At 43.3% G+C, this 288,358-nt stretch overlaps 9 protein-coding genes, 1 long non-coding RNA gene and 1 pseudogene across 24 annotated transcripts; 7 read left to right on the top strand and 4 right to left on the bottom strand.

Moving 5' to 3' along the window:
• On the bottom strand, positions 99,634–108,141 carry TERF2IP (TERF2 interacting protein). Its single transcript, XM_005691815.3, has 3 exons — positions 107,341–108,141; positions 103,624–103,748; positions 99,634–100,933 (listed from the first exon to the last, which is right to left on the bottom strand). Exons 1-3 carry the CDS (start codon positions 108,017–108,019, stop codon positions 100,535–100,537), a joined length of 1,203 nt encoding a protein of 400 aa, XP_005691872.2. The 5' UTR covers positions 108,020–108,141; the 3' UTR covers positions 99,634–100,534.
• LOC108637952 (phosphatidylethanolamine-binding protein 1) lies at positions 101,789–103,111 on the top strand. Its single transcript, XM_018061736.1, has one exon. The coding sequence runs from the start codon at positions 101,887–101,889 to the stop codon at positions 102,448–102,450; it is 564 nt and encodes a 187-aa protein (XP_017917225.1). The 5' UTR covers positions 101,789–101,886; the 3' UTR covers positions 102,451–103,111.
• Positions 108,188–122,258, top strand: KARS (lysyl-tRNA synthetase). 2 transcript variants are annotated; one of them, XM_005691813.3, is made up of 15 exons: positions 108,233–108,317; positions 109,843–110,029; positions 112,056–112,209; positions 113,440–113,605; positions 115,698–115,791; positions 116,106–116,292; positions 116,380–116,505; positions 117,620–117,739; positions 118,724–118,886; positions 118,998–119,171; positions 119,328–119,413; positions 119,746–119,831; positions 120,429–120,555; positions 121,202–121,345; positions 121,976–122,258. In XM_005691813.3, exons 2-15 carry the CDS (start codon positions 109,884–109,886, stop codon positions 122,072–122,074), a joined length of 1,872 nt encoding a protein of 623 aa, XP_005691870.2. In that variant the 5' UTR covers positions 108,233–108,317; positions 109,843–109,883; the 3' UTR covers positions 122,075–122,258. The 2 variants fall into 2 exon arrangements, with proteins under 2 accessions (XP_005691871.1, XP_005691870.2); XM_005691814.3 differs by lacking the exon at positions 109,843–110,029 and having other exon boundaries at positions 108,188–108,317; positions 121,976–122,240.
• On the top strand, positions 124,348–159,093 carry ADAT1 (adenosine deaminase, tRNA specific 1). 6 transcript variants are annotated; one of them, XM_018061732.1, is made up of 10 exons: positions 124,348–124,439; positions 127,472–127,673; positions 127,966–128,034; positions 128,987–129,041; positions 129,761–129,891; positions 135,227–135,830; positions 137,556–137,701; positions 138,216–138,315; positions 148,372–148,458; positions 158,417–159,093. In XM_018061732.1, the coding sequence occupies exons 2-10, from the start codon at positions 127,478–127,480 to the stop codon at positions 158,574–158,576; spliced, it is 1,548 nt and encodes a 515-aa protein (XP_017917221.1). In that variant the 5' UTR covers positions 124,348–124,439; positions 127,472–127,477; the 3' UTR covers positions 158,577–159,093. The 6 variants fall into 6 exon arrangements, with proteins under 6 accessions (XP_017917221.1, XP_005691864.2, XP_017917223.1 ...); XM_005691807.3 differs by lacking the exon at positions 124,348–124,439 and adding an exon at positions 124,470–125,371; XM_018061734.1 differs by lacking the exons at positions 124,348–124,439; positions 158,417–159,093 and adding exons at positions 124,471–125,371; positions 155,819–156,198.
• Positions 149,052–162,310, bottom strand: LOC108637951. The gene is made up of 2 exons (XR_001919422.1): positions 161,396–162,310; positions 149,052–149,625 (listed from the first exon to the last, which is right to left on the bottom strand). It is a non-coding gene; the product is annotated as an uncharacterized LOC108637951 (long non-coding RNA).
• Positions 165,096–175,540, bottom strand: GABARAPL2 (GABA type A receptor associated protein like 2). The gene is given in 4 exon segments (NM_001285597.1): positions 165,096–165,266; positions 173,820–173,992; positions 175,120–175,175; positions 175,507–175,540. Coding segments are annotated over 4 exon segments (354 nt in total). The 3' UTR covers positions 165,096–165,175.
• TMEM231 (transmembrane protein 231) lies at positions 178,365–202,006 on the top strand. The gene is made up of 7 exons (XM_005691805.3): positions 178,365–180,575; positions 180,683–180,852; positions 195,683–195,811; positions 196,400–196,543; positions 198,552–198,633; positions 199,730–199,835; positions 200,195–202,006. The coding sequence occupies exons 1-7, from the start codon at positions 180,164–180,166 to the stop codon at positions 200,373–200,375; spliced, it is 1,224 nt and encodes a 407-aa protein (XP_005691862.2). The 5' UTR covers positions 178,365–180,163; the 3' UTR covers positions 200,376–202,006.
• LOC102176721 (carbohydrate sulfotransferase 6) lies at positions 203,579–221,583 on the top strand. 3 transcript variants are annotated; one of them, XM_018061729.1, is made up of 5 exons: positions 203,579–203,665; positions 203,804–204,081; positions 218,626–218,700; positions 218,814–218,867; positions 219,508–221,583. In XM_018061729.1, the coding sequence occupies exon 5, from the start codon at positions 219,524–219,526 to the stop codon at positions 220,709–220,711; it is 1,188 nt and encodes a 395-aa protein (XP_017917218.1). In that variant the 5' UTR covers positions 203,579–203,665; positions 203,804–204,081; positions 218,626–218,700; positions 218,814–218,867; positions 219,508–219,523; the 3' UTR covers positions 220,712–221,583. The 3 variants fall into 3 exon arrangements, with proteins under 3 accessions (XP_017917218.1, XP_017917217.1, XP_017917219.1); XM_018061728.1 differs by lacking the exon at positions 218,814–218,867; XM_018061730.1 differs by lacking the exons at positions 203,579–203,665; positions 203,804–204,081; positions 218,814–218,867 and having other exon boundaries at positions 218,127–218,700.
• LOC102176991 lies at positions 206,480–207,053 on the bottom strand (annotated as a pseudogene).
• TMEM170A (transmembrane protein 170A) lies at positions 229,541–243,386 on the top strand. 2 transcript variants are annotated; one of them, XM_018061727.1, is made up of 3 exons: positions 229,541–229,888; positions 237,668–237,769; positions 240,278–243,386. In XM_018061727.1, exons 1-3 carry the CDS (start codon positions 229,756–229,758, stop codon positions 240,406–240,408), a joined length of 366 nt encoding a protein of 121 aa, XP_017917216.1. In that variant the 5' UTR covers positions 229,541–229,755; the 3' UTR covers positions 240,409–243,386. The 2 variants fall into 2 exon arrangements, with proteins under 2 accessions (XP_017917216.1, XP_017917215.1); XM_018061726.1 differs by having other exon boundaries at positions 229,565–229,888; positions 237,668–237,838.
• LOC106503077 (craniofacial development protein 2) lies at positions 249,300–287,590 on the top strand. 6 transcript variants are annotated; one of them, XM_018061722.1, is made up of 10 exons: positions 249,300–249,525; positions 260,808–260,925; positions 262,019–262,238; positions 262,545–262,669; positions 272,435–273,406; positions 273,930–274,049; positions 276,982–277,101; positions 278,868–278,987; positions 283,606–283,682; positions 285,764–287,590. In XM_018061722.1, the coding sequence occupies exons 1-9, from the start codon at positions 249,462–249,464 to the stop codon at positions 283,649–283,651; spliced, it is 1,905 nt and encodes a 634-aa protein (XP_017917211.1). In that variant the 5' UTR covers positions 249,300–249,461; the 3' UTR covers positions 283,652–283,682; positions 285,764–287,590. The 6 variants fall into 6 exon arrangements, with proteins under 6 accessions (XP_017917211.1, XP_017917210.1, XP_017917214.1 ...); XM_018061721.1 differs by lacking the exon at positions 285,764–287,590 and adding an exon at positions 285,342–285,661; XM_018061725.1 differs by lacking the exon at positions 278,868–278,987 and having other exon boundaries at positions 285,764–285,813.

Here is a 288,358-nt window from a genome sequence, read left to right as displayed (position 1 = left end):
GACTTATAAAACTATAGTAATTAAGACAATGTGGCATGACACAAAGATAGAAAAATATTCCAATTAATGGAATAGAGTTCAAAAGCATAGCTGTATAATTGGTACACATGTGGGAATACTTCAATGAAGTGCTAGAAAGAAAGGTCCTTTCAATACAAGGAAATGTATCGCTTGGATTTCAACATGGAAAAATTATTCTCAACCCCTCCTCATACAATACACAAAAGCATTCTAGAAGTCTTAAAAATCTAAACATTAAAGGCAAAGTGATAAAGCTTTCATGATAAAAACATAGGGGAAAAATACTGATGAGCTTGGAATTATTTTCAAAAACATATGCCACAAATTACTCTTATCTAGAATGTTTATATGTCAGTGTGTGTATATAGGCTATACAAAAAGACAGACAATGCAATAGAAAAAGTTAACATACACTTTACCTCCCTCTCCCCTCAAACAAGATATCCAAATGGCAAATAAACAAATGAATAGGTTAAAACCTCATCAGTTCAGTTCAGTTGCTCAGTCATGTCAGACTCTGCACGCAGCACACCAGGCCTTCCTATCCATCACCAGCTCCCAGAGTCCGCCCAAACCCATGTCCATTGAGTCGGTGATGCCATCCAACCATCTCATCCTCTGTCGTCCCCTTCTCCTTCTGCTCTCAATCTTTCCCAGCATCAGGGTCTTTTCCAATGACTCAGCTCTTCACATCACATGGCCAAAGTATTGGAGTTTCAGCTTCAGCATCAGTCCGTCCAAAACACCCAGGACTGATCTCCTTTAGGATGGACTGGTTGGATCTCCTTGCAGTCCAAGGGACTCTCAATAGTCCTCTCCAACACCACAGTTCAAAAGCATCAATTCTTCGGTGCTCAGCTTTCTTCACAGTCCAACTCTCACATCCATACATGACCACTGGAAAAACCATAGCCTTGACTAGACAGACCTTTGTTGACAAAGTAATATCTCTGCTTTTCAATATGCTGTCTAGGTTTCATCAAAAATATACAAATGAAAATTAAAACCACAATGATATACCACTGTACACAAATTGGAAGAGCTAGAAATAAGCAATACAAAAAATACTAGCATTCCTAAAGCTCTGGTGAGGATGTGAACAACTGGAGATAGCATAAATCGCAGGAGTGTAAATTGGCACAAACACACAGGAAAACTCATTGGCACTGTTGATAAATGAAAACTACTTTGTGTGTATTGCAGGACTGAACAAGTGAGAAAATACATAGATATTATTGTGAGTCCAGTTTCTTGCTATAGAAGAAGTAAGAAACAGGTACTGAACGAGCAAAGTCAAAGGACACTATTGAATGGACTGCAATTAGAAGCAACAGAAAAATATGACTTCACCTGTTTCTAGTGAAGGACCCAAAGCCACTGACACCCCAGAAGGCCTGGATTCCAGGCCTCGGTTTCTAAATGCCACTCCTCTCTCTTGGGAAAATTGTGGGGTAGCCACCAGGTGAGCCTGAAACACCTCCGCATCAGGCAAGAATCATGATTGGATGCTTAAGGTAAATTGGGGAAAAGACTTGAAAACGAGGACATTTACAAAGCATGTGAGTATCTTCCAACACTTTTTTAGCTAATTACAAAATAAAATAAATGTATAGTGGAAAAAATAGGTAACAACTTAAGAAAGTGATCAAACTGAGGATCACAAATAGGCAAAACATCAACAAAAAGATTCAGATGTAATTACGTCAGGACACGTAACACTCATGTGGTATTCAGTCCCAAACCTCAACCCATTCACGGGGAAATAGCAAAGACACCCAAACTGAGGAATATTCTAGAAAATATCTGGCCAGTAATTTTCATGAAAGACCAAGGAAGGCTGAGGAACTCTTCTTGATCAAGAGACTACGGAGACATGACAATTAAATGTAATATGAGATCCTGAACTGGATCCTTTATTACACAAGTAGCTTTAAGAAGGATATTATGGAACAACTGATATACTTGGAATATGACCTACAGAATAGGCAGCAGTATTATTTGATGCTAAGTTCCCCGAATTTGATAACTCTATTGTGGTTAGCAAGTAAATATCTTTGCATACAACCTTCTTTCAAATGATTCAAAAAATATAATGTATATAAAATATTGAACTTAGACATAAATAATAAATGGATGATTTGTTCATAGAAAATATGTAAGAAATTTCTTTCATTTTGGTTACTCTTTTCTCTGACCCAATTTATTTCTTTCATTTAATTTTAATTATTGCTTTTTCTGACTTTCTTTAATGCTTTCTTGCAAATTTTTCATTCAAATCTATTCTTCCTTCAGACCATTTTAACTTATTAGCCATTTCTGACATCAGCTGAGCCAACTCTAATGGACACTTCTTGTTTTTGTCCATTTTTGTTCTTAATTTTTGAATATCCCATTTTAGGTGTTTTCTTTTAAAATTCTCCATGCTATTTTGGGGTGCTATGGCACAGTTTTATTCTGCTTCAGGGGAGATTTTTGCTGGCAATTTTTGTCAACTGAGATGTGTTGATTCTCAAGTTCTGTTTCCTTCTTCCACTAATTTTGAATGGAGTTGGTCTCATTTTCATTTTTTCTAGGCATTTCATGTAAAAAGTTCCTACAAGAGTCCCTCTCTGTCAATGTAATGAGTTGCACTTTCTTCAATGATTGATATGTCTTTGGTGGTAATGAATGGGGAGAGAGACAGTTGATGTATCTTTTGAGCTTGGGTAAATTTCCCCATTTACCAGTACTTTGGCCACCACAAGAAAAGCCAACTCATTGGAAAAGACCCTGATGCTGGGAAAGATAGAAAGCAGGAGGAGAGGGGGTCAACAGAGGATGAGGTAGTCAGATAGCATCATTGACTCAGGGGCCATGAGTTTGAGCAAACTCCAGGAGATAGTGAAGGACAGGGAAGCTTGGCGTGCTACAGTCCATTGCAAAGAGGTTTTGCAAAGGGGTTGCAAAGAGTAGGGCACAAGGAAATGAACAACAAAAGCAACCTCTATTTGCAGTGTACTGTAAAAACAGTCAAAAGACACTACTCTTAACTGTAAACAATTTTTAAATATATATTAAATAATTAATATGAACTCAAAGATGGCTAAATTTCAAGTCTTTAACCATTAATTACATGAAGAAGTCAATTTAATAAATGATTTGGAAATATCCCAGTTGACAAAATAAAAAGTCAACCACAAAGCCTAGAACATGGCACAGTGCCTGACACAGTGTGCCCCACACATAGGTGTCACATAAAAAATCAATATGTTAAGAAAGAAACATCACCTCCCTGCTCAGAACCTTCTAACTGCTTCTCATCTCATCGCAAATGAAATCAAAGGGTCTTAAAATGGCCTACGAAGTCCCCTCTGTCTCATTTCTCACTCCTGTACCTGTGGTACTCGTATCTGACCTCCTTGTGGTTCCTAGAATATTCCATGTGCACTAGGGCTATGGTGCTTCCTTTCCTCTATATCTTGGGTTTTCTTCACCCAGATCCCTGCCTAGTTTTCTCCCTCTCAGGTCTGTACTCGAACGCCAGCTCTTCAGGGAACCTCCCTTCACCACTCTCTTTCAGTTTTCAACCTTTCATCCACACACCCTTCCCTGCTTTTTTCTCCTTTGCCTTTATCATCATTTAACGCATTATAATTCCCCCTTTTCATCTGTTTTATTCCTTGTCTCTCAACACCAGATCACCCTTGAATATTTAGGGAATATAAACTCCAAGAAGGCAATAATTTAAGCCTGCAATTTTCACTCAGATCCCAGAGCATTATGCCCTCTTATAATGGCCACGCACACGGAAGAATTAATAAGTAAAAGGATAGATGAATGAATGACAACTAGAAGGCTGAGTCTGGAGAGCTGGAGAGAAGCCAGATGATGAGGTTATGGGATTTAGATCTTGTTCTAAATGCAATAATAAGTCACCAATACTCTCAGTGGAAAATGTTAAGAAAAAATTTACACTATTTTATAATTTGTAACACGAGTGACAACTAGGGGGAGCGGGGAGTAGGCAGTAGCCCAACGTTGTCAGAGCTTCCATTCAAGATGATGGCTGCAGAGCTAGAATGAAATAAGAAATTGTCAGACTGGTGTGATGCCATGGATGCCAACAGGAGAGATTGGTTCAAAGGTGAGGAAATAGTGCCAGGCTGTTCCCTGAACATGGAGGGAGTGTAGACTAAAGCAGTCTCATTGCATTTAAGGGCACAGAAGTCCTCACTTTCCTCAGCAGAAGGAGAAACTTCACGGCTACTCACAGAAGGCACAGTCTCAGGAAACCAAGCTGAGAATACCTGGGAAATCGATATTGCAGATAAGTTGGCTTTGAGAAGAGATGGCAATGGTTTTAAAATCAAAAGTATATTGATCGCACATGGAGGTTGGAAGGAAATGGCTGGCATATCAAATCCTGTTCCCTTCTCATGCCATCTTACAAACAACCCTCAGTCCAGTTCCACTCTTGATTCTCCACAGAATGCCCTTGAGAAATAGGAAGTAGGTTAACCTTCCCTAAGTCACTCATTCTACTGTTTAACCCTAGCTTTCTGCGCTAATGCCCTGAAATCCTAGGTAAATCCTCTAGACCACAGCCTATTTTGGGACCATAATCTCTTCTCACCACAGGATCAAACCACCTATCTCTTCAAATACAGCCAGGTTTTGTTTTGCCTTCTTAGTACATTGAATATAGAAGTCGACATCAGAGTCTGAAAGGGTAATTGTATGTGATTATATTCCTCTAACACTAATTTCAAAAGCCCACATAAACCATAATTTGCTGTGTCTTTGCAGATGTTATCTTGTGTGGTTTATAATCCATTAATTGTTATGTTGCTCAAATGTTCTTATAAATTTTCTGGGTCTGCCTACATACCTCATTTGAAAGTGACTCTCAGGTATACTTTTTATAACCTTCAGTCATCTTCTTGAGTTCCAATGTTACTAGTTTTTAAGAAAATGAAAGAAGAAAATCTGCAATAAACAATGGTAGAGGTGCTTTACCTCCACCATTGATCTCTATACTTTCCTATTTTACTTCCATATTTTATGTTGTATTTGTTGCTTCTCAATCATGCCATGTTAGGAAGCTGAACGTCCATTAGCCTCCCAATTAGAAAGCTCAATCACTGGAAGACATTTTCAATATCTACCATGCTTCAATCATATTTTAATTAAATGAGAATAACATGTATGTCCTTTTTCTATCTTCTTCACTCCTGCGCCTGTCACATATTAGGTACTTAATGAATATATGGTGTTATGACTAAACGAGTGAATAAAAGCATTTCACAAACTTTTGGCAGAATGTGCAGTGGTCTAAACATGCTGATATTAAAAAGGAAAGGAAATTACTCTGTGCATTTAGCGGTGTGGGATTTGTCAGTGCTCTCCTAGAGAAGCTTCTGAGATGATGGAAATGTTCTACATGGTGTTGTTCAATTTGGTGTCCATTAGCCCCGTCTATGGGGTCGCACAGAGTCGGACACGACTGAAGCGACTTAGTAGCAGCAGCAGCAGCAGCCTATGACCAAGCTAGACAGCATATTAAAAAGCAGAGACATTACTTTGCCAACAAAGGTCCGTCTAGTCAAAGCTCTCGTTTTTCCAGTGGTCACGTATGGATATAAAAGTTGGACCATAAAGAAGGCTGAGCGCTGCAGAATTGATGCTTTTGAACTGTGGTATCAGAGAAGACTCTTGAGAGTCCCTTAGGCTCCAAGGAGATCCAACCAGTCCATCCTAAAGGAAATCAGTCCTGAATATTCATTAAGGACTGATGCTGAAGCTGAAACTCCAATACTTTGGCCACCTGATGCGAAGAACTGACTCATTGGAAAAGACCCTGATACTGGGAAATATTGAAGGCAGGAGGAGAAGGGGACGACAGGATGAGATGGTTGGATGGTATCACCAACTTGATGGACATGAGTTTGAGTAAGCTCTGGGAGCTGGTGATGGGCAAGGAGGCCTGGCGTGCTGCGGTTCATGGGGTCGCAAAGAGTCAGACACAATTAAGGTACTGAACTGAACTGAACTGAGCCACATTCTGCTACTGAGCATTTGAGATGTGACTAGTTTGAAAAACTAAATCTTAATCTGATTTAATTTTCACTAATTTAAAGAGCCACATGTGGCTGCCACAGTGGACAGTGCCCAGTCCCATCCTTTTGAAGACTGGAAGCATATTCTCGGTGTGTGCATGCTTGTGCTCAGTCCCTTCAGTCGTGCCTGACTCTCTGTGACCCCGTGGACTGTAGCCCACCAGGCTCCTCTGTCCATGGGATTGTCCAGGCACGAATACTTGAGTGGGTTGCCATGCCCTCCTCCAGGGGATCTTCGCAACCCAGGAATCAAACCTGTGTCTCTTAAGTCTCCTGCATTGGCATGCGGGTTCTTTGCCACCTGGGAAGCCCCATATTCTTGATAGGCCCCTACAGTGTTAGAAATAAATTAATTCAAACACCAGTGTGAGGTGTTCAGCATCAGCCTGAGGCAGTAATGTAGTAGAGTTGGCTGGAGAAACACACTAACCACTACCACCCCCTCCAAACACACATACACACACTTCACCTCCATCATCCATACCTTTCCCTCAGAATTTACCATGTTCAAAAGGCAATGTTTCTGCAAGCCCTGGGACTGAGTCTTACCACTTTCAGTATATCCATTTCTTAGAGGGCCTGGCACAGAGTCACCACTGAAGTGAATGCATATACAGCAATGCATATATGCTGTTCTTTCATTTAGGTACAATTATGTCTATGTAGCACAACACCAAATATCACACATACATAGACACAACCATGATTAGGGTTTTCTCATATCCCAGTTTAACCTGGGCAATAAATATCAGGTTAAACTTACTATCCCAGTGTCCCCATTTGGATTCTCATCCTTTGATTCTCAAAAGTATCACTGTTTGAACTCTATCAAATCCCCATTCTTTATCAACTCTCCAGAGACATATATATATAAATATAATTGCTACATTTTGGAATAGCCAACTTATTATTACTATGATTATTATTAAATTCTCCTTCTTGGTCTGATCATTTTAAATGTACATTAGATGTATTTCTTGATTAACTACAGTATGTTCTGATTAAGTAAAAGAAAATAATGTTGAAGTATAAGAGCCATTTGGTTTCCATAAAAATTGAAGACTTGACTCAAGTCATAATTAAAAAGGAATTATGTACAAAATTAACACTGAACGGTGAAATTAAACCCTTGTTGCCACCCCATGTTGTTGCAAAAACACTAAAACAAGTTGAGAAACCACTTCAAAACCAGGCATGGTGTGCTTACACTTGAGGCCACCCCTAAATCTGCCCATGGCCAAGTTACCTGGCAGATCAGACCAGAATTAGAATTCTTGGGTTGAACATTATTCAAGCTAGTTTGAAATGTAATTGCATAATCACATCAATATAGTCAAAGAAATGCGGTTTTTACCGACAAGGTATAATCATTTTCTAATTACCAATTAAGAATCCTCCACAGTTTATTAGAAATGGAGAATTACAGTATGTGAATTAACCCAGTTGCCCTCTGGAAGTCCTCGGGTGACAGAAATATAAATAATTCACTGTGAAACCCTGGCTGTAATTAGTATCCTGAAACCAAAATTCATGCCCCCATGCTTTCTACCCTCTCATCTTCAATACCAATTAAATTTATTTAATCCAAGTTCCAAGGGAGAATAATATTGATCCCAGTGGCTCTGATCAGTGTGTTTGTTGTAACTGCCAGTGAGGGGCCAACTTTTGTAAATACTAGTTGCTCAAAAATGGTCCATTTGCACAATGAAATTTAAAGGACAGCTAAGAGTTCCTGAGTAACCAGTTAAAATAGTTGCCTAAATGCATATGATGCCTGAATGCTGGATGAGCAGTCAGAACACCTAGATTCTAGCCTGAACTTCCCTCTCAAATGGTCTGAACCCCCAGGTTCCTCATGTACAGAATCAGCATAATTACCCCGAACTACATATCACACAAGGTTAGAAGGGCTCAAACAAAGGAAATAAAGCGTGTGGAAGTGCTCTATAAAATGAGTCTCACTATATACACGCAATCAAATGTTTTAAGGTATTCTTTAAGTAGAACTATAGTGATAGCAGTCCTCTAGGAATCCGCATGCTCAATGAAACTGGCAAGTGTCCCTGCTAGCCTGAGGGGTCTCTGTTTCCCCAGCCCAAGAAAGCTCTTTGAGAGACCTGTCTCTGCCTTTGGAGTTTCCAGTCTAGCCCTCCACCTCCCACCTCTGAGAGTGTCAACAGTTGCTCCCAAAAATCTTGCTGGAAAGATCAGCTTTGTGTTTTCTTTATTCCCTATGCACCTCAATACAACAGGACATTTTGTTCTACCTCTCAAAACATTTTGACCAAGGCCCCTCACTGCCATTATATGCCCAGATCAGTGCAAATTTCCATGGGAAAAATCCCTGCCATAGTTATTGCTATTGCAGTCCCTGCATGCCCAGGAAAGGCAGCTGGTTACTCTCTCCCCCAAAATAGGATTGCTGTCTGTGTAAGTTCCCAGGTTACACCCAGAATCAGGAAATGCCCCTCCCTCAAATTTAAAAGAAAAAAAAAAGGTGGTGATTGCTACCTCACTTCTCCCTGGAATTTTGGTTCCTCTAATCCCTGTGCCCCCACAACTTTCTGATATTTTCAACAACAAAAAATTTATTTTCTAAGGCTTTTTTTCCCGACATACACTTGTCTGCTGTGTCCTGTTACATCATTCCTGGGGGTGGAAGTCATATCAAGATCTTTTAAATGCTGTACTAATAAATTTTGCACACATCCTTTAAGTAAGTTTTAAAAATTAAACCTCAATTTTACTTAAATCTTGAAGCTCCAATTTTCTAATGAATGGTATATTTAACCTTGAATCCTAATCGATGGTTTTTTCAGAAAATGATATTATTTCAACAGATTCTCTAGCACAGGTATAAGGAGACTGACACCAGAAGTGTTTGGCATTAACACTGTTACATCACATGGAATGGCCACTCATGGGATCACTTATAAGGTTCTTTTTGATCTTGACTTAGAAAAAATATTAACCATAGGATTATATTGAGATTATATATCTTTTCCATAGAAGTGAAAATAAAATTGAAGACATTGCTTATGCATTATTAAGTATTGTGTGGTAATTCCCTCCATACATCTAATAAAGAAATATATGTACAGAGAGGTAGAGTAAATTGCCCAAGAGTACAGAGTTTCCTGATGGAAAGTTCTCAAAATAAATTAACCCAGATTTCAAGGTTGTCCTTCTTAGAGGACTGATTCCTACCTCTATCTGATGGCAATAAATGTCCCTCCCCCCAAGATTAATAATTCAGTCCTTCTAGTGTGAATAAGTAATGGCTTTTGGTCAGTCCTATCAAATTATTAATTTTAAAACTCTAAGTACAATCAACAAAAGAGACAGGTAAGAAATGTTTGAACTTAGTAGCAAGTCAGATGGGTTAAAACCCGGAAACCACGAGAACACTCTCTAAGGTGCTAAAGCACTTCCCACCAATTGCAAATGATGAAAAATGCACCAATTCATAAATAATTACTAATACAAAGAATCCCTCCTCTTTAATGTTGGGAGCATATCTGAAGAGGGCACAGATGAATCCGTGTGAGATGCCCATGGGCAGAGACACAAAGGAACCTCAGAAGCTACAGACACGCAGGGAACCAATGGCCCACTTAAACGGCCTCAAGTGCTGCTCTCAGTACAGCTAGCTATTGAATGAGATAAAATAAATTCCAGGTCATGATAAAAATAAATAATGCTCTTCACTTTGTATTATCTAGAAAATTGCTTGTGGAAATATCACAAAAGAAAACAAGATAACACAGGCTTTATTTCCAGCTTTGTCGATAGCTAATTGAGTGAATGTTACCAAGTCTGGATTTTCCTCTTTTTTTGGTCTGTTTATTTGTTTGTAAAGTAGGAATCATGTACACATTTCCTGCTTGCTGTGTGAGATGCAGATTAGAGCAAATCTGAAACAACTTGTGAACTCCATACCACTACCTATAAATAACACATTAATACAGGAAAAACATTATTTTTATAGAATTGTACACCCGTCCAAGAGGAACTAAAAAGCCTCTTGATGAAAGTGAAAGTGGAGAGTGAAAAAGTTGGCTTAAAGCTCAACATTCAGAAAACGAAGATCATGGCATCTGGTCCCATCACTTCATGGCAAATAGATGGGGAAACAGTGGAAACAGTGTCAGACTTTATTTTTTTCGGCTCCAAAATCACTGCAGATGCCGACTGCAGCCATGAAATTAAAAGATGCTTACTCCTTGGAAGAAAAGTTATGACCAACCTAGATAGCATATTCAAAAGCAGAGACATTACTTTGCCGACTAAGGTCCATCTAGTTAAGGCTATGGTTTTTCCAGTGGTCATGTATGGATGTGAGAGTTGGACTATAAAGAAAGCTGGGCAATGAAGAATTGATGCTTTTGAACTGTGGTGTTGGAGAAGACTCTTGAGAGTCCCTTGGACTGCAAGGAGATCCAACCAGTGCATTCTGAAGGAGATCAGCCCTGGGATTTCTTTGGAAGGAATGATGCTAAAGCTGAAACTCCAGTATTTTGGCCATCTCATGTGAAGAGTTGACTCATTGGAAAAGACTCTGATGCTGGGAGGGATTGGGGGCAGGAGGAGAAGGGGACGACCGAGGATGAGATGGCTGGATGGCATCACCGACTCGATGGACGCGAGTCTGAGTGAACTCTGGGAGTTGGTGATGGACAGGGAGGCCTGGCATGCTGCGATTCATGGGGTCACAAAGAGTCGGACACGACTGAGCGACTGAACTGAACTGAACACCTGTCCAAAACCAAGCCACTTTCATTTGTGATTTTTTTCCTCCTCTGTACTACAAACGTACAAGTAGGAATAAAATCAAATGAAATACAGAGATTTTTAATGGGGTTGGTCCCTCCTGCCAGCTCCTCTTTTCCTGGCGAAGAGAGAGTTCCCTTGGCTAACACCCGGATTTAAACATTTCACTAATAGCAGAATAACTTGTTTGTAGGTAACTAGATCAGCGATGCAGACCAACACCTACTTGAGAGGCATATGGCTGCTTTATGTTACCACCAAATGTAACCAAAGTCCTGACAGAAACCGCAGTTAGTCTCTGTTGGAATAACAAAGGGACATCAGAATACTGAGAAGATAAAAGAGAGCTGAGGTAGTTGGCAGCTAAAAATAGATCCTGCTTCATTGTAAATCTGTGCAAAACAAAGCGGCACGAAGGTAAGAATGCTGAAAGACACGGGCGCAGTAGCAGCCCAGGGGTTTGGGTGAGGGGCCAACGTAGCTTTACTTTTAGGTTCTGCTAACAACTGTCATGAGTTACCTCAGGACAGAGTTCAAACCATAGAAACCTAGCACCTTTCCCTCTCTAAGTGGACTATTGAAGCTTTACTGAAGACCTTACCTGGTCATCACACGCTAGTTATGCTGCCTTTAGAGTCTCAGACAGACCCAGAAGTGAGGCAAAAAAATTTTTTTTTTCTTCAGGAAAATTACTGTGATATTAGGCAAGAGGATAAAAAGTCAATTCATATGACTGCACGCTTATTTGTGATTATTAAAATAAAGTGAAAATGGTTTATTTCTGAGGCAGACATTCTCTGATATTTTAGTCTCCAAGCCTTATAAATTAGAATCAGCTGTCTGGGTTTGGTATCAGAGCTTGTGTGTGTAACTTCCTGGTGGGAGAACTTAACTTGTGAAGCTCATCTTTCCAACACAGACTTTGATGCCCACAGGGCTTGTGAGGGTGCCAGGCTGAGGTGTGACTTGGAGGCCAGTCACCCCCGAGCCTCCCAAACTTGAAGTGGCACTTTGTGTGAATGAAAAATAAATGCTTGCTCTTTTAGGCCACTGGAATTTGGGGACCACCTAGCTTTTCAGCTGGTTCTCAAGGGGATCACCGCTAAAATCCTTAAAATCTTATTCTTAGTATAGCCTTGGCTTAGGGAATAAGCAGTAAGGAAAATTATATTACAGGCTGGTAAGATGGCAAGCCATGTTATAAAGTAGCAAATTATTTGGTAAACAATCATGTCTGACAATTTTTGAGACAGTTCGTGTGCCTCATCTTATTGTAGCTCTACAGAAAGTAATTGGAAAACAGAATACTATAAGCACGAGCTAGTTATTACTGGATGCATTTGACAAAGTGCTGTAAGAGATTAGCTCAGAAAAGAATTTCCATTTGTAAGCAGGAATAAAAGGGAATAGAGAGAGTCCAAAAATTCTCTGGTTTGCACGTCGGGAGACCCTCATCCCTAGCTGGTGAAAGGTAAAAGTATAAACCCTCTGTTCCCTCATTTTGGCCTTAAGTAGTTTTCCCACATACTGACCAAATACAGCATCTGTCATCGTGGATCATTCCCTCAAAACACCTCCTTCACTTGGCTTCACCCTGCTTTCTTGCTTTTCCTCCCTCCTCACTGATCAATCAATCATTTAGTTTTCTTTATGGTTCTTCTCCATCTCCCGACCTCTGGACTCTGCAGGGCCATCAGACTTTGCCCACGGGCATTTTCCACATCCGCGGTACACTCGCTCCTTGGAGACCTCATGGCTTTCTGTTCCACATGTGCACGGACAATTCCCAGCTTCTGCCCCAAATTCTAGCTGTCTATTGACATTTCTGGAGAAGGCAATGGCACCCCCTCCAGTTCTCTTGCCTGGAAAATCCCATGGACATAGGAGCCTGGTAGGCTGCAGTCCATGGGGTCTCGAAGAGTCGGGCATGACTGAGCGACTTCACTTTCGCTTTTCACTTTCATGCATTGGAGAAGGAAATGGCAACCCACTCCAGTGTTCTTGCCTGGAGAATCCCAGGGACAGGGGAGCCTAGTGGGCTGCTGTCTGTGGGGTCGCACAGAGTCGGACACGACTGAAGCGACTCAGCAGCAGCAGCAGGAGCAGCATTGACATTTCTGCTTGGGTTGCAAAGAGACCTCTCAAACTTTCTGTGTCAGAACTGGATACATCCCCCACAAATAAAGACACGCCTTATCCCCCAAAACTGCTCTTTCAACAGGCTTCTCATCTGAGCAAGTAGAAATCCCATCCGTCCACTTTCAGTGCTATAAACCCCGGTGCCTGCTTGTCTTCCCTCCCTCACAGCCTGCATCCAATCCATTAGCAACCTAATTAGATCTGTTTTTCCAAGCACATCAAGAGGCCGACCCCTTCTCACCACCTCTTCCATTAACACCTCAGTGTTAGTGCCCCCATCTCTTTCCAGAATTACTCCCACAGTTTTCTAACTCTTCTCCCTACTTTCTCCCTTACCCGCCACCTAGAATCTATTCTCATCAGAGCCTACGGATGCATTTAAAACACAGGTCACAGCATACGACTTTCCAGGCTCAACACTCTAAAATGGCTCCCACGTGACTCCGAACAGCCCTCTCAGTGACCTACAGAAGTCTGACTTCACCATTTACTCTTTACTCCATCCTTTATTCCAGCCACAGTGGCTCCTTACTTTTCCTCAAATATGCCAAGCACACCCCCACCTCAGGGCCTTTGCAACTGATTTTCTCTTTACCCGGAATATGCATCCCTCTTTCAAATTATTACTCAAATGTCACCTCCTTTTACCTGTTTTTTCCACAGGACCCACAGGAGAGTTTCAGGTGCACTGCAGACCCCCATTATACTTGAAAGTCTAAACACAGATACTGAGTTGATACTGAGGATCAACCCTTTTTCTCAGTAGATTCATTTTTCTTCTTGCTGAGAAGATAGCAGAGACTGAGCGAAGGTCCCTCACAACTAGATAACATCCCAAGACAAGAGAGCTTGCCCAGGAGTGCAGGGTCTGTGGGCGAAAGAACAGACACCGCCCTGGAAGCCATGAGTCCAGGGCTTTCCCGCTTCACTCAGAACACCCACTCCACACAGACGCACACACACATATCCATATGTGTGTATACATGCATGCGTGCATGCTAAGTCACTTCAGTCATGCCCAACTCTTTGCAACCCTATGGAGTATAGCCTGCCGGGCTCCTCTGTCCATGGGATTCTCCAGGCAAGAATACTGGAGTGGGTTGCCATTCCCTGCTCCAGGGGATCTTCCCAACCCAGGGATCAAACCCAAGTCTCCTGTGTCTCCTGCACTGCAAGCAGATTCTTTACCTCTGAGTCACTGAGGAAGCCCATATGTGTATACACGTATCAGTTCAGTTCAGTCGCTCAGTTGCGACCCCATGAATTGCAGCACATCAGGCCTCCCTGTCCATCACCAACTCCTGGAATTCACTCAGACTCACGTCCATCGAGTCAGTGATGCCATCTCATCCTCTGTCGTCCCCTTCTCCTCCTGCCCCCAATCCCTCCCAGCATCAGAGTCTTCTCCAATGAGTCAACTCTTCACATGCGGTGGCCAAAGTACTGGAGCTTCAGCTTCAGCATCATTCCTTCCAAATATGTATATGCATATATTCATGTGCATGTACATACATGTGCGTGCCTAACTGGTTTCTAAAAACCTTAAGAACCAACTTGCCCTGAGTGACCCTGCAGCAGCAGGCAGCAGCAACTCTGTCCTTGATAGCTTTTTAAATTCAGTATAGAGGCTGTAATCAGTGACATCTAAAAATGCCTACTTTTCCTTCCAGGACTAAAGAACAGATATCTATTTTACATTCCAGCATGGGTTTCAGAGTTCCATACAAAGATAGAATCTACACCCTTGGCAAATAACACTGTCTGGATTACCTTAAACATGTCACGAAGCCTGATTTGGCTCAGCAAATCATCTACTAACGACCCCACTTTTCCGGCAGTGTTTTTTCCTGACACCAGGAAACGTAGTCTTCCTAATGTTTCCAGATTCCCCATACTCATGTTTTAAGATGTTTTTGCAAATTGTCCTGCACTGGTTTTAAAGTTAGATTTCCATTTCAGTATTCATGCTGCAGTTTAAGGAAAACTAAATCCTCTTACAAATCATGTGTCAACAATCCGAACAGACCATTGTGGCTGAATGTAAGCAACCCAAAAAGATAAGTCAAGTGTACGCTCCTAGAATTTAGTCAAACCGCTAACAGCATGTCATAGATGATACGCTCTGATAGACGGGTACTTAACATTGCTTGGAAGATCTCAATCGTCAGCCTTATCTTTTTTGCTAATAGACTCCCTCACAATAAAAGAGGAAATAGAATTCAGAAATAAAGGAGACATTTTAGTTGCTCCTTCTCTTGCTGTTCATCATAGGTGCTTTTCCTTGCTGCCAGCTAAGTACATATGCAGGTTTAATGTACTTGGATATAGGTAAATCCAGACACAGGTGTGTTTTTCATCAACTAGGACACTACCTGGGGAGACGCCCGGGCTTGATTTACACTGTCCAGCCAAGCTAACCAAGCCAAAGTCCACCCAGCTGTGCTGGCCGTCCTGCATCTAAATCCCCCTTTATACACCATTTGCTGTGAACACTGCTGTGTGAAAATCGGTCACCTAGAAATGCACACCTAGAAATGCAAGGTGAAATAAGCAAACCTCACTTGCACCCTGTACTTGGTGGCGGTATGTGCCCAGTGTACTGTGGGGCCAGTGTGAGGAAAGCAGGAGAGACTCCATCTTGAAGCCTGTCATCCGTCCTAAAGACAGGATTCACACTGGGCCTGAACCCTGCCCAAGAGTGAAGAAACCGTTGCTAGGCAAAACCAGGTCTCCTGGAGACTTCCGTCCCTACAGATGGCAAACGGAGATTGTAGCTGAGGTCAGGCTGCCCCTGTTAGATTAACTATGGAGACATCCCCCCTTTTGTATAATCATTGTTCCTCACCTTTAACCTTAATTGTATGTTCTCCTAGCACCTACCTGTTATAAAACTCAGTCACGCACAACAAAGAGGTTGCTAACATGCAACCAGTCTCGTAGTGGGGGCTATAAAACTGGGCCTCTCAGAAACATCAGGGTCCTTGTTGGGAACTGATTCCCCTTGGATCCGCTGGCGTAATAAACTGTACTCCACTGTCTTGAGTGTCCTCCGAGGTGTGTTTTACGACTCCATATCCCACAACATACTCAGTGCAGAAGAAGAAAATGGGATGCGAACATCCATTTGTCCCAATTCAGGGCTCCATTAGGGTAATTATAAACCAGTGCCCCTGGTGTGAATGGAATACACGATACTCAAAATGATGCTCCTTTGGGGGAACCATTATATTCATTTTACATCCACATAAAGAAAACATCCTTCCTCTTGTTAGTCAGAAAACAGCCCATCAAACTCTCCCTCAGTTGAACTAGGGGAAACATTTTACTCTAATACGTGGTCTTGATAGTTTCACCTTTAAAGCTTTAATATTTTCCTGCTGTGTGCACTCATGCACCGCTGGCTTCCACACCCTTGTGTATCCCTCTGTCATATCAGGGTCATGGCAGCTCACCTTTTAAACAACCCATACTGAGCCGGAGCAAGTTTGGAGAAACAGACATAGCTGGCAAACGGGAACTGAGAAGTTCGTTTTCTGTGAGTTACTGAGATCCACGTAAGGCTTTACTTCCTTTTTACTGCTCACATGTTTTACCTATCAAACACAAAGTGGGGAAACTTCCCTAGTGATCCAGTGGCTAAGACTCCATGCTCCCAAGGCAGGGGGCCTGGCGTTTGATCCCTGGTCATGGAACTAGATCCCACACACGGCAACGAAAGGATCCTGCATCCCACAGCTAAGATCTGGTGCTCAAACGAATAAAAATAAGTGAACGTATTTCTAAAAAACACACAAACTGGTTTGCTGCCTTTCTTTGGTAGCCAGAAGAAAGTTAACATACAAATAACTCCATGCCTTTGCCTATATCTCTAATGATTGATCCCAGGAGAACCAGTTCTGGGAACATTACTAGACAGGGTCTTAGGCAGAACCATCACCGAATGGTCTCTCTCTCTTCATGTGTTTGCCTTTTTTAATTTTATAGACCAGCCCAAAGAAAAACTCCTTCAGAAATGAGTGGGTTTTTTTCCCACGGACCCTGTAATGTTCTGCAGCATTTTAAAGACATTAAATCCTTGGCTTCTATTTATTATGATTTACTCTTACACACGGTCTTCCCAGGTGACACTGGTGGTAAAGAATCTATCTGGTAATGCAGGAGATATGAGAGACACAGGTTCAATCCGTGCGTCTGGAAGATGCCCTGGAGGAGGGCCTGGCCACCCACCCCAGTATTCTGGCCCGGAGAACGCCCTGGACAGAGGAGCCTGGCGGGGTCCAGGGGGTCGCAAAGCATCAAACATATGGAAATAGTACCTCCAATTAACCCTAGTTCCTTAAAGACATTTGGGCATTTTGTTCCCACAATGCCTTCTTCAGTGCAGAGTCTTAGGCAGGAGTTACGTAGACACTGAAAGAATGAAGGAACAGAAGAGTGACCGAGTGAGCAGACTGTGTCTTTGCTGCCCCTCAGGTGTTCTGGTTTTGTTTTCTTCAGGGAATACTCTGCTTGACTCACTCTGTGTGTGTGTGTGTGTGTGTGTGTGTGTATTTCTGTGTGAGTGTGTGCACATAGCACACATGTACAAGTAAATTAGTCCAATTTTTACCTCCTGATAAAGTCTGGTTTGAATCTTCAAGAATCCGTGCATCTTCTCTCAAGTGGCAGCTTGCCAGCCTCCTCATTTCCACCCTGAGTTCCAACCACCCTCTTCTAGAGTCATGATCCAGCTTCTTCCTAGGTTCCGAAAGCAGAGGAAGTCAAGTCCTGGATAACTGGAGAGTCAAGTAAAGTACGACATCAGCTGTTAGATAAGGAGAGTGAAACCACTGGGAAGAGTGAGAGGGCTATAAAATCAGTTCCTATGCAACTTTTATTACATGCAGTCACCACTGTATCAATACTTTTCCATTGTATAGCCTCTTTATCCCCAAATTATTTTTGTAGCCATCCATTAATTAACATTCACGGTGTTTGTTTGGTTTTTTTTAACATTCACGGTGTTTTGAGTCATATCACTTGATTCATTTTGTGCTATCTTGAAAGCTGTCATATACTGGAGTTTCACCAGCCATATTTCTGAAGCAGTTTGAGTCAAGTCTCAATTTCTCACTTCCAGAACTGTACCCCTATTAATAAAAGACACACATCACAAGAATGGAGTTGGGAGAGGAGACACACTTTTATTCTTTCTGTGTTGAAACAAGATTCAGAGTCCTTTAAAAGAAATGAGAAAGGACAAAATGCTCAGGTGTGAAAACTTAAAACATTGTATGAAAAAGCCTCTTCCTTAAAAGGTAAGGAGAGGAACATAAACTAAATTTTTGATCTTGTTGTAGAGATAACTGTTCTATAAGAACAATTATTCATAAACTTCCAATGTTCTGCCCACCCTTCCCATGTAATAACTCCATTTAATTAAAGTTGTCACTTATTTGTAAATGCTTTTTAAGAAATAGAAACAAGAATCCAACAAATAAATAACCAAATTTGGATGATTTGAATATGTTTGGAATGTTGAGAATCTGTTTACATTTTAATAAGGTATTTCTTCAGTGCAGGTATTAGATAAATCTCCATAGAGATGAGGCTAGGACACAGAATTAAGAAGAAAGAAGCGCCCTTGACAATTTGGAGAAAAGGAAAGATAAGCAGAGTGGTGTTTAATAGAAACAGATGTGGATGTAATCCCTTTAGGAAGAAAAAAAAAGCTGTACAAATATAACATAAGAGATAGGGAAATGGCTTTAAACACAAAGAATGAAAAAACCTGGGAGAGTTTTGAGAAACCCAAGCTCAGAATGGCTTCACGACTCAGACTCTCTTCCAAGTCACATCCCAACATGGTGCGTTATGTGGATAACTTAAAGAAAGACATGGTGTTACGCACATTATATTATTTATAAGAAAGATTAATGCGGGTTTCTGAAAGTGGCAACAGAGGGCTGAAAAAAGGAGGGTTTGTCAGCCTAAAACGAACACATCATTTTATATATATATATATTATTTATATATTATTAATATATATATATTTATATTATGATTTATATATATATATTTTATATATATATAGTCACAGACACATATTCTGGTTGGCGCATTTCTAATCTATGACCAGTGACAATTGTTTTCTAGTCCAGCAAGAAGGATTTGAATCAACCATAAGGATAAACCTATTGATTAAGATAGCGCATTAAAATACATTAATGGGAGTCAAGAATTCTATTAACTCTATTTTCTTTTAAAAATGATTACTTGTACTTGTGCAATGCTTTGCACACTTTCTTGTTGTTTAGTCACGAAGTCATGTTCAATTCTTGTGACTCCATGGACTGCAGCCCGCCAGGCTCGTGTGTCCATGGGATTTCCCAGGCAAGAGTACTAGAGTGGGTTGCCACTTACTTCTCGAAGAGATCTTCCTGACCCAAGGATTGAACTGGCGTCTCCTGCACTGGCAGGCCGATTCTCTACCACTGAGCCACCAGGGAAACCCTTGGATGCCTTGCAGGAGTATAAGTAGATCGAGACTTATAACCCTACCATCAACTGTTACGTGGTTAATGGTTAAGTGATGAGGAGAATTTTGTAAAAAAGTTGGGTAGGACAAAACGTCTCCCAGTCCACTTTGACTCAGAATAGCATTCCCTCACTTTTCAAAAATATTCTCTCTGCCTGAGAAAATATTTCCACTCTTTGTTTTATGTTGTCCTCAATTTTAAGGAATTGAGACTCTGTGACACCTCCACATTGCTCTATAAAGAAAATGAAATGAACAGACAGGCTGTCACAGAAAGCTTTTACTGGAGAGGATTCAGAGAAACAGGTATGCAAATCTTCCTAAAAACAATAGAAAGTAGCAATTCTGATTCTTCTAAATTTTGATCCTTCACTCCTGCGTCTCAGGCTGGAAGTCACAACTCTAAACACACCTCTCGAAGTACCCTCCATTGACAGCTATTACAGAATATTGTGAACAGTATTATATTACAGTGAATCAACTATGCCCAGTGATTCAACTAATTCGAAAGCTGTGAGGTGTGTGTGTGAAGAGGAAAAGTTAAAATTTCACCTCCTGCCTCTGTAACTCAGTTTGCCCCTTGTAAAGCCTGGATCATGTAGGTCACGTAGTCTTGGAAAGTGGGGACTTGCAGTTCTAGGAACTGGAGTTTATCTCACTCACCCTTGTCCTGCTCTTTGCAGTCGTCCAGCCCCTGCAAACCGGCTTAATCATGCCTATGCAGGTCAGGCATCCCCCTCCCCATCTTGACCACTGTTCCCGTGCACGCAAAACCCCTTAGTTTAAACCAGCCTACTAACAGCTAGTGTTGCTCACTACAGTCTGTCTATAAAAACCCTATAATCCCTTTGTTCGGGGCTCAGAGCTTGTAGTGTTAACCCCTCTGGGCCCGATTGTGTAATAGACCAGAGTTCTCCCACTCTCCAAGTGTGGTGCTTGGTTTCTCGAGTGCTGGTTTCTGCAACAGGCTCAGCCGCTCAGTCTTTCCTGACTCTTTGCAGCCCCATGGACTGTAGACCGCCAGCCTCCTCTGCTCATGAAATTTTCTAGACAAGAACACCATTTCCTTTTGCAGGGATCTTTCCAACCAGGGATTCTTGTGTCTCCTGCATTGGCAGGCTGATTCTTTACCACTAGTGCCACCTGGAAAGCCCTAGCTTTAAATCAGTTCAGTTCAGTTCAGTCGCTCAGTCGTGTCCGACTCTTTGCGACCCCATGAAGTGCAGCACGCCAGGCCTCCCTGTCTATCACCAACACCTGGAGTTTACCCAAACTCATGTCCATCGAGTTGGTGATGCCATCCAGCCATCTCATCCTCTATCGTCCCCTTCTCCTCCTGCCCACAATCCCTCCCAGCATCAGGGTCTTTTCCAGTGAGTCAACTCTTCACATAAGGTGGCCAAAATATTGGAGTTTCGGCTTCAGCATCAGTCCTTCCAATGAACACCCAGGACTGATCTCCTTTAGGATAGACTGGTTGGATCTCCTTGCAGTCCAAGGGACTCTCAAGAATCTTCTCCAACACCACAGTTCAAAAGCATCAATTCTTCAGCGCTCAGCTTTCTTCACAGTGCAACTCTCACATCCATACAACACCACAGCAAAAACCATAGCCTTGACTAGACGGACCTTTGTTGGCAAAGTAATGTCTCTGCTTTTTAATATGCTATCTAGGTTGGTCATAACTTTCCTTCCAAGGAGTAAGTGTTTTTAATTTCATGGCTGTAATCACCATCTGCAGTGATTTTGGAGCCAAAAAAAAAAGTCTGACATCGTTTCCACTGTTTCCCCATCTATTTCCCATGGCGTGATGGGACCGGATGCCATGATCTTCGTTTTCTGAATGTTGAGCTTTAAGCCAACTTTTTCACTCTCCTCTTTCACTTTCATCAAGAGGCTTTTTAGTTCCTCTTCACTTTCTGCCATAAGGGTGGTGTCATCTGCATAACTGAGGTTATTGATATTTCTCCCAGCAATCTTGATTCCAGCTTGGGCTTCTTCCAGCCCAGCGTTTCTCATGATGTTCTGCATATAAGTTAAATAAGCAGGGTGACAATATACAGCCTTGACGTACTCCTTTTCCTATTTGGAACCAGTCTGTTGTTCCATGTCCAGTTCTAACTGTTGCTTCCTGACCTGCATACAGGTTTCTCAAGAGGCAGGTCAGGTGGTCTGGTATTCCCATCTCTTTCAGAATTTTCCACAGTTTATTGTGATCCACACAGTCAAAGGCTTTGGCATAGTCAATAAAACAGAAATAGATGTTTTTCTGGAACTCTCTTGCTTTTTCCATGATCTAGCGGATGTTGGCAATTTGATCTCTGGGTCCTCTGCCTTTTCTAAAACCACCTTGAACATCTGGAAGTTCACGGATCACGTATTGCTGAAGGCTGGCTTGGAGAATTTTGAGCATGACTTTGCTAGCATGTGAGATGAGTGCAATAGTGTGGTAGTTTGAGCATTCTTTGGCATTGCCTTTCTTTGGGATTGGAATGAAAACTGACCTTTTCCAGTCCTGTGGCCACTGCTGAGTTTTCCAAATTTGCTGGCATATTGAGTGCAGCACTTTCACAGCATCATCTTTCAGGATTTGAAATAGCTCAACTGGAATTCTATCACCTCCACTAGCTTTGTTCATAGTGATGCTTTCTAAGGCCCACTTGTCTTCACATTCCAGGATGTCTGGCTCTAGGTGAGTGATCACACCATCGTGATTATCCGGGTCGTGAAGATCTTTTCTGTACAGTTCTTCCGTGTATTCTTGCCACCTCTTCTTAATATCTTCTGCTTCTGTTAGGTCCGTACTATTTCTGTCCTTTATCAAGCCCATCTTTGCATGAAATGTTCCCTTGGTATCTCTAATTTTCTTGAAGAGATCTCTAGTCTTTCCCATTCTGTTGTTTTCCTCTATTTCTTTGCACTGATTGCTGAGGAAGGCTTTCTTATCTCTTCTTGCTATTCTTTGGAACTCTGCATTCAGATGCTTATATGTTTCCTTTTCTCCTTTGCTTTTCACTTCTCTTCCTTTCACAGCTATTTGTAAGGCTCCCCCAGACAGGCATTTTGCTTTTTTGAATTTCTTTTCCATGGGGATGGTCTTGATCCATGTCTCCTGTACAATGTCATGAACCTCCATCCATAGTTCATCAGGCACTCTGTCTATCAGATCTAGGCCCTTAAATCTATTTCTCACTTCCACTGTATAATCATAAGGGATTTGATTTAGGTCATACCTGAATGGTCTAGTGGTTTTCCCTACTTTCTTCAATTTGAGTCTGAATTTGGCAATAAGGAGTTCATGATCTGAGCCACAGTCAGCTCCTGGTCTTGTATTTGCTGACTGTATAGAACTTCTCCATCTTTGGTTGCAAAGAATATAATCCATCTGATTTCAGTGTTGACCACCTGGTGATGTCCATGTGTAGAGTCTTCTCTTATGTTGTTGGAAGAGGGTGTTTGCTATGATTTTCTTGCATTTCTTCTTGCATTTCAAGTGCATTTTCTTGGCAAAACTCTATTAGCCTTTGCCCTGCTTCATTCGTACTCCAAGGCCAAATTTGCCTGTTACTCCAGGTGTTTCTTGACTTCCTACTTTTGCATTCCAGTCCCCTATAATGAAAAGGACATCTTTTTTGGGTGTTAGTTCTAAAAGGTCTTGTAGGTCTTCATAGAACCCTTCAACTTCAGCTTCTCCAGCATTACTGGTTGGGGCATAGACTTGAATTACCATGATATTAAATGGTTTGCCTTGGAAACAAACAGAGATCATTCTATTGTTTTTGAGATTGCATCCAAGTACTGCATTTCAGACTCTTGCTGACCATGATGGCTACTCCATTTCTTCTGAGGGATTATTTTTCCATAAATGTTAAGTAAAATTTCTCCACCAATAAATTTATTGTGCATAGTTGTGGTTATGATACACACATTTATTCTGCATAGTTGTGATACAAAAAAGCAAACAGCCTTCAGCTAGGACAGTCACAGGGAGAGGAGCACAGCTGCACGGTGTAGGATACATTTCCCTACCACCTGAATCCCCAGTAAGCCATGCTTTCTGCCTCCTAATGCAAGGAGAATCTTTAGAGGATAAAGACAGCAGCGGGGCCAAGTCACAGTGAAATGTTCCCTAAGCTAACAAGTACAGGATCAGCATTTTGTGACGCCATTATAGATGAACAAAGAGTATAATAAAGGAAGTTCATTTCAAGTATATATGGATTCAGAATAAATTCTCTACATGTGATCATTATTACTACAATTAGTGTTGCAAGAAGGTTTACATACTCTAAAGAAATCATTTCAGCATCATCACAAAATATTGCATTAAAAACTTCATCCGTGCTTTTAGTATTAAATAATAATAATAATTATTTGGCTGCACTGTGAGGCATGCAGGATCTCATTTCCCCAGTCAGGGATCAAACTCACACCCCCTGCAGTAGAAGCATAGTCTTAACCACTGGATGGCCAGGGAAGTCCCCATTCATGCTTCATAAAATACAGCAGACAGTGGATGTTATCTATTATAAAGTGAGAAATCGGTACTCAAGGAGGCCAAACTAGGCAAAAAGCATCTTTTCTAGAATCTGTATTAACAGAGATTATCTCTCTCATATAATTCTTTCCTTAAATACTCTGAGGAGCTTTGAGCAGGTCTTCCTATTTCCATGGCAGTTTATTTCATTAATGGTATGGCATATTGGCTACGACTAGCAGTTTGCTAGGTATCATCAGCTAGGTAGGAAAAGCACTTAAGAGCCTACTCACAAGCGCCTAGATGGGGACACTTCACACACACACACACACACACACATACCAGCAGTGTGCATGGATGTAATAGTCCAAGCATAAGGACATGAACTTTGCCTTGGGGGAGAGTAGAAATGGGAAGTGTTCCTCACAACAGGCAGGAGGTGGGGCGAGAGGAAACAGACCGGAGCCTCCTGTGGCCCCCGGGACTGGAAGCAGGAGCGGCTGCTCTAGGGGAGGAGGCATACAAGGTTGGCTCTGCACACACTCAGTTAGAGGCTGGACGAGGCGCTACCACAGCGGGCCTGGTGCTGCAGCTCTCTCATCAACCACAGCTCTAGCTGGGAACTGAGAAGTACCTGCACACAGAGGAGTGCTTGAAGTCAAGAGAATGTCAGCCCACTGGGGGTTTATTATGTCACAAACGACACATCATAGCATCATTGCTACCACATCATGAGATTTTCCTTCGTGTTTACACAGTCAAGGGAAATCTAAAACTTTAGTGCTTGGATGAGCACCTTGGGTCATGCACCTTGGATCAGCCTATTCAACAAACCATCATTTCCAGCCGCAGTCCTTTTGCACTTCTTCCTGTCCGTTTCCAGTAACAATCTCACTCCGACACTTGCCCCCAAAGCAGGAGCTGTGCCCAGCAGACTCTCCTGTTTTGATATTCCCCACGTAGCTTCAGGAAAGTGGCCGGAATGATTGAAGCCTATTAAATACCTGTTGTGAGTCTGTAGAAATCACCAGGAAAATATCACATCTGTAACTATCACCAAGTATTTCAATTTAGTAGTTAGAAATACAGGCTTCTTATCAAAATGGATTTTCTCTTCCTAGAGAGAGAGTTAAGCCAGGATTCCCAATTCTTATCCGTGCGTATGTGCATGCTAATTCGTTTCAGTCATGTCTAACTGTTTGTGACCCTATGGACTGTAACCTACCAGGCTCCTCTGTCCATGGGATTTTCCAGGCAAAAGTACTAGAGTGGGTTGTTATGCCCTCCTCCAGGGGATCTTCCCGACCCAGAGATTGAACCCGCGTCTCCTGCAACTCTTGCATTGCCGGTGGATTCTTGACCGCTGAACTACCGGGGAAGCCCCAGGTCTTATCCATCTTTCCTTAAAAATTAGTTGCTCTTAGCAAGTGGTGCTGATCGGGAGAAAGGACCCTGGATGTGGGCTGGTTCCGTCCTGCTCTGTCACCTCCTTGCCCCAGATCAGTGGAGAGCTGAGTGACTGCCATGTTGCCAAGCAACTCTGTAAAGACTATGAATCTTGTTAATTAATGAATGAATGAACTCTGAAGGGCACTTAGACGACATGGACTATCTTGTCCTGCCAGGGCGGGGGAAATACCACAGGGACACAGTGTGAAGACCAGTCACAGAAGGAGTTGGGTGGACACAGTTTACACAGGCAAGATTTCCTGCCATTTCCCACAACAGGGATGGGCCATGAGGGCATTATGCTAAGTGAGATAAGCCGGATGGAAAAGATAAACATCATATGGTATCAGTTAGATGTGGAATTTTTAAAAGCTGACCTTGTTAAAAACAGAGTAAAATGGTGGTTTCTGGGATTGGGGGTGGGGGGCTGGGGATATTTGGGAGATGTTGTTTGGGGGTACAAACTTTCAACTAGTAGATTAGTAAACCCTGGAGATCTAATGCCCAGCATAGAGATTATAGTCAACAATACTATATTATAAACTTTAAAGTTTCTGAGAGACTAGATCTCAGTTGTTCTCACCACTAGAAAAAGAAAAACATGATAATTATGTGATCAGATAGGGACGTTAGCTAATGCTATAATGGTAGTCTTATTGCAATATATAAATGTATTAAATCAAAACATTGTACTCCTTAAACTTACACAACGTTATATGTCGATTATATCTCAGTTTAAATTTTTTTTCTGAAGGAGGAAATGGCAACCCACTCCAGTATTCTTGCCTGGAAAATCCTACGGACAGAGGAGCCTGGCGGGAGCCTGGGAGTCCATGCGGTCCCAAAGAGTTGGACATGACTGAGCAATTAAATAAAAAATTTAAAGGGATACTGAACCAAAGGAGTAAGGAAAAAGAAAAGTTAAACCACATACAGGTGCCTCATATCACATACCCTCTACAGAAAGCACAGTAGCATCTGAATTCTCCTGAAAATGTCTCATTTGGAAGGAGTAAAAACTCAGATACCCAATTTATTTCTACACTTTCCCAGGCTTTGTCATTTTTCAGAAAATACTCTGAGGAGATGAGCAGACTGAACTGGCAGAAGGAGTGTCTTTTCTCCAGGTAGACTCTCCAGTCACCTGTCACTGTTCTCGTGCTCTTTGAAATCAGTAAGTGCACACCTACTCTCTTTATTGCTGTTGTTTGGCTTTCGTGGGTATCTATTTCATGCTTTATTCAAGTAAATGTTTCTGAGTAAAATGCTTCACTGATGAAAGTAGAATTCTGAAAGAGATGGGAATACCAGACTACCTGCCCTGCCTCTTGAGAAATCTGTATGCAGGCCAGGAAGCAACAGTTAGAACTGGACATGGAACAATAGACTGGTTCCAAATAGGAAAAGGAGTGCGTCAAGGCTGTATATTGTCACCCTGCTTATTTAACTTCTATGCAGAGTACATCATGAGAAACACTGGGCTGGAAGAAGCCCAAGCCAGAATCAAGATTGCTGGGAGAAATATCAATAACCTCAGATATGCAGATGACATCACCCTGATGGCAGAAAGTGAAGAGGAACTAAAAAGCCTCTTGATGAAAGTGAAAGAGGAGAGTGAAAAAGTTGGCTTAAAGCTCAACATTCAGAAAACAAAGATCATGGCATCCGATCCCATCACTTCATGGGAAATAGATGGGGAAACAGTGGAAACAGTGTCAGACTTTTTTTTTTTTTTTTCAGCTCCAAAAGCACTGTAGATGGTGACTGCAGCCATGAAATTAAAAGACACTTACTCTTGGGAAGAAAAGTTATGACCAACCTAGATAGCATATTCAAAAGCAGAGACATTACTTTGCCGACTAAGGTCCATCTAGTCAAGGCTATGGTTTTTCCAGTGGTCATGTATGGATGTGAGAGTTGGACTGTGAAGAAGCCTGAGCACCGAAGAGCTGATGCTTTTGAACTGAGGTGTTGGAGAAGACTCTTGAGAATCCTTTGGACTGCAAGGAGATCCAACCAGTCCATTCTGAAGGAGATCAGCCCTGGGATTTATTTGGAAGGAATGATGCTAAAGCTGAAACTCCAGTACTTTGGCCACCTCATGCGAAGAGCTGACTCACTGGAAAAGACTTTGATGCTGGGAGGGATTGGGGGCAGGAGAAGAAGGGGACAACTGAGGATGAGATGGCTAGTCTGAGTGAGTTCTGGGAGTAGGTGATGGACAGGGAGGCCTGGCGTGCTGCCATTCATGGGGTTGCAAAGAGTTGGACACGACTGAGCGACTGAACTGAACTGAACTTCCATCACTGTAAGCGAGGAATCACCATCATTTTGCACATTAATTCACTCATGTTTTGGGAAATTTGTTTGGATCCAATTGTCTGTTTGCTATCACTTCTATTACATTTGAAGAACTTTGTTTAGCCTTTCTTGTAGTACACGTCTGCTGGTGACAACTCCTATACATATTTGTCTAAAGAAAGTCTTTTGCCTTCATTTCTGATTTTCAGCCAACGTAACATTCCAAGTAAACAAGGATGTTTTCCTGTACCTTCCAGCACCATGGAGATGTAATTCCATTGTTCCCTGACTCTCATAGTTATTGAGCAGACATCTGAAATTATTCTTATCTTCACTGCAGAATATGTAATGTATCTTTTATTTCTAATTGCTTTTAAGACATTGTTTTAAGCACTGGTTTCCTGAAATTTTAGTGTGATGTGGCTCCATCTGTTTTCTTTTTCTGTATTTATCTGGCTTTGCTGGGTTCACTGAAACTTTAAGATCTGTGGGCTTATAGAGTTTATTAATTCTGGAAAATTTTCAGTCATTATCTGCTTAGAAATTGTTTCTCATTCTTTATGTTCCAGGACAGCAATTAAGTGTAATTTAGACCATTTGACATTGTCCCACAGATCACTAGGACCAATCACGGTTTTTTTCTTATGTGTTTATTTTTCTCTGTGCTTCATTTTATTCAATTTCTTTCCCTACATCTTAAGGTTCATTGATCTTTCCCTTTACAGTGGCTGCTTTTAGTTCTGTCTGGTAAAATTTTCATTTTGTATATTCTCCTTTTATGTTCATCAGTTCATGGTTTATTTTTATGTCTTCCATTCCTTTCCTAATTACATGTAAAGTGAAGATTTTAAACATAATGATTTAAAATAACTGTTTTAAAGCACTTGAGCTAATTTCATCACCTTTGCTGACTTCTACGTACATATCTATTGCTTGATTTTCTCTTAGTGAACCATAATTTTACAGATAAAAAATATATATACACACATTTGTGTACATATATGTATTTATGTTTATATAATACCTATATAAAATACATATAACTGTATATTTTGTTATGAATAATGTTATTATATATTTATTTTAATATATGTTACTTTGCATATCTTATAATTTTTTGTAAGATTTTAAGTAATACATTGTTGAGTGTCAGACTGAGTGCTGAAATTTTAGGGGGCAAGCAATTGATTAACTTTCAGATCAGTTTCTTGTTAAGCTTTATTAGGGCTGAATTAGTCTTTATTCTAGGACTAAGTTAGCCTTAGTACTAAGGCTTAACCTTTCTGCCACCTCTATTGAATAATTACCCAGGTTTCAATAAGATTTCCAGAGAAGGCAATGGCACCCCACTCCAGTACTCTTGCCTGGAAAATCCGATGGATGGAGGGATCCCTGGTAGGCTGCAGTCCATGGGGTCGCGAAGAGTTGGACACAACTGAGGGACTGCACTTTCACTTTTCACTTTCATGCATTGGAGAAGGAAATGGCAACCCACTCCAGTGTTCTTGCCTGGAGAGTCCCAGGGACAGGGGAGCCTGGTGGGCTGCCATCTATGGGGCTGCACAGAGTTGCACATGACTGAAGCGACTTAGCAGCAGCAGCAGCAGCAGCAGGAATGAGATTTCTCTCCTCCGGCTGGACAGAACTTGTCTCCCAGCACTGTGTGAGTTCTGGAAGTTATTCTTTGTGTTGCCTCATGGAGTTTCATCCTACATGTACATATTCATCCTACATAGTATTCAGCAACAAATTCAAGAGGATTTCTATTCTGATTTCTAGAACTGTTTTCCCTAGGATTTCATCTTCTTTAGTACTTTGCCCTACAAATTTCACCTATTTCATCCGAGAATGCTGTACTTTGCCTGGGTTAGCCTGTCCTATGCCATGGTCCACAAAGGATTTCCAGGGTGCTTGTAGCCAGAACAAGGGTAACTTTCACATCATTTATTTTCCTTTTCCCTGGATCACAATCCTTCACTATCTATTGCCCAATTTATGAAAACTGTTATTTCATATGTTTCTCCACTTTTTAAATTCTTTATAGCAAGAGGACAAATCCACTACCAGTTACTTCAACATGACAAGAAGTGGAAAATCTATAGTTTTAGTAGGTAAGGTATTCTGAACAACCTAAATGGGTATTTCTGACTCTGAGTCCCTCATGAAGTTGCAGATGACTTGTTGGACAGGACTACAATAATATGAAGGCTTAAATGGGGCTGGAGAATCAGTTCCAAGGTGATTCACTAATGTGGATGGCAAGTGCTACCGCCTGTTTGCAGGAAGTCTAGTTTCTCCCCTCCTGCACTCAGTCTGCTTGAGTGTTCTCCTGGCACATCAGGTGGCTTCTCTCAGAGTGAGTGGCCCTAGAAATACTAACACTTTCTATGGCCACCAAAACACATAAAACACAGGGATAAAGTGCCTTTGATTCTTAGGAAATGACCAATCACTGACAGTCTCTTTAATACAAACCACACTGGACTGCATTCAGCACACACAGAAGAACCAAGTCTCTCAAATTCTTCAGTGAATTGCTTATTATGAAAAAACAAACCAAAGTTCAGCTTGGTTCAAACAAATGCAACCCCCAAGGAAGGTGAGCAGCATCCTGTCACTGTCCTCCCTTCCCTTCACAAGAAGGCTGTCATTTCATTTCTTCTCTAGAAGAAAATATATCCCCAAGACCCACAAGAAGGCATGAGAGAATCTGAGTGACACACAGAGTCAGGATCCCCCCAGATAACTAGAGCCCTGATACAACACTCCCTTGGCACATCTGAGTGCACTTGGCTGCCCTTGCTGTTCATTTTCACAAGGCTAAAGCCAGCAACCTCTTTCTGAGAGTACTGCCAGTTCATGCTATCACCACAAAAACATAATAAGAAAAGAAAAGAAAGCCCTGTCTAATGAGGGGAATGCCAAGGACTAAGAAAAAGATGATCAAGCAGATGCTACTTCACTATAAATGGTCAGTTTAATAAAGGGCAATGCTGCTTTTGCTTTTAACTGGAGGCAACTTACAAACCATGTAACATTTTTAAATGCATGCATTTCCTTAGACTTTATGTATTCATTACAGAAAATCCACTTTTTGCCAAACACACAAGACTCATAGCTCTTAGCAACAAATTTGGCATTTAACATGCAGAAGACTAAGCCGGTAAGTGAACAGAGAGGGGAGATTCACACTGAACTTCTATGGCTCACGCAAAAGTGAAAAAATATATATATATATGCCTTTCCTGGTGGCTTAGACAGTAAAGAGTTTGCCTGCAATGCTGGAGACCCAGGTTTGATCCCTGGGTCAGGAAGATCCCCTGGAGAAGGGAATGGCTACCCACTCTAGTATTCTTGCCTGGAGAATTCCATGGACAGAGGAGCCTGCAAAGAGTTGGACATGACTGAGGACTAACACTTTCTTTTTTTTTCATATACATATATATAACTTAAAAGAATATTAAAAAGCAGAGACATTTAGCCAACAAGGGTCCATATAGTCAAAGGTATGGTTTACTCCAGTAGTCATGTACAGATGTGAGAGTTGGACCATAAGGAAGACTGAGTGCCGATGAACTAAAGCTTTTGAACTGTGGTGATGGAGAATATTCTTGAGAGTCCCTTGGACTGCAAGAAGATCAAGCCAATCAATCCTAAACGAGACCAACCCTGAATTTTCATTGGAAGGACTGATGCTGAAGCTGAAGCTCCAATACTTTGGCCACCTGAAGCAAAGAGCTGACTCATTGGAAAAGACCCTGATGCTGGAAAAGACTGAGGGCAAGAGGAGAAGGGGACAACAGAGGATGAGATAGTTGGATGGCATTACTGACTCAAAGGACAATGAGTCTGAGCAAACTCTGGGAGATACTGAAGGACAGGGAAGCCTGGCATGCTGCAGTTCATGGAGTTGCAAAGTATCAGACACGACTTGGTGATTGAACAACGGCACATATATGCATTCATATTCATATTATACATCAACTGCCATTTAGCTCTTCTAGATAAGAATTAGAGAAATAAACAGGTGCAAAGTCTAGCGGCCAGTTCACAAGCATTTACTGCTGCCTGATCTGTACCTGTGTCTACACTGTTGATGCAGATGTTGAGGTGTTTGCCTTCAAGAACCATTAACTAGGCAACACACACACAACTAACATGCTTTCAACTATTCAGTATATATCAACCCCCTGACATGTTATAGACCCTCTGCAAGACTCGAAGGGTTCAAAGAACAACATGAGAAAGATTCTGACATTGACATGGTCCAAAAAGAATAAGCCAGAATTAAAAAGGGGACATTGGGTGAGACATTAATACCATTTCTGTGATTGTCTAAAAATAAAAGATTAATTAATTTAAAAATATGTTTGTAGAGCATATGTTTCTTGAATGATGGCTGGATATTTGATAATCATGAAATACCATAGAGATACTATGCTAAGAAGATGTTTTAAAAATAAAAAAGAAGGTCATCATTTCTCAGCCTTATTTACGTTCTCATTAATGCACTCTGGCATTTATAATGGCAATTTGTAAATAATCTTTAAACATCTAGTGATCCAACCTTCTTTTAATGTCTTAATCTCTACCATCCATAGCTGTGTTCTCTAATAGGGCAGCCATATTGGCTGTTTACATTTAAATTTTACTAAAAGTGAAAAATAAAATTCGTTTTTCAGTCATGCTATTCTCATTTTAAATATTCAACAGCTACTGTGTTACGATTCACAGGCGTCACAGTGGTAAAAACTCCACCTGCCAGTGCACGAGCCACAGGAGACGTGGGCTCAATCCCTGGGCGGGGAAGATCCCCTGAAGAAGGATCATAAAGAAGGTGGATCACAAAGCAAAGGAATTCCAGAAAGACATCTACTTCTGCTTCATTGACTACATGAAAGCCTTTGACTGTGAAACACAACAAACTGTGTAAAATTCTTAAGGATATGGGAATATCAAATCACCTTACCAGTCTCCTGAGAAATCTGTATGTGGGTCAAGAAGCAACAGAACTGGATGACTGACTGGTTCAAAATTGGGAAAGGGCTAAGACAAAGCTGTATATTGTCATCCTGCTTATTTAACTTCTATACAGAAGTTATCATGCAAAATGCCAGGCTGGATGAATTACAAGCTAGAATCAAGATTGCTAGGGGAAATATCAACAACCTCAGATATGCAGACGACACCTCTCTAATGGCAGAAAGTGAAGAGGAACTGAAGAGCTTCTTGATGAGAATAAAAGAGGAGAGAGAAAAGCTGGCTTAAAACTCAACATTCAAAAACTAAGATCATGGCATCCAGTCCCATCGCTTCATGGCAAGTACAAGGGAGGAAAGTGGAAACAGTGACAGATTTTATTCTCTTGGCCACCAAAATCACTGTGGATGGTGACTGCAGCCATGAAATTAAAAGATGCTTGACCCTTGGAAGAAAAGCTATGACAAATCTAAACAGTGTATTAAAAAGCTGAAACATCACTTTGCCAACGAAGGTCAATAGAGTCAAAGCTATGATTTTTCCAGTGGTCACACATGGATGTGAGAGTTGGACCATGAAGAAGGCTGAGTGACAAAGAATTGATGCTTTTGAACTGTGGTATTGGAGAAGACTCTTGAGAGTCCCTTGGACTGCACAGATCAAATCAGTCAATCCAAAAGGAAATCAACCCTGAATATTCATTGGAAGGATTGATGCTAAAGCTGAAGCTTCAATACTTTGGCCACCTGATGCGAAGAGCTGACTCACTTAGGAAAAGACCCTGATGCTGGGAAAGACTGAAAGCAAAAGGAGAAGGGGGCAGCAGAGGATGAGATGCTTAGATAGCATCACTGACTCAATGCACATAAATTTGAGCAAACTCCGGGAGATAGTGGAGGACAGAGGAGCCTGGAATGCTGCACTCCATGGGATTGCAGAGTCCGACATGAATTAGACACTGAACAACAATACCACTGTACTACAGAATATTTCCATTATTGTAGAAAGTTCTATTGGATAGAATTAGTTTATTGATTTCTAACATAAGAAAATAACCTTCCAACTCAAATCATATTGCTTGCCAAGCATGTTTCCATTGCACTTCATCTGTTTATCTTTATTAATAAGTTAACTTTTTTACTCCAATGGAGAATTCAATGCTATTCATCTTATGATTATTAAAATAGTAATTGATTAATAAACATGTTCCTTATGCTAAGTCTATTCTCCACCCAGTATCACCACCATTTGAAGACATCATATTAAAACTACACTTTTATGTCTATCAACAGATGAATGAATAAATAAGTGGTATTCCATTACACAATGGAATAGTCAATTCAGTTCAGTCGCTCAGTCGTGTCCGACTCTTTGCGATCCCATGAATTGCAGCATGCCAGGCCTCCCTGTCCATCACCAACTCCCGGAGTTCACTCAAACTCATGTCCATCAAGTCAGTGATGCCATCCAGCCATCTCATCCTCTGTCATCCCCTTCTCCTCCTGCCCCCAATCCCTCCCAGCATCAGAGTTTTTTCCAATAAGTCAACTCTGTGCATGAGGTGGCCAAAGTACTGGAGTTTCAGCTTCAGCATCAGTCCTTCCAAAGAACACTCAGGACTGATCTCCTTTAGAATGGACTGGTTGGATCTCCTTGCAGTCCAAGGGACTCTCAAGAGTCTTCTCCAACACCACACTTCAAAAGCATCCATTTTTCGGCACTCAACTTTCTTCACAGTCCAACTCTCCCATCCATACATGACCACTGGAAAAACCATAGCCTTGACTAGACGGACCTTGTTGGCAAAGTAATGGAATACTACTCAGTTTTGCCATTTGCAGCAACATGAATAGACTGTGAGAGCATTATGCTAAGAAAAAGAAGTCAGACAAAGGCAAACACTGTATGGTATCACATGCAGAATTAACAAACTAATGATTGTGACAGAAAAGAAGCAAACTTAAAGACACAGAGAACAAACTCATAGTTACCAGTGGGGAGAAGGAAGGGACAGGCAATATGCAGGACAAGGGATTACAAGGTAGGAACCATACAGTATAAAATAAGTTACAGGGATATATGGTATAACACGGGGAATACAATTAATATTTTATAATAACTATAAATGGAATATAACCTTTAAAAATTGTGGATCATGCTACTGTACACCTGTAACTTATAATATTATACATTATACTTCATTTTTTAAAGCAACACTTTTAAATTTTTAACATTAAATTTGAAATACCATTAAAAATTTAAAATTGAATATGATAAAAATCAAATCAACTACCTATCTTCCTTATGAAACTCTCTGTGGAAGACACACTGAAAATGTATCCCTTCCTTCTTGGAAACTTGCAAATGGTTTGCTAATGAAAAATATGAAAATTCTGAATCTTGTACAGTATACTTCTAGATTTTGTTTTCCACAGTGAGAGAGACTGGGAGAAATGGATTCGCATATACTTCTTCAATTAAAGGAACTTTCAGATTGCTTTTTAAAACTCAAACTTTTATAACATCAAGTATAGTGATAATTTACTTGTTACTGGACAGAGAATTATCAGATAATGATAATTGGACTCAGAGCTCCTTCTTGGAAATTTTATTAAAATTGTTAATATTAGATAGGAGAAAATCCAACATGATAAATGCAAATATTCCACCAGACAGGGAAAGCCATATAATAGTGCATGTCATAACTTTATTTTTGTGAATGGGTTTTATCTGTGACTTTACCCACAAGAACATCTTTCTGTCAAGGACTTAAGATGATTCCCTGGTGGCTCAGTTGGTAAAGAACCCGCTTGCAATGTGGGAGACCTGGGTTCAATTCCTGGGTTGGGACGATCCCCTGGAGAAGGAAACAGCTACCCACTCCAGTATTCCGGCCTGAAGAATTCCATGGACAGAGGAATCTGGCAGGCTATACAGTCCATGGGGTTGCAGACAGTCGGACACAACTGAGCAGCTTTCACTTTCACCTTATTTCCTTGGCAGATAAAGGCAGTTTTTCTGTCCTGTGTTTGATATCATGTTTGCCCAGATATTCATCTTCTACATTTCCAAGTTCCTCAATTAAGTTTGGGGATGTATCTACTCCTTGGGGATACTGCAAAACCTTTTCCCTAGTATGGAAGACTATCCAGGCTTCCCAAATCCTCTAACCCACAATTAGATTAAAATTTTAAATACACTATCAGTATAACTAACTCAGGCTTCCCAGGTGGCACTAGTGGTAAAGAACTCACCTGTCACTGCAGGAGATATGAGATGCAGGTTCGATCCCTGGGTCAGGAAGAACCCTGGAGGACGGCACGGCAACCCACTCCAGTATTCTTGCCCGGAGAATCCCAGGGACAGAGGAGCCTGGTGGGCTACAATCCATAGGGTCGCTAAGAGTCGGACCTGACTGAAGCGACTTAGCATGTACACGTGCATAACTAACTGTCTCTAAGACGAAAAGAACCTCACTCCTTTATGTTGGACACTTCTGAGTTAATTGTGGCTCAGCTGAACACAAAGGTCTTGGAAACAGACATGCTCCCTTATCTGGGGATTTACTTTTTTATGATTGCATTATTCTAATTCTCAGTAAAACTTAGTTTACTAATAACTGAAGAAGTCTGTCTACAATCTTGGGACCTTTGCTTTCCCAACATTCTCATCATACACTTTCTCGTCTTCAGCTCCAGGCAGATACACGCAGAGATCAAACATCAAACTCCTTGATCACAATGGCTGTCATTCTCCCACTAGAACAACTCTCCCCTTCTCTATACCAAAGGGCTGGTATGATTTTCCTGTTAAATATGCCAAGGAAGTCTTTAAAGGTGTCTGTCAGTTGCCAATATGAGGTCTGCCAGACAGGCGTGCTGCCTTCAGGAAGGAAGCAGAAAATTTCAGAGTTGCAACATAAAAGGCGGTATGACTCCAGGAATCCGGGAAAGAAACACCCCATTGGAATCTCAAATCTGGATTTTCATAATATGTGAACGTATAGGAAAACAGTTTGCACAGAAGCCTTGAAATGAGAAGATATAGCTTTATTTCCAAAACAAGACTAATGGGCCATTAAACTCAGTGTTCAGTATAGGGTAGAGAAAGTTCCCCATGAATTCAAATGCTATTTCTGGCAGATTTTCAGTGAAATGGAGACTTCCTACTAGGATAACCTATTGATATCCTTTTTGGTAAGTATATCAGAAAAAGATAAGTATATTAAAAAATAGAGATGCTTATAACTTTGACTTCAGTCTTGTCTCAACTACATAAAAGGAAAGCATATATTTAAGATGCTGTTGCAGCTGCTGCTGCTGCTGCTGCTAACTCGCTTCAGTCATGTGCGATTCTGTGCAACCCCATAGACGGCAGCCCACTAGGCTCCCCATCCCTGGGATTCTCCAGGCAAGAACACTGGAGTGGGTGCCGTTGCCTTCTCCGATGTTTAAGATGAGTCACTGAATTTGGGAAGGGAGTTTCTGAAGTGGTCGAGACTCTAGAGACTTCTCAACAGCTACAGGTCCACATGATTGTTTCTTCAGAGGAAGGACTAGTAAAAAGCTACCTCAAGTAGTTGGTCTATACAAGCCTCCTTTCAGCTCAGCAGCTGATTCATCAGATATACTTCTTGCTGTGCACAAGGGCTTTCCATCTGACAGAATGAAATTTGGCTTAGAAACCAGAGTTCAGATTGCTGTGTTTTCTACCTTTCAAAATATGCTCTCCAAGTTCAGTTCAGTTCAGTCGCTCAGTCGTGTCCGACACTTTGCGATCCCATGAACTGCAGCACGCCAGGCCTCCCTGTCCATCACCAACTCCCGGAGTCCACCCAGACCCATGTGCATTGAGTCAGTGATGCCATCCAACTATCTCATCCTCTGTCGTCCCCTTCGCCTCCTGCCCTCAGTCTTTCCCAGCATCAGGGTCTTTTCAAATGAGTCAGCTGTTCACATCAGGTGGCCGAAGTATTGGAGCTTCAGCTTCAACATCAGTCCTTCCATGAATATTCAAAACTGATTTTCTTTAGGATGGACTGGTTGGATCTCCTTGCAGTCCAAGGGACTCTCAAGAGTCTTCTCCAACATCACAAATCAAAAGCATCATTTCTTCAGCGCTCAGCTTTCTTTATAGTCCAACTCTCACATCCATACATGACTACTAGAAAAACCATAACCTTGACTAGACAGACCTTTGTTGGCAAAGTAATCTCTCTGCTTTTTAATTTGCTGTTGAGGTTGGTCATAACTTTTCTTCCAAGGAGCAAATGTTTTTTAATTTCATGGCTGCAGTCACCATGTGCAGTGATTTTGGAGCCCCCAAAAATAAAGTCTCTCACTGTTTCCATTGTTTCCCCATCTATTTCCCATGAAGTGATGGGACGGGATGCCATAATCTTAGTTTTCTGAATGTTTAAAGTCAACTTTTCGCTCTCCTCTTTCACTTTCATCAAGAGGCTCTTTAGTTCTTCTCACTTTCTGCCATAAGAGTGGTGTCATCTGCATATCTGAGGTTATTGATATTTCTCCGAGCAATGTTGATTCCAGCTGTGCTTCTTCCAGCCCAGCGTTTCTCATGATGGACTCTGCATATAAGTTAAATAAACAGAGTGACAATATACAACCTTCTTGTAAAATGCTCTCCTAAAGATCCTGCAATAAATAAACCACCTTTCCTTGCAGTCATCCTCTTATACTTTTTAGCAGAAACTAGAAAGTTACACAGCTGAGCTCTGTATCAACCTTATAAAAAGTCGAGAAAAAGAATGCAATGAATTTAATTTTAAAATAACAGATAAATCAGTTCCTAATGGTCTAGACTGATGGGGAAACAGTGGAAACAGTGTCAGACTTCATTTTTTTCGGCTCCAAAATCACAGCAGATGGTGATTGCAGCCATGAAATTAAAAGACGCTTACTCCTTGGAAGGAAAGTTATGACCAACCTAGATAGCATATTGAAAAGCAGGCATATTACTTTGCCAACAAAGATCTGTCTAGTCAAGGCTATGGTTTTTCCAGTAGTCATGTATGGATGTGAGAGTTGGACTGTGAAGAAAGATGAGCGCCGAAGAATTGATGCTTTTGAACCGTGGTGTTGGAGAAGACTCTTGAGAGTCCCTTGGACTGCAAGGAGATCCAACCAGTCCATCCTAAAGGAGATCAGTCCTGGGTGTTCATTGGAAGGACTGATGCTGAAACTGAAACTCCACTACTTTGGCCACCTCATGCGAAGAGTTGACTCATTGGAAAAGACCCTGATGCTGGGAGGGATTGGGGGCAGGAGGAGAAGAAGACGACAGAGGATGAGATGGCTGGATGGCATCACCGACTCAATGGACATGAGTTTGAGTGAACTCCAGGAGTTGGTGATGGACAGGGAGGCCTGGCGTGCTGTGATTCATGGGGTCGCAAAGAGTCAGACATGACTGAGCAACTGAACTGAACTGAACTGAATGGTCTAGAGTATGATTAATAAAAATTGACAATAATAGAATATGTGGGAGAAATATTGCTGGTTTTTTTTGAGATGATAATAGGATAGATAGATTACTTGTTCAGAAAATGTTGAAGGATTTTTGGTTGCTTAAGAATCAGTTAAGGTAGAATGCATGCTATATGAAATAAAAATTCAGATAATTATCTGAAAACTATCACATACTTGAATAAGTGAAGGGAAACTGTATATTGAAGAAGAATAATATAAAGTCACATCACTCTGTTTATGTAACATTTACTCCTACTAGAATAAATATATTTCAGTTCAGTTCAGTTCAGTCGCTCAGTCGTGCCCGACTCTTTGCGACCCCATGAATCGCAGCACGCCAGGCCTCTCTGTCCATCACCAACTCCCAGAGTTCACTCAGACTCACGTCCATCGAGTCGGTGATGCCATCCAGCCATCTCATCCTCGGTCGTCCCCTTCTTCTCCTGCCCCCAATCCCTCCCAGCATCAGAGTCTTTTCCAATGAGTCAACTCTTCGCATGAGGTGGCCAAAGTATTGGAGTTTCAGCTTTAGCATCAGTCCTTCCAAAGAACACCCAGGGCTGATCTCCTTCAGAATGGACTGGCTGGTTCTCCTTGCAGTCCAAGGGACTCTCAAGAGTCTTCTCCAACACCACAGTTCAAAAGCATCAATTCTTCGGCGCTCAGCCTTCTTCACAGTCCAACTCTTACATCCATACACGACCACAGGAAAAACCACAGCCTTGACTAGACGGACCTTAGTCGGTAAAGTAATGTCTCTGCTTTTGAATATACTATCTAGGTTGGTCATAACTTTTCTTCCAAGGAGTAAGCGTCTTTTAATTTCATGGCATATTTAAGTCAAACTAAATAATAACAGAGAGTGATTTTATACATATACATACACATGTGATATATTATATATACACACATAGAGAGGCCTGGTGTGCTGCAGTTCACGGGGTCTCAAAGAGTCAGACATGACATGGCGACTGAACACCACCACCACATGTATGTGTATATGAATATGTTCCAATTATACATACATATTTTATATTTATATAAATATATATTTCATGGATGTATGTATAATTTATTTGGAATTAAACTATAATTCTAAAATACTACATTGGAAGATTTTTAGGTGATATGATAGAACATCAATAAATTAAGTGAAAAAAGGGTATGAAAATACTGCATTAGCCAAAGAGTTCATTCTATAACACGCTACCAAAAAACTAAAACAAACTTTTTTGCCAACCCAATATTTTTATCATTCAATAGAATAAAAAGTATTAAAATTCACAGATACCATACATATTTATGATATTACAATACATAATATATTGCAAAAGCAAAACTGGAAATGACACTTCAGCATAGATTTCACAGGCTTTTTTAACTTTCGTTCTTCATTATGAAAATTTTTAAATGTCCATCTTAACAAAGATAAAAGTAAGTTCTTAATGAAGTTTTATAAAGTAGATTACAGTAAATTATTTTAAGGAAAACAGTTACCACCCAAAGACCATGAGCATAATTTGATACACAAGCCTCCAATCTTGTTTTCAAAATGTACGCTAATGGGTTCTATTTCTGAATGATTTGTTTATTCATGGTGGTTCAAATTCAGATAAATAATCATTTGCATGTTTACAATATTCTTTCAGTATTTCACATTGCATTAGGGGTTTTTTTTATATTTTGTATTGTGCTGTCTCCTATTTTTCTTTCCACAAACTACTTACATCCAAATGGGCTTTCCTGGTGACTCAGACAGTAAAGAACCCTCCTGTAATGCAGGAGACCCAGTTTCAGTCCCTGGGTTGGGAAGATCCCCTGGAGAAGGGAATAACTACGCACTCCAGTATTCTTGCCTGGAGAATCCCATGGACAGAGGAGGCTGGCAGACTTCAGTTTATGGGGTTACAAAAAATTGGACACAACTGAGTTAATGCTTAAAATTCTCCAAGCCAGGCTTCAGCAATATGTGAACCGTGAAATTCCAGATGTTCAAGCTGGTTTTACAAAAGGCAGAGGAACCAGAGATCAAATTGCCAACATCCACTGGATCATTGAAAAAGCAAGAAAGTTCCAGAAAAACATCTATTTCTGCTTTATTGACTATGCCAAAGCCTGTGACTGTGTGGATCACAATAAACTCTGGAAAATTCTTCAAGAGACGGGAATATCAGACCACCTGACCTGCCTCTTGAGAAACCTGTATGCAAGTCAGGAAGCAACAGTTAGAACTGGACATGGAATAACAGACCGGTTCTAAGTAGGAAAAGGAGTACATCAAGGCTATATATTATCACCCTGGTTATTTAAGTTATATGCAGAGCACATCATGAGAAACGCTGGGCTTGAAGAAGCACAAGCTGGAATCAAGACTGCCAGGAGAAATAGCAATCACCTCAGATATGCAGATGACACCACACTTGTGGCAGAAAGTGAGAAGAACTAAAGAGCCTCTTAATGAAGGTGAAAGAGGAGAGTGAAAAAGTTGGCTTAAAGCTCAACATTCAGAAAATGAAGATCATGGCATCCGGTCCCATCGGTTCATGGGAAATAGATGGGGAAACAGTGGAAAGAGTGTCAGGCTTTATTTTGGGGGACTCCAAAATCACTGCAGATGGTGATTGCAGCCAAGAAATTAAAAGACGCTTACTCCTTGGAAGGAAAGTTATGACCAACCTAGATAGCATATTAAAAAGCAGAGACATTATTTTTGCAACAAAGGTCCGTCTAGTCAAGGTTATGGTTTTTCCAGTGGTCATGTATGGATGTGAGAGTTGGACTATAAAGAAAGCTGAGTGCTGAAAAATTGATGCTTTTGAACTGTGGTGTTGGAGAAGACTCTTGAGAGTCCCTCGGACTGCAAGGAGATCCAACCAGTCCATCCTTTAGGAGATCTGTCCTGGGTGTTCACCGGAAGGACTGATATTGAAGTTGAAACTCCAATACTTTGGCCACCTGGTGCGAAGAGCTGACTCATTTGAAAAGACCCCAGTGCTGGGAAAGATTGAGGGCAGGAGGAGAAGGGGACAACAGAGGATGAGATGGTTGGGTGGCATCACCGATTCAATGGACATGGGTTTGGGTAAACTCTGGGTGTTGGTGATGGACAGGGAGGCCTGGCATGTTGCTGTTCATGGGGTCAAAAAGAGTCGGACACGAGTGAGCAACTGAACTGAACTGAACTGAGCAACTAACACTTTCACTTTCACTTACATCCAAATGAAGAAAGAGGAGGAGTAGAAAGGGCTACAGAAGATCAACTTTGAAACCACCATCTGGATACCCTTGTGGTTTATACGAAGTAGTTCATAAGGTCTCTTTGATCAGAGGTCAGTGTGTTTTATTTCCATGGTACTCACTTCAATAGGCCTGTTACTTAGCAATTATGACACATTATACATATCATAACAAACACTTCTGGAGACTACAAGGTTCTAGGTAACCCAACACCTACAATATTCAGAAAGGATTCCCCAGGTTGGGTTTTTATTCATGAACTGTGCATGTTTATTTACATTTATGCTGTTGCTGTGTCCCTGAGTTCTATATTTTGGTTCCCCAGTTAGGAGGGGATATAAACGTTTAACATACAAGAACACAATGGAAAAATGAAGGTATAGTTAGTGTGCGTGTAAGTAGCAAAATGCCACACAACTCTGTTTGAAGTCAGCACTTCTTTTTCAAGAACTGAGCATCAGATTTTTTTATCCTAGAAAAATGGAACTCTTCTTGGGTGCTTTTCAAGTCAGTCAATACCACACACACTGATTGAACAGCATCTATGTATGTGCCAAGCTACTGTTGCTGGTACGGTAAATTATTCTATAGTGCAACATGTTATTTGGAGGAAAATTGGCACTATTTGCAAGGAACTTTGGGTTTAATTTGCATCTAAAAATTTTAAATACCCGTAATTGTATACAGCCAGGGACATTATCCATGGTTCAACTGCGTATTGTTCCTATTGTTGCCAAGATGTGAGGACATTTAACAATTACTACCTTACGCCACATGACGTTGCACATCCGAGAGCAAAGATCACTCATGGCTGAGGACTTGGCATTGAAGACTTCAGGGGTCTTGATGAACCACCAAACAGATTAACACCCTTTCATCTCATGCCCACTGAATTTCCCTTTGGAGAGTGCCTCCTGCCCAGGCTTTTGCAGACTCATCCAAGGACTGTCTGGCTCAATTATCTTGGTCCTAGCTGTCTGTAAGCAGAATCATATTTCAGAGGTTCAAAGGGCTCTAGGGCTATCCATCAGGCCAATTCCATTTCAAATATAAAAAAAAATCATGTGCACTCTGATCAAACTGACATTTTCTCCTTCCTTACATGTCAGTAGCACAAAAGCTGAAGCTCCTTCCATTTTGAGATTCTGAACTTCGATCTCTTTTTAATGTAACAGTCCTTCCACTAAATCCTTTCTTGGGCTCATTGGCTGGTTCTATTGAAAATATTCTAACCTTGTATCCCTTTCTTGTTATGAATAAAACAGTTATTCAAACCCTATTGCTGAGAAATTTTTTCACAGTTCTCCAGCACTTTCATACTGCAACTCTGTTTCAATAGTAAAAAAAAAAAAAAAATGAATCAAGACTCTGAAGGGAAAAAAATGGTGCTTCAAAGAAACAACTACGCAGTCTATAGCATGTCTCCATATCATCTGTTTACAATTCCATGGCAACTATTCTATATCTTTGTAAACTATGGAGAACTGATGCCAGGGAAAAATAGTTCTTATCTACAGTTATGCAAATCTGCCCGGTCCGAAGAGAGTTAATTGACCTCCCTCCTCCACTGTGGAGAAGCCAATATTTGCTTTTGAACCTGTTAAGCATCTACTTAACCAGTAGCTCCCTAAACTACCATCCTAATCTACGACCCTAATCTACGACCAGTAATGCTGGAGAAGCTGAAGTTGAATGGTTCCACGAAGACCTACAAGACCTTTTAGAACTAACACCCAAAAAAGATGTCCTTTTCATTATAGGGGACTGGAATGCAAAAGTAGGAAGTCAAGAAACACCTGGGGTAACAGGCAAATTTGGCCTTGGAGTACAAAATGAAGCGAGGAAAGGCTAATAAAGTTTTGCCAAGAGAATGCACTGGTCATAGCAAACACCCTCTTCCGACAACACAAGAGAAGACTCTACACATGGACATCACCAGGTGGTCAACAGCGAAATCAGATGGATTATATTCTTTGCAACCAAAGATGGAGAAGCTCTGCACAGTCAGCAAAAACAAGAACAGGAGCTGACTGCGGCAGATCATGAACTCCTTATTGCCAAATTCAGACTTATATTGAAGAAAGCAGGGAAAACCACTGACCATTCAGGTATGACCTAAATCAAATCCCTTATGATTATACAGTGGAAGTGAGAAATAGATTTAAGGGACTAGATCTGATAGACAGAGTGCCTGATGAACTATGGACAGAGGTTCCTGACATTGTACAGCAGGTAAAGATCAAGACCATCCCCAAGAAAAAGAAATGCAAAAAAGCAAAATGGCTGTCTGGGGAGGCCTTACAAATAGCTGTAAAAAGAAGAGAAGTGAAAAGCAAAGGAGAAAAGGAAAGATATACCCATCTGAATGCAGAGTTCAAAAAAATAGCAAGGAGAGATAAGAAAGCCTTCCTCGGTGAGTAATGCAAAGAAATAGGGGTATACGATAGAATGGGAAAGATGAGAGACCTCTTCAAGGAAATTAGAGATGCCAAGGGAACATTCCATGCAAAGATCGGCTCAAAAGGACAGAAATGGTCTGGACGTAACAGAAGCAGAAGATATTAAGAAGAGGTGGCAAGAATATACAGAAGAACTGTACAAAACAGATCTTCATGACCCAGAAAATCATGATGGTGTGATCACTCACCTAGAGCCAGACATCCTGAAACGTGAAGTCAAGTGGGCTTTAGAAGGCATCACTACGAACAAAGCTAGTGGAGGTGATGGAATTCCAGTTGAGCTATTTCAAATCCTGGAAGATGATGCTACGAAAGTGCTGCACTCAATATGCCAGCAAATTTGGAAAACTCAGCAGTGACCACAGGACTGGAAAAGGTCAGTTTTCATTCCAATCCCAAAGAAAGGCAATGCCAAAGAGTGCTCAAACTACCACACTGTTGGACTCATCTCACACACTAATAAAGTCATGCTCAAAATTCTCCAAGCCAAGCTTCAGCTATATGTGAACCATGAACTTCCAGATGTTCAAGCTGGTTTTAGAAAAGGCAGAGGAACCAGAGATCAAATTGCCAACATCCACTGGATCATCTAAAAAGCAAAAGAGTTTCAGAAAAAACATCTATTTCTGCTTTATTGACTATGCCAAAGCCTTTATCTGTTAAATATCTGGGCCTAATCATATCAGAAGGGACTAGGGCCTTAGGCCCTGAGAGAATTAAACCTATACTAAATCATCCCCTATCTATGACTTTAAAACAATTGAGAGGATTTTGGGGAATCACAGGTGATTTGGATTCCAAGTTATGGGGAACTTGCCCGGCCTTAAAGCGTCTGCCTGCAATGCGGGAGACCTGGGTTCGATCCCTGGGTCAGGAAGATCCCTTGGAGAAGGAAATGGCAACCCACTCCAGTATTCTTGCCAGGAGAATCCCACGGACAGAGGAGCCTGGTGGGCTACAGTCCACGGAGTCGCAAAGAGTCAGAGACGACTGAGCAACTTCACACAAAGCCTTTGACTGTGTGGATCACAATAAACTGTGGAAAATTCTGAAAGAGATGGTATTTGGTATTCTGAAAATACCAAACCACCTGACTTGCCTCTTGAGAAACCTGTATGCAGGTCAGGAAGCAACAGTTAGAACTGGACGTGGAACAACAGACTGGTTCCAAATAGGAAAAGGAGTTCATCAAGACTGTATACTGTCACCCTATTTATTTAACTCATATGCAGAGTACATCATGAGAAATGCTGGGCTGGAGGAAGCACAAGCTGGGCTGGAGGAAGCACAAACTGGAATCAAGACTGCCAGGAGAAATAGCAATCACCTCAGATATGCAGATGACACCACACTTATGGCAGAAAGTGAAGAAGAACTAAAGAGCCTCTTGATGAAAGTGAAAGAGAAGAGTGAAAAAGTTGGCTTAAAGCTCAACATTCAGAAAACGAAGATCATGGCATCCGGTCCCATCACTTCATGGGAAATAGATAGGGAAACAGTGGAAACACTGGCTGGCCTTATTTTGGGGGGCTCCAAAATCACTGCAGATGGTGGCTGCAGCCATGAAATTAAAAGACGCTTACTCCTTGGAAGGAAAGTTATGACCAACCTAGACAGTATATTAAAAAGCGGAGACATCACTTTGTCAACAAAGGTCTGTCCAGTCAAGGCTATGGTTTTTCCAGTGGTCATGTATGGATGTGAGAGTTGGACTGTGAAGAAAGCTGAGCACCGAAGAATTGATGCTTTTGAACTGTGGTGTTGGAGAAGACTCTTGAGAGTCCCTTGGACTGCAAGGAGATCCAACCAGTCCATCCTAAAGGAGATCAGTCCTGGGTGTTCATTGGAAGAACTGATGTTGAAGCTGAAACTCGAATACTTTGGCCACCTCATGCAAAGAGCTGACTCAATTTGAAAAGACCCTGATGCTGGGAGGGACTGGGGGCAGGAGGAGAAGGGGACAACAGAGGATGAGATGGTTGGATAGCATCACCGACTCAATGGACATGAGTTTGGGTGGACTCTGGGAGTTGCTGATAGACAGGGAGGCCTGGCATGTTGTGGTTCATGGGGTCGCAAAGAGTCGGACACTACTGAGCAACTGAACTGAACTGAAGCGTCTACTTGATTTCCTTATCGATTCACGAGTTAAATAAAATCTTTAATCATTATTCATTTTATATCTGCATGGGAGTCACATTTTTATCTTTTTTTAAAGTACCATTTAACAGCTGCAAATGAGGAAAAATAAGCGTAACAAGGTTATCGATCCCGGAGTTTATAAGAATGAGATGGTAGAGAGGACATATCCAGCAAGAGGGGGTCAAAAGTTATATTCTCTCATGCTTTTCTTAGCATTAACATGCCATAATTTAGTGGGAATGAAAATAAAGAGTTATTTTAATAATATTCTCTGAAAGTAATATCACGTTTACATTGGGAAATGATTACAGGGTGATGGTTAGTATCTGAAACCATTGTCAAAGCAAAAATCGCACCAGACTTAGTTAAGCAGGTAAGGAAGCCGGTATTCAAAGCTACTGACAGAGGCAAGAAAGACGGTCTGAATGCAGCTCTGCCGAAAACAGTGGGCGGGAGGGTTTAAAAGCCGGGCTGGTGGATATCATAGGTCGTCTGTGTTCACTAACTGGCCTTCCCAAGGAAAAGGAAGGCTGAGAGAATCCAACACAGAGAGAGGAGAAGGCAGTGTGAGGATAGAGAGCAGCGAGGGATATGAAGATCCTGGCCCTGAGGACTAGTGCCATTCAGCCCCTAACCAAGGACTATCCAGGGCCCACTAGAAGCTGGAAGACATGAGAAATTACTCTCCCCTAGGGCCTCTAGTGTGAGGAGAGCCCTGGCAACATCTTGAGTTTGACCCAGTGATAGTTACTTCTGACTTCTGGTCTCCAGAACTACAAGCGGATAAATTTCTGTTGTTTTAAGCCACCAAGTTTGTGGTAGCTTGTTAGAGCAGCCACAGGAAAACCAATACTGATTTTGGTACCAAGGAGTGGAGTATTGCTGTAATAAATACCTAAAAATGTGGATATGGCTTTGGAGTTAGTAATGGACAAAGGCTAGAAGAATTTTGAGACACATAATAAATAAAACCTAGATTGCTTTAAACAAACTACTGATAGAAATATAAACATTAAAGGGACTTCCCTGGTGGACCAGTGGCTAAGACTCAGCATTCTCAATGCAGGGGCTTGGGTTTGATCCTTAATCAGGGAACTAGATCCCACATGCTGCAACTAAGACTTGGTGCAGCCAAACAAATAAACAGAAATGTTTCAAAAAGAAATATAAGCATTAAGAGCTCAGAAATAAGGGAGAAGCACAAAAGGGGAAGCTCGTATCATCTAGGAGAATACGCATATTGTCATAAACAGAATATTGCTAGAAATGTGAACATTAGAGGTGCTCAAAGTTCTCAGAAGGGAATGAGAGACATCCTGGTAGAAAAATGGGAAAAGGCAATCCTTGTTAACAGTGGCAGAGAGCTTCACTGCACTGTGACCTACTGTTGTGTGGCAAATAAAATCTTGCAAGGGGTGAATTCAGATACTTAGCTGAGAAGAATTCCAAGCAAAACCTTGAACATACAGCCTGGCTTCTCCTTGCTGCCTGTACTAAAATGGTAGAGGAAAGAGACATATTGAGGAAAGAAATATTAAGCCAAAAGAAACCAGGACTTGATGATTTGGGAAATTCCCAGACTATCCAGATTGCTAGAGATACTAAAATTAGGAGGTTCACTATTACAAAAGTGTCCTCTGGAGAGAAGTCCAGAGGTATGGCTAGAGAACCTTTCATCAGTGCAAAAGAGATTAAACACGAGTGAAGGGAAGAATAGCTGGGGGGTTGGACAATCTAAGTGAGAGATGATGGTGCAGTGGTTGGACCGTACACGTGGCAGTCCAGCACAACAGGATGAAAAGCGGCTGGATTCTAAACGTATGCTGAAGACAGAGCTGATGATATTTTCCGACTGACTGTAAACGCTTTGTGAGAGAGAAGGGTCGAGGATTATTCCAAGGCATTGGGTCTGGGTAACTGGAAGGATAGGGTTTCCCAGGTGGGGCGGGGACAAAGATCTGCCTGCCAAGCAGGAGACACAGGTTCAATCCCTAGGGCAGGAAGAAATGGCAATCCACTCCAGCATCACCTGGGAAATCCCATGGCAGAAGAGCTTGGTGGGCTACAGTCCACAGGGTCACAAAAGAGTCAGACATGAATGAGCAACTAAACAACAACAAGAAAGACAAAGTTGACACTTCCTAAGATACAGAAAAATACCAGGAGCCCAGTTTTTAGCATAATAGATTACTATTTCCATTTAGAAAAGCAAGTAGAGATTCTGGGAAGGTAATTGAATTTTGGAGTCCAGCGATCAGCATCTCGGTCCAGACCACAGCTATAAATTTGGGGTCATCAATAGAGAGATAAATATAAAGCCGTGAGACTGGAGGAGGTCATCAGGAAGCGTCTGTACATACAGAATAGAAGAGGTTCAAAAGCTGAGTCACGGGAGCCTGCAAAATTCAACGGCCAAGGAGAGGGGGAGGGGGCAGCAGAGGAGAGCGAGATGGAGGATGGCAGGGAAAAAACCAGGAGAATGTGGAGTCCTACTGAGTCAAGAGAAGAAAGTGTTTCAAAGAGGAAGGATAATCAAAAGTGTCAGGTACTGCTGAGAAGGTCAGAAAGAAGAGGCTGACAGTGTCCATGGTGCTTACCAGTCCGGAAGTTACTGGCGATGTTGACTAGAGAAGTTTTGCGATGATACTGACATGATGATTTCGGTGGGAGATAAGAGAGGGAATTTAAAGACAGTACATGTAGGAAATGAAATGAAATGGACTGGAAAGTCAATTAATTTCGCTTTTTAAAATAATCCACAAATTTGGCCAGAATAAGCTCATTACTGACTTTAAAAAGTTTTGCTAAGATGCACCAGATGGCTTGAGGTATGGAGGAAATGAGTAACCAACATGGATCATTCAATTAGAGAGTTTGCTAATTAAAGAAAGAGGTAGTAAGTGCATGGTAATTTCCAAGAGCTAAGGGGAAAGCAAATGTGATTGTTTTCATCTGTTGAATCTGTTTAGTCTGTGAGGTAAAAATGAAGAGAAAAGAGACTGAATAGGGTTCTTGAGGAATTGAATGGGGTTCTTGAAGAATTGAAAATGATGCAAACAACAACCAAAAAAAAGCAAAGTGAAGGAAATGACTTTGGTAAAGAAGTAATTTCTTCTTCAGAAATACTAGGGACAGATGAGAAGGTAACTGCACACCAGACTTTCTCAATCTCAGCACTGTTGACATTTTGACCTGGATAATTCTTTGTTGGGATGGCCTCTCTGTGCTTTACTGGACATTTAGCAACCCTGATCTCTACCCACTAAAAGCCAGCAGCACTTGCCCTCTCTCATGACAGCCTCAAATGTCTCCAGACATTGCTAATGTCCTCAGACAAAATCACCTCAGGGCAAAATCACCTTGGTTGAAAACCACTGATACAGAGATAAATTGAAGAACAGAGAATTGCACTGTGTGTGCTCTGAGTCCTGTGAGAAACTGGAATGGTAACTTCATGTGAGCTATTAGAATGGCCTGGGTGATTAAGAGGAGAATTTCTGGGAAGAATAACAATAGATACTATGACAGCTTTGTTTTGTGTCGACCCTGGAACTGTCGTCTGCCGGAATGCCCTTCCCTGCGTAGTTCTAGACTCATGTGGGCCACAAGAGACATTTCACGTGAGATTTGAAGGTGGAAGGAAACAGCCACCACATTCATTTCACACTTGGAAGGCTAAAGCAGGGCCCCCGGCAGGACCGCGGCTTGCACACACTGCCACTCGCCTGCCGGCCCGCTTGCGGTAAAGCAACCAGCAGCCCACAGCTCCTCCAGCTCCTGCGCCAGGTGCCTCTTTAAGCACTGTGATGAAGGGCGCCAGCTGCCCCCGCAGGTCAGCCACCTCGTTGAAGTGGGAGGCCTGGGAGCAGTGAGAGAGCCACGTGGGTCCCAGCTCACCTGGGAGGGCTCAGCCCATCCCTGCAGTTTCCAGTTTGTGCTTCCTCTCCCCTTTCTCTTGTCCATCTTTCCTCCTAATCACCAATCCTGCTGATTTGGGGCTGCAGCAGCCAACACAGAAGCAGTAACTGTATATAAACTCTTCAGTGTGATCTCTCAATTGTCTCAGGTCAAATCCCACATTCTATACCATTCATTTACTACTGCCTATATGTCAAGTGTAACAACACTATAACTTACATTACAGTGTCCTTATTTTATTGGTGAGGAAACTGAGAGCCGGGAAGACTGACTCTATCGAGGTTCCACATTTAGTAAGTGGTGAAAACACAGAGCTTGAACACCACTAACCTTCCTTTAAAAAACCCTCTCTCCTTCCATCCGGCCAGCCTAAGAGATAAAGGAGGGGTAGAACGTTTCTAAATGAATGACCTTGACAAATGACTCCACACTGTATTCTAATAATGGTAGGAAATAAATAAAAGCCCTTTTCAAGACAGCACTTGATGATGTTTTAGAGGTAAGAGGCACAACAGTTAAAGATAAGAATTACCTGCTCTTCACAGATACGAAATAAGAAGAGTCTCAGTCCTCTGTTTTCTATTGCTGCATAATGCCTCTGAGACACCAGTGTCTGGGGGCAGCAAACGGCCTGAAAGTTTAGAAGCGGCCTTAACAAATCCATCAACACTCAGCCTACTCAGGACCAGGGCACAGTGACCAGGGCGCTCATGACTATTATTGTGCCTTGGCCAACGCCCTGGCTTCCTCTTTCCCACCTCTCACCCCAGGGGCACAGCTTCTAGGCCTCTCCCATGCCGGCTGACACCAGCATTAACAACGGCAGCCACATTCTCTGTACACGTGGACTGTGGCAACAGACCAAGATAGGACAAACCTCGCTTTTTACTTGCTGGCACTGTTCAAAGCAGCAGCAAAACCAGACAGGCGGCGAAGAAAATGTATTAGGTTGTCTGGGTGAGCAATCTTATGTGCCCGTATCTCCACGTCTACTACAGCATATGAGGGCCTGAGGTACAGAGATCAAATCTATGAATTACTTTCCCAAAAGGCAAGAATGATAGAATATCATCAATGGAAGGGAATTTTTCTTCAGGTCACTTAATCCATTCCAAGTGAATGAATCCATTCTAAAACTAACCAAGTAGTCATCCATGCTCTTCTTTCCCCCTTCACATCCCACACCACCATTAACCAAGTCCAAAGGAAGCCCTTGTTATCTTCTGAGAGCAAAGAGCTAAAAGCGAGAGGCACTCCTTGCTTTGAGCTAGACTATACCTGCCTGTGATTATGACCCAACGGTGTTGGAAGAGTCATTTTGCATCAGCCAGAGTATCTCTACCCATCATAGGTCATATTTATTGTTTAATGCATGTTCTATAGTTATAATAATGGTGACAATAATAAGACTGATATGAAACCAGCTACTTTGTACACCAGTTTGTTCCATCAGTAAAAAATTTTTAGATCAGTTACTGACAGCACAAATGATTATTGCTTTTGCCATAACTTTTTTCACTTTATACCATAGTAGCACTATGGTTAAATTAGGTAAAAAGGTAGTAATTATCTTGTTATACTTATCTATTGTATTCGTAGTCATTTTGAAAATCCTCCTTTCCTTGATTTCCACAGAAAAACTATTCACTTGAACAAAGTTTTACTTTTAAGCTTCAGATTGAAGCCCACTTTAAGATCACAGTTTTATTATCTGAGAAAAGGATAAAATTTTGAAATAGAATATCTTCACCAAAACTTGGGAACAGTTTCTATAGAAATTGCCAATTAACTCTTGCATATTGTCTCCAGGTTTCTGAAGACCTCAGTGCAAGATGGACTCTGATACGTGTTATGGCCCCTTTAAGCGTTGGAGAGATCAAGTCACAAATAGTTCTCACTGTATTTTAGATTGCACAGTCATCTGCGAAAAACAGAAGGAAGGGCTTGTGGTGACCATTCTCCTGCTTTGTACCTAGAGCATAGTCTCTCCAGGAATGCCTTGTATTTCACCTCATCAGAGTCTGTCTCCACTACGAGAAAATAGATGGTACAGATACTGACAATATAAACGACCTCAAGAAAAAAATCACAGACAGGGCTGACATGTTGAAGCAAAGAGTTTATCAGGATTAAGAGCTGATTCATCAGGGAGTTCCCTGGTGGTCCAGTGGTTAGGACTCTGCACTTCCACTGCAGGGGTCCTGGCCAGGAAACAAGACCCCACAAGCCATGCAGATTCATCAGTTTCTGATTCATCAGTTTCATTTCTCAGTAACTGGGTTAGTACCTGTCCTCTAAATAAATCTGATCCTAGGATGACTGTGCTCTGATCAGTTATAGGTAAAATATATTCAATAAGAAAATTAAGATAGGATTGTTTCTTTCAGATAAAAGAGCAGAAAAGTCCTAGAGGGAACAGGCTAGAAATGATAGGAAGCTAAGTTTGATAATTCAACTTTATATGGCAGTACTCTATGGGAAAAAACACAATTTAGTGGGATTCAATAAATAGTTTTCTTAAATTAAACTATTTGTTAGAATTAAGCTGTGCTCTGGGTTTTTAAATCAAAATGAATATGCTGTGGTAATTGGGGATATGAGAAAAAATAAATTAACACTACTTGGAACATAGTTAATGTGTCTGAATTTATGCCAATACCTGTTTGTGAGAGGGAACAATATTCTAGTAGATGAAAGCTGCCAATTACGTTTTAATAGGTTCATGTACAATGATAGTAGAATTATAATACTGATTTTCTTCTGAATACTCCAATTTGCACTGTTTTCCTCCAATAATTTCTGCTTCAGTGACTGTATATTGATCTTCACTATGTATTATTTGTTCTCAAATTAAATACTCTATTTCTAAAGTTGTGGGGCTGGGGAGAGGAGTACACACATGAAAGAATAATCCAAATTCTGGTGAAACCACATACTTTTAGCATACATCAGTATGCTATTTCATTTTCAAAATAATTCCTGTGGCTTTTTTGCCTTGAACGTTCAGGAATTGGCTGCCCAATGCGTTTGTATCTATTCACCTTGCTTTCCTTCATATTTGATCTTTGTTTCTTGCCTTTAGTCATTTCACGGCTAATTAAATCCCTCTACCTTCTAAGCGAGAAGAAGAAAGACAAAATAACGTAGGCTATTGCAGTAGTGTCAGAGGAGAAAAAAAAGTAGAAAGGGACTAAACTGTTTCTCCAGCATCAGTGCCAGTTGCCCCCAGGTCTGTCTGCTTCCTCAGCACTGCCCCTGGGGATGAAAAACCCTTGACACGCAGCCCAGCTCAGAGATGAAGGCACATGTGCCGAGCCTGGCTGCGCGTGTGAGACGCACACGGATGCACCATGTCTCAGGGCTGCCGACAGTCCTGCCTCCCCAGTACAAGAAAGCCGTGGACAGAGCATGCTTACTGGGCACTCCCTTCATTCCCTCCAATTTCTTCTAAGGAATACAGCTCTGCCTTCTTTTCCTGATGGATAATCTGTACCTGGAGGGTCTAGAGTCTTCCGTACCCTTGCTCCCATGTGGACAGATTTCCAACAACATGCTCAGTCGGCTCCCCATCACATTCTTGCCTGCTTCCTTCCCCTAGGGCCTAGAATTTACATATGTAACATCAGACACTGTTTCAGAGACGACACACCATTGGGAAATCCGCACCATCTATTTACAACAAGTATTTCCCACCTAGAACTCCCCACAAGCACCCTGCGGCTGGTGTACACGACTTCGTGACTAAACCACCACCACACCAAAGCAGGTTCGTTTGCCCTACACAGAGCAAGCCGGGTGCTGAGACGCTGAGGTTTGCAGCAGAGAAGAGGTCTACTCTCAAGGCAGCCAAGTGAGGAGAGGAGACAGGAGAACAAATCTCAAATCTGCCTCCCCCAAGGCAAGGGGCTAGGGATATTTATGGGACAAAGCTGTGCATCCTCCGTCGCTTCAGCTGTGTCCAACTCTCTGCAACCTCAAAAGACTGTGGCCCGCCAGGCTCCTCTGCCCATCGGATTTTCCCAGCCAGAATACTGGAGTGGATTGCCATGCCCTCCTCCAGGGGATCTTGCCGACCTAGAGATCGAACCTATGTCCCCCGCATGGCAGGCAGATTCTTTACCATCTGAGTCACCAGGAAAGCCCATAGGGTAAGGTTGAGGTGTGGGGAATTGGGGAAAAGGGACTGGAGATAAGAAAAAGATGAGGTAATCATTATACTGGGCAGGTGCTTCTGAGCTATGAGCTTCTTCATGGACACATGTTCAGAAAATCGCAGCGTCCCCAGGCACTGAGGGTGGAGTTTGGGGCCCTCTGATGTGAGAAGGTCATCAATTGGACACTCATGATTGCCCAGTTGGAGGGTCAGTGGTCCCGACTAGTCTTAAACAGCTCGAGCTCAAATTGAACATAGCTGACTCCGATTCCCTGAAAACAACTCAGGCAAACATCTTATTCTTTAGGTGATGTGAGGCTTGGAAGACATGAAAACTTTTTGTTGCAACGATTAAAGTGAGCTTGATTGATGAAGGCAGTTTACGGGTTTCACAGATCTAACTGATGATTATCCTCAGTTTCACTAGAATACTGTTCTCATCACCCTTCTCTCAAGGACAGTGTTCTGGAGATTTTGCCACTTTATTAAAGGCAACACAGCCTTGGGTTTGTCCACTAATTACCCCCTGCCTGTTCCTGGTGCTCTCCACACCCCTCAGCAGCCAACATTCAAAGTCCTGTAGCAGCTCACATATTTTAGGCTGATTTAACGTCATCTCCTTGTTCCTGTTTTCTGTTCCAGATCACCAAGATGTGACAGCAGTTACAGTAGTAGCTGAGAACTGATGCTAGGTTTCTCTACAGTAAGTTTCTTTTTAGCAAGGTTGGTAAAATATGCAATCAAACTAGGTACAAAATATTGATCCAGCCTCTCTTTGACGAATATGAAGAAGGCCTAGAGGGATTCCAACTAACTGAAAGAATTAACCAAGCACAGATTTGTTTTACTTGGTCTTGTGACAAGGAAATTGGGGATCCTTTTCCCAAAAAATACATAAAGTCACTCCGTCTTATTCATTGCTGTGTTCCTGGTACCCATCAGAGTACATTGCCGTATTGGGTTTCTATAAACATTAGTTGAATAAAAAAACAAATGGATGAATACAGGATCTCATGCCTGAATTAAGTTATCAAAAATAACTGAATAAACATCAGTTATGGGCAAATAATGAAAAAACAGTGAGGTGCTACCTAAACAAGCAATATAAAAGCTACAAGAGAGAATGGGATATAGTGAAGAACACAGAAAAAAGTAAACTGATAATTTAGAACTAGTTGAGCCTTAAACCTGGGGGAAGGTTTAGCATTAGATAGAGACAAAGGCATTCCTGGCACCGGGAACAGAATACATGAATATTTGCATGTGCTTAAGAGCATGGACCAATGAGAAGAAATGCTCTGTTGGGAGTGGGAGATGCGTGGAAATACTATCTACTACACAGATAGTAGGTGGACTGAAGGCAGAACATGGAGATCATTTTAAAACTCAGTCTAAGGAGCACTTGAAAAAGCACCAGGTCTGGTCTGAGTGAGATGTTTTTTGTACGTCTGGACATTAACTTCCTCTCTGTTCCACTGTTTACCTTTCCAAAAGATGCATATTTCTTTCTCATGCTCTAGGTTAAACATAAGACCCCACAATCGGCAGGAGCAATAAGGAGTTTAAGGGCACATGGTAAACTGGGTAAAGAGAGTCACAGTCAAGTGGAAGACACAGTGTTATCAAATGCTGGTTCTCCAAATTATCACCAAAGCAGCTACTGATAAGACAAAGCACAGCTAATCCCTTGCCATGGTAAGCGAGGACACTAGGTCACCAAAGCCTTAATAATGTCCTGCTGCTGCTGCTGCTGCTGAGTCGCGTCAGTCGTGGCCGACTCTGTGCGACCCCATAGATGGCAGCCCACCAGGCTCCCCCATCCCTGGGATTCTCCAGGCAAGAACACTGGAGTGGTTGCCATTTCCTTCTCCAATGCACGAAAGTGAAAAGTGAAAGTGAAGTCACTCAGTCATGTCCGACTCTTCGCGACCCACGGACTGCAGCCTACCAGGCTCCTCTGTCCATGGGAGTTTCCAGGCAAGAGTACTGGAGTGGGGTGCCATTGCCTTCTCCATAATAATGTCCTAGGGAAGGACAAAGTCAGGATACTTACTGAAATTTTGAAGTCTGGTTTAAAGCAGGTCTTACAATGTGGAAGCTTGATTACGACTGGGCAGGAATCATGATGCAATACTTTCAGACTAGTAATAGTTGAGGACATAGCAATGCAAGACTTCTGAGGTGAAGATTCAGAGTCTGGTGTAAACTGTCCACAGATGCTTCCTATTAGTGAGTTGATGGAACTCCTTGGAAGTCCTTGGAGTGCAAAGTAAAGTTATTTACAGCTCATATCATCCAGGGAAAGAGCCTCATGACATACTAAAGTTAGATCAAAGACGGTGGGATAATAAAGTCATGTTAATGTACTAGTGAACTGCATAGATGGTTTCAATTCTGAGTGTACACGCATGCAAAGGACACAGGAAGCAGAACCAAAGAAGAGTTCTGAGCTCTGCTCAGTAGATTCAAAAAACTCTTCAAAGAAAAGGTGGCCTCTGCGCCATGAGCTAAAAAAAAATGAGCAGAGTTTGATCCGTGTACAAAAGGAAGAAACGATTCAAGGAAAGGGTATATTGTTGTGTAAGAAAAAGGGTGAAAGAATGTGTCTTTCACCATAGATTCTACAAGCAGAACCCATCACTGTTGTTCTAACATGCAAATTGATGCCTTCTACTGTGTTTATTGTAATTACTCAGAGTATTTTGTTGGGAAAGAAATTTTTGCATAAGGATGATGTTTTAAATTATTGCTGAAACTACTTTCATGTTTTACGATGAGCTTAAAAGCAAATACGGTTTGGGGATGCAAACTTAAAATCATGTGGGATTTTTTAAAATATTCTTTTTTAATAAACAAATTGTTAAAACACATAGAAAGTCATTCCCACCTAAAGAGAGTAAAAGAGAAAGGAAGCGTGGAGCTGCCAGCAGGGTTTGTCGTTTCTCTGATGCAGTGCAACAGCATTTCAAATCCTCCAGGAAAAAGAAGAAAATATTCTGTACTCATGAAAGCCAGAGTAGAGGCCATTTAGCTCTCTCCTCCATGTCAGGGAACTTTTAGTAAACTAACTTAGAAATAAACCCAAAGGGATTATGATCACTGTGCATTATAAAAAAAAAGGGATGGCCATAAGGAGATTTAATCAGAAAATAAACTTCAAAAACATGCTTTGATGCAAGAACACTGGGAAACCAATCAGCATTTGATGCTGTTAGTAGCCTCTCCTAGAAAGCACCTTATCCCTCTGATGCCTTTGTGCGATAAAGGTCAGGGCACCCCTCCATGGCCCTTCATGAGTTGGTCAGACCCAGGTCCCCCAGTCAGTGATGAGCACAGCTTCTGATTCAACAAGCTGCAAACCTGCAAACCCCACACCTGAGAGCCCAGACATTCAAAACAACCAGCTAATTAAACCTGGAGCAGCAAGCTATCATCATTCGAGATTCATGGGCATCCAACAAGCAGCAGAACTAGCAACACGGCACTCAGCAACAGCTGTCACCTGCTGTAATGTTCTTTAATTATCTTAAAATCTCTAAGAACTGACAAATGGGTGACAAAACGCAATTTTCTGTGTCAGGAAGCGAGAGAGAAGCCCGCGTTTCTTTGATGAGAGGAAATACTGTAAACCATCTCTCTCGGCTCTCACTGGGGAGAGGGTGCCGTCGTCACTCAGCTCTGGTCTGTAAACACACTCGTTGTTGTTGCTGTTGACGTGTAGTCACCCGGTCATGTCCGACTCTTTTGCGACCCCATGGACTGTAGCTCAGCAGTCTCCTCTGTCCGTGGGATTTCCCAGGCAAGAACACTGGAGTGGGTTGCCATTTCCTCCTCCAGGGGATCTTTCTAACCCAGGAATCAAACCCCCATATGCTGCATTGGCAGGTGGATTCTTTACCACTGAGCCGATCAGGAAAGCCCATATAACACACTCATTACAGGACTCGTGGAGGGACACGTTTCCTTCTTTACAAAGACTGAAGAAGAGAAGCCAGGATGGGCACTGGGCTATGACAAGCCAGCCCCCATAGGCTCAACAGGTCTTTCAAATACAGCCCCAGCTCCAGGGCTAGCCCCACTGTGGTGCTCGTGTCTCATGGACATGCATTCCTGGGATGGACCACTAGCAAAGCCAATCCAAGTTCCCTGGGATCATGTCACGCCCCTTCCCACATGCCCACTGGCATGGCCAAAAAAAATTTTTTTAATAATAATTTTTAAAATGATAAAATAAAATAAATTAGTGTCAATTCAGTAAACATTCAGTGAACATTTCCGCTCACTATAGTATAATCATTTAAATTTTCTATTTTAAATTATTTTAAGCAAATAGCATATTATTTTAAATTTCTATTACTAGTTAAATTAGTCTGTTTTTATGCTCTTTGAGATACAAGCTCTCTGGGAACAAGGACAAGACCTGTTAAGTGATTCTGTTCATGTTACTTCGATAATCAACATTTTGTATTTGGTCATTTTAATAATAAAGTCAACTGTTCTCTTCAAGACAATGTAGTCAAATTCATTAATTTTTTCCTCCTCTATTTTCATTCTTATTATCCACTCCATCAATGCTTCTCACTTTATCATTTCAGAGCCCACAGGTGAAGGCATCTTAGTGTACAGTACAAGCTTCGACCTGTTAATTGACACGGTACCTGAAATGGACATGCCACTAACCTAAAGAGATAAGAGGAGATCATTGCTTTCTCCAATCAACTTCCACTAAAAATGCAGGTAAGGGCATGAAGCTGATCCAGAAGAAGGTACAGCACCAGAATGCTGCCCAAGTTATGACCAAAAAAATCTATACTCCCAATTTACCCATTTTGCTTAAAGGAGAAAAAACTTCCAGTGAAAAACATACCCATTTTATATATTTAATATAACTGGGGAATATTAATACTAGAAGGAACCATTGTTTATCTCTGAAAAATGAAAGCGAAGCTACAAGAAAGAGCAAATCACAACAACCCTGATTCCCAAAGAAACGAACTCAAGCTTCCAAGCATGGACATTTAAATTACACATCACGGATGCTTTGGTGCCTTTCAAAATAGAATAAAGAAAGAGGAATATGACAAGGATCATTCTCCTCTCTCCCCATCTCTACAAGGGTGGCCTTCAGTGGAACTTGGCCAGGAACACAGATAGCCCGGGAAATCCTGATAATCTAAAAAGGCTGAAGAAAGATGATGTATTATAGATATAAAAGATATTCTTTCACCGTGTCAAGTCAGTCTCAACAGACTGAAATTTGTTTTCTATTGTAATGCATTCTTATTTGTGAAATAATATCAAAAACTGAAAAGCACTTCACAGTTTACCAAATATTTCCATAGACCTTCTTTAGCACTGACAGCGTCTGGACAGAGATAACGGGCTGACCAGCACAGATCCACGCTCCTCGTTCATAACGCAAAGTTGGCGGCAAGAGGTGGCCCTGGCTGGGACCGTGTGATGGAATGTGAGCCAAAGTGCTGTCTGCCATTTCTGGGCTCTGAAATTGAGTGCGAGGTGTTCAATCCTTTATGCTCTCACCTTTCACTACACAGCCAACTAAAGGCAAAAGATCCAGTGAAAGACACTAAAGGCATCTTAAGAGATGGAGAGAGTCACACAGATCTGGGATGTAAGCAGGAAACTATCGAGATTCGCGGAATTTTTCTTGTTTCATTAGCTAGTGAAAACAGCACACTGCCGAAAGAAGCAACAATGCAGGTTCCAGTCGGGGCCTAGCTCACATCAGGCATTCAACACATGTTGGATAGGTGGATCTGTCTGTCCATCATCTGGATGAGGAATGGATGGATGAGTGGCAGGGAGATGGACAAATGGCAGCCCTATTATATTCTAACCTATTAAACCTGGAAATCATAAAGTTTTGCCACAAATACAACACTCGGTACTGATGTCAGTTTCCAACACATGTGACCTGGGCTGATGACTATTTTAAAGAAACATGGCTGACCTGTAAAATTGTAATATACTTTTCAGAGGAATATCAGAAAAAATTGTAAATGGCACTAATTAGAGACTAAACCAAATAAGGTCTCAAAATATCTCCAGACTAGTAACCGTGATTTTCCCAAATAATTCAGAAGAAATGGGGATTAGGGTACTAATACATAGGTTTAAGAGCACTGGGCTTTGAGAAGAGGAAGATGGTAATTCAGATGAAGGTTGCACCACATACTAACTGTGTAACTCCAACTGAATCCCCTACCCTCCCTAAGCTTCACCTCTCACATCTGTAAAATGGTAATGAAACATGAAAAGCAAAGTAGAAAGTTTAGCATGATGTCTGGCACATAGAAGACACTCAATACATGCTAGGCTATTATTCTTGAGAGTGACTCTATACACTGTTACTGCTAATTAAAATATATTCAAGTTACCCTGTCACAATGGCAGGTAATTTCACAGATATTAAACCATACAAATTAAAGGATTCCTCCAATTTTAAGCATAGTTAAAAGACAGTCAATAACTAACTCATATTGGAGAACTGGAAGCTTTTCAAGGGTGGCTATCAGTGGCTGCTGTATGATAATTGCTGAGCCCTTCTTACAAATTTAACTTGTCAATCCACTGGTTGCTAGCCTTTTCTGAATATCAAGGTCTGTATTCCTGACATTCTCGTTCTCACTCATTTCTCTCCAAACATGCTTCCCAGTGTTCCTATCACCATTTTCCAGACAAGCCATAATTTCTGCTTTTGACCATTTTCTTGGACCTCCCCAGTTTTGTGAACCACCTTCCTCCTATTCTTTAATCTCCTGGGCAAATATCAGACTCAAGGTCACGCTGATAAAGCCTCCTGCAAACCTGAAATACTTGGCAAATGTCAAGGCTCTTAGCCCTCTACATTTACTTATACCACAGTGGAGATCTCCTCTCTTCAGATTCCTAGAGCACATATAATCCACATAAAACAGAGTATTTACTCCTATACTCTTGTATATTGATATTTAATTATTTCACTTTTTTATTCCTCTCAAATAGGATTGTCAATTTCTTGGCAGCCTTGGTACCCTCATCTGTGAAATGAGGGCATTGTATTAAAGGTCTCCTGGTTTCCTCTTACTCCCAAATTTTTACTATCTCCTGAGGCATTTTGCCTGTGAAGACCAAAGCGTTAAGCACAAAGATGGGTACGTTTTAGCTTAGTCATTGTGTAAAGAGTTAAGAGAAAAGATGTGTGCACGTTCAGTTGCTCAGTCATGTCTGACTCTTTGCGACCCCACAGACTAGCCCACCAGGCTCCTCTGTCCATGGGATTTCCCAGGCAAGAATACTGGAGTGGGTTGCCATTTCCTTCTCCAGGGGATCTTCCCAGCCCAGGGATCAAACCCACATCTCCTGCATTGGCAGGCGGATTCTTTACCACTGAGCCACCTGGGAATCCCAAGAGAAAAGTGATAAGCCATCCTTAACAAAACTCAACCAAGGTCAGGTCTAAAGTGAACCTTTTTAGTGTACATCAGCATATAGAACAACATTCACAAAGATTTTCTCTCGAAAGATTCAGCTCTAAGGTTAAGAAAATTCATGGCATTTTTCCTCCTTATTTTTGTGAAATTGAAAAGCAACATAGGGCCAGGCAGCCTGATAGAAACTTTCCTTTGCCTACAGGAGAGAGTGCTCTCTTTTCAAAGGCTTCCTCAAATGCTCCGGGATTTCTGCTGCCCTCACTTACAAAAACCGACTCAGGCATAATTCCGCTTTCTTCTTTCCTCATGTTCAGATTGATTCACCATGAAATAAGTAAGATGTAGCTTTTAGGGTCCCTTATTTGAGAGAATTCTAGCTATTTGTCCATGTGGTCCAACCTTATCTTCGATAAAGGAGGCAAGAATATACAATAGAGAAAAGACAATCTCTTTAACAAGTGGTCCTGGGAAAACTGGTCAACCACTTGTAAAAGAATGAAACCAGAACACTTTCTAACACCATACACAAAAATAAACTCAAAATGGATTAAAGATCTAAACGTAAGACCAGAAACTATAAAACTCCTAGAGGAGAACATAGGCAAAACACTCTCCGACATAAAGCAGGATCCTCTATTATCCACCTCCCAGAATACTGGAAATAAAAGCAAAAATAAACAAATGGGATCTAGTTAAAGTTAAAAGCTTCTGCACAACAAAGGAAACTATAAGCAAGGTGAAAAGACAGCCTTTGGAATGGGAGAAAATAATAGCAAATGAAGCAACTGACAAACAACTAATCTCAAAAATATACAAGCAACTTATGCAGCTCAATTCCAGAAAAATAAACGACCCAATCAAAAAATGGGCCAAAGAACTAAATAGACATTTCTCCAAAGAAGACATATGGATGGCTAACAAACACATGAAAAGATGCTCAACATCACTCATGATCAGAGAAATGCAAATCAAAACCACAATGACGTACCATTTCACGCCAGTTGGAATGGCTGCTATCCAAAAGTCTATAAGCAATAAATGCTGGAGAGGGTGTGGAGAAAAGGGAACCCTCTTACACAGTTGGTGGGAATGCAAACTAGTACAGCCACTATGGAGAACAGTGTGAAGATTCCTTAAAAAACTACAAATAGAACTGCCTTATGACCCAGCAATCCCACTTCTGGGCATACACACCGAGGAAAGCAGAATTGAAAGAGACACGTGTACCCCAATGTCCATCGCAGCACTGTTTATAATAGCCAGGACATGGAAGCAACCTAGATGTCCATCAGCAGACGAATGGATAAGAAAGCTGTGGTACATATACACAATGGAGTATTACTCAGCCATTAGAAAGAATACATTTGAATCCGTTCTAATGAGGTAGATGAAACTGGAGCCGATTATACAGAGTGAAGGAAGCCAGAAAGAAAAACACCAATACAGTATACTAACACATATATATGGAGTTTAGAAAGATGGCAATGTCCATGTGGTCCAGTGTTGCACAATTTGCAAATGTAAGATACTTTATTTATAATTAAATGACTGTGGTCTCTTTTCACTCTGCTTTTTCCCCCTTTTACTGCCCTTTGCTGAAGTGGTAGTGTTGTGACCCGGGCACATGTGAAGACAAGGTAAAAAGATGTCAGTTTATGATACATAGTTGGGAACACAGTCAGCTCCTGTTTAGTCAGATGTTTTCACATGGCTCACCATCACTTCCGTAAAGTAAAGCTGTAATAGCTTGTCCAGTAAGTGGCAAAGCTAGGATTCAAACCTAAGTGTGTCTGATTCTAATACTACCATATCATCTTACTTACTCCTATCATCTTCTTTGGGATCTGTTAACAAGTCTGATTCCTTAATTTAAGTATGATGCTCGATGCTCAGCCACTTGCCAGCATCTTGTACCTCCACCTCTCAATCTGGTGCCAACAGACCACTAACAGCTACCACTCCCCTACCTGTATAAACAACTCTATCCTTGTTGAACTCTTTTTCTTTTACAGATTGTAGTTTGGTTTATCTTTCCTCAGGCTATAATAGTTTTGACCAGTAACATTTATGTGAATTCTTACTGATTTTTTCCTGCTGCTACTGCTGCTGCTGCTGCTAAGTCGCTTCAGTCGTGTCCGACTCTGTGCGACCCCGTGGACCGCAGCCTACCAGGCTCCTCCGTCCATGGGATTTTCCAGGCAAGAGTCCTGGAGTGGGTTGCCATTGCCTTCTCCTGTAACTGCATAGTGATACACCAATTCAACTTACTGCTATGGCGGAGAAACACCATTTAATGAGACATGAAGACAAATTGACATAAAGCATTGCCATCAATGAAGATAATATATAACTCATATTATACCACTACTACAAAGGCCACAATGAAAAACTGGGTTATGATTGCTGTCAAATTTAAGAGTTGTCCACTAAGAAAATCTAGAGACAAAGATCAACCCAGTAGTACTAAAGACCACTAGCACCCAGATTTTGCTCTCTAAATGTACGTAAATATAATTTTTTAGTTTAAAAATTAGAGCACCTTGGGAAAAATTACTGATTACAGGTTAGGGCAGGAACTATACAAAACTAGACCTTTTGTCGTACCTGCAACAAGAAAGATTACTGACATCACAGTGGTCCCTCCTGTGCTGCTTACCAAGGTTTCACTGTGATTTCAGTTACCCCCATGGTCAGCTGCAGTCCAGAAATATTAAATGGAAAATTACAGAAACAAACAATTCACAAGTTTTAAACTGGGTGATGTTCTGAGTAGCCTGATGAGATCTCGTACCATCCCGCTCATGAATCACCTCCTTTGTCCAGCATATTCCCCGCTGCGTTAATCACTTAGTAGCCATCTGGGTTATCAGATCAACTGTTTCAGTACTGCAGTGCCTATGTTCAAGTAACCCTTATTTTACTTATTATTGGCCCCAAAGCACAATAGTAGTAATACTAGAAATTCAGATATGCCAGAGACACTGCCAAGTGCTTCTGTAAGTGAAAAGGTGTCTCAAGTTAATGAGGAAAGAAAAAAATACTATGCTGAGGTTGCTAGGACCTATGGTAAGAATGAATCTTATATCTGTGAAAGTGTGAAGAAGGAAAAAGAAATTTGTGCTACTTCTGCTAATGCACCTCACACTGCAAAAGTTACGGCCACAATGTGTAACAAGTGCTTAGTTAAGATGGAAAAGGCATTAAATTGGCACAGTTAGATAGTTTGAGAGCGAGAGAAACCATATTCACATAACTTTCATTACATTATATTGTTCTGACTGTTCTATTACTATTTTAGTATCAGTTATTGTTATTAATCACTTACTGTGCCTAATTTATCAGTTAAACTTTATCATAGGTACGTATGTATAGGAAAAAAACATAGTATATGGATAGACAACTCCATACTACTCACGGTTTCAGGTAAACAATAGGGGCCTTAGAAAGCATTCCATGGATAAGGAGGGACTTCTATATTGAGGTTATATCACAAGAATAGAGGAGTCAATTTGAAGAGGCTTCAACTGGCCAAAGTATTGATAAGAATAAAAACACACAAAAATGTTAAAATTCATGAGTTTTAAATATTACTAAAACAAAAAATGAAACCTTCACTAATCACCTTTTGAAAATGCTCAGGGGACTTCTCTGGTGGTCCACGGTTGAGAATACACCTGCCAACGGAGGGGACATGAGTTTGATCCCTGGTGCAGAAGGATTCCACGTGCCAGGGACACCCCCCGTGCACCACAACCACCGAGCCCACTGTGCGCCCACTACTGAGCCCACACACCCTAGAGCCCAAGCTCTGCAACAGGAGAAGCCGCTGCGATGAGAAGCCCACACACCATGACGAGAAAGTAGCCCCTGACTGCCGCCACTAGAGAGGGCATGCACACAGCGAAGAAGACCTAGTTCAGCCAAAAAGAAAATTAATTACAAAAACAAAGAATAGGAAGACTGTAAGATTTAAAGAAAAACACTACAGAATCAACTCAGTTTTCTGATAGCTGGTAAATAAAGTAAATTAAATATTCAAGCTGCTTTTTAAAAATCATCTATACACAGGGTAACCAGATACTTTATTAGGAAAATTGTCTCTCTATGGAATCACTCCAAGAACTAGAACAGGAAATGATTGAATAGCAACATTTGCAAACTCCTAATGAAGACAGGCAGTGGTCATGAATGGCTTCAAGCAGTCCCAAAGAAAGACAACCAGACACCTTGTACCTTATGAGAAAAATGCATAACACCATTTGTGACTGTCAAGTGTCTGCCTGCCAATGCAGGAAACCTGGGTTTGATCCCTGGGTTGGGAAGATCCTCTGGAGAAGGAAATGGCAACCCACTCTAGTACTCTTGCTTGGAAAATTCCTTGGATGGAGGAGCCTGGTAGGCTACAGTCCAGGGGTCGCAAAGAGTCGGACACAATGGAGCGACTTTCCTTTCCTTTCCTTTTGCCAATAAAATCAAATCTAAATCAGATCAAGCCTCTGGACATAATTATCAATATTTTGAGAAGAGAGTACACAGAGGAACATTGTTTGTGACATTTTTAAAATATGATTAGGAAAATCCAAACAATAATGACAATACATAAATGTATGTTTTTACAGCACTTTTTTTACACTTTTATAATCAGCAAAAAATAAAAATGTTTTGGAACTATAAACAGGCAGTATAACAAATGAAGAAACTTAGCTTACTTGTGAAACTATTATTACCTAAACAAAAAGATTCTCTCCTTGACAAGATTATTCACCAAAAGACACCTTGGAGAATGAACTGAATTGGTGCATTTATACTTAGTCACAGCTCCTTGACTTATGGTCCTACATATGGAGAAATTCAAGAATGAAGTTTTAAAGGCTACACAGTCAATGGAAGACCCAATTGTAGTAAGTAAAAAGTGTTTTTAAAATTATATCACTGAAAATATTATGCATTGAAAGAAAACTTATACATTTGCAAAGCTTTCATTTAAATTTTATCATTTCTGTTGTTGAGTAAGTAAGATGTGTCCAGCTCTTTGCAACTCCATGGACTGCAGCATGCCAGGCTCCTCTGTCCTTAACAATCTCTCAGAGTTTGCTCGGATTCATGTCCATTGAGTCAGTGATGCTATCTAAGCATCTCATCCTTTGTCATCCCTTTCTCCTTTTGCCTTCAATCTTTACCAGCATCAGGGTCTCTTCCAATGAGTTGACTCTTCCCATCAGGTGGCCAAAGTACTAGAGCTTCAGTTTCAGCATCAGTCCTTCCAATGAATATCCAGGGTGGATTTCCTTTAGGATTAACTGGTTTGATCTCCTTGCAGTCCAAGGGACTCTGAAGAGTCTTTTCCAGCACCACAATTTGAAAGTATCAATTCTTCAGCCTTCAGCCCTCTTTATGATCTAAGTCCCACATCCATACTTGACTATTGGAAAAACCATAGCTTTGACTATACAGACCTTTGTTGGCAAAGTGATGTCTCTGCTTTCAATAAGCTGCCTTGGTTTGTCATAGCTTTCCTTCCAAGGAGCAAGCATCTTTTAATTTCACGGCTGCAGTCACCATCCGCAGTGATTCTGGAGCCAAAGAGAATAAAATCTGTCACTGCTTCCACTTTTTCCCCTTCTATTTGCCATGAAGTGATGGTACTGGATGCCATAATCTTAGTGTTGTTTTTTTTAAATGTTGAGTTTCAAGCCAGATTTTTCACTCACCTGTTTCACCTCCATCAAGAGTCTCTTTAGTTTCTCTTCACTCTCTGCCATTAGGGTGGTATCATCTGCCTATCTGAGGGTGTTGATACACACATGCTTAAAATCAGGGCCAAATGTATCTGTGCTAGCCCAGCTTCCTGCAGGTCTCTTCAGAGTGCAAGTCACCACCGTGCATCGTCAGGGAGAACTCCCCTTCGTCTGCAGAAGGAAGCAGCACCAAAGAGCTAAGGCAACAGATCTGAGTCCTAAGGCAGGAGACCAGAAGCTGCAGGCGAGATGCAAGTACGTGCCACGCACGCTGACTTACGCTAGGGCCTTGTGTGTTTTATTTATTATTTTTTTAATCTTTTATTTTTATTTTTACTTCATTTTGCTTTACAACACTGTATTGGTTTTGCCATACATACACTGACATGAACCTGCCACGGGTGTACATGAGTTCCCAATCCTGAGCCCCCCTCCCACCTCCCACCCCATATCATCTCTCTGGATCCTCCCCGTGCACTAGCCTCAAGCATCCTGTATCCTGTTTTTTATTCTATTAATTCTATTTTATTATTTAACTCTGCCTTGCATAACCAAAAAAAGATACCTTTGTAAGTCTTTGGCACCCTCTTTTGGACAACATGATTATTTCAAAGCTGAAATTTGTTTCAACAAAAAGGATTTCTGAGTATGTGGAAGGCAAATTGAAATCAGATACATATTTTTATGTACTTTTGTTTTTATAATGAACAGACTTTACTTTTGGGGTGGTTTTAGGTTTATAGAAAAATCGAGTAGATAATACAAAGTCCCTATATGTTCCCATTCCCACACAGTGTCCCCTGTTATTAACAGTTTGCATGAGTGTGGTATATTTAAGTTAACAAAACAATATTAGCACATGATTACTAACTAAAACCCAGAGTTTACAATAAAGTTGTACCTATCGACCTTTATAAATTTCACATATCCACTGTCACAGTATCATATAGTTCCACTGCCTTCAAAATCCCTGGGCTTTACTCTTCGTCCTCTCCACCCAACCCCTGTAACCACTGATCTTTTTACTGTCTCTGTAGTTTTCTGTCTCTGTACTTCTCCAGGATGACATATCATGGATAATAAAACATGTACCCTTTTCAGACTGCTTTCTTTCACTTAGCAACATGCACTTAAGAGTCTTCCATTTTTGGTTTTCCTAGTTCATTTCTTCCTGTCACTGAATAATATTCCATTGTATGGAAGTGCCAAAGTTTATCCATTTCCTACTGATGAACATCTTGATTGCTTCCAATTTGGGCAATTATGAATAAAACTGCCATAAACATTTCTGTGTAGGTTTTTTCGTATGTGTTTGCAGAGTTTTCAACTCATTTGGGTAAATGCCAAGGAGTTTGATTGCTGGATTATATGGTAAGGTAATGTTTAGCTTTGTAAGAAACTGCCAAATTGTCTTCCAAAGTGACTGTACCATTTTGCATTTGCACCAGCAAGGCAAGGAGTTTGATTGCTGGATTACATGGTAAGATAATGTTTAGCTTTGTAAGAAATTGCCAAATTGTCTTCCAAAGTGATTGTAACATTTTGCATTCTCACCAGCAACAAATGAGAGTTTCTGTTGTTCTGCATTCTCACCAGCTTTTGTATTGTAGGGGGTTTTTTTGGATTTTAACCAGGTATATTTAGGACAAATCCTACTTGGTTATGATGAGCAATTTTTTATTCATTATTGGATTTGCTTTGCTAATATTTTGTTGAGGAATTTTACATGTATGTTCAGAGAGACACTGGTCCCTGGTTTTTCTTTATAATGTCATTATCTGGTCTGGAGGATGAGTATAATGGGAGCTCCATTGGATATGTTAGAAAGTGTTCCCTCTGCTTCTATTTCCTAGAAGAGGGTGCAGAGAATTAGCGGCATTTCTTCTTTAAATGTATGGCAAAACTCACCAGTGAAATCATCTGGAACCACTGCTTTCATTTTTGGAATTTTATTTTTCAGTGATTCAAAATCCTCAATAGATATAGCTCTATTCAGATTATTTCTTTTTGTTTGAGTTTTGATGTCCAATTGGTCCATTTTACCTGTTATCAAATTTGTGGGAATAGACTTATACATAATATCCCTTTATTATCCTTTTATTGTCCATGAGATCAGTAGTGATCAGTTCTATTCATTTTTTATTTCATGTATTCTGATGTTCTGTTGTTAGGAATATGCATATTAAGGGTCACTTTCACTTTTCACTTTCATGCATTGGAGAAGGAAATGGCAACCCACTCCAGTGTTCTTGCCTGGAGAATCCCAGGGACGGGGGAGCCTGGTGGGCTGCCGTCTATGGGGTCGCACAGAGTTGGACACGACCGAAGCGACTTAGCAGCAGCAGCAGCAGCAGCAATGACCTCTTGGAGAATCGACTCTGTTTTGATTATGTAATACCTCCTTTTATTCCTGATAATTTTCCTTGTTCTGAAGTCTGGTTTGCTTAAAATTAACATAGTTACTCCAGTTTTGTTTTGATGGATGTTAAGATGGTATATCCCTGGAGAAGGGAATGGCAACCCACTCCAGTATTCTTGCCAGGAAAATCCCACTGATAAGAGGAGCCTGGTGCACTACATTCCATGGCGTCACAAAGAGTCAGACACAACTGAGTGACTGAGTACAGCGCAGCGCAGCACAATTGTGTAACTTTCTACAACCCTTTACTGTTCATTTACCTTCATCTTTATATTTTAAGGGCTTCTTTACAGACACTAGATAGATCTGAGTCCTGTTTTTTAATCCCTTTGATAATCCCAATTTAATTGTCATATGTTATATGTAAACCATTCACATTTGAAGTCATATGTGGATAGGTGGATTAAAATCTACCATCTTTCTATTTGTTGCACTTTTTTTTATTCCTTTGTTTAAACTTTCCCTTTTATTTAGTTTGAAAATATTATTTTTTTGCTAGAATCAATAGATTCAATAGAATCTTATTCAATTCAATCAAAATGATTCATAGATTTCATATTCATAGTCCTAATCCCCAGAATCTCAGAACGTGACTCTATTTGGAAATAGGGTCTTTAAAGACGTAATTAAACTAAAATGAGGTCATTATGATGGTCCCTAATCCAATATGATGGGTGTCCTTTTAATAACAGGAAGTTACAGAGGGAAAGCAAGGTGAAGACATAGGGAGAAGACAGTCATATACAAGCCAAGGAGATAAGTCTTGGGAGACACCAGTCCCACAGACACTCTGATCTCAGATTTTCAGCCTCCAGAATTGTGAGAAAATAAATTTCTGCCACTTAAGCCATCCAGTCTATGGTACTTTGGGTGACTGACCTAGCAAACCAATATAATCACCAATCAGCATTAAGGTTTCTTTTTTAATATAAATTTATTTATTTTAATTGGAGGTTAATTACAATATTGTATTGATTTTGCCATACATCAACATGAATCTGCCACAGGTATACATGTGTTCCAAAACAAGTGCTTTCAATTTGCATTCATATATCTATATTTCAGCCCAAAATTTTTATTTTGAAACCATTATTTTCTCTTTGACTACTATACAGAAGCCATTCTTGAGGTTATTTGATACAGTAATGAACAGGGAAAGTTAGAAATGTAGTTATAACATAGGTTTCACATAGCTCAAACTGCTGGCTGCTTCCTGGGGACTAGATATTTTTATAATCCCCAAATAATTACAAGGTAAAAATCAAGTCCATGAGAATACCTGTGGGGCTGTGCATGGGTGAGCCTTACGGCATCTCATGTTCAAAGTCTCCCAGGGACTGTGCCAAATGCCCACACAAATGGGAAATCATGTAGGTGGGGGATAAGACTCAGGATTCTACTGAGTATTTCTGTTAGAGCTCTTACCTGCAGTCTGAAGACTTCAATTCTCCTCTAGACTCAACTACCAATTTGGAAGAAGCCAGGCAATTCATTTCACTTTACAAGGGGTGCTCACGTGTTTTCTCATGTATGAAACAAAAGGATCAATCCGCTAGCCAATCTCTAAAGCTCTCAATGGCTCCCAAAATTTCTGAATCATAAAAGTAGGAGATGACTTTTAATAAGAAGCTCCATGGTGGTGGCCTTACAAGAAGTTTGAGTCAATCTTTCCACGGCATCCACATGACTGGACAAGTGTGTATGAAAAAACCAAAGGCAAAGCAGTCATCCCACGGTAATGTAAGTCATGCCACTGAGGTAAGGTCAGTAAAAATGTCAACATGATAACCTCTGAAACTGTACCACTTCATAAAAGTAACAGAAGAAAAACTAGCAAAATTTGTCAAAATCAACTTTTTCAGACCTAAAGGTATTAACCAAAGACTTGTAATAACCCAAGGAGCATTTATTCAAGAAAAATGGCTGCATTTAGTCATGAAAGCAGCAAGTTCTGTGGTGTTTTAACTTACCCTAGTACCATCCACACTGCCCCTCTCAACAGTAGCCTTGGGAACCAACAGTCTGCATTCCTATAGACAGATGGAGCAAAGCATCATGAAATACAATCCACAGAATGGGAGAAAACGTCTGCAAATCATATATCTAATAAGGATATAGCACCCAGAATACAGAAAGAACTCTAACCATTCATAATGAAAAAACAAATGACTTAAATTTAAAAAATGGGAAAAAGTTCAAATAGACATTTCTATAGATAGATACTCCAATTGCAGAAAGTGAAGAGGAACTAAAGAGCCTCTTGATGAGGCTGAAAGAGGTGAGTAAAAAAGCTGACTTAAAACTCAACATTAAAAAAACTAAGATCATGGCTTCCAGTCCCATCACTTCATGGCAAATAGAAGGGAAAAAGTAGAAGCGGTGACAGATTTTATTTTCTTGGGCTCCTAAATCACTGCAGACGATTACTACAGCCGTGAAATTAAGACGCTTGCTCCTTGGAAGAAAAGCTAAGCAAACCTAGACAGTGTATTAAAAAGCCTCTTCTAACGAAGGTCCACATAGTCAAAGCTATAGTTTTTCCAGTTGTCATGTACGGATGTGAGAGTTGGACCATAAAGAAGACTGAGTGCCCAAGAATTAATGCTTTTGATCTGTGGTGTTGCAGAAGACTCTTGACAGTCCAGTCAATCCTAAAGGAAATCAACCCTGAATATTCATTGGAAGGACTGATGCTGAAGTTGAAGCTCCAATACCTGGGCCACCTGATGTGAAGAGTCAACTCACTGGAAAAGACCCTCATGCAGGGAAAGATGGAGGGCAAGAGGAGAAAGGGGGTGACAGAGGATGGTGAGATGGCTGGATGGCTTCACTGACTCAATGGATGTGAGTCTGAGCAAACTCTGAGAAATAGTGGAGGACAGAGGAGACTGGCATGCTGCAGTCCATGGGGTCACAAAGAGCTGGACACAACTTAGCCGCTGGCTCAGCTGGTAAAGAATCCGCCTGTAATGTGGGAGACCTGGATTTGATCCATGGGTTGGGAAGATCCCCTGCAGAAGGGAACAGGTATCCACTCCAGTATTCTGCCTGGAGAATTCCATGGGACTGTATAGTCCAGGGGGTCACAAAGAGTCAGACACGACTGAGCCCCTTTCACTTCACTTCACTTAGCAACTGAACAACCAACATAGATAGACAGATACACAGGTAGGATGGATAGGTAGATAGATAGGCAGGGAAAATAAGCACATGAATGCTCATCATTCATTAGAGAAATAAAAAAATCAAAACTATGATGCGATACCACCTCACACACACACTGAAATGGTTATAACTTTTAAAATTTGAAATAACAAATATTGACAAGGATGTGGGGAAATTGGATCTTTATGTATTGCTGATGGAAGTGAAAAACACCACAGCTGTTGTGGGAAATAGTTTTGCTATTCCTTAAAAAAGGTACAAGAAGTTACTGTATGATAGCAATTTCACGCCTAGGTGTATATACTCAAGAGAAATGAAAACAAATGTTCATAGCAGCATTATTTATAACAACCAAGAAATGGAAACAAATGGTCATCACCTTATGAAAGGATAGATAAACTGTGGTATAAGTAGCTATACAGTGAAATACGATCCAGCTAAAGGGAGTAAAGTACTGATACTTGCCGCTGAATCTTGAAAAGCTTTTGCTAACTGAAAGTAGTCAGACCCAAAAGAGCACACATTCCATATCATTTTACATGAAATGTCCGGAATAAGCAAATCCATAGAGACAGAAAGTACATTAGTAGTTTCGTCTTTTCCGGATTAATGAGATATTCTGGAATTAGTCCTGATGGTTGCACAATCTTATCAGTGTACTCAGAACACCTGAAATGTACACTTTAAAATGAATTTTATAGCATGCTAATTACATATCAACAACAACAATGAAGCAAGACACAATTAAGCCAAATACTGCTGCTGATTCCAAAAGGCTGACCTTAAACATGGGGCAAACAATCTACACCAACAAGAATGAACGGGACACCAGCACTGTGGCTGCTCTGGGTTTGACACATATTCTCAATCTTTTCAAAGTCCAATAGTGTTGCCAATAAGGCATTTTCATTTTAAGCTTCATAATAAGCCGGTCCATTGTTACCATTATTCCTTGCCTGACATGTGATTTTATTTTATCTCCACAACAAAGTAATTCTTTGATAGATCACAGTAATTTCAATCCGTGAGGATCTTTCAACTGTAGGAGTGAATTAGAAAGATATTTTTATATTGCCTATTTGAGATAACAGGTCCTAGCACCACGCTTCGGGCAAAATACATCAAAAGAATGAACTGAAGGTTAAGTTTCCTTTTAGATCACAATTTTTATAACATCACAACATTCTTGCCTAAAAGCAATCCGAATTATTCAACTGCGAGATATTCTATATTCACCTCATTCAGCCTCAGGGAAAGAACAAAGTCAGTAGCTGGAGACACTTCTGAGGTGGAGGCACATTCATCTTCTCATTGTGCCCTCCTAAGCCACCAACGCCTGAATTCAACATCAACATACTAGAGAGAAAATGCAAGTAAATCTTCCTGAAAAGCTTTCTATTATGCTGTATTTGCAAAGGTAATCCTCACGTGGAAAGAAGTCATAAGAAATTCAAGTCATGAAATTTAAATTCCATGTTCAACAATTATTACCATTTTATCCTACCCAAATCAGTCAATTAAATATAACTATCTCTCCAAATTAGTGTTGCTGCTGCTGCTGCTAAGTCGCTTCAGTCGTGTCCATAGCACTTAATCCCAATTTGATTTAAAAAAATTTACTTTATGTATATTCTTGTTTCTATGAAAAAAAAAAAGTTCCTTGCTGTGACTATGAATCTTAGAGAATTGAAAGATTCAAGGCTCTTTGCCTTCAATGCTGTTTATCACAGAGCAAGATTTGTATTCAGTTACAGGTGGATCCATGCGGGTCTTTCCCCACAGGGGTTTATTTACTGAACTATCCAGAGATATTCATTATGAGGTGATTTCATATATCATTATCCATGAGCAACTTTGGTGTAACAAGTTTGTATTTAATCAGGTCTTTCTTGGTTTCAGTCTCTTTTGCACAAGACCTGAACTTCAACACGCACAGAGCCTGCTGGGGTTGTGCAGTACTGTGGTCCTGCTTAACAAATGCTTCTTTTCTTAATCTTTATTGAGACATAATGGATATACAAAAAATCACTCACATGTAATGTATACATCTGGATAAGTTTGGACATATACTTACACCTGTTACACCAAAGCTCTAAACATATCCAAAATTTTCCTTGTATTCTTTTGTGAGTTTCTTGTTCATTTGTTGTTGGTTTGGGAGGGGTTAGAACATTTAATAGGAGATGGACCCTCTTAATATTTTAATGTAGATACACAATAATGTATTATTAACTATAGATACTCTTTAAATAAATGCTTTCTGATATTGATGATGACGACAATGGACATGACATCAGGTAATATTACCCTCATTCATTCACTCACATAATCAATGATTTTGTATTGATCACTCAATTTGTACCATGGCCTGTCTTGGCACTGTTGACAGGATGATAAAGAAGGAAAACACAGCCCCTGACCTCATTCAGCTTTATACTTTAGTGAGAGGACAGAGAAAATATACATAGCCTGAGTGAATAAGATCACTTCAAATACTTGTAAGTGCTGTGGGAAAAGTACGGCTCCTGAGACAGAAAGTGATAGGACAGAACAATTCACAAAGCGTGCTGAAGTGACGAGAGAGGAGTCAGCTCACCAGGCCATCCTGCCCCTGCAAAGACCACTGGAGCTCCAATACAGAGAACACTGTGGCAACATGAAATGTCCCAACAGAAGACGTTTGATGGCCAGGTGAGGAATCAGCACACCAATAAGAACACCCAACTCACATCAGTTTTACACTGGGATCTGCTTCAAAAAGTCTCCCATTAGAGAGGCTTTAGTACCATTAGTACACACATAGCTCTGTCTTGTTTCAGCTTTCAGAAGGCGTCCACTGAAAGACTAGCTACCATTCCGATATTTCACACTGAGAAAAACCAATTTCCAATTTTATCTGGAAGACAATTCAGGAACTGTGAATCCTGAAGAATCCCACTGAACCGTTGACATACCATCCTACTGAGAAGTAAGAAGTGGGATGTAATTTTCCAATCAACAAATTAACAAGGTCAAAATGCAATTTGGGCAGGGAAAGGTATCTGCTAATGATCAAGGTATAAACTATCAACAATCGTTCCTTTAAAGACATCTGTTTTAATACTTCATATGATATTGAGATGAGCCTCTGAATTTATGTAATGTTTTTCATATAGTTGATGAATTACTTATACACAGTAATTTACAAATTCATACAAGAACGCTATCTGCAAAGGTGAAGCAGGAGGTGTGATGCTCCCTACTACACTTGGGAAACTCTTGGCTGAAAAAGCCAAATTCATCTGAAGGACTAGCAGATGGGCAAAGACATGGAGAGATGGGGCCAACTCAAGTCTCCTCAGGCATCTTCTGCAATGCAGTGTGAGATAACATAGGTCAAATACTTCAGTTCATCTTTGTTCTTTGTCCTAGTCCATCTGAACTGCTATAACAATAATACCACAGACTAAGTTACTTACAATTTAACAGAAATTTCTTTCTCACAGTTCTAGAAACCGAAAGTCTAAGATCAAGGTGCCCTAATGACTGGGTTCAGGAGAAGGCCCTCTTCTTGGTTGCAGACTGCCAACTTCTCACTATGTCCTCAGAGTTAAGGCACCTCGTCCTCTCTCAGGTGTTGGCTTGAGAATCAGCTACAAAGTTTTCCTTTCGAGATAATTCTAATCCATCTTCACTTGTAATACCAGAACTTCTTAGAACGTGATTGCTCTTTTTAATGTCTGTGCTTTGTTAATTTACAAGGGCCAAAATGAAATACATATTTTTTGAACTGGACTATAACTTTCGGATACAACTGAAGTGACTTAGTAACTATTTATCTCAGTCTTAATCGAGTCCAATTCTTTTTTTTTTTTTAATTATTCCCAGGATTTTATTTACTTATTTTTGGCTGCACTGGGTCTTCACTGCTGAGCGCAGCTTCCTCTGATTGAGGTGAATGGGAGTTTCTCTCCAGTTGTGATGCACAGGCTTCTCACTGCAGAGGTCTCTCCTGGCGCAGAGCACAGGCTCCAAGGCACAAGGGCTTCAGTAGTCGCAGCCTGCAGACTTAGCTGCCCGGAGGCGTGTGGAATCCCAGACCAGGGATCAAAGGAGTATCCCATTCACTGGTGGGAGGATTCTCAACCACTGGAGTACCACAGAAGTCCCGAGTCACATTTGCTGAGTGTTGGGCCCCTGCCTACACGCTATTGTCTTTTCACCCTGCAGTGTGAGCCACCTAACCTGGAAAGCCTATGAAAGGGCATAGGACTCCCAAGCTGCACAGAATGACAGGGAACAAATAGAACAGCGTATCTCCATTAGCATTTACTTTATACGAAAAGTAAGAAAGTACTGAGACCTCTATTTGCTTGGGAGAGGAATCTTGCTCAGTTCATACACAAAATGGTCATGCTGAATGTGCAGTGTGCCAGGCTCAAAGAAACAGTGGAATTCCACCAAGATATTCACATTTTCTGAAGTGAACAAGAGAATGCCGAGACTAAAATGCCTTCGATTCCATTTAAATTAGCCTCATTATGATATAAAACAGTGATCTAATCAGACCTGACATATAATCTGCAAAAGATTCTAAGTTGTCAATTCTACTTCATCATTAGCACGAGTGTCACAGTTCTGTTTATATTTTGTAATCTATATAGTATATTTGGATAGGATGTACTACTATATAGGTAAAATTCATAAATAACTAGACATAAATATATTGGATGTTTACTAATCCAATATTTTATTACAAAGACTGTACAAAAGAGTTTGGAGACTCTAGTCTATAACACCATTTTAATCATATCAATCACTTAATCGAAAGTCATTTAATCTCCACTAGCTAAAAGCTATAGTCCAAATTCTTATTGCAGCAAATTTGGTGCTTCACAAAGTGGCCCCAACTCCCTTTTTTAAAATTGTTATTTCTTGCCACTCTTCCCATGGACTCACTCAGTAAGTACTCGCTGATCTTGTCATGATATTTTGAGTACCTCTTTCCTTCTACTTTGTGTCATATTTAGAATTTTGAGGATGGACGGTTATTTGCCCCTTTCTCAAGTGGAAATTTCCTAGACATCTTTTGAATCCCGATGGATAGTCATCTACTCTGTGACGCCTCCCAGAACCACCTCCCCCGCCCCCGGCAGTTACAAAGCATGCTGCTTCCTGCTGTCATTTGGGCTCCACATCTGTGTCCCCGCACCAAAGACAGGAGCCCTTGGAGGCATGAGATGCATCTCATCATTCTTCTCTGCGAGGGCCTTATATAGCAACACAAATGAACGCTAACCAATGCCCCATAACACACAGAAATCCATCTAAAGGTTGAAAATAACCCTACCTACTGTGTCGTTCCTGTTGAGTCCTAGTGAGGAGAACCGCTAAATCTACATATAGCAAGTATTATTTTAGGCAAAATATTTTTATAAATTTTACACTGAAGCTAAAAACTACCATCATGACAGATACAAGAATACAGTAAAGCAAATCAGACTGGGTTATCCAAATTAATGCCAAATACATCATTTTATGTATCTTTTAACCTAGAAATGCTGTCTCTGCTGTATAACATTGCCATCTAGCGGTCAACTTCAAAACACTAACTCAAAATAAGGCTTCACTGTTTCAAAGGTAAGTACATAAATAGGACCTTAGCTTCTGGCCATGATAGAATAATAAGGAACAAACATTCCCTTCCATCAAGAAAAAAAAAGAAGACAAATCACATACTTGTTTACAAAGCACTGAACAACAGGCAACAGAGGACAGTGGTTCTGTGAGACAGAAAACAAGCAAGGCCAACCCTACAATCTCCCCAGATTGTTGCCTTGAAAGAGACTGCAGGCCATGGGGAGGGGAGGCTAGTGAACTCATTATGGATCATGTATGAATATTTGTTCATCAGCTGTAAGAAACATGCCGCACTAATGCAAGATGTTAATTATCGTAGAAACTATATGCTATAAATAATATAAAACAAAAACTATGTCTTTATAAGGACTCTGTGCTCTATTTTTCTGTAAACCTGAGAGTGCTCTGCAGAGGGTGTGCGGGCAAGGCTCGCAGAGCGCTGGAGGATCCCCGGCTGAGACATTTGCAGCAGCTCATGAGCATGCTTCCTGAAGGGCTCTGTGATGCAGTGGGTACAATCCGTGTCCCCTTAACGATCTCTGAGAGCCCTCTCTGCTGCTCTCCCAGCCTCTCCCCACCCCGAGTCATGTAGTTCACGGTCAGCCTCCTTCATGAGGTGGAGAGTACCCTTCGGCACATTTTCCTCCACAGGAGATCACAGGCCCAGAAGCTCTCTCTTCTCTACGCCGTGTTGTTCTGGGGAAGGAGTGATGTGGGCAAAGTCAAGCTATTCCTCTTATCCACATTCCAATGCATTCAAACTTCTTTTTTCCTCCAACAGTGTGGGGAGCTAACTTCTCCTCTGGAAACACAGACTTCTACGAAGGCTCTCTTATCAATGTCTTTTAGAGGCTCCCTGGTCTGAGGCAGAGAAGGGCTGGAGTCGGTTCACAGGCCACTGCAGGGTCCACCATCAGGACCAAGGTCTGTGTGCCTATTACCCAATGTTCAGGGGGTGAGACTCCTCCTGGACCCCTTGGCATACGGTGCTATATCCCACAGATCTCACAGAGACAATTTGTGCATAGATGTCAAATTTTTGTTGCTGGGGTGGGGGAGTGAAAAAAGCAAGTGACATCTTCCGCTGCCATGATGCTGACATCCATGATGCTGACATCCTGCAGACACGTTGATTGTCAAGGTGGGGAAGGATGCTACTGACATCTAGTGGCTAGAGAAGCTGCTAAACATCCTACACCATCTAGGATGCCTCCCACAAAGAATGATCCTGTACAAATGCCAATAGAGCCAAGCTTAAGAAATCATGATGAATAATACCGCTTTGAAAAGGAAGAACAAAGTTAGAGGATTTAAACCATCTGATTTCAAGACTTAATACTATTAAGCCATGATGGCCAAAACCATGCAGCTGGTGTACAGAGAGACAAACATCAATGGGACAGATTAGTGATGGCAGAAACAGACTTATACATACAAACTGATTTTCCACCAAGGTCCCAGACCATTCGATGGGAAAGGGATAATCTTCCAACAAATGATATTGAAACAATAAAATATATGTGTAAAACTCTACCCTTAATCTCACACCATAGACAAAAATTATGTTGTGTCATAAACCAACTTTAGGAGGTTAATCTGTAAAATTCTAGGAGAAAACCTAAGCATAAATTTTAGCGATCTTGGGGTTGGCAAGGTTCTTAAGGATAACACAAAGAACACAAAGATTTTTTTTACCATAAACAATTGGACTTCATTTCTATCTATATTTACCTTGCCAGAGAAAGGTCTCCAGTAGAATTGCTATGCATTGTGAGGGGAGCAGCCAGGGGCTGGCAGGGGGGCCCCCACCAGCCCAGGACCCTAAACGCCCCACATGCAGGCTACAGCACGGCAACCTCACTTGGCCGCCAATGCGGCGAAGGGTGGAACCCATGCTTCCGCGTCCCGCATCCAAGGCCTGCGTTTGCTCATCTTCGGAAAAGGTGGGGGTGTGAGCCAGGCTAGCATCCGTGGCACTTGTACTCATGATGTGAGACTGGCACAGCTGTGTTCTCGGTGCGGGGTCACTCACCCTTGGCTAAGTGGTTGGGTGTACCTGGATTTGCACCTCCCAGGCCTGGCACCAGCTCAGTCCAGCCAAGCAGCCAGATCAGGCTTCTGGAGAAAGTGACCAGCCCTGGCTCTACACATAGCCATGTCCCACGTAAAGATAAAGCATATTTCAGTGTGGAAATGGTGGGCACCAGGGATGGCAAGAGAGCTTGAGCGTGTGATCTGTCCTGGGCCAGGCCCTGATGGTGCTCACACCTGCCTTACTCCCAATCGAGGCCTGAAGGCCTCTCTCCCAAGGAGCAGCAGGGTCTGCAAAAGTCAGAAATGAAAGGAGATGAAGGACTAAGTACCAGGAAATACTGGACATGAGGGTTCTTACTGCAGTTATTAGTGACCTGCAGCCTTTTCCACAGACCACTAACAGCTCCATGTGGGAATGTGATAGGGCTGCAATTCTTAGACAACGTTCCGTAACCTTGGGCTGTTTCACGTGACTCTTAGATGTCCATGCTTGTTATTCTGTTTGTAGATGGTGCAATGACAGTATTTTGTGGCTACCCATAAGACCATCAAAATGATGTGAAACACAAAATTTTCTCTTTTTTTAAATGATTTACTTTTATTTTTCCTCTTCTGTTTTCATTGCCAGTGTTTAAGTAAGGGCAAAATTTTGGTTGTTTCTGTTTAACAAGAGCCCATAATGGGAATACTAAGAGAGAATTTACATGAGTGGACTCACAACCAGAAAGATCTGGAAGGCAAAGTTTATTTCAACGTAATGAGTTACAACACTAACATGTTTAACAAAATTAATTTTTGATTTAAGAAAAAGTAGGTTGTGAAGCATTTTACATGGCCCAGCATCACTTTCTTCAGCATTCATCGTGTGTGGTTTTATACTGATAGCCCCTGGGAGTTCTGCCACCCTTCACCCTCAGAACCGAGCTCTGGGCCTGGATGAGCAGCTCAGAGTGGGCGCATTCCTCCAGACGCAGCCTTCTTAGGGGGCAACGCTCTCTATCCACCCTCCATCAGCACCATAACCCAGATTAACATCTCCCAAGGCAGCCTTTCAAGGAACATGTTTCTGTTAAGTTTGGTGTAGAAGAAAAAAAAGCCATCAAAATATGTAAGAAGTTTGCTGAACTCAGACTTAACCCTAAAGCTCAAGCTAAACTCCCCAGGACACTCCTTAAGACACAACTTTAATCTTAACACTGAAATGTGCCCTAGGTGGGCACCCAGCCAGTTAATAGGTCAAACCCAGCACTTTCCAGCCAGGCCAGCCCATGGCAAGATGACTGAAGGAGGATTTTGTTCAGGGTCCTGATCCCTTTCTCTCTGAGCACTGACTGATTTATCTGAAGTGTCCCTTGATATCAAATTTGCCTGGGTGACCTCATGGTGTCCAGGACAAGCCCAACTCAGTCAGTTCAGTTCAGTCACTCAGTCGTGTCCGACTCTTTGCGACCCCATGAATCGCAGCACACCAGGCCTCCCTGTCCATCACCAACACCCAGAGTTCACTCAGACTCACGTCCATCAAGTCAGTGATGCCATCCAGCCGTCTCATCCTCGGTCGTCCCCTTCTCCTCCTGCCCCCAATCCCTCCCAGCATCAGAGTCTTTTCCAATGAGTCAACTCTTCGCATCAGATGGCCAAAGTACTGGAGTTTCAGCTTTAGCATCAGTCCTTCCAAAGAAATCCCAGGGCTGATCTCCTTCAGAATGGACTGGTTGGATCTCCTTGCAGTCCAAGGGACTCTCAAGAGTCTTCTCCAACACCACAGTTCAAAAGCATCAATTCTTCGGCGCTCAGCTTTCTTCACAGTCCAACTCTCACATCTATACGTGACCACTGGAAAAACCATAGCCTTGACTAGACGGACCTTTGTTGGCAAAGTGATGTCTCTGCTTTTGAATATGCTATCTAGGTTGGTCATAGCTTTTCTTCCAAGGAGTAAGCGTCTTTTAATTTCATGGCTGCAGTCACCCTCTGCAGTGATTTGCCTGACTCAGGTCCAGGGAAATTACCTCCCAGCAAACACCTGTCTCTCAGCACATTATTCTGGGCACTATGCCCACCAATCTGGTTTTCATCCTTTATCTTTTATTTGCAATCGTATGTTTCCTTATGTGCTGCGCTGTGCTGGGCTTAGTCGCCCAGTCGTGTCCATTCTTTGCAACCCCACGGACTGTAGCCTGCCAGTCTCCTCTGTCCATGAGATTCCCCAGACAAGAATTCTGGAGTAGGTAGCCATTTCCTTCTCGAGGGGTTCTTCCCAATCTAGGGATCAAACCCAGGTCTCCCGCATTGCAGGCAGATTCTTTACCATCTGAGTCACTGGGGAATTATAACATCGTTTTTATTTCTCTTGATATAATAGGCATAAGTTTATGAATTTTGAATTATGGTTGAATCCAACTTAAGGATGTCTGAGAACTGGATCTGGCAGGGAAAAGCATGTAGGAAGTCAATAAATAATTGCATTAACCATGGAACCTCAAGACAAAATCTGGAATATGCGTTTCAGCAGAAAGCCTTCTCTTTTTTTTTCCCCTAGCCGCATCTTGTGGCTTTCAGGATCTTAGTTCCCCCACCAGGGACTGAACCCAGGTCACAGCAGTGAAAACACTGAGTCCCAACCACTAGACTTCCAGGAAATTCTCCAGGCAGCCTTCTCTTTAATGACATTTTTGTACTTCCTCAGTGGAGTGAAAAAGTGAAGTTGCTCAGTCGTGTCTGACTCTTTGCGACCCCATGGACTATAGCCCACCAGGCTCCTCTGTCCATGGAATTTTCCAGGCAAGAGTACTGGAGTGGATTGCCATTTCCTTCTCCAGGGGATCTTCCCGACCCAGGGCTTGAAGCCGGGTCTCCTGCACTGCAGGCAGACGATTTACCGTCTGAGCCACCAGGGAAGCGCCTCAGTGGAGTGGGAGATGTCAATAATTAAGAAAGTAAAATTAGAAAAGAGAAAGTTTAGAAGATTATTTGTATTATATCCCTTCCAGTTGATAAGACTATTTAGGAAACATCAAGTTTCAGAAAGGTTAAGTGGTATTTTTCTTAGACAAAAGAACAGAAGGATAGGTATTCCCCTGGAGGTCCAGCATTCAAGACTCTGAACTCCCAATGGAAGGGGCATGGGTTCAGTCCCTGGTAGAGGAACCAAGATCCCACGTGCTGCATGCCAATAAATAAATAAAACAAAACATTTAAAAAAATGACAGAAGGATACTTACTCTCAGCATATATAAGTGTTATATAAATAAATATACATACATCTGTATTTGGGCTTTCCTGGTGGCTCAGAAGGTAAAGTATCTGCCTGCAATGCAGGAGACCTGGGTTTGATCCCTGGGTTCGGAAGATCCCCTGGAGGAGGATATGACAACCCCCACTCCAGTATTCTTGCCTGGAGAATCCCCATGGATAAAGGAGCCTGGCGGGCTATAGTCCATGGGGTCGCAAAGAGTCAGACATGACCGAGTGAGTAGGCACAGCACAGCACATCTATATTTATTCATATTCATATATAGTGTGTTATACTCTTAGGAATATTAAGAAAGTGCTACACTTATTCCTCAGTGTGAAGTGTGTGCTATAATGGACGCAAAGTTGGAGATAAGAATATGTGATTTGACATAAAAGTTGGTAGTAAAGAAAATCTTACAGTGTGAATACCAACTATGAAGGTTTTGGCTACTTAGGTCAAGTTTTCTAGGTTTTAGCCTAGAAAGAGTAATATTTACCCAAGGATCCCAAACTGTGTCCCATGTCATCAGCATCCCAGTCATGGCAGCTTAACCAATTTATTCCTGGGAAAATGCTGCTAGTGTGTCATGATTATACACATATGAGCCATTCTGAAAAGGACTCCAGGACTGAATGAGAAGAAACAATATATTTCATATGTGCTCAGTTTCATTGTATTTAATAACATTTCTATTCTTGGGAATTTCACATTTTTATTTGAATATTTTAATTAGAATATTAGAAATAAAATATGGAGAGGGATAAATTAGGAGTTTGGGATTAACATATATATATTCCTATGTATAAAATAGATAACCAACAAGGACCTACTATATAGTACAGAGAACTGAGTATTTTGCAATAACCTATAAGGGAAAAGGTTTATTTCCCATATAGGGAAAACATTCTTATATAAAAATATACATCTATATTTATATATGTATAGGGAACATATACACATATATAACACTGAATCACTGTGCTGCACACCCAAAATGTGACACTGTAAATCAACTAGAATTCAATTTTAAAAGATAATAATATGTTTAAAATATAATTAATATAGTAAAACCTACTTACATTTCTTCCTATAGCACTCAGACACCTCAGATTTTAGAACAGCAGAATTCAGTGGTATGTTGATTTTTATCAAGTCTTGGAGTCAAGGGAAAACAGCATGAAGATCTTGGAAAATCAGAATGATATTAAAGCATTGGAAGACTAGAAGGGTAGATTTAAATGATCATACTATTATAATAATTATAATTTTAATGGGTAAATAATTAACAAAAATATTAAATATGAATTCTAATGGCAAATATATAGCAAACTTCAATTTCATTAACATTATATGATCTGGGCTTATACTATCAAGTTATTAAATAAATATTAATAATGAAATAATTTATCAATATAATTATGTATTATCATTAAAATATTAATAGAAAAAACTTTGAACTTAAAATATTTTAATACCAATGTTATATTAATGATTATAAAATATTACATTTGCATGTTCATTTAGGGCAGTACTTTCCAAGTTTATCATTAATACTTACATAGAATGATATACAGTATCTGTTGGTCAATAAACAAAATGATGCTACTTATATTGATGTCATTTTCCATTTGACTGGACAAAGAAAATGAATAATTTGGAAGTGAATGGATGTTTTTGAGTAATGTTTTATTGTCCTTTTATTTTCAACATAATCATATTATTCATTTCATACTTTTGAAATTTTCATATGTGTTCATATCCTCACTTGAAAAACTGAAACTATTCACAAAATTAAATGCATATTTAAATTTTTTTTCTGGTGAAAGGTACTTTACGTAAATATTCATTATAGTCAACTGACCTCTTTTAATCTAAGTATGTGATCAGTGTTGACATGTGTTAATACAAATGGGATTATATTTCACCATAATATGAATGGGATTAAATTTCACCATATTAACTCCTTAACTTACACTTTCATTTTAAACAATTTTGAGATGTTTCTGGAAAGTTTCCTCTGCACTTGCACTTATCCAGATGGCAGAAAACTTCCTAAGCCCCTCCATTATGTTTTTATAAGCTATTCTTTTTTAATACATTTTATTAAAAGTATAACTTATTTGCCATGAAATGTGTCCTTTCAGGGTGTGCAATCCAGTGGTTTTCAGCAGAGTCAAAGAGTTGTGCCATCCTCAACCAAAACAAGAGCTAATTTTTTAAAACTTCCATAACCTCTAAAGAGAAATCCCCTATCAATTAGCAGTCAGTCCCTATTCTCTCCACTCCCTAGAAACCGCTAACCTACTTTCTGTCTCTATGGATTTGTCCATCCTGGCTGTATCATGGAAATGGAATCAGACACACATTGTTGAATTTACAATCAATTTACAGAATACCTTCACAGCAACACTAAGATTAGTTTTTTTTAATAACTGTGGAGTACAGAATAGCCACAATAACACATAAACAATATCAATGATGGGAATTTCTGTAACAGCTAAGAAAAATAGAATACAGAGTAGGAATATCCATATGATATTAAAATATCGTCAAGCCAAAATAAGAAACAAAAGTTTTAAAAACTATACAGAACAAAGCACATATTACATCAATGTCTACATACATATGCATTGTATAAACTAGAAAGCACAGATTTTAAGTCATATTTGGAAAGACGTCATGATAGATGCAAAATCAGAATCTGGTAGAATCGGTATTTCCTCTTAATCCAATTGCTTCAGGTTTCTTCTGAAAAGTGTATTAAAGATGTTTAATGAAGGGATTAAGTAGGAGAGCGTTTAAGAGGTGGGTGGGCCGTCCTGGGTGATTACAAATCCTGTGTCTTGGGGAACCGCTCAGTTGTCCACGCCTCTCTGCAGAATCCGGATACCTCTTCCCAAGATGGATCAAAACAGCACTACTAGCGGTCTTTTGCTCCTTTCTTTGGTAATGCCACATGCTTTATTTTCCAGAGTTTATAAAAAGTAAATTCACCATTATGATTAGAGGAATAGATAGCTGAAGCAGGTGTTGTTTTGCAGTGGTAAGCTGTGTCAGGGGATTGATGGGTACTTTGAAGTTAACAGAACGGAATCCCATATTTAAGAGGCAGCACTGAGTCCCATAAGTGGGTTTTCAAAAATCTTAAAGTTAACATTTTTAATGGAGAAAATTTATACGGCATATACAATATTTTACATTTAGCTTATATCTAACAATTTAATATACTAATGATTATACCTAATGCTTTAATTGGAGAAGGCAATGGCACCCCACTCCAGTACTCTTGCCTGGAGAATCCCATGGAGGAGCCTGGTAGGCTGCAGTCCATGGGTCGCTAAGAGTTGGACACACTGAGCAACTTCACTTTCACTTTTCACTTCCATGCATTGGAGAAGGAAATGGCAACCCACTCCAGTGTTCTTGCCTGGAGAATCCCAGGGACAGGGGGAGCCTCGTGGGCTGCCGTCTATGAGGTCGCAAAGTCGGACATGACTGAAGCGACTTAGCAGCAGCAGTAGCAATGATTTAATATGTTAATGATAACTAATGATTTAAAATATTAATTTTATCACAAAATAAGTTTTATATATTTATCCCTTTAATCTTTTTCATATTTTACTTGTTTCACTTATTTCCAGTCATTTTCCTAACTCCTATTTTCTTTGCACATAATTTTGTGGATTTCTAGTAATTTCTTGCTTTGGTAACTCAGATAACAGACTGTCTTTTTTTACTTTGATATATATATATATATATCTGACCTTTTTTTTTTTTTTTTTGGCTATGCAAGGCTGTTTGTAGGATCTTAGTTCCCCAAATAGGGATTGAAGCTGAGCCCTTGGCAGGGAGGGGACAGAGTCCTCACACTGGAACACCAAGGAATCCCCATGTCTCCAGTTTAGAATGACTTTAGGCATAGCCTTAAAGTAAAAATATAAAATAATCATTGAATCTACAGACTTTCAATCTGAACTAAACATAAGTTACATGCTCATACAGGTTTTAATCTATAAACATATCCTTCATACTTCTCCCCATTTTCTCTTCATCGGACAGTCTACAAAAAGAACCCTGGCAAGGCAAGATTATTTACAACCAGAGTCAAAAGCATCCAAGCATGGTTTGAATGCTCTTCACCCTGAACAAGCAACCAGGAAACAGCTGGCTAAGGAAATAGGCATTCCAGAAATCTAAAATTCAGGTAAGTATCAGATATTTCATTATTCTGGTTCAAGGTAAAGAAAAAAAGTAGGCTTAGCACTGGCAGGCAATTACTCTTATGTCAGGTATGTTTCCCAGGTTTTTCCTGTTATATACTTAAACTAAAAACAAGAGTTACCTCTTTTACCATGGAAGAAACCTCTATTACCTCTTTTACCAATTGGTTGGGCGTATTTACCATTGGAGGAAAGAATATACTGGAGTATCTCTCCCAATAGAAGATAACTGAATCGGCTTTTTAAATTAATTAATCTGGCTGCCTCAGGTCTCAGCTGCACGCTCAGGCTCTTCTCGCTACGCACAGGCTTCTCTAGCTGCAGGGCACAGGCTCAGCTGCCCCATGGCATGTGGGGTCTGAGTTCCCTGACCAGAGACTGAACCTACATTCCCTGCATTGGAAGGGAGCTCAGCTGCCCCATGACATGTGGGGTCTGAGTTCCCTGACCAGAGACTGAACCTATGTTCCCCGCATTGGAAGGGAGATTCTTAACCACTGGACTACCACGTTAGTCCCTAAGTCAACTTTTGAGATTTAGAGAACATAGGAAATCGGATCACTGTGTTAATGATATGGTGTCATTAATGATATGGTATCACTGGAATATATACTGCAGAATAATGATTAATATGTGAGGAGAACTGTGGGATAAACACACATGTAAATTCCCAATTCTCAGGCTAGTATTTTTTTCCCCACTAATATTAGAAATGTAACTTACATACAGAAGTATATGAAATAAAATCCCATATTGTATCATTTTGAATAAACTACTGATGTAAAAATAAAGTTGGATTTCTTCAGTCAGTGAAGAGCTATAAATAATACAAGAACACCAACTGAAACAGTATTGAAACCAATAAAGGTCAATAAAAAAGATGCTTTGGGGGGAGCAGGGGGGAAAGATGCTTTTAGAGGAGAAGAATGATTTTTTTATCAAAAATAGTTTCCAATAAACAACTATATGTAAGGGCTATAAGGGCATCAGTCTGAGGGGACACTAGGAAGAAGAAAATTTCCTCTTTTCTTAATGTATTTGTTTTAGGAACAGGAAACAGTTTCCTCAAATCCCAGTAAAAAAAGTGCACTTTGGGGGAATATCTGAAGCTTCCTTGGTGGCTCAGACAGTAAAGAATCTGCCGTCAACGCAGGAGACCCACGTCTGATTCCCGGATCGGGAAGATCCTCTGGAGAAGGACATAGCTCCCCACTCCGGTATTCTTGCCTGGGGAATTCGGTGGAGAGGAGCCTGGTAGGCTACAGTCCATGGAATCGCAGATTGGACATGACTGAGAGACTTTCACTTTCAAGACGTCTAGTGACTGGCCGCACGAGAGGTACTAGGCCCGTCTGAACTGAGGTGGAGAAAGGCAAGTCCGGGAAACAACAGAGGATGAGCTTGTTTCAGCCACTGTGTTCAGTAACTTACTCAGTTTCCAGTTTCCACTTGGGCTTAAGACTTACTGGAAAATATTTTGATTAATTAAAGAACAGATATAACCTTTTAGAACAATGCCTGGGATATGAGCGATTCATCAAATATTGGTTATCATTTACACTCTACTCTTACCATGAATTATCAAATTATCAAAATAAAACACTCAGAAATTATCGGAACATACATTGCAATGCTGACTCCAGTAATGAGGAAACAAAATACTGTATTAGTGATAATTTTAAAGCAAGATTCTATGATGAAGACGAAGTAAGTAAGAGGAAGTGTGGATGAGTTAGCCCTGCTCGTGACTGCAGCTAATTCTACTGTCTTACATAAAGAAATCCTTTTCTAAGATATATTCCGTACATATTATGTATTATCAAATGGCATTTCCAATGAAGAGTTGATGCGACATGAGGGAGAGATTGATTTCCTTTGAGAGAACCAACAGTGTTTCTTAAACCTGTGAAATTTACTTTGGATACCCTGAGGATGACCATACAAGAAATGCTAATTTGAGTTGAGAGCAGATTGTGTACTGTCCTGAATTTTATGCTAATAATAGCATCATTCCCAGAATAATGCACTTTCTCTTAGGGATATTATCCCAAGAGCAACTGATCAACTAGTTTTGTTTAACTGCAATGATATTTGGAATAACATAGACTGTGTTACGTGACTTTCACGTCTTCCTTTCCCACTCAGATTTGCTTCAAAAACCACACAGCAAGATAGACGATTGGGGTTCAGCTCCTCCTTAGAAGACTAAACCCGTGGCTAGAACCAGCCTTGGCCTTATACTCAAGGTGAGAATCCACCAGTCCAAATGCAGTTCACCAGTGGAATCAATTGAGAGAGGAATCAATTCTGCATATTGTACCCAAATTCACCACAGAGAATCCTTAGCTTTGGAGCCAATTACAGCTTGTTCTTTGTAACCGAGCGTCAACAATAGGTGGCTGGGACAGACAGGTTCTGAGCAAGCAAGTCTTTGGACTTTCTGGTCCTGCTGCTCTGAGCAGGGCAACAATCTCCTCTTCTGTCATCTCAGGGGGATTCAGAGGGAGTAAGAGGTTAGCACCAACTTCTCAAGTTCGAGTTTCCAGCTTGAATGCAAAAATGTCCTAAAACCCTCCCTTTTGTCCCTGAGTTCTCTTTTAGAATACTTACCAAAAGAAGCCACACAAGACCAGACAGCCATCCCAAGATCTTAATCAAACATTCTAGTTCAAGCTTCCTAGAGGAGCCAACACCTTGACATTGCCGCCAGGGAAACACTAGCCAAACAGGCGTTCGGAATTGAGAACTCAAGTAAGCGTGACGTCTATGGCAGCAGATATCCCTTCTGTTAAACGATGTTGCCCCCTGAGTGGTTGCTGGAAAACTGTACCTAACCGAGATTATCGCAGTAATCAAGGACAAAAGCATGGGATGGTAAACACCTGGCACTGCAAGTCACACTCCTGAAAAAGGAAGAATTTTCTAATTAAATTGTCAGTGATGCATCTATTCAGAACTAGCAGCGGCAGAACTACAGATAATGTACAAGTGAATGCCTATTTTGAGAACACTCTGTTAGGTTCTCTAAAGCTTGGCACTGTTGTCATTTCGGGCCAGATATTTCTTTCTTGGGAGGGGCAGTCTGTCCTGGCATAATGTTCTTCAGCGTTCCTGGCCTTTACCAACGAGATATCCTGCAGACTTCTCCTTTCCCCATTCTTAACAACCCCTCCCCCAGAAGTCTACAGGCACAGTCAAACTGGGGAACAAAATCACCCTCATGAGTACCTTCTTCGACCTAAATTATGGGGAAAGTGGTTCATTAATGTTCAATGTTCGTGATAAGGAAGCACGTTCTTAGGTCTATCAGCAGAATGACTCTCAAAAACACTTATGTTTATTAACCCTTACTCAGATTTACACACGTTTACAAGATATGTATTCCTGTGGACACACTGATAAAGAGGAAAAAAATGTCAGCCTGGTCAGGAAACCTTGCTCCCTGGCCCATCGCTATAATCAGAGGGTGGTCCTAGAGCATATGCCTTTTCAGCCAAGTTTCAATTCATCTAAGATTGACTGCTGAAAGTGCTATGACCTAAATCTATGTTTGTATGTACATGTATACACATACACACATGTACACATATAAACATACTGAACACATGAACCAGGGTAATTAATTTCATACACATATCTCCTGAGATTTGCACCCACATAACAGGCCTTATTTCTTGCCTTATGATGTCCACATCTCTATTTTTCTCACAGAGATGTGGTTTCAAGACCCAAGATCTCTGTACCCTGGGCAGAGGAGAAGCGAGCCTGTGGATTCCTTACTAGATGGCCCAAATGTGAGACCCAGTCCGACAGTCCAGCAGCCTGAAATTGACCTGTGGACTCTCCCAGGCCGATCTCATCATCTTCCTTCCTCCCGTTCTTTCAGCAGGAACCAATCATTTCTACCCATTTTTCTCCCTTCCTACGTGTCCCTAGTGTGATCCAAGGTCAAAGTGTCATCATGCAGCCTGTGAAGCTGTGCCGGGAGAACTCTCTCTCCACGCTAACATCTGGGAATGATGTGCCTGTACCGATGACTATGGGAGGAGACCCAGATACTCAGGATCCTTTCTGGTCTCAATACCAAGACCACCACCAGGACCACCAAGAACAGACTGATACGGGAATGCTACAGTTGGAAGACTATTCTCAGCCTCAACCTGAGCACACACACAAAAAACAACCGCCACAGGATCTGGGCCAGGTGGACATATCTTTCGTTCTGCAGTGGTGGGATGAGTGCTGCCAGGCTGACTGTAGAGTGGAATCCTCAAAAGGCAACCATCGAAACAGGCTGATGGCCACAGCACACGTGAGCTCGAGAATCATCTCATATCCTCACCCAGTCTCACCAGCAATATACAGAAACCTCAAGAAGACTTAGGTCAACTCCTGCCATCCACAGATTGTCAGCAAAAGGTACAAATTTTTTGAATCCTCATTCACAGGAAGAGGACCCTCCAAGGACTCCAGCTGTGCCTCAGGGAGTAAGATTTTCAGGCTCTTCTGAACACACCTCAGAGTTCACCAGGGCCTGAGCTTCTGGAGGAAGATGGCATTCTGAGCCTGATCCAGGCCTCCTTTCTTTTGATGCAGATGAGAATTTAAAGAACAATGATCGTGGAAGCCATCCTGCCAGGGGCAAGATTAAAGTGAGGAAAGGAAAAACCAAGTGGAAACCCAAATGGAGGTTACCTTGTGGGCAGTGGTTATCTTCTGTACTCCACTAAGGATTCTTTCCAAGCTCCACTCTGCTGCTGGAAGCACCATCGGACACATCTGCTGAATTCTTGTGGAAAAAAAAGCATTTTACTGACAAGTATGACCTCTGTGATGACCACGTCCTCCACCACCTGGAAAATCCAAAGGGTAGCCTAACTCAGGCGAGGACAGGTCTCTGAGGGACATCAGAACTTCTCTCCTTCCTGGCAACATGGGAAGGCAAACTTGAAATCTGTTATGTAAAAAATGAAGGGATGCTGTACTTCCTGATGGAGTTCATAAAACTGAACTTTTCCCCAAAGCTCCAAGGGTTTAAATTAGGAACCAGACACTACTTCAGTATCCGTCATTAAGGGAACGACTAAATGGATTAGGACAAATCCTTCAATACTGAGTAGTCTTCACTTAGAAGTGTATTTTTATTTAAAACATACAAAAAATTGTAAGAAATTGTAACAGCAACACCATATCATCACCAAACATAGTCTAATGATGTTAATACTTCCACTTCTTAGGGTTTTTAATACATTTGCATATATGATTATATATGTCCATAAAATTTTTCCTCAGATAAACTTTGTATGTTTATCAAAACTTGGTAAACCATTCTCACTGTCCATCTTCTCCCTTCTTTTGAAAAGGTAACTTCTAAAAATAGATTTTGGTATATGTGGGTCTACCTTGGTAATAAAAATGTCTTTAAAAAGTACTACTTCAAAAAAATTACTTCTTCATTTCATCAATCTGTTTTCTGTTTTGTCATATCTGCTTTACTTTCCATATGAAGGTATTGAAAGATCAATACATATACATCTAGTTTTACAGATACCAGTTTTGCACAAGTAATAGTTGTGAGGTGGACCTCCTTCTGGTGTCTGGGTGTGCCACATGCAAGAGTTCTCTAGGTGTTCATACTGAAGCACAAGTGCCAGAATATTCCAGCACCAAGATTTATGGCCAAATTACACGCAGCACAAGTACTTTTTCCTAATATAAGCTGTATCTTCATTAACCACTTACGGAATTAAAACTCACAGGCATATGTTCAGGTATTTGTGCCACAAATCTACCCAAAAAATCTGATATAATTATTTGACAGTGTTGACACCATGCCCAGTTTGATTTTTAGATTGTTCCACCAGATGATTCTCATGCAGCCAAACCTGAGAGCTCCCAGTATCTTTCCTGTACTTCAAACATATGTAGACAGTTCTTCAACTTATGAAAACAAGTCTGATGACTTGAGAAGGGAAGACTATACATTTGTATCTGTAATCCTCTTCACTTACATGAACATCTGTATCTGCACGTTTATAGGTATTGCTCTTCAGTTCAGTTCAGTCACTCAGTCGTGTCCGACTCTTTGCGACCCCATGAATTGCAGCACGCCAGGCCTCTCTGTCCATCACCATCTCCCGGAGTTCACTCAGACTCACGTCCATCGAGTCCGTGATACCATCCAGCCATCTCATCCTGGGTCATCCCCTTCTCCTCCTGCCCCCAATCTCTCCCAGCATCAGAGTCTTTTCCAATGAGTCAACTCTTTGCATGAAGTGACCAAAGTACTGGAGCTTTAGCTTTAACAACATTCCTTCCAAAGAAATCCCAGGGCTGATCTCCTTCAGAATGGACTGGTTGGATCTCCTCGCAGTCCAAGGGACCCTCAAGAGTCTTCTCCAACACCACAGTTCAAACACATCAACTCTTTGGCACTCAGCCTTCTTCACAGTCCAACTCTCACATCCATACATGACCACTGGAAAAACCATAGCCTTGACTAGACGGACCTTAGTCAGCAAAGTAATGTCTCTGCTTTTGAATATACTGTCTAGGTTGGTCATAACTTTCCTTCCAAGGAGTAAGCCTCTTTTAATTTCATGGCTGCAGTCACCATCTGCAGTGATTTTGGAGCCCCAAAAAAATAAAGTCTGACACTGTTTCCACTGTTTCCCCATCTATTTCCCATGAAGTGATGGGACCAGATGCCATGATCTTCGTTTTCTGAATGTTGAGCTTTAAGCCAACTTTTTCACTCTCCTCTTTCACTTTCATCAAGAGGCTTTTTAGTTCCTCTTCACTTTCTGCCGTAAGGGTGGTATCATCTGCATATCTGAGGTGATTGATATTTCTCCTGGCAATCTTGATTCCAGCTTGTGTTTCTTCCAGCCCAGCGTTTCTCATGATGTACTCTGCATAGAAGTTAAATAAGCAGGGTGACAATACACAGCCTTGACGTACTCCTTTTCCTATTTGGAACCAGTCTGTTGTTCCATGTCCAGTTCTAACTGTGGCTTCCTGACCTGCATACAGATTTCTCAAGAGGCAGGTCAGGTGGTCTGGTATTCCCGTCTCTTTCAGAATTTTCCACAGTTTATTGTGATCCACACAGTCAAAGGCTTTGGCATAGTCAATATAGCAGAAATAGTTTTTCTGGAACTCTCTTGCTTTTTCCATGATCCAGCAGATGTTGGCAATTTGATCTCTGGTTCCTCTGCCTTTTCTAAAACCACCTTGAACATCAGGGAGTTCACAGTTCACGTATTGCTGAAGTCTGGCTTGGAGAATTTTGAGCGTTACTTTACTAGCGTGTGAGATGAGTGCAATTGTGCAGTAGTTTGAGCATTCTTTGGCATTGCCTTTCTTTGGGATTGGAATGAAAACTTACCTTTTCCAGTCCTGTGGCCACTGCTGAGTTTTCCAAACTTGCTGGCATGTTGAGTGCAGCACTTTCACAGCATCATCTTTCAGGATTTGAAATAGCTCAACTGGAATTCCATCACCCCACTAGCTTTGTTCGTAATGATGCTTTCTAAGGCCCACTTGACTTCACATTCCAAGATGTCTGGCTCTAGATTAGTGTAAATAAATATCTATTGTTCACCTACACAGCCTCTATAGCTCCCCTCTATCCTCTATTTATCTCTCTGTATCTACGCATGTATCTATAGCCTCTGGGTGGACACAGGATGACTTTCTCTAGAGAGAGAAAAAAGTAAATTTTCTCTTCTGAAGCAAGCAGTGAGGTTAAGTCCCTAGAGAAAAATGTAGGGAACAGTGTCTGACCAAGGGAGTCAGGCTGACCAGTTCAGAATCTCAAGTCTGATGTGCCTTTCATGAACTGGATGACCAGACATCCTATTTGATTGAGGTGATCTATGGATGTGGACTGAGCTCAACCAGTGGAGGGGTTAAAAGTTATCATGGTCGAGGCCTCCACAGCCTGAAAACAGGGTTGAGAACATGGAGTCTGCAGGGTTTTGAACCAGTGGACCATGCTTGGTGCCCAGGACTAGAGCATCTGATCGCCCCGTCCCAGCAGTGCCTCCAGTAAAAGGCGTCTGCTCTCTTCCTAGAGGCTCCTTGGGTCCCAAGAAGCTGGGCCCTTAGGTCTCAGACCCCTCTGGGCTGCAAACCTTTGGACTGAGGGGCTTCTGAGAAAGGCTGCCCACAATAAAAGAGACTCTTGGAGGAAACCCTCCCACTTCGGCTGTTGGGAGCTGTAGCAGCCACCTTTCAACCATAAGGGTAGTGGCTGACAGGACAAGCTAAGGATGGCAGGGCAGAAAACTAGAACCTTAAAGCCCCCTAACTCAAGACTTGTTATATATACAAAGTATAAATTCCCTTACTTGTTGAAGTTCTTTAGAGTTAGGTTTTCTGTTACATGTAATAAACACCTGGCTTTTGATAAGCCAGGTGGGGTTATGATTTCAGCAAACAGCATTAGTCCAAAAGCAAGAGAGGATGAGAATAAAGCTAACAGCAGCATAAACTTTTAAAGCTGCAACCACTTACATGGAATAGGGACAGAGGAAAACAATACCAGGAATATTTCTTCACTGCTGCAGAGAAAGAGAAGACAGAATGTTTCTGCCACTATGGAAGCTGTGGAGGTTACTTAAGGCTGGAATAAGGAATCTCAAAAGCTGGAATAAGAGAAAGCCAGGGGGAAATAATGAGAAAGGCCCAGAACTCAAGAGCTTAATTAAATGAGTTAAGAAATAAAGTCTCCCAGAACACAAGCAGAAAGCAAAGCCAAACTTACGAAGTCGAGGAAAGAAAAAGAATAAGAATCTAGCAGCTTAAGGCAAAAGTATCTCGGTATTAAAACAGTTGGTCTTTGGAACAGATATAGGTATAGCTCAATACCATTAACTATTAAAATCCAACTCATTTTCCTTGCTTAGTTTTGTGCTCCCAAAAATACTTCTGATAATTTGTTTCCCCACATATATACCAGCCCAAGAGATTAAATGATCTGAGAAATTACAAAACCAGGTATTAGAAAATTATTGGTTTATAATGAGCACTAGAAGCTGGCGCGTGTTTTGGTTTAAACATGTCTTCTGGCAGTATGGGTATAACAAATCAGACCCTTTTGCACATGACTGACAAAACTGGGATCTCTAGCTCTGTAAAGCCAATAGGCTGTGGTAACTACTAAGGTACAGACATGGTGGATGACATGTCCATTTCACATCTAAAGCAATGATTTTCAACCACCCTAGTGTCACATCACAATAGAAAAACACATTTTAAACAAACATCCACCACCAACCCCTCCCAAGCCCCATTTAAGAATCACTACCATAGCATGTTCCCTGGTGACCCAATGGTTAAGACTCATGTTTCCACTGTAGGGGGCTCGGGTTCCCTAGTAGGGAAACTAAGACTAAGATCCTGCCTGCCACAAAATGTGGCCCCAAAAAAGTCACTACTATAGTGAGCAAATGGCTGTACTTTTTTTTTTTAAATATTTATTTATGCACTTATTTGGGCTTCCCTTGTGGCTCAGCTGGTAAAGAATCCGCCTACAATGCGGGTGACCTGGATTCAATCCCTGGGTTGGGAAGATCCCCTGGAGAAAGGAAACACTACCCACTCCAGTATTCTCGCCTGGAGAATTCCATGGAGTCTGTGGGGTCACAAGGAGTCAGACACAACTGAGCGACTTTCACTTCACACGCACTTATTTATCTGGCCGTACCCACGTCTTAGTTGCAGCATGCAGGATCTTTGATCTTTGTTGCAATGTGAAATCTTTTAGCTTTTTTGCGGGTTTGGTCATTTAGTTTAGCTATGGCATGCAAACTCTTAGTTGCAGCACGCACTGACAGTGCGGAGCCCTAGCCACTGGACCACCAGGGAAATCCCGGCACTTATGTCGTACCATTCCAACAAGCGGAGGAGGAGGAAAAGGTTAAATGGTTTGATTTAGGCCAGGTTCTGCCAGAAGCAGACTCTTTCCAGAAGAAAAGAGTGTGAGTGCAACTGATGATTCCGGATGCACTAGGAGAGAAGCGGGGATGTAAAGTAAGAGCAGGAGGCCTATGAAGGTGCAGTCATCCCACTGCAAGCAACTATGCTTTCTTCTACTGGCGGCCTCCAACAGATGGCATGGAAACCACCATCCCATCCAAGGAGTAACTCAAATATTCAGTTGTCATCTCTCTGGTCAGCAAGGAAGCTGAGTATGCACTCTCTGATTCGCATTCACCATTGGGTAAAAGCTGCTTTCAGGGGCATTAACTCCATAGCACTTCACACAAAGAGAGCGCCTCCGACAGGTGCTGGCAGGAAGACTCCTGCTGTTGGCATGTGCTGGACTGGTGAGTGTTCAGGCATCTGGGACAGGTACTGACATCTTGTTTTACAACGGAGTTTCTCATTGACTTCTCTCCCCTTTGGCTCTCAGCAGTTCACCTGCTCATGCCATCTTTCACAGTCCTTGACACAGATCTTCTTTGCTCCATTCAGAAGAAATAGCTTCTTTGTAATGGCCTATCAGTTCTAAATGGAACCTCTTATTGGTTCTAATATAAAAGCCAAAAATGTTAGTTCCTTTATAGCTTTTATACCTAAAAGGTTTTATGAATACAACCAAAGAAAACACTTTGTGGAGACTCAAATACAAAGTTCTATTTATTTTCAACAATGAAATCAACACAACAAAGAGGAACTAATCCTCTTATTTTTAAATCTAACACAATTCTTGGCACAAAACGATCTTCAGTAAATAAAAACACATTACTAGTGAACAAGTAAGACTTTTCTTGAGACTCTCTTGTAGTGTGTGTTTGAAACAAAACTAGATGATAGGTAAAGAAATACATCCTAGAGACTTCACTGACACAGACTCAAAGAAAAGAACAGCCAAGGAACAGGGTTCCCAAATATTAAGCTGGCAAAAGAAACACGGGCTTTCCAAAGCAGCCCAGAAATCAGAGCTCACTGAGGGATACAAGAGTTTGGGACAGTCCATGTTCAAGGCCTTGTAATTAAATTTTTCCGTATTTCTAGATTCTTGATTTGGAATCTATCACAATCTAGAGGAGCTTCTGCCAAAAGACAGGAGGCTCTTTATTCACAGTCTAACAAGGCCCATCTAATTTTCTTTCTTTGACTTCATGACTAGTTCCTATCACCAATATAGCAGGGATTCCACTCCAGAAAACGACCACTACTATGTAAACCAATCTCTCCGTTCTCGATTTTCCTTTCATAAATACACTGATACTGCCAGGAAGAGCTCGAAACATATCCCATTTCTTTTATTTCCATTTTCTTACACAACTCTGCATGGCGTGCTACAGTCCATGGGGTTGCAAGGAGTCGGACACAACTGAGCGACTGAACTGAACACAACTCTGCTTGGGTACAAGATCTAGGACTCACAGTGCAACAAAACTGGTCAAAAGATTAGTGTCGGGTTCCAATGCAAAAATTTCTGAAGTCCAATGGTCACACAAAAAAATTTAATGTCTTATCTGCCCAACTTTTTTTTTCCATTGTCTTGCCAATTATTTCTTTCGGAATTCAATCCTCCGAGCTACATTCTGAGCACCAAATTTTTTGACCAATGCATCTCGAGTAGCCTCATCATCTTTTTGCAAATCTAAGTCATCCTGTCGGGACCAAATGGGATACCCATCAGCCCTCTGACCAGACTCTAAAAAGGAGGAAGTAGCCTCCAGCTCACCACTATTTTTTAGGAAGGCCTGTGTAACTGTTGATAGATCCAAGTTAAACTTTTCCATCAACTGCCGGATGATCTTAATGGCAGCTCCCACCTCTGGCGCAGAGACTTTTTCTTCTTCTTCTTCTTCCTCATCCGGCTGTGTTTCTGAGTCTTCCTCAGGCGTGGGTGGATCATCATCACACATTGTTATGTGTATTTCAAAATCAGGACTCTCGTCCACCTAGACAAAGTGAAGAACAGAACCAGCGCATAACAACAAAGTCACAAACCCTTACTCTCAAAATATCTGGTCTCTCCCAACTACCACCTCCTCTCCCTTTCACTCCTTCCTTCAGCTCCTCTAACGTGTTATGTTCCTTCTTGCATTTAGTCACGCTAGATGTGTGGATACATGCATGTGTGTATATATACATACACACACACATATATATATGCGCCTTAGCGTAACCAGGAGTGTGAATATAGGGTATACATGTGTCGATGTGTGCATTTGTAAACATATAAATACGTGTATGTATAATCATGGTATTCCAAAGAACATTAGAAGCTACACTGAATGTGAAAAATATATGCATATATAGGCACACATATATGAGTATACATGTATGCATTAGATTATCTATTAAAAATTTGACTTCCCTCTCAGGTTGTAAGCTCCATAAGGTCAGGAATTGTATTTTGCTTGTCACTACATCCTCAGTGCTTACCAATGCTTTCACATAATAAGCACTCGAAAAACAATGCTGTATGAATATATTAGGGCCTCCACGCTCCACTACATTTAGGCACATTACAAAGAACGTTATGTGAGAAAAGACCTATGTAGGCCATGTTTGAGAGTTGTTGAAGTACCTGAAAGCTTGTGAAAAATGAACCAACTTTAAACTAAATGAATTTTAAACTATTTCGTGATTTAGACTAAGACCTAACCATTTTTCTTGGTGTTAGTAAGAAAAGTTAATTAACAAGATTCTTTTTCTTAGAGAAATATGCACATATAATTTGGATTTTTTTAAAAATTATTTTATGGTTGCCTTCCTCTATTACTATGATTAAATATGGGATTCCAGATTCCCTCCTCGGCCGTGTGACTTGAGCTACCTCGGTACAGTGTGCAGACTGCTGTGAGTCCGCAAGCCGCTTTCTCTGCTGTCTGACCTGCTCGGCTCCGCGATGCCGGTGGACCTCAGCAAGTGGTCCGGGCCTCTGAGCCTGCAGGAAGTGGATGAGCGGCCGCAGCACCCGCTGCAGGTCAAATACGGCGGGGCGGAGGTCGACGAACTGGGCAAAGTGCTGACACCCACCCAGGTTAAGAACCGGCCCACCAGCATTACATGGGATGGCCTTGATCCAGGTAAATTGTACACCTTGGTCTTGACAGATCCGGATGCTCCTAGCAGGAAGGACCCCAAATACAGGGAATGGCACCATTTCCTGGTGGTCAACATGAAGGGCAACAACATCAGCAGTGGCACGGTTCTCTCCGATTATGTGGGCTCTGGGCCTCCCAAGGGCACAGGCCTGCACCGCTACGTCTGGCTGGTTTACGAGCAGGAAGGACCACTGAAGTGTGACGAGCCCATTCTCAGCAACCGATCTGGCGACCACCGTGGCAAATTCAAGGTGGCCTCTTTCCGCAAAAAGTATGAGCTTGGGACCCCAGTGGCCGGCACGTGTTACCAGGCCGAATGGGATGATTATGTGCCCAAGCTCTACGAGCAGCTGTCTGGGAAGTAGAGGAGATGGACGCTGTCCCAGAGTTCCCAAACAGTGTTTCAGTTTAGTGATGCATGTAGATTTTCCTCCATCTCTCTGCCTAAGCCCTGAGCGGTCAGATTTAGATTTAGGGTGACTTTTCTTTCCTTCTGCCTGTATTGTATAATTTTAGGGGGGTTATGTTTTGATCAAATTTGAACTCCGTTTTGGTGGGGGATTCTTTGGTACTATGATGCAGTTTATCAAAATGTTAATACAAGAACAACAACCCAGATGTTAAAGAAGAAAAAAAATTCTGGTAAAAGACCAGGTCTGCGGTATTAAAACAGAACTTCAAAGAATCTTTAAGGGAGGTTGAAAACAAAAAAGAGATTGATTGCCTCTGCCTTTGTGAGCCTGAGCACAGAACTGTGTGTGAAGGCACCTACTGGCATGTATTTTCACGGCTCTGTCTCACCAAGACAACCAGGGGCCTGCATGTCCACTAACCCCCAACATCTCAGGCTGGTTACTGCGTGTCAGTGTCCCGCTATGGCTCCTTTAAAGAGCAATACTGGAAAAAGCTCCATAGAAGAAGTTGCTTTGCTGTTAAAGCCTGGCCATCTAGGTGAGCAGCACGGCTGGGTAAGAGGTTATCAGAATCTGAGAGTCTGTGCTTGTTAAATTGATCACTCTTTGGTTTAAAAAAGAAAGCCGAAAAACAAAATAAAAAAATAAGAAAGCCAAAAAAAAAAAATAAATAAATAAATAAATATGGGATTCCAACAAAATATCAGAAATTAACTGAATATGCAGAGCTAAAAAAGCTCTAAGCATATAAAGAGCTAAAATTATTTAATAAAAAAATTAACCTCCTTAAAAAATTACTTTTACCTGAGAAGCACAAAGTATTTTAAAAAGATAAATCCACAGTCTTAACTTAGAAAACCTTATAGATAAAAGTACTCAAAGTGAGATGCTTTGTATTGCTGAAAATCATGCTCGCCTTTCTCCCTCTCCCCCTCCTTCAAGCCTCCTACCAAACTCTGAAAGCTATGTGCCTGGAGCTTGGGTCGGTCTCACTTTCCATCTTCCTCCTCCATCTTGAACTCTCTTACCTTTATGGGCCTCAGGTGTATAAAAAGGACAGATGGGATGACCACTTTCAAAGGAGGAGAACAGACGTAGGGAAAAAATGATTTCTAATCAACATACCACAATCTCCTCAAACTCTCGGGAAGCTTCTACAAGCATCTTTTTGACTGCTGCTTCATTCTCCTTCATCTCTTCTTTTTCAAATTCTTCTTCAGGCAAGTCTGGAGTTCTCTTATTCTGTGGTTCTGTTAAAGAGAACAGCACTAGATTAGAATTAGCTCTGGGCCACAAGTTAGGCTGAACTTTTTTCCCTAACAGTTTTTGATCAGAGGGTGAGAAAAACATAAGACACGCATGTTCAGTAATTTCTAATTTTTCAGCTTGCTACTGAAAAGTTATACAATAAAAATGATAATTTTACTAAGTTCTCATGTATCAAATAAAAAATACTCTTCAAGCTTAATTCATTGTTTTGTTTTCTACTTATATAGATTTTGCAAAAAAAAAAAGGCTGCCATAAACTGGGTTTTCTGGGAATCAGATTCTGAGATGGAGATTAACGTGTAACGTGTTGATCAGGGAGTGCTTAGCGGGCAGAGAGAGAAGTTGAGCTGTGAAAGAGCTCCAACAAGGCCTCAACTGAAACCATGGAGAAGTATGGAGCTGGGAAGGCCCCTCAGAGTTGACCATATTGGGGAAAAGGTGCCAATAACACTACACAGATTAGTCATTGGACGCTAGCATAAAATGACAGAACCTTGCCCAGCTGAAGATGGATCTGAGGGGTCTACCACAATCCAGTACATACCATCTACAGAAAGAAGAGCCTCATAAAGCTAAACACCTTCCTATTCTCCTTTTACTCTGTTCTCTGAGGATTTAACTCTGCTGTTTTCCACTTAACAAAAACTGACTGTGGAGGGGCAACTCGAGGGAGTTTTGCAATGAAGCTGTTTCTGAATTCTGATTATGGTGATGGTTACACAAATCTATACATGTATTAAAACACCTAACTGGAAAACTTATATGGCAATTCCTCAAAATATTAAACATATAATTACCATATGATCCACCTATTCCACTTTTGAAAATATAAATAAATAAATAAATAAATGAAATGAAAGCATGGCCTTAAACAGGTATTAGTACCCCCATACCATAGCAGCATTATTCACAACAGCCAAGATGTGGAAGCAACTTAAGTGTCTATCAATGGATGAATGGATATACAAAATGTGGTTGTAAAGTGGAACATTATCCAACCTTAAAAAGAACAAAATTCTCACACATGCTACAACATGGATAAGCCTTGAAAATAAGCCTTTCACTTATATTAAATGAAATAAGCCAGACACAAAAGGACAAATACATTATGACTGCACTTACATGAGATACCTAGAGAGATCAAATTTATACAGACAGAAAGCAGAATGGTGATTGCCAAGGGGAGGCAGGAATGGGGGGCTGGTGTTTAAAGGGTACAAATTTCAGTTTGGGAAGATGAAAACATTCTAGAGATGGATGGTGGTGACGACTGCATCACAACATACTTACTGCTACTGAACAGAGCACTTAAAAACTGCTAAAATGATAAGTTTTATCTAATATATATTTTACCACCATAAAAAAAATTAAATACCTAACTGTACATCAAAATAAGTCAATTTTATTTTATATAAATTTTTTAAAAGAAGCCTTATATTTTAGAGATATATGCTGAAATAACTAACAGATAAAATATGACATTGCCTTGCTCTGATCTACTTTTCTAAAAAACACAACCCCACGCACTATTTCAGTTTCCATGCGTCAGAAGCCCAGGTATGGCTTGTACCGGTCCACTGATCAGGGTCTAATTTACTTTTATTTTTTAATAACATTTCTGCATGTATTAGCCATTTATTTATTCCCTCTTCTGAAAACTTCCTGTTTCATTTCCTTTGCTCATTTTTCTACTAGTTCCTCTTTTACTTACTAACTTCGGCAAGCCCTCAAAGGGAAACACTAAGGAAACTTGCTTTGTTGCAATGTATTGGGTATATTTTTCCAATCTGCCCTCTGACTTTATCATGAAAAGCTTTAAATTTTAAGTAATCAAATATGTAAGTTTTTTTCTTCATCTTCCTGGCTTCAGAAATAACAACACACAGCTATTAAAAAGGCTATTCATCCACATTCTTTCCTGGTCCTTTTCGGATCTTAATTTTTATATTTAAATATCTGAACATGAAAACACTGCATAGGATGAGTCCAGTTAATTTCATCCCAAGTTCCAATTGGTCTACCAGTCATCTCTATGTCACTGATTTATATATAAAAATACATATATATATGCTCTCCTTCACCCATACACATAGCCCTTCCCTCTCTCCAAGAATTCTCCCTCTTCCTTACTCCATCCCAGTCACACTGATCTCTGCACTTAATACCCCCAAAACCTGGAACATTCTTCACCAAATAACCACCTGTTTAGTTCCTTCACTTCCTTTGATCTCTGCTCAAGTATGAGCTTATGACAGCGAACTTCCCCTCTTACCCTGTAGAAAACAACCTCTTTTCCGGTCCTCACCCTTTTTATTTTTTTCTACAGCACCTGGAGTTGGTGATGGACAGGGAAGCCTGGCCTGTTGCAGTCCATGCAGAGTGGGACACGGCTCAGCGACTCAACTGAACTGATAGCACTCACCGCTGCCCAGCTAGCATTTTAAGCTCCATTGACTACAGGGAGTTTTATATACTGTTACCACCCAGCAGGTAAGAGTCTGGCGCTCAAATACTTGTTGGATGAATCTCAAGTATCACTTTACCAAAAACAAAACTCCTAATAAGCATACTGAACAGGAGAAAATAGATTTTACCTCCCCAGACTTCAACTGTTAGGCAGAATAGTCACACAAGGAAAGAGACGTTAAGTGGAGAAAGCGTAACTCTAAACGAAAGTGTCCGACAGTTTAAGCTCAATATCGATTATGCAGAAGAGAAGATTCTCAACAGCTATGCCCTGTGTCCTAACCACGTCGGAAAACCAATACTCAGTTCAACTGCGTTAGAAACTCACCTCACCCGAGCGAAACTAGGAAGCGGCTTCCAATAGAACCTTCTATGAATATGCATTCATTTAAGCCAAGATAACGAAAATAAAATGGACTAGAAGGCAATGGCACCCCACTTCAGTACTCTTGCCTGGAAAATCCCATTGGACGGAGGAGCCTGGTGGGCTGCAGTCCATGGGGTCGGACACGACTGAGCGACTTCACTTTCACTTTTCCGATGCGTCGGAGAAGGAAATGTCAACCCACTCCAGTGTTCTTGCCTGGAGAATCCCAGGGATAGGGGAGCCTGGTGGGCTGCCGTCTATGGGGTCGCACAGAGTCGGACACGGCTGAAGTGACTTAGCAGCAGCAGCATGGCTTTAAAACTGGCTTATACCGAATCTACCTAAAGCCATGAGAAACACTGTTTAAAACGAGTCTGTGAAATATCTCTGAAAAGATACCCAAGATACAGGTTGTCTCTGGGGGAAAAAAACTGGATAGCTGGTGGGAAAAGAAAGGAGAAGGGGAAGAATGCTCCACAGACTCTTTCTGCCTCTTTTGCATCTCGGGCCATGTCGTGTTAAAGAGAGATCTCAAAATGATGCTAACTTTACCCGAATGTTTAAAGACAGATTACAAAATGATGCAAACTTTAGCCGGACGGCAAAGGGGGTTAGGGAGAGGGGCTGGGCGATGCCCCCAAGACGCCCACATGGACTCCCCGCGGAAGGGGAGACGCCCCCGCCCCCAGAGCACACCGGTGACAGCGGAGCACCCGCGCGTCGGCGACCGCAGACCTCACCCCCGCTATCAGCAGCCTCCGGGTCTTGCTCAGCCTTCCTCTTGAGTTTCTGCGAGGAGGGGCTCACGGGGGCCTCCCCCAGCAGGTACTTGTGCTCCTGGCCCCGCAGGCGCTTCAGGTAGCGGTCCTTCATGGACTGCCAGGAGTGCTGGGTGAGCGAGCTCTTCTCCATCGCTTTCCACAAGGCGTTACCGGTGACGGAGCTGGCCGAGCGGGCATGTTCCTTCACGTAGGTTAAGATGGCCACGTCGTCCGCGTCCGTGAAGACCATCCGCCCCGCCGGCGACTGCGGCTCAGGCTCCGCCGCGGCGGCGGCGCCCCGGGCCTGGACCCCGGGCTTCGTCTCTGGGGCCTGGTCGGCCGCCGGAGCCGGGCCCAGACGGTAGGCCTCCAGCTCGAGCTTCTCGTTGCGCTCCACGCAGTCCAGAATGTACTGCGTGGAGATGAAGTCGCCCGAGGCCTCGGCCGCCGCCTCCCCGGGCTGGGCCAACAGCACGGCCCCGGGCTCCTGAACGCGACAGAGAGTGCCGCCGCCGTGCAGGATGAGCGTCGAGAGCCGGCGCTTTGCCGGGCTGGGACGCACGTAGAAGGACATGGAGCTGCCATCCTCCCTCACGAACAGAGTCGAGGAGTGAGTGGGTCCATTGGGGTCTTTGCCCAAATCCATCGCCTCCGCCATGGCTCTCCCGGGGCACCCGAAAAAGCTGCCACCCCGCGAGCGCCCGACGAACAAGGAGCTACAGGGTTTCAGGTAAAGCTCCTGGGGACGCCTGCGCCAGGCCCGTAGTGCGCCTGCGCATTGGCTGCGCGCGAACAGTGCCCCGCCCCTTTTCCCGGAAGAGGCGGGGCTTCTGACATTGACCTGGAAGTCGCCGCGCGACTCCCCGTCCTCTTTAGGTCCGGCCCTCGGGGAAGATGGCTGATGTGCAGGGCGCTGAAGTTAAAGTGGACTGCGGCGAGCCGAAACTGAGCAAAAAGTAAGTGTCGCTGCGGGTCGTTATGCGATCGGAGAGTCTGGACTAGGAAGCGCCTCGAGGCTCCGGCCGGGACGGCTGTGCCTGGGGCCTTATTGCCGGTTCTCGTGGTTATGAACACGTTGGGACGCAGGCGCTGCGTTCCGAAACTACATCCCCCAAGCTGCCCGAGGGCCCCGCTGGTTGGGTCCTTCCTCCCTGTCGTACTCCTAGAGTAAGAGAATGCGGAGAACTGGGCGGCGACGGAGAAAAGCGAAATTTACTCTTTTCGCGGAGAAATGTGTTATGGTGCCACGCCCCGGTAAAGAAGTTGGAGAAATGATAAATACCCAGCTCTTCAGAAGGACCTTCAGATTTTCCTTGGCCTCGCCAAGGCCATTCTGAACCTTTTGTATTAAAGGGATCATTCTAAAACTGTCGTGCAGCTATCTTTATGGGTTGGTCAGAGGATCTGTGAGAATTGAGTGAATCACCAATCAGCAGTGTGGACTGTCTTACTTAGCCGAGTACACCAAGCTGCATTTAGTACTGCTGGAAGTATCTTTGTTAATCACCCCAAATCCTTGGAGTATAAAGGTAAATATAAATGAATTAAGATTGGCCTCCCTTTCACCGATTGTCCTTTGTATTCTCTTAATACTGCATTCCTCAACCGGAGTCCTTCATAGAACCTAGGCAGTGATAAGAGTGACTAATTGCTCAGTACTCCCAAAGATAGTACATAAATATAGTACCCTTCCAGGGGCATCGGAGAGAAGTTAGTTTCTTGCATTTAATGGCTGCCTTAGTGCATTTTTTTTACTTCTGTGTCTTGATTATTCTTGGAACTTCCTTTGTCAGAATCTTTAGTGAGCACCACTGTATGCCAGTTATTGTCTCCAAGTTTAAAAGCAGGCTGCCTGCCAGGTGACTCAGTTAAGGCCTCATTCATTTTAATGCAGTGAAGAACATGATCTCTGTCATTGTGTTGCCTTCCAGTGTTAATGTATAAACTTAATGTAGTCCAAGACTCTTGCTGAAATTCTCCTTTCCTTCTCATTCCTAGAGCTCCAAACAAGTCTTTGACTCAGGTGCCTTTGCGGCTTGTTTTTAGCTTTGTCTAGGGTTGGCAGTTGATGATGACGTCTTGTATGTTTCACGTTGCCATCTTTGTAGCTAGGTGTCTCATCTCCAGGAGAGAAACTGCATGTCAGGAACTTGAGAAACACTGCCTTGTGTCCGGTCTCCTATTTTCTAGATTGTTGTAACCATTTGTACCTGTAAACCATTGATTGACTTATTATTGACTTGCGACCCCAGATAAGAATCTTCGTACCATAGCCAGGGCTGAGAACATTGTCAGTTACGTGTGTGGCACAGTGAGTGTTAGATGGCTGCTGTCAGTTGAGAGGGTCTTGCATAAAATGGGACACTAAAAGGTTGTGTGACCTCCCCTTCTCCCCCAACCCAACCCATAACAGTAGGAGTGCTGGCTGGGGTATATGGTACTGCCTGTCCCATCTGACACCACATCTCTGTTTCCTGTTAGGTGGTGGTAATCATTCTTAGGTGGTTCCAGGGTATTCTGCCATGTTGATGCAAGCCGCTGTAAGGCTTGTTAGGGGGTCCCTGCGCCAAACCTCCTGGGCACAGTGGGGGCAGAGGGAGCTGCGCCTGTGTCAACTTGCTCCTTTTACAACGATTCGCAAGGACAAGCCACTTTCTGATAAAAGAAGGTTGGTGCCCTTTACCTTCTTTATTGCTCTGGAAGCAAAGGTCCTTCTTAATTAGCTTCTCATCTATAAAGCCTCTGGCTGAGTTTTGGACTTGTTGCCAAGTAAACAGCCCTGCTACCTACCACCCAAACCAATAGTCCTTTCTCAGTTTCTCTTTAATAAATTCAAGTTCTCACTCCATAAATTCTTGAGATGACGTTTAGGTCTTATGCTAGAACAGCGCTGAGACAAAACGCTTGTATGAATAAAGAATTTGTAACACCGATTATTTTCCCGTCCCTATCTTTCTGGAATTTCTTTGCTTCTGAGATTTAATTTGGTTAATAGTCTAAGTTCTTATTCCTAGAACCTTTCTGGATAACCCTTTTTACTGACTTGATTTAAATGGCAAAAACTGGTGCTGCCGCCAAGTCACTTCAGTTGTGTCTGACTGTGTGTGACCCCATAGACAGCAGCCCACCAGGCTCCCCCGTCCCTGGGATTCTCAGGCAAGAACACTGGAGTGGGTTGCCATTTCCCTCTCCAATGCATGAAAGTGAAAAGTGAAAGTGAAGCTGCTCAGTCATGTCCAACTCTAAGCGACCCCACGGACTGCAGCCTACCAGGCTCCTCCCGTGGGATTTTCCAGGCAAGAGTACTGGAGTGGGGCGCCATTGCTGCTAGGAAGAACCAAATAGGCTTAGATGCTCCTGACTGAATGACAGCGCAATAGATCTAGCACATTCTGGAGAGGCGACTTTACAACTGATACAAAACAGATTATACCCAGAGACACGTACTTTGGGGCCCTCAGAGTCAGTTTTCTTACCTAAAAGATGGTCATTTCAAATCTCCATTTTTTAATTGAGTTATTCTAAACTCATATATAATTAAGAATGTGCCCTGAAACCAAACAATAGCAAGCATGACGAGGGATCATTTGCCATGGTTCATTATTATAGGATATTCATTTAACATTGGTGGTTTGAAAGAACAATGAGGGTATCCCTCTCTGCCCAAATCTGTTTGGTTTCTGAGTCTCAGGTAACAAGTATTAAAAGAGTTCGGATAGTGAGAGATTTGACCAGAAATTTAATCCACATCTGTAAAGTTTCTGTCCTTGAGGCAGGGTGTGAAGAGTTAAGACAGTGGGGCAATACCTAGAATAGTTCACATTTGCATACTTAAATAAAGAATGCAGTTAGATGCTAGGGATGGGGGTTATCTCTTTGTGTATATTTCAGTCCTCACAACATTTAGGGAAGAAGATGTCTATTATTATTTTAAAGGAATAACTTGAGTAATTGAGTACCTTGCTCAAGCACACCAAGTCAGGTTTTAGTCCTAGACCGTCTGGCTCCAAAGATGGTGTATCATCCCCACACCATGCTGCTTTGTACACTGTCTACCCAATTTGTTGTCAAAGTCCAGCTCCTCTGGGGACAGGCCAGTGCTGAGGGTCAGTCAATACATTGATCAATGCTGAGGGGGAGACTGTCAGAGGAGTGTCTCCCTGGACTTCCTCACCCCATCCCAGACTAATCCACTGCTTGTGGGAGGGCAGAGAGATGACAAAGCGAGGACTTTCTCCTTACCACACATCACATCTAATGCGCTCAGAACTCCATGTTGTCCACAGGATACCAAACAACTCAGTCCCTGGCCTCAAGGGGCTCCCAAGACTGATTAGCCTGAGAAAATCTTGGTGATTTTCTATAAAACATTTAGTCCTATCCTAACTATAAACTAATATATGTAGGGTGTTCTTTGTCCTTGTGTGTCTTGATTTTAGACGGGACCTAAGGCCAAGGACCTCCGACTGGAAAATAGAGACTGAGAAAAAGATCTTTCACATCTTGCTTCTAAGTTTATTTTTTCCTGTCTATTTCATGTATAGAGTTTAGTAACTAAGAGATAACCGTGGGGGTGTGGAACTGGACAAGTGTGTTTCCCTGGGCAGTTGATATTTTTGGTAATTGGTGATGGGGCAGAACGTAGGGGACTCTTCAGGCACCTGTTACACTGAACACTTTCATCTTCCTGACAGTGAGCTAAAGAGACGCCTAAAAGCTGAGAAGAAAATAGCGGAGAAGGAGGCCAAGCAGAAGGAGCTCAGTGAGAAGCAGCTGAGTCAGGCCGCCGCCACCAATCACAGTGCTGATGATGGCATGGCTGCGGAGGAGGAGAGCTTGGACCCAAATGTGAGTTCTCGGGACCACTGCCCTCCCTGGGCTCGGGGCAGCTTCTGATGAGAATTGGGCAGGTTCCCCGGGAAGAGACAGTAGGAGGGACCAGTGACTGGCGGGATAAACAGGAACTGGGGCAGGCACTGGGACTGATGAGGGGGGCCCACCACTCCATCTGGTTGAAGGCACAGGCCCTGTGCATCTTTCTTGTCTTTTCTTGCTTAACATTCGAGAAAATCCAGTACTTTCAGGTGGCTGCTACTCCTTGGAGTTAGCTGGACCTTACAGCAACCCTGGTGGCTTCCCTGGTGGCTCAGACGGTAAAGCATCTGCCTGCAATGCGGGAGACCCAGGTTCTATTCCTGGGTCAGGAAGATCCCCTGGAGAAGGAAATGGCAATCCACTCTAGCACTCTTGGCTGGAAAATCCCATAGATGGAGGAGCCTGATAGGCTACAGTCCATGGGGTTGCAAGGAGTCGGACACACTGAGCAACTTCACTTTCACTTTATAGCAACCCTAGAGAAAATCTCTCCCTACAGGTGGCCGGGGGGGGTTATTTTAGCTGAGAGATTGGCAAACCGTGGCCCCACCATCCCTGTCACTCCTCCCTAGCTCTGTAAGTAAGATTGTGTTGGGACACAGCCATGCCTGTTGCCTACATGTCTTAAGGCTGCTTTCACACTACAACCTTGAGTAGTTGACTAGTCGCATCAGAAAATGTTTGCTGACCCCTGATACAGCATATTCATACCTCCAGGCCCATGGGTGTGCCTTGGGGCAAAGTCTGGTGCGTGACCAGGGATAGGAAAGTAGGAGAAGTGACTCAACAGGCAGGTGTGTCTCCAGAAGTGGTAACCAGCGCCACCCGCACCAATTAAACTTACTGTTTTGGTGAATTTCCTGGCAGTCCAGTGGTTAGGTCTCTGAGCTTCTACTGCTGGGGGCCGTCCCCCGACCCAAAAAAAAAAACAACTTATTTAGACAAAAATGTGGTTTTTCTTTTTGTCACATCTTGGCATTTTGGAATTCTTGTCTTTATTCCCAGCTATATATTTGGCTACCCTGCATATTTAAGTGCAAATCTCACTCCATAGCCAATCCTTGATTTCAAGGCTGGGGAGAGCTTGGTTAAAGAAACCTCACTGTATTGGGACCCCTCTGAGGCAGAATACTGAACTCCGCTAGACTGGCCACTGGTCTAACTGGGCTCAACTTCTCAGAAGCTCTTTTGTTTTTTTAACAGCAATACTTCAAAATCCGAAGCCAAGCAATCCACCAGCTGAAGGTCAGTGGGGAAGATCCGTACCCACACAAGTTCCATGTGGACATCTCGCTCACTCAGTTCATCCAAGAATACAGTCACCTGCAGCCTGGGGACCACCTGACTGACATCACCTTAAAGGTGGCAGGTAGGAAGACTCCCTGGCAATTTGCTGGGCTCCCGCAGCAGGCAGGCCTCTGCAGTTGTGCAAAGGAACGTCTGGGGTGGTCTTGCTCTCGAGGAGCTTGTGTCTGAGACTACGTTCCTAGAGTCGGTGCCATTATGTCTATTCACAGAAGGTAGAGCAGCTCTGAGGCATGAGGCCACATTGCAGCGTCGAGGCTGCAGAGGAAAGGGCGTTCTTTGTGGGGGACCCCTGGCCTGGTGCTGCTGCTTGTTCATAGTCCTTTATGAGACTTTATCCCGCCAGTGGGAACCATGCCCTAATAAGCTCCTAAAAATTCGGATCTGTGTCCCTAGACTGCTATACATTAGGCTATATTTCTAGAGGACTCTTATTTTGTATAGGATCTTCTCCTTAATTCAAAAAATGATTAAATCTTATCTTTCATTTATACCCCCCAAAAATATTTCTATATAAAACTACCAGTTGTAGAAAATTTAGAATGTTGAAACATTCAGAGAGGCAAAGAGAGAAAAGTTTAGTTACCCATAATCCCACCACCTAAAGAGAACCCCTGCCAATACTTAAATGCACCCCAAATATGTTTTATCTTTGCTTTTTTGACAGTTTCTCAAATTTCTTTTTTTACCTTTTTTATACTTTGATTTTTTTAATTTTATCCTCCTTTCCAGATTTTCTTAAGGCATTACGTGTTTTATTTATTCAGCCTTACTTCCTTCTAATTAAGGCTTCATTTCTGAGATGGTTTTTTACTTTATTTTCTAATTTTTTCATGCCATCTCATTTCTTAGTTTTTCTAACTCTGATTTGTGTTCTTTCATATTTTGTATCATATTCAAATGTCTTTCAGGTTGTGAAATAGAACTCTTTGCTTTTCCGTGAGCATGTCTTTCTCAAGTGCTTTCATTGTCTGTGGAGATGTTATTCTTGTTACTCTGTTTCTAAATTTAATATTGGTGTTTGACCTTGGTTTTTTTTATTGATAGGCAAGAAATAGATTTATTAATATAAGATGCTTATAAGAGATACACATGAGCAGGCAAGAGAGCTCTGCTGTGATGTTTTGTTTTTTTATTTTAAATGTGAGATTTTTTTTTTTTTTTCCTGAATATTGAAAGGAAGCTCAGGGGACTTCTTGGTGATCCAGTGGCTAAGACTCTGCTCCCAACACAGGAGGCCCAGGTTCAATCCCTGATTGGGTCCCACATGTTGCAACTGAAGACCCCACATGCGGCAGCTAAGACCTGACAGAGCCAAATATATATTTTTTTTAAAGGGAGGGGTGGGGAGCTTGGTTCAGATCGCTTTTCTAGTTTCACTGAGATCTCTCTTCTGTTTTTTTTGTGTGTGAAGCATTCAGAAATACAGCAACTTGCTTTCTGGGAGTTTCAGTCTCTTCTCCTTCCTTGCTTTTGTTGGACTTTCTCTGTTTTCTCGGTCTTGGTCAGTCTGGGGGGTCCTTGTCCCAGGAGAGATCCCTGGCTGTTGAATTTAGAGAGTTCTTAGGGGCTCTACTAAAGGGCTTCATCCCCTAGACCTTCCTGGTGCGCAGCCCACAGTACTCACTTGTATGGCAGTGAGCTGCAGTCCTTTACTTAGCCCTGCCGCATTTTCCAGTGAATACCTGTGGTTTTGGGGGAGACTTCCTGTTCTCAGACCTGTCAGAGACCCCATTGATTCCCATAGCTTTTTCCTCTTGGGGTCCTTGGTGGTTTTTCCATGCTCCTATTTGGGGATTCTTGGAATATCTTCCCACATAATTTTGCTGTAAATTTTGTCCATGGCTTCTTGCCCTCCCCTGTCTAATTGTGCTTTCTCTTTTTATGTGGGGATTTAGGAAGATCCAAAAACACTGCCACCAACATTCTGGGAATCCATTGAGCACCTTTCAAAACCAGATCTTCCTACACATTCTTTAAGTGGTTTGAATGGGAAGCCAACTTTGTGCTGTAGAAAACGGCAGGGCTTAGGCCCCGGGCTACCATCAGATTGCTCTAGTTTATGTTCTGCCTGGATGTGAAAAGTGCAGAGGGAACTTTTTGGCACTGACACCGTGAAATAGCTTCTGTCAGTATTTCTGCTGTTCTTTCTCTAGGTAGGATCCATGCCAAAAGAGCTTCTGGAGGAAAGCTCATCTTCTATGACCTTCGAGGAGAGGGGGTCAAGTTGCAAGTCATGGCCAATTCCAGGTATATAGAAATACCATTTACAGGCCTTTCTCGATTGGCCCAGAGCAACATGACAGAGAACAAAGGCCGTGTGGTCTTCTTTTCTTGTTGGAAATAAAGGTTAAAGGGAATGGTATAAGGTGGGGAAAATAAAGTAGCCCTCTGGTCACCTAGAGACTGACGCCTGTTCTTGGGTTGTGTGACAGACATTTGACCTTGAATCTAGGAGTCGTCTTAGATCCACAGTAACAGTTTAGCAAGGGTTCTAAAGTTAAACCAGAGGTCAGTTTTAATCTGGGATATTGTATACTGAGTTAAATTTTCCATTCATTCAGGAATTACAAATCTGAAGAAGAATTTATTCGTATTAACAACAAACTGCGCCGGGGAGACATAATTGGAGTCCAGGGCAATCCTGGGAAAACCAAGAAGGGCGAGCTAAGCATCATCCCCTATGAAATCACACTGCTGTCTCCTTGCCTGCACATGTTACCTCATCTTCACTTTGGCCTCAAAGACAAGGTGAATTCTTGTGGCCTTCTGGCTCTGATTCTACCATACCATTGAATGGAACACATCAGTGATTCCTCTCTGTTCCTTCTCATTTAGGAAACACGGTATCGTCAGAGATACTTGGACTTGATCCTGAATGACTTTGTGAGGCAGAAATTTATCATCCGCTCTAAGATCATCACGTATATAAGAAGTTTCTTGGATGAATTGGGATTCCTAGAGGTGATGGAGAGTTCTTACCTGACATGAGCTGCCTTGTGGTGCCTGCCTCTTACTCTTCCTTCCCTTCCCTTCCCCACAGGCACATCCTGTGTCAGTATGCTTCATGCTCAATGAAAAGTCCTCTTTCTTGCCCTGATTTGGAAGGTAGGACAGGACTGCAAAGATAATGAACACAGCAGAGGGCCAGTCACGTGCTAATGATGCCATGTTCAATGTGTTGCCAACTCATTTTGCTTTTTTGTAGAATTAAAAGTATTTTTCTTAATTTTTATTCAACTTCTTTAAACTGAAAGATGTTGTTTAGGAAGAATTTTAGAACAAAAAATTTCAATATTATCTAATTGTATGAGAAATACGAGTACATGTTACCATAAAACAAATTTAGATAATAAAGAAGTAAGTAGAAGCAAAACTGAAAGTCCCCTTTCATTTTTTCCCAACTAATTTCCCTCTCCAAACATGCATTTGAATATGTATCCTTCCTTGCCATTTACTGTGTATATTTATATACATACCAATGCATGTTGCAGATGGGGTACCTGTGTAAATGTTTTAGAAGGGTTTTACTCTATGTTTTAAACATAAATGAAATCATGTTGTGTATATTATAATGGACCTCTCCACCCCAACATATTCTAGGACCCTTCGCATGTCCGTGTGTGTGTGTGTGTATGTTCCTTTTTGATACTTTATAATTATTTCCTCTGTTGGTAGTTTAAGTTTTTGATTTTCTTTGATAATATTTTAGTGAGCATCTTTGTACATGTGCAAACGTACAAGTGTTTCTGTATGCTGGATTTATGTCAAAGGATATAAGCCATTACATTTTTAAAAAATACTGCAAATTGAACTCAAGAAAGGGCATACCCATTTAGAGTCCCACTGACAGCTTGTGAAAGTTTATGATACTGTGTTACTGGTGTTTGGTATTAATAGAAAGAGATACTATACTAGAGAATCAGGCTGGCTCTGCTTTTTTGTCGAGCACCTGCACATTACCATTGAACTTGTCTTTTACTTGGGATATAGTAGACTATCCCAGTCAAAGCATGGGCCATCCCCTCAAACTAGAGGAGCTCTGTCTGTAAACTAAACGTTTTTCCCTCTCTTTTAGATTGAAACTCCCATGATGAACATCATCCCAGGGGGAGCTGTGGCCAAGCCTTTTATCACCTACCACAATGAGCTGGACATGAATTTATATATGAGAATTGCTCCGGAACTTTACCATAAGGTAATCAATAAAAGATGCCCTGTGTCCTTAGAGAAGCAGAAGGCTGAAAAACATTGGCTAGACAGGTACAGTCAGAAATAGAGGAACAGTGAGGGTAGAACAACAGGAGAGTTCTAAATGTCGAGATAATTTATCTACAGGATCAGTAGAGCCTTCTCTAAGGGCAAAGGGAGTGTCTTTCCTAGATGGACAGATCTTCCTAACCTACTTTGTTTCCCATAATACTTTTTAAGTTTATAATTCTTATATTAAATCTGATTTTAGTCTTTTGTTGAGAAATGAGTTGAATCTCTGCCTGAAAGTTGGAAATATCCTCAAATCACCAGAATAAATATCAAATACTATGTCATTGGTTGCAAACAACAAAAACTGTTACAGTATTTAAGTAAAAGAAAAATGTATCCAAATATACAAGGAAGTTCACAGTTTCCAGGAGGATCAGAGAATCGGGCTTGGAGACCACACAATTCGAATGGTTCTGAATCATATCAAAGGGCTGTCCCCGTGAAGAACCCAGTATCTTCCATTTGGGAACTTAGCACAGCTCATAAGCGTGGTGTGAGGCACAGGTCGTTGCCATTAGGACCTCCACAGTTACTGCCTTTATAAGCCGGATACCTCTGGCCCCTTCACCCCAGGAGATTCTTGCTATATCTGCATCCTCTTTGCACGTGGAAGTCTCACAGATGGGTCTGACCGGGGAGCTTGGGTCATGTGTCTGCACCCTGACCTCCAAGAGGCTTCCTGTAGAAGCTTACACAAGATGGGGGACACCCCAGGGAAGAGTATTCAGTGTTCCTGGGCAGCCAGAGTGAATTAATTATCCACAAAGACCTGAAGAGAGTAGGGCATTCAGCATTTAGGTGGAGACCTAAAAGCATGGCTTGAGCTGTGAAAACCAAGTTACAACTTCTGTAGACAGAAACTTTCCCCAGCCAGACAAGACTGGCTGCCGTGACCATGACCGTGGCCATGTGTTACTAGATGCTGGTGGTTGGTGGCATCGACCGGGTTTATGAAATTGGACGCCAGTTCCGGAATGAAGGAATTGATTTGACCCACAATCCTGAGTTCACCACCTGTGAATTCTACATGGCCTATGCCGACTATCATGATCTTATGGAAATCACAGAGAAGATGATTTCAGGTGACCCCCCCTCCTGCTCCCTTTGTCTTTCCAACGTGTCTGGAGGACTGGTGTGCTGCCTTCAATTGGACTTGCTCTTGGTCCTCTTTAAATGACACGTTTCTTTCCCAGGGATGGTAAAACACATTACAGGCAGTTACAAGGTCACCTACCATCCAGATGGCCCAGAAGGCCAAGCCTATGAGATTGACTTCACCCCGCCCTTCCGGAAAATCAGCATGGTAGAAGAGCTTGAGAAAGCCCTGGGCATGAAGCTGCCAGAAACAAACCTCTTCGAAACGGAAGGTAAAGTGAAGCACTCCTCCAGTTGTAAGGCCCTCCTTCCTGTTCAGCTCTGAATTAGATTAGGTCAGGAGTAGAATTCCCCGTGTAATTCTTACATTGGGGTGGTATTGTGATGGTGTGATGGCTTCTGTCCCAACTTGTATGTTTGTATTACAGAAACTCGCAGAATCCTTGATGATATCTGTGTGGCAAAAGATGTCGAGTGCCCTCCACCCCGGACCACCGCCAGGCTGCTTGATAAGGTGGGAGGCCGGGCACTGGGAGTAGATGCCCGCATCCACTGGAAATGCACCCTGCTCCCTGTGAAGGGGAACTCTGCCATAGAGAATTAACTTCCCCAGCTTCACAGGAATGCTCTAGAGAGAGAGGAGAGAACAAGTTTTAGATTCCTGCTGTGCTAAGCTCTCTGCCAAATAGTTGCATTTGTTGCCTTAGTTAATCCTTACCAACCTTTCAGCAGCTTAAGATAAACCTCTGTAGCATCAGGTGTGGACAGGAGTCCTCTGCCACCAGAACTGAGCCAATCAAAATGGCATTTGGAAGGGCTCTAGCTGTGCTCTGCTTTTTCCTTCAGCTTGTCGGGGAGTTCCTGGAAGTGACGTGCATCAATCCTACCTTCATCTGTGATCACCCGCAGATAATGAGCCCTCTGGCCAAATGGTAAGGCAGACTGCAGTGTCTCAGTTACCTGTTGCTGCATGATAACCTCAGAACTTAGTGACATAAAGCAGTTTATTCTTAAGAGTGTGTGGGCTCACAGGGTTGTCTTTCTGCCCTATGTGGTGTTGGTAAGGGTAACTCAAGTGGCTTTTTTCACCTGGGAATTCGGCCAGCGTGCCTTGCATCCCCCTGCAGGGGATTCTCCTCCTCCAGAGCCTGTTCTCTGGCAGCAGAGCCAGGGCTCCAAGTGGAATCATTCTGAAAGACTAAATCCTGGTGTGCAAACACACACCAAGCCTCTGCTGATGTCCCACTGGCCAGAGCAAGTCACCCAGGCAGCCCGGAGTCGGTATGGCAGGGCATGAGTATGGCGGGTTTGCTTCGGGGTCCCAGTCTACTGCATAGGTCTGTTGAAAGATAATTCAAGCTTCCTTGTCTCTAACCGTCCTCGGTAATATAGCAAATGATTCAGTGCTGGGGATGCATACAGGCTTCAGGTCACAGTCAGAAACAGTTTTGAGTCAACCAGATTTCAGGAGTTCTTGTGCTTGTACCCCACGTTCTGTTTACTCAGCCTCCCCGGTGGTCTGTTCCCAGGCACCGCTCTAAAGAGGGTCTGACTGAGCGCTTTGAGCTGTTTGTCATGAAGAAGGAAATATGCAATGCCTACACGGAGCTGAACGACCCTGTGCGGCAGCGCCAGCTCTTTGAAGAACAGGCCAAGGTAAGGAGCGAGCTCACCAGAAGACACCTGCCTTCACCCTGGTCTGTGTCTGGCCTGCAACTCCTGCTCACAAGGACAGAAATGAGGCTGAAAGCCACGGGCCTCACAGGAGGAGGTCACATTTCAAGATGGAGAACTTGACCAGTTTGGGCCCTAGAATTTCTGTATAAATGGGGCTCAGGCGTGATGATCTGTGGGGGGAGTGTGACACTTTTTTGACAAGGATGTTACGTTTTCTTAAATGGTACATTTATCGAGGTGGCCTAGGGATAGGAAGACAGCACCCACAGGCTGCCTGCATTAGCGTTGCCACTGATGGGTGGTTCAGGAAATGGGAGAGACACTGTTGGGAATAATCAGTCTCTGAAAATCAACTTCACTGGACTCACAGAGCCCCAGGCAGTGGAGGTATTTCCATTTGGCAGAGAAGTTCGCATATGTTCTGGGGTATGGTTCATCAGTCCTGACCTTCAGGTCTTCGAAAGAAATGGCTCCATCCTAGAGTTCCTGGGAAGCTAGTTTCCAGCAAGTGCTGGGTGTCCAGAGCAGCGCTGGGATGGAAACGCCTCTGGCAGTTTCCACGTGCTCACTCAGACGCCAGAGCGCGCAGCCCGGAACAGTGTCACTGTGTGCTTCTGTCCTCTAGGCCAAGGCCGCTGGCGACGATGAGGCCATGTTCATAGACGAAACCTTCTGCACCGCCCTGGAGTACGGACTGCCCCCCACGGGCGGCTGGGGCATGGGCATCGACCGCGTCACCATGTTTCTCACAGACTCCAATAACATCAAGGTACCCGGCAGCCCTGGAGGGGCACCGCCGTGTGCACCAGTGTCAGAAGCATGGCCTGGCGGGCCTGGAGCGCAGGGGAAGGGCGTTGGGCTGGGAGGAGGGGCAGGCGGAGAGGTTATCGGTGACTTCACGAGAGGACCGCCAGGGCATCTGATTGTACAAAATTGGGGGGATTCTACCCAAGGCAGAAGAAATACCAATTGTTTGCATTTCTTAAGGATCCAAGGAACATACTGAGCCGTTTTCATGCATTACCTCATTTAACTTAAGTCAACCTGGGACATGTAGAAACTACTGCTATCCCCATATTTACAGATGAAGAAATCATTTGGAGCAGCTCTCTGTTTATTCTTCTTTTGATATCGTGACCTCGGCAGTGCTGTGCATCTTCCTTCTTAATATTCACTTGTTTGGCTCTGGGTCTCAGTTGCAGCATGCGAGATCCTTTAGTTGTGCATTTTTTCTTTCCCATTGTTTGTAACGGAGAGGGACTGAACTCAAATGAAACAACACAACACAGATCTCCAGGTTTTGGTGATAACAGTAACGGGGGCGGGTCAGTGGGGAGGAGTGGGTGGATGGGCAGGAAAAGGTGCTTCTTAGCTTCAGAATCCATTCTCTCTCCTGTAGGAAGTGCTGCTGTTTCCTGCCATGAAACCTGAAGACAAGAAGGAGAATGTAGCCACCACGGATGTCCCGGAAAGCACAGCACCTGGCACTTCTGTCTAGAAAACAGTAATGGCGAGTCGTGTGACGGGCATTTTTGCATTTCTGTAATCAGGGACTGCGAGGGAATTCCTGTGTGTGTTGCTGTCTATTTGACTATCACATTTCACTTCAGCCGCCAAAAGCGAGAAGAGGAATCAAGAATTCCTTTTTACTCCTTGTTACCAAATAAACTATTTGTCTCTACTCTTGTCTCATCGCTCTTTTTACTTTTGAAATGTCATCTTATCTCCCAGACAACTGACCTAACGAATGTTTAGAATTATACCACTTTACTCATTCAAATTTTTCTAGGTGACATCTAAGTGGAAATCTAGAAACAGAGATCTGAGTGGAAAAGCATAGTCCAGACCAGAGGGCTGCATTTTTGAGGAGCTCCAAAGGGGTCTGGAATGACCAGAAAGGAGTAAGTAAAGCTCAGTGAGGGGCCAAATCATGCAGGCACCTGTAAGCCATGCAAAGGAGTATGTGTTTTATCATGAGGGAGATAAGAAGCCATTGGAGGGTTATGAGCAGTGTTTTTCAAAGACTGTTCTAGTTAGTATGTGGATGGCAAGAGTGAGAGAGAGTTAACTCTGCATTTGCAGGCCGAGGAGGACATGATGGCTTAGTTTTGGATGGTGTAAAATGATGGTGATGGTTAAGAGTTATTGGAGTTTGCTTGTTGTGAGAAGAGGAATCAAATAATTTCAAGGTTTTAGGCCTAACCACCTGGAAAGCAGAGTTGTCATTGACTTGAGATGGAAAAAATTTGAAGGGCAGGTTTGAGAAGGAAGGTGGAGTGTGGTTTTGGACATATTAAACATGTTTGTTAGATGTTGGATGAAAAGAGTGAGTAGGATGTGGACTAGTGAACCTGGTGTGTTCATATTTTCGATTCAGTGAAAAAAAGCGAGCTGGGCAGAAAAAGTTAATTAAAAAAGTCCAAGATTAGCACAGCAATCCAAGAGGAAGACAGCAGCAGTTTGTCCAAAGGACTAGGGTTTTGCCATAAAAGTAGAACTGGGTGAATTCAAGAGAGAGATCAACAGAACTTGGTAACATTATATATTGGATTATAATATGAGGGTGAAGGGAAAGGAAATGACAAGGTGATTCACTTTTCAATTTATGCAACTAGATGAACGGTGGTACTAATCCTTGAGATAACTCTGGAAGATGATTCCCCCACAAAAAATCTTTTAAAAAAAACTAGAGTCACAGATTAAACACATTAGAGAGAGGAACAGGGTACGTATCTTTGGAGGAGTAAAGAACTTACCCTTCCTCTGATCTAGAAAAAAAGAATGGGAGTCAATTAAGCTGCACTTCTCTAGCTTTGGAGGGATAATATGAAAAGTAAATTCTCTCTCTTTCAGTTCAGTTCAGTGGCTCAGTCATGTCCGACTCTTTGAGACCCCATGAATCGCAACACGCCAGGCCTCCCTGTCCATCACCAACTCCCGGAGTTCACTCAGACTCACGTCTCATCTTTAGGAATTGAGATATACAACTGCCAAATAGTACAGACTCCTGAACTATCCAGACAGCTATACTATATATTACTACATATTACTAGTAATACGTATTATTGACAATCTGAAGGTTTTAGACCTGAACTGTTAATAAATAAGCCATGAGCCACATGCGGCTATTGCACATTTGAAATGTGGCTGGTCAGAATTGAGATGTACTGTGACTTCACCTGGCTCAGACTGTAAAGTGTTTGCCTACAATGCGGGAGATCCGGGTTCGATCCCTGGGTCAGGAAGATCTCTTGGAGAAGGAAATGGCAACCCACTCCATTACTCTTGCCTGGAAAATTCCATGGACAGAGGAGCCTGGTAGGCTACAGTCCATGGGGTCGCAAAGAGTCATACACGACTAAGCGACTTCAATGTCAATGTCAATGTAAGTGTAATATACAAACCAGACTTCTGAAACTTACAATGGAAAAAATATAAAATACCTCAATATCTTTTTTAAAAAATTAATTACAAGCTGAAATATGTTGTATATGTCAGGTTAAATAAAACATCGTTTAAGTTCATCTATTTTGAGTTTTTAAAATGTAGAAATTTTTAAGTTACATATCTGGCTCGAATTATATTTCTACTGGATAGCAGTGTTTCAGACAAAAATTTACCCTAATGTTCCAAGATACGACGTCATTCTACTCTTGGAATCTATTCTCTCGCACACCATCAGCTTCCCGAGCCCCTTTGACTGATACGCACAGCGCCGGAAGTCGGGTCTGACCCTCCCGCCTGGCTCCGCCCCCTAAGTGGCTACAAAGGCCAGAGAGCACGGTGTGCCGCCTCTTAGTGACGTCACGTCCGCTGCGCCACACACGCTCCGTCTGCTCCTTTCGACGGCGTGTGTCGAAGAGGTGGGAGGGTCTCAGAGAGTGTCGGGGAGCCGAGGGCGCGCGAGGCGGGGGTGGGGCGGTGGGGGTCCTCGTGGCTTCTGGGTCAGGTGCCAGTGTCTGACTTTCCCAAGCTCCGTTTGTGTGGGGAGAGGACGTGAGAACAGTACCTCTCCCACCACGCGTCCGGAGGTAAAAGGCGGCTCCTTTAGTGGAAATACCGCCCTCCCGGCGCGGAGAGCCCCCGCTGCGGGCGAGCGTGGAACGCGTGGCGGTGCTGCAGCGTCCTACAGAACCAAAGAAGGCAGGCACCCAGCTAGTCCCGGCTGCGGGGGCCCGGAGTCTCCTGTTGACTGGACACCTTGGCCCTACCCGGACCTCTTGAGGGTGTTGAGCCGGAGGCTGAGGGAAGTAGGCTTCCCTTCCAACCCTTCGAAAAGGGCTTTTCGCCCCTGGCCCTAACTTTCTTTGAAACGGAAGTGGTCTCTTCAGCCTTTTGCAATTGTTAAAAAATGCAATCTTGTGGGCAAAGAACTGTCTAACAGCTGATCTTTTGTTTCATATAAAAAATTATTCACGTTCTAGGAGAGAGTGGATTTGAATTTTAGTGGACTCAGTGTAGCAAAACTTTTATTCGTTTCAACTACTGGGCACGCTCATCCTGACAGCACCGAGAACGTGATGATACAAGTTCTGGGCTGCTGCTTCATAGAGAGCCAGCGTTTCTTCTGGCAAGTTCTGTCTTCCTTGGCTATTATGGTTTGTGTACCTATGATTTAATTTCAGGTGGATACCGGAGTATCTGCCTTCATAAAGTATACTGCCTTCTGATGCTCCTCGCCCCCTCGAAATGAGAGGGAAATCTCTTCCAAACAGGATTCGTGGCTTACCCATGCCTCTCTTTTGCTCTAACAAATACAAGGTTTATGCTGCGAGAGCTCCCTGGCGGTCTAGAGGTTAGGATCCGCTTTTTTTCCTGCAATGGTCCAGTTTCAATCCCTACTTAGGGGAACTTGTGGTTGTGGTTTAGTCACTAAGTCGTGTCCGACTCCTGCGACCCCATGGACTGTAGATCTCCAGGCTTGCCTCTGTCCGAATACTGGAGTCAGTTTGAGCTAAAGACCCCGCAAACCAACCCGTGGGGCAAAGAAAACTTATGGTTCTCTGACTTATAAATCACAATTTATGTCAGTTCGGCAATGGCAGTCCACTCCAGTACTCTTGCCTGGGAAATCCCATGGACGGAGGGGCCTGGTGGGCTACATACAGTCCATGGGGTTGTGAAGAGTCAGACACTACTGAGCGACTTCATTTTCACTTTTCACTTTCATTCACTGGAGAAGGAAATGGCAACCCAATCCGGTGTTCTTGCCTGGAGAATCCCAGGGATGGAGGAGCCTGGTGGGCTGCCGTCTATGGGGTCGCACAGAGTCGGACACGACTGAGGTGACTTAGCAGCAGCAGCCGCTGCCAGATTCTTAATTTAAATCACTATGATCTGATTTACTATGACCGTTTATTGAAATAACAACCCACGCATCAGAACAGTTAAATGATAAACTGAAGCATATTAGAATTTTATAAGTTGGGTCATAAACCAATTCCAATTGGGCAGCACCAAAGCAGAAGTAGTTAGGAGCCCTCTGCAGACAGGAGGCAAGGTAGACTGTTATAGAAAAAGTGCAGAAACAAAAGAAGAAATCATTTGATTGGCTACAGCTGGAAGCCTAGCTGACAGCTGTTGGTTGGTTGTCCTTAGCAGTTTTGATATGTTGACCTTAAGGTATTTACACACTTAGATCTTGGTTTGCTTAAATAGGCCAACAGCATTAGAGGCTCATAAATTGAATCGTCTCCTTGTTTTATTAATTTGACAGTGCAAAGAGCTTATTGTGGAAAAATCAGTTGTCTGCTATATGCCTTGAGGCTCAAGTGGAGCCTTTTTTTGGTTTGGTGACACATTTGGCTTTGCCCATCACCTTATGATCTTATTTTTTTCCTAAGAAGCTTTTCATACATTTCAGTGACCAAATGAGGTCACTGAGTGAGCATTGATAGTGTCAACAATGAGAAGAGTGTCAAGGGAAGTGTTCTAGGCCTCTTTTAGGTCCGCTTCATGGTCTCTTATTCATGGCTTTACGTATGCATCACAGATCCACTATCTGCCAGGGAGCTCAAGGCAAATGAATCAGGAAATTCAAATGTTCTTATTTGTAGTATTAATCTCAATGGATGTAATTATGTTGGACACTGTGCTAATTTTTTGTAAATATTATTTAAGCCTCACAGAAACTCCAGTGGATTAAATACTATTGTCTCTTATCAGATGACACAGAAAGGTTAAGTAATCTATCCAGCATCTCATAGTTAATTTGTAGCAAAACCAGGATTAGAATCCAGAAAGGGTAACTCCAAAGCCCTCATTCTGAGAAGCAGAACTGCTGTCTCACTTGAGTGGTGAGAAACCACTGTTTCTGGTGAGTGACCACTGCTCTGTCACTTCCCTCTACATCATAAAAGATTGTGGAAGAGATTAAAATGTTGCTTTCCTGATGGGGGCAGAGGCTTACTAGACAGAGGATAAAGAACCTCTCTGCTGTGAGGGGAAGAAAAGTAAAATGTCTGGGAAAAAAGGATAGAAAAAATGACTTTTATCCCCAGAAAGATGAACTTTGTGTGGTGAGGGTCTGTCTGAAGCAAGCTGAGGTCTGCAGCCCTTTACCTGCTATTTCCAAATGAAAAGTGGAATACCAACAGTATTTCCTCATATGCTTTCATTTTGAGTATTGGGCTCAGATTCATTAGAAACATGTCATGTATCCAACATTAGAAAAAAAGCAGCTTGAAGAAGTAATGTATCTTCTGGGGTTGTGAGATTTGAGACTTTGTTGCTCTTTCATTAATGATGAAAAGAAAGCAGGGGCGTAGTCAGAGAAGATGATACACAGAGTTACAAAAGGGGAGCTTCACGAGGAACATGAAGGGGTTACCTGTGAACGCCTGCTGCAGCAAGGTGTGGGTTGCAGCATCTTGCCTTGGCTCTCCTTTCTGTCCAGACAGCTATGGGTTTTGATCAGGGCCTGAGCACCATGTGGACTGCGGATGAGATTGCCCAGCTGTGTTACGAGCACTATGGGAGCAGGCTGCCCAAGCAAGGAAAGCCTGAGCCCAACCGCGAGTGGACGTTGCTCGCAGCCGTGGTGAAGATACAACCCACAGCTGACCAGGCCTGCGACCGCTCTGACGGACCAGTGCAAGGTGAGACCTTTTCTCCCTGAACCACACTGTCTCTCCCAGTAAGAGACACAGGGCTAGACAAGGGATGGGGGTGGTTGGGTATGATCCGAGATGCCGGGCACATTCTGCTGCTGCTGGCCAGGCGCTGCAGGACCTCTGGTGGCGGGAGATGGCCGTGCAGAAACCACAGCCCTCAGCTGGGGCAGCCTGTGAGGGAGTCCTCTGGACGAATGGGGGGGTGGGGGGTTGTTAAACTTGCCAACCATTCAGATTCTAAGAACTCATTTCATGATTTGCTTTTTCCCCCCCTCAGTGACAAAGGAAGTTGTCTCAATGGGAACAGGAACCAAATGCATAGGCCAGTCCAAAATGAGGAAGAGCGGTAAGGCTGGGTGGGGTCTACACGGAGCCTGTTAGGGAGTTTTAGAAAATCGGTGTCAATGTCACCTGTTTCTCTTCCCAGCAGAGCAAAGGGGCCTTATCACTAGGTGGCTGGCTGACCTTTCACTTCCTGCTGACTGTCACTCCAGTTGGAAGGACAGAACTCATTTAAAGAATGGAAATAAGTTTCAGAAGCAAAGGCCACCAGGAACATCATTCTGAGTGGATTGAAAGTTGGGCATTTATTTTCATGCTCAAACCAAAAGTTCCCTGAGTTTAGCTTTTCATAGTACATCTGAAGCCCCAGAAAGCAGTCGTGAATTAAAGGGAGATTTTGGCACAAGAAAGAGTAAGAAAATCCCTTAGAGGTCTGGCGTCTTCGCTTTCTGGATGCCAGTTAACAGATTCCTCCTCCAGTTTGCTTCCCTCATCCTAGTTTTCCTGGGGATATGAGGACACTGTTCCAGGACTGCTATTGATTGAATTCAACAGAATTGTTTCACCATGGGCACAAGTATGGCACCAGGGGACAAAAGATCTGGACTTTTGTCCTCCTGATTAAGATTTCCCTATAAGTCAGGAGTTCTCAGCTAGGGGAGATTCGCTCCCCAGGAGACATCTGGCAATGTATGGAGACATTTTTCGCTGTCAAAACTGGGAGAAGAGGAATATGCTAGTGGTCTCTAGTGAATAGAGGCCAGGAATGCTGCCAAACATCCTGCAGCGCACATGACCCCCCCCCCCACACACACACACACACACACACACGCACAAAGCTGAGGAAACCCTGCTGTAAATGCTGCGCCAATAATGATTGTACCGCTTTCTGGCAAAGCCCTCCAGGAGTTATGTGGCCAGTCTGGGTGCTGGGGAAAACTGCCATGTTCTGCTTTCAGGAACCAGGGCCTCTCTAGGTTCCATATGTTTTCACTAGTGTCTTGTCTTTGCCGCAGGTGACATCCTCAATGATAGCCATGCTGAGGTCATAGCCAGAAGGAGTTTCCAAAGGTAAAGCCACATCCCCAGAGAGCTTGATCTAGCATGGGTGGGGGCCCCAGAATTTGCATTTCTAATAAGCCCCCAGGTAATACTAATTATGTCAGCCTCTGAACTGTACTTAAAATACAGTTGGTCTGGTCTAGACAGAGGTTCTCATGCTTGAGTGTGCTTCAGAATCACCTGGAGGATTTGTTACAACCCAGATAGCTGGGCCCATCCCTAGGGGTCCTGATTCAGCAGATCCAGGTGGAGCTTGAAAAGTTGCATTTCCATTTTTTTTTAATGTTTGTTTATTTGCCATCTCGGGTCTTAGCTGTGGCCCATGGCATCTGTGTTGTGTCATGCAGGATCTTTTCCACATGGCGCATGGACTCCAGCTGCAGCACGTAGTTGCGCCCTGGGGGCTTAGTTGCTCCACAGCACATGGGGTCTTAGTTCCCCGACCAGGGATCGAACCCTAGTCCCCTGCATGGTAAGGCAGACTCTTAACCACTGGATCACCAGGGGAGTCCCAGAAGGTGCATTTCTAATAAATTCCAGCTGGTGCTGCTGGTTCATGGACCCCATTTTGAGAATCACCAGCTTGTTCTCGTAATTCCAGGTCACTGTCTGTTTCATTGGTCTCCAGTATCTCCTTCCTTCTTAGTAATCACCCAACCAGAGTCTCTCCCTTGACCACAGACATGGGTGGTTCGCTCTGGTAACGCCCCCACCCCGCGTCCCATTAGGTACCTGCTCCATCAGCTCCACTTGGCAGCTGCCCTGAAAGAGGATAGCATCTTTCTCCCAGGATCTCAGAGAGGACTGTGGAAACTCAGACCAGACCTCTTGTTTGTGTTTTTCTCCAGCCATACACCCTGTAAGTATATTCAAATCTCTGGATTCATGTTACATTCATCTTTACTTCCTTATTGGTGTCTTATCCACGAGTATCTTTCTCAAAAAAAAACTCTTTAGCGAACATGTAGTTACAGCCAGTGACAGTGCCTTTTTGTGAACAGCCCAGTGTGCCTAATCACTTCACTACCAAGGAAAGTGGAGGGCACATCACTCACACTGTTATTCAGTTCTTAGTTCCCGATCAGGATCAGGAAACTTAAAGGTCCAAAACCAACAATAGGGCTTAGAAGTCCAAAGCCCTGAGTTCTGTGGCGATTTATCCTGACACTCATTCATTCATTAAACACATCAGTTTCATTAGTTGCTCTGTCATGTCCAACCCTTTCTGACACCATGAACTGCAGCATGCCAGGCTTGCCTGGCCATCACCAACTCCCAGAGTTTACTCAAACTCATGTCCATCAAGTCGGTGATGCCATCCAACCATCTTATCTTCTGTTGTCCCCTTTTCCTGCCTTCATTCTTTTCCAGCATGGGGGTCTTTTCAGATGAGTCAGTTCTTCGCATTAGGTGGCCAAAGTATTGGAGTTTCAGCATCAGTCCTTCCAATGAATATTTAGGACTGATTTCCTTTAGGAGTGACTGGTTGGATCTCCTTGCAGTCCAAGGGACTCTCAGGAGTCTTCTCCAACACCACAATTCAAAAGCATCAGTTCTTTGGCGCTCAGCTTTCTTTATAGTCCAATTCTCACATCCATACATGACTACTGGAAAAACCATGGCTATTACTTGATGGACCTTTGTTGGCAAGGTAATGTCTCTGCTTTTTAACATGCTATGTAGGTTGGTCATAACTTTTCTCTCAAGGGACAAGCATCTTTTAATTTCATGTCTGCAGTCACTATCTGCAGTGATTCTGGAGCCCCCAAAAATAGTCTCTCACTGTTTCCATTGTTTCCCCATCTATTTGCCATGAAGTGATGGGACCAGATGCCATGATCTTCATTTTCTGAATGTTGAGTTTTAAGCCAGCTTTTTCACTCTCCTGCTTCACTTTCATCAAGAAGCTCTTTAGATCTTCTTCGCTTTCTGCCCTAAGGGTGGTGTCATCTGCATATCTGAGGTTATTGATATTTCTCCCAGCAATCTTGATTCCAGCTTGTGCTTCATCCAGCCAGGCATTTTGCGTGATGTACTCTGCATAAAAGTTAAATAAGCCGGGGGACAATATACAGCCTTGACATACTCCTTTTCCTATTTGGAACCAGTCTGTTGTTCCATGTCCAGTTCTAACTGTTGCTTCCTGTCCTGCATACAGATTTCTTAAGGGGCAGGTCAGGTGGTCTGGGATTCCCATCTTTTGAAGAATTTCCCACAGTTTATTGCGATCCACACAGTCAAAGGCTTTGGCATAGTCAATAAAGCAGAAGTAGATGTATTTCTGGAACTCTCTTGCTTTTTCAGTGATCCAACAGATGTTGGCAATTTGATCTCTGGTTCCTCTGCCTTTTCTAAATCCAGCTTGAACATCTGGATATTCATGGTTCACGTACTGTTGAAGCCTGGCTTGGAGAATTTTGAACATTACTTTGCTAAGGAGTGAGATGAGTTCAGCTGTGCGGTAGTTGAACATTCTTTGGCGTTGCCTTTCTTTGGGATTGGAATGAAAACTGACCTTTTTTTGTTTATTTTACTTTACAATACTGTATTGGTTTGCCATACATCAACATGAATCCACCATGGGTATACATGAGTTCCCAATCCTGAACCCACCTCCCTCCCCGTACCATCCGTCTGGGTCATCCCAGTGCACCAGCCCCAAGCATCCTGTATCCTGCATCGAACCTAGACTGGCGATTCATTTCTTACATGATATTATACATGTTTCAATGCCATTCTCCCAAATCATCCTACCCTCTCCCTCTCCCTCAGAGTCCAAAAGTCTGTTCTATACATCTGTGTCTCTTTTGCTGTCTTGCATACAGGGTTATCGTTACCATCTTTCTAAATTCCATATATATGTGTTAGTATACTGTATTAGTGTTTTTCTTTCTGGCTTACTTCACTCTGTATAATAGGCTCCAGTTTCATCCACCTCATTAGAACTGATTCAAATGTATTCTTTTTAATGGCTGAGTAATACTCCATTGTGTATATGTACCACAGCTTTCTTATCCATTCATCTGCTGATGGACATCTAGGTTGCTTCCATGTCCTGGCTATTATAAACAGTGCTGCGATGAACACTGGGGTACATGTGTCTCTTTCAATTCTGGTTTCCTCGGTGTGTATGCCCAGCAGTGGGATTGCTGGGTCATAAGGCAGTTCTACTTCCAGTTTTTTAAGGAATCTCCACACTGTTCTCTATAGTGGCTGTACTAGTTTGCATTCCCACCAGCACTGTAAGAGGGTTCCCTTTTCTCCATACCCTCTCCAGCATTGAAAACTGACCTTTTCCAGTCCTGTAGCCACTGCTGAGTTTTCCAGATTTGCTGGCATATTGAGTGCAGCACTTTAACAGCATCATCTTTTAGGATTTGAAATAGCTCAACTGGAATTCCTTCATCTCCACTAGCTTTGTTCATAGTGATGCTTCCTAAGGCCCACTTGACTTCACATTCCAGGATATCTGACTCTAGGTGAGTTATCACACCATCATGGTTATCTGGGTCATGAAGATCTGTTTTGTATAGTTCTTCTGTGTATTCTTGCCACCTCTTCATTAAACACATATTTTCTACTGTTTGTCAGGAAAGTGTGAAATATGGTTATGTAGCAGTGAATAAGACTAGTCCCTCGTTTACCCTTTAATTTTTCAGGAGATATAGACAGTCATGGTGAGTTGAGGTAGATTTTGATAAATTTAAGGGGATGTTCAGGTGCTATAGTTGCGTTAGGCAGGCAAATCAAACCTGGCCAAGGGGGTCACTCCTATCTTTTGTTTTTCTGTCTAGAAAACTGAGAATAATTTCTACCCTTGTAGACAACTCAGGCATGATAGTAAAATTTTCTGACCCTAAAAATTTTGAAATAAGGAAATAAGATTGTCCCATGGGTATATTACACTAATCAGTCTTTAGAGACAAGAACTAAAGATCATAATTCAAATAAAAAATATAACTTTATGAGAGAACAGAAAAATGACATACAGAGAAAAGCAGGGCTCATCCATACTCTGTTCTTAGCAATGTCTTTGGACCAAGGCACCCAAGGACCAAAGGATGTTTCTTAACTCAGTGTTTCTCAAACTGTGATATATATAGTATGCACCCAAGAACTTGTTAAACGAACATTCAAATACAGCAACTCTGGAGTGGATCGGGAGGCCTGCATGTCTAACCAGCTCCCTGGTGATGCCAGAAGTCTTAGCCTGTGGATCCCGCTTTGACCAGCCAGGGCCTGGATGATCCCAGTAGCAGGTGTAGCATTCTTGTGGAGAGAGATATCTGGGGCTCACAGCTGGCCTGACCACCTAATCAAACTGCGAAACTCAGTGGTCCACAGGCTGGTACTGCCCTGTGAGAGAGCGCTGCACCATGGCCACATGAGAAAACTCAGGACCGTTCAGTGAGTAGTTCAAAAAGCTAATTTCTTTCCATTTTAAGCTTATGAGATCTTTATGTATTTTTAAATTAATGATAAATAAGCTTTTTAAAGATCTTACTTGATGGAATATAAAATTGACAACACTCTATTAATCTTAAAATCTTCGGGGATTTGGGGTCTGTGAAATCAAAATCTGAAATTGCTGATGTAACTGTCTGGCTCATGGGCTGTCTTTTACAGTGGCATGTCCCCACTGGGGGAAGAGAGAATACTAGAGAGTGTAATGGTCTGGCTCACTTGGCATTTATTCCTCATTACTAACTGTTAAGTTGGTGCCTGGGTTGGCTGCTTCAGACTTGTGCGTTTGAGTTGTGTTAGCATGAGTCAGACTCCCGAGTTCAGACATCAGTCAGGATCAAATCTCTGAGCCTTCAGAGTGGGAGGTGGGCCCTGGGGAATTCTTCGAAGTCACTGTCACCTTGTGAGGTCTCTGGAAGCCTGCCAGCCAGCCTCTCTGGCAACACTCCCATTTCTGCATCTCTTGCCTCTCCCACTCTTAGGTTATATAGCTCACAGATGTAGTATTTAGATGCTTTAGAAAAGCAGTACACATTAGGTTAGTGTTTGAAGAATCTCCCTTCTCTTGGGAAAGCTATGCTTTTTACTGACCTCTGGTTTTCTTTGGTTCAGTGTAAACACAGAGTAAGTCAGAAATCTCTAAACCAGCACAGGGAAATACCAGTTATGCAAGTCTTTACTGAGAGGATACGCAAGATGGGAAAATTATAAGCATTATTTGCCGAACTTATTTAACCATGAAATCAACCCTCCACTTTTATTTTCCAAGGCATCTTGGGGATAACACTCCACAAAATGCACTTGGGAAACCGTGCTCGTTCTAAACCAGGGGTTCCCAACTCAGGACAATTTTGATCCCCAAGGGACACTTGGCAGCATCTGTAGACATTTTGGTGGTCAGACTCAGGGGTGCTATCAGTATTTAGGAGGTAGAAACCAGAGAGACTGTTAACATCCTGTAATATATAGAATAAGCCCCCATGGCAAAGAATTATCTGGCCCCAAATGTCCATGTGGAGGTTGAGAAAGCTTGGTCTAATCTAGTGTTTCCAAAACGTCCTGGGATCTTTGTTAAATGGTTCAATTTTTTAAAAACTCCTTCCACTGAGAGATTCTAGCTCACTGGGTCTAGGTGAGAACCCCAGAGAACTGTTATTAGGGAAATTTGGCCAAGTGTTCTTAATCCATCTCAGATCAGCTGGGAGAAGAGTATTAAGCTTCATTTAGAGCAGTCGTTCGGAGAAGGCAGTGGCACCCCACTCCAGTACTCTTGCCTGGAAAGTCCCATGGGCGGAGGAGCCTGGTGGGCTGCAGTCCATGGGGTCGCGAAGAGTCGGACACGGCTGAGCAGCTTCACTTTCACTTTTCACTTTCATGCATTGGAGAAGGAAATGGCAACCCACTCCAGTGTTCTTGCCGGGAGAATCCCAGGGATGGGGGAGCCTGGTGGGCTGCCGTCTATGGGTCGCACAGAGTCGGCCACGACGGAAGCGGCTCAGCAGCAGCAGCAGCGGCAGAGCAGTCATTCTCAAACTCGAGGTTGCATCAGAACCACACAGAGAGCTTATTAAAACAGACTGCTAGGTGCCGCCTCAAGAGTTTCTGATTCAACAGGTCTACATGGGTCCCAAGATTTGGCATTTCTAACAGGTTCACAAGGGATGCTCATGCAGCTGGTCTGGGGACCTCACTTTGGGAACAACTGGTTTAAAGGATTTCTTCTCCTGCAGGTGGGGATGCCTCCATCATTCCAATGCTTGAGTTTGAAGATCAGCCTTGCTGTCCTGTCAGTAGAGATTGGGCCAGTAACCCATCAGTAGAAACTAGTGATAACCTAGAAGCTCCTGAAGATAAAAGGAAATGTGAAGACCCAGAAAGTCCTGTGGCTAAAAAAATGAGGCTGGAGCCCAGGACTCCTGGTGGTACAGCTCACTGTCAGAGTTTTGGCAGTCAGGAAAAGGGCCCAAATCCACCAAATGTCAGTGGCTCTAATCTCACGGCAGAGGAACTGGCCAGTGTCACTGGAATGACCCGTAGTGGTGCCCAAGTGATGGATGTTTATAGAACTGGAGCCAAGTGTGTGCCTGGAGAAGCTGGAGACTCAAGGAAGCCTGGTGCTGCGTATCACCAGGTGGGGCTGCTCCGAGTGAAGCCAGGCCGGGGGGACAGGACTTGTTCCATGTCCTGCAGCGACAAGCTGGCACGGTGGAACATCCTCGGATGCCAGGGGGCACTGCTGATGCACTTCCTAGAAGAACCCATCTACCTGTCAGCTGTGGTCATTGGAAAGTGCCCCTATAGCCAGGAGGCCATGCAGAGAGCACTGATCGGGAGGTGAGAGGGGAGGGGGGCCGTCTTGCCAAGAAACAGTCTAGGGCTATGTCCATGGGGCCTTGAACGCGGGTACAGACGTAGAAAAAGTTAGGGTTTGTCCTAAGGGAGTGACTAAGAACCGCTCAAACGTTCATTTTGTGTACACTAATTAAGAAAAGAAAAACCACAGAAGTGGCCAGCTATAGAAGATTGTGATTGTTTTTTATAACTAATACTGATGAGAATTAAACATGGAAAAATGCTCGTAATGTTTAAAGAGCAATTTAGAAGGTAAGATGAGTTCATTTCCGTCTTAAAGTATATTATGTCCATAGGAAAAAAAATTATAGAAAGATATATACCAAGAAAGGTATTAATATGATTACCTCTGAGTTGTGGTTTTATGGGTGTTTTTTTTTCTTCTTTATGATTACTCTCTTTTTTTTTTTTGCAGTGCACACAGTTTGCTATTGTTATGTTTAAGAACACTCAAACAGTAGTGTTAATTTTTAAAAAGAAAAAAGATGAAGGATGACCACCCAAGTGCGATCTCCCCAAAGAAGGGTGGCCACGCCTGATTCCTGCTGTAGTACCGAGGGCAGAATATGGCCAGGGCCCGGGGAAACCTGGGCGCTCTTGTCAAATGCACTCTCCTAAAGCCAGCTCTTGGGAGCAGTGCCAGGATATGACCCACTAATTCCACTCCCAGGTACATACCCAAAAGGAATGAGGACATGCATCTGCATAAAGGCTGTGCATGAGTGTTCAGAGCAACGTTAGTCATAATACCTAAAAGTGAAACAACCCAAATATCCATCAGCTGCTCAAACAGATCAATCAAAGATGGTAGCTCCCTATAGTGGAATGTTAGTCAGCCTCAAAAAGGGATGGAGTCTGATACATGTCATAGCAGAGATGAACCTTGAAAACCTTATGCCAAGTGGAAGAAGCCACACGTATGATTTCATGGACTGAAATGTCCGAAGTAGGCAAATCCAGAGAAGGTACATTCATGGGTGCCAGGGGCTGGAGAAGGAGACAGGGAGTTACTGCTGTTAGGGAGTGACGGATTTCTCTTGGGCTGATGGAAATGTTAGATTTTGGTGCTTGCTGCACAACTCTGTGACCAAAAGCACTGAATTATAACTTGAAATGGGTGAGTTTTATGGTATATAAACATACCAATAAAGATGCTAAGGGGGAAAAAAGGCAATCCTAGGCACGGTGCCCAAGGCATTTTCTCTGTTTTCCATGTTTTCTTGATTCTGAGACTATAAGTTGCTGTCTACTCAGTTCTAGACCCACTTCATGCTGGCATCTACTTTGTGTAAAATAGAAAAAAATGAAGTTTTATATCACAGAATAATTATGGTTTCTGGTATATTTGAATAACTCCTTAGGAAGCTACTGCCAACAGGTTAATATTTTTGCTTAACGTCTTCAAATCTATCAAACCCATTACAAGGAATAGAGTCTGGCGCTGCCGAAGCCCCTGAGGGACGGTGGTAAGTTCATAGCTTCACTTCAGTGACGGAAGTGGTTTTCCCTCACTCGTAAGGCTCGGAGGATCTAGGTTCTGTTCTGCCAGTACCGCCTATACCATCCCCATAAATAAATAAACAGACGCACACACCTTCTAAAGCTTTGGCCTCTTGCCGAGACGTGGGTGGTGATGTGGTGCTCAGCCCTAGATATTCTCTCTGTTGAGGAGTGAGCCAAATTTCATGCATTTTCCCTCACATTTAGGTGTCAGAACGTCTCAGCTCTACCAGAAGGCTTTGGAGTTCAAGAAGTGAAAATACAGCAGTCAGATTTACTGTTTGGACAGAGCCGCTGTGCAGTGCAGACAAGAAAGGCTGACAGCCCAGGCCGACTTGTTCCTTGTGGGGCAGGTGAGGGGTCCAGGTTCCACTTGCTCTGTCCCCAGGCTGTAGAGTGGCCTGGGAGACTCTCCATCCTCCCAGCCTGGGGTAGCACTTTCCCACACAAGTTGTCAATAACATGGGCTCAGGAGACACCCACAGTGGGTCAGGATCATGCTGTGTGACCCTGGGCAACTTGTTCTCTCTTAGCCTCAGTTTCTTCATCTTCAGATAAGAATTTGTCATTTATTTGTCAGGGTTGTTATGAGGAATAAATGAGAGATTTTTTTCATGCATTTGCTGCGTGTCCAGCATATAGTAAGTTTTAACGATTGTCAGCCCTGATGGTGATGATGATGGAGAATCATGAGCTACTTCATACTCTTGTACTCCGGAGGGCAGGCGTCAGAGTGACAGGCACTGTCTCTGACATCATATCCAACTGTCATGGGTCTGCAGTGGTAGGGAAATATTCTTACTAAAATACCTCTGACATATACGGAAAACTGAACACCTTTAACCCCAGAATCTTACCTTTTCCTAGCCATCAGCTGGAGTGCAGTGCCTGAGCAGCCCCTGGATGTCACCGCCAATGGCTTTCCCCAGGGGACAACAAAGAAAGGAATCGGACGCCTCCAGGCCAGGTACAGAATACTGCGGCAGGCGGTGGTGGCAGTGTGTTCACACCTCACCACCCTCCGATTCCAGAACATTTCCACCCCCACACCCACGAGCAGTCCCTCCCCTCCCGTTCTCTCGCCCTTGGGGCCCGCAGGTCTACTTTCTGTTTTTATGGATTTACCTGTTCTAGACGTTTCTCTGCACGAAATCATACAGTATGTGGCTTCTTTCGCTTAACATGAGGTTTTCAGGCTTCATCCGTGTTGTATCGTGTCACTCCTTCATTCCCTTATTCCGTCATATGGAGACACCAGTTTAGAGGGGGCGCTGGTGTTTTTAATTTTTATTTTTGGGCTGCACAACTTGTAAGATCTCAGTTCCCTGACTGGGGATCAGACCCTTGCCCCTGTAATGAAAATGCAGAGTCCCAACCACCAGACCACCAGGGAATTCCCTGGGTATACCTGGGTATACCCTGGTCCATTGATGGTTATTTTACTTTGGGGGTATATGAATAATAATTCTGCTCTGAACATTCAGAATGCAAGCTGTTGGGTGGACATTTGTTTTCAATTCTCTTGCGTACACTTGGAGTGGGATTGCTGGGTCATGGGATAACTTTATGTTTAACTTTTGAGGAACTGCCAGACTGTTTTACATAATAGCTGCAACATTTTAGACTTCCATCAGCAGTCTATGAGAATTTCATTTATCCCACATCCTTTCTAACACTTGTTTTTATCTGTCTTTTATTGTAACCATTGAATGTGAAGTTCTGTTTCATTGTGGATTTGATTTGCATTTCTCTAGTAACTAATGATGTTGAGCATCTTTTCCTGTATAACCAATTGTATATCTTCTTTAAAGAAATATCTATTCAGATCTTTTGCCCACTTTTAAAATCAGTTCATCTTTTTATTGTTCATTTGCAAGATTTCCTTGTATATTCTGGGTATGAACCCTTTATCAGATATATATTTCAAATATTTTCTCTAATTCTGTGGATTGTCTTTCGTTTTTTTAAAGTGTTCTTTAAAGCAGAAAAGTTTTCTATCTTGAGGAAGTCCATCTTATCTATTTTTTTATTTCATGGTTTGTGCTTTTAGTGTCATATGTAAAAATCTGTAGTCTAATCCAAGGCCACAGATATTTACCTCGTATTTTCTTCTCATAGCTTTAGCTTTTATGTTTAGGACTTTAATCTATTTTGATTTCGTTTTTATAAGGTATGAGGTAGGGATCCACCTTTATTCTTTTGTATGTGGATGTCCTTGTCCCAGCATCATTTCTTGGAAAGGCTATTCTTTCCTCTTGTTGTTCAGTTGCTCAGTCGTGTCTGACTCTTTGCAACCCCATGGACTGTAGCACGCCTGGCTTCCCTGTCCTTCATCATCGCCCAGAGCTTGCTCAAAGTCGTGTCCATCAAGTCGGTGATGCCATCCATCCATCTCATCCTCTGTCATCCCCTTCTCCTCCTGCCTTCTATCTTTCCCAGCACCAGGGTCATTTCCAGTGAATCAGCTTTTCCCATCAGGTGGCCAAAGTATTGGAGCTTCAGCTTCAGTAGCAGTCCTTCCAATGAATATTCAGGGTTGATTTTTTTAGGATTGACTGGTTGGATCTCCTTGCAGTCCAGGGAACTCTCAGGAGTCGTCTCTAACACCACAGTCTGAAAGCATCAATTCTTCAGCCTTCTTCTTTGCCCTGGAAAATTTTGAAAAGAACACTTTCTTGGGTCTTACCACAAGACATTCTGGTTTAGTAGAACAAGGCTGAAACCCAAGAATCATTTATGAAGCTTCACAGTGATTAGACTGGCAAGAAGAGTGCCATAAATACAAGACTTTGCATCTTCAAATTGACTTTTGTTGAAATGTGGAGCATGTGCTCTGCTGGACATGAGACTTGGGTATCATGCCTGTGTGTTTGGAGGTTCATGTATCTGCCTTATTGGTTCTTCTTAAGTGGCTCTTCCGTGTCTTTTTTATGCCCCTTATAAGGAGTTGTATTGTAATGAAAGTTCACAGGTGGACTTGTTTCTTTTCTTTTTGACATGCTTAATTGTCTCCCTCAACGGAAACAATAATAACAACTTACATCCTTTCAGACTTAGAAAAAAAAAAAAAGTATTTTTCTTCACAAACACTAACAAGGCTTCAGACTCCTGTTTAGGAGATCTGGCCTGTCTCTTAGTGGCCTAAGCTATTGAATCAAGTAGTATTTACAAAATTTTTGTTGTTGTTTTGTTTTTAGGGATAGAGACTTTTTTGCAGTTTTTCTCAAGGACCTCCCAGCTTCAGCCCAAGGTCTGCATCTCAGGGGATCGGCCCTTAACCACAGACCAGGATGTGTGAGCAGAGCAGGTCAGGAGGGCAGGGAGCACACTTCCTGCTGCGTTCTGCCTTTGCAGGCAGCGACAGGCCAGCCGCACCCCATGCTGGCCCCACCCACCTGCCTGTGGCCTCAGCTTGTTGCTTTGCTGAGGTCTAAGTGCTCTTCACTGTGAACCCATACCATCTTTTACCTTAAAAACTTGCCTTACCACTGCTTTCTGGCTCAAAATTACCATCTTTTCTCCAGATTCCTAAAGTGCTCTTTTCCAGCTTGTCCCAATATGTTTTGTTTTCTGTGTGATTAGGAGTGCCCCTGTTCTCACCCTGGCTCTGTCTCCAGTTACCCAGGTGTCTTTGGACAAGTCCATTAGCCCTCTGGGCCTCAGTTCAGTTGCTCAGTCTTGTCTGACCCTTTGTGACCCCATGGACTCCGGCATGCCAGGCTTTTCTGTCCTTCACCAACTCCCGGAGCTTGCTCAAACTCTTGTCCATCAAGTCAGTGATGCCATCCAGCCATCTCATCCTCTGTCATCCCCTTCTCCTGCGTTCAGTCTTTCCCAGCATCAGGGTCTTTTCCAGTGAGTCAGTTCTTCTCATCAGGTGGCCAGGGTATTGGAGTTTCAGCTTCAGTATCAGTCCTTCCAGTGAATATTCAGGACTGATCTCCTTTAGGATGGACTGGTTGGATCTCCTTGAAGTCTAAGGGGCTCTCCAGAGCCTTCTCCAACACCATAGTTCAAAAGCATCAATTCTTCAGCACTCAGCTCTCTTTATGGTCCAACTCTGACATCCATACATGACTACTGGAAAAACCATAGCCTTGACTAGATGGACCTTTGTTGGCAAAGTAATGTCTCAGTGTGTAGTAATGTCTCAGTGTGTTCATATCTGTATGAACCTCAGTGTGTTCATATCTGTAAGACAGATATGGCCTCATAAGACTGAGGCCTCAGAGTTAGGGCCTCAGTATGTTCATATCTCTAAGACGAAGATATTGGAGAAGGCAGTCCGAAGCTTCTGTCGTATTGTGGATGTCTCTCCATTTAGAAGGCAGACTTCATACAGAAGGAAGTTCATGCTGGAAAGAGCAGAAGCTCTGCAGTTCAAGAGACTGATGTTTAATTCCAGGCTCCTTTCCCCTAGTAATTGAGCAAATTACTTTATCTCTGAGCCCCAGTTTCCCCAACAGTAAAACAAGGGTAACTCCGAGTATCTATCACCCAGGAATGTGAAAATTGAGAGAGAGTGCCTCTAACATGGTGCAGGGCTTTCAGTAGACATCTTGTTAAGATAGATGCCCCCTTCAATCATCAAATGAAGCTGCATGTTACGTTCGAAAGAATCAGTTGCTTTAATTCTAAAGACTGACCACTGCAGGGGAGAGAGGGTTTCCTCACTTTTCTTTCCTGAGTGCCCTCCTGGGACTCATTTTAGAACAATCTGGAATACAAACTCAAGACTGTGATGTTAGAAGCATTTAAAATTCTAATGCAATACTCAAAGGTAGTATTTTTATACCTTTTTAAAATTAATTTGTATTGGAGTACAGTTGTCTTACAATGTTGCGTTCGTTTCTGCTGTGCAGCAGAGTGAATCAGTTATAGATATGCAAGTATTCCCTCTCTTTTAGACTTCCTCCCCGTTTAGGTCGCCACAGAGCGCTGAGGAAAGGTCCCCGTGCTGGACAGCAGGTTCTCACCACTTTATACATTTGTTGTTGTTTAGCTGCTAAGTCATGTCCGACTCTTTTGTGACCCCATGGACTGTAGCCCACCAGGCTCCTCTGTCCTTGGGATTTCCCAGGCAAGAATGCTGGAGTGGGGTGGCATTTCCTTCTCCATTTGTATATCTAGTAGTGTATATACACCAATCCCAATCTCCCAATTGATTCCACGCCTCCCTTCCCCTTCTTGGTATCCATAAGTTTGTTTTCTCTATATCTGTGTCTTTATTTCTGGTTTGCAGATAAAGTCATCTGTACCATTCTTCCAGATTCCATATATAAGCAGTATTATGCAATATTTGTTTTTCTCTTTCTGACTTACTTCACTCTGTGTGACAGTTTCGTAGTCTACCCATGTCTCTGCAGATAGCACCATTTCATTCCTTTTTATGGCTGAGTAATACTCCTTTATATATATTACCACATCTTCATCCATTCCTCTGCCGATGAACGTTTGGAGCGCTCCCACGTCCTGGCTGTTGTGAATAGTGCTGCAGTGAGCACTGGGGTGTGTGTGTCTTTTTGAGTTATGGTTTTCTCTGGCTATATGCCCAGGAGTAGGATTGCTAGATCATATGGTAGGCCTGCTTTCAGTTTTTTGACTTAACTATTCTCCATAGTGGCTGTATCAGTTTACGTCCCACCAAGAGTATAGGAGGGCTCCCTTTTTTCCACATCCTCTCCAGCATTTATTGCTTGTAGATTTTTTGATGATGGCCACTCTGATTGGTGGGAGGTGACACCTCATTGTAATTTTGATTTGCATCTCTCTAGTAATTAATGATGTTGAGCAATTTTTTCATGTGTTTGTTGGCTATCTCTATGATGGCCAACCAACACTTGAAAAGGTAGTATTTAAGTCTTCGTGTTTATTGCAAATGAGATAATAACAGGAATCAGATAAAGGACCCGCATTTTCCAGAAGCTTAATTTTACTCTTTGCCCCAAAATGGCAAATCCTTTTAAATTCTCTTTGCTCTGAAGAGGCGTATCCTCTTTCCATCCCACATGAGCCACCACAGCATCCTGCAGAGATCATTACATGGCTCACTGGATTATAAAAGGGAAGGATAAGAGAGGAAACAGTGTGTCTAAGTGTGTTAGAATAAAGATAGGCCTAGGTTGAATGTGAATGTGTGATCTTCAAAAAAAATTATGTATATATGTATAGCTTTCCTAGCTCTTTGATGTACCAATCAGCAATGTTAACCACCTCACCAGGGAGACGTTAACATCTAAGAAAGTAATCCTCTTAGTACTGCTAAAAGGAACTAGGGTTTATTGGAACATAGCATCTAGCAGTCACCAAGATGGTTTTGCTCCACAGATGACATTAATGGTTATTGTTAGGTGAGTCTCTTTGACAGAGAAGTTATTAGTGTAGTCACTCTGTTCTGCTGTTGAACAAGTCTTGAGAAAGGTCTTATTTCTCTGGAAGGAGATCTTTTCCAGCAAAGGAGAGATTCCCAATTTATCTTTATAGATATAACACCTAAACATTACTCATGAGGTGACTTAGACCAAAAGCACTCATAAGAGAAAGAACCATTCGGTACCCCAGAGGGAAAAATGTTGAAAACATTTGCAGATCTGTTCTCAAAAAGCTGCTAAGCTCTCTATCACTGATGGCTTCTCACGGTGATGCTAGAGGCCTTGACGTTTCACCACAGTGTTGGTGGTAAACAGAATCTAGCTGACTCCTTCCTGTGAGGTTTAAGCGATGTGTTTCTTTAATGAACCTTGAGTGGATGCCTACTCCGGACTACAGAGCATGGCGTGGTTGCTTGCTGAGGCTTCTTGTTCTTGTGAATGAAATTCCTTGACATATTTCATTAATGTTCTGTAATTATGTAGCCAGATGTTCTTTCATAGTTGTACATCAGCAGCCACTGGGCTTTAGCAAAAATCTCATGGGCTCTCCTATCAGTATTTCAAAGGGAAACATGAGCATCTGGGACAAGATATTAGCTTATTTTTTGTATTCCTCTTTTGCTGATTCTGGGTGATGTGGGCAGTGGAAATGTTGGCTCTGTAAGACTCTCTAGACTTCCTGAAAATATGTGGTCATGTCACCAAAAACGGTTGCAGACTCTTAAATCTAGAAATGAAATCTTTGATTCTAGGTAAAAGTGAGCATATCAACTTATCTACCTGAAAGCATACATGCAATAAAGCATAAATAATGTTAGTTTTTAACTGGGTAAAACCAACCATGATACAGTACTAATTATCTGAAAAAAATGTCTAAATCTTCCCCTTTTTGAGGGTCACGAACTTCTGGCTTTACTCTTAATATGTTTCTGTTAGCTATATAGACTTCATTCTCTCTCTTTTTATGTTTAGGCCTAGAAAGCAGAGGGAGCGGCCAGAGACAGCCTCGTTTCTTTGTCCTGTATGAGATTTTTCCAGGACCATCACTTCGCTGCCAGAATCACTTCTCTCTAAAGTGCCCTGGTTCTGTTACAGAAGAATAACGTTAGCACCTGAAACCCGTGTTCGAAGCGTCCGTGCATAACTGTTTCTCACAGGTCTTTAAGTGTTAGGGTGATCTAGCTAGTTGGTATGCCAGTGAATGAACCAGGCAAAGTATTATGGGAAACTGTGAGGCTTGGCTAAAAGTAATTTATTGATTGTCTAAGCAGTCAGTATGAATTAGTCAGCATTATTCACGCTTAGACTACTGGATGAATAAAAGATTTAACATTGCAGTTGCCTTTGGTGACCACCCTTTGGATATAGTTTCACTAATATTGAACAGATTATTTTGTTCTTGAGTAGTAATTTTCAGTTATAATGCAATCATATACACGCTTGCCCTGTATTTTAATTCTGTAATTTAAGTTCAGTTTCAGGGGATTGGTATTTCAATCTGACAGTTCTTACTTAATGGCAGCTTTAGCTCCAGCTCCTTATTAGCTCTACCAGCCCACTTATTGAGTGGAAAAAATATGAGCACTTTGAGCTACAGGAATTTCACTTATCTGACATCTTTCTGGTACACCCACCATGACCCAATACATGGTTATGTATAAAACGCTCTCATACAATACAAGCTCCCTGTCAGAGAAACTCATTTTATTTTCTTTATAGAAAAAGAAACTTATAGTAATTTTATTGAAATCTATGTTTTAAGTGAATACATATCAAACTTAGAATATTTTATGTGTATATGTATGTATGTCTCTTTCTGAGCATTCTGTTCTATTCCATTGGTCTGTTTTTCCCTACACCAAAACCATACTCTTAATTACCATAGCTTTATAATAAGATGATATCTGTTAGGGGAAAAGTCTCCTTGCTTTGTCTTTCGAGAGTGTCTCGGCTTTTCTTAGACTTTAAATCTAAAGATTGGTTTGGGGAGATTTGACATCTTTCATTGTTAAGTCTTCAAACCAGGAATATGGTGTTTATCTCTATATATAATGCTGGTGCCAAATTGGCAGTTGTGCCCCAAATCTAAAATAGTTTTGAAGTTCACTTATTTAGGTCTTCTTAAATATATTTCAGTAAAGTTTTATGATTTTTCACATCTTTTATTGGATTTATTTCTTGATGTTGTATTCGTTTTCTGTTGCTGTATAACAAATAACACCCTCACCCCATGGCGGGGTGGGGGAGAACACCTTAGTGGCTGAAAACAACGTTTAACATCATTTTACAGTCTCTGTGGTTCAGGAATTTGGGAGGAGCTTAGCTGGATAATTCTGACTCAGGGGCTCATGAGGTTGCACTCTCTTACGTCAGCCAGCAATGCAGTCGTCGGAAGCTTGACTGAGGCTGGAGGATCCAGTTTCCAGTAGCTCTCTCGTGTGACTGCCCAGTCAGAGCTGGCTGGCTGTTGGCAGGAGGCCTCAGTTCCTCTCAACCTGGGTCTCTCCATGATGCTACAGATATTCATCTTTACAGTGTGATGGCTGGTTCCCCCGCACTGAGAGGATGCATCCCAAGAGAGCAGGGCAGAAGCCACAGAGTCTTTTTGAGTAGCCTCAGAAGTCACACTCCAGCCCAATCTTCTAATGGTTAGTGGTGTCAGCCCTGTTCTATGTGGGGTGGCATTGCATAAGGGCTTGAATGCCAGGAGGCAAGAATCACCATTCAGAGATTGCTACCACTGATGCTATTTAAGTCATTTCCTTTATTTCATTTTCTGGTCATTGCTACTGCAATCAATTTCTATTTTGTTTATTTCTCTCTTACAATAAATGTATCCAGCAACATTGCTAACTCTTACTATTCTACTGATATATGTATTAATTCTTTAAAAAATTTTTAATGTAGACTATCTTTTGCAAATAGTATTTCCTTTCCAAGTTGCCACTCCTTTTCTTTTATTTTTTTTCTCACTTACTGTGCTAACCAGAAGTGACAATATCACAGTCATCTCTGAATAATGTCTTCAGTTTTTGCTTTTCAATCTTCATTCCTTTTATTTCTTGTCTTACTAGCCAGACCTTCTGTATAACGTTGGATAAAAGCAGTGATAGCAAGTATCCCTCTATCATTCTTGATTTTAAGAACATGTATCAGCTGTAGGATTTTTATAGGAACCCTTTATGAATTTAAATACTATCTTTCCTAGTCCTAGTTTGCTAAAAGGTTTTATATCACTCAATGGATGTTGAATTATAACAAATGCATTTTCTGTACATATTTTCCTCAAAGTACTTTTCTCCTTTGGTCTGTTAATGAGATCCATTAGTTTTTTGGTTGTGGGTTTTGATTTTTTTTTTTTTTTTTTTTTTCATGTTAAAGCAGCCTACTTCCCTAGAGTCCAGTGATTAGGACTCTGGCTTCCCTTGTGGCTCAGCTGGTAAAGAATCCGCCTGCAATGCGGGAGACCTGGGTTCAGTCCCTGGATTGGGAAGATCCCCTGGAGGAGGGAAAGGCTACCCACTCCAGTATTCTGGCCTGGAGAATTCCATGGACTATACAGTCCATGGGGTTGCAAAGAGTCAGACACAACTGAGCGACTTTCACTTCACTTGACTGCTGTGGGCCTGGGTTCGATCCTTGGTCTGGGAGCTGCTCCACAAGCTATACAGCATAGCACAGCCAAAAGCAAAAAGCAAACAAACAAACAAAAAAAGCAGCCTTATTTCCTAAATGCCGGCAGCCACTCTAACACAGATAAGGCCCAGAGAGAGTGGCGTGTGGGGACTCATATTCCCCTTTAAGCAGTGATGTCTCCAGTAGGCTAGGTCCCAGCCAGGCAAGGGAGCTTTTCAGCAGACTGTACAGTGCCCTGTTTCATATATGCCAGCAATGGCCTCTGTGTCTCAGCTGATGGTACGATTTTCAAGGATGGAGACGGATATGGTATATAAAATAAGACTATACCTTGTTGGCACACACAACGCTTCCCAGCTTCTAAGTAAGCCCATGAATTGTGTATATGAGGGAAAGGAAGGAGGCACATACACTCTCAGCCCCAGCTGTTACAAATGAGCAAAACCAAGAAGACCCAAGTAACTGGTAAGGAATTCACACTGACTTCCCTCACTACTTCAAACTATGACCATCATGAAGCTTGATTCAGAACCGAAGGATTCACCTCCCAAGGACTGTAATCCCCATAGGAGCAATCTAGAGATTCTTCCTCCGGTGCCTGGGCTGAATAGACTTTATAACCACAGTTCATATAGGGAGCAACACTCAAGTCTCTGAAACAAACCTTTCAATGTCTTGTAAGCAGTGTTACCCAAGGGGCCAGCTCCCTTGAAAGATGGTAGCCAAATAACAGCTGACGGGTGTCCTTGGGGGCAGAATTTAGTAATTCCCTCTGCCTTTAGCCCGTTTCAGCCTGTCACCTTGATGATTTCACTGCTGATAATGTTTATGAAATGAGAATCGTTTTTGTGTCTCAACCTAATCCGACTCTCTGGATTTTTCTTGCCAAGCATTGGTGAAAACAGGGGCTCAGGACATTCAGACCTAGAAAGATACCATGTGAAGCCCAGTATCTTTGACGGTGGCCTGGTGCATACGAAACACTTAATAAATCCTCTTGGTGTTTTTTCAAACAGATCCCGAATCAGCAAAGTAGAGCTCTTTAGATCATTCCAGAAGCTGCTAAGCAGTATTTCAGAGGACAAGTGGCCAGACTCACTCAGGTAATGCCTTTGACCTACATTTTTCATATTTATGAATGGCTGGACGTTTTGGCAGGAGTGGTATTTCAGTAGGCCGGTGAGTACTTGGTACTGACCACATGCTCTTCAGTCCCCAGAGCCGCAGCTGCAGACGTGTGTGATCTGAGATGTGATGGATGCATAGTTGGTGGGACAGAGTCACAGAGCCTGCGGGTAGAATTGGGGCCTGCCCGTCCCAGGCCCTCCTTTAGTCCAGCTCCAGATGGAGAGCACTGTGAGAATGGGAGCGCTGAGGTATCAGTGTTTTCTGTTGGGAATATTATTCTCTTTTTCTCTTGTTCAATCAGTGGTTGTGAACTAAAGCTCGAGGACTTAAATTAGTTTCCAAACAGGAATGTAGAGACTATAAAACCACTTCATGAGCAGGTGGGTGGGTGGAATTCAGATGCTAACAAGAGGCCAAATCTCACTGAGTAAGGGCACAGTGCCCATAAACTGACCTCACTTCGTAACACCAGCCACATTCTAGGGGGCCCCAAAGCCACTCAGGTTGCGACTACCCCCTCAGGTTCAATAATTCACTAGGAAAACTCACAGAACTCTGGAAAGCACCATACTTTGAATGCCTTTTATTGTAAAAGATACAAATAAGGACCAGATAAAAGAAAGGACATATAGGGCAAGGTCTGCAAAGGTATCCAACCTGCTACTTCTGTGTCCCCAGGATGCATCACCCGCCCAGCATATCACTGTCTGTCACCGACCAGAAACTATGTGATTGAACTCAATCTCCACCTTCTCCTCTCCCCACCCCAGGATGTCAGATATCAGATGACTCAGGGCCCCAAATTTCTAATCTCATGGCTGATCTTTCAGCCACAGCCAGCCCATCCTGAAACTATCTAGGGCCCACCATGAGTCACCTCATTAAGCAAAAAGTTGAGATCCAAGGGGTCCACCATTAATAACAAAGACACTCCTATCATCAAGGAAGTTCTGAAAGTTTAGAGGTTCCCTCCCAGGAACTGGCAACAAAGATCAGCCAAATTCTTCTTCACAACAGTGGGGAAGCCAGGGAGTAGCTAGACACTCCATATGAAGAGGCTGCTGCCTGTTTTCAGCGTCATGTATCCTGCAGTCAGTGTCGATGCCCTCCAGCCATCCATGGTCAGTTTGCTTGTTTCTTATCTGGAAAGATCAACAAGATTGGAACTGGGTGGGTTGGTATACATTCTATGACTTAAAAACAAATCTGGACTTAGATAAGGAGAGACTTCGTTTGAAGGCTTTGTTGCAGTAAGAGACAGGGCCTGTTTCAGCAGGCAGACAAGGACTAATGCAGTAGCAAGAGCATCGCAGTCTTAAGCTCTGTGAGCCTCTCTAAGAGCAGGGGCAAAGAAGAAGTTTCGTCTAAGCAAAGTCAGAGCTGGAAATGTGGGAGTGAGGTGAGCAGGCAGTGTGACGGGACCACTGAACAGGAAGTGTCAGTCCTCAGGAGGGGCTGTTAAAAGAAAGGGCTGGTACACCTGCCCACGCTGCCTCAGAAAGAGTGGCTCCAAGTTCGAGGGTCTGCAGGAGGAAGAGACGCATAACTGGTAATTAATATTTGGTCAAATTATCAGGCATTTTGATGAGATTTTGTCAGTGGGTACAAACAGTTCAGCTAATCATTAAGAGACAAAAAACAGGTGTTTGGAGGGTCTGTGTCTGGCCTTGTCACAGGTAAACCAGGGGGGCATCCATGAGTCTAAATCATGATGAAAGGTGATTCTTTCCAGTCTGCCATTTCCCACACACAGAAATATAGGAGGGAGGTTTCTTAACCGTTGCTTGTTTTAGGAACTGAGGGCTCAGGTAGAGTCTAATGTTGTCATGCATGCAGCTCCCGTCCATTAACCACCAAAAAGCTATGGGAATTTATCAAAGGGCTAGAATCAGTGTCTGCTACAATTAGCAACTCGGCTCTGTGCTGCAGTGAGTGAAGAAACAACTGGGGTCTCCTAAGACCTTTGCAAAGAACAAACGAGTAGAAGCAGGGTAAAACCTGACTCAGTGAGCTGCGAGTTCCAGTTTCTTCAGCTATGAGACGACAAGGTCATAGTTCAAGGTCGGGGCTGGGTCAAGAAGAGGACTTTGAGAAGCCTGACTCAAGTTTGATCAAAGGAAAGAATCTTTGTCTCAAGAAAATCTTTTTATCTGGGTGTTAAGTGTTACAGACATTGCTCAGCACATTAGCCATTCTTCAGCAGTCAGAGACACTGCAGGATTTGGGAAGGGGTGTTGGCTTTCATTACACAGGAGAATATGACTAAGATGAAAAGTACTTTGGGAAAATGCACTTGAGAAGTGTCTAACGGCTCGATTCTACCAGTGAAGATTATAGCCATGTAGAAAACTTTAAACCAAGTGGTAGATACAGTTATTCTTTTTTATCTGATTCCAGGACCGAAAAAAGAAAAGAAACAGACTAGTACTGTTTATTTTTCTCTGTTTTAACCCCATGTTGTTTCCTGGTGAATCTCCTCCAAAGGAGCTGAGTCACTCTAGGACAGCTAACAGAGCCCTTCTGTCCCTAAGTCTCTCCTCATAAACCTGTCCGGCCAGTTGCTGAGGTGTCTTTCTGGCCACAGTGGCAAGCTTTCCATTGAGAACGTGTGTGCTTGGTGGTGTGTGTGCATTAGGGCGCAGAAGCTAGCGACGTACCAAGAGTACAAGGAGGCTGCATCCACTTACCAGGAGGCCTGGAGTGCACTCCGGAAGCAGGCGTTTGGATCCTGGATCAGAAATCCCCCAGATTATCACCAGTTTCAGTGAGCAACGGGTGCTTTCCATTCATTCATCCTGGACTACTGTCTTTCTACATACTGAACAGGCCTTAGATTTTCTTGTGGCTGATCAGGAAAAAAGACTGCCGTCTATCAGAGCGATAGATCTCTTCTATGTCAGATGGATGGAATTTTGGACATGAAACAAACTATACTTGATTGAACTATGCTTTCAAACTGTGATGCTGGAGAAGACTCTTGAGAGCCCTTGGACAGTAAAGAAATCAAACCAGTCCATTGTAAATCCTGAATAGTCATTGGAAGGACTGATGCTGAGGCCAAAGCTCCAATGGCCACCTGATGCAAAGAACTGACTCATTAGAAAAGACCCTGATGCTGGGAAAGATTGAAGGTAGAAGGGGAAGAGGGCAACAGGATGAGGTGGTCAGATGGCATCACCAATTCAATGGACATGAACTTGGGCAAATTCTGAGAAATGGTGAGGGACAGGGAGGCCTGGGGAGCTGCAGTCCATGGGATTGCCAAGAGTCGGACACTGCTTGGCAACTGAACAATAACTACTTGATTGAAGTAGCTCTCTGCTAAAACAGCATCTTGCTAATGACCTTGGTGTGTGTCCTGTATTTTATTGCTTCTCTAAGAATAAGAATTTGGAATGTGATGCTGTAGAAGTACTCCGCAGTAGCTCGATTTAGTGTGTTCCTCATTGATTCAGCAAGTATTGGGCTGAGATGATGTTTGAATCTCTGTAAACTTTAGAGCTTCACCTGTCATAATGGACATGTGTTTTGTATACCCAGCCTTGCTTCCTTTGAAGAACCACCCTTTTTTGCTTTATCCCTGAGACTCGGGTGAAGCGAACTTTCCTCGTTGACTCCAGCAGTGTGAGCCAACCCTGAACAGTCCTGGAACTAATACCAGAGCAATCGGGAAAGATTCCCTCTCTTCTCATATTGGGAGCTGTGAGCGCCAGGTAACCCAGGACTGCCTGGGGCTGCCTTTGCCCACTGCACAGAGACAGCCAGCTGGAGAACAAGGTGATGAAGGAAACAGCCCAGAGGATGAAGGCTCTCGTGACCTTGTCTGAGTGCCTGAAACTAGTGCTCACTCTGGACTTCAACGATGTGAGATAAATTGCTCTTGTTATTTTGAGTAAGCCCCTTTGACTCCGTTTTCTGTGACTTTCATTGGAAAGAGTTCTGTCTAAAAGGCCAAACAAAAGTCCCTATAGCAACTCAGCAGCACACCAGAAACCAGGCCTGTTTTTCCTAACATCTAGTATTTAACTCAGAGAAGGCGATGGCACCCCACTCCAGTACTCTTGCCTGGAAAATCCCATGGACGGAGGAGCCTGGTGGGCTGCAGTCCCTGGGGTCGCGAAGAGTCAGACATGACTGAGCGACTTCACTTTCACTTTTCACTTTCATGCATTGGAGAAGGAAATGGCAACCCACTCCAGTGTTCTTGCCTGGAGAATCCCAGGGACGGGGGAGCCTGGTGGGCTGCCGTCTGTGGGGTCACACAGAGTCGGACACGACTGAAGTGACTTAGCAGCAGCAGCAGTATTTAACTCTCAGCCTCTTCACACTCTAATATATTGACTGAAAGTGGAAGTTCTCTGTGTTGGGATTGCTCAAGGACCTTGTTCGTTCTTCAGTATTTCTTTATAGCTTTAAATATTTTTAACAGCTTTATTGAGATGTAATTCACATACAAAAAATTCATCCACTTAAAATGTACAGTTTAGTGGTTTTTAGTATATCCACAAAGATGTGCATAATCACCACAATCGATTTTAGAACATCTGTGTTCTCAATTGGGAGTGGGGGGCGCTGTCTGATCCAGTACAGTACCCATTAGCAGCCGCTCTTCATATCCTCTCAACACCCCCACTAACCCCAGGGCAAGCAGCAATCTATGTTGTGTCTCTATGGATTTGCCTATTCTGAACTTCTTATATAAATAACATCATACAATATGTGGTCTTTTGTGACTGGCTTCTTTCATTTAACATGATGTTCTAAGACTGATAATGTTGTAATGTAATTGGTAACATCATTCAGTACTTCATTCCTGTTTTTGGGATAAAAATTACATTCAGTTCTATGGATATACCACATTTTGTTATCTAATCATCAACTGATGGACTTTTAGGTTATTTCCACTTTTTGGCTATTGTGAATCTTGCTGCTGTAAACATTCATGTACAGGTTTGCATGTGAACATATCTTCTTAATATTTTTTTTATTGCAGAAATAATACATAAGGTTTCTTTTTTGTTGTTTCTTTTTTTTTTTTTTTTTGCCTTTTTATCATTGTAGCTTTTGGCAGGGGGCGGGGGCGGGGGGCGTGGCAGGTACCGTGTGGCCTGTGGAATCTTACTTCCCCAATCAGGGATTGAACCCAGGCCATGGCAGTGAAATTGTCAAGTCCTAGCTACTGGACCGCAAGGTAATTCCCCCATAACTTTCTCATATTGAGTTATCTTTGAACCTTTTTCTATGAGGAATCCTTTTAGGTGGGAGCAAAGACAAAAACCTCACTACCAAAGGCCAGACTTCCCACATGCTGCTTTAATCAACCCTTTGCCTGACCTGACCCCAAATCCTATGATATGAGAGCAGTTAAGACACCTCAACTGGCAGAAGCTCTTCTTATCCACAGAAGATCATGCATCACTCTCATGAGATCCTGTTTTCAAAGATGAAGATTTCTATGAGAATGTGAGGAGTTGGCGTCTTTTCTTTCCTAAAATTCATGGTGTTTGTCGCATGCGTACAGAATGTAAAACACACCCATCAATTTAGACTTTAGAACAGAGTCTAGGAAACCCTGAAAGCTAGAGACCAGAGGCGTCTTCACTTTGGACTCTGCCTGTTTTGTCAAGAGAGAAAAGGAGAGCTTAGCCCATTCCCTCAGCTTCCCTGGTGGCTCAGAGGTTAAAGCGTCTGCCTCCAATGCAGGAGACCTGGGTTCGATCCCTGGGTCAGGAAGATCTCCTGGAGAAGGAAATGGCAATCCACTCCAGTATTCTTGCCTGGAGAATCCCATGGACGGAGGAGCCTGGTAGGCTACAGCCCACGGGGTCGCAGAGTCGGACACGACTGAGCGACTTCACCTTCACCTTCACCTTAGCCCATTCCCTATGTTTTGCTTTAATCTCTTAAAAACCCAAGTTAAGAATCTCACCTATGCCTTAAAATCACATCTCTGCAATATTGGCAGGTTCTCAGACGTCATACATTTAGATCGTGTGTTTTTACTGACAACCACTTCCAATTTTTAACTACCTTTTAAGAAGAAACTTCTTATAGAAATTTTTAAATAGACTCAAAAATAGAAAAGCACAGTGGACCTCCATGTACCCATCACCCAGACCAAACATCCATCAGCTTTATGCTGTTGTTATCTGATCTTTTCCCCCTCCCCTCCAACTTTGTTTTTCTTAGAACATTTTAAACTGAATTCTAGCTATCCTATTCCACCCAATAAAATTAACAATCATTCTTTAATATCTATTATGCAGGCTGTGTTTAGTTTCCCCTATTGTATCAAAAATGTCTTGACTACTGATTTGTTCAAATTAGAATCCAAACAACATCCACACAACAACATTGGGTTGATGTATCTTTTGTGTCACTAAATCTCTAGCAGTTCACTCTCCTTTTTATGTCCTTGACAGATGGGTCATTTGTCTGGTAGACTCTCTCCCATCCAGGATTTGGCTGCTTATTTCCTCCAGGGTTGATAACCGGTTCCTCTCCCCCTCATATTTCCTATAAATCTGTGGTTACATGAGAGGCTTGATTACAGCCAAGTTCAGTTCTCTCCAGGAGATTCTGCATACTTGTGTTACATTATATTAACCTATGGGAACACGACATCAGGCTGTCCCACCTTCAGTACCTGATCCAACCCCTCCCCCTCCCCCTTTCACAGAATGGTTTTAGCAGCTGTGTCTTGGGGTCCCCAAGACCACCCTCAGACTGAGACAGTAAACAGACTCACAGAACTCGGAAAAGCTATTGTCCTCAGAGTTGCCATTTATTACAGTGCAAGTCAGCAAAGAGAAGGGCGCATGGGGAAGAGGGTCTGCACAAGCTTCTGGCTGTCCTTGCTGTGCCGACACTCCTGGTGTCTCTGGCGTGACATCTTTGCCTCGCTCACCCTGGAGAGCCTGCCCCTCCTGGAGCTAGCCAGTCCCAAGCCCGCTTTCCCAGCCCGGCCCTTGCTGGTCCCTTCACACTGATGGCTCTTGCCCACATTTCCTCCTCACCCCCAGTGACTCCTGACTCACCCTGGTGCTTCCACGTGTGGCTCCTCCTGGCATGGCCTGCCCCCTCCTCCTGTATTTCAGAACATTCTCCTGGGGCACTCACACAGCACAATGCTGGGGGGCAGTGATGTCTGACCGTATGTGTGAAGTATCACTGCCAACCAGGGAGGCTCACCTGAGCCTTGGGTGCTGACACCCTATGATACACAGGACAACCCCCCACGACAAAGAACTATATCCCGCCCAAAATGTCACTATTGCTGAGGCTGAGAAACCTGAACTAGGGATTATAGGTGTTTTTCTGTTTTTGTGTTTGGAGGCACCCAGAGGCTTGTGAGCTCTCAGTTCCGCAACCAGGGATTGAACCTGGGCCACAGCAGTGAAAGTCCCAAATCCTAACCACTGGACCACCAGGGAACTCCCAGATTGTGAGTATGTCAAAGTCACTGGAAACAGTTCCTCTGTGGTTACTGTTCCACATCTATACACAGTTAATTTTGTTTCATTTCCCTTTCAATTTTTAGGGGAATTTTTTACAAAAAAAAGTTATATAAAATTTCAAACAATTAAAAAAAAAAGGTACATTCAGAAAGGTCTTCAATCTTTGTCCCTTGACTTCTGTTTCTGCCCCCAGCAGTAACCATTTTTTTAGTTGGTGATCAGTTCAATTCAGTCACTAAGTCGTGTCCGACTCTTTGCAACCCCATGGACACCAAGCCTCCCTGTCCATCACAAACTCCCAGAGTTTACTCAAACTCATGTCCATTGAGTTGGTGATGCCATCCAACCATCTCATCCTCTGTTGTCCCCTTCTCCTGCCTTCAATCTTTACCAGCATCAAGGTCTTTTTACATGAGTCAGTTCTTCGCATCAGGTGGCCAAAATATTGGAGTTTCAGCTTTAGCATCAGTCCTTCCAATGAATATTTGAGACTGATCTCCTTTAAGATGGACTGGTTGGATCTCCTCGCACTCCAAGGGACTCTCAAGAGTCTTCTCCAACACCACAGTTCAAAAGCATCAATTCTTCAGTGCTCAGCTTTCTTCACAGTCCAACTCTCATATCCATACATGACTACTCGAAAAACCATAGCTTTGACTAGATGGACCTTTGTTGGCAAAGTAATGTCTCTGTTTTTTAATATGCTGTCTAGGTTAGTCATAACTTTTTTAGTTGGTGATAAACATTTCAAATTCTTTCCTTTTGAAATACTCTGTGAATAGAATAGTTTGTATTTTTGCCAGTATATCTTTTGGGTAGATTTCTTAGAGGTGGGATTCACTGTGTCAAAGTGTAAATGAACACTAAAGTTTTCTTTATTTAAATCCATCTTCAAAGTTCTGTTTCTAAATACAAGTGCAAATGAAAAAGCAAAATGTAGAACAGCATTGTAACATTCCATTTCTGTAAAAAAAGGATGAAAGTTATATATCTATGTTTTGCTAAACTGTCTCTGAATAGATACCTGGGAAACTACTAACACAGACCTGAGGGGAAAGAAAGAGAATTGCTAGGGCCTGAGAGCAGGAAGGAGACTTTTCTCTGAATACATTTTATGTTCGACTATTTTTAAAATTTTAAACCATGTTAATATAGCAACTATTTTTTAAAGTGAATTTTATTTTCTTGTTCTCATTTTTTACATTGTTGGCTGTGCTACGTGGCTTATGAGATCTTAGGTCTCCGACCAGAGGTCGCGCCTGCACCCCCTGTACCGGCAGCACAGAGCCTTCACCGCTGGGCCGCCGGGGAGGCCCCTAAAGTACATTTTCGAAAATGGAAAAAAAGACTTAAGTCGTTTTAAACTGTAGAAATACCACAATATACTCAGAAGTGGCATTATATAGGGAAGAGGGACTCGGCATGCTTTAGGCAGCTAATTCCACAGAATTCTCTCTTTGCTCACAAAATGTCTTCTGAAATCTGGCTCTTTCAGGGTAGATTACATTTTCAGCATGGCTTTCTCTTTGTTCTGTGTTCACGAGTGGGTGACTATGTGTGCATAACTTTTATTCTCTTTTTCTTTAGAGTTTTAAAAAGTTGGCTTGATTTAAATAATTTTGCGTATATATTCCATGTAGTCATTTCTGCCTTAAAGTGTGCAGTTAAATGCCTTGTTTTCTGGAGTTTTTCCGTGCCAAGCATTAGCTCATTGTCTAGGGAGCCAGCCGATGTGGAGAAAATGACCCGTGCTGGCTGCAGCGCCCCAAGGGGGAGAGGCAGGGCCCGCCAGTCCGGTCGCCTCCGTGGCTGGTAGAAGGCTCCCTCCTCCTGGACCCAGCAACACTTTGTGGCTTTCAGGCAACGTTCTGAGCAAGCTTTACCCGAAGTTTGCCAATTTCTGAGACCCAGGTCCCTTGCTGGCAAGTCAGATAGCTTAGGACATGTTAGGTTTTTAACGGCCACGTCCTCCTGTGATGATATCTGGGGCAGTCGAGCTGTCAAGAGGAGTCCCCTGAAGCAGCAGGTTCTGGAAACTGGGAAACAGCTTCTAAGCAGAGAGCTAATGCGCATGTGCTCGCTTTCAAGGGCTCAGGCAATTCTTTCCACTGCAACAAAGGCAGCTACTCTGAAGGAACAGTAGGGTACGCAGAGAGCCAAGGAGGCACGTATTTTGGAGAACGAAACTTGATTTTCCAGCCAGGAAGAGCTCCTTTTATGCCACATCTTGAAGAATCATATTTAATTCAATATTTAATCAATATTAATTAGCCTCCACTTCTAATCGTGAATCCATTTAAACCTAAATATGTCTGTACTGGGGATACAACTGACTTTCTGGAAGAATGTCCAGATGGATCCAAAACAAATCTTAAGCAGTACTTGTGGTCCAAGATGGGGAGGAAAATTCTGTAGAGAGACTTTTCAGGGCTGCAGGCAAATTCACATGCATTCGTTTTTTATTTCTTGAAACCAGGGCCCGAAAACTAATCAAAGTGGATGGAAGTCACAGCAGGGGTCATTGCTGGGTGCGGGAAGATGGAAGAAGGGAACTGAGTAGAAAAAGACCCAAGGCAACTTCTAGAATGATGGATACATTCCATGTTTCAACCAGAGAGTTGATTACATGGATGTAAACATTTGTCAAAATGTATTAAGCTGTACACTTAAGATCTGTGCATTTTATTACATGGAATCATATTTCAGTATAAAAATGTTTAAAAAAAAAAAACCTAGTCATTATCCATGACTTGGCATAGTAGAATAAACTTTGGTTTAGATATTGAAGTGTTAATAATTATGTCCTAGTACCAATTCTGTCACTACTTCCTATGTGGATGCAGAGAAAGCATTTAATCTCTGAATTTTAACCTGTCACCTGATCTAGAAAATGAGGCCCCAAGGTTAAGATGTTCAGTTTTTTCAACATTGAGATGAGATTTCTCATAAAAATTCTTAATTGGGTAGACAATGCAAAGAGAAATTTTCTCCAAGAAACTTAACTCATTGACACTGTGAGATATGTATGGCCTCAGTCATGTTGGTAACAAGAGGAATGGAAATAATTTTATCTCAGTAACCCAGGCACTATAGTAACACTGTAATACAATGTAATAACGATGTATTAAAAAGCAAAGACATCACTTTTCTGACAAAGATCCATATAGTCAGGGCTATGGTTCTTCCAGTAGTCATGTACGGATGTGACTGTTGGACCATAAAGAAGGCAGAGCACCAAAGAATTGATGCTTTCAAACTGTGGTGCTGGAGAAGACTCTTGAGAGTCCCTTGGACTGCAAGGAGATCAAACCAATCAATCCTAAAAATCAGCCCTGAATACTCACTGAAACTACTGATGCTGAAGCTGAAACCCCAATACTTGGCCACCTGATGCAAAACAGATCCTGATGCTGGGAAAGATTGAAGGCAGAAGGAGGAGAGAGTGACAGAGGATGAGGGGATTAGCTGGCATCTCCAATTCAGTGAACTTGGGCAAACTCCGGGAGATGGTAAGGGACAGGGAGGCCTGGGGTGCTGCAGTCCGTGGGGTCACAAAGAACTGGACACAACTTGGCCACTGAACAACAACCCCGGCTCTGGATTTGCATGTAGATTTTTTGTCCCTCGTCCCAGTGAGCTAGCAGGATGAGGAATTAGCTTCTAGAACTGAGTGTGTTCAACACTGCTCTTCAATCTCCAAATTCAGGAACTGTCTCAATAGGAAAAAGGCAAAGGCAGAAAGTCGCTCCAAGTGAGGACCCAGGCTGCCAAATGTTGGTCTCAAACACATGTTCCCTGAACCTGGGCTTGGCTCCATGAGAAGAGCTCACAATGGAAACAGTGATGGCTGTTTGCTCAGGCAGCCAAGAGAATGAAAAGCGCATTGAAACCCGGCGGCGTCTCCATGGGGAGAGGCACTGCGGGCCCCTGGGTGGTGAGACCAAGCTGACAGCAGAGCAGCATCACAGAGCCCGTCCCCAGCGTCCTTCTGCAGCTCAGCAACGGAGCTCTGTGTGCACCCTCGCAGGAAGTCACCGAGAATTAAGCTGCGGCAGCCCAGGCTTTGCCCAGCAACAGACACACACTCAGCCCAGCTTGCCCTGTTTTCATTGAATCTGATTCAGTTAATTGAGAGAAAGCAAAGAGTTCTTCTCAATGTGCGTTCCCGGTCCCTCCCCTGTAAGACTTCACCAACTTCCTGTTTTATCACTGCCCCTTGTGGACTATTTTGACCTCCAGTGTCAGACTTTATTTTGGGGGGCTCCAAAATCACTGCAGATGGTGACTGCAGCCACGAAATTTAAAAATGCTTACTCCTTGGAAGGAAAGTTATGACCAACCTAGATAGCATATTCAAAAGCAGAGACATTACTTTGCCAACAAAGGTCCATCTAGTCAAGGCTGTGGTTTTTCCAGTGGTCATGTATGGATGTGAGAGTTGGACTGTGAAGAAAGCTGAGCATCGAAGAATTGATGCTTTTGAACTGTGGTGTTGGAGAGGACTCTTGAGAGTCCCTTGGACCGTAAGGAGATCCAACCGGTCTCCTAAAGGAGTTCAGTCCTGGGTGTTCATTGGAAGGACTGATGCTAAAGCTGAAACTCCAGGACTTTGGCCACCTCATGAGAAGAGTTGACTCATTAGAAAAGACTCTGATGCTGGGAGGGATTGGGGGCAGGAGAAGAAGGGGACGAGAGAGGATGAGATGGCTGGATGGCGTCACTGACTCAATGCACATGAGTTTGAGTGAAGTCTGGGAGTTGGTGATGGACAGGGAGGCCTGGCGTGCTGCATTCATGGGGTCGCAAAGAGTCAGACACGACTGAGCGACTGAACTGAGTGCCATTTCAGTTGGTATTTTCATGCCATACTTTCTGTCCTCTCCCCAGTGGTATTGTGACTGTCCTCCCAGCCCAGCACCTCAGTGACTGCCGGGCTGAGAAAAACAGCTGGCAGCCAAAGAACTAGGCTTTGGAGTGAGGGAGCAGGAGTCTCCACCGACTCCAGGGTTCGGTCACCTGTGCCGACACAGGCAGATCGTGCCTCCCAGTTCTCTGCCTCTCTCATCAAAGATGAGGGCCAATGAGAGTTACTGTTTTGACTGCATGTACTTTGGGGAAATTCTGTTCTAAAATAAAGGATGGCACGTAAAGTATGGTGCAAAGGTTTTAAGCCCAAATATATCCAGGAATTGGAAACCTTTAAAAAGTGGATGGAATAAACTGGGAAGCTACTTGTCCAAAGAGGAGCCATTTTGTTTTTGAGGAGAAGCAAGAAAGTTGTATTTCTAGATGTATGTTTAGGGGCCACGTAGAGACACAGGTGTTCGGTTTGTAACCTCTGGTCTAGCAAAACAAAGATGGATTTTGGCTACAGATTTGAGTTGTGGCTCCAGGAGGCTCTGAGCATCTGCTCATGGGTGGGTAAGTGCATTTTCAAGAGTGTCAGTATCCTTACCTTTGACTGAGGGTGGGGTGAGACACCGTTCAGCACAGGCTTGAGGAGGGCTGCTTGCCATGTGTCCAAGGCCAGCCTTGGTCTCCGGCTGCTGTTCGTAAGGGACTCTTTTTTGCAGTTTACTGATCCGGATTTCCAGAGCTGCTTCTAACAAACCTGAGAGATCATCCATAGAAGAAGCCTGTTGGGCAAATGATTTGGAGCTCTGTGCTGTGCACCAGGCGTTTGCTCACACGCACCACCCCTTCCCACATCTGGAAGCAGCAGCCTGTCTCTAGCAGCTAAGGAGGCGAGGAAGCAGGGCTGTTGATCACAGAGATATATATATATAGATCCTCCTACCTAACTCTTGAGGCCTTGCCTTCGCAATGTCAACCACCAGCATTTTTTTCTCCCTGAGGAAATAAAGATGAAAAGGGGAACTTTAAATCCCCAGTTGTGCTTTTTTAAAGCATTCTACCATTCAGTCTAATGAAGAGTGAGGCTTTTGAAAATAAAAACATGTACACTGCCTCCTGAATTCTCCTTGAAGCAGATGCTTGGGCTGCCTTTGGGAGTGGTGCCCTGGTTGCGCTGTGCTGGGTCTTTGTGGCTGCACGGCCTCTTCTCTTGCTGCCGTGAGCAGGGGCTACCATCCGGCTGCGGTGCTCCAGCTCCTCCTCGCAGTGGCTTCTCGTTGCGGAGCACAGGCCCCGGGGCCCGAGGGCTTCGGCAGCTGCAGCGCATGGACTCGGTGTCTGCGGTTCCCGGGCTCCAGAGCACAGGCTGAGCTGCTTCTCGGCATGTCCGCAGGATCTGCCCCAAGCGGGGATCAAACCCTGGCAGAGCCTTTACCACTGCGCCACCAGGGATGTCTCTCTTTCCCAACTCTTAAAAGACAGTAGCTGTTCCAGGTTGTTTTTCCTGGATTTTTTTTAAAGTTTTGCTGTTCCACATTTAGATGTTTAATTCATCTTGAATTTATTTGATGCATTATTTAATCTATATTCATATATATGTATATATATATAACCAATTATAAAATAACAGATGAACAGGTTCATTCCCCTTTTGATTTTTCATGCCATCACGGCTATATTTTAAACATGGGTCTAACTCTGGGTTTCCGTTGTGTTCCCTGGTTTATGTGTCTGTTTCTTTGCCACATGGCACAGTCTTAATTACTTAATTACTGCTAACACAGATCTCCCTGGCTTGTTTTTCTTAACATTTCCTTGTTATTCTTGGCTTTTGCTCTCCAGTTAATGGACTTTTGCCAGCAACTGTCAGATTACACAGACATACACCTGATTGGGATTTTTATTGAAACTGTATTAAACTCACAGGTTAATCTGGGGGCAATATGCATTTTTATAGTCCTGGATGTTCCCATCTTTGAATATGGTGTATTAGGGTTATCTCTTTTTTATGTTCTTCAGTGATTTTTTCCCTAAAGGTCTTACATATCATATTAAGTTTATTCCTATGCACATATTCATTTTACTTCTATTGAAAATGAATTTTTTCCTATAATATTCCCTAAATGGTCATAACTGGTGTATAGAAACATCAATATTTGTGACTGATCTGGTATCCACCAGCCACGGAGAACTTTCTTCCAGTTCGTATAGATCTTAGGTTTTTCTGTGTAGATTAGCACCGTCTGTCTATTACAGTGTCCTTCCTGATTCTTTTGCCTCTCCTTTACTTTTCCTCTCATTAGTTTTATGCCAGAACAAAGTTCAGAAAAGCACTGAGAGCAGACTTCTTAATAGCTTCATTGAGATATAATTCATATACCATAGAGTTCACCCTTCGGATTTCCTTTTTGAGTTACTGTTTTTAATAGGAATGCCTCTGAAATTTTACCGTATTAAGTAACCAACTGTTGCGGTCCCATTTGTTAGCTGGTTCATTATTTCCCTGATAGCTTGTTATGCCACATGTTTTATACACAGATCAATTCCTAGGTTTTGTTCCATTAAAGTATTTGTCCGTCCCAATGTCAGTACCACACTGCCTCATTCACCACAGCTCTTTTTACTAAAATGTACATATTTGCTACACGTTTTTATGAATCCCCTTTATCAAATTAAAGACCTCTTAATTCACTTAGAAGTTAAATAGGTTTTGAGATGTTTTAGGTGCGGTTCCTTCATCTATGAGATGAACATATAAGTCAGTGTCTGCAGGGCCCACACTCCTTTAGTCCGGCCTCGAAGGGTCTTGTCTAGAATGAAGAATGCTAACCTTCCATTTCTTGGGGCTTCCCTTGTGGCCCAGCTGGTAAAGAATCTGCCTGCAATGCAGGAGACCTGGGTTCTATCCCTGGGTTGGGAAGATCCCCTGCAGAAGGGAAAGGCTACCCACTCCAGTATTCTGGCCCAGAGAATTCCATGGGGTCGCGAAGAGTCGGAGGCGACTGACCAACTTTCACTTTCACTTTTCCATTTGTTGGGAGTCTGAGTTCTGTAAAGAGCTCAAAGGTATTCTGTGTATCCCTTGACCTGGAACCAGAGCCTCGCCCGCGGGCTTCACTGCTGTTTCTAGGCTGCTCTTCCCAGGCTCTGCATCCCCTCCCTTCCCTGATTTGTTGCCGTTCAGTCCCTAAGTACACGGACTACAGCAGGCCAGGCTCCTCTGTCCTCCACTCTCTCCCAGAGTTTGCTCAACTTTATGTCCATTGAGTTGGTGACTGCATCACCCTTCCTTGATTAACAGGGGTTTGAATCTGCCCTTTGGAACTCAGGGAAGGTCATGGAGGCTGGAGTCTATTTCCCTACAAGAACGGGTCACATGGAAAGGTTTCCATGCCCAGGAGCCACACAGGGTCCGCTCGGTTTCAGTAATAATGATAAACCCACACAATGTAATATTAAAATAAATGAAAAGGCTTTCTATGAATTGGTATGGAAAGATCATCATGATGTACTGTTCACTGAAAGTATATATAATGTGTTCTCTTTTGTATAAGAACATTTTGAACATATATTCACATATAACTGGACTTCCAAAAACAAATTCTGAAAAGAACGTGCCAGTAAAAGAAGTTCCGCAAAAGGTGGAGGGTTAGGGTAGTCAGCAAACAGCAGTGGGAAAAGGACTTCTTGACATACACCTTTTTAGAGGTTACACTGACCACTGAAAACAAGTCCCTCCTGACAGAGGCTCCCTGTGCCCAGCTGCTCTGCCATGGGCCCCACAAACCCTCCTCCTGGCCTGGCGGACACAGGAGCTCCTTCCCTCACCCATCTAAAACAAGGTGAATGAAGGACACGGTCACACTGCAGTGCCTTTATAAGAGGAAGTTTTATTGTTAATTATTTACCTTAATAGTTTCAGAAAGAGGAACAGATTAGCTCAGTCCAACATGACTGGCAGTTGGCAAAATCTAGTAAAGCAAGTGTTCTGATTGCTATGGATTTAATTTGGATGCTTTTAACACTTCACCATCTAACACTTCAAACATAATCCAGAATAAATGCATCATCTCCCCTTTCACTTTAATTCCCACCTCCCTCACTTCAATATGGAAATATCTTCATTAAATAAGATTCCCAGAGGAACAGGTTCTCTGGAGGGTATAGCCATGAGGACAGTGCACAAAAGAAAAACTCAAAATAAAACTCTGCAGATAATTTACTAGTCTAAGGAGACAAAACCTTCCAATATATTAAGAAGTAAATCCAGTTACAAATGCACGGATAGGTCTATGTGAAGAGGTTCTGGTAGAGTAACTGAAAATGGCCGGCTATGTACAAGATCCACAGCGGGAGCGCTGCACCAGCCCAGCACCGGCCCTCAGAAGCCGAAAGTGTTCTCGCCACTGTAGGCCACGTACAAGAATCCATCTTCATCTTTTTCCTTCTCGTAAAGCTGTCCCATAGTTAGGCTTGAAACAGAGAAACAAAGAAAGAACACTGAGAATTGGGGTTGATGACCGAGTCCAGCTGTTGGGAGAAAAATGGCTTGAGGATAAGGAGCCCACTACTTTAGCTACTCTCTGTAACACCTCTGGTGGGCGGTTGATAAAAGTAATTAGGCCTCGGGGAATCGGGGATTAGACTAGCAGCAGCGCCTATCTCAAGGCAAGGCCGCCAGCCCCAGCTCCCAGGGAGTGCTTTCACAATGCTTCCCTAACGCCAGGGGCAGGGGAGAAAACCGGAACAAGAGCCCAAGAGCCCATCTGTGGGAGCGGAGGACAAAGGTGGGCAAGAGTGCCTCCTTGCAGCTGGCCTCTCACGATTTATAACTAGTACCTGACATGATTCCTGTGGAACCTCCCCTGCCAGAAACCTGTGCCCGAGACCTGCATCGGCATCATCAAAGGGAAGCTGCTCTCCTTGCACGTAGTGCAAGAAGCTCTCAGATTGTATCGGGAGCCAAGGACGTCCTGCCTAAGAAGCCTCCATGAACAGACACTGCTCCAGCTAAGCAGGCGGGGGAGGAGAGCTGGCTTTCCCTTAGCAGTACAACAGACCTGAGTGCGCTCTGCCATGAAGCCGAGCTGCACTGGCTCGAGTTAAGACTAGGAGCACCTGAGCTCTGGCCACCTGACTGCACTAGTGGAGACGAGCAGGAGGTCCAGACACGTGCTAAACGGGCATGACTACGTCTGGGGGGAGCTGGGGTGTCAGCCAGAGCCAGCACTGACAGAGCAGTCTGGGAGCCAGCTCGAGACATCAGAGGTCACTAAACCCAGAAAGGTCACAACAGAAGCTTCCATGCAGGACTCAGTAAAACCAGGGCCAGCGGGTACACAGAGAGGGGGTGGGGCCTCAAGATGGTAAGGACAAACTGCCCCACAGCCCTGCTTTGCTCCTGGCTGCTGTGAGAGACCTCCACGTAAACGGGGGAGAGACTACATATCTGTATAAAGGGGAAGTTTCTTCCTGGCTCTCTCTCAGTTTAGAGGGCTGGCTGCTCATTTAACTTATATGCAGAGTACATCATGAGAAACGCTGGGCTGGAAGAAACACAAGCTGGAATCAAGATTGCCGGGAGAAATATCAATAACCTCAGATATGCAGATGACACCACCCTTATGGCAGAAAGTGAAGAGGAACTAAAAAGCCTCTTGATGAAAGTGAAAGAGGAGAGTGGAAACGTTGGCTTAAAGCTCAACATTCAGAAAACGAACATCATAGCATCTGGTCCCATCACTTCATGGGAAATAGATGGGGAAACAGTGGAAACAGTGTCAGACTTTATTTTTTGGGCTCCAAAATCACTATGGATGGTGACTGCAGCCATGAAATTAAAAGACACTTACTCCTTGGAAGAAAAGTTATGACCAACCTAGATAGCATATTCAAAAGCAGAGACATTACTTTGCCGACTAAGGTCCATCTAGTCAAGGCTACGGTTTTTCCTGTGGTCGTGTATGGATGTTAGAGTTGGACTGTGAAGAAAGCTGAGCACCAAAGAATTGATGGTTTTGAACTGTGGTGTTGGAGAAGACTTTTGAGAGTCCCTTGGACTGCAAGGAGATCCAACCAGTCCATTCTGAAAGAGATCAGCCCTGGGTGTTCTTTGGAAGGAATGATGCTGAAGCTGAAACTCCAGTACTTTGGCCACCTCATGCGAAGAGTTGACTCATTGGAAAAGACTCTGATGCTGGGAGGGATTGGGGGCAGGAGGAAAAGGGGACGACAGAGGATGAGATGGCTGGATGGTATCACTGACTCGATGGACGTTGAGTCTGGGTGAACTCCAGGAGTTGGTGATGGACAGGAAGGCCTGGCGTGCTGCAATTCATGGGGTCGCAAAGAATCTGACACGACTGAGCGACTGAACTGAACAGTGTGGGCAGGTGAGAATTAGTAACAATGTAGGAGTGGATGAGTATGAATACAAAATAGCCTGTCCTGTACAATTAGAACTGTGCTCTGCCAGGCTCTGAGGTGGAATTTGTAAAATAAGGACTCCCTGAAGCAGCACTGTCCATGAGAAGTTTCTGCTTTGATAGAAACGTTTCCGCTGTCCGATGCAATGGCCACTGTGTATCTGTGTTCAGCGCTTGAAAAGTGGTTCATCTGAACTGTGATGTGCTCTAAGTGTAAAATATACACAAGACTTCAAAGTGTCAAAGTATAGGAAAAAAAGATGCACAATTATCTCAATTTCGATTACCTGTGGAAATGATGACATTTTGGGTCTATCAGCTAGGTAAGTATACTATTCTTGTTTAACGTGGCTGCTAGAATATGCAGAATCACACAGGTGGCCTGTGTGCCACTTTATGGACTGCACTGCCCTGGAACACGTGAGGACCCGGGGGCAGCCTGTTCCGAGTGGCAGGCCTCCACCTCAGCTGCAGACACAATGAGGAGCTTGAAAAACATGCCCAACCCCTCCCCCAGACCAACTAAAGCAGAATCTGGAGGTAGGACCCAGGGGTCAATAAGTTTTAAGATGCCCAAGATGATTCCTAGTGCAGCCAAGTTGAGAAACAAGCCTTTTGCCACAGGGGGAGATGCCTATCTATAAGAGCACCTTACTAGGAAGAAGAGTGACAAGGCAGGAGTGAGGAGCCAGCAACTAGCACAAGGTTGGAATGAGTAGCCACGTCTCTCACAAAGACTTTTAGCTCTGGTGGCTGGCACCCTAAAAGTGAAGTGAAAGTGAAGTCACTCAGTCGTGTCCAACTCTTTGCGACCCCATGGACTGTAGGCCACCGAGCTCCTCAGTCCATGGAATTTTCCAGGCAAGAGTACTGGAGTGGATTGCCATTTCCTTCTCCAGGGGATCTTCCCAACCCAGGGATTGAACCCGGGTCTCCCGCACTGCGGGCAGACGCTTTATCATCTGAGCCACCGGGGAAGCCCACTGGCACCCTAAGGAACATTGCTTTCCCCTGAGAATCCTCAAAATGAGGCAAAGGGGAAGCGAGCTACTGCTATCGCCACCACTCCGCACCACTTGGCACAAGAGTCCAGGGTGGTCTTGATAAGACCTGAACTACAATTTCCCCAGTACCGTTACCACAGGGCCTGGAAGCAACAGACACTGTGTGCAAGTCAAGGGGAGCAACCCCTGGATGTCTACGTCAAGTTTGGTTCCATGTGCCAGACTTAAGTTCTGCTCTTCTAGCAAGTTACAAGCTCAAGGGCAGTGATTCGAAATCCTGCTGCTGAGTTAGAAATACCCGAGGAGCTGTATAAATCCCCAACTCTGAACGCTGTCTGCAGTGAACAATGACCATGGACCCCCTGCGAAGGCAAGCTCTGAGACTCTGACGGGGTGGGGGAGGGAGCGCTATAATCATGTGGCTTTCTGTCTTTAGAGTCCATTGTCTTTTGGTAAAACTTGGGTTTATAAATCTGTTTAACAGTGCCCTAGCAGCTACAGAGGCCGATCATAAAAATCCTAACTGTAACAGCAAACACTTATGTGCCAAGCACTTGTTCTAAGTGTATTTCATACATAACTCTTTACCCTCGGAACAGTCTTAGGAGGCAGGTACAATCATAACCCATAGTTCAGACAATAAAAGTGAAGCCCAGAGGTTAAATAATTCTCCCCAGATCACAAAGCTGGGAGGCATTCTTGCCACCGAATTGTGCTGCCTTCACGTGAACACACAACTGGACCTCACAGCCGAGTGTCAGCGCTCCTGTACCTTCTGCAAAGACCGCCCTTGGAACAGCGCTCCTCACATACACACATGCATACAGCATCACCTGGATGTCTTGTTAAAATGCCATTTGGACTGGGAAGGTCAAGGTCAAGCCTGAGGTTCTACATTTCAAACAAGTTCCCAGGGACGCCACTGCTGCAGCCTCTGTATCCACACCGAGCAGGTCTTCGGGCCCCGCCTTCAGATCGTGTGTTTTCATAACTAGGTGGCTTTGCCTAATGACTTTAAGAGCCCACTCGCTGTTCTGTTTCTCTGCCACGCAGCATCTTACGGAGCCTACTCAGTTGGCAAGAGCACTATGTCCTTATACTCAGGTATCCCTTGCGCAGGAACTTGAAAACTGACTGCTCACGGCTGGGATCTAAACTCTCCAGTCCGCGCCCATGACTGGACACCTGTTTCCAAGGCTTCCTAGTGCCGAGAAAGCATCTGTACAGTATGATTTGAAAACAGCACTTGTGGGATCAGGCCACACACACAGAATAACTCGGTCTGGAGCCAAAAAAGAGCTGGGCTACAAATATAGTTTAATAAAAGTAATTTTAAAAAACAATTCCCATTAAAAGGATAGCCAAGTGGAAGTGCAGGGATGTAAATCGCACTTCTCTTCTCCAGGGCACAGCAGAAGGCTGGCTGCTCCTTTCCAACAAGCCCCATGCCGCTGAGAAGCGGGGCCCCTCGGGATTTGGAGGCCCAGGGCACTCAGCACAGGCAGGCCGCCGCTGGAGCGCCAGGCCGGCGCAGGCAGGCAGGCTGCTCGAATGCGTCGCTCAGGCTGGCAACCCACGGGCAGCACTGCAACGCCAAGGATTCCTGCCCGAGTTACGGCTACAGAAGACACCCAAGGACGACCCCCAGCCCGGCACTAACGCACACTGCTGCGGCATCGTGTGTTACAGGCATCTAAGAAGGACGCCACCTTCAAGCTCTCAGTCTGACAGGGAAGAAACAGGAAAAGCCAACAGCAGATTTGAGGCAAGCTAAGGTGTGGTGGGACCCTGAGTGGCATGACCCTAAACTGCTCCCTAAAGCCTTGTCCCCCACCCCTCCATTCAAGATCAAACAGGTCTAGACAAACTAACCGGTAATAAAGGCACTTTTCAGAAGGACCCACATCTAAGAAGAGCCATGCTGCTAAGGACAAACTAGTTTTAAGCTACTCGACAGCTTATGAATCGGGGGCGGCTGACCTAGAATCGTGGACACCCCGTCCCTGCACCAGCTTTCCTCAGCCCCGGCCAAGGTCAGCTTATGGAGGCTGTGGGATCCAGCCTGACTCATGAATTGGCTGGACCGATGGGCCACCTGGCCATCCATCTGCTTTGAAGCCCACGTGCTTCCACGAGACCTGGATCTGTCTCTTTTCCAGCGGGGGAAGCGGGGTGGGGGGTGAGGGGAGAGGACAGTGGCTACTGCTGTGGACCCTGGAAAGACACTGGCCTCAAAGTGAAAATTAATATGGCCCTAGAGGCTCCCTAAAATACAAAAAATTAACCACTGCTTATTCTTTTTATCAGGTTTTTCTCTGATATAAATACTCTATTCCACTACTAAAATAAACCCTGCTTTGAAGAGGTATTTACCCAGAAGTGCTCAAAAGTGTTGAATTGAAGCATATTTCTAAATAAAGTTTAAATGAACTGTAAGACATCATAACTTCTTTTACGCAGTACCTTTCTAAGAGCCAGGAACAAAAGAACTAACAAAAAAAGAGCCAGGAACAATTAAATACTGTAATACTAAACAGCACAGATTTCCCAACGTAACATTCCCAAATTACAACATCTTCAGTTCAGTTCAGTTCAGTCACTCAGTCATGTCCGACTCTTTGCGACCCCATGAATTGCACCACACCAGGCTTCCCTGTCCATCACCAACTCTTCGAGTTTAACCAAACTCATGTGCATCAAGTCAGTGATGCCATCCAGCCATCTCACCCTCTCTTGTCCCCTTCTCCTCCTGCCCCCAATCCCTCCCAGCATCAGGGTCTTTTCCAATGAGTCAACTCTTCACATGAGGTGGCCAAAGTATTGGATATATTTAATTTAATAATATACCCCAGTTTCTCTTTTAAACAAGGGATTAATAAGACTCTTATCTGTGCTCTAAACAAAGACCACAAGGTAGGCCCCACTGCCAGGTCTGGGTTCCCCACTAAAGCTTTGACTGGAAAGCTTATACAATAATGATATTCTTTCTCAAGTCCTGTCTGCACCAAGACACGGTTTTCCTTTTGTTTCCAGCCTGATTCTAGATGCAGGCACCTAGGCAGAGAATTCAACTTTCCAATGCTAAATGGGAAAAGGCAGTTGAGATCTCCCCTTTCTAAAAAAAAAAAAAAAAAAAAAAACTCAGAAAGGATTTAAAATGTACAATGTACAATTCTTATGGACTTGCTTCTGTCTGTATTTCTAGAGTCAGTATTAACACTGACTACTCAAACAATAATCACACTATTTTACAGGATGGTCGCCTGTGTCCCGGAACACTCAAGCCCACCCTAAGGCAAGAATAATGAAGTTGCTTTTGCTCAGCCTCAGACATAAGCAATCCTTGTGTAGATATGCTTGTTATGGGATGGGGGAGGGCTCATCCTTTCTCAACTGTGATTTCCCCAGCCACTCTCCAAAGGCTGCAAACACTGGCTAATGGTTAAAGGAGGCTCCACGCTTCCCTAAGGAGGCTGGAAAGTGCTAAGGAAGAAGCTCCTACTACCTTGGGGAGGAAGTGATGAAGCTGAGTCAAACTGTAGCTTTAGGAGGAGACTGCCAATCTTGTCTGTGCAGGAATCAGGTGATCAGGTGATCAGCCCGAGGATGTCACATGCCTCTTTTGTTTATAAGCAAACTTGTTTTGAAGACTAAAACCCCCAAACAAAGAACTGCTGCCTTAAATGTGGGCCAGGAAGTCATTAACTGGAGCCAAAGGCGCTGAAGGATCTGGGTGGAGGGGCTGGTTAGTGTGCCATGGGTCACCACTGTAACCTGTTTTAAGGAGGATTCTTACCAGGATGGAAAGGCAAATAAAACTTGAGAGAAAGCAGCCTCTGCTACCCTGAGAATCACTTTTCATTTCCAATTCTACTGGGGGAGAGGCATTAGTTAAAATCTGCAGCCATTGTAATTGCTACATTAACATAATCTTAATGTCTCCAGAAGCCTGCTTCATTTCTTCAAAAAGTATCAGAAGATCAGGATCAAGGAAAACAAAACTCAAGGCTACAGGTCCTACTCACAAACTTTTTCCCACCAAGAAGCTAACTCTGGGAAGGAGAACACACAGGGCCGTCAAGGAGCTGCACAAGCTGCAGGCGGCATGAAGATTGATTTACCTCCACCTCCCCACCACCTTCAAGGAAACGGAACATGACCGCAGATGCCCAGGGCTTCCCTAGCCTCCCCTGGAGAAGAATGCACCCAGCACCACAGTGCCCAGAGGCCTGGAAGGAAGGCTGAGAGCCCAGCAGGGTGACAAGATGACCCCTGGCAACACCACAGCTTCCTAAGCTCGAGCTGTAAGCAGGCCATGGCGCCCATTAGGCAGAGCCTGGCCTTTCTCCTCAGGCAGAGCCTTGGCCTAATGGAAGGCAGACCTTCCATTCTCCCCTGCTGCTGCTAAGTCGCTTCAGTCGTGTCCGACTCTATGCAACCCCATAGACGGCAGCCCACCAGGCTCCCCCGTCCCTGGGATTCTCCAGGCAAGAACACTGGAGTGGGTTGCCATTTCCTTCTCCAATGCGTGAAAGTGAAATCGCTCAGTCGTGTCCGACCCTCAGCGACCCCACAGACTGCAGCCCACCAGGCTCCTCCATCCATGGGATTTTCCACGCAATCCTCTGCCAAACATCAGGAAACAGAAGTGTCAGAGAATGGGAAAGAGAAAACCTTAAAAATAGCCAAAGTTATTCTATTCGTAGGAAATGGGACTAGAATTTGGCTTAGGCCTTTCCTGAAGCTTTCAAGGATTTTCAAAAGAAGCATATTTTGGCTACACTGGGCTAGTTCCCAGGGCTTCTTAAAGCCTTAGCATCAGAAGTACTACTTTTGGGGGGATAACAAAATGAAACTCAGGAGGAAGGGGGCCAGCATCTGGCTCTGTTACTCAAATCAGTAACAGAAAAGAACTGACCAGGGGTACAGACTGAGCCAGAAAATTCTCCTCTCTCCACAGGAGACTAAAGCTAGGCTGTCGCCTACCTTGAAGAGAACTGTAATGCCCCTGCCTCAATTCAGGCCCCAAATACCCCAAAGACTGCTTCCAGGCAGCACAACAGCAAGAACAAGAGGGCAGCTACTGACAGAGCAAAGGGAGGTGTAAGTCTGTAAAGAGCCGTCTCCGGGTACCTGAGGCTCAGGCAGCGGACTCTCACAGTGGCCAGGACTGAGCCTGCAGAGCGAGCGAGCAGGCAGGGTGCTTAACTGAAGCTGAGCTTCAGCAGGGCCCATAGGCTCCCGGGGAAGAACGACAGGACTTATTTCATGGATCATTTGGAGAAAAACCTCATTTCAGGCTTCAGTTCTACTGATGGCTTAAGCCTAATTAAGTCCCGAACTATTTAAAAGGATTCTTGGGTATCTGAGGCTGAATTTCATCTTTTTTTAAAAAAAGTCCAGGCCTTGCTCTATTTTCTTAACCCAAAGTGCACACACATCTATTCCAGTTCTTTCTTGTTTTCCTTGAGCTCCTGATGTCAGGGAGCACAAAATTCAGATTTCTAATCAGGATCTCTAAAAGTTTTCAGACTTCCAAAGTTTTGAGTTCTGTAAGCAACCAAGCAGATGTCCAATACCAGTAAACACCCCTCACCTGGACTGTGGGACTGTCTTATCCACAAACAGGAAGATTGCCTTTTCAGAAGGAAGCTGGATCCTTTTCCTGATGATCCACATGAACTGAGCCACAGTGATGTCGGATGGAACCAGATACTTCCGTTTGTCAATGTCAACAATCTGAGAGCCTGAGACCTTTTCCACAATCACCTGCAAAAGCAAAGTAAGGTCATGACTGGATTGCTAACGTGATGCTCTGGCTTTGCATTGCTGGAGTGCTGATTAACAGTGTGTGGGCAAGGAGGTGGGTGGGAAACGGCATAACATGAGCAAATATGCCCCTGGCTTAATAAACCACACACTCTGGAGATTAAGAATTGATATACATGTGTTACAGGAAACAGTAAGTGCTTTTCTGTGGTCAATTATTAATACAGTTCTCATCCCTGATCTCAGCATGCATAAGAGAAACACAGCTCTCACTACAAAGCTTTTCAATACTTTGGGCAGACTCAAGAATATCTGGTGAAGGGTTCCTCTACAGCCTCTTACTCCAGGGCCCCAGAATGTATCTGCCTTCACACTACAGGGGAATTAAGATCCCAAGGAACACAGGAAATGAGAAGGGACAGATCAATGGGGATGACTGGCAACCCCAGGCAGCCAAGGACCAAGCTCTTCACTTGGCCTGTTGCTTCTCTCTGAACTAAGTTTCAAATCTATCCCTCCTGCCTCTCCCCAAAGGAACTGTTCATAAGCAATAAGCTACAATAACAGGCCTGGATGTCCTCAAAAATAAATAAGGGTTACAGAAATTATTTCCCCCATCAAGGGATAAATACAGGATAAGCATTATTGATCACTGGCGGCTCAGACTTTTTTTTTTTTGGTCAGCAAAGGATGACAGGGTCAGGGTGAGAAAAGGGAACCAGAAATCAGGTAAAGAGGAAGGCGCAAAGTTAAAGATGAATGTCCTGAGACATAAGTACCACTTTCAAGATCAAAGTGAACGTCTCCCTCCACCACCATCCCTAAAGTGGTTGTGACCTGTCGCCCTGCCCTAGAACATCATTTCTTACATAATTGGCTAGGGAGCCCAGAGGCTGCAGACAGCTCGCTGGCCTAGATCGCGAGGTTCAGCACCGAAGCAACCTGAACAGCATCCACTACAGCCCGTCAAGTCGCGCCCTTCGACGGCCCCTTACCCAGTGTGGCCCATCTGCCACCACAACCGTGACTGTAGTCTAAACTTGTCAACTGTTGAGCAGCCTTGGCCCCACCACCGGTCCTAGACGGCAGGGGTGACAGGGAGGCGAGAGGGCGGGGAATGCACTCACCGGAACCCGGTCGGGGTATTTCGCTCGGATCTTCGCAGATTCCACGCATCTGTGTTCTGAGGAAGAAACACACGGGGCTGACGGCCGCGCCTGCCCGCCGGCCGGCTCCCAGAACCCCGGCCCTCCTCCCTCTGGGACCTGCGCACGCCCCCGGTCTTCTTGAGCGTCCGGGCGGGCCCGGTCCTCGGGGCCCCGGCTCCAGCAGGGCCCGCAGAGGGCGGCCCGCGGCGTGTGGGCAACCGCCCTGGGGGCCAGGACCTCGGCCGCCCGAGCCCCAAGGGAAGCACCCGCCCCGCCCGGCCCAGCCTGGGGCGGCCCGAGTGGGGGAGGGGGCCCCCGCCGCCCCCGCCCCCGCCCCCACGGCCGGGCCAGCGGCCGAGCGCTCACCCAGCGAGTGGTCCTCCTTGAACATCCACTTCATGGCGGCGGCGAAGAAGGGACGCAGCCGGCTCTCGGAGCCGCGGAGCTCAGCGAACCAACCACAACAACAACGACGGCGGCAGCGGCGGTGACTACACAGCAGGCGGGACTTCCGGCTGCCGGAGCCTAGCAACCGGGAGGGGCGGGGCTTCCGGCGCGGCTCGCGGGACATCGCGTCAAGGGGCGGGGCCGCGCGTCAAGGGGCGGGGTAGGAGAGGGGCGTAGAGGGGCGCTCGGCGGAGTGGGGAATAGAGTGGGCGACTGGGAGGTCTGTGAGGGGTAGTGATGACTGCGGAGCGGGTATTCGAGAGCTGGTAGCAGGCGTGGGGTCTCGGTGGACGTTAGTAAAGGGAAGAGGTGAGCAGGTCCGGCCGACAGGAGAGAGCCCTTACAGGAGTCTGTTCAATAGACAAGTCTGACTGGGGCGTTGGTGACAAGAGGGCAATTTTGTAGGTTTCAGTGACAGAAGAGGTTGCTCTGGTGGCCTGTGACGGCAAGGGGTCTACTTAGGGCTTTGACACTCTGGGGAGGATTCTTTGGAGTGACTGCAGGTTCAGGGCTCAATCTGAGGGATGTGACTGGTTTGAGGGGACTGTGTGGGGAGGGGTACTGATGACAACGCGGGAGTTCAGTACTGAGGACAATCATAATTGTTGCGTTGGACCTAGGAATTGGGATTTGAAACAAATCCCAGCTCCTTCCCTTATTCACGAATAAATGAATAAACGTTTAAGAAAAGTTATATTAACTATGCATTTGGGGAGTGTAACACCACACTGATCACAAAAGAGACCATTTAACCTTAATTGCCAGAGGAGTTAGAGGTGACTGACTGTCAGACCCAGAGAATTCCCCTGATACCCAGTCATGAAGTGGGTTTCTTTGGCATTCAGCATCACAACCTAAGGGGTGTGTGTGTGTGTGTGTGTGTGTGTGTCCTGCCTGACCATATGCCTTCAGGTTCTCCAGTGACTATTCCTTTCTTCCTCCAAGACTCACCAGGGCAGTGTGCTCTGGTTCATCCCTCTGTTTATGAGCTGGTGAATATGTAAGAAGATATTCACTTAATTGGGCACGTGATCCTTGCCACGTGCTTGTGATTCTGATGCATCTGAAAGGCTTGTATGTTTGAATATTGTCATTTATCATTTCCTAAGTTGAAATTCCTGATGGATGCTGTGGAATATAGCTTCATTCTAGAAGTATTTCTTGTTATTTTAACATTAACCTTAATTGCCAGAGGAGTTAGAGGTGACTGACTGTCACACTGGTTTTTATGAAAAATCCTTTGAATTTCATGCCTGGAAATTTTTGTTGTTGCATGAAAGAGCACTGTTCTCAGTGTTGGTGAAAAGCAGCCAACAGAACAGACAATACTTCCGCTCGTACGGAGTTTGCATTCTAGCGGGACAAAATGAAAAAAAATATGTTGGGTAATGATAGGTGCTGTTTAGAAAAATAAAGCATACTTGGTGACTAGTGAGTCACCATGATGGTGGGAGGGAATGCTAATTAGATAAAGTGGTTGACATATTTCTGGGAATAGGAAGGAGTCCCATGTGACTGGAGCTGAATATATAAGAAGGTGTGCATTAGGAAGTGAGACCAAAGAGATCTAGAAAAGTGGGTTGAGCTTTGAATTCCATTTGAAGAACTTTAGATTTTATTTAGAATGAAATGAGAAGGCAGTGGAGGGTTATAAGCAAAAGTGTGACATGATATGACTTTCCTAGCTTCTGTGTAGACAGTAGATTATAGGGGGTTGAGGATGGAAGTAAGGGAACAGTTAAGAGGCTATTGTGATAATCCAGGTATAAGATTATGTTGGTTTAACCCAAGATAGTATCTGTGGAGGTGATGGGAAGCAGCTGTGTTCTAGATACATTTTGAAGGTAGATCCAACAAAATTTGCTGATCAATTGAATATGATTCATGAGGAACAAGTCTAAGTCAGGGTTTTGGAATAATTGAGTGGTCATTTACTGGAACAGGGTGGAGCCAGAGGGGTGGGGTATGCAAATCAAGAGTTTGGTTTTGAATATAGCCTGGTGGCTCAGAGGTTAAAGCATCTGCCTCCAATGCGGTTCGATCCCTGGGTTGGGAAGATCCTCTAGAGAAGGAAATGGCAAACCACTCCAATATTCTTGCCTGGAGAAGCCCATGGACTGAGGAGCCTGGTGGGCTGCAGTCCACGGGGTCACAAAGAGTTGGACACGACTGAGTGACTTTACTTACTTACTTACTTAAGATGCCCAAGAGACGCATCCAAGTAAAGATGTAGAGTAGGTAGATTGATCTATGAATCTCAGATTCAAGATAGAAGTATGTAAAGCTATCAAATTAGATGAGATCTGCTAGAGAGTGAGACAGCATATTAAAAAGCAGAAACATTACTTTGCCACCAAAGGTCCATTTGGTCAAGGCTATGGTATTTTCCAGTAGTCATGTATGGATGTGAGAGTTGGACTATAAAGAAAGTTGAGCACCGAAGAATTGATGCTTTTGAACTGTGGTGTTGGAGAAGACTCTTGAGAGTCCCTTGAACTGCAAGGAGATCCAACCAGTCCATCCTAAAGCAGATCAGTCCTGGGTGTTCATTGGAAGGACTGATGTTGAAGCTGAAACTCCAATAGTCTGGCCACCTGATGTGAAGAGCTGACTCATTTGAAAAGACCCTGATGCTGGGAAAGATAGAAGGCAGGAGAAGGGGATGACAGAAGATGAGATAGTTGGATGGCATCACCGACTCAACAGACAAGAGTTTGGGTAAACTCCGGGAGTTGGTGATGGACAGGGAGGCCTGGTGTACTGCACTCCATGGGGTCACAAAGAGTTGGACATGACTGAGTGACTGAACTAAACTGACAGAAGAGAGTGAGTATAAAAATGAAAATAACCTATTTTGCAAATAGAATTAAACAGTAAGGAATGAAGATGGTTGTCAGCCCTCTGATAGTGAATCAGTGAAGAAGTTAAAAATTGGACCAAAGACCCCTGCTTCCCTTTACAGAGCTGCTCATTGTGTCCTAGTTCAAAGTATGTGTACACCATCTTACACCTGGAAGAACTTAGTATGCTTCTTAGTGGAGAGATTCGAAGCAACTTACAAGCATGTTTGTCACCTGATGGTCTCGAGGTGCAATGTCTGTCTTCTATCATAACCTACCTTTTTTTTTTTTTTTTTGCCACATCGCACGGCATGCAGGAATCTTAGTTTTTAGTCCCCCACCCCACCCCCAGGGATCCAACCCATGCCCAGTGCACTAGAAGCGCAGAGTCCTAACCCCTGAACCACCAGGGACTTCCCTTTACCTACCTTCCTGATGTCTTTTTCCAGTTCACCATTCTAATTGGTTTCTCTGGCTGATGACATTGTCATCTTGGACTGTGATAAGGGCATTGTATAGTTTTCCCATATGGGCATGTCTTGACGTCTCTTCTTTGCTAGGATCTCAGCTATTCTCTTCATCGAAAACCCAATTCTAGGTTATAATAACTAAACTTATCGTGGTAATCATTTTGAAATATATAGAAATACTGAATCACTATATTGTATAACAGGAACTAACCTAATGTTGTGGTCAATTATACTTCAAAAACGAGCTCATTAAAAAGAGATCAGGTTTGTGATTACCCGAGGCAAGGTGGAGGGAGGGGAAAGTTGGATGAAGTCAGTCAGAAGATACAAAATTCCAGTTATAAGATAAATGAGTACTAGGGAGGTAATGTACAACATGATAAATATAATTAACACTACTTTATTTTGTAGATGAAAGAGTAAATGCTAAGAGTTGTCATCACAGGGGAAAATCTTTTTCTATTTCCTTAATTTGTAATCTATATGGGAGGAGAGATGTTCAACAAATTTATTGTGGTAATCATTTCATGATGCATGTAACTCAAATCATTATGTTGTACACCTTAAACTTATACAGTGCTATATGTCAATTATACCTCAATAAATCTAGAAGAAAACCCCACTTCTAGGTTGCCTTCAAAATAGGAGTATTTATGAGTGGATTTCATTCTGAGCACAAACTTCACACTAACTCGGCACTGCAATGTGCTCCTTTAGGGCCTTTTGATGGAGAACTTGGCTATTGACTACTTCAAAAAAAAAAAATTTCTTCTGCCATGTTTGAAATACTAGAAAGCAGATGGGATGGGACGGGGGAAGCATTCAATTAAGTGTTCAGTTCAGTCGCTCAGTTGTGTCCGACTCTTTGCGACCCCATGGACTGCAGCACGCCAGGCTTCCCTGTGTAACTTTATCTTTGAGGAGGACCACGGCTTCTCCTAAAATAAGTAGCCTAAATCCTGTTCCCAATCAAGATAGCAAAGTATAGCAGAGCTATACAATAATTATCTTTTTTTTTCCCCTCGAACAGCAGGGAGATAGGTCTGTTTCCGTGTCTGCCCTGCTATGGAGTATAGTGAAAGCGATAGAAAATTTGGAAACAAAGGGACCTGGTTTGGTCTTAACCCAGGACCAAGTGTCTAGGACCACGGCCACTTTTTTTTGTTTGCCTCCAACGTACGGTGTGCTGTGATTGGTTAGACTTAAGTGTACAATGAACCACATTGGGGATTAATAGATGTGACTATTAATAAATAGTCAACATTTATGAAAGAAACCTTATTTTACAAAAATGTTAACAACGGCCACGATTTGGGAGCACGGAAACACCCTTTGGGAAAGCGCAAGCAAAGCGCGACCACACTGTACTTGCGGGCCCCGCCCCGTTGGCCACGCCCCCGCGGAAGCCCGCCTGCTCGCTATTGGTCGCTCTCCCTGGTCCGTCGGTTGCCGTGGAGACCACGGCTATGGCAACCAGGAGAAGCCATACTAGGTCGAGGCTCCGGAACTGCCGAGGGGCCAAGACCCCGAGTGCTCCTCATGGCGCTCTATGAGCTCTACGCGCATCCAGTGGAGCGGGGCTACCGTGCCGGGCTCTGCTCCAAGGCGGCGCTCTTTCTGCTGTTGGCCGCCGCGCTCACGTACATCCCGCCGCTGCTGGTGGCCTTCCGGAGCCACGGTGAGTCTGCCCCCTCGCCCCGGCCGGTGCGCGCCCCGCAGCGCTACGTGGCTCCCGCGCCGCCTCCCTGACCCCGGTCTCTGCACCCCGCACTCTCGTTACCTCAGGGTTTTGGCTAAAACGGAGCACTTACGAGGAGCAGCCAACCGTGCGCTTCCAGCACCAGGTGCTGCTCGTGGCCTTGCTAGGATCCGAGCCGGGCGGGTTCCTCGCCTGGAGCACGTTCCCCGCCTTCAACCGGCTGCAGGAGGGTCATCTGCGCGTCCCGCTTGTCTCGGTGAGTGCTTCCCGCCTGGGCCCGGCCGCGCAGACTGGGCTGCGGAGGGGATGGGCGGAGGGCGCGGCCGGGCGGGAGGCTCCGGCCCCTGTCCCGGGGGACTCGGTGTGCGGCTGAAGGAGTCACGAACCCCAGACCCGAGCTTGTTTCCTTTCCTGGGAGCCTGTTTGTTGGTACATTCGGCTTCTCCAAGCCGTCCCCCACCCCGGGTAAGCTGGCTGCTATTGTCAGTGACTCTGCTTTCTGCAGTCTCCAACCCCTGACATTTCCTGACATTTCGGCCTGGCCCTTCTTGAGGGAATGGTGGTCGCAGAGTTTGCTGTGTGAGTTGCGTTGTTGTTCATTCCCTAAGTCGTGTCCGACTCTATGGTGGTGGTGGTGGTGTAGTCCCTAAGTCGTGTCTGACCCTTGCGACCCCATGGACTGTGGGCAACCAGGCTTCTCTGTCCGTGAGATTCTCCCAGCAAGAATACTGGAGGCGGTTGTCATGCCCTCCTTAACCCAGGAATCAAACCCAGGTCTCTGGCATTGCAGGCAGATTCTTTACCAACTGAGCTCTGAGGGAAGCCCCACTCTGCGAGCCCATAAACTGCAGCACGCAAGGCTTCCCTGTCCTTCACCATCTCCCCGAGTTTGCTCAAACTCCTGTGCATTGAGTCAGTGACGCCATCTCATCCTCTGTTCCGTTAATCACCCCGATGTGCCGCTCAGTTGTCCCTGCACCCACTGCCCGCAAAGAAAGGGCAGGCAGTTTTAGGCGGACTGTCACGGGGAAGCCGACGGGCTGATTGGTTAGCCCACCTCCAGAATGTCCTGCTGGCCAGGCCCGCCTCCCTGGGCTCACCTCCTCAGGTGCCGCTCAGTCCTGCTGCTGCTTCCTGGGGCTAAAATGAAGCATTTTACTGCCTGTCCTGTAGTATCTGGTTCAAGTTAAGTGAATGCTTCCTTTATAGTCACCCCTTTAAACTCACTTTCTGAAAGCATTTTCCTTTGGAAGTAGGAAAACTCTGGATTTCCTTCTTCCAAAGTTGAATCTCTTTAGACATCTGAGACGACTGGCCTACATTCCAATTTGTGTAGCTGAAAAAAAAAAATTTCAGACTTTTTTCCCAGTAACTGAATAAAATAGAAAAAAATTTTTAATGTAATTGGCCATAAATGAATAACCACCAACAAAATATGGTTATGATTACTTTTTATGATTACTTTAATTTGTTTATAATTATAAAAATGCCTGCTCATTGAAAATAGAGTTACAGGTACATATCAGTTCAGTTCAGTTCAGTTCAGTCACTCAGTCATGTCCGACTCTTTGCGACCCCATGAATCGCAACACGCCAGGCCTCCCTGTCCATCACCAACTCCCAGAGTTCACTCAGACTCACGTCCATTGAGTCTGTGATGCCATCCAGCCATCTCATCCTCGGTCGTCCCGTTCTTCTCCTGCCCTCAAACCCTCCCAGCATCAAAGTCTTTTCCAGTGAGTCAACACTTCGCATGAGGTGGCCAAAGTACTGGAGTTTCAGCTTCAGCATCATTCCCTCCAAAGAAATCCCAGGGCTGATCTCCCTCAGGATGGACTGGTTGGATCTCCTTGCAGTCTAAGGGACCCTCAAGAGTCTTCTCCAAAACTACAGTTCAAAAGCATCAATTCTTTGGCACTCAGCCTTCTTCACAGTCCAACTCTAACATCCATACATGACTACTGGAAAAACCATATGAAATTAAAGGCTCAGTTTGGTGCATGTATCTAGACTTGTTATAATTAACCTTCATTTTAAGATCTGCTAGGGACTTCCCTGATGGATCAGTGGTAAAGAGTCCGCCTGCCAATGCAGGAGACGTGGGTTTGATCTCTGGGGGTCAGGAAGATCCTCTGGAGAAGGAAATAGCAACCCACTCCAGTGTTCTTTCCTGGGAAATCCCATGGACAGAGAAGCCTCGTGGGCTATATAGTACATGCGGTTACAGAAGAACCAGACACAACTTGGTGACTAAACAGCCAAATATTTCATGATATGGAAAGCTGTAATTGATTTACCAGTTTCCTGTTGGTGGATTTTTTGTTTTTACTTTTTCACTATTAGAATATTGCAGTGAACAAGATTTTTACTAAATCATATACCTTTAAACATCAAATTGTGAGGAACTGGAATAGAAGCTGTTTGTTGACATTGCAAAAATACATAGAAAACTAAGCAAGCAAATAAAATAATTGTCAACTCTAGAAAAATAGAAAGGAAAAATAATCAGTGTTATGAATAGGATTTCAGTTCAGTTCAGTTGCTTAGTCATGTCTGACTCTTTGCGACCCCATGAACCGCAGCACGCCAGGCCTGCCTGTCCATCACCAACTCCCGGAGTCTACCCAAACTCATGTCCATTGAGTCGGTGATGCCATCCAACCATCTTATCCTCTATCATCCCCTTCTTGCCTGCCCTCAATCTTTCCCAGCATCGGGGTCTTTTCCAATGAGTCAGTTCTTCGCATCAGGTGGCCAAAGTATTGGAGGTTCAGCTTTAACATCAGTCCTTCCAATGAACACCCAGGACTGATCTGCTTTAGGATGGACTGGTTGGATCTCGTTGCAGTCCAGGGGATCCTCAAGAGTCTTCTCCAACACCACAGTTCAAAAGCATCAATTCTTCGGTGCTCAGCTTTCTTTATAGTCCAACTCTCACATCCATACATTACTACTGGAAAAACCATAGCCTTGACCAAATGGACCTTTGTTGGCAAAGTAATGTCTCTGGTTTTTAGTATACATAGGATTTACGTAATCATAATTAGGTGAACACTAAATGTTGACTATCCAAAAGAAGAGTTTAACTCTTCTGGGGGTGGGTGCTAGGAAGAGGCAAAGAAAATTAAATCATCCCTCTCTGTGGGAAGACAATAGAGGATGCCTGAAACAGAAATTAAGTGCCAATACAAATGTTATTTAAAGACATGAAGGTACATTTCTAAATAATAAGATAAATGAGGTGAATTTATTTGCTGTGTGGGTGGAAGCCTCCTGGGTTTTTTAACAAACATTGTTGAACATTTTGATCCTTTAAATGAGCAGGTCCTTTAAATTTATTTAAAAAACAGAACTGGAATACAGACAAATTTCTTTGAGCAGCTCTTCCCTAATCTTCACACATTGCGCATTTTTAGTCTTATTTGAGCTTTAATGCTCTGGGGAAGGTGACTGTTGATGTGAGATCAGCATCAAGGTGTGCGTCCTTTTCCCTGCAAACCCAAGGTTTCCTTTCCAGCAGTAGATGCAAAGGTGGTTTCTGTTTGCATCGCAAACACAGAAAAAATTAACTTGTTAGTTTTACTCTAGGTTAGCTTTCCCTGTCTTTTAAACTTTGGGTAGAAATTTTTTTTCCTTGCATTTGTATATTCCTATCTGTCATATTCTTCTGGGTACTTGAGTCTTTAAGAAATAATCATGAAAACTTAAAATAGTCATGAAAACAAGGATACAGCATTAGGTTTCGTGTATGTGTTCTTTTCACTTGTTCGTCCACCATAAACTGGCTTGGCTCCCCAGTTGGATTACTAGTTAGCTCTTATCTCTGTGACCAGAAGCCACTCCCTTGAGAGCACTGCCCACCAGGCCCCTGCTTATAGTGTGTGTGTGTTGCGATTTTATGAAGCTAAGACTACTTCTTATTTTTATGGTACCCAGAGCTATCAGTACTCTTTAATACTGGGTAATTTTGCACTGTAAAACACAAAGCCGAAGTTCCTTTTTCTTAGTCTTTTCCCCTGTCCATTCCAAGCCTGTGTCGGTAAGTAAATTAAGACCTTGTAATTTGCGATCTTTCACAGTAAATTATTTGCTTCCCTCATGATTGACCTCTTGGTTTGAAAATAGTTTGAAATCATGAGATACAAATAAATGAGTTAGACGATATAAAGGAAGTACAGGGAAAAAAAGTAAGTAACAATTCTAGGAGAAAAAGAAGAATAACACAAGTCTACCAGATATTAAACTACACATTAAAGGTCTAATAAATAAAGTAGTGTGGTTTCTGGACTTGTATAAAATATGGAAATGAACCCAAATATGCCTAAGGTGGCATTTAAAAAAAAAATATATATATATATATATATTTATTTATTTATTTATTTGGCAGTGCCAGGCCTTAGTTGTAGCATGTGGGATCTATTTCCATGACCAGGGACTGATCCCAGGCGCCTCTGCATTGGAAGCCTGGAGTCTTAGCCACTGGACCACCAGGGAGGTCCCCTAAGGTGGCATTTTAAATCAGTGAGTAAAGATGAAGCTAGTCCTCAGAGACTGTATAGCAGAATTAAAGTCCAGACCAAAATTGTTTAAAATATGAAATCACAAAACTACTGAAACAAATGAGTGAAAACCTTTAGATTTCTGAGCATGACATAAAATCTAGAAGGCGTAAAAGAAACTTTTTTGATAAATGCAAGTATATAAAAATAATTTTAAAAGCTGTTGGCCTGGTGAAAACCAAAAGCAAAGTCAAAACACAAATGACAACTAGGGAAAAAAGTTTTACTATTTGTTTCACTTGTAAAGGGCTAATTTTCCTAACATAAAGTGCCTCAGTTCAGTTCATTCACTCAGTCGTATCTGACCCTTTTCAACCCTATGGACTGCAGCCCACCAGGCGTCCCTGTCCATCACCAGCTCCCAGAGCTTGCTCAGACTCATGTCCATAAAGTCGGTGATGCCATCCAACCTCTGTCCAGAGGATGCTATCTCATCCTCTGTCATCCCCTTCTCACCTGCCCTCAATCTTTCCCAGCATCGGGGTCTTTTCCAATGAGTCAGTTCTTCACATCAGGTGGCCAAAGTATTGGAGGTTCAAAACCATCAATTCTTCGGTGCTTAGCTTTCCTTATAGTCCAACTCTCACATCCATACCTGACTCCTGGAAAAACCATAGCCTTGACTAGATGGATCTTGTTGGCAAAGTAACGTCTCTGCTTTTTAATGTGCTGTCTAGGTTGGTCATAGCTTTTCTTCCAAGGGGCAAGCATCTTTTAATTTCATGGCTGCAGTCTCCATCTGAGATGATTTTGGAGCCCAAGAAAATAAAGTCTGCCACTGTTTCCATTGTTTCCCCATCTATTTGCCATGAAGTGATGGGGCCAGGTGCCACGACCTTTGTTTTTTGAATGTTGAGTTTTAAGCCAGCTTTATAACTCTGACCAACTACCTAGTTTTAAAAATGGGTAAAGAATATGGACAGTTCATAGAAGATGAAACATGCCACTGGATAAAAAAAGTCTTATACATGACCTAAAAGTTGAGAGTTATAATTTACAGTGGATATACTGAGGACTTCAAGCCCGGGAGGCTGCATCTCAAGTAACCCTGAGGAAACTGCTCAGAGGAGGTGAGGGAGGAGCTAGGCTATTTAGGATCAGTTCAGTTCAGTTCAGTCACTCAGTCGTGTCCGACTCTTTGCTACCCCATGAATCGCAGTACGCCAGGCCTCCCTGTCCATCACCATCTCACGGAGTTCACTCAGACTCGTGTCCATCGCGTCTGTGATGCCATCCAGCCATCTCATCCTCGGTCGTCCCCTTTTCCTCCTGCCCCCAATCCCTCCCAGCATCAGAGTCTTTTCCAGTGAGTCAACTCTTCGCATGAGGTGGCCAAAGTACGGGAGCTTCAGCTTTAGCATCATTCCTTCCAAAGAAATCCCAGGGCTGATCTCCTTCAGAATGGACTGGTTGGATCTCCTTGCAGTCGAAGGGACTCTCAAGAGTCTTCTCCAACACCACAGTTCAAAAGCATCAATTCTTCAGCGCTCAGCCTTCTTCACAGTCCAACTCTCACATCCATACACGACCGCAGGGAAAACCATAGCCTTGACTAGACGGACTTTAATCGGCAAAGTGATGTCTCTGCTTTTGAATATGCTATCTAGGTTGGTCATAACTTTTCTTCCAAGGAGTAAGCATCTTTTAATTTCATGGCTGCAGTCACCATCTGCAGTGATTTTGAAGCCCCCCCAAAATAAAGTCTGACACTGTTTCTACTGTTTCTCCATCTATTTCCCATGAAGTGATGGGACCAGATGCCATGATCTTCGTTTTCTGAATGTTGAGCTTTAAGCCAACTTTTTCCCTCTCCTCTTTCACTTTCATCAAGAGGCTTTTTAGCTCCTCTTCACTTTCTGCCATAAAGGTGGTGTCATCTGCATATCTGAGGTGATTGATATTTCTCCCGGCAATCTTGATTCCAGCTTGTGTTTCTTCCAGCCCAGCGTTTCTCATGATGTACTCTGCATAGAAGTTAAATAAGCAGGGTGACAATATACAGCCTTGACGTACTCCTTTTCCTATTTGGAACCAGTCTGTTAATTTGCAACAAAGGGCAAGTAGTAGGAACAAAGAGAAAGAAAGTGAAGTCGCTCAGTCTTGTCCGACTCTTTTTCGACCGCATGGACTGACTCATCAGTCCATGGAATTTTCCATGCGAGAGTACTAGAGTGGGTTGCCATTGCCTTCTCCAGGGGATCTTCCCAACTCAGGGATCGAACCTGCATTGCAGGCAGACGCTCTACCTTCTCAGCCACCAGGGAAGATCTTGAATAAAGGAGAACTATATCTTAAGTTAAGAATTTAAGGCCTTGCTATGTATGGGAAAACGCAAGAATTCGGGCTCAGTGAAATCAGTCCTTTGATATGTACCTCACTTATCTGGGGCCAGTATTCTGTCTTTTCACATCCTGAGTTTCCTCAGGGCTCACCTTCCATGGTGGCTGTAATAGCTGAGGACTGTGATATCCTGTGTTTACTGATATAGCAAGCAATATTCTGTTTCTCCACACATAACTCTTAGACATATGAAATCACACTCATAATTAGGGAGATGCAAATTAAGGATAATTGAGATATCTTTTTTTTAATCTATCAATAGGCAAAAATTAAGATTTCCTAGCACCATGGGCAAGATGTATGCACTCCTGTATATCACTAGTGGGAGTGTAGATTGTAGAGCATTTTTGAGAAACTGGTTGTCCATGTTTGTCAAAATTACTGATTCGTGTGCCCGTTTTTGCTTCTAGTGAGGTATCTTAAGGTTTGTGCACACATGTGAAGTGACATTTGAAAAAATGTGCTCATTGCACCATTGTCTGTAATATCAAAAGATGGCAGGCAACTTACACAGTAGTAGAAGGCTCATTTTAAAAATTGTGTTACATCTACCTAGTGGAACAGATAGCTTTCTTTTTGAATGAAGTTAGATTTATATGTACGCGGTGCTTAGTTGCTCAGTCGTGTCTGACCCTTTGCTACCGCATGGACTGTAGCCCGCCAAGCTCCTCTGTCCATGGAGATTCTCCGGGCAAGAGTACTAGAGTGGGTTGCTGTGCCCAACTCCAAGGGATCTTCCCAACCCAGGGACTGAACCCAGGTCTCCCCAATTGCAGGCAGATTCTATACCATCTGAGCCACCAGGGAAGCCCAAGAATGCTGCAGTGGGTAGCCTATCCCTTCTCCAGGGGAACTTCCTGGCCCAGGAATCAAACCTGGTGCATTACAGGCAGATTCTTTACCAGCTGAGCCACCAGGGAAGCCTCGATTTATATATACTGATACGGAATTATTCCAAGAGAAATTTGCTAGTATCAAAAACAAAAATTGTATATAATATGCTTCCATTTGTATAAAAATAGAAAAAATATATATGAATGTATATGTTTACATATTCATACATGCCTGCTTCTGCTGTCTCTGGAAGAATTCAAAAGAAACTGACAACATTGATTGCTCTGGGGGAGGAACTTAGATTCAGTGGGAGAGAAATTTTTTCACTAAATAGCCTTTTGTACCATGGAAATGTAATATATATTGAAGATTTTAAAATTACTGATAAAGTGACAATTTTTAAAGGAAAAATTTAGAAAGTGCCTTGTTAAACAAAAGCAAACCAAAAAGTAGTAAAAAAGCATTTAAAAGCAGATGAGTATATAAAGTGGCAGTTACTTAGGAAAATAGTTTGCAGTTCCTCAAAAAGTTAAACATAGTTACCATGTGCCCCAGCATCCCTACCCCTAGGAAGCTGTGTACCTCAGAACTGAAGACAGTCTACACAGAAACTTGTGCACAAATATTCATAGTATCCTCATTGATAATAGCAATAACAATTTTTTTAAAAGTGGACACAACTCACATGTCCATCAGTGAGTGAATGGACAACAAAATGTGTTATAGCCATACAATAGAAGATTACTCAACCACAAAACGGAAAGGAGTCATGATACAGGCAACAACATGGGTGAACTCTTTTTACTCAGTGAAAGAATCCAGCTGCAAGAACGTACGTATTGTAGGATTCCATTTAGATGAAATGTCCAGAATAGACAAATCTGTAGAGACAGAGGTAGCTTAAGGATTCAGAAACATGGGGAATTAACTGGCACAGAGGAGAGACAGAAAGTGAGTGCTAATGAGTATGTGACTACTTTTGGGGCTGATAGAACGTTTTAAAATTGGAGTTAGTGGTGATAAGTCACCCAACTTTGTGAATATACTAAAACCTACTGAATTGTATTGATAGGAAAAGGGTGAATTTTATGATATGTGAATTATGTCTCAGTTTTTTTATAAGTATGTAGGCAAAACCCTGGTAGTGCTTACAAACCATAGTAATAAAAATTGATATATATTTACTGTGCCTCTGGCATAAGCTAAGAATTTTATCATTAGATAACACATTTAAATTTGTCTATGTAGTACTTGGCCTTTAACAAGTACTTAGTAAAGTGTTGGCCATTAATTTTTTTTTACATATTGCATTATCTCTAAGGCTCACAGTAACCTTTTGAGGTAGAGGCTATACCCCTGTTTTACAGATGAAAAGAACGAGACTCGGAGAATTGACATAATCTCTGGCTCTCAAGTGAGCAGTCAGGACGATAGCTCATATTCCACATCTTGTTCTCTGTCTTGGACTCCTGTTCCATATCTTGGACTCTTCACCCTTAGTGCAACAAAATGCTTTTCTGACTCTGAAGATAAGGGTAGACTGACTACAGCCTGTCCAAGAAAGTGCCAAAAAGTGCAAGAAGCAGTGGTTTTAGATCAGAGTTTTGACCAAATGCTTGGAGGTGGCTTAGCAGTTGATAACTTGGGGAAATGCCTGGAAGTCACAAATGGTCAGTTCACCTTGCTTTGCTTCTGCTTTGGTCAGTTCACCTTGGACAGCGTCTCTATGCTTTTCACGCTTGAGAGAAGAAAAAAAGCACAGAAAGACCTGTTTCCCTCAACGAGCCTGACTTGGTTCTTTAAGCATCTGTGACCCGGAGAATGTGGGGCTGGAAGCCGTAGGAGGCAGGGAGATGAGCAGAGAGGACTGGGTGTCAGACGTGTTTTTGCACGTCTCTGAAATCGGAGTGTGTCTGCCTGCCAGTGGCATCATACAGTAGCTGTTGACCGGAAGACAGGCTTGTCCGGGCCTCTTTGCCTATGCTTGCGCAAACATCAATGTGCCGACACCAAAACTGGTGGAAGGGACATGAGCAACTTGAAAGAAAACCCTGGAGGGACTTCCCTGGTGGTCCAGTGGTTAAGAATCCCCCTAATGCAGGGATGAGAGTTGGATCTCTGGTCAGGGAACTAAGATCCTGCACGCAGGGGACAGCAACTGAGCCCCCGAGCCACATGTACTGAGCGCTCCCGCCACAGCTGAAGACCCCACGTGCCACGACTAAGACATGGTGCAGCCGAAAATAAATAACAGAAGTGTTCTAAAGAAGAAACAATAATAAAACATTTAACCCTAAGAACCAAGTGAGAGGCAAGTAAGGGAAAGTTCAAGAGGCCCTTGAAAGTAGGACAGTTCCACATAATTGGAAAGCCTGCTTTAGAACTCAGACCAGTGGATTTTATTTCCCTTTGTGAATGTCTTTTTAGATGCTCTAACACCAGTGTGCTGCGTGGTACAAAGGACAAAACTGCATAGAGAAGTATGGATAATACTGAGTCAAAAAATGATTCAAAAGAATCAAAATGTAGAGAAGTTTTAAGAATCCCTGGATCAATTTATTTTACATATATTTTTCTACGTACATAAATATGATATATTAATATGCCTGTATCTAAAAGCTCTTCCAATGAGTATAAAATAAATTCCCTGAGTGATTAGAAAGCACTGTGTCACACAGCAGTTTAACTAGAAGTATTTTTGCTTTCTTGAGCGAAGTTGCTCCAATTGTGTCTTGACTCTTTGCGACCCTGTGGACCGAAGCCTCCCAGGCGCCTCTGTCCCTGGGATTGATTCTCCAGGCAAGAATACTGGACTGGGTTGGCATGCCCTTCTCCACACCCTTAGATTCATTGAAGTATAGGTAGCAAGGATTTTATAAGTCTAGGAGACATGGAGTAGCGGTTCCTACTTTGCTGGAGAGCCAAAGACTGGTGTCAAAGAGCATTTTCAGTATAAAAAGAAAAAGTGGCGAAAATGATGACAAGTATATGGTAAAGTGGACACGGGTATAAACTAGGAAATTAACTTAAATAATAGAATACGACTCCAAAGAATAAAAGGTGTGGGGCTTCCCTGGTGGTCTAGTGGTTGAGAGTCCGCCTGCCAACACAGGCGACATGGGTTGGATCCCTGGTCTGGGAGGGTCCCATGTGCTGCGGGGCAGCTGAGCCCTTGCACTGCAACAACTGAAGCCCTTGCACCCGGAGCCCTTGCTCTGCAACAAGAGAAACCGCTGCAGTGAGAAGCTCGTGCACTGCAGCTAGAGAGCAGCCCCGGCTCGCTGCAACCAGAGAAAGCTTGTGCCTAGCAAAACCCAGAGCAACCTAAAAGTAAGTAAATAATTTTTTTAAAAAAAAGAACAAAAGGTATGAAAACAAGCAGGAGCCAAATAAAATTCCAACAAACTATCAAGTAGTGTAGAATCCCTGATGAGGAAAAAATGTTCCAAGTCAGGGCACTCTGAAAACAACGGCACTTGTTAAATTTACAGCTACGCTTACAGTCAGATGCTTTGCTGGCTATGAGCTCTTGACTCAGCTCCAAACCCACCCCTCTCCTTTGTGGCGCTCGTGTTGAGATACTGAAACCCACATTCTCCTCTGACAAACGGCTGCCTGTTAGGTTCTGCCAGCAGGAGGCATGGTAAGCCTTGTTCTGGGAGTGGCAGAAAACCGGAAATTGCAACCAGGGTGAAGAACCATCACAGGCTTGAAGCAAACAGCAGGCATACAACCTTCCTCCAGCATTATTGACTGGCTCCATGGGTTCTCCCTCCAAGCTCCAAAGGGATGAGCCCTCCCTTTTTGAGGTCTGAGTCCCAGCTCCTTGAGGCGTCCCAGCCTCTTCCTTTTCTTCTCCAGCCTTAGGTAGTCATCCTGCAAAAAGTGTCCCCTTTTTGGCCTTTTTTCTCCCACTAATGCCCACGTTATCAATTATCCGCTATACTAAATTCCCCTGTTAAAATAGCTTGATTTTGTTTGTTTTCTTTCTGATTGGCCCCTGATCGATATAGTTGGACTGATGGGTATTGACTAGATCCAGCAGTGCCTGCCTGTATTTATCCCATCTAGTATGTTATCATTGGTTTCACAGATATCTGTAGAGGATTAACCTGTTTTAACCCCAGAAATCTTTGAAATTAGCTTTCTTATTGGCTGTTATAGAATCAGGAGTCGGCAAACTTAAGTCTTAACCCCAGGTCTGTCATTGGGTTGCATACCCTCTTTTGACCTTAGTGTAGTTATAGAAAGAGTATGATAGTACCCACCTCTCTAATTATTGCTAATTATTATTAGTAATAAAACTTCTTGGATATGCAGAGGAATGAGACAGGACAATCTGTGGATATAAAGATTGCCCCAAGTTCACATATACCTTATAGAAATACGGGGATGGTGTGATTTATGAATTCTCTTAGCCAGACACATCCATTGGATTTTAGTCACTAATCTTGAACTTGTGTTAAAGAAGTATTAGCTGTTTGAATACCTACCTTTGTAGCCGTTGGATTTTGTATTAAGCTTCATTTAAAGTAAATGGAATTAGGATTTCCCTCATGGCTCAGTAGTAAAGAGTTCACCTGCCGACGCAGGAGACACAGGTTCAATCCCTGGTCTGGGAAGACCCCACATGCTGCAGGGCAGCTAAGCCCAGGCTCCACAAATATCAGCCTGTGCTCTAGAGCCTGGGAACCACAACGCCGAAGCCCGAATGCTCTAGAGCCTGTGCTGGGCAACAAGAGAAGCCACCACAATGAGAAGCCCACGCTCTGCAGCTAGAGAGTAGCCCCACTCTGAAGCTAGAGAAAAGCTCGCAAAGCAATGAAGGCCCAGCACAGCTAAATAAATAAATACAATTTTTTTTAAAAAGTAGGTGGAATTAAATGACTGATCCCATCCATGGTCCAGGTGATAGCACCGCAGTGTAACCTGCTAGCCTCAGGGGAGCGAGAGTCTTACTTGGTGACAGGTCCTCTGTGAGGAGGGCATGGCAATCCACTCCAGTATTCTTGGCTAGAGAATCCCATGGACAAAGGAGCCTGGCGGACTACAGTCCATGGGGTTGCAGAGTTGGACATGACTGAAGCACCTTGGCACGCATGCAGCTCTGTGGGAGAGGCATCATTTGCACGCTCACTCATCGCCATGGCCCTGTATCAGCCTCGTCTTTCACTGTCTCCAGCTCATGAACTCTGCTCAGCTCCACTGGCCTCATCTCAGCCTCGTAAACGCTGACCCACTTTCACCCAGAGCACGTGCGTTTGGTGAGCCTGGGTTAGTCTTCCTCAAGATGTTTCTGTACCTCATCACCTCACTTCTCTGACTTCTCGGACAGTCAGGTATTCCTGCATACCATCTGTATAAATTTCTGTTAAATTCTGCCCTGACCATTCTCTGATTTTAGCTTGCTTCACTTCTTTGTGGCACCAGCACTGCCTGATGTCGGCACATGGTTTACTGACTTACTCTCTGCCTCCCTGGCTGGGAATGGAAGCTCCGCTGTGGTGGGGACTTTGTCCATTTTGTTTGCCACTCTATTCCCAGAACCTGAAGCAATGCCTGGCACCTCTGGCACATAGTAGGCCCTCAGAAAATATTTGCCAGGTTAATGAGTGGATTTAACAAGCAGACACCAGTTATGGTGCTGTACCAGATCTCTGCCCTCTGTGAACCTGGAGTAAAAGCATGCTGGTTTTTTTGCAAAAAGATCTTTCATAACCAACATCTGCTCCTTGAGTTTAAGTCTGGACATTTTAGTCCTGGAAACAGGACCAGATTTGAAGTCAGATATGTGGCTTCATATCCTGTCTTTACCAATACTAGCTGTACTCCATAAATCCTTTAATCTCCCTGAGACTTGATTTTCTCACATATGCAATGGGAATAGTAGTTGCTCTGCTTACCTTTGACTGATTGTAAAGGTCAAATGAAATGTGTCCCTCCCTCTGAGACAGTCTGAGAGTCCAGATTCTTCTGGCATTTCCCTCCTGACCACTATCCTTCCTCTCTCAAGAGTTGTTGATCTTTTCTTCCTGTATAACCCTCAAGATCCAGAAAAGCTATGGATCTACCACAGAGAGGTAACCTGGCTTTGTCTTCCAAGTCTTCCCAGATATCAACTGAAAGAAAACATGCTCAGGAAGACAAGGCAGCCTCTTTTCCATCCTGCTCGTAATTGCTGATACATAATTGCCTCGGTAACCTGATCATCAGCCCTGGCAACAGATATCCCTGTGCTGCACCTGCAAAGCCGACAGAACGAGAGAGAGAAAATAGCATCCAACAGAAGAGAGAGGGTAGACCTCTCCATAACAAGGCCCAGGATAAGGACATTATTGTCTAGAAGGAAAGAAATGATTGAAAGGTTCTGAAAACTGAGATAACGCCATCTCAAGCGACCTTATTAGCCTGAAAAAGAACAAAGAATCTCTTCCCCCACATAAAGGTATAGAGGAGAACCACATGACTCAGTAGATGGGGAATCGGGGGGAACATGCTGATACACCATCGCAGAGTCCTTCTGGGAGCCTTCGGAAAGGATGGGTTGTAACAGCGAGGTCCAGAGTTGCACCACGGAATCATGTCCCCAGTGATCACATCTCAGTGACCGTCTCTCCTGCTCATCCTCTTAGGGTCACTGTGAGGCGAGACTGGATTCTGGCGGTTTTTTGTGAGCTATGATCTGTCTTTCTCCCTCCTTGGATCTCTGTTCTCACTGCCTTCATGTCACTAATTTATAAAGTACCTATGGAGTCTTACTGCCTTACTGATTTTACTTTAGCTTTCTTTTTCATTGTACTGATTGGTACTACAAGATACACCACATTTTAAAGCCCTGACATCAATCCAACGTTGAGAATCTGAAGCAAAGACATTGTGGTTAAGGAACATATAAACAGAGCCTGGTGTTTTTCTGCTGAGTCTGTTTGGGAAATGCAGAATGATTGGGGTTTTTTCAAAATCTGTTCTTAGGTGCTATTTAAACCTTCCCTATAAACTCAGGCATATTTCTTAAAAGGAAAGAAAACACCAGCAACAAACCAAAAAAGTTCAAATGAGACAACTGAAAAAGAATAATGCTTCCAGATGTTGCATTGCTTTCATTGCTGCTTCCAGGTCCCAACCAGTTTGGCCCTAGAATATTTAGAAGTGCGAGTGTGCAGTTCCGGGGCCATGTCTCTTTCCCCAGTATTGATCCACCTATAACTATTTCATGTTCTCTTTCTTCTTTCGGTGAGAGATGTAATGCCTGTGTGTGGCAGAGTCACTGTATATGTCCAACATACTCCACGCTGTGGAGTCCTCCTGGACTTATTAAGGACCAGGGTCACCAGCCTTTTTTGGGTTTCCTAGGCTAGAGAAGAAGACAGGAACCAGGATGGGAAAATGGACATGTTGCACTTTAAGCTGGAGCTTCCCCTGCAGTCCACAGAGCAGGTTCTAGGTGTGCAGCTCATCCTGACTTTCTCCTACCAACTGCATGTGAGTTACCTCCCTTTTGTCTTTACTTTTTTCGTAGTTTTTTTTTTAACTATTTATTTTTTGGCTGCGCTGTGTCTTTGTTGCTGCATGTGGAGTTTCTCTAGTTGTGGTGAGTGGGGGCCACTCTCGCTTGCAGTGCGAGGGCTTCCTTGATTTGGAGCACGGCTCTGGCTTTAGTTGCTCTGCAGCACGTGGAATCTTCCGGCCGAGGGATCGAACCCGTGCCCCTTTATTGGCAGGCAGAGCGTTATCTACTGCACCACCAAGGAAGTCCTCCCTTTTGTCTTTCAATAGAACAGAGCCCCCCTTTCTGATTTCTGGGAAAACTCACACTGCAGAAGACTCTTTGCAGAAGTGTCATTTAGGATTTAGCTGCCGAAGTTAAATTTGAATGTTTTTCGTGGAGGCCACATTAATTTCCATGAGCTATTAATAGCTCCAGGGGTTCTGGGCAGAGCGCTTCCTGCATGGCTAAGCTCGGCACTAGGGGGACGGCTTAGGCTTCAACCACAGATGGGTGATGCTCAAAACCCACAACCATTCGGCTCTGACTGAAATTGATATGGTCTCTCTTTCTAATGATTTCAGAGGATGTCTACATTCGTGATGCAGAGCATGGCGTTTCTCCAATTCTCCTTCGCTGTTCCGGGGTCCCAGTTACATGTGAATGGAGACCTGAGGCTGCAGCAGAAGCAGCCCCTCGGCTACAGAGGCCTGGACGTCCGGTACAACGTAGGGATGCTTCACACTGCCGATCTCTTTTGCTACTGTATTGTATTGTTTATCAAGTGCTTTGAAGAGAGAGCAAGTAACATTGGAAATAGCACTTCTCTGTGAGTGGCACAGAAAAGGATCTCTGAGGATTTCTTTCCGTGAATCCTTTCGAAATATGGTGACAGATATCTCTGTTTACATCTTCAAAAAAGAGGGAGAAGAATCTTTGTCTTTATCTAAGAACTGAATTATTTATAGTTTTGGGGTTTGCATGCACACACACACTGTATTTCACATGGTCTTTCTTTGCTAAGCTTATAACAGGCCAGCCCCGAGTTAAGAGGCTTAGCTACATCGCCTCATCCAGTCATCACAGCAGCCTCATGAGACGCCTACTGTTGCCATTCCCCGCTCTCCAGCGGCTTGTCCTGTCACTGTCCCCCTTGCTCCTTTCCAGCCCCGGGGTCCATTTTGCTGTTCCTCAAACCTACGAAGCAGCTCCTGCCTCAGGGCTTTTGCACTTACCCTTTCCTCTACCAAGTATCCACATCGCTCACCCTACTGCTCCGTCTGGCCCCTGGTCAAAGCTCCTGAGCACAGTCCTTGCTTGACACGCCTTCTAAAGACCACCCACCTGTCCCTCCATCGTCGCTCACCCAGGTTTACTCTTCTTACCTTCACCTGAAATATGAAAGGGAGGTTTCCAGTTTGTTCACTTGCCGTCTCCCTCATCGGTAAAGGGGCTTCCCTTGTGGCTCAGCTGTAAAGAGTCCGCCTGCAATGCAGGAGACCTGGGTTCGATCCTTGGGTTGGGAAGATCCCACGGAGAAGGGAACGGCTACCCACTCCAGTACTCTGGCCTGGAGAATTCCATGGACTGTATAGTCCAAGGGGTCCAAAGAGTCAGACACGACTTTCACTTTCAGTGGTGAAAGCCCTGCTATCTTCTGTGTTCTCTCGCCCCAGCGCTTAAAACAGTGCCTGCCCATAGTAAGCACTCAGAATTGATGAGAGAATGAACTCTCATTTCACACATGAGGAACCTGGAGGCTACAGGGATTGATTAATTTTCCCAAAGCCCACAGAGCCATGAACGGTCTGTCTGAGACCAGGACTCATGCACCCATCCCTCATCGCAAACCTTTATGTTATCACAAGGAGGCCCATATAATTTAGGCTGCTTTTGAAACTTAATAGGAAATGTTATCAGTTATTATAACCAGGACTGTCCCAGATAAACTGGGATTCATGGTCACCATAACCATAACCATTATCAACATGCTATTTTTTTTTAACGGGAGGGACTATAAAATATAAATTTAATATGCTGTGCTGTGCTTAGTCGCTCAGTCTTGTCCGACTCTTTCCGACCCCGTGGACTGTAGCCCACCGGGCTCCTCTGTCCATGGGGAATCTCCAGGCAAGAATAACTGGAGAGGGTTGCCATTCCCTCCTCTAGGGGATCTTCCCGACCCAGGGATCAAACCCAGATGTGCACACATTGCAGACGGATTCTTTACCATTGAGCTACGAGGGAAGCCCATGTTAGATTATGTCAGGAACGTGAGGCTAGAGAACAGCTCTTTCTCGCCTTCAAAGGATTATGTGCTTATTACTATGTGCACTTTATCTTTCCATTTCTGCATTTCAAAGGGATCAATTAGGGAGCATCCAGACAAAAGCAAGAAAACAGACAAAGGGGTTGAAAATGTAGTCTCTTAGAAAAAATGAGAAGACTCATTTCTCCCACTGGAATAGAGAGGGGAATTATATAAGTTGCTTTAAAACCTGTGAAAGATGGATATTGACCCCTTGTTTTCTTCCCTCCAGAAAGAAAGACTGAAAGTAAATGACTTAAACTGTTTCAAAAGAGTTCATTCATTTTTGAAGAAAATATTATCGATGCTGGAATAGGCCCCCAAGTGCAAGAGGGTGGTCTCTGAGATCAGCCTGGGTGGGAGGGGGGTAGAAAAACCAAGAGCGCAAGCCACTTGTGTGCTCACACCACGCCCTCCCGCGCACCCAGGTGTCTGTCATCAACGGGACCAGTCCGTTTGCCAGTGACTATGACCTCACCCGCGTTGTTGCTGCCTATCAGGAGAGGAATGGTGAGTTGTGTGGACAGCTCATCCATCTGCTTCTCAAGGACTTTGCAGGTTACTGAGGATATTGCAGAGAAACAGAATTAGAGCCCTTGTCATATCAAAACGTTGAGACCAGTGAACGCTCAGCTGTGGAAGGTGAACAGGTTGCTCAGAAGTTGTTCTTTTCCTCCTGATCCAGAGACCTACCCCCTAACTATCCCCTGCACTGCTCCTCTGGCCCAGCAGGTTAGTGCCAGTTCACTGCCGTATTTGTCCCACCACTGGTTGGGTGGGTTTATGTGTAGAGATAGGCGAGTTGCTTCCCACACCTGTAAGAAAAGCCGAAGACAGGCTGCTCTCCATAGTGTTCATATGGAAACAGGAAGCCTGAGTGACTCACCGCGTGTCAGCAGCTGAAGGAGGAAAAGGCACCCATGATTCTGGCTGAAAGGCAGACGTGCCCAGGGCCTCCAAGAGGCAAGACCGCCAGATCGTCCCTGAGTGTGCGCTTGACTCAGCATATCTGGCTGCTTGGTGGTCTGAGGTTTCCTCTAAAGGAATCTAAAGCATTGCTTGGCAACCAGACATAGATACGATACACAGACATTTAACGAGTCAGGGGACCGCAATTCCAGTATTTTCTTTCTGGTTTCCAAAAATAAAGGAATTTTAGAACACGACTTCGAAACATTTATCTGCAAATCAACTTTTCTTCCTTATTTCCTTCCAGTTATTGTCCGTATGCAGAGTTTTTATACAGCTCCTGTCACAGTTTAGAAACAGTTTTTGTCTTCTGTACTTTGTAATTTAATATTTCCCCCACACCACTAGAAAGTTTTCATTGGTTTTCTTTTCAGAGGTAGCATAGTATTCCTTTGCTTAGCCATTCATTTGCTTAGACAGTTGTAGAACACAGACTGTTTTTAACATCCTTTGACAAGTGTTTTAACAAATACTATGTGAGCAGCTTTGAACATTCAATTTCTCTTTCCTTTTGAATTATTTCTTTGGAATGTGTTCTGAAATGCAGAGTTGGCCTGAGAGGTCAGACTATGTTTCAGCCCTCAGTATTTTACTGCCAAAGAGAGCATTCACGGATTAACTCCTCATTGTTTTCCAGTAACCACCATCCTGACTGACCCCAGCCCCATCTGGCTGGTGGGAAGGGCCGCAGAAGCTCCATTTGTGGTTAATGCAGTCATCCGATACCCCGTGGAAGTCATTTCATATCCTTTCTGTTAGGGGGCCAACAGTAGCTGGGTTTCAAAAAAGAAAAGAGGGATTCCTCAGATGTCTCAAGAGGGAACAGATGTGGGAAGCCTCAGACTGGAAATTGCTGCAGTGGTAGTCCCCCACAAACGACTCTGTCTGTCTGCAGTTCATACGGGAAAAAAATATTCATTTCCTGTCCTTTTGAGCAATTCTTCTAGGTCAGAATCATACATATTTATATCTTAATAATCTTTGATTGTCCCTTTCATCTTAAGGGTATTTGAAACATTTTTTGTGATTTTCTGTATAAACTAACCCTTTGGTGTAACATGTATGTAGAAAATGTCATCTGTGGCTCCTTAACTGTTTGTACTTATCTGCCAGGATTCTGGGAAATGATAAAGTTTGCCTGGATCCAGTATGTCAGTATCCTACTTATCTTCCTGTGGGCGTTTGAAAGAATCAAAAGATTTGTGTTCCAAAATCAGGTGGTGACCACAATCCCTGTGACAGCTGTGCCCCAGGGAGAACTGTATAAGGAGCATTTATCATAAGAAGACCCTTCTGAAAACTCTAAGCAAGACCACCCCTCTTGTCTTCTGAGAACTGCCGTCTTGGAAAATTTCTGAAGAGTCCGTGGCCGCTTGCCCCCATGTGTGCTTTTCCCATCAGAGACAAAGAACAATCCTTTCTAATTTTCCTCTACACAGATTCTGTATCTTCTAAGCATCTGCAGAGATAATCAGGGACTAGTTTGTAGAAATGTTTCTGAGGGTTCCTGAAGGCTATAATTTGCTTTTGTTTTTGTTTTTCGCCTCAGACTTGGATCTCGGGAGGAAACTACAGTCAGTTCAGACAGCTTGGAAAGAGTCCCATCTCTGGTGAAGCAAAGACTTTTCCTCTCTTGAACTGAGAAGCACGCCGTGCATTTCTTCCCCCTGTTGTAAACCAGGTTTTCCTCTTTGCAGGGCTCTCTTGGGATAGATACGCAATCATCAGCACTTTCCACTCCTGGGCGTCTAAATTTCCACTCAGCACTGGTTTCCAGAACTGAGAGGCCTTTGACCGGCGGTCTGGAAGAAGAGAGGGGAGCGCTCGGAGCACATGTGCGCGCGGGTGGGCGCTGTGAGGGCACGCGGCCCGGCGTCCACCTGCTGCCTCAAACAGACAGGGGTCTGTGGCAGCCCCGCCGAGCAGCCCTTGATCCCGCCCGCCGGGCGGCGCTTGGCCTCGGGCTGAGCCCTGGAATAGCAGGCCGCGGTCAGCAGAGCTGCTGCGGGTGCAAGCCCTCCACGACTGTGGGGGAGTAAGCCCTGCAGCAACAGGTCCTTTCTCCCTGGCCCTCGCCCAGCAGGCTGCACGCTTGCCACTCCAGCTCCTCGACAGCCCTCCCCCCGCTTGAAAGGGATGCAGCGACAGAGGAGCTGCTGTTGCTGTTGGCTCCTGCCGCCTGACAACCAAGAGGTTACTTGGAGGGCTAGCGGGAAGCCGCGACTCGGGTTTCCTCTGGCTTAGGAACAGGGTGCCCATCACAGTGGGCCGCTTTGGGGAGGCACACGAGGAGCAGGGAGGGCCCAGAGAGGATGCCAGCCGCGCAGCCCATTCCGGGCCTGGCCGTTAGCAGAATGACACGCAGTTCAGCAAGATCACCCTCGTGACTAAGTGAGCGTCTGCTGAAGAGACCCAGAATGGGCCTCTGTCATACGTGGAACAGGGATTTTCCATTCACACTAAGGACCGCTGGACCTGCTTCATGATCCCGTGCTTTCATTGGCAGTGGGAGGACACGCCCTCTGAGATCCGCGTTTCACACCCATCCACACACACCTCTGAGTTTTTATTTCCAAAGCACCTTTTCTTCCAGGCTGCCCAAAATAAGAACTTTAGAAACAAAGCTGTTTTGAAGTATTTAAGCACAAAAAGATCCTAACACTGGTCCCTCTGCCTTTTCTTTTAATATTTTGAGCTGTTTATATGCCTAGAGTTTTTTGTTTTGTTTTCTTCCTTGAGATTTAAATAAAAAAGAGTTTCTGATTTGAATCACCAAAAGGTAATGAAATATGGAAAGAGAGCTGAAGATGTATGTCAACATGGCTTTGTATTTTATTAAATTATTCTTCATGCCAAACATATACAAAGAACCATGATGTTTTGTAAATTTATAATTAAAATGTTCAAACTGGAAGGTTCCACGTGGCTCTTTAGAGGGGGAGTGTACTTGGAAAAGGGAGGATGGGGAAGGCAGAAGTTGTGCCCACTTCTGGTTATTCACCAGCAGCCTTGCTTTGCCAGGGCTCTGACCAAAGACCTTGGAGCGTTTGTTAACTGTTTGGCAAAAGCCTTCTGGCTCCACCCCAAGTAAATGTGAGTTTTTGGTGGAATCCACATGGCATGTGAAAATCACAGGCTGGAAAATTACAACTGCTTCTGGTGAATACCAGATTGTTTACAGATCAGAGGTTGGTGGCTTCTGAAGATGAACCACACTGTACAGTTGCAGGAAAAAGGTGGGGAAATAACAGAAGCTTATCAGCTGGGCTGTAACCCATAGCTGTGTCAGGGTCTAAGACAGTATTTGGCAAGGGGGAGTTTCTTATCTTGCCAAATGATTATCCAGTTTCTATTTGAATCAGGTGAGGTTCCATCATCTAAGAATAATAAAGCAATTGATAAAGCCTTCTTTCTTTCTCTTCATGTTCATGCTCTGTAAAAGAAGTTTTATTTCTTTGTGACCACGTAAGTTCTAAATGCCTATGGGAGGAAACGTGTAATTACAGAAACCTAAAGAAAATGAGTTGTCTGTCAATTGCTCCCGGCATTCTGATACACAGCCTTTTAATTTTTTGTTGCTTTTTTTTTTTAGCTGTCATAAATGACATTTCTATCAACCGTGCATATAAATCCTTTTTGTTAGTTTTATTTCCTTTAAGATAGAGCCTAGAAAGAAATTACGATTTCAAAAAGCTTATGACAGTTCTTAAGGATTTTAATTCATCTCGCCAAACCGAATCCTGGAAAGAATGCACTAATTTATAGTTCCAGCCGCAGAGATTTCTTTTTAGGTCGCACCACGGACTACAAGAGATCAGAATTCTCCATCTTGTTCGGATGCTTGGACTCTGTTATCTGTAGGGGGAAATAACATCTTTATTTACTGAAAGATACCGGTATTTACCAGGACCTGCTATCAAGCCTGAGTCCCTAGGTTGAGGCTGGAGGAGCGGGGAGACAGCCAGCTGCAGGCCCAGCTCCTGAGGGCCACCTGGTGTCCCGGCGCCTCGCAGCCCAGCTAGTGCGCGGGGCCCTGACATCCAGGTGACCCAGGCTTGGCTGGGGCCGAGGCCGGGGGCTTGGGAAGCAGTTTGGATTCCTTTGGCTGCGAGGATGCCACCGAGAGCGAGCAGGGGCAAAATTAAGATTCGGTTTCTTTCACAAGGGCCTTTTGTGTTCCCAGGAGCCTCCCTTCTCTGGGGATCGACTGGAGCGGGAAGCGCTTTCTTGGTCAACGAGTGGGATGAGAAGCGACGCGGCGGGCGCCCCCTGACACGCCGCGCCGAGCCCCGCGCCCCCGGCCGCCCCCCGGGCCCACCTGCGCCCTCCTCTCCGGGGCTCGCCCTCCTCTCCGGGGCTCGCCCGCGCCCGCCCGGGGCGGCCGCCCCTCCCCCGAGGCGTGGCCCCTCGGCCCGCGGTGGGCAGGCTAGCCCGAGCCCGGGGGCCAACCGGCTCTTTCCTCCCTCCCCTCGCGCCCCGGCGCCCGCCCGCCCGCTCCGGGACCGCAGCCACGTCTGAAAGCGCCTCATTGTGCGCGCTCCGCTCCAGCCCGAGGCTCCGAGCGGCCGCACAGGTAGCGCGCGGCGCGGGGCCGGGCGCCCGGGCGCCCGGGGGGCTCCGAGGCTGCTTCGCGTCCTGCCCCGCACTCCACCCCAGCCCGGGACGGCTCCCTCAACATCCCATTCTTAACGACACCTCTTTTTTTTTTTAGGGGACTCCTGCCCGGTTTCCAGCCTCCCGCCGCCTTGGCTCTCCAGGTGCCTCCAATATCTCGGCCCCCGCTTGCCAAGTCCACGCCTCTCGGAGCGCCCTCCGCCCCGGGGGCACGGGTGCCCCTTCAGAGCCGTACGACCCTGCGGACTGTCCCGGCGAGGAGACAGCGGCCGCGGACGGAGCTGGGTGACGGCGGCGTCCGGGAGTCTCGGCAGAGACTGGGGCCAGAGGCGTCTGCCCCGCGCCGCGCCCCCGGGCCCGAACACCTCGCCTGGGGTACGTTGATTGGCCCTCTCTCCGCGCGGGATGCCCACACCCTGGGCGGCCGGGGGCCCAGCTGGGGAGACGGTGACCTTGCAGCCCCCCGTGGGCTGTGCCAGTTGGAGCTGAGGGTGGTTTTTATGAGAACGTTAAAAGGGCATCACCCTTTTCCAAGTGCTGGTTGGAAAGGGTCTTCCGGGGGCTTCAGCTCCACAGGGCATTTCTTGAGGATCCCTTGTCTCTTGCAACTTGAGTTTCAAAGGGTATGGCTTTCATTAAAAAAAAAAAAAAAGAAAGAAAAGAAAACACACAGAAACAAAAAACTCTCCAAGGGCTTTTTCCCTAGAACCCTGAAGGAAAAGCAGCTCGGGCAAGTGAATTTGGAACCAGATGCAGATGAATTTGAGTCTGGGGGACCCTGCTCCTAGCTGCTGGACCGCGGGCAACAATAGAGACTGCCTCCCTGGGCCTCAGCATAGGTGCCCAGCAGATGTTCACTCTTTTCTCTTCCCTCTTGTACTGGAGGCTCGAGGATGGGAAAAGTGAGGCCCCAAGAGCGGAAAAGACTTGGCTGAGGTGACGCCATGAGTGAGTGAGCCAAGTACCAGAGTTAATAAGAATAGCAGGCTGCTTGGTGAGCCTGGCCATGCCAAGGGTTAGTCTGTTCCATTTAGTCCTCTCCCGACTGCATGGTAGGTGCTGCTGGAGCCTCGTTCTCAGAGTCAGCTGAAGCCCACGGGTTATGAGTGACTGGCTCAAAGTGACACACCCCACTGGTTGTAGAGCATAATTTTAACCCAATCTGGCTTCAGACGGCAGGCTTTCAGCCTTGATTCACTGTCTTCTGTTTGGGATGTGTGGCTTCCCTGGTAGCTCAGTTGGTAAAGAATCTGCCTGTGATGCAAGAGCCTTGGGTTCAATTCCTGGGTTTGGGAAGATTCCCTGGAGAAGGGAATGGCAACTCACTCCAGTATTCTTGCCTGGAGAATCCCATGGACAGAGGAGCCTGGCAGGCTATAGTCCATGGGGTTGCAAGAGTCGGACACAACTTAACAACTAAATCAGCACCACCACCACTGCTGCCTACGCTTGATTCTTTCTATTGCTCGGGTCACTTGGACTTGGTTGGGCAATTTTCTTTGAGTTTTCCTTATGCACAGGCTTTCTCTTGGACTCATAGAACACAGTTGTGACCCAGAATTTTTAGAAGATCCTTGAGCAAATACTTTTCAGTGGCCTATGTGCCAGACATTATCTGTGTGCTTTAATATTAATTCCTCTAATCTTCAAATCAAGCCCATGAGGTGAGTTATATTATTTCCCCTATTTATAGATTAAAAAAAAAAAAGTAAGCACAGAGAGATTAAGTAACTTGCTCAACTTGCTCAAGATCACCCACTGAGTCATCAACTAGAGTTCATACTCTTAGCCCATATGCTAACCCCACTACCTGGTATGAGAGAGAGAGGGTCTGGCTTCTAGGCTAGTCAGGGGATTTAGGTACAGAAATGCATGAACAGAAGTATTCTTTGTAGTGATAGTAGCATTAACAAAGATTTCCCAATATCACCTAATACTCAGTCCATGTTAAAATTTCTCTGATTACCTCAGAGATATCGTCTCACACTGGGTTTGTCTGAATCAGAATCCAAACAAGGTACACATGTTGTCTTTGGCTGTTTTGTGTTGTTTTCTTTTTGTTGTTGTTGTTGTTTCTGAAAATAAGTTTTATTTAAATAAGGGTTTAAATACATTACATAACATTAAAACTGAACAGGGCGGGGAAAAAAAAACCCAAAATCAGTTTGTTACTTCACATGGCATTGGGCCATTGTTGCTAGTGAGTTGCAAGCTCTACAGCTATGACGGATAGATCGGTTTGAAATTTGATAGAAGGTTGGCCTCACCTTCTAGTTTGGGAATTGATTATTTAGGATATGTCTGGTCAAAAAGACCTTGGTGGCAAGCCAGATGTCCTGGCCCCTCACTAGAGGGTGGTTGGTTGCTCTAAGCTCTGCCCATCGGGTCACACTGGAGACAGCAGGGGACCTTTCCCCGACCACCAAAGGCTCCCTCTAGCAGTACAGCCGCCTCACCCATCCTCCATTCTCCGCTTCATCGAGGGCTGTCCAGGTGGTGACATTCTCTCCGGACAGGAACTCTGCAGACAGACTGCTGAGGGGCTTCCGGCCAGACATAGCCGCCTGTGATCCTGGGGCTCTGGACTTGGCTGAAGCATCACTGTTGCTGCTTTGTTTCAGGCTGGACACTGCCGGGCGCCTCTGCTTGACCCCTGTTTAAATGAGGGACCCCAAGACTAGACAGCATGGCTCTGTTCAGTTTGTTGCATAAAGGAGTTCCACTAGTCCAAGTTAAAAGCAGACCCCGGATGGTTACATTATACAGGCTGAGAGGTTTTTAAACTTGTGACAAGGGACAAAGGGAAATTCTACTCATTGCAAGGAAATCCTCACTTAAGTCTTAGTGAGCCAAAAGCACTTGAACCCATGAACCTTTAGCTGGTCGTCCTTAGCCAGTCTCCACCAGGAACTGTCCTTAGCCAGTCCAGTCTCCACCAGGACCTGGCGTATGTTCTTGTGCTGGTCACCCTGTAGCTGAATTCCTTGTCCATACTCTGGATGCTCAGTGCAGTACCATTGCAGGCAAATTTCTTCCTAAACTCCTTCACTAGATTCTTTTTTATCATAATCATCAGCGATCCCCTCCCGTTTCTTCGTTGAATCCTTATATGGATATAATCCTCAGTGCCAGCAGGAGGCAGATAAGCACCCTTACTTGCATCAGCAAAGGGGTCCAAAGAATGGAGGTTCTGGATAGTGGACATAAATACAATTGAAGGCGGCCGAGGGAATCGGTGGGCAGGGGATATGGAGCCTTGGGAAGCAGCATCAGGAAGAGAGGAGGCTCGAAAGGGAGTCTGCTGAGTCCTTGGCGGCAGCTCAGTGACTGGACCAAGCTGTTTTCTCCTAAAATAGTCCCTTCCTTTTTCCTTTCCATGCCATTGACTGATAAAAATGATTTAGTCTTTTTAAAAAGTGAATTAATGACTCTTTTAAATGAGTCTTTTAAAAATGACTTTTTAAAAATAAATGAATCAAAATAAGAGATTAAGAAAAATAAACCAGAGAACATTCCAGATGATCCCTGCATAAGAGGGCTCAGCCCACACCTGGGGGTTGGGTGCCAGAGAGGAATATGCACCCTCTATTCCCCCGCGAGTGTTACTGCAGAGGAGAGGGGGAGTCCCAGACTTGAGGCCCCTCCTGTCAGGTGCAGTGATTTAGACCAAGTTAGGTGTTGTATAAGGTGTGCTTTGAGGATCCCCAAAGTTCAGAGCCTTGGAAAAAATTTCTGTGTTGGTATCTGCTCATCTGCTCTGAAAGCCCTGCACATGGCTCTGAGCCAAGGAGACTTGAAGCTCCTTTCCCAGACTAACTTGATTTCACTTCCCAGTAGGTTCCTGCAGGCGGGTCTGGTTACTCCAGCAGCATCCGGGCTCTGTGACTGGAGCCTCCCTACCTCCGGCTGATGCCACACAGCTGCTCCCCAGGGCCAGCAGGGGAATGGCAGATGTGGCTGGGCTTAGGGCCAAGCACGTCTTCACCACCGCCTGCCCCAGCCCAGAGCTCTGAGGCTGAGTGTGGGTTGGAGCCCTTCACAAAGGCCAGGTAGTTTTCCATCCCACACCCCTCCCCTCTAGCCACCTAGGCACTCAGGTCAGCTGGAAGATGGCTTGGGGGTGCCTCTCTTCCTGCAATAAGAGCTAAGTCAGCAAACTCCACCCATGCCTCTTTGAATTGATGAAACAGACCTGATTGTTAATGATTGACAAAGTAATAAAACAAGAAAAAAATGACCTGTAATCCGGCCACAGAATAACCACCAATATTCAGCATGCATCCTTCTGGATTTCTTCCTATACTAAATCATTTTGGTTTTTGTTTGTTTAAGTAACAGCTTTATTGAGATATAATTCACATTCTTTGAAGTTGTTTTAAGTGTCCAGTTCACTGGTTTATAGCATATTCAGTCTTGTGCGTTAACCACCTGAAGGTTCTTCTGTCTTGCGGCACATATCAGCGTTTCATTCCTTCTTACTGCCAGAGAATATTCAGTTATATGAGTACATCACATTTTGTTTATCCATTCATCAACTGATAGGCATATAGGACATTCCCTCTTTGGGGCTATTATGATTAATGCTGCTGTGAAAGTTCATGAGCACGTTTTTGTGTAGACATGTATTTTTGGTTCTCTTGGATTTGTGTATTTTAGAGTAGAATTGCTGGATCACATGGTAATTCTATGTTTACTTGAGGGATGACCTGCTTTCCGCAGCAATCCACCATGTTACATTCCCACCAGCAGCCTGTGAGTGTTGCAGTTTCACCGTATTCTCACTAACACTTGCTATTATCTGTCTTTATTATTACAGCCAAGCTAGAGGATGGGAAGTGGTAACCCAATGTAGTTTTGATTTGCATTTTCCTAATGACTGAAGCTATCAAGGATCTTTTCATACACTTATAGACCATGTGTCCATCTTCTCTAGAGAAATATCCACTCAAATATGTTGCTTATTTTAAAATCAGGTTTTTTTTGTTGTTCAGTTGTAAGAGCTCTTTATGTGTGGGTACAAGTCCTTTGCTATTTATATGATTTGCAAATATTTTCTCCCATCTGTGGATATCATTTCAGTTTCTTGATGGTATCCTTTGATATTCATGTATTTTTAACACACTGAATGTTTTGCTGTATTTTTTTTCACTCAACATTATGTCATGAAGTGCTCTAAAGTTAGACAGCTGGAGTTCAAATTCTGACTGTTGCTGTGTGGGCAAGTTCCTGAACTTTTCTAAGCCTCAGCTTCCTCTTCTTTAGTCAAGTTCCTGAATCCTTCTAAGCCTCAGTTTCCTCTTCTGTAAAATAGGGTAGCCCATCAGACGCACCTCATAGGATTGTTGTGAGATAATCCTGATCTGATCTTCAGAGGAAGATGGGTGGGAAAGGCTTGGTATGTAGGAAGCCCTCACAGGTGGTGTTCCGTGATTCCCACACCACCACAGGCATCCGTCTTTCTCCTCTCTCTCCCCTCCCTGTCTCTTGTTCTTCTTTTCTCTCTCCCTTCTCGTCTTTCCTCGTCTTTCTTGCCCTCCGCGTCAGCCTTCTCTCCAGCAGATACCCTGGGCTCCATCAGAGCTGGTTCGTCTCCAGGGGTGGCCCTTGATGCCTCAGGTCCACGCATGCCTCATCCGAAATCTCTTTTCTTTAGCCTTTGGGATTCCTGAACAGAATGGCCTGCAGCTGATGCCAAACTGAGAGAAATCTGAGCCGGAGGTGGTACCCAGGATTACCTTTCACTGCCTTAGACTGCAGGGCTGGGAGACACTGGAGAGAGGAGCTGCAGGCTGGAGCAGCTGGAGCGGGCCCAGAGGGCAGATCTCCGTCCTCCTGCACCTCCCCTGTGAGGCCTGTCCTGTAGCTCAGTGCTCCCATCGGCACATCGGAGAGAGTGGAGGCTCCTTCTCTGTCTCAGACCAAGAGCTAGTCAGGGATGACTAGAAGCCATCGCAATGTTAAGATACTCGGCAGAAAGAAATACAGGACAAGTGGAGGATCACTCCCTTCGGATTTGGATCAGAGTGCCTGATATCAGTTCAGCAAATATCTATTAATATCATCTCACTCAGGCTTTGAGGCAATCCCTGACATGACACTTATTGTCTTACTCTGGCAGGATTCTTAACTTTTTTTTTTTTTTTAAAGCAAGTCAATGATCTTAATATTAGGTTATTTTTTATTTGAAAAAAAAAAAAGATTTTTGCAATCTCTACGTCCTGAAATGTGGCATCAGGCTTACTTTCTTTTTTTTTTTTTTTTTAATGAGCAACTGAGCCCACATAGTCTGCCTTATAGTTTGTAGGCACTGAATTTATGAGTACACAGCTACTGTTTCTGAAAGGACAGACATTAAAAAACTACCTCTCAATGCAGGACCAGTTCCATGTTCTCCCGTGTGCCATGGGCAATGTGTCTTAGTGGCCTGAATACACAGCTCTCTACTATAGGAAAGCTAATCTTGCTAATCTTGGATACAAAACAAAGTCCCTCCAGGCCTTTTGATAAAATTGATTGGCATTTTTCTATGGGCTATCATATTAGCTATTATTATAGAAAGCTCAGTCATGTCTGAGCTTTGTGACCCTATGGACTATACCCCGCCAGGCTCCTCTGTCCATGGAGATTCTCCAGGCTAGAATACTGGAGTGGGTTATCATTCCCTCCTCCAGGGTATCTTCCCAACCCAGGGATTGAACCCAGGTCTCCCACATTGCAGGCAGATTCTTTACCATCTAAGCCACAAGGGAAGCCCATAGTAAGCAGGACAGAGCCCTATTTCTTCCTCTTAGTCCCTTTTTCTTCCCTCCAAATTACTATATTTACAGAAACAATATGCTTCAGTTAGTAGAACACTTTCCTTTTTTTGGCCATGCCTGGTGGCTTGCGGGATCTTAAATTCCCTGACCAGGGCTTGAACCCTGGCCCTTGGTATGGAAAGTGCCGAGTCCTAACTGCTGGACCACCAGGGAAATCCTGACACTTTCCTCTTCATGTACTTCTTACTGAACTAAGTTTGTTTCAGATGCCTGGAGGCAGGAACTATTTCTCTAATTATCATTTTACACTAATGATGTTGTGTATATAGTGAGGAGGAGGGAATAAAAGAGGTTTGGGGAAATTCAAGGAGCAGCTCTGGGTAGATTGCGTAGAACAGGACAAGTCCAAGTTGGAAATCCTGGGCTGTGAGGCCGTCAGCAGTGCTCAGCTGTGAGAGGTCTAGGAAAGCATGAGCACCAGGGTTTGCTTTCTTTAACAGAAAATCTGCCACGGATGGGGCTGGGTTCAGTGGGATGGCTTTTTTTTTTCCTTTAGATACTGTACCTACAGACTCTCTGGCCTTCCTCTGACCCTTGAACATGAAATGCTCCTTCTCGGAGCCTTCAGAGATGCTACTTCATCTGACATATTAACCTCTTCTCTCCACCTGCTCCCTCACACAGCCCTTCCCACAGGTATTCCCTGCTCAGCCATCAGATCCCGGTTCAAAAAGCACTTGGCTAAGGAAAGACTCCTCTGCTTGCTCCTAGCTGCAGGCTCCCGCAGCACTGTCCTTGCCCCTTATTACACTTCCTATCAGTTCAGTTCAGTTGCTCATCATGTCCAACTCTTTGTGACCCCTTGGATACTTACTATGCTTGTGGTTAAATGATCACTTGCTTCACGGTGACCTTCTCAGCTAGAAATTAAGCTGAAGGCAGTGGCCACATGTCAATATTTACTTTCATGCTTTGCACATAATAGCCACAGAATAAATGTTTACAGAATGAAGGAAATAGTACATGAACATACAATAAAGAATTTCATATAAAATTTTAGGATATTTACAGAATTTCTAGTATGTATATGCTTTTTTCTTTTAGGTCTTATACACTTTAAAACTTTTATTTATTTTGATATATATATATATAAAATTCTTCTCCAGTACAGGTTATTACAAAATATTGAATACAGTTCCCTGTGCCATACAGTAGGTCCTTATTATTTATTTTATATACAGTAGTATATATCTGTTAATCCCAAATTTCCAATTTATCCCCCTCATCTCTTTGGTAACCACAGTTTTTTTTTCTATGTCTATACGTCTATTTCTGTCTTGTAAATAAGTTCATTTGTATCATTCTTTTTTTTAGATTCCGCATATAAGTGCTATCATAAGGTATTTGTGTTTCTCTGTCTGACTTAGTATGATACTCTCTAGGCCCATCTGTGTTGCGGCAGATAGCATTATTTTATTCTTTTTAAGGCTTGGAAATATTCTATTGGATATATGTACCTTACCTTCTTTATCTGTTTATGCACCTTCACGCTGCTTAACAACAACAACAAATGAATATTGGGGTGCATGTATCTTTTTAATTAGAGTTGTCTTTTCAGGTATATGCCCAGGAATGGGATTGCTGGATCATATGGTAGCTGTATTTTTTGTTTTTTGGGAAATCTCCATACTCTTCTCCATAGTGGTTATACCAGCTTAGTAATACGATTTCCACCAACAGTGTAGGAAGGTTCCCAAAAGGAGAAAACTCCACACACACAGAATTTTGTACCACTTCTATGTATCACCTTTTCAAAAATTAGACAAATAATAAATATGTGCCCACAAAATATTACAAAGGATTCATAGCAGAGGCAGATGACCCTTCCAGAGTGAGGAGCTTCATTGGGCAAAGGTTTAGGAATGGGGCCACCCAGAGCCCCACACTGGGGGCCTGGCACTTGGATTGAAACCCCTGCCCTACCCCTTACCAGCTGTGTATTCATGTCTCTAAGCCCCATTGCCTCAACTAAAACACACAGGGTGATTTTTACCTTCTAGGGACTTGGGGAGAATAAAATTCAATCAAGAAGATAAAATACACATCCCAGTGCCTGCCTGACATGTTCTTCCTCACTTGAACCCTGGGCCAGTTGGTGGGGTGCTGAATGTAAGCTGCCTTCTCAGAAAACGCCCAGCTGGGACCTGGATTCTCTGGACACCCTGCATGCGCAGGATATTTCCGTCTGCTTCCTAGTTCTTGAGTTCCAATCGGAGGATCAGATAACAGTTCCTGTATAGCATGAGTCACCTAAGAAGCCTTCTGGCATCCCTGGAGTGCAGGTAACAAGCATCTTGGCCTGGGGGTGAGATCCTCCTTACCAGGGGAGGGCGAGGCGAGCCTGGGCAGCTGTGTTTGGGCCCAAGTGTCAGGGTCCTGTGTCTCTGCACGATCTCCCAGCCACAGGGAGAGGCCAGCAGCCTATGATCAGAAAGTGCCAGAAACCTCGAAGTAAGTCCTGGGTTGGGGTCCCTTGCTATCTCTCCAAACCTTGGGTCCTTCGTCTAAAAAACTGAGATCATAGGGAATTCCCTGGCAGTCCAATGGTTGGGACTCCCAGCTCTCACTGCCAAGGGCCTGGGTTTGATCCCTGATCGAGAAATTGGGAGCCCACAAGCCAAGTGCTGTGGCCAAAATAAATAAATTAAACTAAATAAAAAATTGAGATCATAATGCCCACCTCAGGAGCTATTGAGTTAAATCACCTAGCTGTATACGCGTCCTTAGTTGTTAAGTCATATCCGCGACCCCATGGACTGTAGCCCACCAGGCTCCTCTGTCCATGGGATTTTCCAGGCAAGAATACTGGAGTGGGCTGCCATTCCCTCCTCCAGGGCATCTTCCCAACCCAGGGATTGAACCTGAGTCTCTTGCATTGGCAGGTGGGTTCTTTACCACTAAGCCACCAGGGAAACCCCAAATCACTTAGCCCTTGAGCTCTTTATGTCAGTAAAGAGGAGTTAGAATTTCCTCCCACTCCTGTGCCCTGTTCTTGAGAAACACAACCTCCAGGAGAGGAGGTAATGTGTGCAGAGCAGGCAGGTGGCTGCTGTCCAGGTCTTCCAGGGGGAACCGAGTGGGAAACAAGAGCTGTTGGGCATCCTGCAAGCCCCTGATAAGGGGGGGGGAGTCGAGAGGGGTCTGTGCTCACAGTCTAGATGCCAGCCTCAGTGGTGATGTGGCCAGTGATGGCATCTCTGTGGGGAGCAAATACTGCGGAAGGAAAGAGGAAACTTCCAGATCCTTCTCTTCCCTAAGCGGCTCATCATTGAGATTGCTGCAGGAAGAACAGTGCAAAGAGGAGAAAACTCTGGGTCCTGGGGTTGTGGGAGCTGGGCTCGGTGTTCCTTTCATTCTGTAGGACCCTCTGTGGGACATTCTTTCTTAATTAGTTTGTGTTGGAGTATAGTTGATTTACAATGTTGTGTTAGTTTTTGCTGTATGGCAAAATGAATCAATGATTACATCTATATCCACTCTTTTTTAGATTCTATTCCCATATAGGTTATTACGGAGTACTTTGCTTCCAGTTCAGTTCAGTTCAGTTGCTCAGTCGTGTCCGACTCTTTGCGACCCCATGAATCGCAGCACGCCAGGCCTCCCTGTCCATCACCATCTCCCAGAGTTCACTCAGACTCACATCCATCGAGTCGGTGATGCCATCCAGTCATCTCATCCTCTGTCATCCCCTTTTCTTCCTGCCCCCAATCCCTCCCAGCATCAGAGTCTTTTCCAATGAGTTAACTCTTTGCATGAGGTGGCCAAAGTATTGGAGTTTCAGCTTCAGCATCATTCCTTCCAAAGTACACCCAGGGCTGATCTCCTTTAGAATGGACTGGTTGGATCTCCTTGCAGTCGAAGGGACTCTCAAGAGTCTTCTCCAACACCACAGTTCAAAAGCATCAATTCTTCGGCGCTCAGCTTTCTTCACAGTCCAGCTCTCAAATCCATACATGACTACTGGAAAAACCATAGCCTTGACTAGACGGACCTTTGTTGGCAAAGTAATGTCTCTACTTTTGAATATGCTATCTAGGTCGGTCATAACTTTCCTTCCAAGAAGTAAGCGTCTTTTAATTTCATGGCTGCAGTCACCATCTGCAGTGATTTTGGAGCCCCCAAAAATAAATTCTGACACTGTTTCCACTGTTTCCCCATCTATTTCCCATGAAGTGGTGGGACCAGATGCCATGATCTTCGTTTTCTGAATGTTGAGCTTTAAGCCAACTTTTTCCCTCTCCTCTTTCACTTTCATCAAGAGGCTTTTTCATTCCTCTTCACTTTCTGCCATAAGGGTGGTGTCATCTGCATATCTGAGGTTATTGATATTTCTCCTGGCAATCTTGATTCCAGTTTGTGCATCTTCCAGCCCAGCGTTTCTCATGGTGTACTCTGCATAGAAGTTAAATAAGCAGGGTGACAATATACAGCCTTGACGTACTCCTTTTCCTATTTGGAACCAGTCTGTTGTTCCATGTCCAGTTCTAACTGTTGCTTCCTGACCTGCATATAGGTTTCTCAAGAGGCAGGGCAGGTGGTCTGATATTCCCATCTCTTTCAGAATTTTCCACAGTTTATTGTGATCCACACAGTCAAAGGCTTTGACGTAGTCAATAAGGCAGAAATAGATGTTTTTCTGGAACTCTCTTGCTTTTTCCATGATCCAGCGGATGTTGGCAATTTAATCTCTGGTTCCTCTGCCTTTTCTAAAACCAGCTTGAACACCTGTAAGTTCACCGTTCACGTATTGCTGAAGCCTGGCTTGGAGAATTTTGAGCATGACTTTACTAGCGTGTGAGATGAGTGCAATTGTGTGGTAGTTTGAGCATTCTTTGGCATTGCCTTTCTTTGGGATTGGAATGTAAACTGACCTTTTCCAGTCCTGTGGCCACTGCTGAGTTTTCCAAATTTGCTGGCATATTGAGTGCAGCACTTTCACAGCATCATCTTTCAGGATTTGAAACAGCTCCACTGGAATTCCATCACCTCCACTAGCTTTGTTTGTAGTGATGCTTCCTAAGGCCCACTTGACTTCACATTCCAGGATGTCTGGCTCTAGGTGAGTGATCACACCATCATCATTATCTTGGTCATGAAGATCTTTTTTGTTCAGTTCTTCTGTGTATTCTTGCCACCTCTCCTTAATATCTTCTTCTTCTGTTAGGTCCCTACCATTTCTGTCCTTTATCGAGCCCCTCTTTGCATGAAATGTTCCCTTGGTATCTCTAATTTTCTTGAAGAGATCTCTAGTCTTTCCCATTCTGTTGTTTTCCTCTATTTCTTTGCATTGATTGCTGAGGAAGGCTTTCTTATCTCTTCTTGCTATTCTTTGGAACTCTGCATTCAGATGGGTATATCTTTCCTTTTCTCCTTTGCTTTTCACTTCTCTTCTTTTCACAGCTATTTGTAAGGCCTCCCCAGACAGCCATTTTGCTTTTTTGCATTTCTTTTCCATGGGGATGGTCTTGATCCCTGTCTCCTGTACAAAGTCACGAACCTCCATCCATAGTTCATCAGGCATTCTGTCTATCAGACCTAGGCCCTTAAATCTATTTCTCACTTCCACTGTATAATCATAAGGGATTTGATTTAGGTCATACCTGAATGGTCAGTCGTTTTCCTTCCTTTCTTCAATTTAAGTCTGAATTTGGTAATAAGGGGTTCATGATCTGAGCCACAGTCAGCTCCCAGTCTTGTATTTGCTGACTGTATAGAGCTTCTCCATCTTTGGCTGCAAAGAATATAATCAATCTGATTTCGATGTTGACCATCTGGTGATGTTCATGGGTAGAGTCTTCTCTTGTGTTGTTGGAAGAGGGTGTTTGCTATGACCAGTGCGTTCTCTTGGCAAAACTCTATTAGCCTTTGCCCTGCTTCATTCCATATTCCAAGGCCAAATTTGTCTGTTACTCCAGGTGTTTCTTGACTTCCTACTTTTGCATTCCAGTCCCTTATAATGAAAAGGACATCTTTTTTGGGTGTTAGTTCTAAAAGGTCTTATAGGTCTTCATAGAACCGTTCAACTTCAGCTTCTTCAGCATTACTGGCTGGGGCATAGACTTGGATTACTGTGATATTAAATGGTTTGCCTTGGAAACAAACAGAGATCATTCTGTCGTTTTTGAGATTGCATCCAAGTACTACATTTCGGATTCTTTTGCTGACTATTAAGTTCCCTGGTGGCTCAGAAGATAAAGCGTCTGCCTGCAATGCAGGAGACCCGGGTTCAATCCCTGGGTTGGGAAGATCCCCTGCAGAAGGAAATGGCAACCCACTCCAGTATTCTTGCCTGGAGAATCCCATGGACAGAGGAGCCTGGTGGGCTACAGTCCACGGGGTTGCAAAGAATTGGACACGACTAAGTGACTTCACTTTCACTTTGCTGACCGTGATGGCTACTCCATTTCTTCTGAGGGATTCCTGCCCGCAGTAGTAGATATAATGGTCATCTGAGTTAAATTCCCCCATTCCAGTCCATTTTAGTTCGCTGATTCCTAGAATGTCGACGTTCACTCTTGCCATCTCCTGTTTGACCACTTCCAATTTGCCTTGATTCATGGACCTGACATTCCAGGTTCCTATGCAATATTGCTCTTTACAGCATCAGACCTTGGTTCTATCACCAGTCACATCCACAGCTGGGTCTTGTTTTTGCTTTGGCTCTATCCCTTCATTCTTTCTGGAGTTATTTCCCAACTGATCTCTAGTAGCGTATTGGTCACCTACTGACCTGGGGAGTTCCTCTTTCAGTATCCTATCATTTTGCCTTTTCATACTGTTCATGGGGTTCTCAAGGCAAGAATACTTAAGCGGTTTGCCATTCCCTTCTCCAGTGGACCACATTCTGTCAGACCTCTCCACCATGACCCGCCCGTCTTGGATGGCCCCACAGGGCATGGCTTAGTTTCATTGAGTTAGACAAGGCTGTGGTCTGAGTGATTAGATTGACTAGTTTTCTGTGAGTATGGTTTCAGTGTGTCTGCCCTCTGGTGCCCTCTTGCAACACCTACCATCTTACTTGGGTTTCTCTTACCTTGGACGTGGGGTATCTTTTCACGGCTGCTCCAGCAAAGCGCAGCCACTGCTCCTTACCTTGGGCGAGGGGTATCTCCTCACCACCGCCCCTCCTGACGTTGAACATGGAGTAGCTCCTCTAGGCCCTCCTGCGCCCACGCAGCCAACGCTCCTTGGACATGGGGTTGCTCCTCTCGGCTGCCGCCCATGACCTCAGGTGTGGAGTAGCTCCTTCCGGCCGCCGCCCCTGACCTCAGGTGTGGAGTAGCTCCTTCCGGCCGCCCCTGACCTCAGGCATGTGGTGGCTCCTCTCGGCCATTCTTGTGCCGTTGCAGCCTGGCACTCTCGGCCGCCGCCCCGACCTTGGATGCGGGGTAGGTCCTCTTGGCCGTTCCTGCACTGTTGCAGCCTGGCACTCTTGGCCGCTGCCCCTGACCTCGGACGTGGGGTACTGTGCTTTAGTAGGTTCTTATTAGTTATCTCTTTTATATATAGTAGTGTGTATATGTCAATCTCAGTGCCCCAGTTTATGTTTCCCCCTGCACCCTGGGACATTCTTAAGATCCACTAAAGGACTCAGGCATGTTCAGGGGCTGCAGGGGGTCTGGGAGATGCTGGGATTCTAAGCATAGGTGACCTCAGGGGTCTTCTCTGGGTGGAGACTCCCCATGGTTCCTCCTCTCAGATACAGCTGAACACTACATCAGTAACAGGGGGTATGTGTGGTGCTTTACTAAGCCCCTTTCCTCGTATGTGTTTGTAGCAGCATTCCTCTGGGCAACCTTAAGGTCAAATGTTATCATCCCCATTTTACAGAGGAGGAAACTTGAGTCTTGGAGAACTTAAGTCATTTGTCCCAGGTCTCCCAGCTCCTGAGTGGCATCAGAGAGACTCAAACCCAGCAGGAGAGACTTTCATTTCACTTCCATCTGGGAAAATGTATCCAGCCGCCTGCTCGTCCCTGGCCAGCTCCAGCCAGGGGAAGGGAAACTAGACTCCCACCCGAGGGGATCTTCTGTCAGTCTGGGAAGACAGAGCCCTCGCAGCGCCCGGGGCCATCTGACCCAGCCCTCTCCTGCCTTCCCAGGCCCTGAGAAACCTCCAGGCCTCTCCCATGGACCTGTGATCGAGGTGGGCGGCCCTCTCAGCAGCCCGGGCAGCAGTAAGTAACCTCAGCATGGAAAGGGGCCTGACTCTGCCCTCATCCCTCCCCTTCTCTGGCTCCGTCCTACCTCTCACTTAACTGGTTTCTTCTGCCACGTCCCACCAATCCAGAAGGATCTCCTCCCTTGGGAATCCGTGCTTCCTGCAGGACTTCACGGTCCATGGGTGAGAGCAACAGTTGCTGTTTTTTGTCTATTTATTTGTAATAGCAAAAGTAGTATCTGCTTATTTAAAAAGACAAACGATACAGAAGCACACTTCGCAGAAAGTGCAAGCTTTCAGTTCTGAGAATTACTACATGCCCCAGCCCTCCGGGCTCATCCCAATACTCCAGGACCAAGATGAATCCCCTTTTACAGATGGGTGTACTGAGTCACAGAGCAGTGAAGCCTTTGGTCTGAGATATTAGGCTAGGAAGTGGCGCAGTTGGGAAGGCTCTGCTAAATCACCCAGCAAGCTATTTAGGTAAACAACCTAAAATTGCTCCCCTATAAGTAATTTTAAGCAAAAAGCAGGACTTCCAGTTTACATATATGTTCCCCCTGAGAAAGAAAAGGGCTAGGGGAGAAAAGGAGACAAAGGGAAAAACATGGCCCATAGTCTTGTGCAACTGGCGTTTGGCTCTGCAAACACTGCACATGCCTTCAAGTCACACTCCTGACTTGGGAGGCCCCCAGTGGTGTGGTCTCCCTGGGGCGGTGGGGAAGTTCCAGAGCTGTTCCCCGGCAGCCCCAGACAGGATGTGGGATGTGGGATGGGCAAGCTGCCCCTGGTCCCCGACAGCTACCGCCTGCTCCCTCTGCAGGTCTCCGGCCGGCGGCATGTGGCTGCGGCGCGTCTCCAGCACGGCGGTAACCGCGCTCCTGCTGGCGCAGACCGGTCTCCTGCTCTTCCTGGTCTCCCGGCCCAGGCTGCCGCCTGCGGCGAGCAGCGAGGAGCGGGTGCACGTGCTGGTGCTGTCCTCGTGGCGCTCGGGCTCGTCCTTCGTGGGCCAGCTCTTCAGCCAGCACCCCGACGTCTTCTACCTGATGGAGCCCGCGTGGCACGTGTGGGCCGCCCTGTCGCAGGGCAGCGCCTTGGCGCTGCACATGGCGGTGCGTGACCTGGTGCGCTCGGTCTTCCTGTGCGACATGGATGTGTTTGACGCTTACCTGCCATGGAGGCGCAACCTGTCGGACCTCTTCCAGTGGGCGGAGAGCCGGGCTCTGTGTTCGCCGCCCGCCTGCAGCGCCTTCCCGCGCGGCGCCATCAGCAGCGAGGCGGTGTGCAAGCCGCTGTGCGCGCGGCGGCCCTTCAGCCTCGCACAGGAGGCCTGCCGCTCCTACAGCCACGTGGTGCTCAAGGAGGTGCGTTTCTTCAACCTGCAGGTGCTCTACCCGCTGCTCAGCGACCCAGCGCTCCACCTGCGCATCGTGCACCTGGTGCGCGACCCGCGCGCCGTGCTGCGCTCGCGCGAGCAGACGGCCAAGGCACTTGCGCGCGACAACGGCATCGTGCTGGGCACCAACGGCAAGTGGGTGGAGGCTGACCCAGACCTGCGCGTGGTGCGCGAGGTGTGCCGCAGCCATGTGCGCATCGCCGAGGCTGCCACACACAAGCCGCCGCCCGCCCTGCGCGGCCGCTACCGCCTGGTGCGCTTCGAGGATCTGGCGCGGGCGCCGCTGCAGGAGATCCGAGAGCTGTACGCCTTCACGGGCCTGAGCCTCACGCCGCAGCTCGAGGCCTGGATCCACAACATCACCCACGGTGCCGGGCCCGGCGCACGCCGCGAGGCCTTCAAGACCACGTCAAGGGACGCGCTCAACGTCTCACAGGCTTGGCGCCACGCCCTGCCCTTCGCCAAGATCCGCCGCGTGCAGGAGCTGTGTGCCGGCGCGCTGCAGCTGCTGGGCTACCGGCCAGTGTTCTCCGAGGACGAGCAGCGCGACCTCAGCCTGGACCTGGTGCTGCCGCGCGGCCCGAGCAGCTTCAGCTGGGCCTCGTCCACTGCTGAGCGCCCCGGGCCGTAGCGGAGGGCCCCAGCTGCGGCTGGCGGTCACCGGGGCCAGGAGACCCACGCGTGGTGCCGAAGGGGCTGGGCACGCAGTGGCCCAGAGTTTGGGAGGTCCCGCCTGTAGCAGGCCAGGACCGAGTTCCCAAACTAGTTTCTTTCTGCCCCCTTCTTTCTTTCCAGTCCTCTTTAGGAGCTGAATGATTTCCCCTGGTAGCTCAGCAGTAAAGGATCTGCCCGCAGTGCAGGAGACCCAGGTTCGATCCCTCCCTAGGTGGGGAAGATTCCCCTGGAGGAGGACATGGCACTCCGCTCCACTGTTCTTGCCTGGAGAATCCTATGGACAGAGGAGCCGTTCGGGCAAAGAGTCAGAAGTGGCTGAAGTAATTAAGCAACAGCACGTAGGAGCTGAATTCCGGACAGGAACACTCTTCATAGAAAGCAGACTGGTTCCCCCACTTCTGAGCACGGGGAATAAGTTCAGACGACTTAGCTCCTTCTCCAGCACTTTCTTTCCCTCTCAGTCTCCCTCAGGATGTCTCATCCTGCAGCTGAGAAGGCTGGCCCAGCCCTACCTGGGGCTGGAGGTGTACTGTGGCCAGCTGGCCCCTGAAGTCAGTACATCTCCCCCTCCACGGCACCCCCCCAGACTCTGTTCCCCCAAATCCTCTGGCACCACGTGCCACCAAAGCCAATGCTTTTATATTCATCTGTGTCTTCAGCAAGAAATCAGCCAAGCCTCTATCTTGGGGTCTCCCCTTAGTCTCTCTCTGACCCAATCTCCCAGGAGACCATATGACCCCATCACCTGCCTAAGTAAGGTGAACCTTTGATTTGTCCTGATGGGAAAGCTCCTACTCACAGAAATAAACATATTTAACCTGTATGATACAAATTAGAGTTTACGGCCTGTAAAGTTGGAGAAGCAAAATGCAAAAGTGAAGGGACTTGTCCAAGGCTACAGGATGAGAAGGAGATTGGAGAGCAGAGGGGTTTGCTCTGAGACCACGGTGGGGAGGAGAGGGTGCATCAGGCTTGCAGAAATCTGTTTCCTGGACCAAGAAGGGTCAGATTTTCCCATCCTGTTTGCCCAAGGGCTCAGCAGTTGGCCGTAGCTAGGACCGCAGCTGCGAGGTAAGATGTGGGAAGTGGTAAGCTCGGGGTTCAGAGTGCAGAATCTAGGGAGCTTCCTGGATAAGCCTGGAGGGAGGCAGTGAGCAGGCAAAGTGGAGGGAAAGAAGGCTGGGCAGGCCTGGGCAGCAAGCCAGGCAGAGCGTGTGGCAGAGCAAGAGGCTGGCAGCAAGATCAGTGCCTGGAGGGCAAGTCACGGGGTGGATGTAACCAGATAAAGCTTGCCAGGAGCTTGGAAGAAAAAAGGCTCTAGGGTGGCTGTCTCCCTGTGGTCCTTCTGTGCCAGGCCCTGGAGGAGAACAAAATACAATTCCTAGCTGCAAGCTACAGCACCTGGCTCCGCCGGCAGAGGGTCTTATGAAACAGAGGCTGGATTTTAAAAAAGGAGGTAGGGGGTAGGCGAAGGGGGAAGATGTGGATATGTAAGAGCTAGTTTTAAATTCAAGAAATGAAAGCCAACAAGTGCTCAAAAAATATTGAAAAGGAGGGAGAAGTGTCACAGAACCTCTGGGAAGGACAGGGAAGCAGATTGGAGTCCATGCAGATAGAATACCCGTCACACAGGAATACAGAGCTGATCTGAGGACTGACAGTTGCCACCAGAACACCTTAGCCCGTTCCCGCTGGGAGTGAGGATCTGCCCTCGCTGAGGCCATCAGTGACTAAGAGGGATTCTGGAGGTTGCTGGCTTCCCGTTCTCAGCCTGGATTGGTGGGACCTGGATTGCAGACCCACGTCCTCACTGCAAAGCAGGCAGGTCAAGGGCAGTCTGGCACTTTCCATTTCTTCCTCGCAGGGAGCAGATGGATACTGACCTTGAAGCCGAAACTTCAGGATGCCTCAGTTAGGGACCTGTCTAGCTGTAGAAACTTCGGGCCCCATAAAGCCTCCATCTGCCCCTTCTCACAATAGAAGAAGGTATTTAAAATGCAGAATTTATTAATGACTTAGGCTAGGGTAACATGGCTTAATATATGGGCTGGAACTCAAACTTACATCTTCAACTTCAATGCTTATGGTTATAACAAGTAAACTGAACTGGGGATGGAGCAGAAGACTCCATCATAGGCTTCAAAAGCCAGATCATCACCCAGAGATGTGCGTCTCTGGGTGTCAAGGAGCTGTCCTGACATTTTGGGTTTTTTTGTTTTCAGTTTTATTGAGGAAGAATTGACATACATCACTCTCTAAGTTTAAGGTGTACAGCATGATGGTTTGATTTACCTATATTGGGAAATGATTACCATACTAGGTTTAATTAATATCAGCCATCTCAGATAGATACAATAAAAAGAAAAATGCAATTTTTAAATTTATAAATGTTACAAGAGGTAATTCTCTGGCTGTCTGGTCGTTGGGACTCTGTGCTCTCACTGCTGAGGGTCTGGGTTCAGGCCCTGATAGGGGAAATAGGATTCTGCAAGCCACATGGCATGGCCAAAAATAAAATGAAAATGTTCTAAGAGATGGAGATTTAATGCCTCCACCTTTCTCCTCTTCTCTCCAAAATTTTATTGTACTTTTAATTATATGATTGACCTACAGTGCTACATAAGTTCCAGGTGCACGACATAGTGATTTGATATTTTTAAATGTTGCAAAATGATCGCCTCTGTCCTGGCATTGAACTGCAAACATCTTGGGGTGGGCAGTGGGCTGGGGCAATGGGGACCCTGCCACCGACCCCTTTCCTCTCCATATGTGGCCCCCCCACCCCAGGATAGCCTCTGGGGATAAAAGCAGACTCCTGGCTCCACCTGGAAGGAGCACATGGTTAAGTGGAGGAGTCAGCCAGGAAGTCTGCAACGTGCTATGTTTGAGCAAAGAAGGTCCAGCCAGAGGTTCGTGGTGCCAGAGGCTGACATGCAGTCACCGATCCCTAGTGGGCTCCAGGAAGGCATTTGGGTTGGGGCTCGGAGCCCAGCCTGATACTGGCATCCACAAGTTTCGTTTGTCCCTGCCAGGGTCACAGATTGTCGCGGCGACAGCACAGTGAATGGCTTTTGCGGTGTGACTCACTCCTTCTCACCTGTCTCCGAGGTTCCAAGATGCCAATGACTGGCTCTCAGATGTTGCTGCCCACATATGGGGCCTTCTGGACAAGTCTCTGCGAGAGCTGCAGGGCACAGCAGCTTTTCGGCAAGCCCCTAGGTGAACCCAGATAAGGTTTCAGGACAAAGACAGACAGTACCCAGTCCATTGTTTTCATGAGTTAGCCCTGGGTCAGGCCCTGAAACAGAATTGTCACAGCCTTTGCTCTGGTGGGGAGTACAGACACTAAATAAAAAGTCCTATAAATAAACATGCAACTGTGAATAAATAATAAGAATGGGTAGAGGGTGGCCTACTTTACTGTGGAGAGGCAGGAAAACATTTTTGAAGAGGAAATATTTGGTTCAAATAAAGGATGGATAGGAGTTCATTGAGCATAGGATGAAAAGGCAGAGAGCTATTGAGGGGTTGGCCCCTTTGGAATCACGTTTCCTTGACAAAAGGCTCAATCCTGGGGATCCAAGCTCGTGGGATGGGAGAGGACCCCAGGAGATGAGTGAGTTTGTGTGTCTATAGTAAAGATTCCTAGAAATAGAACTGCTGGATCAAAGAGCATCCATCTTTTAAATGTGAAATTGCCAAATTACTCCAAAAATGAAGTACCAACTTACACTCTCTGGAATGGATTCAGGAATGCCCTGGTCACCCTTTCCTACTGAGCGCCCCTCATCATCTATAGAGGTAAATAAATCATTTTCATTTATACCTACCTAAGGAAATGGCAACCCACTCCAGTATTCATGCCTGGAGAATCCCATGGACAGAGGAGCCTGGTGGGCTACAGTCAGTCCGTGGGGTAGCAAAGAGTCGGACATGACTGACCAAGCGACTTAACTAACTAAAAATGGAATATTTGGGCTTCCCTGGTGGCTCAGATGGTAAAGAATCTGCCTGCAATGCAGAAGACCTGGGTTTAGTCCCTGCGTTGGGAGGAGGATCCCCTGGAGAAGGAAATGGCAACTCACTCCAGTATTCTTGCCTGGAGAATTCCACTGACAGAGGAGCCTGGCGGGCTGCAGTGCATGGGTCTCAAAGGGTCGGGTACGACTGCAGCAACAACCGTAAACTGTTACAGCGCTGCTGGAACAATCTTGTCTGCATCTCTTGCTACCAGTGCCGTAGGATATTTACTTAGGAGCTAAATAGCTGGATCATGAGTATCTTCATTCAACATTATGCCAGATGGTCTATTTATGGGCTTCCCCAGTAGCTCAGTGGTAAAGAATTTGCCTGCAATGCAGGGGACATGGGTTTGGTCCCTGGGTCAGGAAGATCCTGACCCTGGAGTTTCCTCCTGGAGTAGGAGATCGCAATCCACTCCAGTACACTTGCCTGGACAATCCCATGGACAGAGGAGTCTGGTGGGCTACAGTCCATGAGATCCCAAAAAGTGGGACACAACTGAGCACTCATATATCTGTGTATGCCTCCAGAGTTCCAGCTGCCCTACAACCTCAGTAACAATCAGCATTCTCAGACTTTAAAATTTTTGGCTGTAGGGAAGTTGACAAGTGACATCTCATTGTGATTCATTTTGTGTTTCACTGATTAACGAGGTTAAGCATCTTTTCCTATTAATATTTTTGTTGGCCACTTGTATTTCTCTTTGCTGAAGTACCTATCCAGGTCTTTTGTTTGTCATTTTCTTATTGATTTTTACAAGTAGTTTATATGTTCTGAATGCCACTCCTATGTCAGTTATTTATCTTTCAGATATTGTCTCGCAGTTTGTGACTTGTCTTTATATTTTCTTTGTGATAATCCTTGTATAACACAAAGCCTTAAAGTAATTAAATTTACCCATTCTTTCCTTTATGGTCTTTGCTTTTTGTATCTAGTTTAAGAACTCCTTTACCATCATGGACATAAAGATATTCAACATTGTCTTCTGAAAGTTTTATAGTTCTTCGTCTCACTGTAAGTGAAACGGAGGTGCTGGGTGGCTAAAAAATAAACACACACACACACCAAGTTTTTGTTTGCTTTATATATGCTTCCTAATTTTCTTGTAAGTTTGTGTTTTTCCTGAAGTTGTATTCTTCTTCAGGTTTTTCCCCCCACTGAGAGAAGAAACGGTACCTTCGTCACCATGTTCTTAAAATTGTGAGATTCTTAACCAGTTTGTCTGTTGCTGAAATCAATTTCATTGTTTTTCCTGAGGATATTCTTCCTTCTGTTCCCTTCTGGTTAGGTGGCTGCTAGGACTGTTGCACAGAAGTCAATCTAAGACTCCTGGTTAAATCCACTTTTTTTTTTTTTTTTGCCCATCTTTCCCTTAGTCATCACTCTCTAACTTCATTGGAGTACATACTCAGCTTCCCTTAGAAAGGTCATATAAAAGATACATCTTCTGAATTCTGCAAGTCTAAATGGACTTTTTAAAAATTTTTAAATTCACAATCTGAGGATAGAATTCTAAATTCAAAACAATGTTTCCTGATATGATGCATCATTGATTGTTACATAATCTTAAAATATTGGTTTCTTCCACTTCTTTTATACTCTACTAGTCTGGGAAATGTACCAACAGACGCCATTGTTAAATATTTTATGACTTTAAAAAATGCTTACTGTTTCTGTTTTAGAAAAGTTTCTTGGTTGAGGCAAAATCCCAGTTGCAGTGTTAGAGAATTGGTGTCAGAAAGCCTCTAAAACCAAGGCTTTCAAGAGGGAACGCTAATTAACAATGTTGCTAATGTCTTTTACACAGTGGCTGACTTTATTTTTCTGGGCTCCAAAATCACTGCAGATGGGGACTGCAGGCATGAAATTAAAAGACGCTTGCTTCTTGGAAGGAAAGTTATGATCAACCTAGACAGCATATTAAAAAGCAGAGACATTACTTTGCCAACAAAGGTCCATCTAGTCAAGGCTATGGTTTTTCCAGTGGTCATGTATGGATGTGAGAGTTGGACTGTAAAGAAGGCTGAGCGTCGAAGAATTGATGCTTTTGAACTGTGGTGTTGGACAAGACTCTTGAGAGTCCCTTGGACTGCAAGGAGATCCAACCAGTCCATCCTAAAAGAGATCAGTCCTGGGTGTTCATTGGAGGGACTGATGTTGAAGCTGAAACTCCAATACTTTGGCCACCTGATGCGAAGAGCTGACTCATTGGAAAAGACCCTGATGCTGTGAAGGATTGGGGGCAGGAGGAAAAGTGGATGACAGAGGATGAGATGGCTGGATGGCATCACTGACTCAATGGACATGGGTTTGAGTGAACTCCGGGTGATGGACAGGGAGGCCTGGCATGCTGGGGTTCATGGGGTCACAAGGAGTCGGACACGACTGAACGACTGAACTGAATGTCCTTGAATTAAAAGGAAAACATAATGTATTTTGTATGCAATGCTTTTTAATGAACTCTTGAATAACACAAGGTCTTAAAATTAAATTTACACATCCTTTCCTTTATAGTCTTTGCTCTTTATGTCTAAGAACCCCTTCACTATCATGAGACAAAGATATTCAATGCTGTCTTCTGAAAATTTTAGAGTTCTTCATCTCACTATAAGTGAAACAAGGAGGTGGTGGGTGTCTAAAAAATACACACACACACAGTTTTTGTTTGCTTTATATTTACTTCATAATTTTTGTAGGTTTGTTTTTCCTGGAGTTTGTATTGTTTTTCAGTTCTTTTATTGAAATATAGTTGACCAACATTATTGTATGAGTTTCAGGTGTACTACATAGGGACTTCCCTGTAGCTCAAAGGATAAAGAACCTGCCTGCAACGCAGGAGACCAGGGTTTGATCCCTGGGTTGGGAAGTTCCTCTGGCGAAGGGAATGGTAATCTACTTCAGTATTCTTGCCTAGAGAATCCCATGGACAGAGAAGCCTGGTGGGCTACAGTCGATGGGGTCACAAAGAGTCAAGCACGACTGAGGGACTAACACACACACTCACAGTGATATGACATTTGTATACATCGTGAAATGGCCACCATAGTAAGTCTAGAAACCACCTGCTCCCAGTCATTACAAGATTATTGACATATTCCTTACATTGTACACAATCCTTTTTAGTTTCAGGTGAAGTTTTCTCTCAAAATCGTTTTTCTTCCAAATATTGAAGGTATTGCTGCATCATCTTCCACCTTCTTTCACCTGGTTGCTGAACCTTTGATTCTCATTGCCAGATGCATACGTATGTAGGTATTTATCTTTCTACCCACCTATCTACCTCTATGTATCTACCTGTCTATTTAACCATAATCTATCATCCATCTATCTCCTTCCCTTCCTCTGTGTGTGGTGTGCTTGGTCACTTCAGTCGCTTTGTGACCCCATGGACTGTATAGCCCACCACCCCGCCAGGCTCCTCTGTCCAATGGATTCTCCCGGCAAGAATACTGGAGTGGGCTGCCATGCCCTCCGCCAGGGGATCTTCCCGACCCAGGGATCAAACCTGTGTCTCCCTTATTGCAGGCAGAATCTTGATCACTAGCGCCTCCTGGAAAGCCCCTCTCCCTCTCTGCTGCTGCTGCTGCTAAGTCGCTTCAGTCGTGTCCGACTCTGTGTGACCCTATAGACGGCAGCCCACCAGGCTCCTCTGCCCCTGGGATTCTCCAGGCAAGAATACTGGAGTGGGTTGCCATTTCCTTCTCCAATGCATGAAAGTGAAAAGTGAAAGTGAAGTCGCTCAGTCGTGTCCGACTCTTTGCGACCCCATGGACTGCAGCCCACCAGGCTCCTCCATCCATGGGATATTCCAGGCAAGAGTACTGGAGTGGGGTGCCATTGCCTTCTCCGCCCCTCCCTCTCTCAGTTCAGTTGACTTCAGACGTGTCCGACTCTGCAACCCCATGAATCGCAGCACCCCAGGCCTCCCTGTCCATCACCAACTCCCGGAGTTCACTCAGACTCACGTCCATTGAGTCAGTGATGCCATCCAGCCATCTCATCCTCTGTCGTCCCTTTCTCCTCCTGCCCCCAATCCCTCCCAGCATCAGAGTCTTTTCCAATGAGTCAACTCTTCTCATGAGGTGGCCAAAGTATTGGAGTTTCAGCTTCAGCATCATCTCTCCAAAGAAATCCCAGGGCTGATATCCTTCAGAATGGACTGGTTGGATCTCCTTGCAGTCCAAGGGACTCTCAAGAGTCTTGTCCAACACCCCAGTTCAAAAGCATCAATTCTTCGGCGTTCAGCTTTCTTCAGAGTCCAACTCTCACATCCATACATGACTACTGGAAAAACCATAGCCTTGACTAGACGGACCTTTGTTGGCAAAGTAATGTCTCTGCTTTTGACTATGCTATCTAGGTTGGTCATAGCTTTTCTTCCAAGGAGTAAGCGTCTTTTAATTTCATGGCTGCAAGTCACCATCTGCAGTGATTTTGGAGCCCCCCAAAATAAAGTCTGACACTGTTTCAACTGTTTCCCCGTCTATTTTCCATGAAGTGATGGGACCAGATGCCATGGTCTTCATTTTCTGAATGTTGAGCTTTAAGCCAACTTTTTCACTCTCCGCTTTTACAATTCCATTCCTTTCTTCTAGGTGGCGTTGCAGAGGACAGAGCCGAGCGCGCCCCATCGGAGCAGGAGCGACTTCTCCAGTAGGGGGCGTAGCCCGTACGGGGCCAGCCGAGAGCCGTACGCAACGTCAGGGGCGGGAACGACCCTCGCCCCGCCCCTACCGTCGCCGGTGCCCTGTGATTGGAGGAAGGAGCCGTCACTTGGCAGGGCCGTTGGGGTAGGAGGAAGAGGGCCCGGCCGAAGGTGACGCGGTGGCTGCGGAGGTGTGGGGAGCGGAGCGGGCGGTACGCGAGCGCGCGCTGCGGCAACATCTCGGGCGCTCTCCCTCAGCGGCCGCTCGGGCGCTCTCCCTCAGCGGCCCCTTGGGCGCTCTCCCTCAGCCCTCTGCGGTGAATGGCGGCGGGATGGAACGCGAGGGGAGCGGCGGCAGCGGGGCGTCGGCCGGGCTCCTGCAGCAGATCCTCAGCCTGAAGCTGGTGCCGCGGGTGGGCAACGGGACGCTGTGCCCCAACTCCACCTCGCTCTGCTCCTTCCCAGGTACCGGCCGCCCCGCGGGCCCGCTGCGGGGCTGGTTTCCTGGTGGGGAGGGGTCGGCTCTCCGTCGGCCGGGAGCTGGGGGCGGCAGCCCTTCCGCCTCCCCCCGCCGCTTCGCCGCGGGCCCCTCGGGCGGGCCACCCCGATCCCCCGGGGGGCCCCGTCGGTGAGGGGAAGTCGGCCCCCGCCCGAACTCGTCCTGCTCTCTGGAGTTCCCAAACGCCCCGGCTTCAGGCGGGACCTCGGCAGCGCCCTGGTGGCGGCCGCCCCTCCTCGTCTGGGGCACGGGAGGCGGTCCTCGCCTCCTTTTGGCGGGCGGGGGCACTGGGTAACCCCAGCCCCTTTCGTCCGCCCCGGCCTCTGGGCTTTCGCGCCTCGGACGGTGCGTCGTCCCGGCCGGTCTGAGGGCCATCGGTGAGAACTCAGGCACCCGCCGTGCGTAGGGTAGGTAGCCCAGCCTCTGCACCAGGAGGCTGTCTGCCGATCGCTGCCACCCACGTCCAGATCCACCCCCTCCGCCAGCCTCTCTTTCTAGGAATCCCTTTCTGGAGACCTGTTGCCGCGTCTCCCACTCCTGTGTTCGAGAACGTCGACACGGCGCCTTTCTGATTCTTATGCCACTTATCTCGGCTTGGCTTGAGAGCAGAGATTTTCAAACTTAGAAATCGAGATAGGAAGCTTTCGGGCTCGGAAAACAGAGGAGGAAAAAATACTTGGGAAGGCTGAAAATAAAGCCTTGGAGGGGAGAGTAGTGTTGTGTGTTGGCCCTTTTAAAGGCAAGAAGACTGAGATTAGGGGAGTTTGAAGGGTGAGGTTGGGCCCTCCAGCAAAGCTGACAGATACTTGAACTCAGTAAACAATGCAAGAACCGGCCTTAGACCTGCAAAGGAAGTAAGTTTGGATTACTGCCTACAGTTAAAACTGGTAAACAAGGCACCTGTGATTTCTCATCCGCTGGGCAGCGACCGCCAGGCGCCATTCAGCGGACACCAGGGACTTGCTGTGTATTACCTTTCTAGTATTTTCCCCAACAGGTCTGTGAAGTAGTTAATAAGATAAAAAAAAAAAACGTTGAGACAGATGCAGGTGTTAGCTTGAAATCATGCCTATAATGATAATCTGGCAAAAGGTATCAAAAGAAACTAAGATCACATTTGACAATGACAACAGAAATATATGGCATTCTGGAGACCATGTCCAAAAAATGGAATGTTCATGCAGTCTGAAGGCTCTGCTGGACCAGATTGGTCTATAACTTTTCTCGCAACTCTTTATTTGGAAAAATTTTAAACCTACTGAAATATTGAAATGATCGTGTAACAGATACCTATATACTTTTTACTTAGGTTCATTATTAATATTTCGATTCTTTTACTTTCTGTCTAAATATATATATGCATGTGCATAATATGTTTACTTTCTGCAGAAAAGAGAAAGGAGGTTAGTTACACAAATAGTGGCACTTGACAGCTAATGCTTTATAGCATGTATCATTTAAAATGAGGACATTTTCTGCCACAGCCTAGAAAAACATATTGCACTGGAATGTGTTAACACATTTAACATCCGTAGAATATTATCTAATATATAGGCCTTATTGAAAGATACTCAGTTGTTTGAATAATGCCATTTATACCTTTCTTAAAAAATTCCAGGATCCAATCAAGGGTTACATGTTGGATATAGTTGTCTTTTTAGTCTTGTTGAATCCAGAATAGTTCCTCCATCTTTCTTTCAGTTTCTTGAGACTGACATTTTTGAAAACCAGGCTAACTGTTCCATAGACTGTCCCACAGTTTAAGTTATCTGATTATTTCTTCATGATTAGATTCAGATTAAACATTTTTGATCAGGATGCTACCTACATAGGTGATGTACACTTCCCAGAGCACCACATTAGGAGACATTTAATGTCATTTGTCCCTTTATTGATAACACTAAGTTTAATCATTTGGTGAAGATGGTGTTTATCAGATCTCTCCACCTTAAGGTTACCGTAATCAATAAGTCATATGTGAGATGATATTATGAAACTGAACATTTTGTTCAGTCTGGCTTTTAGTTGCCTCTTCTTTTAAAAAAAAGATTGACGTAAGTGGATTTGGGAGGATAGTTTTACTATATTATAGTAGAGAATCTGTAGCTAAGCATATTATTTTCCTTTCAGGAACTGTTCTGAAATATTAAACTGCAGTCTGTACTTGAGTTTATGGGTACTGCAGTGGATATATAACCTGGGGGTAGTGATCACCATGGATCATTCACTCAAGATGTATTTACTGATCAAGTGCAGACTGTGGGCTGGAGTTATAAACATGCATGAGATACAGCCCATGGACACAAGCTGATTGGAATGTGATGAGTAAACACACGGGGTGAATATGTAACCTCCCTGTTGTGTCTCTTCTTTAGCTGGAATGATGGATTCAATAGGTACATGAGGCACCAAAACCTGCTGACAGTGAATCTCATTCATTGTCCTGATTCTGGAATTGTTTCTATTTTGGCCCCACAGAAAAGGTTACTTGCGTTTTATGCCAACTCAATATGGCAAAGTCATTGCTCTGAAATACTCTGTGGTTTATCACTGTCAGGAAGCTTTGAATTGAATTGATTTTTTTAAACCTGCATTTGCAATTTAGACCTTTAGGTTTCTGCCTAACCCTTCTTATTCCAAGTAGTTCAGATTTCTTTGGTGGTCATTTTTAACAAATCTGAATGCTGAGAAAGGCAAACTATTCTCCCACCTTGTATCAGGAATAAAATTCACTTTCTAAAGGGACGAATCTCATTATATTAATACTTTCAATATCAAGGTATATCTTCCCCCCCTCTCTTTTGTTTTTGGCTACGCCACATGGCTTGTGGGAATTTAGTTCTCGGACTTGGGGATCGAACCTGGACCCTCAGTAGTGAGAGCGTAGAGTCCTAGCTGCTGGAGCCCAAGGGATTCCCCAGAGTGTACCTTCTGATAAACTAAAACGCACTGATGTTTTAGTTGTGCCGTTGCTGGGATCAAGGATACGGCGTTACACTTGGATCAGTCATTTACTCATTCGGTCTGTAAATTTACTCGGTGTCTGTTGTGTGTCTCTTGTTTTCTAGGCACCAAGTAAAGGTGTGTTAGTGAACAAAACAAAAGAACTTTCATTCTAAATGGGAAAGAGAAAACAAAGCTTAAAAGTACGGAGGGGCTTCGCTGGCAGCCCAGCACTTCCAGTGCAGGGGGCTCGGGCTCAGTCCCTGGTCAGGGCTGAGACCACACATGCCTTGCAGTACGGCAAAATGAGCAAAATATGAAACGGAGCAGACAGTGTGAGTGCGAGACTGGGCAGGGGGATGGTTAGTGGCAGGTCTTGTGTGTTGAGCGGAATGCTTGTCTTACGTAAGGTCACGAGGAAGCCCTCTAAGATGATGCCGTCGGAGGTGAAATCTGAAAGGGAATGAGGAACAGCCACGCAGCTGTCTGGAGACGGGCATTCTGGGCCAGAGGCAGCAGGTGCAGAGGCCCTGGGACAGGAGCTCGCTGCAGCAACGTGAAGGAGGCTGGTGCAGTGGGAGGGGCGGTGTGGGCACGGGGGCAGGGGGTGAGGTCAGATCCCCCAAAGTCGTGTTCGAGGGGTTTTGAGCAGAGGAAGGATGATCTGATTCACTTTTTTTTTTTCATGTATACAATTTAATGATTTTTTGCCGAGTTTGCAATCATCACAAAAAACAACTTGAGAATGTGGTCATCACTCCAACAAGAAACCTTGTCCCCATTGTCACTGACTTTCTGGTTTTGTATGGAGAATAGATGAAAGGCCAGATCAGGGCAGATAAGAGCTAGCCGAGGCTAGGGCCAAGAGACCATTAAGGTTGAGGCAGGCCAGAAGGGCCCATTCAGGAACCAGGGATAAGTGGGCAGTTAGGCAGTGGCCTCGGGAGAGAGGTGGCAGGCTACCGTTGATAGTGCTGGTGGGCCAGTCCTCCTTGTTAGGAGAGGAAGGGTACCTCGAAAAAACTCAGTTTCCCTTTACTCTCGCACCGCCCCTGCGCTCACAGCACTTCTGGCGCCCGATGTTGTTTTTCTGCACACTGAGCACTGTCCTGCAGCTCAGTTCGGTTCTGACACTGTCTGCTTGGAGCTGGCTTCCAGTCCCACAGGTTAAAGGCCCAGATGCACAAGACTGCCCCAACCCCCCACTTCAGATGCCCGTCAAAGTCTAGGTTTTCACATGTGCTTCTGACCAGCTAAGGTTTCCATGTTGTCCTTCTTGTTCAAGTAAAAATGCTAGAGCAGCTTACAGAATTCAGGAAAACAGTTTACTTACTAGGTGACTGATATGTTCCCGAAGATGTTAAAGGATGGAAATGAACACCACATAAAGAGATAGGCAGGGTGAAGTCTGGAAAGATCTCTGAGCACAGGAGCTTCTGTTCTGTGGAGCTGGGGTGGGTCACCCTCGCAGCACATAGGTGTCTTCACCAGCCCAGAAACTCTCTGCCCTCCGTACTTTTGAAATATCTATGGAGGCTTCATCACTTAGGCATGACCGGTTATTAACTTGCTTCTAGCCCCCTCCTCTCTCCTGAGAATGGAGAGTGGGGCTGAAGCTTCCAAGCTTACAATCATAGCCTGGCCTTTCTGGTGACCAGCGCCCATCAAGGAGCCCACCAAGAGTTGCCTTATGAGAACAAAAGGCATTCCTGGAAATCCCAAGGAATTTAGGAGCTCTTCCTCAGGAACCAGGGTCATAGATTAAGTCTTAGAAAAAAAGATTTTCCTAGCACCATTATCTTAAAGGGTTTTCGGCATCGGGAGTAGAGACCAGATATATTTGTATTAGTATTTCACAAGGAAACAGATGGATCCCCTGGCAGGTAGGTGCGGGTGGGTAAGAGAAGGGTCTCACAGTGGGCAGTGTGGACAGAAGCAGGCCGATGGGCACTTAGCATCTAGGCAGGCCAGCGCAGAGTTGCAGGACTGGGGTGGTCAACTTGGAACCCCAGCTACAGAGGCACAGTTGTTTGACCTGGAACGTAAGGCAGAGCGGGGCAAGCTGAAAGCACGGCTGGGTGCCAGGCCTAACTGCCCACTTGTTCTGTGCTCCTGTTTCTGCTGATTGGGGCCAGTTTGGTCTTGAGCCCTTGCTCGGAAGTGAGGGGGCTCGACTGTGGCAGCTAGAGAGCCAGGGAGCACAGAATTTGCCCCCAAGAGGTCTGCTGTGTGACGTTTCTATTTAACTCAAACTGAAGAATATGCTTAAAGATAAAGACACCCTCTTGGCAGGGATCTTTGTCTTTTTAAAATTTCTATTCTTGTTCATTGATGTGCCTGACATATGGAATGGGCTCTCTAAGTATTTGCTGAATTAATGAACTCTTTGTACTGGTATTAGCTTGCTGTGGCTACTGAAACAACTCACCACAAATTTAGTGCCTTAAAACAACACAGATTTATTAGTCTTGGAGGTCAGAAGTCCAGATGAGTCAGCAGAGCCGTCTTCCTTCTGAAGGCTCTAAGGAGAATTTGTTTTCGTGTCTTTTCCAGCTGCTAGAGGTCACCGCATCCTTTGGCTTCTGGCATCTTCCTCCATCTTTAAAGCCAGCAGCACAACGTCTTCAGATCTCTTTGATCTCTTTGATCTCTTCCAGAGACCCTTGATTACAGTAGGCCTACCTATAAAATCCAAGATACTCTCCGCCCCATTGCAAGATGTCCAATCTCATCACACCTGCACACTCCCTTTTGTTATGTCAGGTCACATTTTCATAGGCTCTGGGGTTGAGGGTGTGGGCATCTTTGGGGCCTCTTCTGCCACCAGTGCTTAGTCTGGTTTCCCCTTATAACATTTATTTCAGGTTAATAACCTGACTTGTTCTTCACCGTGGGGAAATGATGTGACCTTAGCTGCCGCAGTAAACAAAGTTGAGGATAATGCACTTTATGTGAAACAGTGAACAAGGAAATGCTGTAAAATAGATGGACAAAGATGTTTGACAGTGTATAGAGCCAGGGAAATGAAAAGTACTATATGATCAATAAATAGCTGTTAAATAGATGGCAGATTAAGGCGCAGTATTAACGGTATATCACTTAGCTTTTTAAAAGTGTTTTATTGATTGAGGTTTGCCTTAGCTGTTAGTGTTCTGTATTACTTTCATCCTCTGAAAGTGTTTTATAAATTGTACTGTTCATCTAATATGATAAAGCCTTTCTTTCCTACTTAGAGTGACTTAAGTGACGCTATATAAAATATGGAGACAGTGGGGGGGAGAATGGATGTGACTTAGGGCTGTATGTAGGAGGGTGCACACTGCTCCTACCCTTCAGAGACTCATGGAGGAGCCGACTTGCTGCACCAGATCCTGTTTGCACACATGCCTTTCAGCTTTTAGAAAAGTCGAGTTGCTAGCCCAGCAAGCCTCCTTGCTCCAGGGAAGTGGGAACAGGGGAGCGTTGGTGTCTGCCAGGGCTGCTGGAACAAAGCACCATGGACCAAGTGACTTAACCAACAGAGGTGGAGATTGGAAGTGCAAGATGAGGGTGCCAATACGGTCAGGCTGAGGGCCCTCCTGGGCCATCTTGATACGTCCTCACTCGATGGGGAGAGAAAGAGTAGGAGAGGCACAGAGAGCAATCTCTCTTCCTCTTGTAAGTCCGTGGTCCTGTCGGATTAGGGCTTCCACACATGGGTTCATCCCATGGCAGTTGGGTAGCATACCCGAGTGTCCAGACACACTTTTATTGAAGTTACCAACTTCCTCTGTCTCTGGAAGATTAAAGCTTCGCCCCAGTTCACTGCCCGCGTGGTTCACCGCAGCCAGTGAGGAGCCGCGCTCTAGCAGGCCCTTGAGTCGCTGTGGCGAGCAAAGCTGTCTCTAAAACCTGGGGGGCTCCAGTGGAAGCCCCGTGACGGCAAGGCCATCAGCTGGGCGGCAGAGTCCCTGAGCTCCTGGAGGCAGGGTTGTGTCCCATTTGTCCACCCCCGGGCACTGCCATTCCTGAGTCCTCACAGAGCTTTGTGCACACCAGGGGTGTAATGGCAGCCAGAGTCTCTTAGGTGACTTGGGGAGGAGCTGCTGAGGACTCGGGGATTAAAGATGGATTGCTGCTTAGCAGGGAGCTGCCTGACGCTGTTTCCTGGGTTGGGGATGGTGGCAGTGGGTGGTGTCCAAGGAGGCCCCAGTGGGAGATGCCAGCGTGCAGCAGGGCCCGGGCTGGAGGGGCAGATGGGGAGGGTGGCACCTCTCGGGGAGCGCTGTGCGCACCAGCCTCTGCAGCCTCTGGAGCTGCCGCCGCCGCCGCCGAGGAGAGAGGTCAGGCGTTTGCGCATGGCGCCCTGTCAGTGGTGCTCACACTTGTCCTTGTGAAAGGGAAATCACGTAAGTGAATTTCCAAATCTGGGTGAACTTTTTCTTCAGTGTTTGGGAGTAGGGGTAGCTTGTCAGGAGTCAGCCAACCTTTTCTGTAAAGGGCCGGATTATACATATTTTAGGCTTTGCAGGCCCTGTGGTCTCTGTTACTGCTCCAGCCCTACTCTTGGAGCTTGAAAGCACATAGGCAAGACTTAAATGAACGGGCATGGCTATGTTCCGCTAAGACTTTCTGTGCAAAAATGGGGTGGCCGCAGTTTAGTGATCCCTCCCAAACCATCAGTGTTTGGATATTTGCCTGATGAACTGCCACTGGAAGGGAATCATTTTAAAATTGAAATAACCGAGTATAGTGACCGCGCCTTTGTAATGACTGCCCTGGGGAAGCTGGTGACGTCGACCTTTCTTTGCTTTCCCTTGCAGAGATGTGGTATGGTGTGTTCCTGTGGGCACTGGTGTCTTCTCTCTTCTTTCACGTCCCCGCCGGATTACTGGCCCTCTTCACCCTCAGACATCACAAATATGGTAGGTTCATGTCTGTAAGCATCCTGTTGATGGGCATCGTGGGACCAATTACTGCTGGAATCTTGACAAGTATGTTAGACGTTTAAAATACAGTCGAAACATTTCATGTGAATAGTCAGTTAACTTTAGGAGCCATTTTAGAAAGTGTCTGAGTGGGATAAAGAAGCAAGCGCGCTCTTTGTGTGCAGGCCCTGTGTTTTATATACTGTTCTCTTCTCGCCTCAGTCCCCTCTTTCTTGGCTAACATCTTTGACTTCCTGAGTCAGATTCTGTCTCGTGGCTTTAGGGAAGCCACTTTAAGCTTTGTGAGATATGTCTTGTGATCTTGACCACTATCAAGATAATATTTGGCTTTTTAGAAGCTACCGCTCTCCTTTCTCTTCAGCTGTCACTTCACTGATTTGCGGCATTGCAGTCTGGTTGACAAATTACCTCCCTTCATCCAGGTGTAGGTATTTTAAGGATGGAGGAAATTTTGTTTAGAAAAGTGCCTTTTTTTTTTTTTTTTTTCTCTTAGGACTTTCTGAGTAAGAGTTTGAGCAACATCATAATTATACATTATTTTTATCTGTGTGGTGTCTTTTGGGTGGGGGTGCGGCTTTTGTTCATGTCACAGGGATGAGAATATTTTTAAGCCCATAACAAAATAAAAATAGCATGTATATTTTATATAAATTAAAATTTATAAGAAAGCAAAAACAAAAATCCTCCATTCCTGTATTCCTACGTGATAACCACAGTTTGCATATCGTTATATGCTTTCAGACTTTTTTCTTGGTTTATGTAATTTTTTTTTTCATTGTGATTTTAAACTTTGAAGCAGAAATTCCCCTGTCTCTTTGACTTTAGGGGTTTTTTTGGGGACAAGGTGGCCTAGTTTCTCTGTGTTCTGTAGATGCTGAAACCTTTGTGATAAGGCAGTGGGGAGGCTAATTTTCTCCTGTCTGCATTAAGGAGTTTCCATAACTGGCCTTAAACAATATTTTTAACTATATCACCTACTGCTATCTTTAGAGAGCCTCTGCTCTAGTTTTCTTACTGGATTATTAGCCCCCAGGACCTGTTTTAGATTTCTCATTGGTAAAATAGCAATGCTGTGTGATGACTAAACGAAATGATGTGTGTATATAAAACACAGACTATCTAACACGTAGTAGCTGTGTCCTTCTTTGACTCTAGTGCGTGCAGTCTATTCCCTTCCCGCTTTGCTGCTCCTTCTGGTTTGCTTTTAACTGTCTTCCCTTCATCATCCAAATCCCACTTTGGGGCCCAGTTCAAGTTCTTTAAGCTTCTTCTGACCCAACCCACTTTTTTTGGAGATAAATTACAAAGAGGCCCAATGGAGCACTGCCTCTCAGATGGCAGTATTAATAGCACAGGGTGCGTGCACTGCCAGTAGGGCTGGTCTTTATTCTCCTTCAAATATGTTAATATACCATCACATCACTTTGGTGCAAGGTGTTGACACTTGATCGAAACAGTATATATCGTCCTGCATTACTCAAAATCTGTTCCGTGCTTGTACTTTCTGTCTTATGTCCCCAGCCGTATTCTCTGACCAAGGAGAATACTGTTTGGAGCATTTTGGGGTGGCTCAGGAGAAGATTATCTGGGAACTTTGGATCTGTTCTTTTCAAATGAATGAATCCTTGACTTTTCTTAGTATAATGCTGAGTCCCTGTGAGCAATTCAGGGTACCTGAGTAGAAACAGATATCTGTCTGTTCTGTTTATTCAATTTGTAGGAAGTTATAGTGACCAACAGAATGACGTGGGAAATAGAAAGGAGTCCCAGAGTATCCCTCCCCTCAAGCCCTTTGAATGAATAGCAACTTGATGGGCTTAGGGCCCCGCTCTCTTCCTTTCTTCCTTCTTTTTTTTCTTTTCTTTGCTGCGCCACACAGCTTGTGGTATCTCAGTTCCCAAACCAGGGATTGAACCCCTGGCCACAGCAGTGGGCCATCTGGGCATTCAGGGCATGTCCTCCATCCATTTCCTGAAGCAAACTCTGAGGATAGTACAAGAGGGAGCGGCGTTTCCCTGGGACTGCTCCTGAAATATTTCTTGCTCAGCCTCACGCAGAGGATTTTCTGTCATTTATTGCCAAGAATTTGTTAGGTTACATGCCGGGGGAATAAGAGATGTTTTAAGTTTGTAACCGGGTTATGTGAATATTGCAGTCTTTGTGATTTTGGCTATGACTTCCAGGTGATTTTATTCAATATGTCTAGGAGACTTAGTTTGAAAGAGTCCCTTTTCTAAAAGCATTTGTTGGTGACTTGCAAACCATATAAGGAATACTTAAAACCATGAGTAGTTAGCAAAAAGAATAGGGAAAACAAAAACGTTTCTGCAATGTTTAAATTTTAATGTAAAAAATTTAGATCATTCTTAGAGTTTTATTTCTTAATTTCTTTTATGTTTTTTCTACTTAGAGTTTTAAGTGCTATATTTTTCTGCTCATATTAAGCCCCCTCTCATTTTTTAACACACTTGAATCTTTGAACAGGTGCAGCAGTTGCTGGAGTGTACCGAGCAGCAGGAAAGGAAATGATCCCGTTTGAAGCCCTAACCTTGGGGACTGGACAGGCTTTCTGTGTCGTGGCGGTCTCCTTTTTACGGATTTTAGCTACTCTATAGCACATGCCCTTGTGCTGTGATGGTGAAGCGGTTTTATAGAGTCCTCAAAAAGAATGCATTATGGGATGTTTTCTCAGTTCTTCAAACCAAACGGTATGAAGAACAACACTTCAGTCCTTTCTTCAGTTTGAAGTTCCAGGAATTAAAGATCTTTTTGGACTCAGTTGTTCTCAACCAGAAAAAAAAGTCCAGTTTCTTTTCTCCCTGTTTTTTATATATTCACATCAGGCGGTTTGCAGGTGCGCCTTTCCCAAGCCGTCAGCAGTGCTTCTGGGTTGGCACCCTTCACACTGAGATTTACAGTGTCCTGTGAGAAAAGGCAGCCTCGCATGTTTCAGAGAAACTGTAGAACATAGTGGTTTGCTTCTGAGCACAGTAAACTGGACTGAAATCTTACCTGATCTAATCTTGATTAAAATTTGGCAAACCCTTGCCACATCTTCATGACAGTAAGTGCCAAGTAGGTTTTGGTTGAGCATAATGTTGAGAACAAATTTGGAGAAATAAAACACACACAAAACCTATAACTCAAGTAGTGGCTTCAGTTCCACTATTTAAATAAATAAAAGCTAACTCCTGAATGATGTGACATTTTATGAATAACTGTTTCGACCTCTGATTATTTTATATATTTTAAGATGTGTGAATTTCCTGTTTTGTACGTTTCCTCAAAATAAGCTAGGTAATTGAGAATTTTTTCCACAGAACTCCTGTACCACCTTTTCCTATTACTTTATAGTCTATTGATTTCATTTAGTTTAATTGGAAACACGCCCTATTAAATAGTTTGAATGGAAAATTCTCAGTCATGTTGATCAGGATACTCATTGGACATTGAGACACACACACAGAAAGATACTTTAAACATTCTGTTACCATTTTTTTAGTGACTTTGGTTTGCTCATGGCTCTTAAAAAACTGTAAAAGTGCAGCTTTAACTGGAATTAGGAGTTATTGATTTCCTAGTCCTAATGTGGTTACCTAGTGCTGGGTCTTCAGCCCACTTTACAGTGCTGGGTATGACTCCCAGAAAGTGCCTAAAGTTTAATTTTCAGATATACCTTCCACTGTGCCCTTTATATTTCCTTTCAAGAGAATTTATATCCTTAAAGAAAATTAAATATCAGAGTTTTTTTAAAACCCTATTTTAGCTCTTTTAATTTTTCTTCTAATGCCTAGCTTTCTTTTTCATCTAAAGGCCTAAAAACTGTGACCTTCGAAAGAAAAAGGATTGCAAAAATTAAATATCTGACTTTATCCTTAACCACATAAACTGGTTTGTATGAAATACAATTGTTGTTATCTGTTTTCAAAATAGTTTCTGGTAATTAAATATGACATTTTAAAGGGAAAGTTTTCATTATGAGTGTGAAGCTACCTGCCCATGAGGTCACGTGCAGTGCTGTTTGATTTAAGCAATATGCACTCTGGCTTCTGATTAAAAATAGCCAGGAGAACCAATTTACTAGGGATGGGCACAGAGAAAAATTAAAAAGGGTCCCCAAAAGTAAGTGGACATTTTCTTTTAACTAATAGGCCATTAAACTACTTATCAAAATTACAGTGATAGATATACTCTAACGAGGTGAAAAATTGTAGGAGTTGTATACAGGCAAATATCCTTACAAATTCCCCAACAAGATTACTCTCCAATGCTCAAATCTTTCTTTCAAACAAATTTTTATGTCTTTAGCTCAGGACTCCATTATTTCAGTTCAATAGTTGGATTTTGAAAAGTAGCCCTTCAGCTTAAGAAATTTTCCTTCATCTCTACTGAAAGATGTCTCAGCATTCTCACCGAAAACATTCCTTTGGATAGAGTTTCACAAATTGAGTGTGGGCTAGTGGTCAGTGGGCTTTTCTCCCCAAATATTAAGTTTTCAACATATTGATCCATGACTTAACTGTTTGGTTGCTTCACTTCTAGAGCCAAAACACAAGAACTAATGCATTTTGAACGCTGTCTTTGTTTTCATCTGTTTCTTGTTTGATAATCCACTGTTTATCCGCTGTTTTTAAGAACTTCAAATATAAAATAGATCTTCACATTATTGAATGTTTCATCCATCCCAGTATGTGAACATTCTGTGAATAAATGAATATAGACTTTATATAACTGAGCTTTGTGGCTTGAAATGTTTTCAGGAAGAAACTATTTGAATTATAAGGAATGTTTATTGTCCCTGAGGGTTTCTTTTTCTTTTTAATTTCTCATCTCAAATGCACAATTATCTGGGAGTGGTTGCTCAGATGAAAAAGGACTGGCATTTGTGTTGAACATTTTATTTTCTCACATAAAGCTTCTGAGACGTTTTGCCAACTCCTGACTTGCCTGGAGACATGTGAAACCACCCCTGCCCCAGCTATGCATCCACTTTTCTTTTAGTGGGAAGGAGAAACCCCCAACCATGAAAAGCTGATTTCTGGATTCTTTGAGTAAAGGTTTTAGGAGAAAAACATTTCATGTAAACTTAAATCCAATACAAATGAGTAATGAATATTCCAAGACAAAGGTGTCTCACTGTACTGTTTACTGATTCGGAACATTACCTAGGAAATGTCTGAACTAGGGAGATAAAGTTCATGCAAAAAGTGATCTTTAAGCTCTTGTGTTTCCTAAGTCTTTAAAGTGTATGTTAGCTTTTGATTCCGAAAGCTGCTCTGGTTTGAATGAAGTTCTTAATACAACTAACTGCAGTGCACACCAACCTTCCCTGGGAGATCATTTCCTGAAGTTGAAGTCCTGGTGCTGTCCACACGCAGAAGGTTCTGTGTACATGCGTTTCTGTTTTGTGCATTGTTTCCCTGCTTGTGGTAAAGTCAGCTTAACTTTTTGTATTAGATTATTTCACTAAATGCTGCAGTCAAACTGATCAAATCTTTGTACCACAGAAAGTTATTTAAATTTTATTTTTCTACTGAAATTTCTAATTCTGGTATAAATGTTTATCAATAAAGATTACTTTCAACTCTGTGAACTTGAACTGATTTTTCTTTTTCAGTGGCCAATGAATTTAAGCTTTTGTAATGAAGATTTCCACCTTAAGTGTGTTGGTTTCTTTTTTAGGCTTAGTACTTAACATATCTATTTAACTGTATTTCCTTTATGTTCAGCTTACTAGTTTATGGTAAAATTCCTGTCCAGAGATCTGATTAAACACTACTTACATGTGAACTTGAGCCTTATTAACTTCACTTTCTGTGCTATATGTTACCATCAAAAGTTTTTGTACAATTTCACACTGCGATGGCTAAAAACTGATAACCCTTTGTGATAAAAATGTATCATTTCAATAGTCCACATGAAGAGGGTCTCCAAGGTTGGTTCAGGATTCTGTGACATCGTAAAACGTTTTCTGCCCTGCCATTTTCAGCAAATTGGATTGTCCCATTTGGGTAGCTTACCCCATGGTCACAAGGTAACTACTGACTTCCAGGCATTGCAGATGGACATACAGTGTAGCAGGAGACTAGCCATCCATTCTCTGTTTTTTTTTTTTAAATTTAGGTGTAACATACAGTAAAGTACACAAGTCTTAAATGTGTAGCTTAATGAATTTTTATGTATTTATACACTTAGGTGAAGTGGTAGTACTTCGGTCAAGATATAGAACGTTTCTAACACCCCAGACGGATGCAGAGCTCTGCAAGAAACCTCCAATATCTTATGTATCCCAACAGAAGATCTCTTCTGTTATCAAAAAGATGATTACTCACGGTTGGACAGTGGGAAGAGACTATGGGGAGAGGCTAAAGATGCTGAATTTGGCAGGAAGGGAAGGACCCCATAAATTATTGCCGACAACGTTGCAAAGAAGAATCCAATTCTGACTCTAGGTTGGAAACTGCTTCTTTGACTTGCTTTCCGTTGCTTTTGTCATTTAGTTCAGTCGCTCAGTCGTGTCCGACTCTTTGCGACCCCATGGACTGCAGCACAGTTCAGCGCCTTCCCTGTCCAGCGCCAACTCCCGGGGTTTATTCAAACTCACGTCCATTGAGTTGGTGATGCCATCCAACCATCTCATCCTCTGTCCTCCCCTTCTCCTCCCGCATTCAATCTTTCCCAGCATCAGGGTCTTTTCCAATGAGTCAGTTCTTCGCATCAGGTGGCCAAAGTATTGGAATTTCAGCATCAGTCCTTCCAATGAATATTCAGGACTGATTTCCTTTAGGATGGACTGGTTGGATCTCCTTTCAGTCCAAGGGACTCTCAAGAGTCTTCTCCAACATTTTTTTATAGCTTTCTTTTGTTTCTTTTGTTATTATACTCATACATAATAGCCGCCTCAGAGGACCCTGCCCCTCTGCCTGACTATAAGCTCAAGTGCTTTTGTTCTGCTAATGGAGAGATAACCTGACCCGGCCCACCTGTGAATAGAAGAGATCAACACGCCGCTTCCAAAGGCTGGCCGTTCTCTCGGAGGTGTTTGCAAGACTGAAGACCCTTTCACTATAGTTCCCCACTGCCTCTCCTTTATTCTGCCTTTTGACTTTAGTTCCTCATTGCTTATTTCTCTCTGACTCAACAGAAGAACTTTGCATTCAGACCCCCACAAGATGGTTGCTCTGAGGCACTAGTCTGCCATCTTAGTCAGCTTTCCAAATGAAGTCATTTTCCTTGCCTCGACACTTCGTCTCTTGGATTCACTGTCCTGTCCTGCGGTGAGCAGAGGGAGCTTGGACTCGGTAACAACATGGTAAGAGTGAACCAGGAAACTTGTAGGTGGTTGGGGTTTGTATTGTGGCCAATATTTGTCCAAAGGGATTGCTCAGTTTCAGCCTGTTTATTCTTGGTGGGATTATGTGCTGAAATCTTTAAATTTTTAAGTGGTATATTGGGTGTTGCCCACACTAACAAACATTGAACACCAGAAAGGGTGTTCAACAATTCAGCTCAATTCTGACTCTACCCGGAAGTAGCACTCCACCCACCCCCAACCCCCCATCCTCAACCACCAACTCCAGACGTCAGTTGGGAGTCCAGGTTCTTCTGTGCTTCTGACTGATTGGCTATAAATCGGGCTCAGTTAATTTGAGAGCGCCTCACAGAACTCAGGCGTTTCACTTACTAGATCACTGGTTTACCATGAGGATCTAAGCCAGGAGCAGCCAGATGGAAGAGGTGCACGGGCAGGCGTGGGGTGTGTGTGGTGCTTTCGTGCCCCTTCAGAGGGACAAAGCTCTCCCTGAATTTCCACGTGTTGAGCTGGGAAGTTCTCAACCCTGTCCTTTGTCGCTCTATGCAAATCTTCTTGCATATGCGTGATTCATTAAATCACTGGCCATTGAGGATAATGTATATTTCTTTAAAAGCATAATAGCGCAGCTGGTGACATTTAAATTCATGGAAAATGCTTTTCAAATCCAAAAATGTATGTTTTTAAGCTCGATGAGGGCTGCTAACCAATTTTAGACCTCTTTACTAAACAATTTGACAAATAGAAGACAGTTCCATCATTACCACTAAAGTGGTCAGAAACTTTGTGAGTCTGAACAAGTGTGTGGGATGCTTGTAAGCTCTAAAGAGGAGAGTGGGAGAAGTGGGGTGCGGGAGGAGAGTCTACTGAAGAATGCCAGGGTAGCATTTTCCCCAGACTGAGACTCCAAGGACGGGGCAAAAGGCTACATCCCAGTTTGTCACAAAACGACAAGCATTATATCTGGTTGTACTTCCATATGGATTAACTTGAAAGGATTCCTTGTGGATGATGTTTGAGTTCTAGAATACAGCCATTCCTTGTAATTACATCTGTGATGTTACCATGCACACTCAATCAGCAGAAATACAGGGCTGGGTTCTTGTGGTCTCAGGTCATACCATTTTTGTCACCTGATCAGTACAAAGCTTTGTTTTATGTATGTTTCTCTTCAAAGATACTGTATTTAATATAACTTTCTTACAAATAATGATACATACTATTAATAATGAAACAATTACTTCAATGACAGCATTATTGTGCCATGTACAACACTGACACTGTACTATTTTAACTCTTCCCCTTCAGTCATACACACACAAAAACACAAACTACACATAGAGTACTCATACAGTAGACACATACTATATAGTGCATGTTACTGCAAATAAAGATTAAATGTTTAACATTTGGTAAAAATGTTACCTAACATCTTCCTGGTTGATGGAGCTGCAGGCTGAACAATGGCACAGGGCAAGTGTGGTCAAGCCTCTCCACCTTGGCTTACTCCACAAAAACAAGGGAGAGATTGGTGGCTCTCATTCTGCAGAGGAGGAAGAGGGTGGCAGGTTGGCATCTGTCAGTTCAACCTCAGAAGTTTGGCTCTCAGCACTTGTTGATGGAGTGGGCAATTTTTTCTCCCAAAATGACTCCAGAAATTACGTCGGCCCTGTCTGCTTAGCTTTTTGCCTGAAATGTCTCAGCATAGGGGGCAAATACACAGGAAGTTAAGCGCTAAAATATGAGGCTTCGATCAAGCATAGGGTCACATTCTTCCTCGTCACTGAAAATTTTTTCCAAAGCGGGGTTCCATTCGTTATTTTGACTGCTGTAAGCGGGACAATTTCTGGACTCTTCGGCTGACTTTCATCACCATTTTCATCATCATGTCTTGCTTTGCCATCTCATCCACATCTTCGTTGGTGGGTTCTATTGCTTTCTCTGCCAAAATTTCCTCCACATCTTCGTCAGGTCACCAAAGCCTTCTCCACCTATTTGCATGTGGTATGCATTATGTTTTTGACACTGTTGTTTATACTTTCTGCAGCACCTTCAAAGCCTTCGAAATTTTCCACGCAGTCTGGTCAAACATTTTTCCAACAGTAACTGATTGTCACCTGCTTGATGTTGCCAACATAATCCATCACCTCACGTGCAGTGACTGATTTCCAATAGTCCATCATGCTAGTTTCCTTGCTGGCTTTGAGAGCCTCTAAAGTCTTACTATAAAGCTCACTTGTATACTGTGACTTGAAGGCTTTCACTGTGCCCTGATCCAGGGGCTGGATGAGAGGTAGTATTTGGGGGAATGAAAAGAGCTTCCACGTTGGGGTGGGCATTTTTTAGTTTTTCTCAGCAATGGACTGGGGCATCCAAAATTAACGAAATCTTCAAGGCAAGGTTTCTACCCTGGGGATAGTATTCAACTTCTAGTATGATTCAGCTGTGGAACCAATCAGACGCCTTCCACCCTTTTTGGTTCCACCTCCAATGCACCAGATATGTATGGTTCACGTTTTTCTCGTTAAGTGCTTGTGAACTTGAAGGTCTGTGCACCGGTAAGGGTTTGCACTTGGAGTCACCCTTGGCATTGGTGCACTTAAGTAGGGTTGCACAGTCCTGGAATGATTTAAACCCCGGGCCGTTGGAGGCCATTCACATTACATAGGTTCTTTTGCCAACATTCTTGTAAAATAAGCCAGTTTCACCAGCGTTGAAAAATGGCTCTTCCACATACCCCTTTTCCTGTATAACATTTGGCAAGCATCGTTTGAATTCTTCCGTAGCCTTCTGATCTGCAGAACTTGCCTCAGCTGCAAGCTTACCATCATTGACAGCATATGGCCTTTTGAAATGTGCAACCGAGCCAGCGCTACAGAGAAGGGCTTCTTCACATTTTTCTGACCCTGGGTAACATGACGGTAAACTTTTGACTTTCAGCCTCAATAATGCTGTCTACCAGACTTTTTTCATCGGTTTTATTGGTTGAATCCACAAATTGAGCCGCTTGTCCATCTTTTCCATAGCTGCCTCGCACACTATGAATGTCACTTTAGCACTTTACGGAGCAGCATCAGATACAGATTGGTGACTTTCCTTTTCCTTGATGTACTGGATAGTTTATTCTTTAACACTGAGCTCACAGCCACAAAACATACCTAAATGAAGCTTTATCTAACCCAAGTATTTTCTTCATAAGGCACATCGCAACCTTCTTGCACTTACAAACATTAGGAAGCACCCCAGCAATAAGCTTGTTACGGAGCGCAAGCTTGCTCTGCTCGCCGCACGATAGGTCAATGAGTCAGAGAGACGAAGTGTTGAGGCAAGGTCGGCAGACGGAGAAAATGGCAGGCTAGTGCATCAAAACAACCGTCTTACTGGGATCTGGATGCCAGATTCTTTTATAGACCAGAGAGAAAAGAAGCAATGAGGAAAAGTCACAAGGAAGTAAAGGGAAAGGGTCTTCAGTCTTGTAAAACATCTCCAGCGGAATGTCCAGCCTTCAGAGGGGGTGTGCTAATCTCTTATATTCACAGGTGGGCAGGGACAAACTACCTCTCTTAGAGCCGAACAAAGGCACTTTAGTTTACAGTCAAGCAGAGAAGCAAGGTCCTCCAGGCAAGCCATTGAGTATGATTATAATAATAAAAGGAAATCAAAGAAACTTTCCAACCTGGAGTCAGAATTGGCTTCCTCCCTGCAACACACCCAGGGGTCATTTTAAACAGCGAAATCACCGACTGTAAGCACACCGATTAAAAAAAAAAAAAAAAGGAAACGCGGCACTAAACAGACTGGGAAACGATACTTATTTACACTAAGAGGGCTGAAGCAAGATAGCAAATTGTCTGCCTGCAACCTCAGTACAACCCACCACTGGTTAACTCAATATTTTCACTCTCTGAGCATATCGGGGAAAATAACCCCAGAAAGCACCGTGAATATTGATTTGGGTGTGTGTGTGTGTGTGTGACTATTTTAACAACTAAGCGAATTCAGTTATATCAACCAGTGACTAACGAAGGGCAACTGTGTTCCCATGGGCAAAACCAGTTTTCCTTAAGCAGATACACTAAATCAAAGCCCCTGAGCTCTGAAGACTACAAGTCCCAGCATGCACCGCTCCAGGACGAGGCCCGCATTCCGCCGACCGCCATATAAGCGTCAGGTCCGCGGCTTTGGCCCGGAAGTGGTGCTTCTCGACCTAGCGCCGTTTCTGCGTGTGCGCACGCGCCGCCGGAGCCGCCGCCATCCCCCGTCGCCTCCGCGCACTCCGCGTTTCTACGGTCTCTCCCTAGAGCTTTGCCGTTGGAGGCGGTTGCTGAGGCACCGTAGGCCCCGCGCGGCAGCAGTATGGAGGAGTTTAAGTCCGAGGATTTCTCCGTCTCGAAGGAGGACGAGGACTACGCGCTGTCGGGTGAGCACTCCTCCGGAGGCGAGAGGCGACTTGCCCCGCCCCCGCCTCGCTTGAGGCTCGCTTTGCAGGCGTTTGTGGGCCCGGTGGGAGGGTGGCGTGGTTCTCAAGCGGCCCTGAGCGCGCACCGCGCGGCCGGGTGGCCCCAGTTAGCGGACCGGGACCTTTCCCGCGGCCGATTGTCTGGGCCGTGTTCGGCCGACGCCCCCTCTCAGAGGGCGGGAACCCGCAGGTGAGCTCGACCGTTAGTGGTGGTTGGGTATCGCGTACCCTCAGCAACCCTGAACGCTTCGGCAAGGCCATCTTACGCAGACCTTCCGTCCCCAGGGAATTGCTAGCATCACGACCCCGATACATCATTTTCTGTCCTCAAAAGAGAGAGGGTGGTTAAAAGTTCACATAATGATGTCTTTTGCTTCTTGGCAGTCTCAGTATTCAGCCCTTCTTAGACCTTTGTTTTATTGTTTTTCTATGTTGCCCACATCTTGGCGCTCTGTGCGCCATGCAGACAGAAATAGGCGCACGAGTTTTGGAGGAAAAGGAAAGAGTGGCTTTGTTACTTTGCCAGGCAAAGGGTTAGGACAACACGGTAGGCTGGCGCGTCAAGAACTGTGCCCCTCTCCCTGGTGAGTACGGAAAGGTCGTATAGTCAGGCAGGAGTTAGTGATAAAGGATCAAGGCAGTAACCGTCTAGTATTCTTCTGCAAAGTTTCAAAAAGGTTGCTGGCGAGATTAGGGTGTGGTCCAGTTTGTCAATGGTGGCGAGCTTCTCTGGTTCTTTAATCTTGCCTCAAGTGGTTTCTTTGCTGTTCTGCGTTGAATAGCAAGTGTTCTGCTGTTTGGAAATGAGGGAAGGTCCTGGAGACTGGAGTCTTGCCTATAAGAAATAGGGGACAAAAAGGCCTCTGTGCCCAGGAGTCCCTAACGGGCCTGCTCGGCAACATGTAGAGGCTTCAGACCAAAATGTTACCCATACCTATCCCTCCTGCCATCCTGCCTGTTCCCCAGACTCCCACATCTCATTGAAGTATCTGCTCGCACAGTTACACTGGGTCAAACAAGATTAAAAAAAAAAGCCTGGAGAGTTGTCCTTGTTCACATTCTTTTGGTCGAGCCAATCGTTACATTCAGTTTGAGGCTACAGCGAAGATGAATTTCTGATCAGTCCGTCACCAGTGTGGCTCTTACTGAGCTCCCATTATCGACTAAGACTTGACATAGTTTCCCCGCTCCGTTCCTGTGTTAGATTCTTGCCCGCCAACACTGTGCGTGCTAAGTCCCACTCTTTGTGACCCTAGGGACTGAGGGCCCGTCAGACTCCTCTGTCCATGGGATTCTCCAGGCCAGAATACTTGAGAAGGTTGCCATGCTCTCCTCCAGGGGGTCTCCTGCGTCTCTTGCATTGGCATGCAGTTTCCTTACCATTAGCGCCATCTGGGAAGCTCTTTAGATATCAGCATGATTATTTGAAAGTTAGTTTTCATTGTAATCAGTTACCATGCACCTCCTTAGAAATAGTCAAGTATTTCTAAAAGAATTATTTTGAAACTGAACCATTTCCATCACTTATCCCTTTCCGTTCTCCACTGAAGAAACTGCTTTCTTCTTTTAAAATTTGGTATTTCCCTCATCTGCTGACTTAACCCACTCATGTTAGGTCTTCTTTTAACATCGTGAGTCTTTCCCCTCTCTGCCAACACACACTTTTTCACCTTCAGACCCTTCCCACTTCCCCAGCCTGCCAATGTTCCTATGTCAATTTGGGTTAGACTGTTATTAATATTAAGTGTTTCTTTTTTTTTGTAATGACTTTGAACATCTTGTGACTGAACCATCTGTATATGCAGTTACTGCTTTTCCTGCACTAGTTTTCTCTGGAGTTAATAATTGCCATTTTGTTGTTTAGTCATCTATGTACTTACTACTGATTTGATCCTAAACGCTCAAAATTGTTTAAATTACCTCCCAACGTATTTAGATTTATTAGATAATCATTCGCTATTTTGAAGTCCGTCTTTGTCTTCTCATCTGCTCCAATTTGTCTTGGCTTTATACTCTTTAAGCCGACAATCTCCCATCTTGGCCACTACTTTGGATGTTTTGTTTCTGTCCCTTTTCTCTTAGACTCCCTGTTCTCTTGGCTCCCATGGTGTCTTTTTTCTTGGTGTGTTCCACCAAAATAAGAATAAATCCTGAAATAACTTCGTGAAGAAAAATGCATGTTAGAAACTTTTTTATTTTGAGACCATGACTATCTAAAAATAACCAGGTGACCCTCAGGCATGATTAATAGTTTGGTATGGAATTCTGTATTCTATAATTTTTTATCTGAATTTTGAAGGTACTTCTCCATTATTTTCTAAGTTTCCAGTGCTTTTATTAAAAAAAGCTTGTTGCTAGTTTTTACTCATTTACATAAAATTTGTCTCTGGACTCTGATAGAATCTTGTTTTTGTTCCTTCTGTACCTTTTAAAATTTACGGGGGACAATTTTCTTCATTTTTTTGGAATCATCGTATTTGTATGTTGACTCTTGCTACACCTTATGGACTGGTGCTTCTGTTGTTTTTTCTCTTTGCATCAACTGTCCGTCAGTTTCTTCTCTGTGCAGCCTGGCACTGGGGTTGTTGACTGGGGATGGCCTGGTGGGCTGCTCTTTGCACAGTGACTTTGAGGTTCTTAGAGGAGGTGTTGGGAGCAGTCACAGCACAGTACAGTTGGTCGCATGTCAGCAACCCTTCAGCTGCTTGACACTGTAGACCAGAAACTTCCAGAAGCCACTGGGGAGCGTGTGCTTTGTTTTCTTGTTGTCCTCATAACCAGGGTTGGGCATCAAGATATTTTTAATTTTGAAAATAATATTTTTTTTCAACTTTTAAATAGCATCATGTTCTGTTTCATGAGTGGAGCATCTTATTGCTGTATGGATATTAGGTACGCTTTGGGCTTCTCACCGTCTGAGGTGGCCCGCACTCTGTAGGTGTTTCTCCCATGACTGCGCTCACTTGCTAAGGTGACTCCATCCCCTGGGGCCACTTTGGCCTTTGGAGACAGTCAGCATTCTGTTTATGGAATGTATATCTCTCTAAATACATCTACTTATCTATCAAATAATAATGATAATAATGTTCTAAATATTTCTTTTAACTTACGTACAGTAAAATTCACTCAGAGTATTCTGTGATTTTTTTGACAAATGCTTATAGTTACGTAACCACGACTGAATTTAACAGTTCCAGGGCCACCTTACCCTTCCCTACCCCTGAAAATAATATTATCTGTGTATAGAAAGTTTTATTTCCTCCTCTTCTGTAAGCATAGCTTTTATTTCTCTTGATAGCCTATTGTACTTGGTACAGTTCCAGTGTGTATTGAATAGGAGTGGTGAGTGTGGACATTCTTGCCTTGTTCCCAATTGTAAGGAGAAAGCATGAGTGTTTCACCATTCAGTATAATGTTACCTTCAGGTTTTTCATAGATGCCTTAAGCACTTCACATTGTTGCGTGCTGCGGTTCATGGGGTCGCAAAGAGTTGGATACGACTGAGCAACTGAACTGAACTGATTACTTAGTCACATTACCAGGTCTGTGTAATTATGCAGGTTTTTTGCTTTTCTAAAACATTTTACAAAAGAAGAGAGTGAGGCACCCAAAGTTACTCAGCTAGATTAGATGGGCTTGGATTTGAATCCTGGCAGTCTGCGTATACTGCCCCTCAGGCCTTATGGAATTAAAGAATTCCCTCTATTCTTTATTTGCTGAGAGGTGAATTTTGTCAGCTGCTTTTTCACCATGTATTGCTCGTGTGGTATTTCTTTTTTTATCTGTTAATGTGGTTGATTTTAAATTCATCTCACCCCACCCCCATAAAACTTACTGGATGTAGTATTCTACATGACTGGATTTGGTTTGCTCAAATTTTGTTGAGAAGTTTTGTGTTTGTTTATAAGGAATGTTGGTCCATAGTTTTCTGGTTAATTTCCTTGTCTGATTGGTATCAAATAATGCTAGCCTGATAAAATGAGAAAACAATCTGTTTCCTCTGAGTTTTTTATTCACCCTAGGTGTTTGTTTTGTTTGTTTTGGGCATTAACATGTTAGACACATTCTCTGATATTTTTTTCAGTAATTCTTAGTTGTTTGATTCATGTTTAAGCATGGAGGACTGAAAAGGTGATGCAGGCTTCGAGTCTTTGGACAAGATTTGTTCATTTGCTATAAAAAGTACCGAGGGCTTCCCTGGTGGCTCAGCGGTGAAGAATCTGCCTGCCAGTGTGGGAGACTCGAGTCCAGTCCCTGATGTGGGAAAATCCACATGCCCTGGAGCAACTGGGCCCAAATGCCAGCCTGTGCTCTAAAGCCGGGAGCCACATCTCCTGAAGCCTGTGCTCTGCAGCGGAGAGGTCGCTGCGGAGGGAAGCTCGCACACCGAGGCTAGGGTAGCCCTGCTCCCCACAACTTGAAAAAGCCCGTGCAGCAGCAAAGACGCAGCACAGCCAAAAATGTACAAAATAAAGTAAAAGAAAAGAATGCTGAATCACTACACTGTCCCCTTGAAACTCGTATCAACTGTACTTCATTTTTAAAAAGATTTGTTCATTTTGTGCTTTTTTTGTCTCTAGGGATGTTATTCTTATAGTGACCACATGGAATTTAATTGTAGTTTCTGTTACATAGTTTGAAATTTGCTTTTCTCTTATCAGTGCGATAGAGTATCTTTTTTCATATTTAAGATCTAGAGCTACAAACATCTCTTTGAGCTGTCTGCAACATTCACCCAGTTTTATGAAGAAAAATAAGCTTATAACAAAAATGCATGAACTTTGTTGAAAATTAGAAAATGCAGGCAATTAAACATAAAATCAGAATTACTACATCCCCACCACCTAGAGATTATCAGTATTGATTTCTTAGTGAAACCCGCTCTTATCTTTTTTCTATTCCCAAGTGTTGTTATTAATATTTGTTTTTTTCCCCTACCTAAAATCACACTTTTTTCATGTGTCTTTGTAGCCTGCTCTTTTCAGTGAACATTTCTCTCCCTGTCCATTTCAGTAAACTTTGAGCTCATCTAATATGCAAACCGTATTCAGGTTTTCCCTGTTGACTCAGAAATGGCGACAGCGTTTTGTTCAGACCCTGGTTGAGCTCCGGACTACTTGTGTCGTTCAGCGGTTGCGTCCTTTACGCCTGTTTTACTCGAGCACACGCACGTTTCTGTAGCACATTGGCATAGAGGCCAGGCGGTATGTCCTACGGAATTTTGTCCGGTTACTCCCTCATGGTATTAGGTGATTCCTTTGTCCCTTGAACTTGCGTTAAATTCAAGTGAGTGAGTGAAAGTCGCTCAGTTCGTGTCCGACTCTTGCGACCCCATGGACTGTACAGCCCATGGAATTCTCCAGGCCAGAATACTGGAGCGGGTAGCCTTTCCCTTCTCCAGGGGATCTTCCCAAGCCAGGAATCGAACCCAGGTCTCCTGCATTGTGGATGGATTCTTTACCAGCTGAGCCACGAAGGAAGCCCAAGAACACTGGATTGGGTAGCCTGTCCCTTCTCCAGGAGATCTTCTTGACCCGGGAATCGAACTGGGGTCTCTGCATTGCAGGCAGATTTTTTACCAACTGAGCTATCAGGGAAGCCCATGTTAAATTAGAAGTTAGATCTAAATGCTTGGTGGGTTCAAATGAAATAATTTTAGCTGAAAAAAAAAAAAAGTTCATAGCTGATGTGTGTGTTTCGTAATGCATGATATCGGAAAACAAAATACCTGATTATTTCCCATAGTTGTGAGTTCTGGATCAGAATGAAGAGAATTTGATCCCTTAATTGTGTAATTATTTTTTCCCTTGGAACTGGAAAGTGTTTTGTGTTATATTAGGTTGGTGCAAACATAACTGTGGTTTCAGACTGAATTTTAAATCCTAACTAGGCTCAGACATCTCTATTAATCAAAATAGGAACCATTATAATCAACGCATATTTTTGCCAACAACAAATAAGTTTGTTTATTCTTGTAGCATAACAATGTATGCTTTGGGATTCAACGAATTCTTGAAAAGCATTTTCTGAATCCTGCTTGTTGCGGAAGCATTTTCCGTGCTAAAAGTTGTCAAGATGCTTGAAGTGGTAGTCAGTTGAAAAGAGATCAGGTAATGGCAGAGGAAACAAAACTTTGTAGACTACTTCGTTCAACTTTTGAAGCGTTTGTTGTGTGATGTGCAGTTGGGTATTGTCTTGGAGAAGAATCGGGCCCTTTCTTTTGTCCAATGCTTGTTGCAGGCATTGCAGTTTTCGGTGCCTTTTATCGATTTGCTGAGCCTACTTCTCAGATGGAATAGTTTAGCCAGGATTCAGAAAGCTGTGGTGGATCATACTGGCCGCAGAACACCAAACAGTGACCATGGCCTTTTTTGGGTGCATGTTTGGGAAGCTCCAAAGGGAGCTTTTTTGTCCAACCACTGAGCTGGTCATTAGCAGTTGTATATGATCCACTTTTCCCCGCAGGTCACAATCCAATAGAGAAATGGTTCATTGTTGTGTAGAATAAGAGAAGATGACATTTCAAAAGGACGATTTTTTAAAATTTGCGGACAGCTTATGGCACCCACTTATTGACCTTTTTCACCTTTTCAATTTGCTTCAAATGCCAAATGACCACAGGTGGTCGACCTTGGGTTCTTAGGCAACTTCTGTAGTTTTAAGAGGATCGGCTTCAGTGATGGCTGTCAGTTGGTCCTTGTCAACTTCCGATGGCTGACTGATATCTCTCTTCAAGGTCTCCTTTGCAAAACTTCTTGAACCTCCACTGCCCAGATGTGTTGCTGATATTGCGGGTTGTCTCCGCTGCTTTACAGCATTTTGAACTCAAGGAAATTGCTCGAATTTTCTCTTTCTGTAACATTTCCATAGTCTCAGTATAAAATGAACAGCAAGTAATAAGTCATTAGCACAAAAAAAAAAGAGAAATGTGCATTAAAATGATGTATAACATGACCACATTCATTTAATTTATTCCAAAATCAAATGCCAAATTTCAAATTATTTTTGCACTAACCTAATAATATACTTAATCATTAAAACTTAAATTGTCTTTTACCTGACATGATAATCTTTGGTTGAATTACTACCATCATTGTGGTGTAAGAGTGAGTCTCTTTCTAGTTTTGTGGTTCTTTTGCATTTATTGGTTGATGTTGTTGGGAAAGTGCAGCTTTTCCTGTCAGCTGGAGCAGGATGAATATTTAATTCATTTCTCTTAATTACCAATTTTCAAAATTGGGAATAATCTTAATGGTAACGTAAAATGGTGCAAAGTATTTTTTCCTGTTTTTTAAAAATTTGTAATTAGCATAAAGGGGTAACAGTTTTTTTTTCCCCCCAATCAATTCAGTGTATTTCAGTAATAGTTATTCCTTTTAATGGTCTCGGCATCACTTTTGGCCACTATAAGTTCTTTCAAACTAGATCTTACATCCTTTTAATGTGACCCATTATACCTAACTTCCTTGTTTTCTGGTACAGCAAAATTTCCCCATTTCACCTTGTGCTTTCCTTCCCTCAAATCCAAAGTTAGCTGTACTTTTTGGGGAACCCTTTTTGAGTAGAGTCATGAAAGAACAATCTGAGCTTTAAAGAAATGCTCGTTGTTGGTAGAGTGACGTTGCTTCAGAGCTAGAAAATATTTACCTTATAAAATGTTTAGAGTTCGGAATTTTTTTCCATTTAATCGGGGCTTTTAAAGTTTTTTTTTTAATTTTAATTTTTTTAACACCAAAAACATTTTGTATTGGGGTATAGCCTATTAACAATGTTGTCATAGTTACAGGTGAACAGTGAAGGGACTCAGCCATACATATACATATATTCATTCTCCTGGAAACCTTGCTGGCACATAACACTGCCATCCAGGCTGGCGCATAACGTTGAACAGAGTTCTGTGTGCTGTACAACAGATTTTTGTTGGTTATCCATTTTAAATACAGAATTGTATACATAACCTTCCCAAAGTCCTTAACTATCCCTCCTCCAACCCCTGCAACCATGAGTTCATTTTTTAAGTCTGTGACTCTAAGAGTTCTGAATTTTAAATTCAGCTTTAACATTTGTTTTCACTTAATTTATTTGATTTTATAATAGTGTCATTTCTGTTACTCTGAAGATCTGGATTCTTTAGCATTATTAGCATAACAACTTCCTTCCTTTTATCTATATTATAAAATACATAGTTTCAAAATAACAACACTGATGTTATTTCTCATAATATAACTTTTCTGGTCTTTCAGTTCAGTTCAGTCGCTCAGTTGTGTCGTGTCTCACTCTTCGAGACCCCATGAATAGCAGCATGCCAGGCCTCCCTGTCCATCACCATCTCCTGGAGTTCACTCAAACTCAAGTCCATCAAGTCGGTGATGCCATCCAGCCATCTCATCCTCTGTCATCCCCTTTTCCTCTTGCCCCCAATCCCTCCCAGCATCAGAATCTTTTCCAATGAGTCAACTCTTCTCATGAGGCAGCCAAAGTAGTAGAGTTTCAGCTTTAGCATCATTCCTTCCAAAGAAATCCCAGGGCTGATCTCCTTTAGAATGGACTGGTTGGATCTCCTTGCAGTCCAAGGGACTCTCAGGAGTCTTCTCCAACACCACAGTTCAAAAGCATCAGTTCTTCGGCGCTCAGCTTTCTTCACAGTCCAACTCTCACACCCATATGTGACCACTGGAAAAACCATAGCCTTGACTAGATGGACCTTTGTTGGCAAAGCAATGTCTCTGCTTTTGAATATGCTATCTAGGTTGGTCATAACTTTTCTTCCAAGGACTAGTCGTCTTTTAATTTCATGGCTGCAGTCACCATCTGCAGTGATTTTGGAGCCCCCCAAAATAAAGTCTGACACTGTTTCCAGTGTTTCCCCATCTATTTCCCATGAACTGATGGGACCAGATAGCATGATCTTCGTTTTCTGAATGTTGAGCTTTAAGCCAACTTTTTCACTCTCCACTTTCACTTTCATCAAGAGGCTTTTTAGTTCCTCCTCACTTTCTGCCATAAGGGTGATGTCAACTGCATATCTGAGGTTATTGGTATTTCTCTGGTCTTTAACCTTTTGCTAAGGATGTACAGTCAAAATACTGTTTCTAAAGTACTTGGAGTAAATCCTTTCTTAGTGGGTTGTGTTATCATTTTGGTTATGTTTATATATTTATTTAAACTTTGCTTAATTTAAGAGCTTTCAGAATCCTGCAGAGAGGTCAACACAGAGAACTCTTGCTTCTGCCACTGGTTACCCCACTGTGTTGTGCCCTGGCCCTTACAGATTGCAATTTTCCTTAGTTTTCCGTTTTTCCTCATAGTTTTGCCTTTTTAGATTTCATTAGTATAAAGTAACACAGTACAGCGAGGTGCCCACCACTGTCGGTTTGTTGTAAGTCATTTTACTCAGATTTTAGGAGGAAGCAAAATTACATTTGTGTGTTCAGATATCTCAAGAGACTTTCACTTGACACTTGGTGTCTAAAACATGACTTTCTTCAGTTTTAGAACCCTTGTGTTGACTAAATAGTCAGCCTCAAATGCTTATTTGTAAGATTTTCTTATGGGTGGCTCACTCTCATCAGAGTTTTGCTTGCCTTTTTCTTTTTCCAGTAGTGAATTTGTTTATTTTTGGTTGTACTGGGTCTTCTCTGCTTTTGCGTGGGCTTCCTCTAATTTTGGCAGGCAAGGGCTGCTCTCTGCTTGGGGTGCACTGGCTTCAGTAGTCACAGCTCTCGGGCTCAGGCTCAGTAGTTGTTACACAAGGGCTTAGCTAATCCATGACGTGGAGTCTCCCCAGATCAGGGATTGAACTCAAGTCTCTTGCATTGGAGGTGGCTTCTTATCCACTGTGCCACCAGAGAAGTCCAGGAATTTTCTCATTAGTTTTTTCATTTTCTGAAAAATTTTTAGTCATCTTTATTTTGTAAATGCCTCTCTGAGGAGATTAATTATAAAGTTTTTTTTTCTTTTTCCTAGTTTTGTTTCCTCTAAATTCCCTTGTTTGTTTTCAGTCTTGCCTTTGATAGTAGAGGCTTTCTTCAAGTGTTTAGTGGTCTTAGTTCGTTGTGAGGAATATTTAAAAGCTAATTGGAAGTGCAGGGTTATTAAAAATAGCACTGTTTATAACTGGCCCCAAAGCAAATGGCTGTCAACAGAAAAATGGATAAATAAATTGTGGTTTAGTCTACAGTGAAACTATTTAGGGATGAGAATAAATACGCTACAGTTATATGCAAGGAACTGGGTGACTTACAAATGGAATGTTGAGTGAAAGATGATGTATGCAAGAGTACATATTATAAACTTCTTCCTAAAGCTAAAAAACAAAACTAATCTGTGATGTTACCCTTGAGGATAGCAGTTCTCGGGCATGTGGCTGGTGCTAGTGGTTGCAGTAGGGCACCAGGGGCTTCTGCAGAGCTGCTCATGTTCTGCTTCTCAGATGGGTCTAGTTACACAGGAGTGTTCAGTTTGCTTAATTTCATTGACCTGTACTTTAGCTCATGTGCTTTTTGGTATGCTATACTTGCAGTAAAAGCTTATGTGAAGTAAAAAAGAATAAATCTGGTTGAATCTGTGTGTACAGGATCTGTTGACAGCTACCCACAGAATGTGGTCAGACTGGGCATCCAAGGAGCACTTTTGTTGGGGACCCTGAATGTCACTGTCCAAAGGTGGGAAATCGATATATTTGCTTTTTCTGCTATGCCTAGCTTGAAGTCTTTAAGCCTTTTTCTAAGCCTCTTTTATTGATAACACAAAGTATGTTTTGTTTAGTTTGAAAGATGTCCAAGATGAGGTAGAAACATCAATTTCTTCTTTGAAACTTACAGAAGTAGTTTTGGAATTTCTGTTCATTCATTCAGCATTTACTTTTTTTTTTTTTAATTATTTTTAAATTTTTATTTTTACTTTATTTTACTTTACAATACTGTATTGGTTTTGCCATACCAGCATTTACTTATAAAGACATACAGATCTGTGATCTCATGGTATGTGGAGCATAGCAGAAATTGCAAACATTAAATATAAGTGGGATGAGTTAAGGATGAATTATGGACTGCCCTGGAGGCCTGGAATAGGGGAACTTATCCTGTCTTTAGAAGCAGGGAGGACAACCCTCAGAAAATTATACTTTAGTCTGGGGAAGAACAGAGGAAAGCACTAGACTTTTTTTCTGAGTGAAAATGTGTCATCTTGATGCCAAAAACTTTTACTTCTGTCTTTCTGACCACCTTCTTATGTGATTTCAGGTGGAGAGCGTCATGAAGATGCTGTAAATGAATTAGTGAAGGAAGGTGAAATGGCTGCTGAAGAGGATTCACAGAAAACCAAAGGGACAAAAAGAAAGGCTGAGAACGTTCTGGCCAGGTGATGCTGCCCTCAAGGCCCTGAAGTCAGCAGCTGTTGACACATCCATCCAGATTGCTGGGATTGGTCTGATGACAGATTTCTTTCTGTTAGAATTTCTAACCTTTTCTCATTGAGGGAAATACTTGGTGACATTTTAGGATTTAATTCTTATTCTCTGGGAAGCTTTAAAAATGAGCTTTAGCTTAAAAAAAAAATTCATATGTAATAAGTGTGCCTGATTTAAAATGAAAAACTTAGAAATTCTCTGGTTAGGACTCCGTGCTTCCAATGCCATGGCCTGCGTTCAATCCCTGGTTAGGGAACTAAGATCCTAGAAGCTGTGTGATGTGCCAAATAGAAAAAAAAAAAAGGGGCGGGGGAGAAAGACTCAATTACTAGAAAAAATAATGTATCCCATCCCTAGCCTTTGTTGCTTTGTGAAATTACGAAATTTCTCAAGTTATTTAAGTCAGATAAGGGAACCTTTCAGTAGAAGTTTTCCTGGACATTAAAAAGTAGATTGTAGAAAAAGAATTTTGAGTATCAGGTGATTGATTTGAATTCAGAATAGCATTAAGCAATTTAATCTTGGGTTCAGTGCCTTTATCCTTGAGTTTTTCTGTATTCCATTTTTGCTATCTTCAGAAAATACTCAAGAAACAAGGCTCTCCATTCCTCACACGGTGAGAACCCTAGGAAGAGACAGTCTGGATAAATCTGAGGCTCTCATTAGTCTCTCTCATTAGTCAGTCTCAAAAGTCAAAAATATCTGGCGTATGTATGTTCTCAGAGGTCTCTTTTTGAACATACTGATTCTGTGAAGTGATTTTGGGTGTTTTCTTGGTGAGAATAGCTAGTCCTAACTCAGAAGTAGAACAGCATATATTTTGGTTCTAAGTGTTTTGGGAAAATGCTAACTGTGTGAGTTGGGTTCTTTTTTTCTTCCACAGAATCTCAGCTTACCTCTCACACTCACTGTATCCTGTGTGTTAATCAGTAGTCCCTGATTTCAAGTTTTCTGAGGTTTACAACATTATGTTTGGTATTCAGGAAGGGATAAATAAAATTATTTTGCCCGTTTATTTTGTTTTTTCCTTGTGATGGTGATTAGGAAGAGAAAACACAGTGGCCTCTCTCCACAACACGAGGACGAGGAGGATGCCAGCAGGGAATCTGGAGGGAGTATTAGTGAGAAGGAAGATGCAGCTGCAGAGCGAGAAAAAGGCGCCGAGTCCGAGGGTGCCAGGGAAGAGGAGGAGGAGGAAATGTTGGCCAGCTCCGTCAGTGACGTAGAACCAAAATCGGAAGTGCCTCCGTGTACACAAGTTAAAGTAAGTTAATAGCTGAATGCGATGAATGTTTTTCAGAAATTCCCCAGGTAGACTTTTTAAATTTGCGAACTCAGATTTGAGGCTTAACAACAGAAATCAGACTAGCGGCCTTTTAATACTAACCCTACCAAGTGAAAAGCAAAGTATTCCCTATGGGAGGAAACATAAGATTTTCTAATCAAATCAATTTTCAGTGAGAATTTAAGTGTTTGGAGATGAAACAAATGTTAAGAATTGCCAGGAACATGTTTGAGTGGAACTTTAGTTTTCATTTTGTATCGAACTTAATACACTTCTTTTTCATAGACAGGAGAGGAGAATAAAGAGATGGCTTCAAGTAAAGTGGTCAAAGCAGAAGAACAAGAGAAACCTAAAGAACCAGAAGAAGCTAAAGTCACCAAGGTGTTTGATATTGCTGGTGAAAAAGTCAGGTAGGATGACGTTTACAAACTTCAACCTGGTTCTTTTAAAAAGGAACATCCTTCTTTTAGTAATATTGACTGTTTGTTTATTGGCTGCACTGGGTCTTCATTGCTGCACCTGAGCCTTCTCTAGTTTAGGCAAGCGGGAGCTCCTTTCTAGTTGAGGTGCGCGGGCTCCTCGTTGGGGTGGCTTCTCTTGTTTGGGAGAAAAAGGCTTAGTTGCTCTGTGGTATGTGGGATCTTCCTAGGCCAGGAGTCAAACCCTGCGTTGCGAGGTGGATTCTTAACGACCTAAATGGAACATCTTTTTAAATGGGGTTAGACATCTGTCCTTGTACCAACCCATCTAAATAGTTTGGAGGAATTCTATTAAAACTCAAGGTTCTTTTCTATTAGAACTCAACAGTGGTTCCATTAATTATCAGGGAACACGAGAATGGTCCTTTAACATATGATAATGTAGTTTGGAGGTAGTATGAAGTGGATGACTAAATAGAAACAAGAAAATGTAAGAGTTCAGCGTTACATATTTGGTTCCACCTACTTGTTGCCATGCATTGTGACTTTGGCAATTTCTCCCTTTATTATTTTCCTTAAAATTGGGCTATGTGAAAAGTGAAAGTCGCTCAGTTGTGTCCGACTCTCTGCAACCCCATGGACTACACAGCCCATGGGATTCTCCAGCCAAAATACTGGAGTGGGTAGCCTTTCCCTTCTCCAGGGGATCTTCCCAACCCAGGGCTCGAACCCTGGTCTCCCATATTGCAGCAGATTCTTCATCAGCTGAGCCACAAGGGAAGCCCAAGAATAATGGAGTGGGTAGCCTATCCCTTCCCCAGCAGATCTTCCCAACCCAAGAATAGAACCAGGGTCTTCTGCATTGCAGGCAGATTCTTTACCCGCTGAGCTATCAGGAAAGTCAACTTCCACTGGACCTTGATCCTCAGGCAGCAAGCTAAGTGACATACCCAGAGGTGCCATGACAGTTCCAAGGCGCTATCAGAAGACCAGAAAGGGGGCAGGGCCAGCTCCTGGACATCTCCACCCCTTCCCCAGAATACTTGGAATAATCCTTCCGCTCGTTAGTGGATGAAATTACCCAGCTCATGAAAGCTGACCATGCCACATTTCTAGAGACGTTTGATTCTGTTACTATTATCTCAATATTATTTTTTTAAGTGATTCATAGGTTTGTTACTAGTTTAGAAAAGCAGTATAGTCTTAATACTCTTGGCTGTTCTGGATGAGAGCCACATGCCTAGAATTTCCTCTTCCCCATTTATTTAAAATTATAATATGAAAACAGCAGATAAGATACAGTTAGATAACAGATGAAGTTCCTCCTGGCATAGTGATTTGACTTAGGTCTGTCGTGAATTGATTAGTAATAACTGTACTTTCAGAAATCATCTTCCATGCTTTATCAGTAGTCAGTTCCAGTCATTTATCCCATCAAGTTATAATTAAATTAAGTTGTATTTCAGTGGGAAAAAGGGATTTCCTATGTGTGAATTTTTTATATGGAAAATACAACTCAGAGTATTCTATGAAATGTGTTAACTAATAAGAACTGTTCTTCAGGCTTTAAACTTTCACTCCTACTCTTATAATTTATTTGCTTTTGAAAAATATGTTGACTCAGTTCCATGTGTGAAAATACTAAGATGATCACAAATACCAAACTGGGAATGCCGTTATTGTCCAGATGTTAGGAGTCCATGCTTTCACTGCTGAGGGCCCGGGTTCGGTTCCTGGTTGTGGGAACTGAAATCCTGCAAGCTGGGTGTCTTGGCCAAAAAAAGAAAAACACCCAAAAAACCCCTCCAAACCAAGCAGATAAATCAGCATGTTTTACTGTGTAATTGGGATCTTTAAATTGGGGACCATATGGTTATCGTTTCTCTTTCGGAAGAAATAAGTTTATTCTGTATTTCATCATTCTTAGGTCACTTTCTTCATAACCATTGTACATCAACATATATGATAACATCCACTTCTATGATCGGTTTTCAGTTTATCAAATATAGTCTTCTAAATTTAATGCATTAGCTTTACATAATTCATAGTTTCTACTACCTTGATAAGAATAATGGGGGTTTTTTGTTTTTGTTTTTTTTTATAGTAAGATGTTTTTCAATGAAAGAAGCAATGTGTTGATTAATATTCTAACACAGACTCCTTAATGTAAACTGTTACCCTGTCCTGCAGCTGTGTCATTGGAACTTATTCTTGCAAACACTTAAACTTCAAATCTCATCTGATATTATAGGATCCCACTTTTATTTTAATTGACAGATAACTGTCAGTTAATGTTTGTCAGCAAGAAACAGATAAGAGACTCCTTTATATCATACTCATGTTTAAATCACATATACTAAAATAACTTTCCTATCAGCAATAAACTTGTCATTCTTCAAATTGCTTTGAAGAAATACTTTGCTAACTTTGTCGTAGTTTCTTTATCATAACCCAGATCTCAAATACTTTAAGCCATGGTGTCACTGGAAAAGAACTCACTGGTTTTAGTGTCACGTGATAAAAAACCAAGCCTACTGCATGAGGGCTCAGAGACTAAAACCAAGCTTGACTTCACTAGTCCTTCATTAATGAAATGAGACACTTTGGAGCCACTTCCATTAGCATCATATGGTTTACTACTGCTGCTGCATTCAGAAAAGATGTGGGTTTTTTCTTTTTTTTTTTTTTCCTCAAAAATGTATGGTTTGGTTTTTTGCCACTAGGACTAAAAATAATACCAGTTTAATGTTCTTAGCTTACTTACCGAAATGTCCATTTTAAAAGTTACACTTGATTGATATAAAAATATAAAGATAAAATGATTGTTAAACATAACAGTTTATACAGAGAAATGCTTATCAAATTTCTGTGTTTAAATTGATAAAACAACCCTAAATTATCAGGCACACTATAATGTGGTCTCCCTGCACATGAATGATACACTAATACCACATTAAAGCAGCTTGAAGGTTTGATAGTACCTGAGTTTGGTCTATGCTGTGTTTAATGCAGTGAGTTCATTATTCATGTCCTGAATGTTATGACATTGTCCAATTGTTATGCAAGTTTTTAACTCTTTAATTCAAAATTTGTGTACCTCTTCCTTGGAACAATAGCAGATAGTTTTCTATGTTCATGTTTTTGTTAGCTTTATATACAGTTCTACTCAGATCTTTCCAGAATTATTCCAAAACGTTCATCAGAGCTGTATGTCTTGTCCAATCCAACATCCAATCCAAGATTACCCTCTGTATTTAGTGTTAAGAGCCCATCTGTGTTGCAGAATATCTCAGTTTTGGTGGTTGTATTGTTTCTTCATGGTTCAGTTCAGTTCAGTTCAATCGCTCAGTCGTGTCCAGCTCTTTGCCACCCCATGAATTGCAGCACACCAGGCCTCCCTATCCATCACCAACTTCCGGAGTTCACTCAAACTCATGTCCATTGAGTCGGTGATGCCATCCAGCCATCTCATCCTCTGTCGTCCCCTTCTCCTCCTGCCCCCAATCCCTCCCAGCATCAGAGTCTTTTCCAGTGAGTCAACTCTTTGCATGAGGTGGCCAAAGTACTGGACTTTCAGCTTTAGCATCATTCCTTCCAAAGAAATCCCAGGGCTGATTTCCTTTAGAGTGGACTGGTTGGATCTCCTTGCAGTCCAAGGGACTCTCAAGAGTCTTCTCCAACACCACAGTTCAAAAGCATCAATTCTTCGGCACTCAGCCTTCTTCACAGTCCAACTCTCACATCCATGGGGCTTCCCTGGTGGCTCAGAGGTTAAAGCGTCTGCCTGCAATGCAGGAGACCTGGGTTTGATCCCTGAGTCGGGAAGATCCCCTGGAGAAGGAAATGGAAACCCACTCCAGTATTCTTGCCTGGAGAATCCCATGGATGGAGGAGCCTGGTGGGCTATAGTCCACGGGGTCGCAAAGAGTCAGAGACGACTGAGCTACTTTACTTCACTTCACATCCATACATGACCACTGAAAAAACCATAGCCTTGACTAGATGGACCTTTGTTGGCAAAGTAATGTCTCTGCTTTTCAATATGCTGTCTAGGTCGGTCATAGCTTTCCTTCCAAGGAGTAAGCATTTTTTAATTTCATGGCTGCAGTCACCATCTGCAGTGATTTTGAAGCCCCCCAAAATAAAGTCTGACACTGTTTCAACTGTTTCCCCGTCTATTTCCCATGAAGTGATGGGACCAGATGCCATGATCTTCGTTTTCTGAATGTTGAGCTTTAAGCCAACTTTTTCACTCGCCTCTTTTCACCTTCATCAAGAGGCTTTTTAGTTCCTCTTCACTTTCTGCCATAATGGTGGTGTCATCTGCATATCTGAGGTTATTGATATTTCTCCTGGCAATCTTAATTCCAGCTAGTGTTTCTTCCAGCCCAGCATTTCTCATGATATACTCTGCATGTAAGTTTAAATAAGCAAGGTGAAAATATACAGCCTTGACGTACTCCTTTTCCTATTTGGAACCAGTCTGTTGTTCCATGTCCAGTTCTAACTGTTGCTTCCTGACCTGCATATAGGTGTCTCAAGAGGTAGGTCAGGTGGTCTGATATTCCTATCTCTCAGAATTTTCCACACTTTATTGTGATCCACACAGTCAAAGGCTTTGGCATATTCAATAAAGCAGAAATAGATATTTTTCTGGAACTCTTGCTTTTTTGATGATCTAGCAGATGTTGGCAATTTGATCTCTGGTTCCTCTGCCTTTTCTAAAACCAGCTTGAACATCAGGGAGTTTACGGTTCACGTATCGCTGAAGCCTGGCTTGGAGAATTTTGAGCATGACTTTACTAGTGTGTGAGATGAGTGCAACTGTGCGGTAGTTTGAGCATTCTTTGGCATTGCCTTTCTTTGGAATTGGAATGAAAACTGACCTTTTCCAGTCCTGTGGCCACTGCTGAGTTTTCCAAATTTGCTGGCATATTGAGTGCAGCACTTTCACAGCATCATCTTTCAGGATTTGAAATAGCTCAACTGGAATTCCATTACCTCCACTAGCTTTCTTCATAGTGATGCTTCCTAAGGCCCACTTGACTTCACATTCCGAGATGTTGGCTCTAGATGAGTGATAACACCGTCATGATTATCTTGGTTGTAAAGATCTTTTGTATACAGTTCTTCTGTGTATTCTTGCCACCTCTCTTTAATATCTTCTGCTTCTGTTAGGTCCATACCATTTCTGTCCTTTATCGAGCTCATCTTTGCACGAAATGTTCCCTTGGTATCTCTAATTTTCTTGAAGAGATCTCTAGTCTTTCCCATTCTGTTGTTTTCCTCTATTTCTTTGCGTTGATCTCTGAGGAAGGCTTTCCTATCTCTCCTTGCTATTCTGTGGAACTCTGCATTCAGATGCTTATATCTTTACTTTTCTTCTTTGCTTTTCGCTTCTCTTCTTTTCACAGCTATTTGTAAGGTCTCCTCAGACAGCCATTTTGCAGTAGGTGTTGCGAGAGGCATCAGAGGGCAGACGCACAAACCATAATCACAGAAAACTAGTCAATCTAATCACTCAGACCACAGCCTTGTCTAACTCAGTGAAACTAAGCCATGCGGTATGGGGCCACCCAAGACGGGAGGGTCATGTTGGAGAGGTCTGACAGAATGTGGTCCACTGGAGAAGGGAATGGCAAGCCACTAAAGTATTCTTGCCCTGAGAACCCCATGAACAGTATAAAAAGGCAAAATGGTAGGATACTGAAAGAGGAACTCCCCAGGTCAGTAGGTGCCCAATATACTGCTGGAGATCAGCGGAGAAATAACTCCAGAAAGAATGAAGGGATGGAGCTACAGCAAAACCAATACCCAGTTGTGGATGTGTCTGGTGATAGAAGCAAGGTCCAGTGCTTATAAAGAGCAATATTGCATAGGAACCTGGGATGTCAGGTCCATGAATCAAGGCAAATTGGAAGTGGTCAAACGGGATGGCAAGAGTGAACGTCAACATTCTAGGAATCAGCGAACTATGATGGACTGGAATGGGTGAATTTGACTCAGATAACCATTATATCCTCCTGGTTAGCTTCATGTTAATAACTTTAGACCATCAGTACTACGTTGATGATGCTTTGCCCTCAGCATATCACATCATTACCATTCTGACATTGGTGCTGATGAGTTAGACCGCTTAGGCGATATCTGTCAGGATTCTCCATTACAAAGACAGTCTTTCCCCGTGTAATCATTTTTGGGACCCGTTAAATCTTGATGATGTAAATTAGGAATGTATTTTGCTGCCAGAAATCACACTGGGAACTACTGAGTTGTCCAGCAGAGGGTGGTAGAACACTGATGGTGAGCCTCTAATGTTTGGAAGTCCTACAAAAAATACACAGAAAGAGTTTACTCTGTCGCTAGGAATACAGTGTTAAATACTGGAAATCTTTCTTGGTTTGTATTATTTCTCATGTATCACTTTGAATATCTAAGGAAGATTTATTATAACTTTACCATTGCCTTGACCGTGATATAGGCTGGTGAATAACTGTTGTCATGAGAAATCATTAAATTTTCTGATCAAATCAAATTTCATGCATTAATATTTATAAATATAGTTGACAATTTTTTTTCCTTTAAAAAAAATTCCCCCCAATTTCATTTTTTAAAAGCAAATGTATGGTGATTTTAAATACCACGTGAGTATCCAGAAAACGTGCTGTCTGTCATTTGTCAGAAGAGGGCAGCCCCATGCCTATCAAAGAAACAAATATAAAGGAGGAAAATCATTTTTTCCCATAAATACACACACTCTCACACATATTTGATATTCAAAAGTAATATATTCTTCTTATTGTCAACACACACATTGTAGAGTTATATACTATGCCAAGTGAAAGTTCTCTGAAAGTCAGCAGCATAATACATGTTTCTTTCTTACTGTTGCGGAGGAGTCCAGTAGAGGTTGGATAGCAGGCTATCTTACTACTCAGCCACGCAGACACACAGGAAACACATAGACTGTAGACTTGCTGTGCCGCGAAGAGTGAGGAGATACATTTTCTTTTAATTTGTCTGTTTTGAGGATGAAACTTGTGCCATCAGCACTGCCCTTTGAGTCTAGGCCTTCTGTGGGTTTCATTTCTACAAAGAGGAACGGGTTCTGTTGGTTGATCGGGGTCAGTAGCCTGTGGTACGAGCTAGAGAAGGGAATCGGGGACCAGGGTGCTCCTGATATGAACATTCAATTGGTGTTAGCCCCACTCCTTTCCTCTACCTTCAGAGGTTCCTGGTATCTCTATTTCCTCAGCCTTTGTAGGATATGGCTTGTTTTGCCGTTCCACATGGCTACAGCTTGAGAGCAGAGCACACACCTCAGTCAACTTTTAACTTGCCTGTTTGCTTCCTACCTTCAAAGAATTTTAACTGACATCGTTCTCCTGTTCGGCCTATTATTACCCTTGAGTCGTTCTGCCTCTGTACATTTATTACCACTATTTGATAGGGTTTTGGTAGAGAGTGGAGAATGAAGAGTGTGTTCATTGCATCATTTCCAAGTGAAAGGTTCCACTTGCTCTTCATGAACCATCTTAGGTCTCTAGATTCTGCCCAGGCCAAGGAGATTTAGAGCAGCTTTCTAAGCCAGTATTCTTGTGCTCTGCATTAAGCCTCAAAGTGGATGTATGTTCATTTTGTTTTTTTCTGTAGCAATATAAGGAATCACTCCCAAAATTAGCAGCTGAAGACCATGTTCTATTACAGTGTCTTGTAGTTCTGGCAGAGTTGGACTTCGCTAAATGTTTCTTGTGCAGAGCCCCTTTTGCAGTTGTTGCTAATGGCTGGGTCTGGGAGTATCTTGAACGTTTATTTACTTCCATGTCTGGTGCTTGGGTTAGGAAGACTCAATACTTGGGATCTGGAACAGACACCTTAGGTATCTCTCTCTCGGTATTCTCGTGTGTTCTCCAGCATTGTGGCCTCAAGGCAGACACATTTTCTGTGGTAATGGGGATTTTAGAGGTTCATTATTGAGAAGAGAGTCACCTGAAAGCTCTGTTATTTTTCTTAGCAAGTCTTAGAAATCATGTCGTGCCCATTCCACTGAACCTTGTGAATTGTGGCAGCCACAAAGTCCAATCAGTTTTGAGGGGCGGGGGTGACATATACTCTTACTTTCATAGGGGTAGTGTCAGGTTCTGGAAGAACATGGGAGTTGGGAAATTTATGGCAACTATCTTTAGGAAATAGAATTTACTAAAGGTTTCTCTCTAGCAGTGCTACTTCATCTCTGGATGAGAAAAAGTAACCTAGCCCCTTAGAAATTAGTCTTTTCACTCATGGGTTATAAATGTGCTGGCTGTTGCTACAGGAGTGCTACAGACCATCCCGAAACATAGTGGTATGCCACCAAGCATTTTTCTGTTACACCTGTGTTTCTAGATATCGAGGGTTCAGCTAATCTAGGCTTGTCTCCTAACTGCTGGTTGGGTTGAGACATGCAGCATGTGTCTGTCAGCCATCTGGGACCTGCAGCTTCCTGAGGCATATTCTTATGGCTGAAGAGAGGTATTCAAGGGCAAGTGGAACAGCGCAAATGCATTTAAAGCTTCTTTCCCTGTCACATCAGTTAATGTCATTGACCATTGAAGTAAGTCATATATCCAAGCTCAGCATCAGTTGGGGGTGGGGGGTGGGGTGGGAAGTGGGGAAGTATCTTCTTGGGCAAGAAGGAAGAAGTGAATATTTGGGGAATGGTATTCTATAATCATAAAAATTCTCCTTCTTTTGTTTAATTCTTCTCTCTTTACTGAGAAGTTTACCTAGAATAGTTACGTTGTTCAGTAGTCAAGTCATGTTCGTGTTCGACTCATTGCAACCCAGTGTACTGTCACATGCCAGGCTCCGCTGTCCTCCCCTGTTCTCCAGACTTTGCTGAAGTTCATGTCCTTTGAGTCTGTGATGCTATCTAAACATCTCTTCTTCTGCTTTACACCCCCCCTCCCCCCGCTTCTCCTTTTTTGTGTCTTTCATTTTCCCAACATCAGGGTCATTTCAAATGAGTCACCTGTTCATATCAGGTGGCCAAAGAATTAGAGCTTCAGCATCAGTCCTTCCAGTGAATATTCAGGACTGATTTCCTTTAGGATTGATGGCTTTGATCTCCTTGCTGTCCAAGGTACTCTTAAGAGTCTTTTCCAGCACCTCAATTTGAAAGCATCCATTCTTTGATACTCAGCCTTCCTTATGGTCCAGCTCTCAACGCTGTACATGACTACTGGAAATACCATAGCTTGACTACATGGGCCTTTGTTGGCAAAGGGATTCTTCCACTTTTTAATATGCTATCTAGGCTTATAGTTTTCCTTCCAGAAAGCAAGTATCTTTAAATTTCATGGCTGCAGTCACCATCCACATTGATTTTGAAACCCAAGAAAATAAAATCTATCATAGCTTTCACTTTTTTTTCTTCTATTTGCCATTAAGTGGTAGGACTGGATGCCATAATTTTATTTATTTTAATGTTGTTTCAAGTCAGCTATTTCATATCCTCTTTCACCCTCAAGAGATTCTTTAGTTCCTGTTCACTTTCTGCCATTAGACTGGTATATGTATTTCTGAGCTTGTTAATATTTCTCCTGGAAATCTTGATTTCAGCTTGTGATTTATCCAGTCTGGCATTTCATATGATGTACTCTGCATATGACTTGTATTAGCAGGATGACAATATACAGCCTTGTTGTACTCCTTTTGCCAACTGTAATCTGTCAGTTGTTCCATGTGCGGTTCTGTTTCTTCTTGACCTTCATACAGGTTTCTCAGGAGACAGGGAAGGCCTGGTATGTCCCCGGAACATGAGCCCCCCAGATCAGAAGGTGGCCAACATGCCACTGAGGAAGAGCAGAGGTCAGTTACTAATACTTCGAGTAAGAATGAATCGACTAAGCGAAAGTGGAAACGACGTTCAAACGTGGTCGTGACTGGTGAAGAGAGTAAACTCCGATGCTGTAAAGAAGAATATTGCATAGGAACCTGGAATGTTAGATCTATGAATCCAGGTAAATTGGATGTGGTGAAGCAGGAGATGGAAAGAATAAACATCGATATCTTAGGAATCAGTGAACTAAAATGGACGGGAATGGGCGAATTGAATTCAGATGACCATTATATCTATTACTGTGGGCAACAGTCTCTTAGAAGAAACGGAGTAGCTATCATAGTTAACAAAAGAGTCCGAAATGCAGTAATTGGGTGCAATCTGAAAAATGACAGAATGATTTCAGTTCGTTTCCAGGGCAAACCATTCAACCTCACAGTAATCCAAGTCTATGCCCCAACTCCCTATGCTCCAGAACCTGAAGTTTACCGGTTCTATGAAGACCTACAACACCTCTTGGAAATAACACCGAAAATAGATGTCCTTTTCATCATAGGGGATTGGAATGCAAAAGTAGGAAGTCAGGAGATACCCAGAATAACAGGAAAATTTGGCCTCGGGGTACAGAATGAAGCAGGGCGAAGGCTAATAGAGTTTTGTTACCAGAACAGGCTGGTCATAGCAAACACCCTTTTTCAACAACACAAGAGACGTCTCTACACGTGGACATCACCAGATGGTCGATACCGTGATCAGATTGATTATATTATTTGTCGCCAAAGATGGAGAAGCTCTGTACAGTCAGCAAAAACAAGACCTGGAGCTGACTGTGGCTCAGATCATAAGCTCCTTATTGCAAAGTTCAGGCTTAAGTTGAAGATAATACCAAAAACGACTCGGCCATTCAGGTATGACCTAAATCAAATACCTTGTGATTATACAGTGGAGGTGACAGATAGATTCATGAGATTAAGAGACTAGAGGGGCACAGAAATTAAGCCTGATAGAGAGTAGAACCAGATTTTGGGTGGTCTTGAATGTGAGGTTCAGCAGTTTGTATTTTACTGCTCTGAGTAATACTGATCCATCACAAGAACTTAGGTAGGGGAGTAACTATGTTTTTATTTTTTTGTTTCTTTGTTTGAAGTCATCTTTTGAGGTTAAAGCAGTCATAGCCAGTGAAGATACTTTTTAAAAATTATTTTATTTTTGTTTTGATTGCCCTGGGTTTTCAGTGCTGCTCATTGGCATTGATCTTTGCTGAGAGAGGGACTATTCTCTACAACTATTATAGTGCACTTTAAACGTGAAACTCAGCAGCTAGAATTTATAGAAAGCCCAGTGTTCTCCTTGTTATTTATGCCCTTTTCATAGGTTTTGTTTCTTTTTATTTACCCTCTTATATACTTGATGTCTCCTTCTTTGATGCAGGGGGACTAATGAAGTGGGTGAGACCTCTCAAGAAGCAAAATCTGTATTCAAGCAAACTGAAAAGGGCAAACCTCAGGCTAATGTCCCTTCAAATGTGTCATCAGTTCCTGGTGGATCAGGGTGAGTACCACGTCTCAGGCCTAGGCATATCTAGCACATTGGAGAAGATGTTTTTAGTACAAGGATGCTATTTGCCTATAGTTTTCATGGCTCTCTTTCTTGAGAAAAGGATTCTTTCTGCTGTTGTTGTGCCTTTGCTGAAGTACTTGCCAAAATGAAGGGTGTAGAGATAAATTAGCCATAGTTTTTTTGGTTAATTTTGAAAAAAGTCCTGATTTACATTGTTAGACACAGAGTTGAACAGGTAGTAGCCCTAATTTAAAAAAATAATTTTTGTATGAAAGTATCAGCAGTTCATCAGAACTTTTAGTAGGTTTTGAGTGGAGTACTTGCTTCCACCCATAAGGATTTCATAGGAATAGAGAAAGGTCAAAGCTGACTTATAGTTTTATTAGCACATTAGCAATAACTCGGTTGTTTTTCTCCCTACATATTTTCCATAGTACATCATTTATCCTGAGAAGACAAGAATTCTTTCTTTGGAGGAAGGAGTAATTTCTTTTTAGCCTACATGCAAGAAGTAAAGCTGGCAGGCAGGAGTAGTCAGGGCCCTCACCGAGAGCGGGAAACGCAGACTGCACCCGGCACAGCACTGCTCGCCTCAGCCTCCTGAGGCGTTCGGGCCGCTTGTGGCCCAGTGGTAACTCACTGACATTTCAGTCGGTTTGCTGCTGCAGCTTAATAACTACAGTGCATACCAGCCTTCCATAGGGGACAGTTTTGGGGGGTGTGAGGTCCTGGTACCCTTAGTAGTCCACAAGCAGAAGGTTCCTGGTACCTTTATTTCTGTTGTGTGGACTCTGTTAGGCTGCTTGTGGCTAAAATCAGCTTAACTTTTGTATTAGATTATTTAATTAAATGCTGCAGTCAAAATGATCAAATCTTTGTACCATAGAAAATTATTTAAATTTTATTTTTCTGTTGACATTCCTAAATCTGGTATAAATGTTTATCAGTATAGTATCGCTTCCTCTGGAGAAGGAAATGGCAGCCCACTCCAGTATTCTTGCTTGGGAAATCCCATGGACAGAGAAGCCTGGTGGGCTGCAGTTCATGGGACTGAAAATGTCAGAGGACTGAGCACACTCAGTGCATTATGCAAAGAGACCATAGGTGTGCCTTGGAGTTCTGCATTCAGAGCTGCTTTAAAGGTGTCATCCGCATAGTATGACTATAATGTTAGGTTTCTAATTTAAAAAATAGATATGCAGCAAGCAACAAGGGTTTACTGTATAGCACAAGGAACTGTAGTCAATATCTTGTAATCAACTATAATGGAGAAAATTTTCAAAAATGATATACGTATACATGTACAACTGAATCACCTTGCTGTGCACCTGAAACATTGTAAGTCAGCTATACTTCAATAAAATATATGTTAAGGAACAAAAGTTACTACCAGTTCTGTGAACTAGATCTTTTTTTTTCTTTTTCGGTGGCCAGTGAGTATAGTCGTTTCTAATAAGGTTTTCAAACTTAGTATTTTTATATATATGACATAGAGAAGGATCTATAGAGTTTTTATTTGATTCTCTGAGTAATACTGAGCCATCCCAAGAATTGAGTAGGAGAGTAACAGGATGTTTGTTTGAATTCACCCTTCAGTGTTTTCCAGTGGCGATTCTTTTTTTTTTTTTTTTTTCCATTTTGTTCTCGGTTGTGCTGGGTCTTCATTGCTGCCCAAGGGCTTCCTGTAGTTGTGGAGACAGGGGGCTCCTCTGTAGTTGCGGTCCATGGCATTCTCATTGCCGCAGAGAGCTCGAGCTCTAGGTGCGCTGACGCTCCAGTGCTTCCGTGCTCCGCAGCTGCCGTAGTTGTGGCTCTGCGCGCGGTAGTTGCAGTGCCTGGGCTTAGTTGCTCCAGCAGGTAGAATCATCCTGGACCAGGATCAAACCCATGTCCCCTGTATTGGCAGGCCAGTTCCCATCTACTATACCACCAAGGAAGTCCCTGCCACTGAAGATTCTTAGTGTAAACCTCTCAAACTCTTTATTTTGTGCCAATTGTGTGGGTGAGCAGAAGTGAGATAGTTCTTAGTGAGAAAATTTAGTTGTCGTCCCAGGAACCCTAGAAGGAACAAGAGAAAAGAGAGAGACTTCTATCCCTTGCAAATCTGGGATTTATAGGATTTGTCTCTCATTATTCTGAATGACCTGTTTGAACACTCCAGGTAACACAGTGACCATAATCTTGGACCCTCCAACAAATTGGCATTTGAACAAAATATTTCAGATATTTTTACTGACTTGGTAACGCAGGCAGGCATTAGGCATTTCCCTTCTTCATCTGAAATTTCTGTCATCATTCAAATCTTTATTTGGTCCTTTAGGACTCAGTTTCATTGAGGGAATTTTTTTTCAGTTTGAAATTGGACAGGATTCTCAGTCATGTAGCTTTCTTCCACTCCCAAATCACTGCTGGTTTATCTTCCAGTTGTTTAAGGTATAGAACAGGAGCCTTCTTTAGAGAATTGCTTATATTGTTTTTATATTGTTTATATGAATTGTTTATGCTGTTGCTTTTCTCCTTGAAATAATGCCAGTGTGTTTCTCCCAATTACTCCACCTCCCTGTTGCCACTTTGACTTAAGCGTGAGCGCTAATGTGCACGTGAGGTGAAGTGGGAGAGCCCTTCAGTCTTTACTTTGGTGATCTCACGTGGCCTGTGATTTAGGGTGACGATCATGTGACAGAAGTAATGGAGGGGATTTGAGGGACATCAGACTTCCGTTTGCTGTTGTTTCATTTGTTAAATTAATAAGGGGTAATGTCTTTATCTAGAAGTGTTATAGGAAACTTTGATCATAACGCTCAGCAGGAAGAATTTATAGAAGGCCCATTGGTTTTTTTTTCCCGTGTTATTTATGCCTTTTTCTTAGATTTTCTTTCTTTGTATTCCTCCTGTATTCTTGTTGTCTCCTTCCTTGCTGCAGGGTTTCTAAGGAAGTGGGTGAAACATCTCAAGAAGGGAAATCAGTCTTCAAGCAAAATGAGAAGGAAGAACCTCAGTCCAATGTCCCTTCAGCGGTGCCATCACTTCCTGCTGGGTCAGGGTGAGTAGTCTAGGCGCAGGCCCAGGTGTATCTGCCATGTTGGAGAAGGTGTTTTCATTATAAGGATGCCATTTCCCTGTAGCTCTCATGACTCCTTTCCTAAGAGAAGGAATTCTGCTGCTGTCTTTGCTGAAATATTGGCCAAATGGAGTATGCAGAGAAAAATTAGCCATCGGCTTCTTATTTAATTCTGACGAAGTCCTGGTTTATATTGTTAGCCACAGAGTGGAACGTGTAGTAGGCGGCCAGGGAATTGCCCACTTCAGTTGTTGTGTTTGCAGTGGGTTAGAGAATAACTATATTTTTTGTGAGTGCTGAGACAAAAAATAGCCTCTTGGCTGAAACAGTATGTTTTCAGATTTCTCATCATTATATTGTTTGAAAATAATTCTTTTTTTTTAATATTTCATCTCAAAAAGGTTTTTATTTGTGAGTGGTTGCCTACGTGGAAAAATATTGGCATTTGTGTTGAACACTGTACTTTTTGTGTATGGCTGTGTTGGGTCTTAGTTGCAGCACACAGGATCTTTGGTTGGGGCATGTGAACTCTAAGTTGCAGCATGTGGGATCGAGTTCCCAGGGGTGGAACCTGGGCCCCCTGCATTGGAGTGAGGAGTCTTAGCCACTGGACCACCAGGGAAGTCCCTGAACATTGTATTTTTTCACACACAGCTTCTGAGATATTTTCCCAAAAAATGACTTGGCTAGAGATCTGTCCAAACTGCCCCCTTCCCAAGCTGCGTGTCGGCTTTTCCTTTTTCTTTTAATGAGCAGGAAGGAAGTAGCCCCAACCATAAAAAGTAATTTCTGGATTATTTAAGATGGGATTTTTAGGGAAAAGCATTTCATGTAAAAATAAATCCATATACAAATCAGCAACAAATATTCCAAGATAAGGATGTTTAGTTGTGCTATTACTCATCGGTTGTTTTAAATGAAACATTACTAGCTAAGCTACGGAGATCATGTAAATAGTTATCATTAAGCCCTTATGTTTTCCAGGTTTTTAAATTGTGGTTAGCTCTTGATTGTAAAAGCTGCTCTGGTTTTAATAAAGTTCTTATTACAACTTCAGTGCATACCACTCTTCCCTATGAGACCATTTTTTGGGATGTGAAATCCTGGTGCCATTAGCTGTCCACATGCAGAAAGTTCTGTGTACCTGCATTTCTGTTTTGTAGACTCTGTTAGGCTGCTTGTGGCTGAAATCAGTTTAACCTTTGTATTAGGTTCTTTCACTAAATGCTTCATTCAAAATGATTAACTTTGTATCGTAAGGAATTTTGTGTCATCCTTGGGTTGTTTTACATATAGAAGAGGAGTCGCTTTAGGGTATTCTAAATTGTTATTACTGTTGCTTTTCTCCTTGAAATAATGCCAGTATGTTTCTCCCAGTTACTCCATGTCCCTGTTCCCACTTTGACTTAAGCATGAGCACTAATATGCGCACGAGGTACAGTAGGAGAGCCCTTCAGTCTTCACTTTGGTGATCTCACGTGAGCTCTGATTCAGGGTGACAGTCATGTGACAGAAAGTAATGGAGGGGGTGTGAGAGACATGAGACTTCCATCTGCTGTTTCCTTTATAAAATTAACAAGGGGAAAATGTCTTTGTCTAGAAGTTTTACAGGAGACTTTGATCATAATACTCAGCAGCAAGAACTTACAGAAAGCCCAGTTGCTTTTTCTTTGTTAGTTTTTGCTTTTTCTTAGATTTTGTTTCTTTTTATTCCTCTTGTAAACTTGGTGTCTCCTTCCTTGGTGCAGGGTGTCTAAGGAAATGGGTGAAACTTCTCAAGAAGGGAAATCCGTCTTCAAGCAAAATGAGAAAGAAGAACCTCAGTGCAGTGTCCCTTCGGCAGTGCCATCACTTCCTGCTGGGTCAGGGTGAGTAGTCTAGGCGCAGGCCCAGGTGTGCTTGCCACGTTGGAGAAGATGTTTTCAGGACAGTGACTCTGCTTTCCAGCCCTGAAGATCTCATAGGGAGAAAAAAAAGGTCAAAGATGACTTACAGTTAATTTTAATTACACATTGTCAAGAACTTAATAATTTTTCCTCCCTTCATATTTTCCATAGTACATGAGTTATCTAGAGATGAAAACTAGAATTCCTTACTTGGAAGGGAAATTTTCATTCTTAAAACTGCATGTAAGAAGTAAAGGTGACAGTGAAGTAGGAGGAGTCAGGGCACTCACCTCGAGAGCGGTGACCATGGGCCACTGACTCCCATCACAGTGCTGATCACCTCTGCCTCCTGAGCAGAGCTCTCTCTTCTTGAGGTGTTTGGGGTACACTAAGTCACCTATAGTGGCTTCGCTAACCTTTCAATCCGTTTGTTGCTTTATCCTTCCCCTGCAAATCTGTGAAGTTTTCTCTTAAGTTTTTAATTAAAGAAGAAAGTTGGTTTTCCTGTCAGGTTAACGGTTTTTAGAGGACAGGCTTTTCTGATTTTTGGAGCCCTGGCTCAAAACATTGTGTACACTGGTGTGCATTGACCCCTGCGACAGGGGTCATTAGTGTGAGAGGTGATTCCTGGAAACCGAGCCGGGGGGAGAAAGGGTGAGGGAAGGTAGCCAGGGCAAGGTGTGCTTTCCAGCCGCTGCTTCTGGTGGCTGCTACTCTGTCCTGTTGGGGGACTCGGCAGGGGTGAGGCGGTTGGGGCGGTGTGATCCTCCAGCTCCCTGCCGTGCTCGCTCAGCTGCTTCCATGGCACTCAGGCCGTGGCCGGAGGTGTTTGCAGTGACACTGTCCTCAGGGTGTCGTGGCGGTGAGTGCAGGGACGTGAGGAAGGGCTGTGTTCACATCTGCTCCGTACTCTTTATCTGCTTTTTCATCCGAACATTTGTCTCCCACCAGAGCAGCTAGGTGGTGGAAGTCATGTAGTAGCTACCCAGGAATCTAAGGAACGAGACTTGAGGGCTTGCCGCCACAGTGGGAATGGGGTAAACATCAAGGAAGGCGGCTCTGAGAGGAGCAGAGTAACGGGAGCAGAGTTCTCGAGACTGACTGTTAACGCTCTAGGCCAGTACTTTTTAAGCTGTCGTTTGGAGTCATCATTTAAGAGAAATAAAATAGAATGAAGCAACATATTTTTAGCCTTCTAGTCATTATATTGTTTGATGGGGATTCTCTTCAGATGAGTAGCTTTCAGACTTTATTTATTGCCACTTATAGTAAGGAATACATGTCATTAGGATTTACTCTGCTCATTAATATAGGTATGTATGATGACCTGTATTTTATGTCCGTACTATGTAATTATCATGTGTAGTATGTGTCATTTGAAAAACTTTTATGATTCATTGTTACAACCTCTATGTGACAAATAGTGCTCTAAGCTGCATAAGAAATTAGCCTTCTGCAGGCTTCTCCCTGGATTAACAGGCTTGTAAGTGGTATTATTAAACAGTGTGTCTTGCATTTATTAAAAGTGTTACTATGAAAGTTACCTCTGGATTAAGTATTAGATAGCAATAAAGGCAATTTCTTCTGCCTTAGGTTTCTAGCATAGTGTAGTTTCATGTAGAGTACATCATGCAAAATGCCGGGTTGTTTGACTCACAAGCTTTAATAAAGATTGCTGGTAGAAATATTAAAAACTTCAGGTATGCATATGACACCACACTACTTGCAGAAAGCAAAGAGGAAGAGCCTTTTGATGAAGGTGAAGAAGAGTGAAAGCATTCAAAAAAATTAAGATTATGGCCGCTGGTCCCATCCGTTTGTGACAAATAGATGGGGGAAAATGGAAACAGGACAGTTTATTTTCTTTGGTTCCAAAATCGCTGGAGACGTGGCAGCAGCCATGAAATTAAAAAATGCATGCTACTTGGAGGAAAAACTATGACAAACCTAGACATCATAGTAAAAAGCACAGACCTCACTTTGCTGACAAAGGTCCACGTTGTCAAAGCTATCATTTTTCCAGTAGTCATGTACGGATATGAGAGTTGGACCGTAAAGAAGGCTGAATACCAAGGACTTGATGCTTTTGACCTGTGGTACTGGAGAAGACAGACTCTGGAGAGTCCCTTGGATAGCAAGGAGATGAAACTAGTCAATCCTAAAGAAAATCAACCTGAATATTCATGTAAGACTGAAGCTCTGGTACTTTGGCCCCCTGATGTGAAGAGAGGACTGCTTGGAAAAGACCCTGATGCTGGGAAAGATGGAAGGTGGTTGGAGGAGGGGACCGTAGAGCGTGAGATGGTTGCATGGCATCATGGACTCAGTGGACGTGAGTTTGAGCAAACTTGAGGAGATGATGAATGATGGAAGCCTGGTGTGCTGCAGTCCATGGGTTTGCAAAGAGCTGGATTCGTTTGAGCAACTGAAGAACAACCAGAGCAGGGAAAGTTCTTCATTCACTAGATTGATTGTGTTGTTTACATCTTAGAGAGTGACTCATGGCAGAGCAACAGGCATCCACCAGAATCTTCAACCTCAGATTAGTTTCATTTTGTTGTATCAAGAATTCAGTATGTGTTTTGCTCTAAGAAAATAGTTTCATGTCGCATAATTTTTACTTCTTGCTTCCTTGAGTGTTTCATAAAATAATGCTTTGCTGCTTAAAGATTCTACTTGGAAACAGTGTGTTTTAGAAACTACTGTGAGCATACCTCTGAAGATAACCAGAGGAATAAGTGGCAAGTTCGCCTTGTTTAAGTCACTGAGTCACTCAAGAAAATCTTACTGCCTTCTGTATTTCATGTGTCACATTCTTAGAGCTAATAGCCTTTTTTCTTTTGAAACTTTTGACTTTGTATTGTGATACAGGAGTTAATAAACAGTGTTATGAGGGGAACCGAGAATGAGTTCAGCTGTGCATATACATGTGTCCATTGTTCCCTAGATTCCTCTGTCATACAGGCTGCTCCAGTATTGAACATTGTTCCATTTGCTATAACAGATCCTTGTTGGTTATCCATTTTTAGAATATCAGTGTATATATGTCCATGCCAAACTCTTTAACTATCCCTTCCCCTCAGTCATCAAACCCCCACAACATAAGCTTGTTTTTGAAGTCTATGAATGTAAGTTTATATCATTTCCTTTCAGATTTCACCTACAGGACATGTCATATTTTTCCTTCTGTGTCTCACTTCACTCTGTATGATACTCTCTAACTCAGTCCACATCTCTACAAGTGACTCTGTTGTTCATTTTTTATGTCTGAGTAATATTCCATCATATAGATATACCCCATCTTGTTTATCCATTCCTCTACTGATGGGCATACAGGTTGTTTACATGTCCTGACTATGTAAATAGTGCTGCTGTGAACAGTTGGGGCGCATGTGTCTCTTTGAATTATGGTTTTCTTTGGATCTCCAGGAGTGAGATAGCTGGGTCACATGGTTGTTCTGTATTTTCGTTTTTTATGGAATCTCCATGGTGTCCTCCATAGTGCCTGTATCAATTTAACATCAAAGGTGAGAAATGAGGAAATTGTTCAGAAACCAAGAGTGATCAGATATCAAGGGTGGGTGATTCTCTTTAAACTGATTTAGCAGGATGCTTGTTAAAACTGAACTAAACAGGCCCAACAGGGATGGTGGCCAAGCCTGAGACTTGGTTAAGATGCCTGACTAAGGCTGGATCAAGAAGAGTCTGTGGTCCACACAGGGACAGTATCTGGGGCAGCATGGAGACCAACAGAGGGAATCTAGGTGGGTCAGCCAGCGGCGTATCTTTTAGTAGAATAATGAACTCACTCCTTGAAGGAGTAAAGTGAAATTCAAGGAAAATCAGCTTCTGTGAAAACTACAGAGAAACTTAACAGAGGACAAGTAAATGTCTTCCTGAGTCAAAAAGTCGGCACAGTTTGTACATGAAATGGGGAGAGATCGCACTATGATACGTGTGCTTTGAATTTCTCAATAAACCTGATCGTTTGTTTCGCCTGCAGAGTTGCAGTTTTACCTGCACAGTGGTAGTTTTACCTGCACAGTGGTAGTTTTGCTTGGGAAACAACAGGGTCAAGAAAAACTCAGTTGATCTGAGGGGTTGCACACATTTTATCAGTGCAGATGTCAGTATGTGGTTCAGGCTGCAAACAAATGGTGTGGAAAGTCTTCAGGGGTGGAATCTATAGGAAATATCTGATTTATTAAAAGAATTATTTAATGCAGTAAAATATTTTTTCATTTTCATGTTTTTAGTTGCTTCATTGAGACATGTGAAAAGATACTTTAAACATTCTGTTACCACTTTTTTAAGTGACTTTGGTTTACTCTTGGGTCTTGCAGTATAAATTAGAAATAGTGGTTATTAATTTCCTAGTCTTAATGTGGTTACCTAGTGGTGGGTCTTCAGCCTTCTTTTACAGTGTTTGGTTATGACTCCCAGAAAGTGCCTGAAGTTTAATTTTCAGATATGCCTTCCTCTGGGTCCTTTACGTTTTCCTTCAAGAGAATTTTTATCCTTGATGAGAAAGAATTAGTTTTTTCAAACCCAATTTAAGCTCTTGTAATTTTTCCTCTAATGCTTATCTTTTCATTTTAAGGCCTGAAAACTGTGACCTTCAGAAGAACCAGGATTGCAGCAATTAAGTATCTGACTTTATCCTTAACACCTGAACTGGTTTGTATGAAATATAGTCGTTTTTATCTGTTTTCAAAATAGTTTCTGGTCGTTAATCTGACATTTTTAAAGGAAAGTTCTCATTGTGAGTGCAAAGCTAACTGCCCATGAGATTGTGTGCAGTGGTATTTGATTTAAAGCAATATGCACTCTGGCTTCTTGATTAAAATAGCTAGGAGGATCGATTTACCAGGGATAGTCACAGAGAAAAATTACAAAGTAAGGAAATGGCAACCCACTCCAGTATTCTTTTCTGGAGAATCCCATGGACAGAGGAACCTCACAGGACTGTAGTCCATGGGGTCCTAAAAGTTGGACACGACTTAGCAACTAAACCACCATTGCCAATTACAGAGAAAAATTACAAAGTATCACATAAAGTAAGTAGGTGTTTCCTTTAACTATTAGGCTATTAGACCACTTATCAAAATAATAGTGATAGATATACTAAGATAGGTGGAAAATTATAAGAGTTGGATACAGGCAAATATCTTCACAAATTCTACAAGATTACTCTCCAGTACTCAAATATCAAATCATTCTTTTGAGAAAATTTTTGTGTCTTTTAGTTTAAGAGTCCATTTTTCAGTTCGGTGAGCTAGGATTTGAAAAATAAGCTTTCAGTTTAAGAAATTTATTGTATGAAATGATTTTATACAGAAACAGTCATCTCTGTTGAAAGATGTCTCTCAGTATTCTCCCCTAAAATTTATTTATTTTTTGATTCAGTGTCAGAAACTGAATTTGACTTAGTGGACCACTACCCCTATATACTAATTTTGAACATACTGATCCATGACTTAAATGTTTATTTTTCCTTTAAAGCCAAGATACTAAAAGTAGTGCATTTGGAAAGTTGTCTTTTTTTTTTTTTTAATCTGTTTCTTGTTTGATTATCTTCTGTTTTCAAAAACTTCAAATATAAAATGGATCATGAGAGTTTTGAATGTTTGATCCATCATTTGAATGATAAGAAATGTTTGTTTCCTCTTAGGGTTTAGTTTTATTTCTAATCCCCAATAAACAGTTACTTGAGGCTGCTTCTTTGTATGCATGCTTAGTTGTGTCCGGCTCTTTGGGGCCCTGTGGACTCATGTCCATGTGATTTTCCAGGCAAGAGTACTGGAGTGAGTTGCCATTTCCTCCTCCAGCGAATCTTCCAGTTAATTAGAATCGATACCAACTCTTGCATAACAGGTGAATTCCTTTATTGCTGAGCCTGGAGTAGCCATGTGGGGGTGGTTGTTCAGATCAAAAAAATACTGGCATTTATTTTGAATATTTTTTCACGTATAGCTTCTGGGAGTTTTGCCAACTACTGACTTTATTCTAGAAGGATATGCAACCACCTCTCCCCAGCTGTATATCCACTTTTCCTTTTTTTATGACTTGGAAGGAAGCAACCCTAACCATTAAAAAGCTGATTTTTAGATTAAGATGGAAGTTTCAGGGTAAATGTCTTTCATGTTAACTTCATCCATATACAAATGAGTGATGAATCTTCCACGATAAAAATGTCTAATTATGCTATTATTGTTTTTTAACAGGAAAACAGTACTTAGGAAATAAAGTAGGGAGAAAAGTTTCATGTAAATAGTTATCTTTAAGCCTTTATGTTTCCTAAGTTTTTAAATTGTATGTTTCTTTTGATTCCAAAAGCTCCTCTGGTTTGAATGAAGTTCTTATTACAGCTGCAGTGCATACCCAGCCTTTCCTAGGAGACCATTTCCCGGGATGTGAAGTCCTGGTGCCATTAGCTGTCCACATGCAGAAGGTTCTGTGCACCTGCGTTTCTTTTTTCTGTAGTCTGTTTGGCTGGTTGTCACTTAACTTTTCAGTTAGTTTATTTCACTAAATGATATAGTCAAAATGATAAAATGTTTGTACCGTGGGAAATTATTTCAATTTTATTTTTCTACTGACGTTTCTAATTCTGGTATAAATGTTTACCAATAAAGAATTACTTTCAATTCTGTGAAGTAGAACCGTTTTTTTCTTTTTCAGTGGCCAGTGAATTTAATATTTGTAATAATGGTTTTCTAACTTTTTAAGCTTTTTATTTTATTTTTTTTATAACTTAGAGGAGACTCTTGAGAGTGCTTGGAGCGCAAGGAGATCAAACCAGTTGATCCAAAAGGAAATCAGCTGACTATTCATTGCAAGGACTGTTGCTGAAGTGAAGCTCCAATACTTTGGCCATGTGATTTGAAAAGATGACTCATTGGAAAAGACTGAGATACTGGGAAGAATTGAAGGCAATAGAAGAATGTGGCAGCGGAGGATGAGATAGATAGATAGCATCATCAACTCAATACACATGACTTTGAGCAAACATCAGGAGATATAGTGGAGGACAGAGGAGCCTGGTGTGCTTCAGTCCATGGGGTCGCAAAGAGTTGTGAAATGTGTTTTTGTATTTCCTTTAGGTTCAGCTTACTAGTTTATAGTAACATTCTCTTCCAAAGATCTGATTAAACACTGCTTACTTCTTGCATCTTACCAATTCAGCTTTCCGGACTGTAAACATCAAAAGCTTTTGTATTTCACGCTGGGATAGCAGAAAACTGGTAACAGTTTGTGGGGAAAAAAGGTACCATTTCAGTAGTAGGTCCACACGAGGAGGCGCCAAGGTTGGCTCAGTTTCTGTGACACCAGAAATCTCTTTCTACTCTGCCACTTTGGTTGCTTATCCCACAGTTACGAGGAAACAGCTTCAGTTCCAGGCAATGCCGACGATACACAGTGCCTGGCAGGATACTGCCCTTTCAGTTCTCTCTCTCTCTCTCCTTTTTTTCTTATTTTAGGTATACTGTAAAGTACACAAATCTTAAATGATGAAATTTTACTCATGCGAAGTGGTAGCCCTTTGATCAAGATACAGAATGTCTCTAGCACCCTAGTAGGATGCAGAGTTCAGCTAGCAGCCTCAATATCATGTTTCCCAAGAGGATCTTTTCATTTCTAAGAAGGTGATGACTAAAGATTGGACAGGGCACAGAGAGTATGGTGGATGAGATGGTAAAGATGCTGAGTTTGATAGGAAGGACTCCATAAATTATTGCGAAGACAACAGGGTAATAGCGAACCAGGAAACTTATAGGGAGTTTGGATTTGTATTTTTCCCAACTGGAGACATTTGTCTAAAGGGATTCCTCAATTTCAGCCTATTTCTGCTTGGTGGGATTATGTGCCCTGTGTTGGCGGATTCTCTGGTTTCTAAAAGGAAGTTGGGAATCTAGGTTACTGGAAAACACTCAACTTTTAAATGCTTATATATTGAGTATTCCCTCCACCACAAACAACAGTAGGAACAGCAGTAAACAGTTCCTGTCTATAAGGTCACCACACATAATCAGTGGAAATATAGGGTTGCGTATGCTTGGGACTCCGGACGTACTATATTTGTCAAATGATCGGTACATAATCTTGTTTTATGTGTGTTTATGTTGAAAGATGCTGTATTTAATCTTTGTAGCAAATAATGATATGCAGTATATGCATGCGTTCTAAGTCACTTCATTTGTGTCCGACTCTTTGTGACCCCGTAGGCTGTAACCTGCCAGCATCTTCTGCCCATGGGATTTCCCAGGCAAGAATACTGGAGTGGGTTGCCATTTCCTCCTCCATGAGGATCTTCCTGACCCAGGGATCAAACCCAGGTTTCTTGTGTCTCCTGCATTGGCAGGTACTAGCACCATCTGGGAAGCCTCATGCTATATGTATAATGAAACCGTTGTTTGAATGACAGCAATGTTATGTACAACACTGAGACTGTACTACTGTGTCTTTCCTTCAGTTTCACACAAACTACAAACATACGTTACTCATAAAAGCACTCACAGTAAACATAGCATTCATATAGAGACATAGTCTGCATAGTGATGCAAATAAAGTCTTGGGAAAGGAAATATTAAGCATTTAACATTTTATGAAGCATTACCTAACATTTTCCTGTTGATGGAGCTGCAGGCTGCATACTGATAAGTGCACAGTGTGGTCAAACCTTTCGACCTTGGCTTACCCCACCAAAACCAAGGGAGAGGTTGGTAGAACTCATTCTGCAAATGAGGGAGAGTGGCGGGTTGACATACATCAGTTCAACCTCAGAGGTTTGGTTCTTACCACTTTTTGAGTGGAGAAATAGCTCCAGAAAGAAGAGTATGGGCGAAAGCGGAAATGTCACTCAGTTGTGGATGTGTCTGGTGGTAAAAGTAAAGTGATGCTATAAAGAACAATATTGTATATATAGCTTGAATGTTAGATCCTTGAATCAAGGTAAATTGGACATGGTCAAACAGGAGATGGCAAGGTTAAAGATCGACAGTTTTAGGAATTAGTGAACAAAAATGGACAGGAATGGGAGAACTCAGATGACCATTATGTTTACTATGGACAAATATCCCTTAGAGGAAATGGAGTAGCCCTTATAGTCAACAAGAGTCGGAAACGCAGTACTTGGGTGAAATCTCAAAAACAACAGAATGATCTCAGTTTATTTCCAAGGCAAACCAGTCAGCTTCACGGTAATCCAAGTCTGCGCCCCAACCACTAATGCCGAAGAAGCTGAACGACTGTATGAAGACCTACAAGACCTAGAACTAACACTAAAAAGTCCTTTTCATCATAGGGGATTGGAGTGCAAAAGTAGGAATTTGAGAGAACCTGATGTACACAGG

The sequence above is a fragment of the Capra hircus genome, chromosome 18 (assembly GCF_001704415.2).
Source record: "Capra hircus breed San Clemente chromosome 18, ASM170441v1, whole genome shotgun sequence".
NCBI lineage: Eukaryota > Metazoa > Chordata > Mammalia > Artiodactyla > Bovidae > Capra > Capra hircus.
This window is presented reverse-complemented; position numbering and strand designations above follow the sequence as displayed.

Bases quoted from the DNA above. Each gene is read 5' to 3' on its own strand.
- TMEM231 (XM_005691805.3), top strand. From the start codon at position 180,164: ATGAAAGAAACCTTATTTTACAAAAATGTTAACAACGGCCACGATTTG. The intron at 198,634-199,729 runs GTGAGTTGTGTG...ATTGTTTTCCAG, and splicing joins TGCCTATCAGGAGAGGAATG to TAACCACCATCCTGACTGAC. The intron at 199,836-200,194 runs ATATCCTTTCTG...AACTGTTTGTAC, and splicing joins TACCCCGTGGAAGTCATTTC to TTATCTGCCAGGATTCTGGG.
- KARS (XM_005691813.3), top strand. From the start codon at position 109,884: ATGTTGATGCAAGCCGCTGTAAGGCTTGTTAGGGGGTCCCTGCGCCAA. The intron at 113,606-115,697 runs GTAGGAAGACTC...TTCTTTCTCTAG, and splicing joins CATCACCTTAAAGGTGGCAG to GTAGGATCCATGCCAAAAGA. The intron at 119,172-119,327 runs GTAAAGTGAAGC...TTTGTATTACAG, and splicing joins AAACCTCTTCGAAACGGAAG to AAACTCGCAGAATCCTTGAT.
- LOC102176721 (XM_018061728.1), top strand. From the start codon at position 219,524: ATGTGGCTGCGGCGCGTCTCCAGCACGGCGGTAACCGCGCTCCTGCTG.
- LOC106503077 (XM_018061722.1), top strand. From the start codon at position 249,462: ATGGAGGAGTTTAAGTCCGAGGATTTCTCCGTCTCGAAGGAGGACGAG. The intron at 274,050-276,981 runs GTGAGTACCACG...TCCTTGCTGCAG, and splicing joins TCAGTTCCTGGTGGATCAGG to GGTTTCTAAGGAAGTGGGTG. The intron at 278,988-283,605 runs GTGAGTAGTCTA...TTTCATTTTAAG, and splicing joins TCACTTCCTGCTGGGTCAGG to GCCTGAAAACTGTGACCTTC.
- ADAT1 (XM_005691807.3), top strand. From the start codon at position 125,342: ATGCTGCGAGAGCTCCCTGGCGGTCTAGAG. The intron at 129,042-129,760 runs GTAAAGCCACAT...GCGTCCCATTAG, and splicing joins GCCAGAAGGAGTTTCCAAAG to GTACCTGCTCCATCAGCTCC. The intron at 148,459-158,416 runs GTAATGCCTTTG...TCTTGAAACCAG, and splicing joins AAGTGGCCAGACTCACTCAG to GGCCCGAAAACTAATCAAAG.
- TERF2IP (XM_005691815.3), bottom strand. From the start codon at position 108,019: ATGGCGGAGGCGATGGATTTGGGCAAAGACCCCAATGGACCCACTCAC. The intron at 103,749-107,340 runs GTGAGGTCTGCG...TCTCTTTAACAG, and splicing joins GGAGGCTGCTGATAGCGGGG to AACCACAGAATAAGAGAACT. The intron at 100,934-103,623 runs GTATGTTGATTA...CACTTTGTCTAG, and splicing joins GAGAGTTTGAGGAGATTGTG to GTGGACGAGAGTCCTGATTT.
- TMEM170A (XM_018061726.1), top strand. From the start codon at position 229,756: ATGGAACGCGAGGGGAGCGGCGGCAGCGGGGCGTCGGCCGGGCTCCTG. The intron at 229,889-237,667 runs GTACCGGCCGCC...TTTCCCTTGCAG, and splicing joins CTCGCTCTGCTCCTTCCCAG to AGATGTGGTATGGTGTGTTC. The intron at 237,839-240,277 runs GTATGTTAGACG...ATCTTTGAACAG, and splicing joins TACTGCTGGAATCTTGACAA to GTGCAGCAGTTGCTGGAGTG.
- LOC108637952 (XM_018061736.1), top strand. From the start codon at position 101,887: ATGCCGGTGGACCTCAGCAAGTGGTCCGGGCCTCTGAGCCTGCAGGAA.